Raw genomic sequence first — 243793 nt, 5'->3', positions numbered from 1 at the left:
AACTCTCCGCTTCGGTGGGAAACTGTCTGCTTCCTTCTCATCAAATACGTCCACAAAATCCCGATACTCTGGGGGTAATTTATCTGCCAGTTCTGCTATCCTGATAGAGTCTTCCTCCCCCCTTTTCCCCGGCTCCCTTTCCACTTCCTGGCTCCCTCCTTCCAACTTCATCCTGAAAATCATGCTCTTATCCTCCCAGTTGATTTGCGGGTTGGCCTGCCCCAGCCATGGCATGCCTAGTATAACATTATAGCTGGCTATTTGTGATATCACAAATGACACCTTTCCTTCCCAACTCCCTATCTTACACTTTACATCTTCGGCACTGTACTTAGCTAATGATCCCGATGCTGTGGATCCGTCCAACTGCGAGAAAGCTATTGGGGATTCTAGGTTCGTTCTTTCGCATCCCAATCCCTCGGCTAATTCAGGGGAGATGATGTTCCTGGAACATCCACAATCCACAAATGCTTTGCAGGTTGCTTGTTTGCTGCCACTTTCCAGCTGAATGGGGACCACTATCATGGCTTTGTCCTGACTTACCAACCCCCCCGAGTGGTGCCTCATCGGTGGTTCTTCCTCGGCGCGTTTCCCTGCCACGGCTCTTGGTTTGGGCGGGCCTCCGCCTTCCCCTTTTCTCTGCCAGCACTCGGCAGCCCTGTGGCCCAAACGGCCGCACACGAAGCAGCCCCTCCTGCTGGTGCTCACGTTCCCTGCCGGCTCCGTTCTCCTCCCGGCTGGGGTTGATCCCTCCTTCCGGCTCCCCTCTTTCATCTGCGGCCGCTGCTGTAGCCCTCCTCGGTGCCTCCTCGCCTGGGCCAGCGATGTCTCGATGCGCCCCGCCAGCTGAATCCATCCGCGCAGTGTGTCAGGCTCATCACGATGCACCGCCCAGGAGAGGATCTCCCGCCTGAGCCCCTCTTTGAAGAGTTCTATCTTTGTCACTGCAGACCATTCCGGCACCTTTTCAGCGAGGCATTGGAACTCTTCCGCATACTCAGATACCGACCTCTGCCCCTGGGAGACGGTCTTCAACTCCTCCCTCGCCCGGATCTGCTCCAGTGGATCTCGGAAACGGGTCTCCAGGGCCCCCATAAAGCGTCGGAGTGACCCCAGACATGGGTCGCGCCGCGCATGTAGTTGAACGTACCAGCTGGCCGCTCCCCTCTTCAACACTGCACCAATGGCCCGTACCCGGCTGGATTCCGTTCTAAAAGTGTGGGCATTGTCCTCCATATAGCCCCTCACCGTGGTCAGGAAAAAATCCAGTTCAGAGGACTCTCCCCCAAACTCGATCCTTAGTTCCTCTCGTCTCGGTAGGGGTCCCTGTGGTGGCAATCCCCAATCCTCCGCCCGTCGCAAGCCCCCTTGCGGGCCAGTGGGCCCCGCTGCTGCTTCCCTTTGTCCTGTGCCACGCCCGGCATTCGCCAGGGGCACCAGGGTCTCAGTAGGGAGCGTAGCCGGGATTCTCGGAGGCTTTTCCCCTTCGTCGTCACTCTCCTCCACCCGCGTCAGGCTCGTTTGGATCTTGGGCCGGGTACCGGGCTCCTTTCGCATTTCCCTTCCCTTCGGTGCTGGGAGGTCTGCAAAGCCCTGGCTGCTTCCCATGCTCACGTCCCACATTGAGCTAGCCCGGAGTTCCCTTCCTCGCTCCGGCTCCACCAAAACCGCCAGGCGCTCCATCGCCCTCGACATCACTGCCAGGGTGGTCTCCATCGCCGACATCCTCTCCTCCAGAAACACCATCTTTTGCGGGCCTGGGGAAGGTGAACCTTCCTCTCCTCCGGTGCTGTCTCCCTGCACCACTCCACGCCTCTGGGTTACCCCATTTGGCTGGGCATAAGCGGTGGATGACGCCAGGGCCGCCAGCTGGTGGAACTCAGCGTCCGTCTCGGGAGTGGCCCTTTCCGACCTTCCTCCTCCGGCGCCCAAGAGCTCTTCATCCTCCACTTGCATGTTACACCTCACCGCTACAGCGGGATGGTGTCCGATTCTTGGCTTAGTGTCAGCTCACCACAGCCGCTCCTGAATGAACACACGAGACTCTTTGTGGTATCACCAGGAACTTTTACTGTAGGAAACATGAACATCAGAAAAGCCAAGAATGGGAGGCTCCGGCCAACCCTCCTTTATATACCCTCCCCCTCATTTGAACAGTCTCTTCCCGCTCAGTAAAACCCCGCGCAAATTCCCCGCCAAGTCCATCAGCCGTTTCTCCTCCGAGTCCTGGGACGCAGGTGTCTTATCAATGTCAGTGACCCTGAAACTCAGAGCCACATCCAGGCTCTAGTAGCAGGGTTCTGACAATAACCTATTGGGTAGCAGAGTTTCTGGAGTGCTGGTGAGCCCATGCCCCTTCAAAGGGGACTCCTGAGCTTGTGCAGAGTTCGTCTGGAGTGCTGGTGAGCCCATGCCCCTTCAAGGTTAAACTTTAAAACATTTCAGTTTGTATCTTTAATTTATAGTCTTTAACAGTTTCTTCAAAACTATATTGCTCTGTACAGCTTTCCTTTATAACAGTCTACTTTCAAAGAACCCAAGCCTCAACTGATTTCTAACACTGGCTTCTGTACTCAAACAGACTCCAGCTTCAACTGTCATTCCTTAACTGTCATCATTTTAAACTGCATTCTAAACAGTCACCGAAATAGTCACATGGTCTGAAGCCCCTCTCACTGCCTCAAGTACATAGAGCTAAGATAACTGCAAACCAAAGAAGACATATATAACATACGAAGCCATTGCTGCCACCAATTATAACATACGATGTTATCACTGCTACTAATTCTATTATATGTGCCACCACTCACTACAACCAGCACATAGAGGCACCCAAAAATGGAGGGAAACTCCGACTCAAAGAGCAGTAGCTATTATGCAGACAGGCCACCTCCTTATATTAATATACAGAAAGACACACTGAAAACTTGAGGTGAAGTAAAAACAGAATTGTGAAGTTTATTAGAACTATAACATGAAGGTTGCGTATTGGTTACAAAAGAATAACGGTCTGGTTACTTAAAATAAAATGGTTCCTTAATTTGACTTCCTCGGAAATATGTTCTCACAAGAGAACAAAACAGGATTTTTGAAACCTCTCAAACCTCACTTACAGAGGTTCTTAACCTAAGCACGTTGTCCCTTAGAGGCTCTCTACAATATCTAGCACTTCTCCTTGAAGGCTAATTTAACCTTTTCCTCAGAAGGTTCTTTTTTACCAGCACCAAACATTTCCCTCCTTTTTCTTCACACTCCACTCCCTGACTGAATAACTCTGTTGCCGTCGACATCCTGTTGCTAGGCAACACTCTCTAACTCTATCAACCAATCAGACTCCACTACCATATATGGAACTGCCTGATATCTCCTCCCCTTGCCTGGCTCTGCCTTTTCACTCAAAGCCTTATTGTTTATTCGTTCAGTCGCTTTCTACTCTTCGTGACCTCATGGACCAGCCCACGCCAGAGCTTCCTGTCGGCCGTCGCCACCCCCAGTTCCCTCAAGGTCAAGCCAGTCACTTCAAGAACACCATCCATCCATCTTTTCCTTGGTCGGCCCCTCTTCCTTTCTTCTTCCATTTTCCCCAGCATCATTATCTTCTCCAAGCTCTCCTGTTTTCTCGTTAGGTGGCCAAAGTACTTCATCTTTGCCTCTAATATCCTTCCCTCCAGTGAGCAGTCTGGCTTTATTTCCCTGAGTTTGGGCTGGTTGGATCTTCTTGCGGTCTCAAAGCCTAAAACTGTTTTAACCTGCCTGGCAAGGCAGACCCATTCCGTTACAACACACACTTCAGGAAATAAACTGACACATTATAAACAGACAAAACATTAAATAGAGGAAGCTTGAGAAGGTTGCCATCTCCAACATTACAAGGCCATTTTGGCATATTGCCCCATTGCATTTCTGGAGAGGGAGGCCCAGTTTGGTGTAGCAAATTTGAGAATCACATTTGGGAGCATCGGATTCAAATCCTGGCTCTGCCAAGGAAACCTATTGGGAGGCAAGCCTCAGACGAAAGCAAGGTCAACTCCTCTCTGAACGAATGGACACCACTTTAACTGCCATCGATCGATGCTAAGGTATCGATTGGAAGGCACGCAACAATCACAACGCGAAAGGGAAGCCGAGCAGATTGCGCGCCCCCTCGAGGCCGTTTGAAGGGCTGCAGCGAGCGGGCGTTCCTCCCCTCCTCCCTCACGCGCCAAGCCCCGCCCCCTCTTCGCAGCCGTTATAACGCCTCCATTTCAACATCTGCCTTCCTTCATTATACCACGCGAAAGCAGCGATTGGTCAAAACCTTCAAAAGGAGGCGTGGCCAAAGCAGCATCATTTCTATTTTCTCCACGCCGCCCCCTCCCAACCTCGCCGGCTTTGAGTTTTCCAGCCAGGCCTCTATAACCGCACGCGCGCGTTTTGCGAGGCCCCTTCTTTAGCTGCCCTGGCCATTCGCCTGATCTGAGTCACGGGCGAGAAGCGAACCCTGCCGATTACGGGATTCAAACTCAGAGGCAACAACGTACCCATAAGCGTGTAAGGGTGGTCGAAAAAGCGGTAGCATCTCTACGGCTTGGATGGAAAGTTTTGTATGGACTAAATAAAAACCGGCGCCGATGTGGGCGGCCCTGAGTCATCGGGCGCGAGAAAGTCGGTCTGAGGGGAGGGGCCCTGGCGGGGAGAGAAACGCGCCAAGTTTCCCCGTTGCGGCGGCTGAAGCGGGTTCCTGAGGTGAAAAGCGGCGGGAGGCCTGCATTTTGCCGGAGCCTTGTTAGCTGGGACGCCGGAGGATGTAGCGGGTGAGGAGACGCCGTCGCCGCCACTGCTTCCCGCCTTTGTGGCTCGGAAGTGCTGAGGAAAGTTCCCCCGTGCGTGAGGGGGGAATCTCAATACTTAAAAACAAACCAAGGAAGAGGGTGGATTCACAGTCCTAGGAAGGAGGTTTTTAAAGAAACACCATAATAATAAGCAAATATAGCTGAAGGGAGTGGGTTCAATGTCATTGGATGAAGCGCTTAAGCCAGGCATTGGGGCAAACTTAAGCGGCTGAGGGGAAAAGGAAAGAGCCTGAGGCTGATAGGAATGGTGGGAGTTACAGTCCAAAACACCTGGAGGGCCCAAGTTTGCCCCATGCCTGGCTTCAATAGAGCAAGTATAAATAATAGGCCGAAGAAGGTGAATTCTTTATGTCTTTTCATTCAAAACCCATCCTCTTTGGCGCTATTCGAAATCCACCCTCTTTCTCACTTCTTAGGCCGTTTCCACACAGCTGAATATAAAATCCCACATTGTCTGGTTTGGACTGATATATAGTAGTGTGGACTCAAGATATCCCAACGCTGATATTGTGGGGTTTCTGCCTTGATATTCTCGGCTATATGGCTGTATGGAAGCGGCCTTAGGCCCCATCAATACTTGCCATTTAATGCAGTTTCGAACCGATATGGGAAGAAAGTGGTTTCGGTGTTCAGGTGATTGGATTATGTAGGAAATCTTGTGTTTGAGGCCCGGATGGTGGTGATGACACGAACCACAGCACTGATGCGCGTGAAGGTCTTTGGGTTGCTGTGAGTTTTTCCGGGCATTCTCTCCTGACGTTTCGCCCACATCTACGACAGGCATCCCCAGAGGTTGTGAAGTTTGCTGGAAACTAAGCAAGTGAGGTTTATATATCTGGGAGAAAACTCTTGTCGGTTGGAAGCAAGTGTGAATGTTTCAATTAATCACTTTGATTAGCATTGAAAAGCCTTGCAGCTTCAAAGCCTGGCTGATTCCTGCCTGGGAAATCCTTTGTTGGGCTTTCTTTTGTGGGAGTTTGCTGAGTGGCCTCCGCAGTTGGAAGCTAGTGTCGAACTGCATTAAATGGTCAGTGTAGATGGGGGCCTCAGTTGTGCTTCCGTTCTGCTTTATTTGCTTCCTTTTTCTTCAGTTGACATGAAATCCTTTCTTGTAGGGTGAAAAGCCGGTGGCGCTCTGTGTTTAAATGATGATCTTTGCCTTGGCAAAGACATATTTAAGGGGGGGGGGTGCCTTTGAGTCGAAAGGGAACGACGGGTCTCTGTATTGACGGGATTGTAATAATAATAATAATGTCTGGGGAGGCGGGAAAAGGTCGGCTATGCCGCTAAATACTGGTATGGGCAAACTTCAGCCCTCTAGGAGTTTTGGACTTCAATTCCCACAATTCCTAACAGCCTATCGGCTGTTAGGAATTGTGGGAGTTGAAGTCCAAAACTCCTGGAGGGCCGAAGTTTGTTCATACCTGCCGATCTCAGTCCTTCTAATTAAATATACTCAGGATGGCATCCCCAAGAGGTGCTGTCGACGTTTAAAATCCTCCGCGTTTTCACTGGTTTGTGCTTTCCCAAAATAAACGTCGCAGGACTTTAAACAAATCAAAACCGTGCCAAACTTTCTAGCCATCTCCCGTTTCAAAAATAGGACATTTTAAAGAGCCAAAATCAATCTCCGTGCAAAGTTCAGCGGCTTTGCCTGGTGTGGTTACTCCTGGAGTTGTGCCGTCACAATACATTGTTGCCACTTGTGGAGATGGGGAAGCAAACCTCAACGTGGTGTCTGTTTTATATGCTTTAACAGGCATAACTGCAGGCTCCCGCATCCTCCCTCTCCCGCCTGCTTTCCTCCACCTTCTGGCGAGGGGACCATGCCCGGCCTGTTGCCCAGTGACAGTAATGGACTTCCCAGAGGCAGCCCAACGAAAAAAGGCAGGCTGTCGTTGAAGTTTTTTCAGAAAAGGGAAACCAAAAGAGCGCTGGACTTTGCAGAGCCACCAGAAAATGAGCAAAAGACTTCAGAATATGAGTGTTCTGAAATGTAAGAGTTTGGGGGTTTTAGTTGTTTGTCGCAATATCAGCAGAACATTGAAAGTTTTTTTTGGAGGGGGGAGTCTTCCAATTTTGTATTCAGTATATGTGTGTATAGGACCCTTCAATCATGTTTAGACTTCCTAATAATGCATGAGGACCTTTAGATTCTTTATTTGCAATTTACAATTGTGAGATTGATTACTGCTGTTTTATCTACAGCAATTGCTGTATTTTTTTTTTTTACCAGGGGGTGATTATGTTTTATGATGTTTTGTTTGACTGTTTATCAATGTTTTGTTTTGCACTTGTTGCATTTTGTATGTCGCACCTTGAGTGTTCTGAGTCCCTCTGGGAGATGGTGGCGGAATATAAGTTTTTATTTTTCAATAATAATTATTATATGTATTCAGTATATGTGTATAGGAGCCCCTAGTGGTGTTGCAGGTTAAACTGCTGAGCTGCTGACCAAAAGGTTAGCAGTTCAAAGTGGGTGAGGTCTTGCTGTTAGCCCAAGCTTCTGCCAACTAGCAGTTCAGAAACATGCAATTGTTAGTAGATCAATAGGTACCGCTCTAGCAGGAAGGTAAAGACGCTCCGTGCAGTCATTAAAGCCACATGACCTTGGCAGTGTCTACGGACAACGGCAGCACTTTGGCTTAGAAATGAAGATGAGCACCAACCCCCAGAGTTGGACACAAGTAGACTTAATGTCAGGGAAAAACCTTTACCTTTACTATATGTGTGTATATACTGTACTGATAATTAGTATATGTGTAATGAATGGTAGATTAAAACACAACAATATACATAGCAATATAGTTTTCAGCATTGTTTTGAGCATTGTCTTACTTTCATTTTTAATAGAATGTATATCCCACCATCCTAATTTTTCTTCCCCTGGGATGTTAACCAATTTCTTCTAATTGTCTTATATGAATTATAACTCATGTCATGTCTGTGAAATGTATCATATTTTGGTGCCAATAATTTTATTTTTAATGTCATTGACATATTGTTCACTAACTATAGTCAGTTTGTTTAGACTTTTAGAACAGATTTTCAATGGAAAGGAATTGAGTAGCAATCCCATGTGCCTTTCCTGGGAAGATGCCCCTGTGAATACAGAAAGATTTGCTTCTGAGTAGATGCACATCAAGTAATTTTAAACCTACACTAATTAAATTCTCCTTGGAAATAAAGGGGGCTTAAGACTTTACTATGGTTAGATTTTTATTCTGTGTCCCACTTTCATAGGAAAAGGATAGACCAGTGTCCTAAGAAAAAGAGTTTTTATTATAAGTTTACATTTTGTGGAAAGGTTTCCAAGATTTTTCCCTTTTCACACTTTTGAGTTGCTGATACAGTCCCTGCACACTTAAAAGAAATACTGGTTATGTAGAGCAGGAATGAGAAATTGGGTGTGTGACATCAGAACTGTCTTGTGATGGTCCTTTAATACCATCACTCCAAGATCAGTGTTACTTCCTCTTTTTAATCTTCTTGCCAGTACTACAGGAAGACAGTTTCTATCTCTCTAAGGCACAGCTAAAAATCTCCCAGTTCTTTCCTGAGCAATGAGAGAGAGAGAGAGATGTTTCATACTGTAGCACTAGCTTGAGGAAAGAATGAGGCTCATCTCCTAATTGTAGTGTTGAAAGAGTGGGCAGGATTAGGAAGAGAATTGCTCTCAACTGGAATTAATATGAGATGGACAGAGGCTCCCTGTCTGGATTACAGGCCTTACTTGCTACACATCAAATTCCATTAGAGGTCATTACAGTGTTTAAGTAAGGGATATTTATATCTAAAATTTATATGTGATTTAATTTAGATTGCATCCTGTTAACATACTTAGCTGGACATAAATCTTACTGAAATCAATGTATGATCTTGTGAACAGGTATAGGATTGGTCTGTCAAAAATATGTAATGTCTGATACACCTAAAGAAATTATCATTCTTTGCATAATAGTGAGCAGATAGTTCCTGCAGCACAGCCACTTTCACCTGTTTGCTGTGAGAAGAAAGACATCATGTTACCTTTTGTGGGCTTGAACAATCTTGGCAACACTTGCTATCTTAACAGTATACTCCAGGTAAATTCATAACAAAATTAAAACATTAAGGTTAAATGTTTCTGTTCTAGGTACAGTAGAGTCTCACTTATCCAACATAAACGGGCCGGCAGAATGTTGGATAAGTGAATATGTTGGATAATAAGGAGGGATTAAGGAAAAGCCTATTAAACATCAAATTAGGTTATGATTTTACAAATTAAGCACCAAAACATGTTATACAACAAATTTGATAGAAAAAGTAGTTCAATACGCAGTAATGCTATGTAGTAATTACTGTATTTACGAACTTAGCACCAAAATATTATGATGTTTTGAAAACACTGACTACAAAAATGTGTTGGATAATCCAGAACGTTGGATAAGTGAGACTCTACTGTATCTAAATTTCTGGGATGGAACAGATTATTGATGAGATTGGAGGAAGCTATAGGTTTCACTTCTGAAATTTGGAAAGATCAGTGACTCTAGCTAGTTCTCTTTAGTTGGCCAGTTAGATTTTTTGGGAGTTCTCTTTTCCATCATTGTGCCCTGATATCAACCACTGTATCATAAATTGATGATGTGCTTAACCTAAAAGGGTGTCTTGTTTTAGTGAAAGTATTGTAAACAATTGCTTAACTCTTCACTGTAATCAGTGGAATTAATTCAAAACGGCTGATTTTGCCAGTTCTTTTGAATTAGCTTTTCCAGTTCTGTTTACAGTGGTGCACAATACAATCAGAAGTTCAGAGTAAAACAACAGTAACATAGTGTTACTGTTTTTTTTATTGCCTCCCATGGTCATAGTGACCATGGGAGGCAATAAAAAACAGTAAGACTATGAACATGAGAACTACAAGTAAATCACAATATAATGACACTTGCTACAAATTAATTTGCTAAGGCATATATTTTTCTAAGTACAGTACATCTGCTTTCCTTGGGGTTTTTAATAACATATTTAACCTTTTAAAACCATTTAAAAAAGAAAAAAATACAAGAACTAGTTCTTGTTATTTCAAAATGCAATTCTGAGCATGCTACTATGCAAAATTAATAAAGTAGTAATCTAAAATCAATTGCTATAAAATCAATTACTTGTTGATTACAACTGAAATACCACTTCTCCATCTTATCACTTAACTCATTTGTAGATATATATAATAGGCAGTACAGTCAATTCCAGTGAAAATATTTCCAGTATATTGATGTACTTCAGAGTTCTTTAGTAAGCATTCTCTGGTCAGTTACTTAAGTCAGCAACAGATGACATCTGAACTAAATTCAGTCCCTGGATGGATACTGTTTGGCCCTGAATTTACCAGTCCAGAGCAAGTTATTTGAAGGATTGAGCCAGATTCAGGTGCATGTTATGATAGTTATCTCATGGCCTCTTTCTCTTGATGCTTTTCTTCTCCCCCCCCCCCCCAAAGTAATTGTAAAGTCATAGCTGCGAGGTACCACATTCTTATTTTCATGGTCCCACTGTGAGATAGATTATGTAAGAGACAGTAGCTAGTTCAGAATGATTCAATTGACAATTGCTAAAAAGAAGTTTTAATGCAGGTCTGGTCAAAATTGATGCTGTGAAACCACTATATGCCATACATATATACTAAAAAGAAAAGTTATTTGCATTGTCATCCTTCATTTTAGAGTTCTTGTCCTTATTTTAGGTGCTGTATTTTTGCCCTGGCTTTAAAACTGGAGTGAAACAATTATTCAACATAATTTCCAAAAAGAAGGAAAGCTTAAAGGATGAACTAGATAAGGTAAGGATATATCCATATTAAGGATGTTATAATATAAAAAGGTCACTGTATTGTGGATTTCATCAAAAATGGGTTTTGTCTTTGCAAGGAGATAAATGGCAAAGAGTTATGAATGCTGGGTTGCTCTGGATTTTTCGGGAGGTATGGTCATGTTCCAGTAGCATTCTCTCCTAACGTTTTGCCTGCATTTTTGGCTGGCATCTCCAGACCTCTGAAGATGCTGGCCAAATATACAGGCGAAATGTCAGGAGAGAATGTTACTGGAACATGGCCATGCAGCCCGAAAGACTCACAGCAACCCAGTGATCCCAGCCATGAAAGCCTTCAACAACACAGTTGTGAATGCTGTAGCAAAGTGTATCCTATATTCATGTATAAGTCTAGAAACTAGTTAAAAATCAATTCAGAGAACGGGTTAACATCTACAGGTACTATACCTGAAGTCTTTATTTTAAAAATTATGAAAGAATCTTCCCCTTTTCTGAATAAACTTGAAAAATATGACAGCTTAGTTAATCCTGGGAAAACCTAAAAGAAGCACCAATTGCCTCTATTCTCTCCAGCATAGTCCTGCTTCTGACCTTTTAAAATGTCTGAGTGGATAAATTGTGGTAGTTAGTGGTGGGTGGCCCCATGAGACAGCCTTAGTGCTTTTCCTTCTTTGTAAAATAACCCTCAATTTATCCACAGGTCATATCAAATTCAATAATTCTGGCCTTAACACTTGCCCTCAATTTATACAAGAAGTTGACTTATACATGAGTATATATAATAGATTGTATAACTTTGCCTTTATCTTGTTAATCCTTGCTCATATTTAAAACATGTACTTGCTACACTTTTATACAGTGTCATTTTGCTACTTTGTGAGGTGATGTGCACAAGGAAAAGAAAAACGTAAATATGAGAAAAAGATGTATGTAGCTTGCTAAAATAGTAGGCAAATGTAAATTTGGAGAAGGAAAGAATTATTTTCTCTGCCTTTACAGGGGACAATTAAAGAAGATTCTCTTGCAGGCTATGAATTGGTCTGCAGTTTACACTCCCTGATCATTTCAGTTGAACAGCTTCAGGCCAGCTTCCTCTTAAGTCCAGATAAATATGCAGATGAACTTGCTACGCAACCAAGAAGACTCCTAAACACACTAAGGTTGGCATATTTTAAATAGTTGCATTTTTAACTATTACTCAATCGAATTATAAACATTCATGTTTTGAAATGAGAAGATAACTTGTCGAGTTATTAAGAAGTAGAATTCTCAGAGTCTTCATAATACATCTGTTTATTTCTAGTCACATAAAAATGAGGTACTGTGGCAATGATGCAGGCTAATTTGTTCATTTGTTCCACAATTGTTCATAGTGCCCATCTTATATTGTAGACAATTCTGATGAATTACATATTTGACAAAACTGGGCAGAATATAAAGATTTTTATACACACAATGTTTGAGCATTATTAGTGGATTACTATACATTATGTGGGGCTTTCCTGCCATGTTTTGTTAATTGCATGTATCTCTGTTTAAACCTTGCCAAAGTAAAATGCCTAATTTTTGATTGAGATATGTCAGCTGTTGGCTTATGTCATGTTTTGTGATTTTATAGGGAACTCAATCCCATGTATGAGGGATATTTGCAGCATGATGCCCAAGAAGTTTTGCAGTGTATATTGGGGCATATCCAAGGAACATGCCAGCTCTTAAAGGAGGAACTCAAACACAAATCATTGCAAGCACCCACACCTAAACTTAGAAAAAAATCCAGTCAGAATAGTGAAAGTAATGGTATTCTTGAACAAGATGATAATGTGCTTGATGATCATGTGAAAAAGGACTGTGAAGATAAAAATAAAGGTAGTGTGAAAAGAAAGAGTGATATTGAAGGAGGCAATGAAAAGAAAAAATCCAGAGTATCCAAGGAGAAAAATGGAGGCGAAGAATATCTAAGACAGACTCGGTCAAAGAGAAAAGCACTAGAAGAGAAACGGGAAAATCATCCTGAAGCTGCCACTGATGAAATGAAAATACACATTGAAATTGCTAAGCCAAGCAATAAAAAATCAAGGCTTAGGTTAAACTGGTTAAAATCTTCAAGCAACCAGCCTAGTATTTTGTCTAAATTCTGTAGTCTTGGAAAACTAACAACAAACTTAGGGTTGAAAGATCCTATCAAAGAAATTGAGAACTGTGAATTTCCAGGCATGTCTGTCAAGTGTGAAAAAAGTAACCAACCAATGGAAGATTCATCTCCCAAGGAAAGCACTGCTGAAAAAGGAACTGAAAAACCATTCAAGAAAGGTTAGACTATATGAATAACTTTTTTGAAGGGGTGGTGAAGGTGGTATCAGCTTGCTTATTTGTTTACCTGGGCAGTCTAATCTACTAGCGAGTGTTGTAGCAGTAAAAGTTTGTAATTGATGATTGATTGTTAGAGGAGAAGGAATAAGCCATGGTTTCCTTGACTCTCCTTTTATTAATTGCTGGATCTAAGTCATGGGAACTAACCCATATATTCTCATTTATTAAGTCTAGGAGGGAGAAAAATAAACAGACCATGCACTTATTCATAGATAGGCTTTGTGTCTCACATAATTTTACAATATACAGACTGTAAGTGTTGAGTGTTTGCCCTAAGCAAGCTGAGCTGTGACAAACTGCAAGTCTGCAGTGACAACATATAAGTTGATAAAAGCAGTTTGGAACAGATTAATATACATCTTTCCAAAACATCTATCTTTTAACTAGAAAATTAAGATCTGGTTTATGTTTTGAATTTTTACATAAATAGAAAACAAATTCATGAAAACAATTACAGGGGTTTTGGTGCATGGGTAGAATAGTAAAGGGATTCTTCTCTGTAAGAATTGAGTGAGTATTCCTACTCTAAAAACTATTTTTAGCTCACTTTGTTAGAGGAGATTTTCAACATAGTTAAGGAAAGTCGATACTCTGGTTTCTCTTCAAATCGTATAAACATAGTTAAGGCGCTTTTACTCACAGGACTTTCTGGTCAATTTATGAGAACAGAAATGCTGTTTGCAACTGAAAGGCAGGACTGTAATGGTAGTATGGTACCATAGTGAGTTCAACAACACCTTTATACAACAAGCAAATACTAAATTAATTAATGTGTGTTTACTTCGGAATTTCTGCCAGAGCAACAGAGCCTTTCAGCCACATTCGAACTTCTGAATCTTCTTAAGTTCCTGTGACACAACAGAAAGCTATTACAAGATTTTTAAGATTATACTCATGATGTTTCAGAGCCCACTATCTAGGAAGGAGAGTTCAATGTAACCTGTTACATATTCTTTTTTTGGTACAGAGTTAGCTGACTTTGATTTAGTAGAAAGACTCTTTCAGGGTCAGTTGGTGTTGAGAACAAGATGTTTAGAATGTGAATGCTTCACTGAGAGGAGAGAAGACTTTCAAGATATCAGTGTGCCAGTACAAAAAGATGAACTGTCCAAAGTGGAAGATAATTCTGAAAGTAAGTACTATGGCAGTAAAGGATGTAAGGATGCCTATGATTCATGCTTAGTACTGTCTATTAGAAAGTTTTAAAGAAGATTGCCACAATATATTCCTGTCTGTTGTATTCATTACTGAATATACTTCCTTTGCATAGTTTTACCACTATTTTCTTAATTGCATGACTGACATCCTCCAGAAATGAAGTAAGATAAGACAAAAATGCAGAGCATTGTTGCCTACTTGAAACCCAACTTTAGTCATAGAATCAGAGTTTGAAGGGGGTTTGTAAGCTATCTCGTTCAACTCCCTCATCAGTTTTGGAAATGCAAAAACAGAATACCCCAGCAGATGGCTGCTCAGCATTGGGCAGCTCGTAATTTTCTAGGTGTTTCTATCATTAAATCATTATTACTATTAAGAAACTTTAAACTGTTCAATTAAGATCTACTATCACATAATGTAAGCCCCGTTACATTTGCCTTGCTTTCTAGGGTAGCCGAGAACAGGCTTTTGATGGTTTTTCATCTATTTGAAGAATTCTGTGCTGTCCCCTGCCTGCTCCAGGCTAAAATAATGTTTCTTCAGGGTTTTCTGATATGACTAGTTTACCATAACTCTGACATTTTGGTTGCTCTTCTAAACCTGTTCCAATTTGTCTACATACTTCAGGTGTGGTCTCTGAAATTGGGCATAATACTCCACAGTCAGGTGTTTACAGAATGAATGGAACTATTACTATTTCATGATTTTGAAATTATCATTATATAAATCTAGCTTAAAATGCTTTCATATGGAAGTTACGTTTATTGACAGATTGATGCTTTTTGTAGCAGGAAAAGGATGTTATACAAATATTCTTGTACGGTGGCTTAGCTTTCAAACATTTTTATACTTCTAGTGCTATTTTGCTTAAAAGCTGGACAAAATCTCTTCAGTATCTTGAAGAGACAAAGCAGCCTCTGTAAGGAAGTTCAAACTTTCCACACTACATTTTCTGGCAAAGGCAAGACTGTATTACACTGAGAGCGGAGGACCTGGTGTATACATTGCAGGGATAGGCTTGAAGCATCATGGTCCTTTCCCACCTAAAGCAGGGCTGGTTTAACATTGGACCAGGCTTTTAGGTGTCCTCAGATTATAACAAAATATTCCTCGGTTCAGTCTTGATGTGACTAATGTGCAACTCTTCATATTAGAGCTTTCTAAAAATATTTACTAGTTTGTAATTGTAATTAACTTGTCTTTTACATTCAGAAGGCATGTATTAAAATATATGTATTTACTATATTGTGTTAATCGTATCTCTTAAAGTTTCACCAGAGCCCAAAATGGAAGTGAAAACGCTGAAGTGGGCAATTTCACAGTTCGCTTCTGTGGAGAGGATTGTGGGAGAAGATAAATATTTCTGTGAAAATTGTCATCATTATACAGAAGCCGAGCGGAGTCTTCTTTTTGATAAAATGCCTGAAGTTATAACAATCCATTTGAAGTGCTTTGCTGCTAGCGGATTAGAGTAAGTATGGTGAATAAGCTACATGAAAAGTTCTGGTTACTGCAAATGAAATGTTCTTTTTAGTGAACAGGTGACTATAGAAAATATTGCTGAACTCCACAGATTAGTGGTATTTTCTGAAGCGGGGAACTATGTTACAAATCTGGCTTTATGAGCAGTTCAGAACTTAGAAAACAAGGTTTGCATATTGCATAAAAACATTGCAAGAGCAGAAAAGATCCCCTGCTTCAGAGGTGCTCTCTTCAGTTGTGGAGGTTGAGAGAGCTAGTGTGAACTCTGCATCTCTGCATGTTTCACAAACAGAAATAAAGCACGTGAATAGAGCTATAATTGAACATCGTGCTTCCAGCAGAACACTTTTTACCTCTTTGCCTTGATGTGCTTAAAGCAAGGAAATCGGAACTATGCCTATCTGTCTCCAGCTTGAATTTGAAAAATGAGCTGGTGTTGAATTGAGCTGTGCATATATATCTCCTTCCACAATGGAAAATGTGGAAGGACTTACTTTACATACAGCTACATGCTCTTCCAAATATTGTGTAAATGTGGAGTGCAAGGAAGGCTGTAACTAAAATGTCTTGCTACCATTCATTAATGAATAAGGCATATTTTAAACTTCATGGAGAAATATGTAATGAAATATCACCTCTGTATTAGCCTCCATGGCAGTTTCCCATTACAGGTTATCTTCATGCCAGAAACTTTCTGAAATGGCAGATTATGCGCAGTCTTCACTATTATATGCATCTCTAAGCAAAATCCTGAATTTGAGAAAGTTATATACTTTGGATTTATTATAGTCAGATATTTTCTCATAAATGATAGTTTGTAGAAAAGTTGCTAATAAGAAATTCTACTCACCTACAGATGAAGATTTTGTTCAACAGGTGAACAGTGGACATCATAGAGTTGTTTGGACAGTTGTAATCGGTATTAAAGTCAGTACTGCTGAAAGGCAAATGTGATTTAGGCAATAAAAATATAGTCCTAGCTGTACTCTGCCACGTGTTGCTGTGGCCCAGTCTGGTTCAGTGGGAAAGAAAGGATAGAGAATCGTGTTATATTCCTGCTGGGAGAGGCCATTCCCTCCCAGGGAGCGAGCCAAGTGCCTCCTCCCTATTATTGAAAATCTGGCTACCAGTATTAAAAAACTCTAAAATCAGGACAGTAAATGAAGAACACCACTCAGAAAACAGGAATTCCAGACATGAAACAACAAGGGCCAGCTAACCTCCCAACAAAGGATTCCCTTAGGCAAGAAGAAGACAGCCTTGGTCGCCTTAGTCGATGATCTACACCGGGAACTGGACAGGGGGAGTGTGTCCCTGCTGGACCTCTCAGAGGCCTTCGATACCATCGATCATGGTATCCTTCTGGGGCACCTTGCCGGGATGGGGGACACCTGCTCTGCCCCACAACCATTGGCTTGTGGGGTCCCCGCAGGGTTCAATACTGTCCCCCACGTTGTTTAACATATACATGAAGCCGCTGGGAGAGATCACCCGGAGTTTCGGGATGCAGTGTCATTTGTACACAGATGATGTCCAGCTCTGTCACTCCTTCCCACCTGTCACTAAGGAGGCTGTTCAGATCCTGAACCGGTGTCTGGCCGCTGTGTCATACTGGATGAGGGCCAACAAATTGAAATTGAAGCCAGACAAGACAGAAGTTCTCCTGGTCAGTTGTAAGGCTGAACAGGGTATAGGGTTACAGCCTGTGTTGGACGGGGTTGCACTCCCTCTGGACACAGGTTCGCAGTCTGGGTGTTCTCCTGGACTCATCACTGAGCCTGGAACCCCAGGTCTCAGCGGTGGCCAGGGGAGCATTTGCACAACCAAGACTTGTGCGCCAGCTGTGCCCCCGTACCTTAGGAAGTCTGATTTGGCCATGGTAGTCCACGCTCTGATCATATCCCGGTTGGATTACTGCAACACACTCTACGTGGGGCTGCCTTTGAAGGCGGCCCAGAAGCTCCAATTAGTACAATGGGCAGCAGCCAGATTAATAACGGGGGTGGCATACAGGGAGCGTATTACTCCCTTGTTAAGCCAGCTCCACTGGTTGTCGATATGCTACTGAGCCCAATTCAAAGTGCTGGTCTTGGCCTACAAAGCCCTAAACGGTTCTGGTCCAGTTTACCTGTCCGAACGTATCTTCCCCTATGAGCCCACAAACCTTAAGATCATCTGGAGAGGCCCTGCTCTCAGCCCCACCTGCTTCACAGGCACGGCTGGTGGGGATGAGAGACAGGGCCTTCTCGGTGGTGGCTCCCCGGCTGTGGGACTCCCTCCCCAGTGACATTTGGCAGGCTCCATCCCTTCTGGGGTTCAGAAAAAAACCGAAGACCTGGCTATGTACGCAGGTGTTTGAAGAATAAGTATGTGTTGGCTTCGACACGATCTGAATTAAGGCTCTTGTATAAGGTCTGGTGGATGAATGGCATAAGCACTTTGCATTGTTTTAAACTTTGTATATTGTATTTTATGACTGTTTTAACATTTTAGTTTATTGTGTAACGGCATCAACTGCTACTTGTAAACCGCCCTGAGTCCCCTTGGGTGAGAAGGGCGGGGTATAAATAATTGAAATAAATAAATAAATAATTCTTAATTATAAATATATAACCAATCCACAGTGCATAGTGTTTTAGGCAAATACAGTAGAGTCTCACTTATTCAACCTTCGCTTATCCAACGTTCTGTATTATCCAACACAGTCTGCCTTTTAGTAAATGTTTTTGCAGTCAATGTTTTCAATACATTGCGATGTTTTGGTGCTAAATTTGTAAATACAGTAATTACTACATAACATTACCATGTACTGAACTGCTTTTTCTGTCGATTTGTTGTAACACATGATGTTTTGATACTTAATTTGTAAAATCATAATGGTATTTAAAGTTTATTTGGCTTTTCCTTAATCCCTCCTTATTATCCAACATTTTCGCTTATCCAACGTTCTGCCAGCCCGTTTATGTTGGATAAGCAAGACTCTACCGTAATCCCATAGTTCATATTTTAGCAATCTTTAAATGTATTTCAGTATTCCAAGCATATTATCATCACCCTCCAATTGTAATGTGTTATTTAAAATCAGATAGCCCTAGGTTTTATCAACCATTTCTTCATTACTTATACTCCTTTCTTCCCACCATTTAGAGGCAATGTTGCAACATTTATGTAGTATAGATTTCTGATTTTCTTTCTTTCTTTCTGCTTCACCATCTTTTTCAAATATTAAACATTCTGGGTTCAGTAAACCAGTTAACCTTTAGGGTCTCATTTATTTATATTGTCTCCAAAAACTACTTTTTAGCAGTGTCAAAATGTTTTCCCTGTCAACATTTATCATTACCACTGCCATATATCTTTTGTTTTCAAGATTTTACAGCCTGCAGTTTCATTTACCATAGCAAGTGTTGTTATTTAGTAGTCAGGTATTTCCCTAATTAGTCAGTAGCTTCTGCCAGTGGGAAGATGATAAGTGCTCCTTAATCAGAAGGGTAGGCAGCTGTTAAAAGCTAGAGAGTCACAGACCTTAGAGAGACATGTCTCACAACTGCATCTCCCCCTGCAACAAAAATAGCTTCCAAAGATCTAGGGGCATAGTGAGCATTTTTACCATCTCAGGTACAGAGGAGGTCTTTTTTTAATGACAGTTGGACATCATCTGTTTAGGAAAAGGCCTCTTGTAAACCTATTATAAACGTGGAGCTATTATAAACAGACTATAAAACACCTATGTAAAAGTTACATATTTATTATATTGTGGTTTGCAAATGTATTAACTCATCAACTTGTCATTCGTGGAGAAAATGCCCCTCTGTAACACAGCCCAACAAAATAAAATTCTTGGTATCTTGGTTTTTAATTCTTTTTCTATGGTTATTTGGGGCATTGATTCAGAAAATTGCATTGTATAGACTGCATCAATTCTAGTTTCTTAGCTATCATGATTCTTTATGGGTGAGCAGATGATAACTAGTATATAGCATATGTTTTGTCCTCTTTTTGGAATCAACAGGTCAAATATACCCAGAAATAAGTCTTAACATTTGTGTTGGATTTGTTAACACATATTAATATCTAGCCTTTGGAAAAGCCAGAATCTGACCAAGATTGGATAAATTCTTTGTGTCTAATCCTTGCCATTTTAATCTGCTTCTGATTTACTGCTGGGAGATAAATGATGTATTTTTGAAAAATAAATAGATGGTCTTTTAATAATGTGGAAAACTATATAGAAGGAGAGCTGAATTTTAAAATAAAAGAACTGTAGAAGCAGTGGTATTGACTTAACTGTGTGTCATTTCTCCCCCAAAAGGTTTGACTGTTACGGTGGACTCTCCAAGATAAATACACCTTTACAGACTCCTCTCAAGCTGTCCTTAGACGACTGGAGCATAAACCCAGCCAATGAAATCTATGGATTATTTGCCGTTGTGATGCACAGTGGCATTACCATCAGCAGTGGGCACTATACAGCCTCTGTTAAAATTACAGATCTTGACAGCTTAGAATTAGACAAGGATAATTTCATCCTTGATGCTCTTGGTAAAATTTGCCCAGAGCCACTGAATGAACAAGAAGCAAGAGCTGTCACAGAGGACTATGATGATGGTGAGGTCTCCTTTAGAGTTGGTGGAAATGCACAACCTAATAAAGGTTTGAACAAAAAGAATACAGAAGCTGTGGGGCTTCTCGGAGGACAAAAGAGTAAATCCAGTTGTGATTTGCCCATTAACAAAGCGAGCCATTCTGAGAAGATGGCTAACATGACCATTGAGGCTAAAAGTGCTGAATGTAGCCATGCTAAACAAATCGTGGAGTTTAAACATGATGAGCAAGCTGCTGCTGCCTCTAATGGAGTAGAAAGCAAAGCTATTCATATTATGCAGAGCCTCAAAGAGTATGAGGGAAAGTGGCTCCTTTTTGATGATTCTGAAGTGAAAGTTACAGAGGAAAAGGACTTTCTTAACCTTTTGTCCCCTATTTCATCATCTACATCCACTCCCTACCTGCTGTTTTATAAGAAAATTGTAGCGTGAAGTTGTATTATGTTGTAAATAATAGTTTACAAATTGGCACTGAAGAGCATATAATGACATATTTGAGGCTACAGAATTGAATTCATTGGTCTCTTTGACTCTATAAAAATGGGGTGATTTTAAGTGAATAATTCACTTGATAGAATCTATATAAAATCAACCTAGCAATGCAAACATGTATATATCCTGTTTAATAAACAATGTCTGAAGAGCAGAGTAACATATAACAGTGGGTCTGATTTCATCACTACTTGTATATTAGCTATTTTTAAATAAAAATATTTGTACCCACATTTTGTAAGTGGTAGTAAAAAAGTATTTTTTCCCTTTGTGTGAATTGAGTCTGCATGAAGAGCCTAAACTCTTGCTGAAATTGCTCTGACCCGCCCAGTTGATTCTCTGATGCTCAAAGAAGACAATGGATAGGCATTTTATATCCTCCACAGTTTTAAGATAGTGATGTGTATTGTGTATCACTTCAGCCTCTTGGCTTAAACTATATTTATATGAAATGTTAAAACTTAATATTTGTGCATTTTTAAAGGCTAGGCTGTGAAACTAGCATTAGTTCTTAAGTTACATGTACAGAGAATTTCTAGAGAACACTTCATAAAATGCATGTTTAGTTAAACACTTAAAAGATGAAGTTGGAAGGTGAAAATGTTTATTTTATTGCATATAATACAGGGAGTCACTGGTGGATTACACTTCTTTCTGTGTCTTACTCATACACTGTTGGCTGTAAAATCAAGGTTGCTTTCATACAACCTGTTAGATAGCTCTGGCAATGTTTGGTGAATTGATTACAGAATTTAAATCATTAAATCAAACTTACTTGGATTTTATCCCAACAATTGTGGATTCTAAGACTGCAATTTTTCCAAATATAATTTCCTAAGTCTTTAATATACAGGAGTTAGCACGTCAAGCCTATATAGTACTAGTGTTCTGATACCTATTCTGATGTCTACTCCCCCCCCCCCCCTATGACTAATTAAAAACGCTATTAATCTCAAAAGTAATAAATAGGCTGGCTTCCCTTAAGGAGTTTCCCATGTAGTTACAGTTGGAGGTATGGAGGCATTTTCTTGAGGTCAGTCTCCAGGTGTCCATGCCAAGTGAAAGGAGGGGCAAAACTAGGGTCTGCTTACACATCAGTATAATGCTTGGTGTCAGCAAAATCAAGCCTTGGTTTTGGAATTTTCTTCCCTGAACATTTCTAAGTCATGACTAGCTGAATTTGTGAATGAAGAACTTGTGGATATAGGGGGTCAACTAGTTTCAGCTAATAGTTGCCATGCTTCACGATTGACCATGACAAGTTCCTGCAAATAGGAAAATTTAATAACTTGAAGAAAACATGCTAGAAGCATCTTCAGGTTTAAGACCATTATCTTCAGCTGATCGTTTTATGTACCACTGAATAATTTTGTTTTCTTATAAAAGTAGCTGACTTAAATTTGTAAGATATTGAGACAGATTCCCCCCCCCCCCCCAAACACACCCAACAACTTTCTTCCTTATCCCTCTCTTACTGCCCTCAGCAGTACTTGACCACTGGCTTTGAGGGTTTGTCAGGCTCTTAGGTCACATTTGTGGATGCATGGTGGGCTTGCAGAGGAACATCACACCCTTTTCAGTTCTGGTGACAGGAGTCAGCAGGCATGCATTGCTGGATTTAGGCCACTTTTTAAGAATATTGTATGGCAGTTACAAATGTGTAACCTGGGATCAGAGACTTGTGACTTTTGTGTTAATGATGTATTGTCTACTCATCCCTTAGGGCTATATGGGGACTGAAAGTATGCCAATGTGAACTTACCAGGAAACAACCACTGAGATTGATAGCTGCACTGGAAATTTCTCACAGGAAGGGCTGGATATAGCATTCAGCTGTTTCCTAAGCTAAGGGATCCAATTCCTGTTGATCAGTCACATTGTTTCCCATAAAGGGTTGAACTGGAATCTAGTACGAACACATACAGGGTTCCTGCTGAAACAACTTAGTGTATGTTTCAGTTTGTGCTGCCTTCTGTCCTGGGTTCCAGTCATGTCCTCTAGAACAAACTCAATTTCTAATGTAGCTTCTTCACTAAAGGACGACACATATAAGGCCCGTATTTCTACCCCAGTGGCTGCAAACTAACCAGACATGAAAGTATTGATCAGTTTTGTTTCTCTGAATTTCTCCCTGATAAGTAGAACCATTTTCCTACAATACACACTAGTCTTGACTACCAACACATCCTACACAGCTCTCTAGATGTTGAATTATATTTACTGGCATTCCTCACCATTGGCTATGTTGCCTACAGCTACTGGGAACTGCAGTTCAATGAAATTTGGAGGCTCACATGCTTCTCACCTGTGCCCAAATAGGAAAATGAGGGGTGGGGGAAAACAACCACTGGCCCAAGTAGAATATGAGAATATTTTACCACCTGTTCCTACCTGTGGCTTCAATACATAAACTCAAGCCTTCCTATTCCATGAAACCATCAACGAAGCATGAAGAAAACAGGACAACAATCCACATACAGATAGAAAATGGAAATGACAAATGGAAGCTCTCTTGCTTAATAATTTTCAACCACGGTTTTCTGAAGGACCTCTGCTGATAAAGAAATATGAACTAAAAAGCCAATGCACCATGGAAAAGTGTAAACATTCAATATTTAATGGTACCATTAAAATAAACACTACACGAGAAATGGGTTGAATGCATCTGCTCCTAATATAAATTAAATATATGAACTAAAAAAATCCGCAAATTTAAAATTAAGGAATGCTATAAATAATGTTTGATGCATTTAGAGTACCTTCAAATATTTAAAAAACAGTTTATAAAACAGGTGTGTTGACAATCCCACCAGTACTTTGCATACTATTACCACAGGTTTTTTTAATCCGTAAAAAGTCTATATTTGACAATTGAGAAGGAAAATTTGGCCACTTAAAACTTCCATGTAAGCTAGAGTTCAAGGTGTCCAGAATGAAGTCCAAAGCTTTATTTTCAAATAAAACTTTAAAAAAAATTCCAGATGTTGATAACACTGCACTTTCTTGCTCAGTACCTTAAAAACCCTAAGTGCTTTTGAGGTGCTTAAAGGTCCATTTTGCGAAGGCTCAATCTGCTGAAGGAATCTCTGGGGAGGAAAAAACAATGAGGTAAGGTACTGTCTTCCATCCTGTGAATGATAACAGTCCCACTTTCTGAGTGCAGGATAATATTCCACAACATTAAAGTGTCCGCCTCTGCTCTTGCATTTGCTACCTTCAACATACTCATCATGATATGATCTGAAATCAAGAGGACTTCAAGCTCATTTTCAAGTGTCATGCTAAAGGCTGATGAACCATATGGTTCTGAGCAAGAAACCCACTTTACATAGGTTCAGAACCAAATTAAATACCTTATAGAAACAACACTTTAAATCTGCTTTGAAGATAAAATTTACATTTTCTGCTATGTTTATTAGACATGAAATGAAATTTAGCATGCAATCAGGTGAACAGCCTTTTCTAGATCCATGAATGCTCTGCTGTTCAATGGAGTATTAGCCTGTGAAATGTTGTTTTAAGCTTGTTGGATTCTTGTTGGAAATGCTTCAAGTCCATTTTTTATAGAATATCTGTTGTCTACTTTCTTGAACAATTGTGTACTTGAAACTCCTATAATTTGTACCAGCTAAAAACGACTAAATCCAGAAAAGTTACTATTCTGAACTATAACACCCTTAATTCTCCAGGGAGTATGGAAGTTGGCCAAACAATGCCTCTTCCAAGTAACAGCTTCCTTTATGAATTACTGGATCAAATAAAACTAGTACTCAACCAGTTTTTCTATTCTGAACTACAACACCCTTAAGTCTCCAGGGATTGTGGAAGTGACAGCTTCCTTTATGAATTGCTGGATCAAATAAAGCTAGTTCTAAGCCAATTCCTAATCCCAACCAAAGAAATTATCAACACCTTTATTACAGGACAGGTAGAAGACTTCAATGTATATTCCCTTGATCTTTTTCATTCAGCAGGACTTGGAGAAGGAAAAGGGTTAAAATAGCATTAGAATGACCTGTGGCAAGCAGCTGGAAGTACAGCCTTGTATAATTGGGGGATTTTTCTATTGATCAGGGGTTGTAGTGCTTCCTTTAAACGGTGGTAATTTCTTTCCAGCTCTCTCTGATACTCTTTTTGGTCTGGGCCAATCAGGCTTTTGTTCTTGCGCAGAGCATCTTCACACCTAGTGGAAAAAACAATAATCTGACTGGGCAAACATGAAAAGCTTACCTTGCCCACTGAAACCAGTTATGAGAGCTCTATCCCGTTCCCTTTACTCACACTTAACCTTCCTGAAATACAAATTGTGCTTGTTTGGAAGCCCATTCCGTCATAATCAAGGGAACTTGCTAATAGGACAGTGTGAGTACAAAGCTAAAGTTGGGTTTTCATGTATAATACATCAACCTTTCCATTCCAAGGGGAAATGTTTTCAAGTCATCATGGAAATCTTGCTTCTTTAAAGTTGTTCAATAGCATTTAAGATATCAATTCACTGATTCACAGGTCATATGGCTATCTACATATGAAGATCTCTGGCATTGTAGACAATGGCAGAGCTTCATAAGCACAAGTGTCTCTTGCTTATATAAGACAGCAGGGTGCCCTTGCATATGGAGAAATCCAGATATATGTAGGCACCCACAAGTCATTGGCAATGGGTATATGGTATTTATGATACTTAATAAATGCCAAGTGTTTAGGCTTCATCTATATTAGAAGACACTAGGATTCAAAGGAGGGTCCCTTTCAAAAGAAGGAGACATGGGACAATTAGCAAGGAATGGGAACACAGCAATGAGAGTTCTAAGAACATTTTTATTGTCTCAGTGTCTGCAGTGCCAGATACTTGTGGAGCAGGATTATTATTTGGGAGAGCAATGCCCTCAGTTCCCTCCCCAGCTACACTCTGTATCAACCATGAATATTTAGAACAACTGGAAAGAAAGAGAGTAACAATACATTACCTCTTTGTAAAGTCTTTAAAACAAAGCCGCAGTTTGTTATGGTGACGGAAGAGTTTAGGATCATTGGGTATTTCAGACAAGAAAACCTGTGCAACCTCTAGTGGTCCCTTAAGAGAAGATGAAGAAGGGAAGAATTGCTTATTTTCTCCTGCAGATTTGCCGTCAAAATCACCTTTCATAAAATTCAACATTTCTTGGGGCACCCAAACACTAGAGGCCTTAAGATATGCAATGATCACCAAATAGATGGGATAAATTGTCCCTAAAATAGGGACAAGTAACTGTGATATATCTGGGGGCCAATTTATGTCCCTGGATTTGAAAAGCAGATATTTTTAGATGATAAGCAGCACAGGGAGACCTTTCATCCTCTGTAAAAATTGAATTGATATTTCCAGCAAAATGTCTTTGCTTTTAAAGTACCAGTTGACTTATAGAAACCCCGTGTATTTCATAGTTTTCTAATGAAAGAATATTCAGAGGTGGTTTTCCCAGTTGCTTCCTCTAAAATATAGACATCGCTTAGTATGTGCTAGTGGTCTCCCATCAAAGTACTACTCAGGATGATAAGCCTATTGTTACTGTTTTTATTACAAAGTCATGTTTGACAATGAGTAAAAATGAGCAAGAACAACAGTGATAATGCATCTGAAATGAATGTAAGCTCTTGTTCTCTTGCCTGATTTACTGTTGTGCCAACTGAACCCTGTAGCACCATCTGGAGCATCTTTGGGTCTGCTGGATCTTGATGGGTTGCAAAGGCTAACTCTTGGGTCTTTTTCTGCATATCCTCAATGGCAACTTCAATTGGTGTCAGAATGATCTAAGAAGACAAACATCCAGGAAACAAAAAACAAAAGAAATCATTTGGGAGTCTTTACCAAGGTTACAAGCACATTACATTTGGGGTATGTTCTTGGAGCACCTTTCTTGTCACTCAACATTTGAGTATAGGACTCCACTATTGGTCTTTTATTTTTTTTAAAAAAGGAGAAGTCTGGGCTGTTTTCTTCCCATCACTAGATGTAGAGTGCTACTGAAAAATTGGAGCAGGCAATTTCCAGGCTGTTATATGGCCAGATGGTCGCTACTGCCTAAATTTCCCAGTGAGTTCATTCTTTGATTAATTTTCAAGAATTAAGAGATCTGAACTTCTACAATAGTAAACCTGGACCTGAACAAAAACAATTTGTGAAAAATGCAGGTGGTAGCAGCTCTTTGTATTGACTGACTGCTGATTGGATTCTTCTGAAGAATAAACTTCAAACAACACTATGCTTCAACAACTTGTCAGCTGGACAGCCAGGCAGAGATGTGAAGGATTGACACCAAAGAAGCACAGGCAGTAATCCACTGGGAAGCTCATCTTTACTTCCAATGTGCCAATAATATCAGTGTTTCTCAAACTGTGTTCCTCCAGGTGTTTTGTACTTCAGCTCCCAGAAATCCCAGCCAGTTTACCAGCTGTTAGGGATTGTGGCAGTTGAAGTCCAAAACATCTGGAGAAGCACAGTTTGAGAAACTGATATTGGATAGTATATACAGGCAGCTACAGTCACTCCCATCAGCAGTCTCTCCCCCACCCCCTTATAGGATTGTCTGACATGCCACTTTTGGAGGGAGAGAAAACATGAATGGAGCTTGTATATGGAGGAGTTCATTATTTTAAAGGCTGTCTGAATGGTGGTGAGCAAGGGCTAATGCTGTTCCTTCAACAAACCATTTCAACACTGCTGGCTGAGTGTATGAGGTGGGACTTTGGAGCAATAAAATATGACAAGTGAGCAGTGTATGCACTTTTCCTCCTAGCCTGCCTTCAAGGTAATTTCAGACTGAGTTTTTTTTAAAGCAACATTCCACCTTTGTGATTATGTTATTGTGTAAAGTTGTTTTACATCCATGAAGTAAATTCTTTCTTTCACTTGCTCACACACACTACAGTTATAGCTGTTTGATACCACCAGAAGCTCTCCAAAACTTTAGGTGGTCTTACTGCCTATTACAGGGGAAACCAGCAAATTCCTAATCCATCTAAAACACAACGTGTGCTTTTCATCTTAAGAACAAACATCTCAAACTCTGAGGATTACCTGGGAAGGAATCCCACTGGAGCATTGTAGCACACCAAAATAACAGGGAGTTACTCTGTACCGTGCTCTGACCTACAAGAAACTACCAATACTGGAACAAACACAATCAACATTTTTAAGACAGATACTTGGCATTGACACGAAGACCACCACTGCTGCAGTCTTAGTGTCAACACCAAGTATCTGAAGGTTGGCGGTTTGAATCTGTGAGATGGGGTGAGCTCCTGTCTGTCAGCTCCAGCTTCCTATGTGGGGACATGAGAGAAGCTTCCCACAGGATGGTAACACATCTGGGCGTCTCCTGGGCAACATCTCTGTAGACGGCTGATTCTCTCACACTAGAAGAGACTTGCTCAATTGGCTTCTAACACAATAAAAAGTTGGTACTAACCAACACGTTGCCAGTGAACAACTAGCTGAAACAATATAGTGAAGACATTTTTTTCATAACTATTTCTCTTCTCTATTTCAAGCATGTCCCCCAAATATATTTATTGTATAATGCATGTACAGGGCTCACCTCCTCCTTGTGAATGACATTTATCCTGGTTTTAATATAAGGGAAAGCATGTGAAGTCGTTAAGATGGTTTTCCTCTTGAACTGCTCATGCAGCTCCCCATGGGCTCTGCCATCCAGAGTGAAGGGGGTACAGTACATGAATCGCCGCAAATTGTAGTTTTTGTCAAAATAGGTGATTCTGTCCTTCATTTCATATGTGTCAAAGTAAGGCTCCACATAGGTTATTTGTATAAAGGCCTGAAACAGAAACATCAACTAGTAAGGAGTATTGAACATATTAAAGACCTAATACAAATATGTCACAAAATATCAGTTGCCGCAGCTCTCATAAAAGCCAGTCAGAATAGTTCAAAGTTCTCTAAAGCAGGCATCCTAAACTGTGGCCCTCCAGCTGTTTGGGCCTCCAACTCATAGAATTGTTGATCACTGAACAAGCTGGATAGGGCTTCTGGGAGTTGGACGTCCAAACAGCTAGAGGGCTGCAGTTTGAGGATACTTGTTCTAAAGCATTAACCAGCCATCGAGAACCTACTCATAGACCTCTTTCACTTATAACCCTAGTTCTAGTAGAGAACAAAAATCTTTGTGACCAGTGGTAAAGAGTATCAGTCAGTTATGATCACAATGTTCATGGTAAAGAAAAGCCAAATTAGGACTAATGACATAAAAATAGCCAGATTTCCTTCTTTTTGGTTTCTACCCTCTTGACATATCTCTCATATTTGCATCTTGTCCATATCAGCAAGTTAGGCAGGGGATGTTCTTCCAGCCCATTCCCTGTAGCTACATACTCAGTTTCATATAAATGTCTCAGTAAATATTGTTTCAGTTACCGGTCTTGCAGGTGAGGAGAAAAATACTGCCGTTCCTCCTCCTCATACAGAAAAACAAGACAATTGAGTGTTTACATTGCTACAACAGAATTTCCAGAAGCCTGTTATCTGTGTCTAGATTGAAAGAGGCATGTAGATAATATGTTTAGAGAGACCTTGAGTGGAAAAATTCCTGGCATAACCCATCTTATCCTCTTATTGATTCTATTGGAAAATGGAGTGTAATCATGCATGGACTAGAACTAGGGTACTGATATACTAAAATGTTTATCCAAACAAGGTCAAAGATGCAGCCTTAATGCGATGCTTGTTGACAATTTCTCACCTTGTTAGCATCTAATTTACATTTGTCAACAGGATTGGAATCCTTAATCACTTCCACAACATCTTCACCAAACCGTTCTCCATAAAATCCCTGAAAATGATAAAACATGACATAATAAAGGAGAATCAAAAGCCAAAATTGGTAAAAGTTCTTAATGAAACCACATGAAATTCAACTGTAACCTATGACAATCAAAAAGAAAGAGAAGAAAGAATTGATAAATAATGTCCTGGTGACTATGGATTTTTAAACTGTTTTAATTGTCTGGATTTTGAACTATTTTTAACAAGGAATTTCAGGGTGTTTTAAATTGCTTTTTAGTTATGCATTTCATATTTTACTTGCTTTTACCCATTGTTCACTTGAGGGGAGGGTAATTGAGTCAGCAGGCAATAAATAAATCCCATCAAATAATCAGTCAATCAATTTGGTGTTACAGCAAGGCTGAGACCACAGGCCATGGGGTGACTTGGGTTTGTAGTACTGCAATGTAAACTATAGTGAGGGTAACAGTTGGTCTACTTTCTGTGTATAACATAACCTACAGTTACTATTGCCATTCTATATTTGGGAGCTGGGAGTGGGACGTTTGGTACACTAGAAATTTCAATGCAATTCTTTTCCGTCTTGATTTAACACACACACACACACACACAAGCATTTAAGGTAAAGTTACTTTCTTCATGTTTTCTGAACAATTCGATAATACACCTGCAAATCCTGTCATGTCATCTATAAATGTTGCTTTCTTGCTACAAAGAAACAATTTGAGACCAACCTGGAGCTATGTAGGACTACAAAATGCATCCTGTCAAAACATGTGATATCTCATTTATTCTGTTCCATGGGAGAGAAAAAAATCAATAAAATGTGGTGAGGGTCAAAATAAAGAAGAGGCAAGAAACCAAGACGAAAGTTTAAGAGGCACAGTTGCACTTTGACAGTGGAAAGAACAACAAATCTGATAACTTAAAATGAAGGGCCACAGCATGAATTAGGCCACGCTGTGAGGTCTATATTTTTCCAGATTCCCACAGTGTATGATCAGATCCTGAAACAAGTGTGGAATTTTGTTGTATACAGCACTCTGCATTCTGGACATTTCAGGTTTTCATTTAAAAATAATTTCTAGTCTATATGAATGTGAAGAAGCCTTAAATGTATGTGAACAATATCCATGAGCTTAGATAAGTTTTAAAAAGAACAGTAAATTTTAGAATCCCATAGACAACATGGTTCATGGGTGGTTTTCAGAGAGTGGTACACCAGAGACTTCAGTGCCATTCTTTTCCGTCCTGATTCAACACACACACACACATGCACACACGCATACACAAACACAAGCATTTAATGATTCTGTCCCATATTGTGCTTATGAATCATGAACATGCCTGGTCTCATTTGATTTTGGAAGTTAAGGAAGGTTAGACCTATTTAGGACTTGGATGAGAGATCAACAGCAAATATCAAGGATCTCCAGGGAGGGTTGGGAAAGAACTTTCCCTGAAATCCTGGAGAAGGACGACCAGCTTCCTATGTTTCTATAAATACTAAAACGATGTAGACAAGCCTGTGCCTCAGGTGAGCTGTGTAACCCTTGAGCTGACTGCCTTATGGAAGTTTCCTGACTTGACTACACTACAGCTTAGACACATTGCATATTTCTACACTCCCATGCAACTGTAGCCAAACTTTTTGTTGTGCATTTGGGGCAATCTTACCTCCAGTCGATGGGAAATTTCAGCCAATTTTGTTATTGCTGGTTCTTTGTACACAAACTCTTGTTCGTCAAGGTCTCCAAATTTAGTCCCATAAAAGCCTACACGGAAGTATGTACCAAACATCCGCTTTCCATCCTAGGTGCATAAAGACAAATGGCACTTCAGTATCAATGGAAGGTCCATGTATTTTTTTTTTTCATTTTAAAATCCATATCCACATAATGCCATGCACAAATAAACCAACCAACCAACCAGGAAGATAAATCCAATAAGTTACAGCACTAAAAAGAAAACTCAAAATCAAACCATAGACTTTATAAGACTTATGACACTGTTGCTGTCAATCATGCAATGGGAGAATACACAATGGTTCAGCTCTGCATATAAAAAACAGACAACTGTTGCTAGTCTGAATTCAGAATATAGTATGAAATACTGATAATAATGCAAGCTAACAAAAAGCAGGTGTTTTATTTATCAACATCAGCAGAGCTATGTTGATTCAACACTAATTAGGTTGATATGGCCTTGGCTTTCAGTGAATCTAAATCTCCATCTCAGCAGTTTTGGGCCATGCTCAAGTAGTTAATACAGTAGAGTTTCGCTTATCCAACGTAAACGGGCCGGCAGAACGTTGGATAAGCAAATATGTTGGATAATAAGGAGAGATTAATGAAAAGCCTATTAAACATCAAATTAGGTTATGATTTTATAAATTAAGCACCAAAACATCATGTTATACAACAAATTTGACAGAAAAAGTAGTTCAATACACAGTAATGCTATGTAGTAATTACTGTATTTACGAATTTAGCACCAAAATATCACGACGTATTGAAAACATTGACTACAAAAATGCGTAGGATAATCCAGAATGTTGGATAAGCGAGTGTTGGATAAGTGAGACTCTACTGTACTCTTGTAAGGACTAGCTGTTCTCCCCTAGCTATGGGCCTGTAGGCTTAGGCCTGTAAACTGATACAGGATTGAGAAGAACTCAGAAATAATGAGAATTCAGAGATAATGAAAATGCAGAACAATTTGTGCCTTTAAGTTGTTTCTGACTTATGGAAACCCTAAGGTAAACCTATCAAAGGATTTTCTAAGTGAGATTTACTCAGAGCAGGTTTGCCTCCGTTTTCCTCTTGAAAGAGTGTTACTTGCCCAGTATTGCTCAGTGGGTTTCTATGGCTGAGCAATTATTCAAACCAGCATTTTTAGGCCAATGCTCAAATATTGGCATCATGCTCAGACTTTTGCAGAACAATTATTAATATGTAATTATTTATTACTCTGCATGTTATGGAAATAGCCTAAGTCTTTGCTCAAAGGTTGGAGAAGAACTCTAATTTCAAATAAAGGTGTTCTATACAACTACGTATTTTCTTATTTTGGCCAAACATACAGGCCAAGTGGTATTAAAATGACTATGCCAAGTCCACAGTTTTCTGCATGATCTCACGTTTTAGTAGAAAGCTTTCCTGTAGCCACACTGCTGATGCTGACACTTTTGATGTTGCCATATCACATCAGTGCCACTTGGAATCGCTTGCTTTTCCAACAGTGAAGTTAACAGAATCTACCCTGGAAAAGATACTGAGCATCATATCACTTTCCATGCAAATGCACTGATTGTTCTGATATTTCAGGGTATCTATCTATTGCAATAGTTCTCAACCTGTGGGTCCCCAAGTGTTTTGGCCTACTCCCAGCCAGTTTATCAGCTGTTAGGATTTCTGGGAATTGCAGGCCAAAACATCTGTGGATCTAAAGGTTGAGAACCACTAATCTATTGCATGTCTACTCATTTGTTCTGCCATAGAAACCATATAGTTTCTTTTCCACTTCCATTTTGAGGTGGATTTGGAAGTTGAGAGTGAAGAATGACATGTCAACTCTCCACCAACCTTCTGGTTTAATACATAATTTGACTTTATAGGCATGAAAAACAAAAGGAAGCTATTTAAAGTGTCTTCTGTTGGGTTCCACACAGCTATCATCTGCATCAATAGAAAACTGTGCCCACTGGACATGCCAAAAATTTATGCAAAAAGCAATCCTTAAAGAACACACTATTTTTGTGAAGGCCAAATGTAACTGAGAAAGAAAGCGCAAAAGCCACCAAACTGCAAATGTTCTTAACCAGCAGAAAATCAAAAGAATTCACATTGCATGCACAAATACGGTTGCGGAAAGGACTCAAAATGTTCACCTTTACTCTCATGGCACAATTAGAGTGCAGCATTCAGTTCATCACCGCTCTCGTTTTAACTTAATTTTAATTGTTGAACTTTGCATCCCTCCCTATCCCGATGCTTCTGGACCAGTACTATGTTTCAAAGTATGTTTAACCCAAAACAGAAAAAAACAGAAAAGGTGTAAAACAGTTAAACCATGCCTCCAGTCAGTTTTCAATTCTAACCTGAACAGGCTTGGGCTTTGGGAAAACCTCCATGTTGTTGATCACCCAGTGATGGCTCTAAATAAGACTATGTCATTCACACACAGTCGATCAGATCTAGAATTATATTCAGTGGAATTCTAATGCCACTGGGGTAAACTGGATGGTGGCAATTGTCTCCAATCCCCATTTCCCCAGAATATTGTTTGTGGCAGTCCCCTACTTTTTAGAACAATGCGGAAGCTGTGTTGAGCTTGTAGAGGGCATGGGGAAATTGCTGTTCTCCCAATTCCTTTTTGTGAGAAACCTCTGTTATAACCCACTCCCCTCTGAAAATGGGAAGATTGCATCTATTTAAGGAAGGCATACAAATCCAATACATCAATAATACTTGTAAAATGTTTATATTTATGGCCAGGATGAACTCAAGAAAAGACACAAGCAGGGCAAGCTAATGAGCACATCTCAAAATTGTGTTGTTGTGTGTTTTCCAGGCTGTATGGCCATGTTCCAGAAGCATTCTTTCCTCACATTTCGCCCACATGTATGGCAGGCCTTCTTTCTTAGTTTTCCCATATATCTCACAACCTCTAAGGATGCCTGCCATACATGTGGGCGAAACATCAAGAGAGAATACTTCTGGAACATGGCCATACAGCCTGGAAAACAGACAACAACACTGTGATTCCAGCCATGAAAGCCTTCACCATCACATCTTAAAATTGTTTCTAAATATTATAAAAATCAGTATGAATCCAGGAACCTTCAACAGGTCTTCCCATAATGAGAAATATTTTTTCACTTTCATCATAGAACAACAGCTGTGCAATGCAGAACAAGCCTTAAGATTGCAGCAGCAGGCATTATGTTTGCTGTTTTACCATCTAGGAGAAAGAGGTGAACTTTCTCACAAGAGTGAGCATCCAATACCTTTGCAATGTAAAGGAGTTAAGTTCGCAAGCGAGTCTGCAAATTTTAGAAAGTCAAAATTGTAATTTCCACTACTAATAGAGGTGCTTCAAGATCTTGGGGTTTATGCACCATTATAAGATTAGTATTTTCTGGATTTAAGTACAATCTACTTCTCAATATCCACTTCCTACAGGATTAAGATTGAAAGAGACAACAATGTTCCACTATATGCTAAACCTGACACCATCTTTATTTCACCATATTTGATTGTTAGTCTCAGGCCACTTTTAAACTGCCATATAAAATCACGATTATCTGCTTTGAACTGGACTATATGGCACTGTAGACTCATATAATCCAGTTCAAAGATAATAATGTGGATAATCTGATTTTATAATCTGGATTATATGGCAATGAAGAAGGGCCCTCAGAGGCAGGGTAATATTTTCCATAAGTGTACACTAGATAATGTTTTGCTGATATTATTAAGACAACTGAACACACTATCTGTGCCCAGCCACGCATTGCTGTGGCTTATGTGAATAATTTGTTGGCCAGGTGGAATAGCAGTGAATAGCCTTGCAGCCTCAAAGCCTGGCTGTTTTCTTCTTTTGGGAATCCTTGTTTGGTGAGGTGGAATACAATGGAATAGGTTTGCTGCTTGGAAGGCTGGGTACTTGCATTCCAGGGGAATGGTTTTTGGGGCTGCTAGAATCACAATGAATAGCCTCGCTGCTTCAAAGCCTGGATGCTTGCTACCTAGGGGAATCTTTGGTTGGTCAGCTCCAACAGTACAGAGTAGCCTCGTGGCTTCAAAGCCTGGCCGCCTTCTACCAAGGTTAATCTTTTGTTGGTCTGGTTGAATTGCAAGCCTGGTCGCTTTCTACCTTGCCCAGGTTGAATAGCAATTAATAGTCTTGGTGCAGCAAGTATGAATGCTGCAATTAGTCACCTTGATTAGCATTTAATGGCCTTGCAGCTTCAAAGCCTTGCTGCTTCCTGCCTGGGGGAATCCTTTGTTGGGAGGTGTTAGCTGGCCATGTTTTTTTTCCAGTATAGAATTTCCCTGTTTTCAGAGTGCTACTCTTTATTTACTGTCCTGATTTTCCAGATTATATTGTTATATTATTATACCACAGTAATTAGTATATTATATTTGTAATCTTATATTATTTGCTTAGAACTGGATTATATGAGGCCCCTTCTACACAGCTGTATAAAATCCACACTGAACTGGATTATATGGCAGTGTGGACTCAAAATAATCCAGGTCAAAGCAGATACTGTGGATTATGTGCCTTGGCATACTGGATTATATGGCTGTGTGGTAGGAACTTAAGTCTACACTGCCATATAATCCAGTTCAAATAAGATAATCTGTATTTTATAGGCAGTGTGAATGAGGCCTAACTGCCTGTGCCCAGGGCGCCATTTTGGCTGAGGGAGTTGCTAGGACACAAGGGGGCGGGGCCTAAAGGCAGCAGGTCCTACCTTTCTGACAGGCAGTTAGGAGGAGAAAGGCTCTTTCTCATCCTCTGTAATTTCGATTATTTTTCTAGGTTTTTTTAATTGACATGGATTGGATGACAGTGTCTTTTGTGGCCAAATTTGGTGTGATTGGGTTCAGTGGTTTTGTTGTTTACTCCATGGGAAAAAGGCACATTACATTTTTATATATACAGATATATCAAATATCACATGTTGACAAACATTCAGTTGTCTTAATAATATCAACAAAACATTATCTAGTGTATGCTTATAGAAAAATCAGATCTGAGCAACAGTAGATTAAATAAACATGAAATCATATGTCCGTTTGTAGGGACCACATATCTCCCAAACTACTTCACTGATTGTTACAACATTTGGACACAATGTAGCATTTGAGCTGACAAATGTTTTAAGGTATTCATGTACCTACTATCACAAACATGTCACACCTGAGACAGGCCAATCACTCTTCTCCTCCCTTAGCAACAGTCGTAGCAGATGGCGCTAGTAATAGCCAAGCAGTCTCCTCCCTTTAGCAACCGGCATGGGCAGGGCTGGAAGGGATGGCTAGGCCCGCCTCCTCGCCACTCAGTTCAGCTTGGCGAGTTACACAAAGCTGAAGCTCTGTGGCCTAGCCACGCAAAAGAAGGATAATGACAATGAAAATTCTTTTCATGGGCCCCAGCGAGGGAAGCAAGAGATACCACTACTGAATAGACTGGAGGGGGTTGGGGAGAATTCTTCATGATTTACTGGAGTTGTAAGGACCGGGATGTATAGTTCATCTGTAATCTAAGACCACTCTGAGCCGCACCAGTGAAAGACCTGGAACTAACTTGGCACAAAGACTCAAAATGGCTAAATTTGCATACTGATGAGGTTTGGGGGTGACTGTAATTGACATCCAGGAGTTATAGTTCACCTGTATTCAGAGAACACTGAAGCCATCTGATGATGGATCTGGACCAAATTTGGCACACAGACCCAACATGGCCAACTGTGAATATTGGGGGAGTTTTGGGAGGATTGACTCAAGATTTTTTGGAATTGTATTTTACCCACATCCTTATAGAATCATAGAATAGTAGAGTTGGAAGAGACCTCATGGGCCATCCAGTCCAACCCCCTGCCAAAAAGCAGGAAATCACATTCAAAGCACCCTCAACAAATGGTCAGCCAGCCTCTGCCTAAAAGCCTCCAAAGAAGGAGCCTCCACCACAGTCCGGGGGAGAGAGTTCCACTGCCGAACAGCTTTCACAGTTAGGAAGTTCTTCCTGACGTTCAGGTGAAATCTCCTTTCCTGTAGTTTGAAGCCATTGTTCCGCGTCCTAGTCTGCAGGGTAGCAGAAAACAAGCTTGCCCCCTCCTCCCTATGATTTCCCCTCACATATTTATACATGGCTATCATGTCTCCTCTCAGCCTTCTCTTCTGCAGGCTAAACATGCCCTGTTCTTTAAGCCGCTCCTCATAGGGCTTGTTCTCCAGATGCTTGATCATTTTAGTTGCCCTTCTCTGGACACATTCCAGCTTGTCCACATCTCCCTTCAATTGCGGTGCCCAGAATTGGACACAGTGTGATTCCAGGTGTGGTCTGACCAAGGCAGAATAGAGGGGTAGCATGACTTCCCTGGATCTAGACACTATACTCCTATTGATGCAGGCCAAAATCCCGTTGGCTGTTTTAGCAGCCGCATCACATTGTTGGCTCATGTTTAACTTGTTGTCCACAAGGACTCCAAGGTCTTTTTCACACGTATTGCTGTCGAGCCAGGCGTCCCCCATTCTGTATCTTTGCATTCCATTTTTTCTGCCGAAGTGAAGTATCTTGCATTTGTCCCTGTTGAACTTCATTTTGTTAGTTTTGGCCCATCTCTCTAATCTGTCAAGATCGTTTTGAATTCTGCTCCTGTCTTCTGGAGTGTTAGCTATCCCTCCCAGTTTGGTGTCGTCTGCAAACTTGATGATCGTGCCTTCTAACCCTTCGTTTAAGTTGTTAATAAAGATGTTGAACAGAACTGGGCCTAGTACGGAACCCTGCGGCACTCCACTTGTGACTTCTTTCCAAGACGAAGAAGACGCCTTGGTGAGCACCTTTTGGGTTCGTTCGCTTAGCCAATTACAGATCCACCTAACCATAGTTTTGTCTAGCCCACATTTTACTAATTTGTTTGCCAGAAGGTTGAGGGGGACTTTGTCAAAGGCCTTACTGAAATCCAGGTACGCTACATCCACGGCGTAAACTGTGTTGACCCAACTCGTAACTCTATTGGAAAAAGAGATCAGATTAGTCTGACATGACTTGTTTTTGGTAAATCCGTGTTGACTATTAGCAATGACCGCATTTGTTTCTAAGTGTTCGTAGACCACCTCCTTAATGATATTTTCCAGAATCTTGCCTGGTATTGACGTGAGGCTGACTGAACGGTAATGGTTTGGATCATTCTTTTTTCCCTTCTTGAAACACATTCACCCTTTTCCAATCTGCTGGGACTTCTCCCGTTCTCCAAGAACTCTCAAAGATGATTGCCAGTGGTTCTGAAATAACTTCAGCTAGTTCCTTCAATATTCTTGGATGTAGCTGATCCGACCCTGGGGACTTGAATTTGTTTAGAGGCCAGGTGTTTCTGGACAACTTGTTTCCCTATTTGGGGTTGGATTTCCCCTAATCCTTCGTCCATTCCATGTTGCTGAGTTTTAGCTTTGTTCCGAGAGCTTGAAAATTGTTTATGATCTTTTGAAAAGTATGCCTAGCAGTATCATTGGTTCCTACATGAATCAACATAAGGGGGGGGAGGGTGATGGGGCTTTAGGAGCCTGGTGAGCCTCTGAGTGATATGGTGTATTTTTGCCCCCGGGAGGCAGCATATTTCTCGAGCCATCCCATCCGGTCTGGAAATGATGGCTTCCGTTCCTCTAAGGAGGGAGTTGCCTTCTTCTAAGACCGGTTTCCTTTGAGGATTGACGGGGTCCCTTTTGTGCAAGACAGTGTATAGGTCCCCTGAAGAGTGCTCCTGTTGAAGTGAATCGTGTAGGTGTAAAGTGTTGTTCTCCTCAACATCCCCAGTGCATTGGTCAATGACAATCCATTGAGATGCATCCAAAAGCCCATCTTTCTCCCAAGGGTGTTCCTGTTGTGCCTGGTCTACGATTGGGGATGGAGCATCTGCATGATTGTGTAAGCGTGAATGTGGTGATGCATCGCCCTTCAGGGCTATCCGCCGTGCATTGATCAAGGGTGGCCCACTTAGTGGTATTTAAGTAACTGTGCTCCTCCACAAGATGTGTTTCTTGATCAGATGTTAGTGGTGTAAGAATTTCGAATCTGTTGTGTAAGTCAAGCTGAGCAGAAGTATTCTGCAGAGGCTGCCTGGTCCTGTGTCTCTTTCTACGGGTGACCTCCTTCCAAGCCTGAGGGTTGTCCACATTCGAATAGATCTCCCCATAAAGTTCCTCATCATGTGGGTTGTGTATCTAGAACAGCGTGTTGTGCAGTGTCCAAGAAGAGCTCGAATTCCTTATGCATTTTCTATTGGGTGCCTTCATAAAAAACAACAGGAAAGACTGAGTTTTTCCCCTAAGAAATAGAGTAACATATGACCAAACTGAGAATACCTAACATTCAAAAACAAACAAGGCCCTTTTCAAATAACCTGGACATTGCCGGGTACTCAAGCTAGTGTGTATATGTGTGTGTGTGTGTAAATGATTATGTTTATTTAATCTACTGTCACTCATATTTAATTTTTATGACTATAAAGTTATGATACGAATTTGTAAAGTGGGAAAATCCTTGCTTGTTTGTTTTTGATATTACATATCCTAATCTGACTGTTGATCCCTCTTATCAAAAATTATCTAGCTAGGACTATAGAAAAGGATCCTTAGGAGTATTTTCGAAGATTTTCTAGTAACATTTCATGCTTAGTGGTATTAAAACAATACTTTAATTCACTGGTTTCCAGTAACAGCGAATTAGCAATTAGGTTAGTAATTCAAGGTGATCCTTCAACTGTTCAAACTGAAAATGAAATTACTACTGTGGGACTTACACTAGTCAGGATTTCAGTGCAAGGAGTGATTTTGTAAGCACATTTAGGGCATTGTCCAACCAAGTAGCAGTTCTTTCCTTCTCATGAAATATTATTTGAAGCCTCCAAATTTTTAGCATTGCAGTAATTTAAAACTTCATTCCAGCATTTGGAAATACAATTTAGGCATCCAAAATAACAGAGGATGCAAAATTACCAAGAGAAAGTAAACATTATAAATCTAAGAATTGGAACTGTGCATGGTGTTTAATATCTTATTCTTGGAAAAACTAGAAATTTGATGACTTAAGGAATATATTATGGTGGGAAGTATTCTTATTGGGTGGATGGTTGGGGCCAATGCTATCACTCGCTAATCCTACCCACCACCCACAACGACATCTTTTACTTATAGTGCAATATGCACATTGTTAAAATGCTTTTTCCTTCACTAACATTAACAATGTATGTGGGGGTGGGGGATATAAAGCATGGAACATTATTTAAATGAAGAATTAAACCAAAGTGATCCACAGGCTGGCAGTATTGATCTACCATTTCATGCATAGGTCATGAGTGTTGGGATTCATCCTGGACTACTCAAGTCTAAATGTAGTCAGATAGATGATAGAGTTAGATTGAGGGAATCCTTTCCCCATTTCCAAAGCATGCCTAGATAGGATTCACCATTGTTTCCTGCTTCCCATCCTATTTAGGTCAGCCCACCCTTTGATGTTCCTAGAAGTGTAATCTCTCCTAGGGCTTTGATGTAACTTCCCCAATTTGGTCCTTTGGAATGTTTATGGCTCTAGAGAAGAGGCGATCCACGAGGCTGACTGCCATTATAGCTTCCTGCTTTGTTCCAGAGAGGACGCACCTCTGTCCTCTATTAGTCAAGATGTAGTTATCTATAGAGCTTTGTTATTTTAATCCGTCTATGTGTATTAGATCAAGATAGACTAGCTAGATATATCCTAACCTTTTCTATCCTTCAATGGATTTCTTTTTACCTCAATAAATGCTTTTAAACTTTAAAGCTAACTTTGCATCCCTTTTGCCTTCCTGATGATGCAGAGGCCTTCCAAACTCACACCCGCAAGTCTCACACTGCTGCAATTCTTTACTCTGCTATTTTAATGGGAATTTACCTCATAAAGAGGGTGATTAGAGCTTAACGGCTCTTCCATTCCCAACAATGAGCAGCACATGTCTTTTGACTTATCTGTCTGCATATGATATTGCTTACTGGATAGACAATAGGTTTAACTGATCTGGGTTTCCCTCTTGAAGACTCCCCCTGATAACCTAGACTTCATATGTCCTAGAACTACTCTTGTTCCAAAGTATTTGCTTGATCTTTTTTTGCAACTAGGCAAGGTACAATCTCACCCTACCAACAGTGTCTAAAATTTTGTAGTTTCATCCCTTTAAAAAAAACCCAAATAACAATAACTACATCTAATTGCTAGTCTTAATCAAGACAGGTCACCTAAATCAATTGAGAAGTAAAAAAATGCACAATTACATAAATCTTATTGAATCTATGAGTCCACTTTGATTGGAACTAGCAATTGTATTTAAACTATTATCTCCAAGTTGCCGTTGCTATGTTAATAATCCTACAAACATAATACGGTAGGGAAATGTTTGTTACTATGAATTCAGTGATGTAATGATTCAACTATGTTACCATAATTCTAAGCAGAAATAGTCACCTAAGACAAATTAGGGAAAGTGTTTTTTGAAAAAGGAAATATTTCTATTTTACATTCTTTTATTTTGGGTAGAGGGAATGTGGATGTTTTGATGGATCAGTGCTGAGGAAAATTTGGGGAAAGGCTGCCCCAGAACATGCTGGAATGTGTGCAACACATGAATCAAGGCATGATGTTTCTTTAACAACAAGCAAAAAGGGGAGGGGGCCAATAACATAATATGGCATCATGTTATTGTTGAAAGTGTGTTCTACACAGAAATTAAACCCTTGTTTCCAAGCAAAGAGGAAAAAAACAAACAAACTAATACTCCATGGTCTTTGTTTCTGAGAGGTGCTAAATGCAGTTATGAGAAAAGAAGTTATTGTAAAGCATTTAAATCTATTATTTTGAGAAAAAATAATAGGTCCTTGGGAGGCAAAGAGAATGAAGGTGAACGCTGTAGAGTCATCACAGAATTGGCAGAGCAGGTATAACAGCCATCATGACTTATGAAGGGTTCATAATATGTTGTTATGCATGGTAAATATCTGCTAGGTATAAGGTTTTAAGAGGCTCCTCCTGCTCATGAACCAAAACCTTAGCCAGCTGGATTTATTTAACCAAGACCAACAAAAATGGCCACCAAATCTGGTTCTCTTTGATCAACAGGGAGGTATAAATATCTTCACATGTCCACTGATGGCCTAAGAGGCATTTTTATAATGTTCGATAAAGAATCAATAATGCGGAGTTCCTCGTATGATTCCTTAATTAATATGAACTCAAAATATTAAGATTTGACTGGAATCAAAAGCCCAAGACCCAACCCATTTTCCACCCAACAGTATCAATCTATGGTAAGTTCTCCTCCACAAGTCCAATTTGAGGTGAATTTGTGTGGCATTTTATAAACCCCTTTGTTGGCATAAGTCTTTGGTAAAATGAAATTACTGGAGGATGCCATGGTGTTAAAAAAAATCACCAACAACTTAGTAGGAACTTACCACAACAGACAACAGTAAAAGTGGGGAGGAGGATCAGCAACCAGGGCAATAGAGGAGAAAACAGAAAGTACTTCAATTAGGGAAAATTTAAAAAACAAATAAGCAGCATTTGGCAGCAAAGAAACAAAAAGGAAAAAGTACTTTAAAAATTAGGATCTGGATAAAAGACATGCAATGGGTATTAAAGGACACATACAGGAAAATGTCCAGCAAGAGGAAACTTCAAGTGCAAAGCAATGGAGAAGAACATAAACCATGGGAATTTTTGTTTTTACCATGCAATAAAACATGACTGAATGATGTTAAAATTGTACTGGTGATGGGATGCACATCAGGGGTCGATTTAGCATCACACACATTGATTGGAAAAGATGCTCACGGGCGATCAGCTCATTAACTAGGAACTGATTAGACATTGTCCTTGTGCTGTGGTTGTACTCTGGTCTGTGCCAATTTTCATAACATCAAGTGTAACACTTAATTTTGGGGATAAGGTGCTTCATGTGGATCAAAACAATCTATCCATCCCAAGAAAGGAGTTCACCTGCTTGAGAAATACCTACATTGTTTATGTCAACCACAAAAACCATGATATGAACTTGGCCTTAAAAGTCAAAAGCAGAGGCTTCAAAGGGTGCATTTTCTTAGTAACATCATAGCTCAAATGAGCTATTCCCTTATATCTGGTTTTAAAAAATAACCTAATTACTATCACTTCTTGCCAAAGTAACATAACAATTCAAACCAACTCTGAGAATCATTCTAGCTGCAATTCAATTCATAATTGTTCTCCTGGCATGAAACTCTAAAGAGCCAGTTGTTATAATAAGTTATAATAAGATTGATAAATACAGAACATGCTGGGCCACATCAAAAAGGGAAATCAACACTGGAGAAGGAAAACCAGAAACTATAGAAGTAATGACATGGGAGGGGGATACAAAACACACATATTTTACCTATCTACCCATTCTTAAAGTATTTTCAAAAATGAATCTGTGTGGAGGGAAAACATATCAAATAAAAATCAAGCTTTTTTATTGATCCATATTAGACATGACCATAACAAAATCAGATGAACTCAAGATCCACTGAAATTAATGCAAACCATGTGTTTAATTGGTTCATCTCAGATTTACTAAAGAAACAATTAAAAACCTTGTTCATTTATTTTTTAAAATAAACATGGTGTTTCCAACACTTGAAATGTCTATGAGGTTTGAGTGTTTCTGATATATTTCTAAATGATCTGTCTTCTGACAAAAAATTGATGAATTGATGGAAAACAAGGGAAATAAAGAGTGACAATCTGTGTTTCATTCAAGTTCATACATTAACAATACTCCTAAAATCCTGATTTCTTAAAAATGTTTTTGCAGCTAGCCCATAGGATGCATAGGTCAGGATCAACCAAAAAAACTGAATTTGTCTGATAAAGCTGATAAAAAGTTTCCCATCTAAACCTAAGCAGACTATCTTATCCCTAGTGATGTGGGCTGCAGTGTCAATTCCAGAGTGAATAGAAGTCATGTGGTTTTTCATCTGGGTTTCACGCAAAAAATAGTCAGCAACCTAGTGCATGTTTTGCAATAGAGGGATTCTATCCAATCCTTAGCAATGTCAGAATGGGGCCAAACTCAGGAATTCAGGTATTGTTCCATATCTTCAAGTTTGGAAACCAGACTTTGAAGTTACATGCTTCCTTCTTTGTATGTAGAAAAAAAAGTCAGATAAAATGCTGAGGAAGCAAGTGACACTCAAAATGGAAGTGGCCCTTCAGCAATAACAGAAGTCAAAAGGCTACATGTAATCAAAGCTCTATATGAGATCAAAGTGACAATGATAGACTGCAGTTGGTATATATCCTGCACTTATTCTATAACATTCTTAACCCAAATCTGATATCTTGACATATGAAAAGAATTAAAAGGTCTTTATTTTTTCACCCTTTTCTCTGGCTAAAAGATGTAGAAAGGTAATTTGCACCTAGTGAATTCCAACCTCTTCTGAAGTTGTCAAAGGCATATGAGCCATACTCTAACAAACCAGCAGACCCAAAAACCCTGTTTTTTTCTATACATTTTGTTATCAAGGGAGAAGGGAGATCATGAAAGTTTTGTCAGAGCAACTCAGCAACATGATTTAGACTTAAGATATATGACACCAAATGAGCAGTTTTAAGTTTTAGCAGGAGTCTTACTGAAGGTAAAATGGGCCAATGAAACCAGAGATGAATTTCTACAGTGTAATCTGTTAACCAATGTTTCTTTTTTTCTTTTTTTAAACTCTAAAATTGTTCTGACTCATCAGTATTTATTTTCTGAATTAAGCAAGTCTGGTCTGTTTATATGAACAACTGAATAAATACTATTTTCTTGTTACATCCCAAACTAAAAACTGTGGTGAATGACTTCCAAACACATTAAGCTACAGAAGCCAACTTTAATCCAAAGCTTTGTATTTGGGCATGTTTGGAAACCATTAGCCATAGTTGGATATAAGAAGAAACAATTGTTGACCAAAGATCTCCCTTTTTGTTTTGTTCAAGGAAACAGAGGAATGAAGAAGCTATACAGTGATACCCGAGGTCATGCATGTCTCAATTTATTAAGCCAAGACCTGGATATTATAGCAAATTTAAAACCAAGTAGATGAGATTCATACACAAGTCAAGCTATTAGGGCCTTCTATTTTGCACAGGATCTTTCATAACTTGCTTCTAATAAGAACTACAGTTGGCCCTCCATGTTTGAAAGTTTTGTTTTTGTAATTTGATCATTCACAGATTGATTAATGTGTTCTGTCTAAGAATCTCTAGGTTGTCCAGCATTATAGTTAATTTCTTCCAAAGGGTGACAACAGATTTGTACTGGAGGTTTAGAAATTCCTAGAGAGAACACTTTTCTAGACACTTGTAGGTCCTCCAGCATAACTTCCAGCAGGATTGCACTGGAGGACCCAGGTTTGGGTTTTTGGTAGATTTTTTGAGGTTTTCTCACTTTCCCAGGTTCTCTGTCCCTGACCCCAGTGAATGTGGAAGGATGACTGTAGCATCATGACTTTGACCCAGATGCATATTAGATCCGAAAGTATTCTATCACTAGAAAACCACTAGAAAAGTTCAAATTATGCACATCACAGAATCTAAACAATGCAGTCTACTCAATGCCCATTGAAGTATATGACCTAATTCCTTGGAATTTTGGAACTAAGCCATTAATTTAATTATTGCTCAAAATGACATGTAGCAGAAGAGTGTTTATAATTTGTTACTGCTACAGTTATATGTTATCAAGTGAACATCTTTCAACAGGAATACATTTTTGCATTTAACATCTTTGAGCATTAGAACTTAAATCGACCCCTGTGTTGTGGGGGTGGGAATATGATAGGATGTCAATATTGATGAGAAATGGAATATAAAACAACAAACCAGTGATGGTAAAAAGTGGGTCATTCACCAAAGAACCTCATTAGTGTTATAATACAAAGGCAGTCATGCACTACCTAAGTTGTCTAAAATGACCAGTTTTACTTGTTTCTCTTTGGTTAATTAATTCATGTCAAACAGCAGACAGCAACAGAAATACCCACAGCTAGCACATGTGGGCAAAGCATTGGCAGGAGTCAGAAAACCAATCTATTAGTGTACTTTACTAACTAAAACGTTACCTACCTCCCAGCCAGTACTCTGTGTAATAAAAAGTAAACAAAAAAGTATGTCACAGAAACAAAATTAGAACTATCTTCTTAAAAGCTATAATATGCCCTGAAAAGCTAAAATATATGATTGTCAACAGTAGGATGCTGTTCATGTGAAAGAGCTTCCAGGATTTTCATCTGCCACACACATTTATTGCACCCTTTCCAATATTTCACTCTTTCCACAATCAAGCTTTAAATAGGAATGAGAATTTCTCAGCAGCTCCCATTACCAAGCACTTCTATTGTTGCAGCCTGGAATTCAACCAATGAAACCCATCTGGATGAATTCAAATTTTGTCCTGAAAGCTGAGCTACAAAACCAAATATCAGTTCTCAAAGGGGAAAAGCTGTCAATATATGTTTTGTGTCATTATTATTCACATCCAAGGAACAGAATGCAACTGATTTTCCAAATATGCGTAAGCTTTAGTGAACAGGTCTCAAAGTGAATTCAAATAATATTTATAAGTCACATGAACAGAACTAAATTTATTTGCTAATTTGGGATATATAAATCTAGCACAAACGAAAGACAACTATGTTAAACCAGAGCACCTTCTCAGGTCCTTAGACAAAGGTAATACTCCTAATTCTTAGTATACAGTAAAGAGATCCAGGCATGGCTGTAAGTTAGTGCTGATATAAGCATTACCAGTTCAGCACCAAATTCTGAATTTCAAATGCTTGTGGAGCCTTGAACCAGGATTAAAGTGAAATGTGATATAAGCCTGGACTAGTGGGGAATCCCTTTAGGAATGGCAGGAGAACAAAACCAGAGTTAGAAAGAGATATTAACACTTCTAGCAACCAAAAAAGGGTCACATGAACACACGCAGATTGCTCTCTAGTCTTTGGCGTAAGAAAACAACCTGCATATTTATCATGAAAGCAAGACAACTCCTCTTTATCCATTTGAGCCTAGGACAGATGAAGTGCTCAATGAGTTCCAGGAATCCTGTGATGTTCAAATGTAACTAAGAAGCAAGATTTAAATGTCTTTTTAAAAATTACACAAAAACAATTATCCCAATGCACTGCTGCTCTTCTTGCTTTGATTCACATGCCAGTGGCATCTTATCTGAGGCCCCTATCACTGCTTTCCAGGTCATTTTCATGCTCAAAGGCAGGATCACCGACTGTAATACAATCTCTACTATGTACATCACAATTTACACAAGTAGATAGCAGCTGTAGCAGGGAGAAAGGAGTCCTTTCAATCAGGTAGCTTGTAATGAATTAAGGGGATAGGGGAAAAAGGCTTCCTAAGGCATCCAGCCAATCAGACCACAAATGTGGAAGGACGGGACAAATTGGGATACTTCCATATTTTACAAAGGCAATCTTCAGTTTGAAACTCTGGTAAAGAATACATTAGCCTGCAGAGATAAACACAAGGCACAGCAGTCACCTATCCAAAGCAGAAGTCTCTGGAAAACTAATCCAATTGTTATCTTTCACTAGCATTGCTGATTTTACAGTTTGCCATATGGATTGTAGGGCTGTGTTTTGGTGATAGGAAACACAATTACAGGTTGAGTTTTGTGCATGTTGTATAGTGGCTGGAAGAAATTAGCCAAACACATTTTGCAATTACTTCATTGCATGCCCTACAGGCAGGAATCCAAGTCATTACCTGATGAACTATTTTGCTGAATGCCTCCTGGAGTTTACCATGAATTGTGGCCAGTTTCTTGGCATCCCTGTTCGCTTCATGAATTGGAATGAGGATTTTGTAAACTTCGTTGACTGCTTCATACATACCAGCCTACAAAACAGTTTTATATCAGGTGAATCTATTGATCCATCAAGAGAATAAACCACAACTAACAACAGTGGATTAAAATGTTTCAAGTGATGAAAATGAAAACATTACTCACAATACTGAGATACAAAATTCCTAGTGCAAATGATATGAATCAAAAATAAGAATAAATTCAGTGTGACACTTGTACACATTTATATATACATAAATTTGCAGGATACTGAACTTTGAGGGCTAATTTAGATGTGATGATGACCAGTCTAAAATCTGTAAGACTGGAATGGGAATCATCCAGACCTCCAGATGTTGCTGGATTGCAACTCCTAATAATTATAGTTAATGGAGCCTATGGCATGGAATACTATGAGCCAAAATCCAACAACATCAGGAGAGCCATATAGTTCCCACAGCCTTACTCTAAACTCACACACAATTCCCAAATCATATATTTCTAAGAGTTTGCACAATAGCAATATATGTCCCAAGCAGAAGAGAGGCAGAGCAATGTGTGTTTGGTTCCACAAATGGAATAAAAGCTTTTTTAGAGATTATCCTCAGGGAACTGCTTGTCAATAAAACCCCTATTCCAGAGCTGGCTTTCAGAAGCATGTGCAGGAAATACTCCAGACACACAATGAATGTTCTGCTTCTCATTAGGCATTCTGCTCCCTCATTCAGACTCCAAACATTAAAATAGGCACAATTCATATCAGGGTTTAAGAACACTGGCATATACATACACACTGGCTTTCCCCTTCAAAATGAAGGGAAAGAGATCAAGGGGCTCCATTTGAGCATACTGTTTTCCTTCTCTCTCTTTCTGGGTTCTTCGAAGAGATAGAAGCCCACTGGTTGCTCATTCATTAGGTCAATTGTTAACTTTCAGTAATACTGCTGATTTTGCAGTCTGCCATATGGGGTGTGGGGCTATGTTTTGGTGATAAGGCCTTGTATCTACATTCGTACCCAGTAGGGCCAAGGACAAAGAGTGGGCCGGGCTTTAGCAGAATAGGTTAATCACCAAGCTGCAATAAATCTTGCCAGCCAGAAATTTGAGAGTTTGAGGCCCAGGTCAGGGTGAGCTCCTGGCCTTCAGCCCAGCTTCTGCCTACCTAGCAATTAAAAACAAATGTGTGTAGATAAATAGGAACTACATTAAAGTGGGGAGATATTTAGGCTCAGCGTTTCAATCAGAAAAAGGAGGAAATTTACGAACAAAGAAAGCTTTTCCGCAGGGAGATGGAGCAACAGCACCTCTCGGTGACTGGAACTGAGTACAGCTTCCAAAGATGCCAAAAGATGGGAAAGCCTATATATACACCTCCATCTGTTGTATGTCTTGTCATTGTTATAATAGGCACTGAATGTTTGCTGTATATGTGTTCTGTGCTCCGCCCTGAGTCCCATTCGGGATGACAAGGGCGGAATATAAATACTGTAAATAAAGAAATAATAAATAAACTGGCTAGAACAATCCAAAGTTACTCAAAATTTGACAACATACTTCCTAGATTCACCCCTTTACCTTTGACTAAGTGCCATGGCCTTGTTGAGTGAGTCTATTAATCTGGAATGGGGTCTTTCTCTTTTGACTACCTTCTACTTTACCAAGCATTATTGTCTTTTCTAATAAGACATGCCTTTTTATGGTAGGTCCAAAGCATAACAGCCTTTGTTTAGTCATTTTGCTTCTGCTTAAAATAATCTATTTCACTGAATTCAACAGGACTAAGCAGCATATAAGCAGTAAATTTCTATTGTGCTTATGAGTTGTATGTCTGATTATTTCTAACATGTGGTTACCATTACTGCACTTTCAGAAGGGAATACTAAACTAAATACATGCATTAAACTCGTCTACCATAGAGAAAGAGGCCGCAGCTTGCTCCAGCAATCCAACCAGACCTGCTTCAGTAAAATACTTTCCAGAGCAAATCCCTTCTTCATCTGGTGACACAACATCATCAGACACTGCAGATTCTTCTAGAACATTTGAAGAGATGTTCTGAGGAGATAAAAATATTTTCAGCTACTTTCAGCAACAATACTATTGCTGTCCTAAAACTCCAATCAAACAACTAAATATTTCTAAATATGAACCACCTTTAATATTAAGATCAAGATTTTCCAATCATTGCTCAGCAGCAATGGCAGAAATTTGAAAATCTGACTCTTGCATAGTGGGGAATTCTTTGAGCTGTTGTCAAAATGTTCTGTGGAAGAACTGGTCCACAAAGTTTGTAAGGTGGGGTGTGCTATTTTCAAATTAACCAAGTCCAAGCACAAGCCCCAACCTATTGTTTTTTATAGAAATTCTACTAAAACTAAATTGAAAATAGTTTACATAACAAATGAGGAACAAACACTGCTTTCCCCATTTAAAAAATACACATCAAGTAGAGTCGAAAGCATATCTATATAAGAAAGTGTTTGCCTGGAGTGAGAGATGAACAGACAGACAGATAGCCTAGCCTACAATGGGAAGGAGCATCACAATCTGGGAGCAGTCCCTTTCTTGTGTCCTCACCAATAACAGACAACCTGTCTCTGAAGTTCTCAAAATTTTGGCAAATTTAAATGGGGAAAGCAACTCAGTGTTTGATCCAAGTCCTCCAGGACTTTACAGGTCAGCATGAAAACTTTGGAAATTGATTTGTAGCCTGTGAAACTATTGTATCAAGATGTACACGTTCCTTGTAGTGATTTTTGCTTCCTACACTAAAAAGATGTTAGTATCCTAGGACTTTACTCCATCCAATTGTGCAATTGTATAAAGAAGTAATTACCTGAAATGTAACACACCCAACAGGGAGATATTTTCGATCTTCAAGCATGCTTAAGTATTCAGCAACAAGTGCTGCCGAGTGGACCAAACACTGTGCAGATTCTGCATGATTGCTCCTCTCTGAATGTTTCCCAGCCATGTTCTGCAGCCAGGTTAGTCGCAAGTCTGGCGAATTCTGGTAACCTTTTGCAATTCTAGTTTTTAGAAACACAGAAGTATCAAGTAAGTGCATGCTTACTTCTATAAGCATTCTTAGACACAGAAAACCTAGTAAAACTACCTGTACATCAAGTCGATCAGCATCTCTGGATCTTCTTGGTGCTCCTTCATTTTAACAGTGTCAGAAAGGATCATATGGAGGTTGAAAACAAGATCCTGGACCTGAAATTTTAAAAATGAATAAAAAAATAAACATTCTAATTTTGTCTTTACTTTGGAATGTGATCCCTCATCATTCTGTACTTGACAAATGAAACATACTGCTAAAATTCCACTCAATCTTTTCTAGCTATTGGAGATGATAGGGCCTATGAAGTAGTCAAACAGAGAATTTTCTCTATAGGAAGGCAAGCAGAGCTCATGAAGTCACTTACATTTCTGGCACCAGAACATTTAAGATGGCAAATAATTACAGCACCTTATTTTTACTTCCTTGATAACAAAATCCTGAAAAGATTGTTCACTTCTGCTAGATGTAACTCTCTTCCCTCCAAGGTGTTAGAGAGCAAATATAAGGAAAAAAATTAGCAAAGTTTTACCAAAGTATGATGGTATTATTTTACTAAATTGGTTCTAAGAATGCTCAAAATAAAATGTTTCACAACTCAGCTCTAGTCTGATTTAGCATTTTTACTCAGTATTTATTTTGAGCATATCTACAACTTCTTTCATCATATTTTAATGTAAAAAGAGCATTGATGGCCATCTGTCAGGACTGTTTTGATTGTGTGGCAGGGGTTTGGACTGGATGACCTTGAAGTCTTTTCCAACTCTATGATTCTATGTGATGCAAAGAACAAGACAGTCTTATAAAAAACACAAAACAGGAACTGTATTAAGCTGAATTTAGCAAAAATGAAACAGTAATATGATAAATTATGCAATTTTTTAAATCAGAAAGCATTTTTAACTGAATCTTATTTCTATTTGTAAATCAGATACATTTCTCCATTTAAGTCAAGTCTCAACAGATTGGATTGAACTTTGTAACATAGTTGACATGTTTGTGTAGTGCTTCCTGTTTACTTAAGCTTTTGGATTATTAACGTATATCAACATCCTAGACTGGAGCACTGGTATTTTGAAGTGTTCAATTCTTCTCCAAGGAAAAACATTTCATATTCCTTTTTGGCTCTAAAATCAAATTATCTGAAAATTAAGTGAGATATTCCCTAACAAGTCACAAGGAAATCAGTCATATTTTTTGATGCCAAGAAATATCTCTGCTAACCTGATCAGGGAATGTTGTCTCCCTTAATTCGAGGTCCTCTTCCGCATAGGTCAAGATGGTCTTCAGAGAACGCCTCAGAAACTCCTCATTAAAATTCTGAGATGTCCCCACTAGGGAAGAGAGTGACATTGTCACCTGCATTTTAACTCTGGCAAAGTTCTGAAACAGAAGAATTGTTAATGAGTCAAAATCTCTTCATAACAAAATGGCTCAGAACAGCAATTAATAATCATCAATGGCCCAAGCCAAAAAATATGGCAAACTTGGTTGGGCTTTCTACACAGGTCTGGCCAGCAGAACTTAATTATTTTTAAAAAATGTATTGATCAATCTACTCTTGATTATTATACTTTTCAGAAAATTTGGAAGTATAGTATAGTATGACTCCCATATCTATGGGGTATATGTTCTCAGACTTTGCATGGACCTGTGAAACCACTGATAATAGCCTTTTTAATGGGACAAATGATGGAGGTACAGAGAAGAGGGTGTAGCTTGTACAGGAGGGTCTAAGTCAGGGGTCTCCAAACTAAAGTGCACGGTCCAGATGTGGCCCTCCAAGATCATTTACCGGGACCTTGTTCTAAACTTTGGACTTAGGGTTGACCTAAGTCTGAAATTACTTGAAGGCACACAACAACAATCCTAATTTTGGACTATTTCATCATAGTCCACCACCCACCCACCCCCCAACAGTCTGAGGGACCGTGAACTGGCCCTCCACTTAAAAAGTTTGAGGACCTCTGGTCTAAGTCAATAAGTGAAACTTTGGATAAGGGAAACTGGATATATCAGTGTGGAACTGCACAACACACATCTTTGAGTCCATTTGCCTCCACTCAGAATAGATCCATTGTTGCCTGGTCATAAACTGAATGCTTTCTTGCATCATAATCTGTTTTGCACAATGCTTTTGTAATTAAAAATTCCATACTTACATTCCCAATCTCAAAGTTTTGCCTCATAAGCAGGTACAGTGAAGCACTAGCATGTGACCGTATGGTGCCAATGCTGCTGCTACAATGGCGCAGGAGTCGAAGGCATAAATCAGCACACTGCTCAGTCTCTTCTTCAAACAGCAGCTCTGGGAACTATAATGGCAGGAGAAGAAATCAGGCAATCAGTGGGAGCAGCACAGAGGACTTCCCAAATGGCAAGGTGTTATTTGCACAATGACTATCTGCCTTCATCTCCCCTCAGTCCAGACAGATACCCTCTCCAGCCAAACAAGTCCCTTGGTGCACAAAACAAGCTGGCTAAATAAGGTTGCTAAATATGGAAGCAAGCTTCAAATGGAAAACAAATAAATTAGGGGGAAAATCCTTTTGTCCTGCATCTCATAAACACTTACCTTTGAGACCAAGGCTCTTTGAGTAGCAAAACAGTGTTGCAAGTAAAGAGCGCTTTGATTGCAGGCCATGCTATGCAAAAGGACCTTCAATACTCCACCGAGGATACTTTCTTTGGATTCAGTCACAGAGACGGTCTGTATTCAAAGACAACAGGAGGTAAGAGAAAAAGAAAGAAAGTTTTAGAGATGTCTAGAAGTCACAACAGAGAAAAAAAATCCACTGATGTCCATGATGGAGAGCCAAAACCCATTTTAAAGCAACTGTGCCCCAAGGACAAGAAAAGTGAGGAGAATATAGCTTGCAACAGACGTAAGACCATTAAGAGAGATGCCCAGCTGCTCAGAGCAGTAAAAGGAGTCCTGTTTCTAGAACATAGTCTGTGCTACAAGCTCACTCACAAACAACAAGGCTAACTATTGTTTCCAAGAGGCAAACAATTACAAAGTTGAATAAATAAGAGAGCCAAAAACTTTTTAAAAATATATATTTTATAGAGGAAAAAATGTGAAAATGATTAAGGATACAATCCTATGCACACTTACTTCAGAATATTCATAGAATCATAGAATCATAGATTAGTAGAGTTGGAAGAGACCTCATGGGCCATCCAGTCCAACCCCCTGCCAAGAAGCAGGAAATTGCATTCAAAGCACCCCCGACAGATGGCCATCCAGCCTCTGCTTAAAAGTCTCCAAGGAAGGAGCTTCCACCACAGCCCGGGGGAGAGAGTTCCACTGTCGAACAGCCCTCACAGTGAGGAAGTTCTTCCTGATGTTCAGGTGGATTCTCCTTTCCTGTAGTTTGAAGCCATTGTTCCGTGTCCTAGTCTGCAGGGCAGCAGAAAACAATCTTGCTCCCTCCTCCCTATGACTTCCCTTCACCTATTTGTACATGGCTATCATGTCTCCTCTCAGCCTTCTCTTCTGCAGGCTAAACATGCCCAGTTCTTTAAGCCTCTCCTCATAGGGCTTGTTCTCCAGACCCTTAATCATTTTAGTCGCCCTCCTCTGGACGCTTTCCAGCTTGTCAACATCTCCCTTCAACTGTGGTGCCCAGAATTGGACGCAGTATTCCAGGTGTGGTCTGACCAAGGCAGAATAGAGGGGGAGCATGACTTCCCTGGATCTAGACGCTATACCCCTATTTATGCAGGCCAGAATCCCGTTGGCTTTTTTAGCTGCTGCATCACATTGTTGGCTCATGTTTAACTTGTTGTCCACGAGGACTCCAAGGTCTTTTTCGCACACACTGCTGTCAAGCCAGGCGTCCCCCATTCTGTATCTTTGATTTCCATTTTTTCTGCCGAAATGAAGTATCTTGCATTTGTCCCTGTTGAACTTCATTTTGTTAGTTTTGGCCCATCTCTCTAATCTGTGCCTTCTAATCCTTCGTCTAAGTCGTTAATAAAGATGTTGAACAGAACTGGGCCCAGGACGGAGCCCTGCGTCACTCCACTTGTCACTTCCCCAAAGAACTGATTGGAACATTACTTTTCAGTAAATATGCAAAGGATGAAATTGCAGAATGCATTACTACTATTACAATAGATCACTTGTTATTAGTATTTCTTTCCCATTTTAGGACAGGGAAAAGGAACATCTGGTCATGCAAATGTTGTTGAACTTCAATGCCTTACTTTCAGTCAGTACACATAGCCTATGGTGAGAGCTAGTGGAAGCTGTGGTCCAACATCTAGAGGGTAGTATGTTTCTCAATCCATTTTAGAACAAGCTGTAATGAGGTTGTATTTTCATTTAGGGACAGAACAACAACAACATTATTTTATTTTTATTTGTTGTCCTACCATTTTCCAACTATTCCTTCCTTGTCTAGGTAATACTAAGTTGGATGGATATCTAGGGAAGGACCAGTTTGTAGGGCTATGATGATATACCTTATATTTAATAATACTCGTCAACACACATGTTGGTGCCTCAAATATTAGCTCTGTTTCTGTCTATATTTGGCCAGCTGATTCCAAAAACTGCACCAGTTTTCCCCTAACAGTGCTATTTTTGAGATAAAGAACACATGCCATCTACTAGTTGCTATGTGCTTGTCCATAGAAAACCATGATAATCATATTTTAAGAAATTAGAGATGGTGTAGTCTATCCAATGAATAAATAAATAATCCCAGGAATGGGTCTAAAACCAAGACACATTACTTCTTTAACAGGAAATGTGATACCAAAGTCAGCAATAACACAGAAAGAATAACAATAGGTTCCTACACCATAAAAAAGAAGAACAGTTCAATATTTTTCCGTCAAATCTAACAATAAACACATTTGAAATGAAATAACCTATGTCTAGCTATGTCTAGCATAAGTCAAGAAAAACATTTTGAACCTATAAGGGACCACTTGGAGGTTTTTGAATCTAGGAATGGCTTTTACTTTGACCAGCTTGTTTTTTTTAATACAGTGAAGTCTCACTTATCCAACATAAACGGGCCGGTAGAACATTGGATAAGCGAAAATGTTGGATAATAAGGAGGGATTACGGAAAAACCTACTCAACGTCAAATTGCGTTATGATTTTACAAATTAAGCACTAAAACATCATGTTTTACAAGTCTGCCACTTGTTTGGGAGTGTGGCTGCACGTGTGTTGTTGGCTGTGTTGGCCCACTTCATGTTGCTGCCTAGAGAAACAGTTGTGGATCCGGGTAAGAGGCTGACTGAGTTGGATAATACAGAATGTTGGATAAGCAAAGGTTGGATAAGCAAGACTCTACTGTAATTTCCATTCTGCTGATCCAAATTACAGATTTATAATTTTTTTAACATGTTGAGAGGTAGCTGGTGAATCAGGGTTATCCACTCTCTTCTTTCCTTTCTTTTTTGCTGTTAATGCACAGACCGTAAGGGTTTCTGAAGGCAGCTGCTGTTTGCCTTATCTATTGTAGATAGGCTCACACAGATATAACAGAATCAGCTAAAGCAGAATATTTTTTTTCTTTCCCAGATCAAGCTTTATTACATTGTTTAATGCAGTCTGACATTCTCCAGTCCTCCTTCACTATTCTCTCAGTTCTACAAAACTGTCCAGCTAGACAGAGAACAAGAAGGAAAAGTGGGGTTGGGCAAGCATAAAAAGACTTTTATGCCTATACATTTTTACAGTTGGCATTCCTTCTATTCAGAATTATGTAAAAGGTTTTTTGCACCCTTACCTGAACTACTATCTCTAAAGTGTCCAAAATAATCAGATTTGCTTCAGTTGCCAAGTTGCCATCAATAAGGGCTTCATGTTCAATCTCTGCCCGTGATCTGGTAATAGTAAAGAATGCATTAAAATAATTATATACGCAACTTTCATAATGTTTGAGAAAATGAGATGGTTCACCAGACAAAAATTAAGCTGTAATACACAGGTGGGAATCTTCTGGCTATCCAAGTGTTGCATGACTTCATGTGTCAGCATTTCATACATTTGTGACAATTTTCTTTAAGTTTTATGCTTAGTCATCATTTTTTCTTTAACACAGAATCACTGAACCTAGAAACTACGCAACAGAAAGAGTTTGGTAAATAAAATCTGGACTACTCTGAAAAAAACTTGTTTATGTGAGGATTTTTTTTTTTTTTTGCAGCTATGGGATTTCCTTGGCTGACAGTTGAGGGAAACCCCATAGCAGCAAAAAAATCCTCACATAATAGTTGCACCACCCTTTTTTCTGAAAAGGAGGGGGGATGTAACTACTATGCAATGAAATATGGTAAAAATTACTTATTACAGTTTGAGTATCTCTGATCTGAAATGCATAAGAACAGAAGGGTTTTGGATATTTTTATTTTTGAATTTTGGGATATTTGCATATACAGTAGAGTCTCACTTATCCAACACTCGCTTATCCAACGTTCTGGATTATCCAAAGCATTTTTGTAGTCAATGTTTTCAATACATCGTGATATTTTGGTGCTAAATTCGTAAATACAGTAGTTACTACATAGCATTACTGCGTATTGAACTGCTTTTTCTGTCAAATTTGTTGTATAACATGATGTTTTGGTGCTTAATTTGTAAAATCATAACCTAATTTGATGTTTAATAGGCTTTTTCTTAATCCCTCCTTATTATCCAACATATTCGCTTATCCAACATTCTGCCGGCTCGTTTATGTTGGATAAGTGAGACTCTACTGTACATAATAATATATCTTGGAAATGGAACCTAAGTCTCAACACAAAATTCATTTAGGTTTCACATTCACATTACACAGATAGACGTAAGGTGATTTTATACACAGAGTATATGGACTTTGAACCATTGGAAAGCAAATCACTATCTCAGCCACTCAATTTTGAGTTTTGGAGAATATCGGATTTCTGGATGAGGGATACTCAACGTATGAATTAATTACTTCAATAGAATCACTTCAACAAAACACAGTAATGCATACTTCATGATGTGAACACAGGGTGGTGCTATGGGAATATGTTTCTAAGACAAATAGAGCAACTAATAGGTCTAGGTAGACACCAAAGGAAAAATTCAGCTCACGTTCAAAAACATTCCATTTACATAGAATGCATTCCACTAATGCCATACATGCTTCTTTAAAGAGAGAAACCAAGAGAAATGATTTTTCTTAAAACAGTAGTAGCACATGCTACTGTTAATATCACAATAATTCAAACATAATCAATCTCTAACTACTTTGCTGAAGGAATATACTATACTGAAGGTCTCCAAACAAGATGACATCAAACTTGTTGCTCATCTTAGATAATATGCACTTGATATCCCCAGCTTCTATAATTTTGCCTCAAAATGTTTACTGCACTGTCATAGGGAAGAAAAGAAAACCTTTCCTTTTTGTTCATTTAATACATTTCTGTTAATTTTATTGCGCCTTCCCTCTCTAGCTTTCATGTAAGTCAAAGCAAATAAACTAATTTTCCAAGTCATTCATGACTTCCTTAAGTTATAGGATAACCTACCTTGGTTGGTTCTTCTCTAAGGGGGAAGGGGTATCTTTCTTTCTTTTTTTCTGTAAAATTACTGGCTTTCAAAAATTTCATTATCACTTCTGTATCCATCCCATGTCTATACAGACAGTCCCCAAGGTACAAACAATATAGGTTCTGTAGGTTTGTTCTTAAGTTTGTTTGTATGTCGGAACAGGTACATTTTTAAGTGTAACTATATTTCTTAGCTTTGGATAGTATAGGAAAGGGTTAACATCTTTGTGGTGTTTGTTTTGCTGTCTATGCCCCTGTTCAGAATATTTCACCTCACCTTCTGTCCCTTTGATAATTGGATTTTGGAAAAATTGGCTTGTTGTGGAAATAAGGATTGGTGATAAAGCTTCAGTAAAGACACCTTTCCTGCATGATAACTCTTTCAGGAGTGAATTTACTGAAGGTCCACTGTACAAGAAGCATCCTGAGACCTCTTCTTCAGAGAATCCAGTCATATGCATTAACTAGTAGTGGATCTCCAGAGTATATGAGTTTTCCCCAGGCCTGCAACTTACTGCATGCAAAGGACATCCACTCTATCAAGAGTTAAGACTCCTTTCTCTGTGACATATCTTTCTGGTCATAAAAAGTCCTCATTGGACAATGATAAGGCTGTTGAGAAGCAATTTATGGGCAAGCTGGCTTGGCACCGAGCATAGCCATTACCATTTCCAAGCCGAAACATGTTCACTCTGTCAATATTATTCAAACCAGCATGAAGGATTTCAACATTTTTCAAAGGAAGTATATGGATCTGTGGGTTACTCCTGTCTCCGGTTTCTTGCTTTTAGACTACTGGACTCTTTTATCAAACATGTCCAGGATTTCACTTGAACCAAATTAAAGATGAAAAAGTTGTGATAAGATGAAATCATTTCATTGCCATCAGGGAAAATTTGTGACCCTCATTAACAGTGCCAAGTTATCAGAAAGCAATATTCATATGATATTAAAGACTGAGCATCATGCTAGAGAACAGAGAATACCTTAGTGCAAGATACACTTTACATTATACAGCCAAATTTTATAGAAAATAATGTCTAGAAAGCAGCTCCATTAACCATGAATTGTACATTCAGACCTTTTTTTAGAAGACAGAAAGCATGCCAAGCAAAGCTGAATCTCCAGTCCCTATGTCTAAGGAACTCCCACTCCTGCAACAATGTCAAATTCTAGCAGGCTCCTGCACACCAAAAGGGACTACTGCAGTCACACATGGACATACAAAGCTTTCTGCAAGCACTAGAAGCCAGAACTCCAATGACAAGAATATGCAAAAGTACAAACTGGCAACCAAAACAATCCAAAACACACAGCAGGATATCAGTGCTACAGTACCTGGTTGGTTTGTGACTTCTAAACACACAGCGCATGTGGAAAAATCATGAAAGTGATGGATTAAGGTATGAAAGAAGTGAGCTTTAAGAACCCCAGAATACTCTAACAGAGTAGATGACTAGTGGCATTTATATGTTTCTTAGATGTATTTTAAAACACGCTATAGCATGAATGCATAGTTTGCACTTACTTTCAGCACCTTCCTATCTGATTTTAAGTAAAACCTAGCAGCTTCAAGGAGTCTAATTTTAGCTAGGTATGGCTACAGAACTGCAGCTTTCATGAGCTTCAAGCACAACTTTCACATGTGATAGCTATTTGACAGAGGTCAATGCTATTATTACGGGATTGGCCCTTGCCCAGCGCTAAACCTGACCCAAACTGTGGTCTACTAAGCTCCAAGAGTACAAGGTTAGTCTCTGTATTTGCACAAAGGTCATGCCAAAGTTAACATAGGCTACTGGGTTGCATTACTTGTCAAGTTTTTCTGTGTTTTGCCGCCAATGAGTCATATCCTTTCTCCACCGCAGGTTCTCTTGACTTCCAAATGCACTCCCCGAAGGACTTCTTTCTGCCAATATATATATAAAAAGAGCTTTTAATTTTTCACACAATTGAAGGCAAAAACAAGTGTTATGACATCTCACTGTATGTAAGGAAACAAAAACATTTCTGGGGCATTAGATGAGTGATATACTTCAAAATGAATCATCATCAATGCTAATTCAATATGACACAAACACTCTTGTTTTGAAACTGCAAAGGCATCTATACTATCTTTTAAAATCTCGTGCTTGAACTATCAGGATACCTTAAATATTCACAAACTGGAGACCAACTCTGAATTAAAGGGCTGTGCTTCAGGCATGAAAATCTTGACTGGGAACACTGTTTAACCTCTTTCAGACATTATTTACCACAAGTGGGCACTGCACAATGAGAAAGGGGATCTTATCATAGAATCATAGAGTTGGAAGAAACCTCATGGGACATCCAGTCCAACCCCCTGACAAGAAGAATGAAAAGCACATTCAAAGCACCATTCAACCTTTGCTTAAAAGCCTCCAAAGAAGGAGCTTCTACCACATTCCGGGGCTGAGAGTTCCACTACTGAACAGCTCCCACAGTTAGGAAATTCTTCCTAATGTTCAGGTGGAATCTCCTTTCCTGTAGTTTGAAGCCATTGTTCCAAGTCCTAGGCTCCAGGGCAGCAGAAAACAAGCTTGCTCTTCCTCCCTATGACTTCCTCTCATATATTTTATACATGGCCATCATGTCTCCTCTCAGCCTTCTCTTCTGCAGGCTAAATATGCCCAGCTTTTTAAGCCGCTCCACATAGGGATTGTTCTCCAGACCCTTGATCATTTTAGTCGCCCTTCTCTGGACACATTCCAGCTTGTCAACATCTCCCTTCAATTGCAGTGCCCAGAATTGGACACAGTATTCCAGGTGTGGCCTGACCAAGGCAGAATAGAGTCTTGCCCCAGCCCTGGCTGCCACTGTCCAAGGACATGTAAGTAAGGAAGGGATAAAGACAGGCCTTAAGAACTCACTTTTTAATTATAACTCCCAGAATACCTCAATCCGCACGGCTGTGATGTCTCAAGTTATAATCCAGAGGAAGTCTACACATGAATAGTTTCTCTCACACAAATATCCTCTCATAGGCAGATGTGCCAATACAGTTTCAACTGTCAAGGACAACAGTCAACTTACCCAGCTGCCCTCTGCTTCGTCGCACCATTTCTTGTCTTGCCCCGATGCTCCCCAATATGGCTTCCTCAAGTTTGGCCCTCATATCTTTTGATTTCTTAAATGTCAGACTGTTCATTCTTTCAAACACTTTTTTACCCTGAGTGTTTCAGAAAAGGACAAGAAAACAAATCAAGAACCATGTTATTATAAACAAAAATAATAACAACAGATAAAACCAAAGGGTCCACAAAGTAAGAGCTACTGATAGAGAAGAAACCATAATTAAGCCCTGTTTCATCTAAGGAGAAACTTTAAAAAGGGAGAATGAAAAACAGTGGAAACAGAGAAGCAAACAGTGGAATAAAGTTGCTTTTGCCTCTATTTTTCATTACTTGTCAAAGTGGTCAGATCAATCCCCTATCAAAAGGAAATATTTTAATGATCAGTGCTCCCATTCATAATATTAACTCTGTAATGAATATGGGAATCTCTGATACAGGATTCTTAGCACTCATAAACCTGCATTTCTCATCTTTCATTGGATTAACAATGGCAATTAAACCTATTCCAAAGTGATAGGTATTTGCAGTGCTAAAGCATTCAAGATACGTTTTATCTCCTTTCTTTGTGCTGTCAACTTCCTAGAGCAAGACTTACTTTATTATTTGCTCATAAATAAATAAATAAATAAATAAATATTTTATGGGGGAAATATACCCCATCCCTTATCATGGGATCTCAGGATGCATTCAAATAAATTAAATTAGATGTTTTAGAAATTAAAACAATAAAAAAGTTTAAACTGAATAAAACCACATTAAACATTACAAAGATATTAAAAATTTAAAAATTCAAAGCAGGTTAGGAAATTAGAATAGTTTAAAACAATGTACATGTTCATCACTCAGGATCAAATCAGTCAATACGGTATATATGTGAGTGATACTGGTTTGAAAAATGTAGCTAGAATTAATTATTTAGTCTTCAATTAAGCCTCCTGTAGACCCCCAACACTTGCTGGGGAAACTCAGAAACCCTTCAGGGCCAATTTCTAAATAGTGATGCAATGCCAGTGTGATAATTGAACTCAGGCCATTATGAGTCAATGTTCATGGAAACAGTAGAGAGTGGGTGTACACAGAACATTTTGAGGAGACAATCAATATAAATAGGAACAACTAGCTGATGCAATACCAACAGAAGGTGGCATAAGGGGGCTAAATGATACAGAGCTAAGCCTCTAAGAATTCAGAAACCTGACTCAGATTTAGCTTGAATGTACAAAGGGTATATGTAGAATTCACATTTTCAATGGGATTGTGGATTTTCAAATATCAGTTAAATACTCTAGAAGTCTGGACTGTCAAATTTCCTTCACTGTACCTTGTATTCAAAGCAAGAAACACAGAGATATAGCAAATCCAACAAGCGATTAAGCTGCAGTACAGAGAGGTCTGTGAACCATTTCTGAAGGACACCTTCATCAGCATTCTTCAGTACCCACAAGAGACAGATCAGGAGGTTCCGACTTGACTCCGCTGAAAAGGTGGAATGCTGCCTGGTGGTCTGAACACACAGAGAAAACAGATTGGATTGGAGTGGGCAACTGTCACAGTTGGAAGGCTACAAAATTCCTCAGCCTCATGCCCCTTACCTCACTGCTACATTCCCCCAACTCTAGATATATTTGTTAAAGAAATGGTTCAATGTCCTCTGAATACCAAGAGAACTAAGGGACAATGTTGCTGTTTTGGCTCCCCCTTTCAGGATGTCTTATGCACAGGAGAGATCTATGCTTAACAAGATAGCAAACTGGGAATCAACTCCCGTTTACTCCATTGTTAAACAACATCTGCCCTAGGCCTAAACAACAGAGGAGAGGTCCAATTATGACTTAACTGTAAGAATGCATTCAGCCTTAAGGGGGGGCATCTTTCCCCCCAAAATATTAGGGGATTAGACTGCAGCAAGAACAGCCATGAAAGGCTGCTATCTTTCCAGCCTCGGATTACAACTGGAACTTGGCTATGAAACCCAGCCAAAGCAATCTATTCAAACTAAGGATGCATTACACCCAGCCAAACCAGACTAAGGGAACATTTTGGAAATAATGCAGTTTGACACCACTTTAATTGCCACGGCTCAATGCTATGGAATTCTGGGAGTTCTAGTTTTACAAGGTCTTTAACTAAGAATGCTTTTGATTCACCAAATCACAAGCCCCAACATCTCATAACATTGAGCCATGGAAGTTAAAGTGGTAGTCAAACTGCCTTAATTCTACAGTGTGGGTCCACCCTTAATCAAGGTGCACTCCTTTTGAAGTTTTCAAGTGGAATTGTACCTGGTCAAATAGACTTAATATCACATCTTTCAAATTTTAACTTAACATGTGTGGGCAGTCTATTCATCATTTTTCCAAATGTGGTAAAAAATAATTATGACATAGGAACAGAAATGGTTTTCTCAGCATAATCTGTCACCTTCTCCCACTCGCTCCCTTGTTCTATGAAGCCCACAAGAAAAATTAATCACAACTGTTCACACCCATGATTTCTAACCACGCTGGGTGCCTTACACATGCAGGATATGTAAATGTATCTATTCACAGATGTTCTGGAGGAAAGACAGTATTTTTGTACCGATGACGTGAGAAGAAAACTGCTGGGCCGGGTGAGCTGTGGGACAGGGGTTCCTGCGATGGCCATGGCGACCGTCTGGCTTATCATGCTCCCACCTTCATTTTCATAGTCCTCTGCTGCGGTACAGCTGGGCCTTCCACGCTGGTTGTGACTTTCTGTAGAAACGCAAGCCAATCCCAATGAAAACGATTGCAAAAATTCATCTTCTTTGTATTCCTTAAGAAATTCATTTAACTTAAGGGGGAAGTAGTAAAATGCCTGTCATTAAACTGAAGCTATAGTTAAGAATGACTATGTATGTATTACATAGTAAACCCAATCCCTTCTCTTCCTATTTTGAACATATGAAGCTGCCTCAGATTTCCACTAGCCTATCCAACCCAGTAGCATCTTTTCCTCATGATAACTTTCCCTTTCGAGGGGTATATTAGTATCACTTTCTGTTGTTTCATCCTTGTTCTTAACTATGAGTAATTTTAGTCAGATGTTTGTAATTCAGGGACTGCCTGCATATATATATATATATATATATATGGTGTGGGGGGGGGGGGAGGACTGGAAACAGTCTCCATCTAGAATAAATATAAAGAAGTTGCACGCATCAAACAAATACCATGCATTTTATTTTCTTCACAGAAGTAGTGACAATGACAATAAGATACACCCACTCTGGGAAGGGATCCCAATGATAGCATCTTTCCCAAGGGCTCTTTTAAATCCTAATCTGAAAACAATGCTGCAATTATAGGCAATTTAGGGGTTTCAGATGCTTAACGGAATAAATAGAACTGTGACTTTGAGGTCTCACAAAAGTGTAGGCAAAGACTAAATGTCAAAAAGTTCAGTCCAATGCTCTAAATCGTCATCTGGTTTAAAGCAGAGTTTAGAAATGTTACTCTTTGGATTAAAACTCCCCAAATCCTCCAACCAGCGACTAGTTGTACTGGCTATGGGAGTCTGGGGTTACAGTTCAAGGAGTCATGTTTACAAGCAGTGATATAAGACTCAATAATATCATGCTAGCAATAGTTCAATGCAGGCAAAAAAGCATTTGCAAGTATTTTGCTTCATCATGTGTGACTATATTCAAAATATTAAGATGGACATTTCAAGCAATTATATATTTGCAGCAGTTTGGGGGCCTCATTTTTAAAAAAAATGCTTGTTCACTACTCAAGCAGCAGTACAAAGTCCTGGCAGGGTTCATTTGCTATTTTTCTAAATACACAAAAGCACACAATACCTGTAAAATCATACAGCTGGGGCACACTTTCCATGATTACTCCAATCAGAGGCAGGTACAGTGTAGCCACCCTGGCTTTCACCTGAGGGTCAGAGTACCGTGGGTCGGAGTCATGGCTAGATAGCAAGTTGTGTACCATACTGATGACTTTCTTGTGCAATCCAAACAAACTGTTAAAATTGAGTACAATCAGAAGGGTTACTTCATAGCTGTAGAATAAACAAGGCTTGGTAAACACACACCCATTTTGGTAAGGAGTTCTTTATCATGGGGCCTCATGGGTAGTGTACATTTCAGTTTCCTGGTCACATCAGAATATATAAACCTGTCCCCATTAGTTTAAAATCACAAAATTATGGCCTTAAAATTCACGTGATGGGACTCTGGCTTTATTCAAAATAGGATCTATAAATTTCATATTGCTTTGATATATACCACGGTTTCTCAAATACTTAGATACAGGCACTGAACATAAATGAGGATTGTGTACTGTATTTGTTCCATTAAATCAATGGAGTAAATACCCTCCAGTTGACACTTTCTGACAGAGAAAGTAGATTCTTTGTCAGATGGACCACTGTCAACACATTTACTTTTACTCCAGATCCTAATTGTATTTTAAGTTCATTATGCGGACACAAGGACCACTGCTTCTAGAGTTCCCCCATTCTGTTTCATCTGTTGATGCCCACTGCCCCTTAGCGCCACCTCTTTTCTTCTTGCCTGCCTCCACTTCTGCCTCTTTGCCTTGGTGGCTGCATCATGAGTTACAGTCTGAGAAACCGAGTCCTAACCTTATTGCAGAAGAATGACCTAAACGCAGACAGATAGAAGCTTTGCATGTAAAAGCACTGCATCTTGTTACGCAGGACCCACTGCAAGGAATATGCAGTAGTACAAGAGAGGAACAAATCCTAGCATCCAAAACAAGCCAGTTATACCACATGATGCATAGATATGAAATAACAACCAAAAGAATTAACAGAAACTAACCCATAATTTCTCACCATTGGCCCATGCTAGCTAGGGTTGACAACAGCTTCAGTCTGATTATGCAGCTACAGTTTGCCTACATGCATCCTTGTCCTTTTATTTACTGTGCACTAAACCAGGTTTCCCAGTCAGCTAGAAACCATGTCAAACACAAAAGGCATTCAGGTAAAAACTATATAAATTGTTACCAATACTGTAATTCACAAGTCATGATTACCATGCTGACAGGTTTCTGCAATATGTGTGTGTGTTCATGGCACAATACTTTGTTTTATGGGGGTTGTGCAGATTGTACTTTACATTATGAGATATAACTGATCCCAAAGCCATATGTACAACTACACTATTTCAGCGTGAAGGAGAAAGGAAAAAAAATCATGTTTTTCAAAACTTGGTGAAGTATTCATATTTACTAAGGTTTTTTATTTGCATGATCTTTGTTGTTGTCATGTGCTTCAAGTCATTTCTGACTTATAGAAATCCTACTGCGACTTACAGAGGGGTTCACTTGGCAAGATTTGTTCAGAGTTAATTTGACAGTGTGAGACTTACCCAAGTCACTCAGTAAGCTGACCTTCCTGAGATACATTTAATTCCAAATGATATTGTCATTTTTTTAACTGAAAAAGCAACATGCGTAAAACACCATGCTCTTCAGAGCTGAAATCAATGATTTGACCTACAGCAATCAAAGTTTAATAAAATTATAATTAATTATCTAGACCTCCCTGCATGAATGGATTCTCGCGAAACTACTTGTAGACAGAACAATATGAGGATGATTATGTTGCTGGTGTCAAAGAAGTTGCCATCCAGAGTCCAATACACATGACTGTCTGTGCCACTGTGATTAGAAAATTGTATTTAAAAGACTGTCTGTGATAAGCAAGAGCTGAGGACAACCATCTAAATAGATATAAAAAGCTGCTGACCTCAAGGAAGACTTGAGAAAGAACATATTTCTTTACTCTCCCCTTTAATATCACATTTGATTGCAGTCTTGCCTAAGGCAAAATCCTGCTTGTGAGACGTCAGGTCTGCTCTGAATTATTCTAGCTGGCTAGACACAATTCTAAAAACTCACCCATCTGCATCCGGATCTAAAATGACAGCCAACTCAGTAAGCACAAGGCCCGCCAAGTAGTGCTGCTGGCGGAAAGGCACAGACAGTTCAAACATATTTGCAATCTTTTGATCCTGAACATTTGTTGAGAATCCAGAACTCTGTTGAGAGAAACAAACAATGTCCTTCCTATGTTTTATGGTATGTATTATAGCTCAGACAACAAGCAACATTTTATAGTATTGTGTGGTTTTGACTGTGGTGGGACTATGAGCTATGAGGAGAGGCAGGTAAGAAAAAATATATATTAACATTTTAAAACAGATATAAATTAGGTGTACTATATTTTTGCTTGGGGAGCAACTGTGGCTGCAGAGGCCACACTTGAAATACAAACAACACAAGAGCAGAGAAGAAAATATGCAAGATGCTTTCACAGGAAAACAACTTTACATTTTTTGTGGAGTTTGTACATCATGACCAATATTTTTGTACTCTACCAATGAATTAATGAGTGAATGTACCATGTAATTCTTTAAATAAATTTGCTGTCACCTTCCTTAATTTGCATTTAACATGTCAATTTTGCAAAGGCCATGACTCTTTTAAATTTGAAATGATAGAACACCTGCACATTTTGCATGCCTATGCAAAGAATGCCTGAAAATCATACTATTTTTAAATAGTAAGTTTATGTGCCTAGTGCCAGGAGCCAGGAGCTGCATTTAGCCCCCACACTACACTACGCTTCTTCCTTCCCTAAGAGGTAGGTGGCAGACAATGTTACAGCCCTGCTAATTAAAATGTCTCAGGGCTCCGACCTTCATCGGGTATTATACCCACCAGGGTATTTTCTCCACAAGGCAAGTCAAGCGTATTCTAGGACATCCCTTGATATGTTGCTCACCTGAGATGTTGCTGAGGACACCGATGGGGAAGGGGATGCAGGGGGTGTCAGCAGACTGCATGGCAAATTCAGAGTGACATAGTGCTCATGGCTACAAACAATCCGAAGGAAATCCAACCTCAAGGACACAAGAGTGCTTGGATTTGGTAAGGAATAAAGCTTGGATGACACCTTGTAAACATGGGGAGAAAGGATGGCGTATTGTTAAAAGCAATAATGATACATGTCACCCCCAAATTGCAGAGTAAATGTACCCTGGTTTTCCTACAGGGCAGAAATAGCAAAACAGTTTTCATTTTTATTTGTTCCTATTTTATTTATTTTTGCTATATTCACAAGGGAAATTTGGCCCCAGGGTTCAAAGAGGTTTCTCACTCTTGGCCTATAGTGTACATCACCATTTTAGTTTTTTTTTAAAGAACAACTAAAAACATGTATTGTCGGAGGCTTTCATGGCTAGAATTACTGGCTTTCTGTGAGTCTTTCGGGCTATATGGTCATGTTCCAGAAGTTTTCTCTCCTTTGGAACTAAAAACAGCCTCCTCATATCCATAAGGGGTCATGGGGGCTAATTTCACCAAATCTGTGCCTGTTCATTGACCCAGGGGCTGAGGGTTTTAAAGATTTTAAACACACATACACACACACACACCTGAAATTATATTCTGGTCACGTTTGATTTTACAAAATGTCTTACTCCCTTCCCCAAGGATGTAAGTGTTACCACAAAACCCGAAAACCTGGTGAAATTAACTCTTATAGTCAACTGTTTGGTTAAAAGAAGATGTGGATGGGTATTGTAGCTCTCCTAGGTCCAATATGCAAATGGTCTAAGACAGTGGTTCTCAACCTGTGTCTCACAGGTCGAGAACCACTGGTCTAAGCCTTTTTCAGGTTCAAAAGCTACACACGGTTTTGTTCCCTGAGAATTCTTTTCTAGACTCTGGCTACTCCCTAAAATCAAAACACAAACTTTGCCATAAATGTATCTTAAATGCCAAAAGCTACTGTCTGGTAATTCCACAACTAGCAAAATGTCACAAACATTCATCCTCTCTCCGGCAAGAATTCTCTGCTTTCACTTAATGCAATCTTTTCCCACCCCATTTAAACCTCTTTTTACCTGAAGTCTTATAGCCTTACCTGTTTGTAATAAGCCTTAACAAGCATAAACACAAATCCTCTGTCCATGACAGACAACAGATCATTGAGAAAGAAGGCTAAACTTGTGTTAAGTCTTTCAATCATTTCTGTATCCTATGTTGGGGGAAAGGGAACAGAACAAAGTTACAGCATTGGTTAACATTAATTTTAATGCTACAATCCTGATCTGATAAGTTATCATACTTTTGGAAGTTATTTTGGGGAGGATCGGGGATTACATTTTGACAACAGTACAGCTGAATTACTTCTATTACCTTCTGAAACCGGGAGACTATATCACTGGCAATTGTGCTGACCAGAGCAGCTATGTCATCCATGAAGCGTTCTGGAAAACGATTCTTCCTTGGCGCATCGAGTTTGTCAGCAAAATACAAATGATGTACCATACTTTTCACCTGGAGGGAACATATATTACCAACCGCAGTCACTTGCAGAAAAAGGTCAGCCACAGATAGTATTGTGATTTCATACTTTTTCTTAAATCAGATTTAACAGTTACAATAGCTATAGATTCATCCTCTCAGGTGATGGGCTAAATTTTTATCTCCATGGGTTTCAAGCTGTGGAAAACATTCTGCAACCCCCTTCTTTATGTGTGTGTTTGTGTCTATCTGTTACTTCTTGAAGCTTAAGCTGCTGGCTTTTTTATATCAATAGACGTTTTCTCTCTCTTCCTCTTATACGCGTAACCATATAATCCCAGGATATGAAGAATCCCACATACCCAACCATAAAGCTTGGTCCTTATGTGATCAGATTACAAAAGCAATTAAATTATTTAACATAAAAACGAAATCATTTTAAAATACATAAACCAAAGAAATCAGCAGGAATTTACACAGGCAGATATGAATGCGAACTCTAGAGTTATGCATTAATGATAATTTGTTTAGGGAATATATAGGAACTATGAAAGTCACCCAGTCCTCATTTGAGTGACAGGGCTCTGTTCACCAGCCCTCCAGGAACAACTGGTTGACATTTCCACTCCGCTCCAGCAAGTGATTTCAGAGGGAATTGTGACAGGAGCCAGCTTCTGATTGTTGCACAACAGATCCCTCATAGGAAGTGATAGCAACATCCTTCAGCTGCTTCCCAATTAACAGGAAAACAGACTCCTGCTGCTTGCAGAGCATGCTGTTCAGTAAGTGCAGACTGGCAGACACTACTTAGCTTTCTAATTAATGTAGTTAGGTAGCTAAGTAAGTGATAGAGCTATGGGCATAATCAACATACAGCCAAGGGTGGGAATACACCAGCAGTTTGTGGGTTCTGAACACCAGTTCATCTCTACTAGACCTCTAATGGGCTGACCATCACTTCCAGTGGCCACTCAGAAGCTACTTCAGTCATTTTTCAGCTGTTTCAGGGGCTATGCTCCTATATCCCCTTAGGGTCAAAAGAGAATCTCTGAGACAGTGGTTAGTTTGGGGAACTGGAATGAGGATTCTGGAGAATTCAACTGTCACACAAAATGCCATCATGTGATTCCATGTGATTCACAAGCCACACTGATTCTCCCATATCATGATCGTTATGAGAGGGAACAAACCTAGCCTTCAGAGGAAGTTCTAGAGCAGTGGTTCCCAACCTTTGGGCCTCCAGGTGTATTGGACTCCAGCTCCCAGAAATCCCAGCCAGCTTACCAACTGTTAGGAACTGTGGGACCTGAAGTCCAAAACACCTGGAAGACCAAAGGCTGGGAACCACTGTTCTAGAGACTGGAAGAAGGAATAAGAAAAATACTCTTGCTTGTGTCGTAAACCTCTAAATGGTGACAGGACTAGAGAAATGTTTCCCATGAAAACCTTAAAGTTCAAGCTGGCTTACATGAGAGAATGCAGTCTGTTCAAGTAGCATAGGACGAAGTCCTATGTAGAGTGAAGAAGTTATAACCAGCACTTGAATTGCTCCCTGAAATGTCTTTAAAAATACTATCTATTGACCTTAGCCCACCTTCAATCTTCACAAATTGGAATTAATTTTGTGAACATTTCAAATGCTTTACTAACACAGATGCAAAGCTATCATTTGGGAAATCAATGAAAGTAATAGGAAATAAAGAAAAACGTATTTAGTTTTCCAGTTCTCTTACCATAAGTTCGAAGAAGAACCATGCCTGTTGAAGGGCTGTCTCCCGTACACTTCCACTGCACACAACCCACTGTAGGGCCAGTTCCTCATGAAAAAGCTAGGCAGATTCAAATTCAGATTTCACTGTCAGCTGCATAATTATTCCCAAAACACAATCCCTTCACCATAAAAATCCAAACACCCAATCAACAAATAGGGGAAGGGTGACACTAAGCAAAACAAAGTGTGTGAAGATAACAATGATGATAAATGTTCTTTGATGAAATACTCAACCATGTTACATAACCAAGGTGTAGTGTTTGTGAAAAATGTTTTACTTTTCATCATTTTGATTCAAAATAGTGTCAATATTAACTTTCATCTCCTTTCTCCTTTTAATGTTTGATCCCTGCATCTCCTCTAAAACATTTTGTCTAGCCTTTTCTTAGTAGAAACTACAAGAGGAATGCCTCGAAGGTTCACTGAATTATAATTGTATGAGTTAAATACAGATTGAAACAGACTATAGCAGGTCTACTGAATTCAATTCAACTTAAGGCTTACTTGAATGCAATTGATTCAACAGGATTCAATATTATGTTCTCTGTTACATAGTGAAATGCACTGTGTTGTTTTACTTCACAGTGCTCTGACAAAGATTACAATAAACACATTAAGCTAAATTAATTACAATTCATGTGCTTTAAAAAGTTGTCAATTCTTGTAACTGCAGTAGTGTCTTCCTTTTCTCTCTTTTCTTGGCACACAAAGGGAACAATATGAAGACTAATTGCACATGGACAGGCATTTAAAAAAAGGCTTTGAGGTAATGGGAATAAAATGTGGTAGGTTGCAGTGAACATCCAGCTACTTATTCAAGGGTTTGAAGAAAACCAACAACAAATGACTACATTCTTCACTGTCATCCTCATGGAACATGACAGGAAACAGAGGAGGAAGAGACTTCTCCTGCTAGATGCCTTATAGGAAGAAATGCTTATAATGCCTGTCATTTTCCTGCCTTTGTGAGAAATTGGGGAAAGCCAATCTTCTAAAAGCCTAGCAAGATAATAGTACAATATTCTACTCTTACCACTACTTAGAAGAAGGGAAAATGAGGAAATTGTTAAAGCAGAGCTCGGAAAAGCTACTTTTGCTGGATCCCAACTCTTGACATGGCATGGATATGGCATGGCTGGGCGATTTGGGGAACTGGAGTTCAACAAAGTAACTTTTCCAAGTGCAGAGAACCCCAGAAGAATGATCTATGTCTCTTCTTCACAAGAGGACTTCACAAAAAATAGACATCGTTCAGTAAATAGTAGCTACCGAAGAGTATACACTGCTTATACCTGTGTTTAACCTTTGTAATTCTTTCAAGAGATCTACCAAAATTACAACAGTGATTTTTCTGGATTAAATCCAGGTAATTTAATGTCAGTGGAATTTGCAAATGAAATAACTGAGCAGTAACAGTTCCAATTGACTCAATACTCTCAAAATTAAGATACAAATGCAGGACATGCTGAATGATGAGCCAATGGTTCATGACAGAGCTTTTTTGCCCTGCCACAAAATATCAAATTGTCTTCACTAGAGTCTACCTTTTTAGTTGGTAATCGTCCTGTTAATGTTTGTAAGAAACTTGACGTCTCTGTGTGCGAAGACATACGATTACAACTTCGATCTGTAGCCTACAGGGGTGGAAATGAATGAATGATGACAGCACATTAAAATTTGCTGGGGATGACATTTGCAGCTCAGGGACAAGGGACATCAACAAAGAGACAGAGATGTACGAGTTTCAAATGCTTCGCCACGTGCAGATTTCATTTAAACAAAGTGACAAAAGTCTAGAATATAAACTCTACATTTTAGAGAGTAGAATTCTTTTAAAGTATTATGCATAATATTTATCCTTCCCATAAAGAATTTATATATTGGAAAAGAATGAAGCTGTTTTGTAAGAACACTGCAGTATGTTGGCATAGAGCATATGAAGCATATGGTTTATTTAATGGTATCAGTACCATTCCTCCCAGCCTAACTAAACGTGGGGATACTAACACCAAATTATAGTCAAATAAGCTTGGTTATGGCATAAAAATATATAATGAAATGTTATTATTCTTAAATTTAGTTTTAAGTATGAATAATTCTGCATTTTCCTTTATCTTACATTTATACTGAAGATAAGAATTAGGCTTTTTTAAATGAGAAAGCTGAGAGATATGTTCAACTGATTTCACCCACTGGTGTGATCAAAGGTTTTTAAAATCCTCCAAAATAAATAAGCATGCAATGTTAAGAAGCAAGCACGGGAGGTTAAATTTTTAGACTTTGCAACCAAGCATGTTATCTTATGACACATTTTTCAGTATCCAACATTCATTATGTTAAGGCTAAGATATCTAATGTAGATAATGACTGAACCATTCACATGACAAAGTGATGACTGGAGAATGAAGAAGAAAAATGTTTTATGAAAATGGTAAAAATGACTAATGATGGTTCAAAATAACAATACAAAAATAAGATTCAGTTTGGCTTCATCATATTTAGAGCAGAACTCCTGGAATCAATAGGAGAATCATATTTACAATGATTGATTTCCACAGGTTTACTCTTTATAGGACCAAGCTTGTATCCAGCATACAGATTTTGCAGGGATCTGTAGCATATGATGCCATTAGGAATATGAGCCATATGATGTATAAAAACAATAGGTGAAATAAATAAAGGATAGGAGTGGACTACAATGTCTGAAGTACAAAGCAGGAAACAGAGTGTTGCCAACTGGTAGTTTTTCATGCAGTGTGGAGGAGCGGGAACAAAATAAAAAAACACAGACTCTTTAGAAATGTGTGAATGTAAGAGGACAAGATGGTTTCTGGGGTGATATCAGCCAAGGTGGGGTGGGACAGAAAAAGGAAGTTCTGATGTAGACACCACCTGTGTAGCCTCTGCACTTGGACTGGGGTTGGATCCCCATGGGGTGGCTTTTGGAGCACCAGTGTTTACCCAGGAGTTGGAGCGATCCAAACCCTGGGCATATAACAGAAAGCAGTAGGGAAAGGAAAGAAATGTTACATGTTGCATGCCACATAGTATAGGAAATGCAGGGATACTAATTATTTCAAAGAAATCCAGAGCGTACTTAGCACAAACACATCTTCAATTAGTACTGTTAAAAATCACAGGTTTTAGTTTATATCATTATTTCTATAACTTTCCCATCATATCCAAGTTAAACAAGTAATCTGTTCAAGTAACTCAGCAATACCTATAGATGCATTTGCAGTACATATTTTGTAATTTTATTTTGTTTAGTACATTTGTACACATTTTAGTAAGATCACATATGTTTATTCCACTATAAATAAAACCCTACAAAACCCAGAAATCAATGGTTAGTCAAACTGTCCTATTGCTTTCAAAGGGACTGGTACATTACTACTTTACTCTGGATTTGGAAAAGTGACTGAATTCAGAGAGAGAGAGATGCTATATAACCATGTGTAGCTTTCTCAAGCCCCTACTCACTAAGAGTAATGAAGGCATAAACTTCTTAGTGATCTGTCCCATCAATGCACATATAACTGTGTCAACAAAGTGATAATCCCAGTTGCTAATTTAAGGGTCTCTCAGAGATTCATATACTAGCAAATCATACAAAGTCAACTGTTGGCATTTTTTTTCAGTTAGATCAAAACACTAGCTGTCAAACAATGAATGAAGGACACAGGCATCAGAGGGGAAGTTTATAAACCATGAAGTAATATGATTGCATATATAAGATCTGAAAAATTCACAGTAAATAAATTTCAACAACAGGGAACAATCATCAGCCCTGCAAGCTGGATTTCAACAAGAGCCACTTTGCAGTTACTAAAAGGTTAGTTTTCTACATATCACATTTTTGTAATAATGCCTTAGAGACAATTTGGTCATTTATATTGTTAGGCTAAAGAAGTTTCTCTATTGAATGGTGGACACTGTAGCCCACTTGACTCTATTCAGAAGATTCTTCTAACCAAAAATTTTGCAGTTAAAGGGGATAAAGTGACAGGAAAGATCTATTCCATGACCACTTATATAACTTTTGACTCAGCCCACAATTTTGTACAGTAAATTTCTGTTTTGGATATACCGTGGAGCCCCAAACTTTAAAGTAAAATTGAGAATTGCCCTTGACATCGGCATGCTAAGAATTTTGCAATATCAGATCCATAATATAGTTTTACTCCTTTCAGCTGATTAAAAACCAGAAAAAGTTTCTGTAAGAAAGCTGCTATCCATTTTTATGGCCAAATTACTCCAGCCAGGCAGCTCACGTAAAACTTATCATATCCTAGGTAAATTCCATGTGCACATCGCTCCCTTAGGCATTTCACAAAAAGGTCAAGGTGGTTTAATTAAGCAAGACCATCAAATGAATACTTAAATATTCCATGCTCTTCCAGTCAAAAGCCTTAAATGTTTTAAAAGAACAACATGTGTCTCTTTTTGGGCATTAGACTTTAAAAATTCATTCAAAAATTATTAAATTCCATAGTTTTTCTATTTTTGTCCTGCCCTTTTATACAAACGGGGTGATGACTTAAAAAATAAAGTGTCTCGGCTGATTTTTCATACAACTGGGTGTAAAACCGTTTTTAAAGTGGCTCATAAAATATTTTAGGCTGGAAGGAAGAATTAAAGGTCAGAATTATACAATGAAGAGTCTTGTCTTTTGTTGACATTGTCCTTGCAGAGGCTGTTGTAGTTGGGTCAAGGGGCAGTAATGGTTCTATGGGTGAAACAGCTGGAAGGAGAAAAAGAGCTAATAGAGAGCAGGTGCTTGATGAAGAACAACAAGTAAAGCGGGTCCGGGAAATACTTATGGCTCCTTCAGAGGATGAGACGTTTTATGGGTTTTCTAGTGATGAGGAGTCCATGCTGGAGGATGATGGTTTCACAGAGAGTAGAGGAACTAAAAGGTCTACTCGAGAGCAGGAGTCGGATGAGGAAAGAGAAAGGAAAAAGATCTGGGATATACTCAGTGCTCCCACGGATGAGGAGACATTTGAGGGGTTCTCTGGGAATGATGGGTCTGGGAGTGAGATGGAGAATGTTGATTGGACTCAAGTAAATGTGGATGATGAGCCAGCTCATGGGGCTGCATCAGGGGATTGGTAAGCCTCTCATACTCCTGGGACATGGGGAGATCTAAGTCTTGAACGAAGATGTGGGGACTGGAGGGATGAGAGGTGAGGTCCACAAATGAGATCAAGATCAGCTGTAGATGATGAGGACAGGGTGGAGGCCTCATCAGCATCGGACTCCGATGAGTAAGTTAAAAGTGGAGTTTCAAGAGCTATTGCCTTGCAGAAGGCAAGGTGTCGTTTTGGGGACATTGCTTTGTCGCTGCCTGTTCTCCTTGGGTCCTAGCTGTACAGCTTCCTGATAATCCGGATTGAATCCTGCTTCGGTGTTCCTGGCTTCTGACTCCTGTTCGGCTCCTGACTACGACGTTTCCAGTTTGGCATTTCCAGTTTGGCGTTTGCTTTGGCGTTCCTGCTCTGGCGTTTCCAGTTTGGCGTTTGCATTGGTGTTCCTGCTCCGATGTTTCCAGTTTGGCGTTTGCTTTGGTGTTTCTGCTCTGGCGTTTCCAGCTTGGCGTTGGCTTCAGTGTTCCTGCTCCGGCATTTCCAGTTTGGCGTTTGCATTGGCTTTCCTGTTCTGGCGCTTCCAGTTTGGCGTTTGCTTTGGCGTTCCTGCTCCGGCGTTTCCAGTTTGGCGTTTGCATTGGTGTTCCTGCTCCGATGTTTCCAGTTTGGCGTTTGATTTGGCGTTTCTGCTCTGGCGTTTCCAGCTTGGCGTTGGCTTCAGTGTTCCTGCTCCGGCATTTCCAGTTTGGCGTTTGCATTGGCTTTCCTGTTCTGGCGCTTCCAGTTTGGCGTTCGCTTCGGTGAGCCTGCTCCAGCGTTTCCAGCTTGGTGCTTGCCTTGGCGTCCCTGCTTTGGCACCCTTGTTTTGGCATTTCTACTTCGGCGTTTCTGGCTACTGAACCCGGTCCATCTCCTGACTACATCTGTTTGCTCCTGGTTTGGCGTCTCTAGTTTCCTCCTTTTGTCTCTGAAACTCAGCCTGGCTTTCGACTATGCTCTTGTTTGTTGCCTTTTGGGAGTGTTTAGCTCCTCTTTAGCCCTTTGAGCCACAGCATTATGTGGCATCAGCTTTGGTGGCATTTGTGTTATGTTTGATGCGGGTTATCAAGCCAGATAATCCGGATTATCCTTTTGTTCCTGCTTTTGACTTCTTTTGAACTAAGACTTTTACCTTTTAAGAGAAACTCTGCAGTTAAGTGTTTTTGAGTTTAAAACATCATTTAATAAACATTTAAGAACTCTTATTCTTGTGTGTGGCTCTTTAAGAGGCGGCTGTATCACGACAGAGGCAGATATCTGGAGATGCAATCTGGTTATGATCAAGGGTTCCTTTGGATGCGCAGCCTGACACAGATAAGAATATCCTTGTATGTAGTAAATTGATGTATCCAATTTGTGTCAGATAGTATAGTCTAGAACCTAACAGGGTTTCTTGTTTAAGTTCTATTCATTAAAAACATTGGCTGATACTCTCAAATAAAGCACAATTCTTACCTTACTAGCAATGATTGACCGTACTTCATCATCAGGTGAAGTTGGAGTCCCAGATATATCGGGGTTGCTATTACTGAGGCTCCTGGAGCGATTTAAATTCAGGCTCGCTGGCCTGATGGCTGAACGAGCCATGGTAGCATAATGTACTGAACCTCCTAAACCACTAGGGCCTAAAACAATGGAATAAAGTAATACATAATACACAAGTCAAAATATCTGTACTCCGCTTTTGTAAAAAATATTACCATTGTTACTTGAGATAGTGAGCCACTGGATGCAATGCGCACCTCAGTTTTGAAAGTGCAAATTACTAAAAAAGAATTTGCTGTTGAGTGTAATGTGAGGTGGTGATGGCCACAAAAAAGCTAGTGGGAAGCCTGGCCCCTCCTCCTCACCTTCCCACCAGCCTTTTCGCATCCACCACTGCTTCTCCCTCCTTGGTCCTCAGCTAGGATCTCTTGCCCAACAGGGCAGATGGCTGCATAATTCTAACACGCCATCAAATCTAATGCACACCTCAATTTTAGCAATGTAGGTAAAGTTTTCCCCTGACATTAAGTCTATAGTCATGTCCAACTCTGGGGGTTGGTGCTCATCTCCATTTCAAGGCTGAAGAGCCGGTGTTGTCCGTAGACACCTCCAAGGTCATATGGCCAACACGACTTCCCGCCAGAGCAGTACTTAATTTTTTAAAAATAATTCTTTATTGTCAAAATTTTATAAAGCAAGAATTTGTAAAAAAAAAAAGGCTTAGGATAGTGTGAGGGTAGGTGGGATGGGGCTGGGGGAAATTGTCTGGAGGGAAAGGGGAGGGATTGAGGGGACTGAAATAGAGTTTGGGGTTAAGAGAGTTTTCCTTGTGACTTCCAATGTCTCCTTTTGAGTAAAGAGTATTTTGTAATTTATTCTTGTTGATCACTCCGCCTTTATGTTTGCAGAGCAGTACCTGTTGATCTACCCACAGTTGCATGTTTTCAAACTGCTAGATTGGCAGAAGCTGTGGCTAATAGCAGGAGTTCACTCTTATTTCCAGATTTTAACTGCCAACCTTTTGGTCAGCAGCTCAGCAGTTTAATCCGCTGCGCCACCGAGGGCTCCTACATTAGCAACGTAATTTAGCCAAAAAAGATGAGCACTAGACTTGAATAAATGCCTCCTAGTAATCTCAAGATATTCAACAACAATAACAGACAGATTTTTGTTTCAGTTTGGGAATATTACAATTAGATCTTCAAAAAACCAAATTTTTGTGCAATAGGTGTTCTTCAAGAAGAGGTATTAGCTTTGAATATGTTTTAATGGATTTTAACTGTGAATTTTAGTACTGTTATGTTTAATTCTGTTTTAATGTTTGCATATTGTATATCTTAAATTATGTTGTCATGCTTTTAATTGTAAGCTGCTTTGAGTCTCCTTAGGGAGAGATAAAGTGGGATATAAATAAACACAACAACTACTACTACTACTACTCACGCAGGGCTTTATCTTGGAATATCTTCACCCAGTACAAATCTCTGCACTGACTCATTAGTAAGGGAAATACGCTGTACAGTTGACCTTTCACATTTGCAAATTCCCCTATCTACATATCCCATTTACTTCTAGAAACTGAGGATCATTAAGTATGGTTATAAAGTTATAACATGAGCAGTTGTTGTGAGAAAGCTAAACTGGCAAAATGTAACAGCTGTCCAGTGTATCACGTCAGCCATGGTCAATCTATCCTAACATTTCCCATTCCTTAAGGTGAGTTAAATCCCGATGACTGATAATTCAATTAACCCCTGAAATCATGCCCTTCAGTTGTATTCTTTCAATGTAAAAGCCTTTTAAAACTGAATATACCTGGTGATGGGGAATTGGAAGAGGTGTTCGGTAAACGAAAAACATAATAAATATATGACGTGAGAAGACTGTTCCTGCCATGCTGGTCTTGGTTTCCTTCTAGGTTTTTGTGCAGCCTATTAACAATAGAGGCCATGGCTTCAAAAGATGCTTGTCCCAGATTAACTAGAAGAAAATAGAGGGGAAAGTGTGGGATCAGGCTATTAATTAGTGTTGGTAGTTTCACTATCAAAGTAGCTAAGTTTAAAGATGAAGAATAAGTGGTTATTTTAAAAAGGAAAGTAAAGTAAATTAACATAAATATAATCTATACAGTATCTTAAATGTAATTGGAAATATGAGTTTCAGTACAGGCAGGAAACATCTGAATGATTGTTAGAAGAAACCTGAGCAGTTTGAATTTGAAAGGGTTTTTTCTTCCAAACAAGAAATTTAGTATAATTCTTATGATGTATATATGATTTTCACTATATCACTAACATTATGAATTACTTAAAATAGATTGCATGTTTAAAAATCACATAATTAAATATTTTTATCATGTCAGAAGCAAGTTGAGAACATATTGCAAGTCACTTCTGGTGTGAGAGAATTGGCCATCTACAGAGACATTACCCAGGGGATGCCCGGATGTGTTACCATCCTGCTGGGAGGCGTCTCACATGTCCCCACAAGCTAGAGCTGACAGATGGGAGCTCACTCCATCTCATGGATTCAAACTCAACCTTCAAGTCAGCAACCCAACTTTCAAGTCAGCAGTTCAGCCAGCACAAAGGTTTAACCCATTGCACCACCGCAGCTCTTACATAATTAAATACTTAAAATTATAAATACCTAATACCATGAATCACAAATATTTGCAGAAATATAATCAGAATGGTACATGAAACCATGGCTTAAATGAAATGGGAACAATCAACATTTTATCTATGAAATACTGACAAGAGATATAAGTTGAGCATCCATTATTCAGAATTTTAAAATCTGAAATACTGTAAAACCCAAAATTTCAATTAAAACTGAATTATATTTTAATGAAAACTGAAAATTTAAATAAAATACCTATTTGGCCTGCAATGATAGGAGGTCGTATAACCAAAAGGATCAGTTTGTCAAGCAGGAGATGAAGAAATCGCACCACAGGCTCCAGTTGGGATGAACTCAAAGCTGAAATACTGCCCTTTAATTCATTTTCCAAGTTGTTTTCCATTATTCTCATGTCACCAATCCGTACAGGGAACATATGTTCATCCAGGGCATGCACAAGCGCAAAGAACTTATCGAGGTAAGGATCCTATATATTCAAAAAGTCAAGAATTATACACTAAGTTGTATTGTTTTAAAACATTTACCTATTTTTAAAGTACCTGATCCATTTAATTGATGCTAAACAAGAACACACATGCAAATGCACTTATTTCTGTGTGCTCATAAGCAGATAAATCGTCTATGGGCCCCAAATGAATCATAAGTGGGCCACAAGGCTGTTTTTCCAGCCCTTTCCAAATCAAACCATCAAGATTTGGTGACGAAAAGTATTGACAAAAAACTCTTTCAAAAAACAAAGATATTTTGATTATGTTTCAAATAGTGTTTTGAAGTTTGCAGCTAGAATTCGGTGGCAGGGTGCAGCCCACAACATGCACCTGAGAATGGAGGGATAATATTGTCTATCCAGACAGGTGCTATGAGAAAAGTCAACAAATATATCAGTTCAACTTTAAATATTGCTGTCTGTTAATATATACCTGTGTATGGATGGTTGATACAGAAATGATTTCTACATTGAAAACTCCTTTATGGTTATCCACCCACTTCATTCCAGGAAGTTGTACCTGATAAGAAAGCAATATATACATAATAAAACCACTTTTGAGTCTTTTTATATACAACAAAACAGAAGTACAGTTCAGGTATTTGTAGCCAGAACTTTCATCCCACCCAATATAGTTGAAGATGATATGAATATCTTTTTAAAGATTTGCATTCAGACATTTTATTGCATAAATTGCCTTGCTGAGCCACATTAGTGTAAGGAATAACTGACCTCTGGTGAGAGCACAGAATAAGCTTGTGGTGGCTTCTCCAGGGAAACAGGGAGGCAGAACTGACCAGTCTTTAACCGTCCATTCTGGAGCATGGGTATCCACTTAAATTGGAAAGAGAAGACATAATGTCATATAAGTGGTATGTAAGGCACCCTCAGCTCATTCAATCATTTGGGGTTCTTTACATTTTAGCTGGAGAAATACAGTTGGGTTAAAGGACTACAATGCATGCAAAGATTTGTGTTCAGGGGAACAAAACATTTAGTGATTCATGCACATATTTTGTTATTTATGTTTCTATCTTGCTTTCTTATCCAATTCACTCTATGCAATATGCAAAGCTCTCCTAGTCTCATAATATCCACCCTTTGAAACGGATCACACTAAGAGATTGTGATTTTCTCAAATGACTTTCACGGCATTGAGAAGGCTAGGATCTGGATCTCCCAAGTCTTTGTCTCAAACTCTAAACAGTATACTATAATTAAACGAAAACCAATATGTTTTCCATTTCAAACAAGAAACTTGAAACCAGATAAAGATTACTACATTTCAAGTTAATGGTAAATAGAGTTTCATTCTGATACTGAAAAGCTCAGGCCATTACAACCAAGTTGCCCAATACAAAGTCACAAGGCTGGGGAAATGTTAAGATATAAACAAAACGAGGAGGCAGATGATAAGTGGTGATGAGGAGGGTGGTAATAAACAGCAGCTGGATATCCATTGGTCAGGAGTGCTTAGATTGTACATTCCTGCACAGCAGTAGGGTTGGACTCAGTGGACCTTGTAACCTGTGATTCTACAATAGAGACAATGATGATGATGACAATAATAGTAATAGCAATATACAGTAATTGCTTGGCTCCATTCTGACCTGGATTTTAGAATTAATACAGGGTTAATGGATGTAATTTTGCTGCCTGCTTGTCTTGTGATAATATTTATTTTTCAAGACTGACATGTGAACAAAGTCCTTGAAACAGCTAAAACAATTCTATTTGTGTGTTGAGCCCTTCAGTGTCCTAAGTCACAAAAGTTATGGATGAAATTAACAGAGTGTGGAAGGCAAATTGTGGACCATTGCAGCAAGACATATTTTCAGTGTTCCTGATGGAGGAATACTGAAAAATGCCTTTCTGAATTCCATCCTACTGAATAATTTCTGTCCAGTTTCCAGTAACAGATTCTTTGATGTTTTAGCTCCAGGAGGTCTTGGATTAAACTGATTCTCCAGATCTATTTCAATCTGGCTTCATGCTTTGTAATGGGATAGTGATGGCTTTAGTTTCTTCAGTGGATCCAACACTGAAACTGGTGGTTTTAGGGATGTCCAGGAATTAGCACACTTGAGGCTAGTGTGCCAACTGTACTTTTTCAAAAGGGTGTTTGTTGTGAGTGATCATTTCTAATCAGTAATCTTTCAGTGATGTCAGAGTCAGATTTGACTTAACTGGCAGTGTTGTTCCAAAGCCTCTTATCAAAATGACTGGTACAAACTAAGCACACCCAAACTTGATCTTTTCTTTCACATGGCTAAAAACTGAAAAGGAAATAAAGAACAAAAGGAAAAAGGTTTAGCCATTGTACCGTGTATCCAACAGGAGTTTCAAGAGGGGTGTTTTGCTTTTGTTGGCAACTGACATGATAAAAAGTAAAAAGCAGGTGGTGATGGTCAGTTAATGTTGCAGGGAGCTTTATCTTAATCTCTTCATGAAAATCCGGAGATCTGTTTTGAGATATAAAATAGATGTATATCTGTAAATATCAAACTTAGCAGGTCTAGATAACTTAGTTTTCTGTTTTCCTTTCCCAGAGGTGAACTGCCTTTGTTAAACGATAAATGTGTGGCAACCAAAACTTCATGGAATCAATAATTTCCTTGTCTTGATGACACTCTGGTAGCTTGACCCAGTGCCAGAGAGGAAGCTCTGAATGCAGAAGATTCTCATTTCAATCCCTATTGGCAACAATTAAAAGGATCTCAAGTTTTGTTCCACTCAGAATAACAGATGTGGATAGATGGCCCGTTGGTGCCATATAGGTTATTGGGAGCTGTCCTGAGTTCAAATTGTTGTTTTATATACTCATGATTTTATTTTGTATTGTACTGTCTGTCTGTTTATTTTATGTGTTGTTTTAGGCACCTTGTGCTATATGTAAGCTGCCCCGAATCCCTTCACAGACATGGAGGCAGGGTACAAAATGTTGTTGTTGTTGTTGTTGTTGTTGTTGTTATTATTATTGGTAGTCCAAAAGGGACATGAAATATCAACAAATAAAAACATATGGAAAATCAAAAAAATGAGAGCATCTTGAATACACTGCAGAAGAGAGTTCCTCCAATGTTTTGGAAACCACGTTGGGCCCCACTTTAAAAACAAACACATTGCTTAATATTCTTTCTGTGCACAGAAAGGAACACTAGTTTGAAGGGTGAGGCAAGAGAGTTCTAAACCACTAATATACTATTCTTTTAAAAAGGAATAAATTACAAAAATATGTTTACCCACACTTCCAATATGCTTCTAGCCCCTTCAAGACATAGCATAATTGCATAATTGCCACCTCTACTGATTAGTGGTGGTTTATCTCATATTTCATTGCCATGGTGGTTTGGAGCAACTTCAAGGCACCTGACAGTGATGAAAGGAAATCGCCCTCTTCTTCCTTCTTCGGCTACAAGCTCAGAAGGAAATTTGAGGTAATATCTCATGAGGTCTTAGCATTTCAAATCTATAGTGCACTTGTTCCTATTTGCATCCAAGGAAGGAAGGGTATTACCCTTGGGAAGGAGAAAAGGGTTTTATCCCTGGTACTCCACTGGGGAGGCAAAGGGTCTTTTCAACCTCATGTCTTAGATAAATGCTATCCTCATTACCAAAAGTTTATTAAGCCCAAGTGTTATGTGTTTTGCTAGAATACTTGGACTACAAGAAGATTTATGCTCTGTGCGTTTTAAAAGTCAAGAGTACAACAAATCCCTGAAAAGGCCAAATGAAACTTAAAATGGGATTTGGACACTCTAAACTTTAATAGGATTATGGCACTTTGGCATCAGTCCTAAACCACTTTTTCCCTTTATGGGCTTATTCTCATAACAAAGAGCTTGAAGGTCACGACTTATGTCTGGGCATATTTCAGGTGAAAAATAGACCTCCCAAGACAATTGATACAAATTCAAAAGACCATAAGAAAGTCTTTAGATCAGGATTACATTAATACACATGGTTTTATAGAAACTTACAGGACTGGTTTTTTTAAGTTATCCAAATCTGGCGTTATTGACTAGTTTATTCCTAAATGAGAGAATTCCAGTATCAAATAGAACATACAACGTGCAAGACATTTAAGGAAAATACCAATCAAGCCATTATTTCAAATCTGATTAAAATAAAATATCAGTGAGCCTTTGCCAATGTTGAGTCCAACATGTCATGCTTTGCAAAACTGAAATTTCAGATTCTTCACATGAAACGTATTATGCTTATCGATGTGATGTTTTCTTTGTGTGAACGATTTTAATATAGCCATGGGTGGTCTAGAAGCATCCTTCTGAACCAAACCTGTTGATTCTGCACTTTCATGCTGTTAAATTTCAGCAGTAGCAAAAAAAAAAAACCCACTACATTTTCCTTAAAAGTCTCAAAAGGTTGGGAGCACATGCTTTTTCAAAAAGCAGAATTATCTTCCTTAAAGCCATCTGGGACTGTGGTCCTGTTTTAAAACAAGGTCCACATTCCTCATACATGTTATATTTAAGGAAAAATATATGGCTTCTTCATAATTTCCCCCCACTGTGCTAGTGAATTTTCCAGCAGTGGTAGGATGTAGGTTGCAGGTGGTTCAGAAGGCAATTCAGCTTCTCATGGAATATATATAGTTACAGGACAATATTTTGACAATACTTAAACTGGAAGCATACCACAGAATTGCACTGCAGTAACTAGAAAGCCAATTAATGTGATTTTCCTGCTTCTTGGCAGGGGGGTTGGACTGGATGGCCCATGAGGTCTCTTCCAACTCTATGATTCTATGAACACTTGAGGATACTTTTTGGAATGTTGTTACATTTAGATGAATGAAACTAGAGAAATTGTACTTAATCTATTGATAAGTGGGCCATACATGCCAAATAAAGTGTTCAAATGCTTTAAAGTATCCACCACATTTGCAACACCAATGGCACCAACCTGTGATTCTGACACTTTAGTCGTTACTGCTAAGTGAGCTATCCACAATCATCTTATACCTGATTTTCCAATATTATGTGCTTAATGCCACATGAAGTCCAGCTAGTTAGTTACTAATTAAACACATTCTGAATCTTACCTGTTATGATAAACAACCGCTGTGTATGCGTCTTTTGAAAATTCAGCACAGCTGGATTTCCCAAAGATTACCTGCCAAAGTGAACAAAATTAGGCCTTTGAATGTTCTCTCCATGTCCTTTGGACATCAAGCTAATAAACCCTTACCAAATGTTTTTCAGTGAGAACTTCTTTTTCTCTGGTATACTCTATTAGATGCAACAGTGTAAATAGTGATTTAAAAAAAAAAAACAACCAAAATAGATAGAAAAACATTTGGCTGGAGAGATAGTTGAGAAGGTCTTGGTAGAAATAGGATTCCCATATCTCAAACAGATCAGGTGATATTAGCCATGAATAAAGTGCTCTGAGAAAGAAACTTCAAGAACTACAAAAGAATGGACATTGTAATAGAACAGAATGCATTTTACTTTCACCCTCCATATATTTTGAACATCAACTCCTATCATCCCCACAAAGTATGGCTAAGTGAAAGGGAATAAAAGAGATTTGAAGGAGTAAAGATTTAAAACTAGATAGAACAAAATGCCATATTTCTATCTAAACCAGAAGTAAGCCTGTTCAGTGGATTTAGTGGATTTTTTTCTGACCCAACATCCTCCCAGATCTATATGATTTTCCAAAAAATTGAAGTGAAAATGGAAGTCTGCTTGTAGCTTTTGAAAGTAGTTATTTTTTATGTTTCATTACAGAGAAGCCTGTTAACTATTCAAAAGATGAACTGCTACTGTAAGACACAAAGACAGAGGACGGTGTGCGTGCGTGTGCGGGGGGGGGGGGATATACAAGCAGTATTGGGGGGGGGGGGCTGTGTGCAAAAAAAACGGCACCCTCCTCCAATTTAAAACAACAGTGCAAAACTGTGAGGATCGAGGAGTCTACCATGCTTCCCAGAAAATAAGTCAGTCTTATATTATGTTTTGCTCCCAAAGATGTGCTAGGCCTTATTTTCAGGGGATGTCTTATTTTTCCGTGAAGAAAAATTCATATTTATTGTTGAACAAAAAAATGAACATTTATTATAAACTGTACAGTAGTTATAATCACAAACCAGCATAACCAGACAAACTGTGAATCCTATCAAGAATTTCTTGTTACTACCAATATTTCCATGTACAACACTTTATGGTACGTACATTTACCGATCCTGCATGCTCTGTTGTTCTGTTTGGAGGGCATGCTTCCAAACAAAAACTTTGCTAGGTCTTACTTTCGGGGGAGGCCTTATATTTAGCAATTCAGCAAAATCTCTACTAGGTCTTATTTTCAGGGGATGTCTTATTTTCGGGGAAAGAGGGTAGCCTCAGCATTTGATCTCTTTCATATCCATTTTTGTCAATTCTTTCTCTGGGGGTGGGGGGCCATGTGCAGCCTGTAATTTAAAGATTCCAGAATTCTGCTCCGTACTCCATTTTCACTCTATTTTTGGTCTGGGAATGCAGAGAGAAGCAAAAGGAACACAGACCAAACAGGATTGCTGAACACAGAAAAATAGACATAAAGACTAACTAAAGCCTTAAGACTGAAAAAGGAATAAAACACAAGTACAAGCACCATACCGGCATTGCATTGCTTGGATCCTCTCCAAACATAAACTGGACTTTCACAGTGATATTCCGAGCAGATCCTTGACGGTTGGCAAAATTAAGGCTTTGAGGGTAGACGTAGAGAAGATTTCTGTAGAATAAGAAAAAAAAAGTCGGACCCATTATGTGATGGAAGGCACATGTGCACTGAGTTGTTTGGAAACCTCTTAGACAGCATTGTAATCACAAATGTATTAATTTTGACCAAGAAAAGTTTTTGCTGAAATCCTAAATGTAATTCATAGGGAGTAAACCAAACTGAATAAGCCAGACATGCTTTCAAGTAACTAGTTCTTTCAGTGCTGTTCTCATCAAATTATACATTATTCCTTTCTTCTCATACTCCTCTGGAACAAAACCATACAGCCTGAAAGACTTACAGCAGCTTAGTCTCCTGATTTTCGTGTTCTGCTTATGTATCTTATCAGTAGACTTCTGTTACTCAATGCAGGAAAATGCCTATTTATAGTACATAATCACTCATCAGATTGTTATTTTCTTGTGGTAGAGATAGCTAACACAATGCATACACTAGTAAATAAATAACAAGGTACATGTATGTCTTATATATCAGGGTTGGGCAAGGGGCCAGCTTTTGCCTGGACCTGACAAATTTTTGAATGTGATAGCTACGGCAAAGAATGGTCTGACAGAACATCTTCCAACAGATGTCTTTAACATGTTTCCATTCTCAGTAGGTGTTCATGACACTGTAAGGCAAAGACAGACCTGTTGATGAGATAGGTTTGGATAGACTTTCATGAGAGGGGTTTTCTTGTAGACATTTTCTTTTTCTACATATCTAGAATCCTTGAATTACCTCTGAATATCAATATCAGAACAAAGGCTAAGAACAATTTAATTGATCTTTTCTCTTTGGTTCAATTTTTTCCCCCAGTTATCAGGGAGAGAGGTGCAGGATGTTGTTTGGTAAAGGTCAAGAGGAAACTATCAGTGGCAGTCCAGGCTGGCAGTTCAGATTGATAAATTGAAGGAAATGGAATAGGAGCAATGTGCAAATATCAGGCAGATGTTGGCTACATGGTATGTGAATGTCAAAGAAGTTGGATGAAATGCATAATTTGTTTTTGTATTTGCCAATTATGGTATTATAAAAATGAGCACCCTTAACTCACCTTTTCAGCTGGCTTCCTCATGTTTTACTGAAGGATGGCATATAATAGAGACAGAATAAAAAACCAAACAGTGATGGAAGAGGAAACCCTGCATGTTCACATTCTCATTAAACCTGTGTCTGTTTCGATATGACGAGTGAAAGTTTTCATATTTAGCTTTTTACAAACTGAGCAAAAATATTGTCACATTATCCAAAACATTTACTCCAGCAAATACCTAAGAAGTACAGCCCCATTTCCTGTTCAACTATGACCCCCCATTCCCAGTGGGCTGAATCCAATCCATCCCTATTTGCAGAAAGATTTATTCTATTGCAAGAAGGTCACTTCATCCATATCCAATACAATTTCTGATCCTTGTATTGGGAGGACGATTGGCCACATTATCTCTTGCCTTCATGCACTGCATAAACGAAAGTTCCTGGACAGGCAATTCTTCCTGTTTCAAAATTAAGACCTTCATGGTGAATTAGGCGCCTGAATTTCATCCCCATTGGTCACCTTGTTTAATCAATGTTCTCTTTATTATTTCTGCAGGCAGCTGCTGAAGGATTTCCTCTTATTCTTTTGTGGCTCTCCTAAATTATTTCATTCTGGCATGAATACATTTGGCTCCTCGATGTGCTTTTTCAAATAAAAATGGATGTGAAAATTTATTTTAAAATGTACTTTGCTCATAAAACTTTCATTAAGTATTATTAGTGACTTAAGAGAGAAATTTAAATGTATTTTCAAAGCATGATCTCTGCATTAAGAACAGAGATCTTCTACAGGTTCACGAGGTTAGTGGACCATGTTTGTCTTTAAATGGACAAAACGTGTTCTCAAATATCTCCTTTGGTAACATTATTTCTTCTGGTGATTTGAAGGCAGGGTCATTTCAGTGAATTCTGGCTGCTAGAACTTCTGAGGAGGTCCTAATCTACAGCCTACTCTAGGACCCCCTCAGAAGGTGAAGACCCATGAATAAAAAAACTTCCTTTTTTTCCACACAGCTGAATAAAACCCCACATTATCTGCTTTGAACTGAAATATCTGGCAGTGTGAACTCAGATAACCCAGTTCAAAGCAGATATTGTGGGATTTCCTGCCTTGATATTCTGGGTTATATGACTGTGTAGAAAAGCATGACTGTATCGCCAATCTTTGGTGGAAGCTGACCACAGAGTTTTGATTTAGAGATTCCTGCAAGGAACAAATTAACCAAATCTGTAAAAGTTAAACCCACAAATCCAATCCTAACCTTCTACATAACTGAAGAGTAGTAGAATATATGCCTTCTACAGTACACACTGATGATGACGAGAACCACAGCTAAAAGTAGGAAAGGCAATTCTTCTTCTTTTTCACTATGTCTTCTCTTCTCCATTATTTCTACCTACTGCTTTCACTAGAGATCTCCATTGCTTCCTTGTAGAAAAGTCAAATGAGGCTGAAGGATTCAAGAAATTCAGGCAAGTATCATTTGTGATACAAAGGCTATATATTGTCCATTCCTGAATAAATCTGGCAGTAGCAAAACAATTGCTGTTTTTAATGATGTGATGTTTTCCTTTAAGAGCTTGAAAACGTTACCTTTGAGAAGTACAGCTGACCATGCTCATTCTTGGAATTGTAGTTTAAAAAGTAATTTTTAAGCTCTGCTGTTAACTTACTAAAAGTGCCATTTCGCTTATCCAAGGGTGGAGAAATATGGATGGAATGGGGACCATTTTTTATTCATGTGCCCACCTGACAAAATAGCAACTCTATCCTCTTCCCAAGCCCAATATTCATTTACTTGTTCACCAGGGATAGATGGAAGCTGAGCAAACAGAATCTTGACCTAGTGTTGACAGTACTGTTTGCGTGGGAGAAAAAATGGCCTTGAACATATCCAGGTCAGTGTAACTGAATGAAGTAACTGAACCCAAAAACAAATTTATTGTGAGAAAAATCCTTCTTTAGTTTTTAAAGGTTACCTTCTTTGTCTTTGTATGGTGTTGCCTGCCCTTTCCCCTACACTCATCTTTTAGCTACCACTATCAGCACCACCACCATGATCATAACCTGTTACTACAGTGGTTCTCAGCCTGGGCTCCCCAGATGTTTTTGGCTGGAAAACTGGCTGGGATTTCTGGGAGTTGTAGGTCAAAAACATCTGGGGACCCCAGGTTGAGAACCACTGTGCTCCTATTACTATTACAACCAGTTAAAATGACCCTTCCATGAGTCATCATACAAATGAAGGAGTCTTCCACTAGCAGAGTGTGTTTATGTGCCTTCAAGTCCAGTTTATCTCAACAATATGAATTCCAAATGGCTTTCTTAGGCAAGGCATACTCAAGAGGTGGTTTACATTTCATTCCTCTGAAATATAGCCTACAGCACCTGATATATGTTGGTGGTCTTCCATCCAAGTACTAATTGACCTTACTTAGTTTCCAAGATCAGACAGGATCTGATATATTTAGGCTCTACTCCACTAGCTAAAGCTTCCCATTTTGTGCAAACATTGAAACAACAGTTAACCATGGTTCAACCAAGTCCTACAGTCATTCAGCAAAGATTCCTGGACCTAGAATCTTGTACAAAAGGGAAATGTCTATAGGCAGAAAGAAAAAATCTTGCTATAATTTAACTAATTAAGCATCAGAATACTCATATGGTCTTCCAATGAGATGTCTCCGATTCCACAACAGCATCTCAATCCTATATAGCAGATCAAAACTATTGTAAGAGAAATGAAGGCTGAGAAAAAGTGACCAAATTTAGAAAAACATTATGTTCATCACCCCACTATTTTGCTAACATGCATTTTTTCCCTTTCAAAATGAGATCTTTTTAAAAACAGTCCAAAATAACAATAAAAGAGAATGTGTATCTGTCCGTGTTTATCTCTGCCATGACCACAAGACTGAAAGCCATATGTGCAGAAGTTGGCTTTCACACTAAGGGAACTCTAGGATGATGTTTTTTAGAAGTATTTTATAACTGATTGATTTATTTTATTATAATTTGTTTGTAACCTGCAATGTTATTTATAAGCAGCATGTGGCAGATGATCAACCTCCTCTTGCGATAAAGCCTAGGATAGTCATTTCTCCCCAGGGCCTCTAGGTAAATTGTATATTTTGTTATGCAGGATCCTAAACTCTTTGAATAAAAGTGCTGAGTGACATTATTGCATTCTCCTGATTAGAGGAGTGTTAGAGAGAAAATAAGACCAGTGAGAAAGAAAGGGGGGGAGGGAGAGAGAAGAAACAGAAGACAGGAGAAAAGCACAAGTACAAGCCTGGCAGATTAAGAGGGTTCAAACCATGTGAATTTGGGTACTTCTGCAACTTTAAAATAAAATGTATATAGCCAATTTGTCCTGCTGAAAAGGTCTAATATCAAAAATTCAAAGATAACACATTTGTCTAATGAGCATATTACTATTCCTTGTTCAGGTTCACACAAAGAAAATTAATGATCCAGTGGGATTCCCCATGTAACAGGTTAGAACAGTGGTTCCCAATCTTTTTTTGACCAGGGACCACTTTGACCAGGGAACATTCTCCAACACTAGTACCAAAAGGGTTACAAATCTGTTTTTAGTCAACTTTAGATCCGGTTTGGTTAATTGGGGTGCTGATTCAGAAAATTGCACTGGATAGACCACATCAGCTCTAGTTTCCGATACAGAACATATGCCACACAGTAGTCGCCATCTGCTTACCCACAGAAAATCACATTTTATCTAGACCTGAAGTGATCTATCCAATGCAATTTTCTGAATCAGCACCCCAAATAACCCCAGGAACAGGCCTAAAAACGAAAACACCAAGGTGCCCCTGCTTCCAGGCGCCACGAGAACCGGCTCCACTCAGGGGGAGGGAGGAAGAGGAGAAGCAGCAGTCAGGAGTCTTGTTGTCACGCCTTTTGTGGATAGTCAGCCTCTCCGCTCCTGACATCCCCGTTGCCTCGGCACTATAAGAGGGTTAATAACGGTGAGACCATGGACCATATTTTAGTTCTTGGGGACCACCGTTGGTCCACGTACCACAGGTTGGGAACCACTGGGTTAGAAGGACCCACCCTGCAAGACCAAATAACCTCTCTGCAAAATAAACAGCAACAAGGAACAAAAACAATGAACACAGCAAAAGTTATTTTCAACTTAAGTTTATAATAATAACATAAATCACTGTAGTGACTGGCATGTCCAGTTTAGAATCAGAGTTTTAAAAATGTATTTCTATCAATAAGTATGGCCTATTCAACAACTATTTATTCCTGGTCATGGGTTCATCTATTTTGATAGAAGAAAAAGCCCAGAGGACACAGGTTATATCCATTTAGGTTTAATGATCAACTATGCTAACTTCACTTTTAAGAACTGACCAGAAGACTATGTTGAAAGACAAACTAAGTTCTGCTAAAACTATCACAGAGAAAGGCTAATGACTGGAGGAATATTTTGAAGACTATTACTACGGGAAAAAATGAAATCAGTCCTGATATTTCTCCTTATAATTTCTTTAGTAATTTCAACTAGAATAGATGAAGACCATGGTACTTCCTTTGAACCAGTAATTCCTGAGCCAAAGTCCAGGTTTGCCATGTTACAGGATGTGCAATTACTAGCCAATGGGCTACTCCACCTCGGGCGTGGTCTTAAAGATTTTGCTATCAAGACCAAGGGCCAAATGGATGGCATCTTCCAGAAGCTTAATATTTTTGATCGGTCGTTCTCTGAGATCTCACAACAAACCAACGAAATTAAGGAGGAAGAGGAACAACTAAGAAAAACAACAGCCAGACTACAAACTAACAATGAAGAGATAAGGAATGCATCTCTGGAGCTTAACTCCAAAATGCAAATTCTTTCACAGGAAAAGATTCAACTTCAAGACAAAGTAGAGAGGCTTGAAGAAAAATTAACAGAGTTGTTTCAGACACTGCTTGAAATTCAGGAACCTGAAGAAATTTCATCACTCAAAGTAAGTAGATATGAAATCAGTTTTGAAGAGCCAGAGTAAACTGATGTGGGTTTCTGAGTATCAGTCTTGACATTTTTGAGAACTTTTTTAAAATCATGAAAATAATGACTAGTTGTCACTGTAAAAACAAAATGATAAAGAGACACCCCTCATTGATGTTTAGACTATAACTCCAATAATCTGATATTACAGGTCCTGCTGTCTGGGACATCTTAAGAGTTGATGTCAAAAACATCTTGAGATCTTGAATGCTAAACCACATTCATTATGGATTTTCTGCATCAAATTATATCAAATTATACAAACGTTACTTTACCTTATTTTGCTATTGAGTTTTGACCTAACTGTATATTAACTGTCAGCTATATTTAATTAAATGTTTGCTATTTTTATGTAGCATGGTAACCAAATAGATTTTGAGGACAGTTGCTAACCAAAGACTCTCACATTCCAGAACTGTTATTTTATTTATTTATTTATTTACAGTATTTATATTCCGCCCTTCTCACCCCGAAGGGGACTCAGGGCGGATCACATTATAACACACATAGGGCAAACATTCAATGCCCATAAACACATCAAACAGAGACTGAGAGACACACGCAGAGGCAAGTTAACCTTCTTCTGAGGGGATGTTCGATTCTGGCCACAGGGGGGAGCAGCTGCTTCATCATCCACACTGACGACACTTCCTCATTCCAGGTCGTAAATTAGTTAATCTTGCCTCCCCACTTTATAAGTGGTACCTTATCTCCTACTTGATAGATGCAACTATCTTTCGGGTTGCTAGGTCAGCAACGAGCAGGGGCTATTTTTTATTTTTAATTGACGGGTGCTCACCCCGCCACGGGCTGGCCTCGAACTCATGACCTCATGGTAAGAGTGATTTAAGGCAGCTGCTCAACAGCTGCGCCACAGCCCGGCCCCATATCAATTAGTTTTCCTTAATGGAAAACTAATTGATATGTTTCTTCCATTTGTAGAAGACTTTATTGATTTTCCCTTGAATTGGAAGGCCTTTGCAGTTTCTTCCAACTCTATGATTCTTTTAGTTCCGCTGTCATGTTCAGTACACTATGTTCTTAGTGAACAATAAACAAAATGATTTAGTCTAGCCAATCCTACTGTAACATGCCCCTGCATCCAATAGGCAATGTAACAGCACCTGACTCTAGAATCTCTTAACAAACATGTATGAGCAAGAAAACAGAGAGAAGCAGGAAAAGAACATAAGGAAGTCAGCATGTTTAAAAACCTGACCTGTTGCTTTGCCCACCAATGTGGAAATCAAAATAAAAGTGGAAGTTGGTGTAAGAAAAAGTCACCTTAAATGTACTGTATTTTGGAAGAAGTCTTCAATGGCCTCTATGAAATTCAAAATGTTTTAAACCACTTTACTGGATGTGTTGCAGCAGAAGATTCCCAGATTAGTTTAGTATTAATGCCTTACTTTATTTTTGGGTTATTTAATATTTAAAGTTTCTTTTCTTTACTATTCTAATGTAGCACACATTCTATGTAAAATTATACTACATAGTTTGACATTAACATTTAAATCTGAAATATATACAGAAAGTCTTAGCTGACTTGATTATTTCATGCCAAATGTGCATACAGTTAGTTTTGAAACATGTTGAATTCTTCTTTTTGCACTGTTAAGAAACTGTTTTTTCTGTCCCTTATGTCAAATTTTCTCTTAAGCAGAACATCTACTTCATTCACTGAGGTATACCTAAACCCTTTTCACAGGCTACAGCCAAGTTCTTTCATGTTCACCATGTTTCTTATACTGTAATGCAAACTCTACATTGACTGTGGTATTATGTGTCATGCTGTCATGTGCTGCTCAAAGAGTTAATGGGCTGCCCAATACATTCAATGCTCTTTAGGATCCAAATCATTATTTTGTTCTCCCTTCAGAATGTGGTGGAGCAGCAGGACAACCACCTCCAAAATCTCCTCAAAATAGTTCAAAACCAACATGCTCAGCTTGCCAAACAGCAAGAACAAATACAGGACTTGAAAGAGAAGGTAAGCATGTCATTCTCTACAATGGTCATTGTAGTAATCCTTTCCAGTGTGTTTTTAAAGCGCAAAGTACAGAGAGGAAAAGCAGATGACACTTTTCTCTAGATTTCATAACTGCACTGTTTCTAAAGAAGGAGGTGGGAAGCCATGGTAGGTGAGGGGCTGCTTCATTGCATCCTTCCTTGCAAACTCCCTTGGGTCAAACCAAAACATTGAAATGAGAAATGCCCCAATTATTTCCAGTTTCTAAGATTTAGTAAATGAACTTTTTTCAAGTGTTGGGAAAAACAAGGAAAGGTACAGTGATAAACAAAAAGAAGTGAATAGATAATCACACTTAATGAAAGTGTCATTTTAAGAAGCACTTGGTGGTGAAGTTCAAGGGATGGGGGAAAAAAACATAAGTTGCACACCACTCATAGGATGCACATTTACCCTTCTGGCTCTAAAGTAATATCTAAGAAATCTGTGAACAGTATCTTCCATTAGTTTTTCTGATATTTTATATTTTTTAAAAAGCATTCCTTGTATTATAATTCAGTTTGAATATTACTTGAAAGATTTTATAGACCACAAAGCCTCCACTCAAATTACAGTTTTAGGTGTATTTCTTAGGAATTTTAAGCTACACAATTAAACATATAATTTGTAAACAGAACACAGTCAGTTTTGTGCCACATGCAATCCACAAGAGCCAATTTTGATAAATTTGGGGAGAGAGTTAAGCTTGCAGGTTTTCCTTTGTTCAGTGTGGCTTCACTAAGTGGAATGTTTACAACTGCAGGATTTGGTTTTCTAGTTAAAGAGTGTTTTGTTCCCTACTTCAAGAGGTTCAGTTAGGAGACATATTTTGCTCACTCAGCTAATAGCTTGAGTAAGTCTTATTGAGTTCTACTGCAATTAACAAAATCAGCCTACTAATATAATTCTGTAATGGAAAATGAGGACTTTTATAATATGGTAAATCATGCTCATGTGACAGAATTTATCAAACAGGATAAATGGATAAAACAGGTGGTATGATGGGGAGAATTCATTTGGTCTCAAAATGTGTATTTCTATCTTGGATTACAGATGTTAAAACTTAGTGAAGTAAAGTTTTCTGGATACATTGAAACTATGAAGGGAAAATGTTTTCCCCAATTCCTTGCTTACTCCCACAACTAAAACAAATAGATTGGAGATTGAAATATACAATATATTACATATTTTATTATGAACTGACTTCCTTTCAATGCCTAGCTTCCAAATCTAATTGTAGGGAGGTGAGTTCTAGAGCAGTCATAACTAGTGAGGGTCAAGTCTTATATCAGTGTGCTATCACCTCCTTCCTTCCATGGTCACGCTGGAGAAGAAGGAAGGACATATTCTTCTTCCACCTTCTAATGGACACCTCTTGGGAGGAGAAATTTATTCCTGTTATCCAACACATCTTATCCTGTTCAGATTTATCCTAGCCAGAGTCTTTTCTGGAAATATTCTTACCACAGAGAAAGGTCAACACTTATAACCCTGACTATAGAGAAATATATGCACATTTATGTCCTAAGAGATTTCAATTATTGTTAGTTATTATTTTGACAAAAGCAAGTGTTTTCTCCCATCAATGAACATTTTCTGATCCAAAGAATTTGTCCCTTTCATTTCAGAGTATTAACCCTACTTTTCAAGATGGCGCACAGCTACTACTCTCTGCAAAGGAAGATGAAACAAGAAATATTAAACTTAATGCAACATCTGAAATTCAATATTATGAAGGTACCTCACCCATGAAGGAAAAAAATCTTTGTGTATACCAGTGGTTCTCCCCAGATGTTTTGGTCTTCAACTCCCAGAAATCCTAACAGCTGGCAAACTGGCTAGGATTTCTGGAAGTTGTGGGCCAAAACATCTGAGGACCCACAGGTTGAGAACCACTGGTGTAGACCATCATCTGTAAATCATCATCTATAAATCATGAAATAGCATATAATTTGCTGCATATTTACATAATCAAAAGCCATCTTAGTGAATTTTCTGTAGTTCTGCCAATGCTGAATAAGCAATTAACTATAAATGCATCTCAAACAAAATGCTGCAATGTGTTCTTTCTCCCAACAGGTCTGCACAATCTGTAGCCCTCCAGATGTTTGGGAATTCTGAGAGCTGAAGTCCAAAACACCTGGAGGGCCACATGTTATGCAAGCCTGCTGTACAGGTTTCCAACCAATAATTTTCTCTAGGGGCCCTTTCACATTAAACAGCACTACAATTCCACCTATGGAACCTATGGAACCTTGGAGACTATAGTTTAGGGAGGCACCAATTTTCTGGATGAGAATTCATAGAATCATAGAATCATAGAATCATAGAATAGTAGAGTTGGAAGAGACCTCATGGGCCATCCAGTCCAACCCCCTGCCAAGAAGCAGGAAATCGCATTCAAAGCACCCCCGACAGATGGCCATCCAGCCTCTGCTTAAAAGCCTCCAAGGAAGGAGCCTCCACCACGGCCCCGGGGAGAGAGTTCCACTGTCGAACAGCCCTCACAGTGAGGAAGTTCTTCCTGATGTTCAGGTGGAATCTCCTTTCCTGTAGTTTGAAGCCATTGTTCCGTGTCCTAGTCTGCAGGGCAGCAGAAAACAAGCTTGCTCCCTCCTCCCTATGACTTCCCTTCACGTATTTGTACATAGCTATCATGTCTCCTCTCAGCCTTCTCTTCTGCAGGCTAAACATGCCCAGCTCTTTAAGCCGCTCCTCATAGGGCTTGTTCTCCAGACCCTTAATCATTTTAGTCGCCCTCCTCTGGACGCTTTCCAGCTTGTCAACATCTCCCTTCAACTGTGGTGCCCAGAATTGGACACAGTATTCCAGGTGTGGTCTGACCAAGGCAGAATAGAGGGGGAGCAGGACTTCCCTGGATCTAGACGCTATACCCCTATTGATGCAGGCCAGAATCCCGTTGGCTTTTTTAGCTGCTGCATCACATTGTTGGCTCATGTTTAACTTGTTGTCCACGAGGACTCCAAGGTCTTTTTCGCACACACTGCTGTCAAGCCAGGCGTCCCCCATTCTGTATCTTTGATTTCCATTTTTTCTGCCGAAATGAAGTATCTTGCATTTGTCCCTGTTGAACTTCATTTTGTTAGTTTCGGCCCATCTCTCTAGTCTGTCAAGATCGTTTTGAATTCTGCTCCTGTCTTCTGGAGTGTTAGCTATCCCTCCCAGTTTTGTGTCATCTGCAAACTTGATGATCGTGCCTTCTAACCCTTCGTCTAAGTCGTTAATAAAGATGTTGAACAGAACCGGGCCCAGGACGGAGCCCTGCGGCACTCCACTTGTCACTTCTTTCCATGATGAAGATGACGCATTAGTGAGCACCCTTTGGGTTCGTTCGCTTAGCCAATTGCAGATCCACCTAACCGTAGTTTTGTCTAGCCCACATTTTACTAGTTTATTTGCCAGAAGGTCGTGGGGGACTTTGTCGAAGGCCTTACTGAAATCCAGGTACGCTACATCCACAGCATTCCCTGTATCGACCCAACTCGTAACTCTATCGAAAAAAGAGATCAGATTAGTCTGGCATGACTTGTTTTTGGTAAATCCGTGTTGACTATTAGCAATGACCGCATTTGTTTCTAAGTGTTCGCAGACCACTTCCTTGATGATCTTTTCCAGAATCTTGCCTGGTATCGATGTGAGGCTGACCGGACGGTAATTGTTTGGGTCGTTCTTTTTTCCCTTCTTGAAGATAGGGACCACATTCGCCCTCCTCCAATCTGTTGGGACTTCTCCCGTTCTCCAAGAACTCTCGAAGATAATTGCCAGTGGTTCTGAAATAACGTCCGCTAATTCCTTCAATACTCTTGGATGTAGCTGATCCGGCCCTGGGGACTTGAATTCGTTTAGAGAGGCCAGGTGTTCCTGGACAACTTGTTTCCCTATTTGGGGTTGGATTTCCCCCAATCCTTCGTCCATTCCATGTTGCTGAGGTAGAAGATGGCTTTCTTTTTGTGAGAAGACCGAGGCAAAGAAGGCATTGAGCAGTTCTGCCTTTTCCCTGTCCCCTGTCGCCATCACCCCATCTTCTCCTTGCAGAGGCCCTATCGCCTCCTTTTTCTTCCTTTTTCTACCAACGTAAGCAAAAAAGCCTTTTTTGTTGTTTTTTATGTCCCTGGCAAGCCTGAGCTCATTTTGTGCTTTAGCCTTGCGAACCTTTTCCCTACAGGTGTTGGCTATACGTTTGAATTCTTCTTTGGTGATTTCTCCCCTTTTCCACTTCTTGTGCATGTCACTTTTGAGCTTTAGCTCAGTTAGAAGTTCTTTGGACATCCATTCTGGCTTCTTTGCACTTGTCTTATTTTTCTTCTTTGTTGGCACTGTTTGCATTTGCGCCTTGAGTATTTCACTTTTGAAAAACTCCCATCCATCCTTAACTCCCTTGTTTTTTAATATTGGTGTCCATGGAATGCCGCTCAGTAATTCCTTCATTTTTTGGAAGTCAGCTCTCTTAAAGTCGAGAATGCGTGTTTGACTGGTCTTAGTTTCAGCATTCCTTTGTATTGCAAACTCCAGGAGCACATGGTCACTTGCCCCTAAGGATCCAACCACTTCAACTGTGTTGATCAGGTCTTCCACATTTGTTAAGATTAGATCAAGAGTTGCTGATCCTCTTGTTGCCTCTTCTACCTTCTGGACCATAAAATTGTCTGCAAGGCAAGTGAGGAATTTGTTGGACTTTGTACTCTTGGCTGAGTTTGTTTTCCAGCAGATATCGGAATAATTGAAATCGCCCATACTACATAACCATCCCTTAATTGCAAAATCCCAAGATATTTCTATGGCCATCAAACTGTAATCACAGTGCTATAATTCTGTCATATTAAAGGGCCCAAAAATTAGCATTCTGTTCTCCACCTACTTATTCTATTTGTTGCATCATTGAATTGTACCATCACTCTACATTTTGAACATTTGAGCATGCTCAGCCTTCAGACCTGTAAGTACTTGTTATCAGCACCTGCTGTTAGAACAAGTGCCATAAAATTCCTATCAAAGGATTTACTGATGGCATTCTCTCCAGAATCTCACTTCTCAAGTCCTTACCACAACACTTACAGTTAAGTGTGATTGTTAACTATCGCAAACCCAGAAAACTAAATCAGTTTTATCAGACACCTAGAAGGCAATGTTTAAACTCACATGAAAAAGAGCACAGTCTGTTTTAATAACTGTTTGACAGATATTAGATATATCTGAAAAGTGATGTATTTCTAGAAGAATATGCTGGTATTTTCCCTTCAAATTTCTTCCTTGAATCATATGGTTGCAACTTTGAAACTGTGATTTCTTTCAGGCAATGCTACTGATTGCTCTGGGATTTACAACAGAGGAGAAAGATCTAATGGCATTTATTCTATTAATCCCAGAGGATCCAAAGCATTTAACGTCTACTGTGAGATGAAAACAGGTATGTCCACCTGTGCCACAAACTATTGCCTTGTTCCATTAAATCTCATCCTAATCTTTTGGAAAGTACTGCCCATCCTAAAATGATGTTAAAACATTCTGTTGCTATGGAGTATATGCATTGCTAGCATAAATTTTCCTAACAACCATAACATACTAATGTTTATGACATTTATGGTTTTGGAAAAGATTTATAGCAATGGCAGAGGTCTGGAAGAATAATTCTTAACTGCAAAAACAAAGAGTCCTATTAGTTAAATATTAATGTGCAGCATATTTTACTATTTTGTCTCTAAGTCTATGGCACAACAACATTTTTTGCCATTGATAACATCAAAAGGCATTTACTTCAACTATTATATTCCCTTTCGTGGATTCACAACCAAAGGTTTATGTCAGATCAAATTACGAGCAAATGTTCTAACTTTTGATGTTATTTCATGAGCATTACACAAAATGAATATTTTTTAATATTCATCTAATATCTTTTTCATGAAATGGTGCATCTGCCCCATTTCTGAACATCAGAGGTAGTTTCACACAACAAATGATTCCAACAAAATAATTTCTCAACGCTCCTTCCATCTTGGAAAGCTACTCTAAGAGTTGTTTGCTTTATCAAACTGGCAATAACCAATTTCCCAGTAGAACTGACTGGTGAGCATTTCTCTGTCTTATAGTGAAGATCATAATGTTTGTTATTTTTCTATTTTCTCAACTATGCAATATGTCATCTGTTTTCTCTACACACTTCTTTTCCAAGCTTTCTACATATATATCAAGCTTTATACATATATACAGACAACACAAAATAGCAAATGGGGTTTGTTTGCTAATGGAATTGCTTTCCTCAGTGAAACTGGAAATGACAATTCACATTTCCATCCAGATATCCTCAAAAACGCACAATATTGGATTTAGACTTTTGTTACAGATGTGCCTCTTTCAGTGATGAGGAGTTTGGATGAAGAGTTGGCATGAAAGGTCACACACAGATTTCAATTCAATCAACACTTCACACAGAGAGTGTGTGTGTGTGTGTGTGGGGGGGGGGGGATAGGGAAGCCCAATTGTCCTTCTGCATCTCACAGTAAGTAGAGTTGGTATGAATAATTGCCTGTATCATGGGACCCTGGATGGCAATCAAAGATATGTCTTTTTAAAAATAAAAATAAGTGACAATTTTAAGTGGCAAAATATCAGTCCTTCACATTAAAATGTGAAGGCACTGAAAAAAAAAAGACCAACAGTACCAGCCAGTTGGTAAAATAGTCTAAGGCTCTATTTATATTTTATTTATCCACAGAAAGTTCATGGACAGTCATTCAAAACAGATCAAATGGATCACAAGATTTCAATCAAACTTGGGATGACTATATAAATGGATTTGGCAACCTTGATGGTAAATATCTTATCTCTCTTGATATTTGGTTTTCCCAGAGGCTGAAAGTAGTTATGTGGTAATACTAGCTAAATGAAGCTTGTAGAAAAAAAAATCCAAAACAAAAGCAAAACAATAAAAACAAATAAATACAAGCTAAATATAGCTTGGCATTCCAAATTCTTCTTAAGGGTTTTGTTTTAACTTTTTAACCTCCACAATACCAGTCTAAACTGGAGCAGTGAGCAAGTTCTTTTAAAACTGAAATAGACATTAATGCATTTTTTTCCACTTTGAACAACATGGGCATAAAAACAAATTAACAAACCATATGTGTTACACGTGTTTCAATTAGAATAAATAAAATGTAAAGTGATGTGATGCTGATTCCCTCAACCATGGGATGCATTCTCTATATGCCGACTATATATTCTACAGAAATAATATTACATTAATTTTAGGCAATTTACTCAGCTTTTTATTCATGTGTGCTGAATAGTTTTCCAGCTTAGTGTTTAAAAAACTAATGATAGAATTGATTAGTAATCTTCTGAGGAGGTTATTAAATTACTAATTTCAAATCTGATTATTATTTTGACTTAAGCATTATACAGCTTGTTAGTAAATTGTCTGGTTAGTCTTTCAACCTCAACATTAATTAGAAGAAGCAAAAGAATATATTTAAAACAGATCAAGACAGCAGGATTTGTTTGGCTGTATTCAGGCATTCACTGGCCTGTGAAGTGGAATCCCATCCATACATGTCTCCATGTTTTTGTCAGAACGCAAGAATTTTGCATACAAACATCTGAAACGGTCACTGTAACCAAGTTAATTTGACCATGGTTACAGAGCTCTCATGAGAAGAAACACTTATACAATGGGGTTTCTGATCATAAGGGCTTAGTAACAGTGTTTAGCCAAGCATGATTACAGAAAGTTTTTCGGGCTTAGTGGCCAAAGGTTTAGGAGAGTGTACCATGGGTGAGGATATTTGAGAGAGCCATCTTGGTTGTTACTCCCTAGTAATAGCATTTCCCCTCGCAAAAGACTAGATTGGCCCTGTCTCTGCTATCTTTCCTTCAAAGACCTTTCCGTTCATCCAGGCCTTTGACAATTTAGTGGCCACTGGGGTCTGCTGTATTTTTATCATTATGTTAATATAGTGAGCTCCTGGTATCTGATGGGGTTTGGTTCTATGATCCCACATCCATACCAAAATCAATGAGCGCTTAAGTCCTATTATATAAATGACATAGTAAAACAAGAGTACATTATATAAGGTAGCAAAATCAAGTTTGCTTTTTTGGATTTGTTTTTGAAAACTTTTAAGCAATTGATGGGTGAATCTGTGGATGCAGAAACGGTGGATACAGGAAGCCTAGTGCATTTCTAACCCCACCATGAGTGCATGGTACTTACCTCTGAATAGTACTTAGACATGAAGGCACCCTCCAGGTGTTTGGGACTTCAACTCCCAGAAACCCAAACCTGCTTGTCCAACAGTCATAAATACTGGTAGATAAAGTCCAAAACACCTGGAGGTCCACAGGTGTTGCAGTCCTGTTCTTTAGGTACAACCCAGTGCACATTTACATGGGAACAAGGTTTGCTGAAGTGATTATGGCATATATCTACATAAACATGCTTAATGTTGCACTGCACGTAGTCTACTTAATTAATACGTGCTTCAGTAAATGACACTACCATTAAGGGTGTATTTCTTTTCTCATAGATGACAGTCCATTTCCATTGCAATTAACTTTTTATATATGTCACTTGCTTCACTTATCACAAAGATTCATTCACACACTTCTATTAAGTATGCCTTGAACTCTCCCTTGCAGACTCTGATAAGCACCACAGTTCCATTCTATTTATATTTAGCTGACTTTTAAATTGTTCATTAGTGCACAATATAAAAGATATAAACCAAGAGACTGAGAGTCAGATTTGCAGGAGAAATTATCTGAAAAGTTCAACAGTTCCCAAGACTCAGGTCATCTCCTGAATTAATATAATTAGCAAATGTGATTAGTAAATCAGATGCTTTATCTTGCTTTCAATCTGTCCTAATAGCTCTACTTGCATTATTTGATTTCCAGGAGAATTTTGGCTTGGCCTACATAAGATGTATTCCATTGTAGGCCATGCAGACTACATCCTACGTATGGAGCTAGAAGACTGGAGAGCTAACAAACGATATATTGAGTACACATTAACGATGGGAGGACCAGAGACAGATTACGCTGTTCTTCTATTCAGAATTGCTGGGAATATCCCCTATGCTCTGCCTGAACAAAAAGAGCTGAAGTTCTTGACAGAAGACCATGGCAATAACACAGAGAGAAACATCAGCTGTCCAGAAAGCGAATCAGGTAGTCATTTTCTCTGTCATCCCTTTAGTAATCAGATGATGATGAAGAAGAAATAACTTATTAAAGTAAACAGTAATGTTATAAATGGCTTACGTAGAATGATCATAGCACTAAATCCAATGTAACATTGGGGACATGAGAGAAGCCTCCCAGCAGGATGGTAACACATCCAGGCATCCCCTAGGCAATATCCTTTGAAACAGCCAATTCTCTCACACCAGAAGCAACTTGCAATATGTTTGTGTCTGACACCATAAAAATGTAACATTACTGTATTTAAATACTGCAAATTGCTTGGAGCTTGTCCTCCAGACTAAAACCTTTTAGTCTGGAGGACAAGCTCCATGCAATTTGCAGTATTTAAAACTCCCAAGCAACTCATCACCTCACTCAATAAGGTACCCATGATACATCTGAGGAGATCAGAAAGCAGCACAAGAAAAAACGTGGGAAATGGTGTCTATACAGGAAAGGCACTCAAATGAGTCTATTCACTATCACCTTTGTTCATGTGATTGTATTTGATCTTAGCTGTGCTGAATAGTGTTTGTAATATTATCTTTAGGTGGTTGGTGGTACAGTGGATGTGAAGAAACTAACCTGAATGGAAAATATATCTGGCCAAACTCAAAAGGCAGACTAGAAAAGAGGAAGAGGGGATTGTACTGGAAGCCTCAAAAAGGAAGGCCATACCTTCTCAAGTCAACCAAACTGATGATCCATCCTACAGATTTTGAAAATTTTGACTAAATATCTTCATTCAGAATTGATCTGAAAACCATAAACTACTTCAACTGGAGCTGAACATAGGCTCTTTTTGGTGCTCTAAAAACTAGACTGGAAATTTCATTGTACTTTTATATATTTCTTTACGTTGTTGTCCTGTATTCCTTTATATGGTTCTCTCCCTTTCCCTGAACTGAAATATGTCTTGATACAGAGATGAAAAGAGAAATGCCATGACTTAAAAGAAGTAGAACAAGAAAAAATCTTCTCACACACACCAGGGGTAGCAAGAAGATATGAGCTACAGGACACAGTAATAGTTCATCATTCCGCCACCGTCTGAATTATGTCATGCTATCCCTTGCTACTAGTGTGCTTTTTCTCCCAAAACACAACCTACACAACCATAGTTACACCAACACAGCACATATACAAGATTTTGGCCTATGAATGAAGGTTGTACTTAGGCTCACCAGCAGCTATGAGCCACCATAACAAATTCCAGTGGGGTAGGCATGCTAATGTATTGAAGAAAAGAGAATAGAATCTTGTACCATCTTAAAGAATATTATGGCAAATTTATTATCTTTTTGTTAATCTTTAGGGTACCATGGGACTCTTCATTGTTTTTTTTATAACTAGGATAGCTCAATCCTACAAGCACCTTATAATTTAACATTAATTCAATTTATAACATCCTGTGGCAAATTAAAATAGGAACTATGTACTATGCAATGTGTACTTGTTTTTGCCTTTTTAAAAAAAACCTGCTGTGTCACCTTGTAAAGTTCACTTATTCTCATTAAAGAGAGATTTAAGTCATTCCTATATTATAATGTTAATCTGTCATTGAGATCAATGGCAATTAATAAGTAAACAAACCTGTCATTGCAAATGACATTAGCAAACTGATGACCAAATTCTAATGGCAAGATAAGGACATTTGGCTCTTTAGTAATACAAACTAATGACACACATCAATAGCTTCTATAATGATGTTTCCTCTCCAGTGCTTCCCCGCTGCTGCAAGGAGAAGCCAATTTCTGGTGTTCAAGTTCTAGAACAAGACCTTCTGTAAAGATTTTTGACTATACTGTACATATATTATCTGGTACCATTGTGCCCTTGCTAAGGATTTTAGCAGCGCTGATTTATGGCAGACTCCCCAATGGTTGGCTGACCATAATTATCCCTCTCCCCTAATCCCTAAAAAATATACATAGTTAAAAAGAATCTCTTCTTGATTTGGCATTGAGGAATATTAACATTCTCCTTGAGAGACAAGGTATTTGCCTTATACCAGAAGAGCACATTTTTAGACAAGTCTATTCACAATACTCTTAAGTATCTGACTACCAAATATGTTTTAAATCGTTTTTTCCAGAATTTGTCTATCTTGCCACTGTATACCAGAATTGGTCAATTCCATTTATAAAACCAATTCTGGAGGTAAATGCCATTCAGATGAGTTAAATATTTGTGGCGTGGTACATGACTTATGGCAATGGAGGCCACCTCATTCACAACAAAGTGGCAAGGCAAGCTTTCCTATCTATAGCTAGCATAGGCAGCCAGTATAGAAGGACCGACAAAAAAGGTCCACAAGATAGTGGCACAAATAATAACAACATTAAAAGCTCAAAAGCAAGCATCTGGGAAAAGTTAATGTTGGGAGAAAAGCCCATGGGAACTGAGCTCCATGTTTTTCTTAGAGCACCAATTCACTTCCGAGTGTATGTTTTCACTATAATCTTCCTTAGTGATATAATTGAAATAAATACAGCTAGCCCTCCACATCGTGGACTTAACTTTTAAATATGTGGTTATTCATAAGTTTGCCATTAATAATTAAATGGGAATTTGGGGGAAATTGCAGTCATTTTTCCCTTCTCTGGCCATATCAACAGCTCCCTAGAAAGTGACCCAGTCTTCTAACAAACCCCTCTGCAAGGGCCTATAAGGTCCAGGGGCCGCAGTGGTGCAGTGAGTTAAACCCTTGTGCTGGCTGAACTGCTGACCTGAAGACCTAAAGGTTGGCGGTTCGAATCCGCAAGACTGGGTGAGCTCCCATCTGTCAACCCCAGCTTCCTATGCGGGGACCTCCCACAGGATGGCAACATATCTGAGTGTCCCCTGGTCAATGTCTTTGTAGATGACCAATTCTCTCACATCAAGAGCGACTTGCAGTATATTCTCAATTCGCTTCTGACACCATTAAAAATGCCCTTTGCCAAGGTGCCTTAGCCCACATATACATATTTGCAGTTTTTGGGGAGAAGTTGCACTCCTAACCCAGCAAATATTAAGAGTCAACTTTATGCAAAAAACAGACATTAAATAGCATAGTCCCTACAGAAAACAAAAGGTGAAAGGTGCTTAAAGAATTGCTGAATGGTTTAACCACCCATCCAATCTCTTTACTAACTCTTTCACTACAGCTGTATGCACATTAACGCAGATGTTTGATTAGATATGATCAAAGGGTGTTAATGTAAATGTGAATATGACTGTAGCCATAATTATGGTTACAACCATAGAAAAGAAATTGTGGCATATTAAAAAGTATGTTCAGTATTTCAAAGAACCGTTAAAAGATAAAACAGTGATCTTAATTTTAAACAGTGGGGGTTTTTAACATGGTTGTAAAAAATCTGGAAGGAAAACTAACACAGCAAAGATTGATATAGAGTAACATTTTCATAAATAAAAATAGAAATTATATGGAGGTAAACCAGTGAACCATAGTTTAACCAGTCTTACCTTATTAGTTCATAGGATATAAAAGGTCAACATTACATTGGTAATTGCAATGGAATAGTCTTCCACTTCTTTCCTTGCTGGTCATAATAACAGCTCTGAATATTTTCCCAGGCTTCTAGAGCCAATTTTAGAAATGCAAGGAGGCTGAAATAGTGAGGAAAAATTACCCCTCCCAATTCTGTTGGACCTCACCATTTTGCCAGTTGGATCCTTCACAATCCTGGAAATATGCACTAAATTGAGAATTGGTGACTAATCACACATGTAATAAAATCTGGAAGCATAAAGCAAAGGATACCTTTACCTCTTATGGGTTCACTAAATAAGCAGTCTAAAAATCCTCTTAGAATCTCTAATATCTGAGCAATAGGCTGATGGTGGAATGGTTGGATTACCTTCAAACACGCTTTTCTGTGGCTTTGGCAATTATCATGCCTATCCACACTAAAGTTAAAATCTACTTTTTGCTCTTACCTGTATGTTGTATTTGGCACATAAACATCCTTTGCAGGAAACTCAAGGATCTCTCTGGTTGGTCGAACTCTGCTATCAGGGTAAAGTTTTACTTGTAACAGGTCTGGAGTTAAACAGTAATGTGGGTTCTCTGGAGCTGGAGAAATATCTATCTTCAACTGAGCTGTGTGGAAAAAAATTAGTAGTATGACCAAACTTGTAAACTGCCACTTATACAGTATCTTGGGTTAAAAACTATGAATAGGGGAAACTTTACCAAAAATATGTTATATTTTTCTATTAGCCACCAACAGTTAACAGCTATTACTACCTAACAATGCAATTCCTGTTGTCCTTTGGCTTTTGGCACAGAATTCTAGCATTGTTTCTGCAAACAGATATTAAGATGGTTGTCTTTTCTATTTATTAATAAATTCTACATAAATAAATTCAAATTTGTCCCATTTCAAAAAGTCAAACACTCACCGTATGTTTCAACACTGTTATTTCAGTGAAATAACTACATTATATTGTAGAACTGGGGCAGGGGGCACTTGGAGGGTTTGAATCACTTAAACTTGGATATAAAAGTGGACCACATCTTGACCACATCTTTCGAATACATTTTACTATTTATTTATTATTTATTTACTTAATTTGTATACCACTTTTCTCCTCCCCCCCCCCCCAAATGGGGACTCAAAGAGGTTTCCAACATAATTATGGCAAAATTAAATGCCTTACATACAAAGACCTAACCTAATAATAGTAACATATAATAATCGCTCAAATCATAAACAACAACAGTGACCCCATACAACACAGGCTGTAACCCTATATCCTGTTTGGACTTACGACTGATCAAGAGTGCCTCTGTCTTGTCTCAGTATCAGTCAAAGTTGTTTGTTACACCTCTGAACTAAATGCAAGTACTAGACACCATAATAGTTCCCAAACAATCAAAAAAATACCTGTAATAGGTCTCAGCCTCCGTAGAACAGAAGATGGCCTTCTCATATCTGCAAGAAACTTGTACAAGTCCTCATCACTCAGACGGTCACCCTCCTATTGTCAATTAAAAATAAAGATATACAAACATTGTCAACTGTGTTCTTAGGAGAAACCAACTCCTTTTCACATGTCTTGTCTTTCTTTATATTGTAGGTCTTCAAAGAATTTCTTGTATAATAAATAATAATTAGCAATATATTTATGATATCCTCAGTATGTAAATAATGGCCTCCTTTTTTGTCATATTCATAACAAGAGTCAGCCTTTACTTTTTAAACAGGCCACAAGTAGAATAAAGTTCCAACTTTAAAAAATCAGACTGACTTCACTCTGGAATGGAATGGTTAAAGAGCCTGTATTCGATTTTAAGTGAATAGTGTTGTATAGCTGTATTTCCTCTCTTAAACTGATCAGTTCATCTCCACTTGGTTCAGCACTTATTCCTTACTCACCAAGAGGAGCATCAAGATCATTGACTCTGCAATAGCACTGCAGAACCAAGCAGCAAAATTAAAAATACGAAGAATTTTTCTTTTTTAACATTGTAATAATGAATCCCACACTGCAGAAGACTTTACTGAGAATTCAGTGAGACTTCACTGGAGCAGTAACCTGCAGCTAGAAATCCATAGATTTGCCTATTAAAATATATCAATGTGAGAAATTTAACAACATACTGTATGCTATGCACCCTCTTACGCCGGCTTCACATACAAGAACAGGCATCATAAAATATTCCATCAGTTGATGTGGTTTTTAAAGTCCCTTCTATGTAAAATGTGTTTGGAGAAGAAAGCATATAGACAATAGATTTCTATTGAACTATTGGTTTCAACCATTGTTATATTATTTAGGCCAAACAGCTGAATATTTCAAAGGTAAGAATTACCATATATTGTTTCACTCAGCTAATAATGGAAAAACTGTTCATAGTGCTCCCTTAATTTCATTCTCTTTTAATTTTATTCACTTTAGATCGTATACATTATTCAACTGGATTTTGAATATTATTCACTTATATTTAAAATAGCTCACCAAATAATATAATAAGATTCAGTATTAAACACAGAAATAGTTTGGAAAACATTGAATAACAAGTTGAAAAAGATAATACATGTATTTCAATTTTCTGTTTAAAATATGAATGTCTTAATCTTGTCATGCCATTTATAGGTATTTTATTCACAACCACAGCGATATCCGGCAAACCCATCCCTCCTGGGATTTAGAAGAAAACTAAAAACTTGGCTCTGCACCCAGGCATTCAGCGAATAAGCTCATTGGCTGATGTAATCGGGTCGCAAATCTGTAATTGTAGCAGTATTGAATTGACTGAGGATGGTGCAACATCGCTGCCTTGCAGTGTTTTAATTTTTGTATACTTTTTATCATGTTTTAATTGTCTTGTTTTATAGTATATTTGTTGCTGGCCCTCGTGGCAGAATGTAAACCGCTCTGAGTCCCCTCGGGGAGAAGGGCGGGGTATAAATGCATGTAATAAATAAATAAATAAATAAATAAATAAATAAACTATTATCTCAAAACTCTTTTTTTAAAAAATCACATGTGGTTTCCTTTTTTAAAAAGAAGCAAGAAGCAAGGAACTGTAAAAACAAAGTTTTTAGGTTAGTAGGTCAGAGTACTGACCACCTCATTAATGTTGCCACAAAGAAACATTAATCTTGCATAATCTCTGCAAAGCCTTCATCCTTGAAAGAGCAGACTGATTAGATAGTATTTAATGGCATCCTGGAATTCCACAGCTAGGTGAGACGTCTTCTTCCTTTTATTAGCTGCTGTACACAATACAACATGGCCTCCATATCTGTGGGATCAGTTATCCACAGTTTCACTTATCCACATGCAACAAAAGGTGTTATATGAAAACAGTCTCTCTGTGCAAGTTAGAATCCCAAACCATTAAAAATCTCTACTTCATGAAGATGCGACTGCATACATCATTTTCACCATTTCCGAACCTCCTACGAAACACATGAGAAGGAGGTGGGGTCGGGAATATAGGATCTAACAGAGCCTGCAGAATTAGGATGTGTGGCCCTACTATTATCCACACAAACTTTGAATCACATAAGGTAAATATATATGCTCCTTGTTCCTTACCAAGAAAGGTGAAATTCTGGAACTTGTATAAAAATTCAAATTAAAAACATTTCCACTAATGAATGTGATTTTCCTGCTTCTTGGCAGGGGGTTGGATGGCCCATGAGGTCTCTTCCAACTCTATGATTCTATGATTCTATTCCACTATTTTTCACAATTTGTTTGAAATCTGTATTCCCCTCGGTTTCAGAAATTTCCACAAGCCTTGTTAATGCACTTCCAAGTTGATTTTTGTATTTGTAAGAACTTAAAATTTGTTTTGACATTCACCAGGAAGCACAATACTGTACACCGTTCATCACATTCACTTTGAGTTCTAGCAGAAAGATATTGAGGATGTGGTACAATACTACAGTCTAATTCTTTTCATTTAGAAGAGGACATGCCTCGACATAAATTGTTTTAAGATCTACACCTATTTCCCAATCAAGTCCAACACTTTTGGTTCTTGGAAGGCTATGGATTTATTCTTCAACATTATGCCCTAGAGATGTTTTGGAGTATTGCCAGTCCCAGCTAATAGGGACAATGGTGAAGGAGCGTGTGAGTTGACATCCAAAACATGGGAGAAGATTATTTACTAAATCAACCTTATTCAAATCAGAATCTTACTTTTCTTCTTCCAATATTATTTGTATTCTATGTTGTTTCTAAGGAGACCAAGGCAATGTACAGTTTTCTCTCCTTTCACACAAAAGTGTAATGGGTGCAAAGCTCATGTTGAAACTGACATTATCTACAACTTTACTCTCACTACTTGGATGCTCTTGTTCCCTCTAAATTTAGCTTCAATTCTCACAGTGGCTGGAGGAGAATTAGTATAGCTCAACATAGCCACTCCATTTTTAGGGTCATCTTGAAGTGTGACTGCCACAATAAGGCATTGTACTTCAATTTACCACTACATTTCATCCCATTTTACACAAATTAAACTACCGTGGGTCTTTAGTATCTGATGTGGTTTGGTTCTAGGACCCCTCTGTCAATACCAAAATCCATGGATGCTGAAGGCCTATTATATGCAATGGTACAGTAAAATGGTGTCCCTTATATAATATGGAAAAAATATTTAAATATGGATGGTTAAATCCACGGATGCTCAGGGCCAGCTCTATGTGAAGTTAAGCTAAGATAGAATTATTGGTTTATGGTTCATGGTTATGGGATGAACTCAGTTCTAACTCAACACTCTTAACCACTCAGCATACTGGCTCTCCTATGTAAGACTGTAATTTCAGAATCAATTCATCAATTGAAATTCAGTGTGAACTCATACTGGTACTCACCTTGCATGGATTATAACTGTTGGTTTTGACATTGCTTTAAACATTTATGTTTCCCCCCCAACCATAACGCAACACTATCAACCGCTCACAACCTACATTCTATGTCCTGGATATGACTGTAGAGAGAAATGCCACTTGCTGCCAAAGTATTATTAGAGTGAATAGGCAAGGCTAATCCAAGTTCATGAACAAGCCTTAAATCTTACCTAGATCTAATAGAACTTTGCGCAGTTGAGACTGATTATTTTTAATAGTAATACTTCTAGGATAAAGATGTGCATGCCACTCTAAGTAAGATGGTGTCAATGGCATAAGGATAAGGGTTGAAATACCTGTTTAAAGAAGTTTGTCACTGTGAGAGTTGCTGGTCTGAAGTTAGTCAAGTTGCAGGCTTCATCCCCACTAGTGGTCCTTTCCAAGGAACGTCTGCCAACGATGCTAGAATTCCTTCTCTCTGACCAAGATCCTTTGCGCTCTTTAACAATGAAAACAGGAAAATAAAAGGAAAATAAACTAGATCTATTTTAGAAAGACTAGTCTGAAATTATGGGAAAGGCAAGTCAGAATAGGTAGTTATGCTAAGATAATTGCTCTCCTGAGGCATTAGAAAACCATGAAGCACAGCTCAATACTTTTGCTCCTCTCACAGCAACCGTACCCCAGTGCCTTGTGCCTATTATAAAAGTCTTTATCATGAGGAGATTTATGCTTTTTTCCTGCCACAAAAAATGATGAAGTTGGCAGTTTTCAAAGGGTTTGGGGGGAAAGATGCTGAACAGCAGTTTCAGATGAGCTGTGAAGTCCACAACGATTAATTCACTCCTCTGGAAAATGCTCATCAGCCTGTAACACTCTCACAGACAGAGCAGCCTGGTTTCCAAAAGCAGAACAGATGGGTTATGAGTAAAATCCTTGAAAAATAAACCTATTTGTTATTACAGGCTTGTCCTTTTCATTTCACCCTTAATACAAAGGCTGCATGAGGGGATGAATAGGCAAAAAAGTGCTAATAAACATGCATGTTGTGCACCAAACCTGATAGAGAAACAAAATCCTGTCAAAATTCATACAGGGATAGGAAACATGTGACCCTCCAAATGTTGCAATCCATATGCTGGCCAGAGCAAATGAGAGTTGAAATTCAACAATAACAGGAGAGCTACTAATAGCCTACGACTAATAGCCCTCCAGGGGCAATAATCACTATAAATTTGGCATTCTTTCTATACATGCCGATAGTTTAGCGGTTACATACATTGGGTTAGATCCAACCCACACTTTTTGTGGTTAGAAGGACTCCTTCTGTTTATGATAACAGGGAGGTTGGGGAATAATAATAATAATATCGAGGGGCAAGGTTGACATGATCCATTTTTAGGGATAGGTAACTTATACAACATATCTCAGACCCAAGAGGTAGGCAGTGTACCAGAGTAGAGTCTGATTTGACTCCCTTCAAAAGAAGGGAGACATATTCCTTGCTGATTCCTCTTTATTTATGCAGCCTTGTACTTTTCCTCTCATGATGTTCTGGTGGGTCTCTCAGTCCTCTAAATAATAATCAGGAAACTGAGGAGTTGAAGAGGGAACAACAGATGGATAAATATTGCTTCTGGAATTCAATTATCATATATCTGTATCCAACCCACAGCATTAAAGACAAACATAGAATAGACTCAAAAATCTCAGTCATGTCTTAACTACAAGCTGCTTATATTCCATTGATATCCCATTGATTTCAAAGCATTTACTCTTATTTATAAGTTAATCTAGAGACAACATTTATAGGCAACAAGTAACAGCTGCACACATTTCATATTTATTTAGCATGAACATGTGTGCAAATATAATATGGGATACAGACATGCCATGACCTCTCCTGAGAGACTAGCAATCCAAATGAATACCACAGCTTTGGTGGATTACTTTTTGGGGTCACAACACATACATTCCCTCAACTAGCATGATCACTGCTATGTTGACTTAAACATTTGGGGAGAAGTTGTCCAAAAACACAAGTTGCCCTTGTACTGATTAAGATAGACTAAAGAAAAAGTTACAGCTAAATGATGAAGCATCAACCTAGCAATCAGTAATGAAAAGAGGATGCATACTGTGGTTTGAGTACAGTTTTTAAGCAAGCAACAGCTTTTTACAAGAAAATGTCAAGATGGTTTGAGTGAGAAGTAAAAAAAAATTATATACAAAGGTGCATGGCTGAAGAATTAAACAAGGAATGATACAATGATCAGATTGTATAGTTTTCTACAAAGAAGTCTGACAATATGTGAGTACATCACATAATACAGTTTCAAGACAGTGCAGTCCCTGAATGAACATGTGGGGGATGTTAAACTGAATGTGCTGGGCACAAGGAAAGTCAAGGCACAGAAGCTGGGAACACAATGTGGATCAAGAGTCCACATTTTCTTTTCCTTAAAAAGTGTTCTTTCAAATGCATGAAGATCACCACTTTTAATTTGGATCTAAGATTAACTGGCATCATCGAACACATTTAGATACCTACCTCCTGTGGGAATTTCCACTTCTGTAGAGTCTCTCTCCAAACTTCCAGCGCTGCTGACTATATTCATTAAATGAATGGCTGTCCATGCAAAAGGCATGCGATATCTGCCAAGCCTTTGGCAAAACTGCTCTGACTGGCTTCTCAGTTTTTCTAGCTTTTCTTTGTTCTGCAAAAGCCAATTAATAAATAAGTGAATGAATGAATAAAATGTGTAACCAATGCATCATACACACACACACACATTTGTATTTTGAAACATTTTGAACTAATATTCATTAAAATACAGATGCAATTTTTGAAATTAAAACTTTGGCACCTGTCTATGAACACTACTATGGGAGCATTCCTTATCCAAAATGCTTGAATTGCTAAAGCATTTTACACTTCAAGTGAATCAAAGGTTGTATATTTTAAATCATCAGAAATAAAGGTGTCAAATTACAGGAAACCACTAGAAAGCAAATAGATTCATATTTCAGAAGAATAATTTCACCTAAAAATTAGGGGGAAACCATCCTGATTGTAAGAGCTAGTAAAATGTTATGTCATGTTAGGTCGTTTTTGTTTAGTGTTGATATGTTTTAAATTACTGTTAAATTTTCCGTATGTAATGTTTTGCTATGTTATTGGTCGGGGTTGTCCCTGTGTAAGCTGCCCCAAGTCCCTTCGGGGAGATGGTTGGTGGGATATAAGAATAAAGTTGTTGTTGTTATTATTATTATTATTATTATTATTATTATTATTATTATTATTAAACATGCTGCCTACAGAATACTCTTCTAGCTTTTCAGTTTGATGTATTTCGGCCACCCATTTATCCATATATTTTTGGTGAGATTTTAGGATTCCAGTAGTCAGCCATAAGATTAAAAATCCGTACACAAAGCCACAATATGCTGAAATATTCAATCGCAGTCACAAAGGATCTATTCATGCTCTAATTAAAGATTTTTCCAGCTATTCTGCTGAGGAATGTAATGAACCTTTAAAACCTCCCTTTTTAAAGTGGTTTAAATATGCATCGTTGTATGAAGAGAACTGCCTGTGGGCAAAAGTGACAATCAAAGTATTTGCAATTAAGGCAATAATAGAACTCAAGAGAATTCCCAAAGTGTTTTTCTGAATGATTATAAGCTACAGAAGATATCATCTTCTGCCACCAAACAAATGAGAGCTGCTGCAGGCTGGAAGGCACAGAAAGATCAAATTATTACTCTCACTTACGGAGAATCCCCTCTAGGCACATGTTAAGAGCTCAAGAAAGTTAACTAAATGTATCTAATTTTATCCACACAATACAGCTGAGAGACAGTGTGTCTCTTATATAAATGGAACCAACTATTTCTCTCACGCAGCACCATTAAACCTAGTTTTATTTGTGCAAGTAATGAATGAATACAACTCTTCTGATGTCAACAGAACAGGAAAGAAGAAAAATGGAATGATCTCACCTCTTACCTTTAGTTCCTCCCACTAAATCTACTTGAGCAGGTTAGGAAACTCTTCTTGTCTATCCATTCTGGTACTGAATGACTTTCACTACTAAGTTAATCAAGCTGGGCAGTGGTGGCCTGTAGATCTCATATCAATGCAGCGATGCGTATGTTCCACATTTTAATCTGAGCTCTAAAGGCTGAAAACTTTATCTCCAAATTGAATCGGCACTTTGAATACCTCTCCTAAAGTTTGAATTAACATTAAGCATGGATTGACTATTCCATTGATACAAAAGCACTTAACTGCCATTGCTACTGCATATAACCAGTTTATGGAAAAGTTACCTTTATGTACTATAGTTCCCCAGTCCAACACAGCCATCTGACAATTGTAGTCTCAAAGTGGTAATATTTCCAGATTCTGGATATACTTCATACACTAGACTTCCATATGAACCACATCTTGTTAATTGCCTTACACTGGTTAATTAATGCAATAATATATTTAAAAATTCACTGTCAGTAACTGCATAGCCATCAAAACAGCATACCTTTGCAGTGTCTGCTTCTTTTAAAATCATATATGGCTCTGCACACTCCCCAATATCTCCCTGCTGTAATACTTTTTCCAGCTAAAAAAAGATAAGACATGTACATAGTTAAAAAGAAGGTACAGTGTATTAATAATTTTTGAAAGTATATTATCTTTAAGCAATAATGCCTTGCCGTGCCTTGCCTTGCCTTGTCAAGTTTTCAAGAACTATCTCGTCGTGTTTTCAGCCTTGGATTTTGTCTCAAGTATCTAGCCTTGTCTTCAGTCTCGCTTTGGACTTACTTTGAACTTTAGAAACACTTTGGACCTTTCCCCACTCTACGGCTTGGAAATAGAGTGTGTTTCGGTTTTGGGATTACAACTTTGAACTCTAATATTATATATTGGACAATATATTTCTGGACTATATTTGACCTTCTTTGAAAGGTCTTTTCTACATTTTCTACTTGTTTTTATTCTACTTTAATATTTCTGTAATAAAGATATTAGATTGTATTTGGCCTCCGTGCTTGGTTCTTAGTGCTCCGTTGCCTGAGCGTGACAGAGAGAGAGAACCACATTTTCCCAGTTTATTAAACAATGTCCATCTTTACTTCTTCCATTTGCTTATCTATGAGCATTATCCTTCAGAGAATGCAATTCAGCTGACATTTGATGTCAGCCAAATATGACCATACTGTGGAATTGCTAGAACCCCAGAAAAACAACTCTGCCATACAAAAAACAAGAACAAATCATGTCCTTTCAGATATTGCTTGTTGAAATACACAGGAGTGGGTAATAAAATCAGCACGTGTGAAAGACATGTATTCATAGAGCCTAAGCATGTCCATGTTTCCAGACAGCCTTATCCGTCTAAGTCAACTAGCTATATAAACTTATGATTCTGTGCAGGTATCTTGTTCGCTGTAAAAAAGGATGCTGCATGTTCAACATATGGTGCTGGATATTATACGTCCAGTGTTCCCAAGTAATTCCAACATCAAACTGAGATTGTCAGGACTTTCTGACTTGTAGGTGTTGCTCAGTTCTGGGGACCAGAGTTGGCCCTTCCATTTTACATGCAATGTCATCTCTCTGGAACTGCTTCCTTCAGATGTGGTGGGTAAACGATCAATAAAAAATCTTCGTTTGTCCTTTTGGACAACTTTTGTACATTTTTTTATGTCAGGAGTGACTTGAGAAACTGCAAGACGCTTCTGGTATGAGAGAATTGGCCGTCTGCAAGGATGTTACCCAAGGGACATCCAGATGTTTGATGTTTTATCATCCTTGTGGGAGGCTTCTCTCATGTCCCTGCTGGAGCTGACAGGGGGAGCTCACCCAATCTCCCCAGATTCAAACCACCGACCTGTTGGTCAGAAGTCCTGCTGGCACAAGGGTTTAACCCACTTCGCCACTTTTGTATATGGAAAGCAATAAGCCACCATCTTGTTTTGGACCACAAACAGCAAAATGCTGCCAGGTAACCTAATAGTGGAAGTGAAAGGATTCAATAAAATTCAACTTCTCCAAATCAGAGCAGAGCTGCCTTTTATTCAAGAAAAGATATTGTAACTTCAAGGACAGTGATACTAACTATCTACCAGCTGGGTATGCATGTAGCTCCAGAGCAGGCCGTGTATGGTTAGGCTTTGGTAGCAAAGGCATTTCTACAAAAGTTTGTTCTAACACCGCCAAATGTGGCGTGGGATCCAGATTACAATGCAAAAAGACAGATGGCTAACCAAGACTAGTAGCAATTTCAAAATTAACATTATAAGAAATATATATATAGTAAACCCTGCCACCTGTGATATACCACAATCTGCTTTTCCGTCATATTTGCCTTGCTTGCGTCCTTTTCCTTTGAACAGAGCAAAATCTGAGCACCATTTTCTACAAATGACTGATAACTAGGATCATCTCATTGAGTTTACAAGCATTAACGTGCAAGGAAAGCTCTTTCAGTTAAACATTGGTCTCAGCTGCATGGTGTTAATCTTTTTCTCTCATCTTGTAAAAATCAACTGCTGTGAATATATGCAGATTCGGGCTTCAGAAACTACGCAATGAGATGTGTGTAAAATTTGAGGAGAGAATTTCCTCTTAAGCTGCCATCAATAAGCCTTCCCTCTTGCTTGGCCAGTTGGGGACAATGCAATGTGAATCTCAATTATTGCACATTTTCAAAGCCATTGGGAAACTTTTTTTTTCTTGCAAGAACTCAATCACACTATGACTCTCCTATCTGACTTTTCCCATGCTGAGGTATTGCTCTCTTTCCACAATTTTTTTCAGGGCTTCAGTAATATCACTAGTCAGTGGCATTTGTAGTTTTACAAGGTCTTTAGCCTTCTCTGTGAAAGAGTGCTAGTGTCTCATAGCATCATAGAGTTGGAAGAGATCTTGTGGGCCATCCAGTCCAACTCCTTGCCAAGAAGCAGAGAAATTGCATTCAAAATACCCACAACAGATGGCCATCCAGCCTCTGCTTAAAAGCCTCTAAAGAAGGAGCTTCTACCTCACATCGGGGCAGAGTTCCACTGCTGAACAGCTCTCACAGTGAGGAAATTCTTCCTAATGTTCAGGTGGAATCTCCTTTCCTGTAGTTTGAAGCCACTGTTCCACGTCCTAGGCTCCAGGGCAGCAGAAAACAATCTGGCTCCCTCCTCCCTATGACTTCCCCTCACATATTTATACATGGCCCTCATCATGTCTCCTCTCAGCCTTCTCTTCTGCAGGCTAAACATGCCCAGCTCTTTCAGCCGCTCCTCATGCGGCTTCTTCTCCAGACCCTTGATTGTTTTAGTCACTCTCCTCTGAACACAATCTAGCTTGTCAACATCTCCCTTCAATTGCGGTGTCCAAAATTAGACACAGTGTGATTCCAGGTGAGCTCTGACCAAGGCAGAATAGAAGGACAGTATGACTTCCTTGGATTTAGACACTATACTCCTTTATTTTATTTCGTGTCAAAAGCATTGTACATTTCAAATAATGGAAATAAAAATAAAATTAAAAAAAAAAGAAATCACAAGCAACTAAATAGTTTTGGACCAAAAGCGGGCAACAGCAACCGCATTGTCTGTAGCTTTAAACAACTCCTCCTCCGTACATGAGGCAGGGCATTGTGGGCAAGCATACATATGCTGAGTTGTTTGTTCATCTCCACAGTCACACAAGGTGGAGGATTCCTCCAGGTAGTGCCACCTTGCCAAGTTGTCTTTTGATCTGCCCACTCCGCTTCTGAGTCTGTTCAGGGACTTCCAAGTTGCCCATTCTTGGTTTGCCCCTGGAGGAAGACCCTCTTGGGGGGGCATCCAGTTAGAATTGCCAGGTTTAGCTATACTCCTATTTATGCCAAAGTCCCATTAAACTACAGTTCCCATGATTCCATAGCATTGAGCCATGGCAGTTAATGTGATGTCAAACTGCATTAATTCCATAGTGTAGATGCATTCTTAGACATTCAGTGGCTACACTGAATTCAGTGGGATTTAAATCATGTACTACTAATCATACATTGTAGTTTATTATCTGCAAAAGCATACAAAGGTATCATATATACTTAATCTCTTACCTTGATTACTAAGAAGACATCTTGAGAGGGATATGTAATAGAAAAAATAGCTGACCGAGCCAATGTGGTTATGGCAGCAGGTGGAACATGGGGACGCAACATGCCTTTCATTTGTTCTGAATTTAAATCAAAATAGAAGTTCTCTGAAATCTGAACAAAGATATCAGGTGATTACAGACCATTACATACTTTAAGTCTCTGAATTTAAATTTTAAAATCTTACACTAATTCATGGCACATCGGCCCACTATGGACAACAGTTTTTCTTTCCATATTACCTGTATCACAGCAGACCATACATATCCTTCCCTATAGTATTGTGTTTTATAATAATAATAATAATAATAATAACTTAATTTTTATACCCCGCCCCATCTCCCCGAAGGGACTCGGGGCGGCTTACATGGGGCCAGACCCGATAAAACAAACAAATAACAGTAACAAAGCAATAAAACAATTATCCCAGTAAAAAAAAAAAAAAAAACATCAAAATCAATAAAAACAATCATTAAAATCAACAAGCAGGATACAGTGTTAAAAACAGGAGACTAATTCGTAGATCCCAGGCAAAATACAGAGTGTTACGAAATGGGAAAAGGAAAACTCAAGTTGAATGGACAATAAAGCGCGGTATAAAATGGCAAGACAACAACAATGGGACTATTATGGAATGGACAGATAGATCAATTCAGCAACAACTAAACATCGAAGGCCTTTTGGAAGAGCCAGGCTTTTAAGCTCTTCCGGAAGGAGAGGAGGGTAGGGGCCTGCCTGATCTCTCTAGGTAGAGAGTTCCAAAGCCGGGGGGGCACGACGGAGAAGGCCCTCTCTCTTGTCCCCACCAACCGTGACTGTGAGGGTGGTGGGAGCGAGAGAAGGGCCTCCCCCGACGAGCGAAGAGAACGTGTGGGTTCATAGAGGGAGATGCGGTCTCTAAGGTAGGTGGGTCCCAAACCGTTTAGGGCTTTGTAGGTGATAACCTGCACCTTGAATTGGGCCTGGAAAGTAAATGGCAGCCAGTGAAGCTCCTTAAACAGAGGCGTTGAACGCGCCCTGTAATTCGCTCCGGTTAGAAGCCTGGCTGCCGAACGCTGTACTAGTTGTAATTTCCGGGCCATCTTCAAAGGCAGCCCCACGTAGAGCACATTGCAATAGTCCAGTCTAGAGGTAACTAAGTTTTCTGTGGTTTGTTTTTTATTATGCACAAAATATACTGTATACTTGTTCATGCCTATTTAAAATGTAACCATAAAACACCACAAAACTATAGGAAAGTATAATGTACCAAAGAAAGAAACTAAACTAGTACAAGCATGACAATTACTAGGTCATTTAAACTGAAATGATTCACTGAAAGTTGGCCTCCTTTGCATCCAACTGCTTAAAGTATGGACTAATGAAAATATTGGCCAAACACCATGAAACCAGGAAATTTTGGGGCACTCAGATAAAGCACGTTTAACCCAAAGTGTTTAAATGTTTTACTGAGCTGGCCATTTCTCAGAGCTGCTGCCACAGCTTCAATGGACTTGCAGAAACCACTGTGAATTTATAGCTTCAATGGGTTTGCAGAAATTGCAGCAAATTTGGAAGAGAATCATCTAGACCAAGTTGACAGCTTGATAAATAAAGTATTTTGCAGGATGCTTAGATTCCATCTGACTGTCTGGAAAGCTTTTTTACAGACGCACACCAATATGGTGCCAAAACCAGCTAAATTAACTTGAATTTTTGTGAACATTTGCTCTTGCAGAAACACAAATGCTTCTGCTGAAAAACTAAATAAACGCTCTTGGGACATATGCAGAAATATGAAAGCGTAACACTGCACTGTATAGTTTGAGTATAGCGTTTTTGTTTGTTTCTACAAAACTGAAGCATCTGGACATAGCAGTATGTCCAGTATCGAGTGACAAATGTTAAATAACAGGATAGATTTTTAAAAATGGAAAAGGGATCAAATCTAAGAGCTGCAAACTCGGTTTTGCCTAATAATGTCTCTGGTCTACTGGTAGCAGATCTGAGTATGAATAGCTCAGGAAATCACTTTTAAACACCACTCTGGGTTTAAAATGTTTTAAAAATAGTTTAGTGGGATAGTCATTGTGGGAGATGCTGCAAAGAAATAAACATTAACCTTTGTCTTAGTCCTAGGGTCAGACTATATAGCATGCATAGCATAAAAAACACATGTGAATGTCTGTTCTTCACTTTTCTTTGTCCCTCCAGAGGTTTTAGACTTCAGAACTGTCAGTCATGTTGGCTGGGGCCTCTGGGAGTTGAAGTAAAAAACACCAGGAGGAACAACAGTTGAGAGCAATGGTTGTAGATATTTTATTATCCACTGACAATGGAGTCAAATATATGTTTTTTTCTATCTCATGTGTCATGTGTTCTTGAAACATGCCAATTGAACAGACTGCTATCATTTTTGCTTTTTACTGATTTCCTTTTTCCCATATGATAACAAAATATAATTTCCAGTTGATCAGACAGCTGATATTCTCATTTCAATGGCTGAAGCTAAAGGTCAATGAAATACTTTCCGTCATTCTACAGCAATCACGTATCATGTGATTTGTCATGATGTGCACTCACTGGAATCTTCCATATCTGATATGATTTTAAATGCTCTCAATGCCATCCATCATCCACAATTCAGATGCTGGAGAACAATGATGATAGGGTTTGTTTTCATTTTCCTTAAATTTTGGCTTATCACGTTTTCTAATCAAAAGCTATTTACAACAAACTATGCTTAGCTGAACAACCCAACTGCACAAGTCAATATTTGGTTTATCTTGAGTACAATTTGTTAAACTCTGAAGAATTTCTCATCTGGAAAATACTAAAAGCCAAGATTTAGGGAAATCAAAATAAAAGCCTACCAAAATTTGTCCTCTGGTTATGCAGGAGGAGTTAAGGAAAAACACAAGAATGATTGTAAGTCCAGGGTTATTTAGTTCACGCATAAAACATTGAATAATGATTTAGTACAAAAGTGGGCTTGGTAATCACAAATATTCAAAACTGAAGCAAATTCAGTAGATCATCAAGTCAAATTTCCTGTCCAGGAATCATCTAATTGAAACATCCAGCATGACATTCATTAGCTTCAGCAGAATACCAAACAGAGTTGCACCTAAGGAACACAAGCAGCCTGTCATAACCAGCTTCTTCCATGATTTCTTACATTTTATCTTTCATCATTTCTCCGGGTTCTTATTCCATAATGTTTTCTTGAACTGCACTGACAAAAAACTAGCCACAGCTTTTCAGTGCATTTCACATTTGATAATCAGGGAGATGCTGTTATTCTATATATTCATGTATAGGTTTAGAAATTTTAGTCAAAAAATGACCCCAAAACCACATTGATCTATTCTCAAGTCAGTGAAAGCAGTGTATCTCAAAAAAGGAACCACTTCTGAGCAGAGTAGTATAAGGTGAGAGCTTAGTCCATTATGAGAGAGCCTAAAAGTAAGCACTTCTGACCTTTTTGAACGTCTAGGTGGCAAAATAATGTCAGTGGACAGGGGCAGCTTTGGCACTTTCCCCTTGGTTTATCAATGTCATATCAAAATCCATAATGTTGCCCCCAAAACCTACCCTCAACCAAAATATGTTATTGACTTGTACATGACTGTATATGTAACTCCTTCGTCTAACGTTCTGTGGAAAGGAAGTAAACGTCAGGCAAATTACTCACCTTTTTCTTTTCTTTTACATCATATAAAGCTAAACTTGCAAAAATAGGTTCGATTTCAATTTCAAACCTTTAAATAAAAAAGAAAATATTAATTGAATCTACACATGCAACATAAGCCATTAACTGCAATAAAACTCTTGCACATGGTAGATCACTAGAGCAAAGTGGTGGTCTATGTAATGGCTCTGGACCACAAGTGTCAGTTGCCAGTCTGCAGCAAGTGCCCATTTGGGAGTTGTAGTTGCTGGGATTTATAGTAAACCTACAATCAAATAGCACTCTGAACCCAGCCCACAATGCATCTGCACCAAACTTGGCACACTACCTACATGGCCAACATTGAATACTGGTAGGGTTGGGGTGCTGTTTTTGAATTCTGGGAGTTGTAGTTCACCAACATTCAGAGAGCACCCTGTACCAAACTGGTGATTGAACTAGTAAACTTGCCACACATACCCAACATGCCAAACTTTAAATACTGGTGGGGTTTCGAAGGGACTGACCTCAGAGGTTGAGAGTATAGTTCACCCACATCTACACAGCAATAAGCACCCAACTGATGGATCTGGACCAAACTTGGCACAAATACTCAATATGACCAATTTTGAATACTGGTGGGGTTTGGGGGGGGGGGCTGACCCAACATGATGGTAACTGTAGTTCTCACTGCATCCAGTCACAGCAGGAAGATGATTTTTGGTGGGTAGATTCACCATCTGTTTCCAAAAAGGGAGAGAAGGACAGGCAGAGAGATCTTCAGCCTTCTCTGTCAAAGGGGTTCCTAAGACCATCAGAAATATGTGCTTCCTGATGGTCTTTGGCGACCCCTTTGACACCCCACTCGTGACCCCCCAAGGGGTCCTGACCACCAGGTTGAGAAATGCTGCACTAGTGTTAACACTGTAATACATTTTCATAAGTTGTAGCCGTCATCAGGTTGAGAAACGCTGCACTAGTGTTAACACTGTAATACATTTTCATAAGTTGTAGCCGTCATCACAGAATATTTAAGAAATATGGAAGGACGACTGTGTGTCAGTGTAGTTCCACTAGCATGCCTCGCTATCATGATTTTGGCCACTATGATATTGAGAATGGTGTGAATGTTAGCAGCAGGACTCTAGCCAGGGGACCAAACTTGATGTCAGATACAGCAATATCTCAAAACCAGAAGCAGAACATTTTAAATCTTCCTGATATCAGTGATCTTAAAGTAACAATTCTAGAGCAAAGGCATTTCAAAGAGAGAATGGAAAAACAGGTAAATTGGGATATACAGTCCACAGTCCACATTAGCTAAGGTGAGGAGTGCAGGAAAAGCTATGAATTAAAAAAATTCTTTCAAATCTGATGGAACACCTCTCTAGAAATCTCCATGTCCTCAGTGTGGCTCTATGGTCAATTTCTGTCAGAGGATGTCAAAGTTGCACTAGAGGACCTAGAGCTTCCTAAAGCGATCACATCCAGAAATAATAAAATTCATAAAAGTTAAACATAAAAATATGAAGAGCTGACTGTGTTTACACATTCAAATCCATTCATAGAGATACCGTATGAATAGGGATAATGGTTTATTGGCATGCCACATGCTCTCAAATTACACTACAGAACTTCCCCAAAGAATGTCTTCACAGAAACTGGCTCTCTGTAAGCAGATTTATTGCTTTTACACTTCAAGATTATTACCGGCTTGACATACTTGCATCACCTCAAAGAACCCTTTGAAGGCTTAGGTAGATGGCCATGATTTCTGTAATTCTGTATCTTGTTGCACACTGACTTCGCCCTCACAACCATGTAGTCTGTGAGTGCAACCTTACGATTTCTAAAATAATTAACTTTAACCATGTACCCTTGTTATTTCCCCTTCTACACATGTCTAACAATTCTGAATCCTGCTTAAAACAGATCTACAAGATACACATCAACTCTGTAGATTAAATACAATCTTTGTTTTTTTAAAAAAATCTAATTTAAAGAGAGTTCTGTAAGAGGAAATTCTTAAAACACCCCTCTGTGATTCCTTTTCTATCTAAGTGAGATTGTCTAGTACTGGTTCTTGGTATTATGGCACCCTGTAAAAGAAAACGCCAAAGAACCAACACTGGATTAGTGTCGGGACATAAAGTGGTTTCCCTCTAAGAGACAAGTCCACATATATCTCAGTTACGAGAATTGCTCCACTATAACCCAGAGCTCCCTAACAAGCAGGGTTGACCTAACTGAGGACATACAAGATGAATACAGCCAAGTGGAAAATCAGTTTTGTGCTTTATTTCTCTAAGGGAAAACCAGTAAAATTTTACCTCGTATTATTAGAGAAAAGTTATAGGCAATGAACCAACTGCAGGTAACCCTATATTCAGGAGCTCCACTTCATTAAACTTGTTTAACAAGTTTCTCTGCTCCCCAGTGAAAGCTTCCCAAACTGTCTCAAGTCTTAAGATTCAGCGAGGCCAGCCACGGCTCTCAAGCTCACCTTGTCAATCATCTGACTCATGTTCTATTGCAATAATTGCCTGCATTCGTACAGGAGTTGGTTTATTAAATCAATTTGCTTTTGATCATGGGACAGAAGCCAGATGTGAAAAGAGAGGGAAAATCGTGCATTCACTAAGAAACCGTGAAAACACATATACTTCTTAACTTTGAATTATATAAAAGAAGTTATAGGGAAGACAATTTTCTATATCGTGCTTTGAAAGTTTTAAAAGATTCAAGTGGAACAGATCTCTTTCTTCAAATAACTTCATACAAAATTTAAGACTGTATGTGCGGCTGTCTTCATGCTGATAAATCAGCCAGCGCTGCTGTCTTCTAACTTCAAAAAAGCCCCATAACTCTCCAAAAGTGCCTCTATAGCTCCTGGTGAGGTTTCCAGATAGAGAAACTTTGCCAACTGACAACTACAAGAGGAATGCCAGCAACTAAAGATAAAAGCACTGTTTGCCCTAACCTTCCAGAGACTTCTAGGCAATCTCAACAGTTAGTTAGAGCCCTGCCTATGTCAGGACCCAGGCTGCAGAGCACCAATAACCATACGCAGAGGCCAGAATCTATCTAATATCTTTATTAAAGAAATATATAAAGTCAATAAAAACAAGTGTAGAATATAGTTCAGAAGTAGACCTTTCAGGAAAGGTCAAATATAGTCCAGGAAAACAATGTCCAATATATGATATTAAAGTCCAAAGTTATAATCCACTTCACCGAAACACACACTATTTGGCAAGCAATAGTGTGGGGAACTGTCCATAGTCTTTGAGGCTTAAGGTAAATCCGAAGGAAAGGAAAACAAGGCTGGAATCCGAGAAGCAGGGTCCGTGGTTTAAAACGCAAGGCAAGGCAAGACTTGAGACTTGGCAAGGTCCAACTTGAAACAAGGCAATCGTGGAACAAGAACTGAGTCCATAGAAATCCGTGGAACAAGGCAGGGCTGGGAACTTGATTCAGGAGCTGGGAACTGGAGTACGAAGTCTACACACGATCTCACTCCACGAGCAGACGAATTGACTCCGCAAGGTTTTCTCCGAGAGCAAACACCTAAATAGGATCTTGTTTTCCCGCCAAAGAACACTTTCTCTGGGGAACAAGAAACGAAAGCCATTCTGTGTCCAGATGCTTGACTCCTTAAAGTTTCCCAAGGGAAACAGACTTAATCAGCTAATTGTCTGGCAGCTATCCTGGCGCTCCGGCGAGTCGCCTCGCGAGCGCCTCTTTGTTGATTATAATAATCCCGGCGAGAAAATGGGGGAGATTTCTGCTCAAGGCTTGTTTGGCTGACTTCTGGAGGGCAAATATCCTGCAGGTGCAAGGGCTCCAATTCTGGCTGAAACGGTGGGAAATCCAAGTTTTCCTCTTCATCTGTCACAATAATACTAGGAACAGGACTACATGGCCCATGAGACATCACAGCCTAATCTTTACTATGAAGAGCACTGCTAGATAAGATAAAAGACCAGTCTAATCCTGTATCCAGTTTTCCAAGTGCCAGGAATATGTCTCCAGCAGCCTTTGGCAATGTTATTAACCAGGAGTAACTGTTTTAGTGGTATAAAGCCTCTGGGTGTGGCAATTACATGTAATCTTCATGCTGAGTAAACATTAAAAGATTTCTACACTGCAAATATGAGTATTTTAATCTAATAGCTATTAGCAGGTCAAATGGAGTGAATGTGTGTGTGTGCCTTCAGGTCACCTGTCAACATGTCGATGCCATGACTTTCATAGGCTTTTCTTAAGAAAGGAATATTTAGAGATAGTTTTCCATTTCCTTCCTCCGAAAGTATTTGATATTCTTTGGCACTCTCATACTCAAGTACTAATCAAGAGTGACCCTGCTTAGCTTCCAAGATCAGACTGGATCTGGTGCTCTGAAGGTATTTAGGCTCTGTGGAGTCAATGTGCTGTTGATGTTGTATTGTTCTGATCTATGGTGGCCCAACCACAGGGTTTCTTGGCAAGATTTGGTCAGAAAAGGTTTCCCACTGCCTTCTTCTGAGGCTAAGAGAATGTGACTTGCCCAAGGTCACCCAGCAGGTTTCACTGCCAAGAGTGAATGAAAACCTAGTCTCCAAAGTTGTAGTCCAACACTCAGACCACTACACTATGCTGACTACTGGTGAAATGAATACACAGAACATTAATTATATGTTCTGTGGAAAAAATTGTTCCCTTGTTTGCCCTGATTTTCTGGCCAAACAGGTTCACCAAATCTGAGTTAAGTATTCCAATAGAGGAAAAATAAGATTTTCTTTTTCCAGTTTTTTTGCCGACTGTTCATTGGTAGTGGTGGAAAAAAAATAACTTTCCTCATAAGCCACAAACACTGACATCTTAAGAGAGCCAGCAGACGGAAGCACTTATTTGTTCTACTATGGGATCCAGAATCTCTCCAAGCAATACAGTTCAGAGAACTGAAGAAGCTGGCACCAAGAAGACTTAATGGCCTGATGCGCTCTTCATTTGATACATATGTTTCAGTGCAAGAAACAGATGAATAAATATATAGGCTTGGAACAAAAGGATAGGACTGTGCAAGCTGTTGAGTCAAATACTTACTTTAAAGACAAACATTTCACAAGAAGCCTCTGACCAAAGTGTTCCTTGGGGACTTCAGGGATGCCCAGCCTTTCTATTGGCTCATCCTATAATTGGGCATAAACGCAATAAGCAATGCATGCAACATTTCCACAAACAAAGCACACTGTTAAATGGATAAAAGAAGATACAATGGGTTCCCTTCCAAATCTTGTAAGGCATAAATACAATTTAATCTTCAAGGCTTAACAGCATGTGGCAGTTACTGAAACTATAAATAACAGTGAAGGGATTTACGTGGGGTAGCTACATAATAGATTGTAGATCTGTAAAAAAAAATCCTTTGGAAAGCAATGCCCAAAGACATACATTTAAAATTTAATTATATGTTACTTCAGGCAACTTTGAGAGCAGAAACAAAACAACCATCCTCTGGCCTTTCTAAAAGAGTTTGCAACAACCACTGACTAAAGCATGGTTTGGCAACACACACATATTTTACACTCTTTGTTTTTGAAGACCCCATATGCTGCTAATAGTGATGTGCCAATGAAATATAGCCCACTACAAAAAAGGGGGGTATCTTAGTCATTATGTCTATATCTGCAGGGCTTTATAGAGTACAGAGGAACCATACTTTGCCCCTGCTACATTTTGGTGGCAATTATGTGGTAGGATAATTGGCATCAGTTATCTACTTCATTTTTTTTCGTGTCAGGAGTGACTTGAGAAACTGCAAGTCGCTTCTGGTGTGAGAGAATTGGCCGTCTGCAAGGACATTGCCCAAGGGACGCCCGAATGTTTTGATGTTTTTACCATCCTTGTCTCATGTCCCCGCATGGAGCTGGAGCTGATAGAGGGAGCTCATCCACACTCTCCCCGGGTTGGATTCGAACCTGGCAGCTTTCAGGTCGGCAACCCAACCTTCAAGTCACAATCCACTGCGCCACCGGGGGCTCCTCATCTTCATGAGGCAGCAGTGTTGCAAACCCTTAGGACTGTTGAGAATAGCACGATACTATGCAATCCTTTGCATGTCTAATACTCAGAAGTCCCATTGAGCTAAACAGGGCTCATTCTCAGGGCCACAGAGTGTAGGTTTGTTATTTTGCTTTTGTAGCTTCTGGAGATGCTAAGGCAAATCAATTGTGTGGTTTTCTTAGAAGGATTTGTTAAGAAGGGGGTTGTCACTGCCTTCCTCTGAGGCTAAGAGAGTATGACTTGCAGAAGGTCACCCAATGGGTTTCCATGGCTGCTTGGGGATTAGAAGTCTGGTCTCTTAGTCATTGTTCAATATTCAAATCACTATATCATAGTGGTTTTCCACAATACACTGGCTCTCCAGAATGTAGGTGTTAAAACTTCTTCTGTAGTTTATAACCCAAAACGCTATAAAAGAAGCTTAAGAAGGTTGTTGTTTTCTTGCTGCCCTTCATCTTTTTTTCTTTCTTTTTGCTTCTTTTCTGAGATAGAAGGTTTCACCTATTCCTATTATACAGTACAGCCCCCATATCCACAAGAGATACATTTCAAGACCCCTTGTAGATATGTGAAACCATGAACAATAGTGAACCTTATATTTTGACTATACTTGGGCCTGAAACGTACCATAGGATAACATTGGAGGACCTAAAGCACTTCCATTTGTGGACCTTGCTAAGTTCCTCAGTACAACTCTATGGAATGCTTGGGCTGCAAAAATATTTTTGGACTGGGAGTCCTTCAAAAGCTTTTTAGAAGGAAATACTATTTCAACGTGGAGGTTTCAAGTTTGACTATTATAAAATCTAAATTTTCGTCGCACTTTAACTTCCTTTGGAAGAAAGTCACGATGAAGCATCTTTTGGAACTATTTGGTGTGACTTTCTTTTGTATATGTATTATAGCAGAACTTTTGAGATGTGAATGTTAAGTTTGTGTTCAGAAAAGGTATTATGTGTGGTTGTCAAGGAACAGAAGGAAAGGGAAGGGGGAAAAAGAAAAAAAAGAAGAGGGAAAGGAAAAAATATTTAAAGAAAAATACATAATGCTATTTGGACAAGCTGGAATGTTACAAAATTAGAAATAAGTGATTTTTGAAAAGGTTAAATATGTTGGAATAATGTTAATGAAAGATTTGATTATGATTTTAAACATTTTTCAATTTATCCAAATTTGGTTTTTTTATAGTTATCCATACTGGTGTACGTAATGCAATCAAAAAGCTCAAACCAAAAGAAAATATTTTATTGCCTGTTCCCATTCCTATGGGGTTATTTTTTTATTAATGTGATACTATGATGTGTTTAGATATATTCTGAAATTATCTTGATCATAAAGATATATTCCCTTTCTTGCAAGGAGTTTCTTAAAAAATACATTAGGATCTCTGCATATGATAAGAGGGGGGAGAAGTAGCTGGTGAATTTTGCTTTGAAAATGTTTTGAATTTGAGTGAATGGTAGAGTATGTTACACTTATTTTGCACAAATTGCCATTTGAATACAGATCTAGACACATTCCCTTATTTTTGAATGTATATTTTCTGATTGTATATTAGATTGTTTGTGTCAAATAATTAATAAAATAACTTCAAAAAAAGAAAAAATAAGAAAAAAGGACTTTTTTTGGAGGATGAGTTGGAGGTCAACTGTAATAGGCAAGTAAGTGCTCACAAACTTTCCACATAGGTATTTGAACTCAGATTGAGGCTAGTATGAATAAATCACAAGTATCCTGCCAATACCTCATCTGGAGCTGGGTGCAATGCAAAAAGCTCCTTGTGTCTGTTGGACTTCCTCTGATCATCATTCTGATGGTCAATTTCTTCATTTGGCGTTCTGTCCAGAAGATTTGGCAGCAAAGAGTCTGGGAGGGAATTCTTGAGGTCAAATATACTGCAAGCCCAGCTGCCCCGGGGTGTGTCATCTATTGACATGGATCGTCTTTTAAGGTCATCCTGATGTTGAAGAAATTAATAGCAGTTTACAATATAAAACAAAGAAGAAATTGCCACATATTTGACAACAGATTCAATAAGGTACACTACTTGTTCGTCCTGGTAACTGTTGCCATCTGGAGCTTCATCAGACTCAAAGATCTGTTTGGGAAGTCCTTTCTGCCTCTCCTTCTGCTTGTCTAATGTATTTGGGTTAAATCCTGTTCCCAGTTTGTGATATCTATTTTGTTTAAAGAAGAAGAATAGATTAAGCAATCTCCTGACCCACAAAAAATAAGCATAAAATATTAACCACTTCTAAAATGTTTAAGCACCTCACTAGAATTTTTGTTAATATTTTGTATTGCTGTTGTTTTTAAGAGGAAATGAAGTCTTTGTGTTCACAAAGTAGAAAGAAATCCATTATTTTTGATGGAGTCTAACAAAGATTACAGTTCTCCCATTCATCTCAGAATATACCATTCACAATGAAGATTACAAAGCATTGTCATGCAAATAGCCAAACACACAAAATCTTACAAGCATATTCATCTGTTAGTCAACAATCGATGATTCATAGAATGCACAACAATTTACCTGGATTAAGGATGTAAATCCTCAATGATTTCATCCTCATATACAAGGGCAAATTATTACCATTGTTTTAGTTACACATTACAAGTGTTTGTCTGCAGTATTCTACATGTATGTGTACCCTGAAATGTAACAGAGGAGTTATTTTGTTGAAAAATATATGTTACTTTTTTGCATATGCAAAAACACTGCATAGTAAGCAGTGCTTCTATGCAAAAAGTTTGACCTTGTTTCTTTTACAAGAAATCCACATGTGTTTTTTCGAAGAATAATTCCTCTGCAACACTCAAGGACATATCTTGGGATAGAAACCTGCACAAAGGTTTCATTGCTGTAATATTTTTTCAACACGATTTCCTAGTGGTGGTGGGGAAACTGATTTCTTTTTTCTGGGAATGAATAATTGCTTATATTGTTTCCCTCCCTAACCTGGATAATCCATTCAAATAAGATAAATAGTGATATCAATGAACTACTGGAGTTTGTCTTCATGGTTGTGGAGGGTGTTTCATTTTTGTTTTGTGGAAACTACTGCTTTCAGGGGTCATTTCTACACTGACCACCTAGTGCGAAGGATTGGCAAATCAGCTCTGTAGTGGTTAAACAATGCACAAAGCGGCACTGGGTTAGCACAAGCCAGCACTATTTAGCTGTCTTGAACTGCACTAGCCAAACTTACAGGTTTCTCTGAATTCTCCCCCAGAATCCAGAGAAAACCATGCCTTTGGACCCATGTAAAACAGTTGGGTTAATTGTGAGACAGAACCAGTACAACTGTTTACATGGCCGTCCCATGTTTCCTATGTTCAGGTAGCCTGGGGAAATGGGATGGCACCCACTATCCCCTCCTGCTCTTCTTTTCACAGTGTTCAGCAGACATAACGTGAGTTATGTTGGTCACTTGTTGTTTGCAGTGACACTGGCCATGTCATGCCTACTGGCCACCGCAATGAGCAGAACTGGAGAGAAAGGTAAGGGTGTTGCTGGATGGTCAGTAACTTGGGGGGGGGGGGGGATATTGATGTTCCAAATAATCCCGGACCCTATCTGGCATTCACTACTCCAGATCATTCCCAGGGCAAGTGGTCAGTGTAGATTTGTCTCTTGTCTTTTTAAGTATCAAAACTGTCCTACAATATTTGTGTCTTCTTTCATCTAAGACCATATCAGGCTAAGTTGCAGCACAAGGCTTTCCAACACAGAATCATCTCAAAAAGATGCATGTGCTCCTGTCTTCCATGTCCCCCACAATGGTCATATTGTCATTCATGAGTCCAAATTGGTCTACTTACTTTCTGTTCACAATGGCCCAATCTTCTGTATAGCTTCTTACACAATCCCTCACATGGGGGTCCATTTCACTATAGATAAGAAAAGAAAACGGAAAATCTCTTTGATCCCTGCAAGCTTTAAAAATCCAATGTCTTTTCCAGTTGACAATACAAACTATCATTTGATGGTATATTACAAGTTGAGTATGCCTTATCTAGAAATCAGAAACCAAAAATAGATCAAAATAGACCATTTTGTATGTAACATAAGTGAATTTCATGTTTAGATTTGGGTCCCATCTCTAAGATATCTTATTGTGTATATGTAAATATTCCAAATTCTGAAACAAATCTGAAATCCAAAAGATTTCTGGTCCCAAGCATTTCAGAATAGGATACTCAGCCTGCATTACATATTGCTGAGATCTCTAGTTGTCTCAAGGCACAAAAGGTATCCACTTTCTCTTAATTGCTTTTCCATTTAATTATTGTAATGTTTGAGAAAAGGGAATCATATAGTTAGGCCCCTGAGGGCTAGCAATCCTACAAAACAAGGCAACCCATCTTAATCAACCCACATATACAAACATACTGTTTTTTAAAATGATTTTCTTCTGTTTCCATCTTCAAAAGTTCCTTTACATAATACTTTCCCACCTTCATGCCAAATGTTCCTACTGCTATGGGTATTTCAATTTTTACATGAATAATCCACTGGTTTTAATTTTGCTATATATCTCAGCCCAGAGTTTCAATGATGCAGCTCCCTTTTTCACCACATACTTCCTCCCTCTCTCCCTTTATATCTTGCCTCTCCCTTTCTTTCAAAACTGCCTTAATCGCAATGTATTTCTGTGACTGTGAAAAAAAATTGAAAAAGATGAAAACCCATTTCTGTTAGGTATATGAGATGGCTATCTCCCAAACATATTCACATTCATTTCTGAAAATATCTGGCTCTCATCCAACATATTCCTTACCTCTCTTCCGGTACAGCTGATACTAGAGTCCTGCATTCCCTAGGGCTGTAAATGACTTCAATATCATCAGCTGGGAATTCAAGCAAGTCTCTCAAAGGACCAGATTCCATTGCAAGTGGATGTGTAAAAAGGTAATCTTCCATATCCACTGGATCTACTGGCTCAGTAAGGGGCACCTGTTCAAAAATGAAACACAAGAGATGACAAATTTTAACGTGTATTAGAGAAAATGAGGATATGTAAGATCTTCTCTATCACATATTTGTCATTCTGGTCACATTTACAAGAAATGATTAGAATTTCCAATTTAATTATTAATATAGGTATACAGTACCAAAATCAGAAATGCTTCACACAAAAGCATTTTTGATTTCCAACATGTATCTCCAGATGTTTTTTTGACTTCATCCCAGAAGCCCCAATCACCTTGACTAACAGTCCAAGACTCATGAAGGAACAAAGTTTTGGAACTAGTGATCTCTAGAGGATAGTTGCCTTGCTATCGTTGCATACAGGAGATAAAACCAAGCTATGTATTAACCAAGACAGCCAGTCAACCATGAAGTTGGTCCATATCTTGGAAATCATATGCAACAAGTTGTTTTGGGGGATTCTGAGGGGCCAATGCAACAATAACATTATTATCAACTACAAATATCAATAATAATAGAAACAGTATAGGGAGAGGGATTCCTTTTGGAAACATTTTGGTTATTTTTGTATTTCTGAGCACCAGAAACAATTAGATGGTAACATGTTATTATAAACATAACACAAGACTCATGAGTAACTATAAGTAATGCTAAAATCAACACATTAGCTGCTGCCAGCACATCCATGACTTCCGAAATGTAGGCTTTTAAGATGACCTTTGTTTTCAAAAGGACTGTGAAGTTAGCTTTTTGCAGAAGGAATGTACCCAAGTTAAAAAGTTCAGATAGCCAGATTGGATATAGATACTGGATACTTCTAAAGTGACCAAAAATATATATTCAGGCTTAAATCTACCAAATGCATATGGCAAAATGCCAAATATTTCTTGTTTGCTTCCTTTTGACTATTTAAAAAAAAATCAAGTCTTTTCTTTTGTTGTATTTCCCCATGTGGTTAAATCAGTCTGAAGTATAGTCTTAAACTTTAAAGCAGCTATCCAAGGTACCAGTCCTTATTTTGGGGAAATCACCAGTATCCACAAATCATTTCTAGGTGGTGAAAATGTGACAAAGAGTTCTTCAGTGACTGTAAACCTTATGAGAAACATTATCATGTTGGACTTAGATAATCAAATGCACAAAGAGGAAAAAAAATATCAAAGGCTTTAAAATGGGCTGAGCAATAAACTGTTTGTAAATTTCACCAGACTTCTTTTCTTCCAAAAATGTGTTGTGTTGGCATGCAAAGACTTCTTCCATTTCACAAACATATACAGTCTAGTAAGACTGACTCATTGTCCAATTGTTCTTGATGATGTTCCACATGTTCTCGTGAGATATGACAGAGCTGGGTAACCTTTGACTTTCCAGAGGCTTTGGACTCTATCTCCCTCACATGTTGGGGCTGAGGTTTTTAGGAATTGACATGAAGAATATGAAGAACTGGGAAATTGGTGGCTAAATATGACACAACCATACTCCAGACCAAACACACACATTCCATCATTCTTCAGCCTCTAAATCTGAATTGTTTACATATTTGGGAATGGATCAGAGGCTAGATGGAATAATTGGAAAGATTGTCACTAACGTTTGCCAAATCGTTTCTATCTGGAAAGTATGATATATCATAGGCAGGAGAATCAGATTTTTATTTCAGCTAAATAGTATGTATAGTTTCTTCAGATAATGTATTTCTCCTGCTGAGCAAACTGCCAACACACCAGGGACTTAATTCTGACAAGCACAGTCAAAGAAGGCCACAACAGCTCAGCAACTTCCAGTTAAGGCATCCCATTACTGTGCCTACACCTTCTCAGTTGACTATCATAGCATGAAGATGTAAACAAACATAAACGTCAAGCCCGGAAGCCAACATTAGCCTTGCCATCTGTGCAGCCCGAAATATTGCCTACCACCTGAGTAAACAGGCAAAACATAAATCCATGATTATGAAGAGAAACTAGTTTGTGTCGGCTTATTGGCAGATGAAAGACAAACGCATTATTTTAAACTCTGGCTTTTTATGGAAGATAGGCGGGGAAAGAGAGCTTTGGAAGGTCAACCTATCTTCTTTCTGGCTAGAACCATCATTATAAGGGATTTCTTGGCACCACCCTCCTGGTGAACAGGTTGCCAAATCCTATTAAGAAAACAATATTTAGACCTCTCCTCAATAAACTATAACAGACTATAGGATATTGTGCCAGTTAAGCTTTCAAGTTATCTTTCAAATGATAAAAACAAAGGAAATTGCAGCTAATGGAGGAAATATTTTATTTTACTTTTAAAGTGTCAAGTTTATTGAAAAGGCTGAATACAATGCCTAATTTACAACAAGTAACAATGCTCCCAAGTAAACTGCAGAATAGAAAGCTGAATTGATTCCATTTCTACATCTCTTCCTGTTCTGACTTCAAGGTCTATTCATACCAATACACAGCTGCAGGAAAATCTGATCATGGTGACCAAGGTTTAACCTCTAATAAACCAGTGTTTTGTCTGCCACACATACAAATTTTAGTTTTTAGCATGCCACCATAAATATCCGTTTGTGAAGGAATGTTGAAACTTGACCTCTTTGTTGTAGTATATGCACACAACCATTCCAGTCCCACACCAAGGCCAAAATAGCCTATATGTTCAAGACTCCCCCCCCCCCACCCTCCACTGAACATGAGCTCAGACATAAAGGGAACTGACTGCCAACTCTTTTATTCTATTTTCACCCCTTAAAATACCTCCCTTAGAATTCTTTCTTTGTATGAGTCCCCTTATTTTCATGCAATCTTCCCACCCTTTCTTCTTTTTCACATTCTGGTTTCATGATCTTGCTGACAGATCACCAAGGCTGTGTCTACATCAGTGGTTCTCAACCTGTAGGTTCCCAGAAACTTTGGCCTACAACTTCCAGAAATCCCAGTCAGTTTATCAAATATTATAATTTCTGTGAGATGAAGGCCAAAACATCTGGGGGCCCACAAGTTGAGAACCACTGGTCTACATGGACCAAATAAAGTAGACTCGCCTTGCAATTGTTGTGTGGGGTCCACATGACCACATGGCTGGATCGCAACAGAAATGCTGTTTCCAGCTGTTAATTTGGAACAAAGGGAAATTGAATTCTAGTGTTTTTGAGAAGCGGATCAGTGGATCAGACTGGATTCATCATGATCCAGTGTACACACATGCAAAGAGGGCTGCTTCTGACAACTATTTCTCACGGAGTGCCCCTATGCGCTTTTGGCCCAGCTAGCTATCTATCTGAACATCAAAGAGCTCCAAAGATGCTCACATGCTGTATCCAGGGAAGCTCTGGAGCACATTATTAGTGTAGATGTGACTAGTGCTATTTATTTTTTATAGCTATTTTTGTTCATTTTATGTACTGTATTAATAACCTGCATCTAAGTGAAAATATTTATTCTGAATATAGTGAAATATATCAGACTGGTTTGAAATAGTTTCAGGAATATAGGACAGAGGTGGTACCTTCCTAGTACAGTACAACTGCCTATTTACAGGGGATACATTTTAAAACTTGGGATGAATACCCAAACCATGGGTAATTCTGAAGTCTATTGAATGAACTTCCAGTGGAATTATACCATAAAGACACGCTGAAGAACCTAGGAAATGCCTAAAGAGGGAAGACAAATGAAACCTAGAAACAGGTAAATGCAACCACAGGTACTGGTTATGAGGATACAGGGGTCAGTAAGCAACTAGGAAAACTGGTGAAATCAGTAAACCCAAATTTTATTTACTCTAATAGAAAGCAGAGCGTTCCAAAGCCCATACTAGCTCCTTACTGCTAAATTAAGGTAAATGCTTGATATTCAATGAGCAAGACAAAAACTGTTTCAAAAATATATTTAATAAAGAAAATATAGGCAAAATGTTAGGATGAGCTGCCTTTTTTTCTTGGAAAGGCTAATTTCACTATCAAAAATTCTTCAGATATACCATCTTTGGGAAGAAACCTGCGCATGGAAATGTTTTTTTTTTTTTTGGACTGCTCTTTCCAGAATCTTCCAGCCAGTATGGACAGTGCCAGTTCCACAAGAAAAAAAGGCTGAGCTTAATGTCTTCTATGTTTTTATACAGCTGTATTAAGGTAACTGAGAAAAAGTACATGATTCTATATCATCATCACAGCCACATGAAAGTCAGTATTCAAGATGCAATATTCTGGTCATCGCAATAAATAAATATTCAGTCCTCTTTAATAATTCACCTCTTGTAAGAGGATCTTCAACCTAAAGATATACATACTTTATGTTCATATAAATGTGCAGAGAGACCTTAACTAAAGTAAGATACCAGTTTGATAGATTGGGTTTAGATAAGCTGTTATCCTTCGGCCTGGCTTGCTGGTGAGTGTGCACAGGAGGAGTTAAGGTTGTCAGTGCTTGCATGGTAAAAACCTTGTCTCAAATGTTTATAACCGGACTATTACAAGGACGCTCAAGCGTTTTGTCTTTAAGGCTCTGTTATTCTTCACCGTTATGTCCCCTTAGTAGAAGGAAAATAAAACTCTGCTTCCTATCGACTTTGTCCTTCCCTGGATGTCAAACACAGTATTTTGTTGTAGTTTAGTGCTTCTTTCAGCTCGCCAATTCTTGTTTCTATTTGCTTTCTTACCTGCATCCCTGCAATACAACATGAGCAATGTGTTAGCTAAGCATGTCTATCTGTTATTCCATCCATACAGCACTGTTGTATTTCCTAGTGCCATTTCATTTTTAAAGTGTCATGGGATTTGATACACAAGCTATTTTGTCAAGACAGGACCAAGTATGCTGCAGCTGAATAAAAAAACTGCAGCCTTAGTTCACATCCTTTGTTCTCATGTGCTCTTATCTGGGCATGAAATAAATGTTCTCCATCATAATCCAACCTACTTTCTCACTGTTTATCTACACCTAATTAATAGTCTAATAGTACCACTGTTAAAAGAAAGTAATATCTTTTGTACAAAATATAGGTCTAATACAGTGCAATTCCATATGTCTACTCAAGAAAGATAATGCAGAAGATTCCATGGGACTTACTCCCAGATACCTGCACAGAGGACAGCATTGTTGTTATTGTCATTCTTATACGCTGAATTACCACTTGATGCACATATGTTATGGTGGCAAGTAGCTGCAAATGCCCAGTTGTGCAATACATCCTTTACTGTACCGTAACCAAAAGGGGCATTCACAAAATATTAGGAACTGTGTCTGCATTTTTAAAGCAACTTATTATTTCATTTTAAATAAAGATAGGGGAATAGCACTGAGGAGAGGTTACTTATTTTGAGTTTTGTTTTCCCCTTTAGGATTGTTATGCATGTTGAATACATCTATAGAGAACAATGACAAACAGATGATTATTTTTATACTCATGTATATGTCAACCTCACATATTAGTCAATGGAATGTTTTGGATCCAGTGTTGTCTCAGGGGGCCAGCCACCGCCACCAATTTCCTGATCAGTCATTCAAAAAGTCCAGAAGCCTTTCATTGAAAAATGTGTCTTATTTATTAATTCATAGAATACTTAGCAAAAACATTTTATGGCTAGCTTATTTAGTTTAATTTAAGGAGGTGTTTGTTAAAATATATGTGTGTTTAGCTACCTATCTCATTTTACACTTGAAAATACTTTTAATACTTCAAAGGGACCCACCTACCTTAGAGACCGCATCTCCCCCTATGAACCCACACGTTCTCTTCGCTCGTCGGGGGAGGCCCTTCTCTCGCTCCCACCACCCTCACAGTCACGGTTGGTGGGGACAAGAGAGAGGGCCTTCTCCGTCGTGCCCCCCCGGCTTTGGAACTCGCTCCCCAGAGAGATCAGGCAGGCCCCTACACTCCTCTCCTTCCGTAGGAGCTTAAAAACCTGGCTCTTTCAAAAGGCCTTTGATACTTAATTTGGTGTCGGACTGATCTATCTGCCCATTTTATAATAGCCCCATTCTCGAGGTGTTGCCAATGCTATATTACACTTTGTCCATTCCAACTGTGAAATTACCTTCCCCATTTCGGCCCATTTCGGCACATGTTGCACTTTGCCTGGGTTCTATGAATTAGTCTCCAGTGTTAATATTGTATGTTTTATGTTGATTTTAACAATTGTTTTTACTGTAATTGATGTTTTTATTGGATAACTGTTTTATTGCTGTGTTTTAATATTTGATTGTTTTATTGGGCAAGGCCCCATGTAAGCCACCCCGAGTCCCTTTGGGGAGATGGGGCGGGGTATAAAAATAAAGTTATTATTATTATTATTATTATTATTATTATTATTATTATTATTATTAAGTGTTCTGTACTTCTAAATATTAACATAATTATAAAATGCTATGATGGATGCTTAGTTTTCATTGCTGAATTCATACAAATTAGGTTGATTTTGTTGCAAATGCAAAAAAAACACAATTTGACAGCATTAAAATGATCTATCTGCACTGATACTTTTAGCAAAATTGAGATTTAAATTACAATACGGGTTTGAAAATCTGTATTTTCTGCCCTGTACTTTTTCAGGTTACTAGGTGGGATTGTTAGTATATGCATCATTTGTCAGAATTTATTTTGCACAGATCAAGGGACTGACAATATAAACTCATACAAACTCAAATAAAAGTCTGTAGTGCCTTCAAAATAACAAATATATTCAAACATTCCATGTAGACATAAGGGACTGCATGTCAGGCCACTGGTCCATGTAGTAAAGAATAGAAAATTGCTGACATTGCAAACATTCTAGAAACCCACCCAGCTGGAATAATGAGAAGAGATTATGAAAGTTGCAATCTAAAACACCGGGGGCAAAGGGGAGACTCTGCACTGATTATGATATTGTTGTATATGCTAATCTTCACCAACCTGGTACAATTTCCCATCATCCCTGAACTAGAGCCCCCAGTGACGCAATGGGTTAAATCCTTCTGCCAGCAGGACTGCTGACCAAAAGGCTGGAGATTAAAATCCAGGAAGCGGGGTGAGCTACCATCTGTCAGCTCTAGCTCTCCATGTGGCAGCATGAGAGAAGCTTCCTACAGGATGGTACAACATCAAACAGCCGGACATCCCCTGGGCAACGTCCTTGCATACAGCCAATTCTCTCACGCCAGAAGCAACTTGCAGTTTCTCAAGTTGCTCCTGACATGAAAAAAAAAACTTTAACTCTAGTTTGAGAAAACCAGTATCTGTTTATTGTATTCAAGGACTCTCTGGTGAAAATCCTTGAACGAGAAATACCAGGAACTGTAGAGGTAACAGTGAAATGTGTGTTGGTGTATGCAGAAGCAGAAGAGACCGTTGCTGAACTCAAAATAAAAGAGATTCAGAGAGGAAAGGTCCTTCTATTTACTCATGCCTTTCAAAGCCCTGAAGTCATGTTTAGTTCTCTATAAAAGAACAACAGCAAACATGCCAGTCAAGGTGAAAAAGAATGGCAATGGGTGCTTGACCTACTTGCCTCTATCAATAAGACTGCATTTCTGCTACTGAGGAAGGCAGCAGACGAAGGAAGAATCCAAGTCATTAAATGAATCAGCTCGGTCTGATCTGCTAAATTCAATGGATAAGATCCCTGAGCAGTCTAGACAGACAGCAAAGACACCAGCCTGAAACATCTGCATAGCACAGGTAGATGGAAAAATACACCCTTCCATTAGCACTGGCTTGCCTGTGATGGGAAAATATATACCCTTCGAATCTCCCCTTGGTGAGCAATAGCTAAAACACAGGGGTGATTTCCCAGAAAGGAAATTAGCAATCTGTCAGATCATTCCCTCTTTCCTTCACCACTTGCCTTTCATGCAATAGTGGGACAGAGGATTAATTCTCACTGTCTGCCTTCAAGTTGTTTCTGATTTATGGTGACCTTATCACAGGGATTTCTGGGGTAAAGCATGTATTATTTGCCCAGGGTCACACAGTGGGTTTCCATGGCCATGCAGGGATTCAAACCCTAGTCTCCAGTCACAGTCCAATATCTGAACTGTTCTCATAGAGGATAATATTCAGGACAAAATCCTAAAAACACTTCTGATATGCACAGTGCTAAGAACACATTATAACTTTCAAAAACAAAACAAAAACTAGGGTGCACAGCAATTTTCACAATGGAATTGCATTAATCACGAGCATAGCCATAACCACAAAGTCTTTAATGTTCTCCTTTTTCTTTCTTGAAATACAGTAGAGTCTCACTTATCCAACATAAACGGGCAGATCGTTGGATAAGTGAATATGTTGGATAATAAGGAGGGATTAAGGAAACGCCTATTGCACATCAAATTAGGTTATGATTTTACAAATTAAGCACCAAAATATCATGTTATATAACAAATTTGACAGAAAAAGTAGTTCAATACGCAGTAATGCTATGTAGTAATTACTGTATTTACAAATTTAGCACCAAAATATCACGATGTATTAAAACATTGACTACAAAAATGCATTGGATAATCCAGAATGTTGGATAAGCGAGACTCTACTGTACCAGTGTTCACCTTTCAAAATAAAAAGCACAATAGCAGCCAATAGGATAGATGCAAAATTTCCTGACAACTTCCAAATAATTTTAGACATCTTGCTCTCCCTAGGATTGCCACATATTTATATTCATCCTACACTTATGGCCTTAATTCTAGGTCTCCAAATTTGTATACAAAAGTGTCTTTGCTTCATCACAAATATATAAAAATGAAAGCAAATATGAGGAATAAGGAAACAGGGGACTTTTATGCTGATTTAGTCTGGTTCCTTCTAAATAGTTCTGTTTCCAGCAAAAAGAAAAACAATACTGAAAGCACTCGGGCCAAAAATGGTCCCAAGTGGAAAAGTCTAAGAAGTCTTGATCTATGAGATATGTTATTGTCATTTTAACTGCAACCTTCGATAGTCTGATATAGTCAACTCTTCTTTATTTGCCAGCACAGCTGAGAGAATTGTACTGGGGATGTGGGAGGAGATGTCTCCTAGACAGGATGGATTCTTACTAGTTCTCTTGCTAAATCTTACTTTAATTCTAGTACCCCATTGGGCAATGGCAAACGTTCCAAGAAATGTCTCAGAAATGAAAGGAAAGTGTAAGAGTCATTGACCTTTTCATATTTAAATGAAGCAAGGTTTAACAAATGCACTCACTTTTTATTTAATTTCAACCTGACTTTTACATTACCTGTCAGGTGATTTGCAGTCAACCATATCACCGCGTATGGTCAGGTAATTCATTCAAGTTATTGCCCTGTCCCAAGATAGTGAGAACTAAGCATGAAAACACAACACTTCCACAACAGTTGATGATATTCAGCGTGGACAGGAAGTTGGCAGCAGCTCATAACAATTACATTGCAGCTGTCCCACTAACTTCAGTGGAAATACTTTTTAAGTAAAAGCATTCAAATGTGAAGCCTAACATGGAATATCTTGGGGTTAGTTTAACATCACTGTTCTCAGCTCTCCTAAATTTTCCTTGGCTTTTTTTCAGCAAGAAATGTCAGGGGTACAGAAGCCATCTACCTTTAATTTTTTTAGACAGGTGTAGAAATATTGCAAACGCCTGAGCACACCAAAGAGGTAGCCGACTGAAAGTGCTGCCATTCTAGAGAGCAACACCGTTATTTGGAATATGTAACTATTTCTAATGATTGTCATGGGTGTATCTCCAACAGGGGCTGAGACTGACAACCAATCTTGTTTCTGAAGAAGGGACTGCCTGTCTTAACTTTTTAGATTCATAAGACCCACCAGACATAAGAAGTCCAATGCACTGACAGTAACATTGTTTGCTACTCATAAGTAATCAGTAACTGAAGACTTGCAGTTTCTCAAGTTGCTCCTGACATCGAAAAAAATATTTAAATACAGAGCCACATCCCTGCCACCAACTCTACATACTTCCCACTGCTGAAAAAGTTTTGTTTGGCTTTCTTTTAAAAAACAAAAAAGCAGACTGAAATTACAAACAGATAGCTTCTGTAAAAGATACCTATAACAGTTGGTTCTCATTTCAAATTTTGAAAACGGCTGCTATTTTATTTCCAGGCACACTTTAAAGCATGAGTTATGATCTACAATGCCCTATACAGCTTTGCCCAGTTTATTTGAAGAACTGTATTCTCCTTCTTATACAAGTCTGTTTGAGTTTTGTGACTTACTTAGAAGGTCCTTCTCTTATTTCAACTTTTTTTTTTGAAGCGGGGTTTATAGGTTGTAATTTGCTCATCTCAATTTTAAATATATATTTACAATACTTACAGTTGTATGATGAGAAATGCTGCCACCAATATTAAGATTCTTAAGAAGCTGCGGTGATCCCCCATACTGTCCTGAAATCTGCTTCCGAACTTCAGCTGCCACCGTTCTAGAAAAAGAAAGTTCCATTACTTAGCTATATAATATGCCTGCAGATTTTGTCGGAGGAATAAGGAAAAAAATATACAAAAATATGGAATGCAATTAAACTCTATCCAGAATACATACTTTCATTGATATCAGTTGGCCTGCAGTATTTGTGTCTATAGATTATCTCAAAATGAAAAGTTCTATCATATTTAAAATGTATTCATCTCACAAATTTTTAACTTTTATAAAGTAGGTTATATTTTGAAGGGGTAACAATAAGCTTCCCTCCAGATGTTGGTGAACATCAGCTCTAATAAGGACATTCGTATTAGTAATGTTAGGAGATATATCCCAACAAACATCTAGAAGACCCCAAAATGCCCATCCCTGATCTGTAGGGGTTTATCTTTGGGCACTTTTACATTGGCATATAATCCAGAATATCAAATCAGACAATCCACATTATCTGCTTTGAACTGAGTTACTTGAGTCTACACTGCCATATAATCCAGTTCAAAGCAGATAATCTGGATTTTATTCAGATGTGTAGAAGAGGTCTTTGTCCACAACAAATTTAGCAGAGAGGGAGAAAGACAACAAAAGAAATTCAGGGTTAGGAATTCAGTGGAGCTATAAAAAGTCTCTGACACTAGCAAGAAAGTTCAGCAGTTATTAGATTATTAAAACATTTCTCAACGTTTCTCTTTCATCTCATGATTCATACATTCAGCTGATCTAGTGACCTTAGTATTGCCTTGAATCAGTAACATAAGGCCAGTGTTTCCCCTTTGCTCAAGGAAAGCTTAGAACTGCAGCAAATATAAATCTTTGAAAATAACTTAGACCCCCCCCCCTACACTGCCATATAATCCAGACTGTCAAAACTGATAATTCATATTTGAACTGGATTATGTGAGCGTACACTGCCATATAATCCAGTTCAAAGAAGATAATCTGGATTTTATATGACAGTGTAGAAGAGCCTCTAGAAACATTTAAAGGCATAGCTGTGTTAGACTGGAACATCAGTATACAAAGAGATCTTGTAGCACCCTAAGACTGACAGAGGCACCTTCCAGATTATCAACCCAAATAATCCACATGATTTGCTTTGAACAGGAATATATCAGTCTATACGGCCAGATAATCCAGTTCAAAGCATGGATTTTCTGAAACTATGGGGCCATCTACACTGACCATTTAATGCAGTTTCAAACTAATACAGAAAAAAGTGGTTTTGCTGTGTAGATAATTGCACAGAAAATCATCAAATCAATCTGAGGTTCAGATGGTGATTTCACAAACCACAGAGCACTGATACACATTAAATTTTCTTTAATGTGCTTTTGGGAGCAAATGTTGTCAATTTGAAGCTAGCTTTTAACTGCAATAAATGGTCAGTGTAGGTGGGACCAAAGAAGTTGGTAGCATAACCTTTTGTAGACTAGGAGTGCATCTTCACTGTAGAATTAATGCAGTTAGGCACCACTTTTAACAGCCATGGATCAATGCTATGGAACCATAGAAATTGAAGTTTTTGCTAGGGCTTTAGCCTTGTCTGCCAAAGAGTGCTGTTGCCTTAACAAACTATAAATCCCATCATTCTACTGTATTAAGTTATAGCAGTTCAAGTGGTTCAACATGCATTATTTCTGCAATGAAGATGCACTATAAGTCTACACATTTGAGAAAGCAGGTTTAGTTTATGCTACCAACCCTTTTCTCTCAGCCTCTAAAGTGTTACAGGATCCCTTTGCATGCTAGAAACATTTATTAATTGATTAAAATATTTCTATTCCATCATATATCAAAATATAAAGAACAGTTACAGCTTAATATAATCAAAATAAATGATACCAACCAACAAGGTATAATCACCGCCTCAAGCCAAAACCAATGATCAAGAAGGCTCTCTCTGATATCTTCACATTTGGTGTTTCTCCCAAAAGTGGGTTATGCTGGGGTGTTAAGGAGGATAACCATGGACAGATCTAGTGTTCAGGCAGGGAGTATGTATCAATCAAGCACAGGTTGTTGAAGGCCTTCTTCTAAATAAGTATCCTTACCAAATATTCTGGTCCTAACCTTTAAACTTACAAAACACGAGAAAACAAAAGCGGGAGCTCAGAAGGATTATATATGTGTCCATAAATTCTTCCAGTCCATTTCCACAGCAGCTGTGTTTTAAATCTTAATAATCAGAATACAGACTACCAGCGTTTGATAGCCTCTTCAGAGTCCATCAGACATTGAAGAAGAGGTATTAAAGCCTTTAAAGCATGAAATTGACAACACCTTTCATCACCCAGATCATCAAAGAAGCTAGAAGCTAGAAGGGATATGCCAGGCCAAGAGTGGACACAAGTTGTTGCCAAGTAGCACACAGAGCAAGAGTGTGCGAGATAAACTAATAGAACAAAAGTGATAATGACACTAGAACACAAGATCACCCCATTATACTGAACACATTATATACAAAGTACATCTAAATTTGTGAAATTCACCAATCCAGAATGTAGAATTCTAGAATAGAAGTCTTTTCCTAGCGCCAATTTTGCCACCTGCTATATTTGGGGCAAAGTGAGTAACTTGAGCTTGTGAGGTTTCAAGAACATATAAATGTTACTTTTACACTACAGAGCATACTGCTGTCTATAGCAAGCAGCATTCTAAGCTTCCCATAGAACTACAAATCCTTGAATCCTTGTTATCAAACTGTAATATTTGTGTGATGCTGTTAGCCCCAGCTCCTGCCAACCTAGCAGTTTGAAAACATGCAAATGTGAGTAGATCAATAGGTACCGCTCCGGTGGGAAGGTAACAGCACTCCATGCGGTCATGCCGGCCACATGACCTTGAAGGTGTCTATGGACAACGCCGGATCTTCGGCTTAGAAATGAGCACCAACTCGGTCACGACTGGACTTAACGTCAGGGGAAACCTTTACCTATATTGTGGAATCCAGAAGTTGTCTGCTTTTTTCTTTGTACTGTTCTTTGCCCTGAACATATCCTTGAATGCATAAACTGGAATGCAAGAACTTTTGTATGTGATACTGCGAGCCGTTATGCCAAATAGCAAACATCTATAGCTTTATCTAATCCTCATGTGACACCTTGAAATTCAAGCAACTAGATCTATTTTTTCAAGCTAGAATTCCATCTACCAAAGAAACTACTCAAAGAGGGAAAACTGAAATGAATCTTTAACACAATGTCCAGTGTTTATAATAATCTGGAAGATCAAAAACAAAACCTTTGTAAATCCCAGTCTGAGAAAGAAAAAATTAGCAGGAATCAGAGAATTTTCTATCTCTTCATAAAAGGTTATAGTTGATCAATCTTTGTAAAATGCCAACATGATACGGTGTACTGTTCAGGAACTTGGAGAGACTCAGGTTAAAGTTGTCAAACAAGCATATATCTCACCGATTGTCCATAGGCTGATCACTTTCTTTCGGCCTGACCTATTCAAAGGGCTGTTGTGATGACAGACTATGAGGGAGCGGCAGAAGTCATATACGCTGCCTTGAGAGCACTGGAGTAAAGTTGGTATACAAATATTACTAAGAAATGTATTATGAAAGTTCATCACTGAAATTCTCACAAATCAAAGCATCACCAAAAAGGCTAGGATGGTCAGCAAATTTGGGGCCCATCTACAGAGGCCAAATGAGTAGGTTTGAGAGTTAATGGATTCCATAGCATCCACACAATACATGGGGTCCATGTGCCTTAATACGGAATGCTCCAGAGATTCAGAGATCACCATAAAACCCAGAACAATGAGGGGAAAGTAAGTGCAGTGGTCCAGTGTCATCAAACTGGTTCTGGTACCACTGGGCCATGCAGAAGCTATCCAGCTTCTGGGTCAGTGTCATGCAGTGCAGACACTTCCCAGTCCCTGGATCAGCATTGCCATTTCTGGCATGTATAGGTTGCCCCTAAGTATTACTGTGCCTAAGGACTGAACTGTAATCTTCGTTTAAACTTCCAGGATTTCACTTTTTTTTAAGTGCTTCTTTTTCTTTACATCTAAATGCCAATATTTCAACAGAAATTTCCATTTTCTTTGAACAATCTGTCGTATTGATTACTGTTCTTGGTTAGGTGATTGATATTGCCAGACCACTGAATTCGGCCTCTACAGTGTATGACCTCCTAACCCAAATGCAGTCCACTTGCCATGTAAGGCTTTCTGGCAGAGGTTCTCCTCTTCCTGCAGTCCAGTGATGCTCAATGATATCAATAAAAACAAGGCTGGGGGCCGCCTCCTAGCAAATCACAATGCATAGCTAATGAGGCTTGTCAAGACTGTATTTTGTTTGGTAGGTCACAATCTTGGCAATCCTCATTAGCTATACATTGGGATCCTTTCTGTCCCTGAAGTTTGATTTCAGAGTCCCCATAGATAACAAAATCCATAGATATTTAAGTCCCACAATACAATATGACATAATAAAATGGTTTTCCTAATGGCAAAATAAAGTTTGTCCTTTGGAATTAAAAAATATTTTTAAGACATCGATACAAAATTAGTATATACAAAGAGCCAACTTTATTCTGTGATCTATTGATAGTATCTTTCTAGTCTTAATGTCTTGCTAGATGCAAAAGAAAATCCATACACAAACAAAAGCAATGGTGTTTTCGATACTGTGAGAGATATTTTCCACATCTACCTTTCTCCATATAATTAACATACCAGACAATTCTGTTATTCAAAACATACTGAACAACCTGGGGGTTATCCATAGGGAAGTAGCATCCAACCATAACGGTGGCACATTTATTCAAACACAAACTCTAAAATAAACAGAAGGCACCATCTTCAGTTCCTGCCACATATCATGTCATTAATATTGTCTTACATCTATCTGAGAAAAATGGAACCTTTTTCTGGAGAGCTTCTGAATGAGTTGTGTTACCCTTTAAAAAAAAAACACTTTCCAGAGTATTTATGATGGGGGAAATTATGCATTATTTGTTTTTATGTTTTTGTTAAGTATATCCCTAAAAACCTGGATGAATTTATTTTGTGATTAAACAATGAATATAAACATCATGAAAATAAGATCAAAACTTGGGGGCTCCACCTAATCTCCCTGGTACCATTTTCTAGAAACAGACATGCAATTATGAGTAGAACCCACCCCTTCCCCCAAAGCAATCCCATCCATCATGCCCAATTCAGATTCATGACCTCAGATTATACAATTATAGCACAAAAATTCCACTTTATCTACCATAGTTCCAACCTATGGAATCTTGCAATTTGCAGTCTGGGGGGCATATCTGGGAGATCACCAAACTAGAAACCCTAGCTGGATGTTTCCATGGCAATTAAGGGTGGAATCATAGTGCTAGAAATACATGGCATGAAAGATCCCCTGGTAGATACCACCATCAGAGCTTTCTTCATCCACTCTACTGATAGTCTGCAGTGATTTCCGCCCAGTTCTGTTCTTCTGTCTAGGCTCTAAGACCAATGGAAAGGTGGAAGAGCTTGGAAATGTTTTGAACTACTCACATCCCTCAGCAAGTATGGTCATTGGGGTTTATAGACACCCCCCCCCCCCCCCCCCGCCAAAAGGAGTTTCCCCAGGCTTTGAATGGCAGGAGGAGGATCAAGAATACAGACCCAGTTTCTCCTACTCTTCCTACTCTCAAGCTACCAATTTTTCTATCATGAATACAGGTGACAAATATTATAGATATTCTAATATATTTTTTAAAAACAACATTCCCATCTGAATTATGTCTAAGTACCAAAAGTAGATAATATGAAAGTAATCTGATGCATTATTTGATACTGATTTTAAGAATTTCCCATTACTTTTCTTTGAGGGTCCCCAGATTAATTTTTAAGCTTGCGACCATAATTGGTAAAAGCTAAGGTCAAAGTCAATAAGGTCAAAGTCAGTATGCAATAAGAAGCACTTGGGACTATTAATGAATAAATTGTTAGTCTTCCGTGTATGATGCATATATTGATTTCTGACACTTCACTGCCAACAGAAAAGTGAAGCCATTGGAATGTTTCCAACAACTGTTACCAGGATGCAACCACAATCCTTAGACAGACAATTCTTCACCAGTGAAAGCTACAACTTCTACTACTGCCAATGGATCAGAAATCAGGTTTCAAAGATTGTACAAGGTAGAAAAAAAATAACAAAATGTTTTACTACGTTTGTTGCTCACATTTGTGTTATAAAGATTACATGCAGGTTTTTAAAAAAGAGAAATAAAAATGAAGCAGGAGCACAAAAAAACCCCATAAAAGTTATTGGAGCATTTCCCAAAGTCGTATATGGATTGTGATAAATGATTTCAAAAAGTATCTTTGGTATTCTTCAGACTGTCAGAAGGAGAAAACAAGCGGTGGGACATGAATTTTATTTAACATCCTTGTCCTTTCTATCCAGCTCTACTGGATGTTTTTAGAAACAGAATCTTTTAAGCAACCAGGTAGCTCTGACAGCTTCTGGTGAAAGATTCTGATAAATGCTCAACATTCCCATCTGATGGTGTTCAAATTCCCATGATGTGACTTTTATCCTTTAGTTTTGACAAAAGGTGCCCATAGGCCTTGAAATGTAGAATTTCCTGTTGTCACAAAACAATCAGTAATAGGATCTAAACCTTTCTATAAGACACAACTTTCCAAACATTTCTTGTTGGTGATACACTTTTCAGACATGTATCATTTCACGACAGCATAATTCAGTTCTATAGCAAATCAGACATTAAACCAAGCACTTGTAAAACACATACAAAAATGGTAATAATGAAATGTATGGGGACACAACACATCTCATGAAAATCTTTCATTTATATTTTCAAAATATATTATTTATAAGCTAATAATATAAATTTCAATTTTTTTTTATAATTTCCTGTTACATTCCCACGACACACCTAGTGTTATGGTTGAGCCTTCTGGCTCCGATACTAGGAGACGAGGTCGTAAGACTCCTCGAGAGTCAGACTCTTTTGAGGAGCGTGAAAGGAAGCGGCTCCGGGACTTATTTGCAGAACCAACTGACGAAGACTCCTTTGAGGGTTTTACCGAGGGAATGGAGGAAGAGATGGTTAGCTCAGAGGAGGATGACATGGAATGGACTCGGGTGAGGGAGGATTTGGGTGTCACTGGCAATGATAGCATGGGAGGCGACTGGCGGGTTGCAGGATCGGACCCGTGGACGGGCTGGAGGGATGGAACGGGATCCACAGCTGGGGATGCTGTGGGGCATAGTCAAAGGTGTGTTAGTTCTGATGAGGATGATGATGAGGAGGCACCTGGAATTAGGATAGCAGCTGACAGCGATGAGGAGTTATGAACTGGCATAAAATGGGGTTTAGAATCAATGGCTAATTGCGTTGGGCAAGGTAATCTGGACGAACGCTTGGGCTCTTGTTGGGGAACTTCCTGAAGACGGGTGTGATTCGTTTGCTGTATACGTAAGTTACCAAGGACACTGGGCATAGACGGCGGGAGGAACTGTGTGGGCTTTTCCTGTGCAACTTGTGTTTAATCTTGATAGCTTGGACCTCCGTCGTCTTTTTGACGGACATTATTGCCAACTCTGGATTGACGCTGGACTGACTGACTGACTACGACTCTGGACTAACCCTTCTGTGGCTATCGGTGGAACTTGTGGAACCTTAGACGTCTGCGTTTGGCTTTCGACCTCGGACCGGATTGGGACCCCGCTGACCGTCGTTACCCTGATTGATGTGCCTGGACCTGGTTTTCGCCCGTTGCACGGAGGAGCAACAGCCCGAGTTACTTCTGTAGCTCTTGAGTAGCAGAGGGGAATCTGCTGCTGGGTTTTGTGTTCATTTTGACCTTTTGTTAACCAGTTTTTGTTTGTTTAAATTGCCAGGCTGAAGTAAGCACTTTTGATTTAATCCGGATTAAACTTCTGTTTAATCCGGTTTATTCTTTTGAACTGTTTAAACTCAAACGAAGTTATTTTTGTTACTTTTCACACTGAAAACAAGTGTTTGCCTAGTCCTTTGTTTCCTACGGGCAATTTTTAGTTCTGTAACCTCAATAAACTGTGTTGTATTCTACTTGGAGCGTTCTGTCTTTGACACCTACACACTGCAGCTGATATACTAACATGTCATAACACACAGTTTGGAAAGCTCTGCTATAAGGGATTCACGCATTACGCATATTCACTGTGTTCAGGCATCTGTTTGAATCTTTATATCTGATTATAGTCTTGATTTGCACCCACATACAGGAATCCTATTAAATATAGGATATACACAAAGCATAAATCTGAGCAGAAAGAATACATATCTGTAAGTGTGAGCTGATGAACCCATATCAAAGTTTTTTAAGAGTGGAAAATGCAACTATCAGCAATCTGCATGGATCACCTCTGTCATCTCCAAGGAGGTGATGCATGCAATAATCCTGAGAGTAAACAGAAATCTGAGATAGAATGAACTGAGGTGGATACAGTGCGAGTATGTGAATCATTTAAAAAAACCTGTAGAAAACAGTTTTCACATTTGAGTGAAAGGTCATGTAGCTATTACTAGCTACATTTCAATCTAGTGTTGTCCAGCCCTGAGCTCCAAAGCCACGTGTGAGCAAATAATGACTGATTTTTATAGCCTAAGAATCTATCACCAGTCATCCAAAGGCCCTCACCCCCAAATTTGTTGAAAAGCATATGTTTGGTGTACTTTTCATGCATTTACTGCCCTCAAAACACAAAAATTCCACCAGATACATGAAAACATTTTTAATATACACCATAGTACCTGTGGTACCTATCGTACCTGTATACACTTTCTATCTTCCACATCTCTGTTTTTTCTACAGCCCCTCTCAAAATGATGACAGGAAATGATGGTTGCAGAGGAAAATAAGAGATATTTGGGACTGTTGTGGGATGAACAATCTGCAGGGGTTCTATGGCCCATTCCTGCCCTGAATAGAGCTAGATGAATGGACAACTCAATGGAGGCCAGAGGTCATATTCTCCCTAGACCTCCAGCAAATCAATTTTCTGTTTTGTTCCAAAATATAATTTGTGATTGTCTGACATGCTCCTTTTTACTTTCAGTCTCCCTTCCTTCCTATTTTTTCTCTTTATTTAGTGTTTCTTGTTGGGGTTTCAATTTCATAAGTCTTTTGTTAGCCAGATTAAAAATCTCAAACACAACTAAACTGCTTAGATTTACAATGGCTTTTTCAGAGAGCATTATTCTATGTAGTAGTTACAAATCAACTAGACACTGGAACTTATATTTGTAGAAAGCACTTTTATAGATAACTTTGAAAAAATGAATGTATACAAGTCTCCCATTATTTTATATCTACTGTGAGTTAATCAAGAGCCATGTAAATTTAGAACTCCCTGTATAAACAGATGTAAATCCCATTACTTATAGACAAATATGCACATTTACATGTCTGTGGTCTGGATACATCATATAAATGCTGAGTGCCGCATGCAGAAAAAAATCTGTCATATCATACAGTATTATATCAAAGCAACTAGGAAAATGACATGCATCAAATGCCTGAATATTTAACTTGTTTTCTTCTGAAGTTATATTTCCGTAAACCCTCAGTCGCAGATGTGTTTACAAACTGTGCGCATGGTTTGTTTTTTTAAAATCTAGATGAATGCGTAAAAACATTCTAATTGCTATGAAGGAAAATATCAGCTGACCAGGCTATGAAAAGGAAATGAGAATTCAGGCAATGCAACCAGCAAAGAATAAATAGTGACTTGTAGATCACAGTGCAATACAATCACATGCAGTTTTGACACTTTTAGTGAGAACAAAGAAGGACCAAAGAAATGACCAAAAGAAGTGTATGGGTTGCATTTCTGATGATTTTGCAATCCCATTAGAACTGGATTCCAACAGGAAGCCAATTTTACTACAGGGATTACCAAAAAACATTCCACAAAATAGTTTAGTTATTTGGCAACAGCACATGCTCGCAGTGTGAAGAAAATTCAGTAATATAAAAGGCTAGCTCTGGAGCAAAGGCTGAGATCTAGTAAAGCAAAAAGGTCCAGCCGGTGCACTTATGTATGTTATCAGATTCAGGAATTCCAGCTTGACTTCCATCAGCAGCACACATGCTCTTCACTAACTCACTCGCTCTCTCTCTTCCCCACTTCTGGCCTGATAGTGCAAAAAGATTTTTTGTTCCATGGCAGTCTGTTCTGGTGAACTGGCTGCCTCTGGATAGTGATGATGAAACAGACTGTTCCAGCATCCACCAAATGGGCTGATATTCAGGGCCCTCTTGGCTTATGTAGGGGCAGCCATGCCAAGGCAGCTGAGAGCCAATCCTCTACTCTCCCTCTTGGTAAACAGGACAGAGAAACGCAAACTGGGAGAACTGCCTGCCCAAGGAGGTATCAGATGCGTCATTGTATAAGCTTTGAAAATGTATACCATTTATGCAATTATAAGTTGTGCAAGCATACTGCCACCTTTGGATCCAAACCCAACCCAGCCTTGGCAATCTCAATATTACAGGAACAGGAAAAACATTTCACTTGTCTTCCAAATAAGTGTAATGTTGCAGAGGGGGATGCTTTGACAAACCAACAACATATTAAATGGGGTGTCATATTGAAGGTAAGGATCCCAGAGATGGAGAAACTGTTGTAAAACATTCTGCCTTTTTATGAGCCACCTGGAGAAGAAATTCAGCTGAAACTCTTGACAGAGAAAAGTTTGTAAAATGAGCCACTTTCCCATCTGACCTAGTCAATATTCCCAGGGGAAAATGAATATCTCTGATTTCATCTTTTGAACTGTGAATGATCCCCCTTTTCATTTCAAAACTCAGGCAATTGTGGTTTATTTGAATTTCGATTAGTGAGTGCAAACCATGTTTGTAAAAAGCTATGATTTAAGATCTTGGATTTAACCCAGCAGTAGTCACAGCAGACAGGGGCTGATGGGTTCACTGATGATTTAGTCAGATGATATTGTGGGCTTTCCTGGGATTCATTTTGATGTAGGCCCTGGGATTCATTCTCACGCAGAGCCAGAAAGTGAAACTGCTTTAGACAGAGACAGGCACAGATGGGCCTGAGAATGTAATTACCTCTGAACCTCAAGGTCTTAAAGGCCAGTCAAGGGAGTTGGAATCATCCTCTCCAGATAAGGAGTCTAGGGAAGATGAATTGATGAGAGATTCTCATGGGAACACACCTGATGACAATGACCTAAGCTAGGATGCTCGCCTGCAAATTTGAGTAGATAGCCAGCTTCGTAGATCAATACATCTTCATGGGAAGCAAACGTTCCAGGGCAGACCTAATGATTTCATGTCTGTTTATTAAAACCTAACAGGGACTGTGCTCTTCAGTTCAGGCAATGTGGCTTTCAAGTTGCAGCCAGGCCTGGGTTCTCTAGTTCTTGTCTTGGTTCTGAGATTCAAGTATTCTGGGAGTTTTTCCATGTTCATGTTCTGTATCCTTTTTCAAGTTTTGCTTTCAAATTTAAGATGCTTTGGATTCTGGGACTATTCTTGAATTGCCTTGCTTTTGGATTTACAAGACATTTGGTTGCTGACTTTTTGGATTCTACACCTTCTTACTTTATCCCTGCTTTTTACTATATATCTTTTGTGTGTTTTTACAATAAATTGTTTGCCTTTACTCTGGACTCTTGTGTGATGGTCTGGTCATAGGTGGCTTCAGGTCTGGGGTGCGACATCTCCAAAAACATTCTCAAACAAAATACTGTCCCCTAAAATTCAGGAGAGGAAACCAGACAAAAAGCCTCTGCTCACTCCATCTGTGAACTCTTCCATGATAATGTGGTTGTTTTAGTAATGTTTAAAATGTATATTGAAAGAGTCTTTTAGGATTACCCTATTATAATATAAAATGTAGTTCACTAAAATAAAAGCCTGTGCAGTAATAAATGTGTAGATTTGGAAGCTGCTATTAGATTCTGTTGTCTATATTGAATTGCTACTTCCCAAATGGGGCACATCCAGTGAATGAGCTGTTGACAAAGTAAACAGTTACTTAAATGAAATTGTTTTAACGTGTCTACTTGAGTTGGGACTAGCAGCTGAATTTAAATCTTTGTTTGTGTTTCTGCAGTACACTTGCACAGTTAATCCTTGAAAACTTCAAAGCTATTTTTGAATTTGAATTTCACTTTTAGGCTCCAGGGCTACCCAACACAGTTTGCCATTAAAAAAAATCTATTTTGCAATACAAAAGTGGCTTTTTATCTTCTTCCAAATTTATTTGCAAGCACTTTTGGCAGTCACTGCAGATCTCAGAGTGTCCCAGCATAAAAACGGCTCTCGAGTCAGCAGAACTGCTCACTTCTCAGTTTTGCACTGATTGTATCTTTCCCTGAAGCAACTTTCTTACATTCTTGAACATTTCAAATGCACAAGGCTTACCAAAGAGAATAGTTCTTTGTAGCACAAGAGACTGCTGTGATATAACCCATTTAAGAACCATTACCCAAATGAAGATCTACCAGCCTAGCAGTATATCTGATACAAAAACCTTAAAATATCTATATCCATCTCATTTTGTCTTACTGCAAAACAGTATAAACGTGAGCTAACATGTGGTGATCAGATATGGACTTTCTTCTTCAGTCTTTTCCAGCTCTACTGTGTTTCCCTTTTCTCACAACAAAATCAGTGACCAGAGAGACTAACACTCTTCTTCCTCTCCCCTACTTTTCCTTTGGAGTGGTCTTTTGCCATGAATAGCCTCAGTCACTCCTGCTGCATCTGGCCATTCAGAAGACATGAAAGTACCGTAACATTCTTTTCCTTGTTTCCTTTTGAATAGCGACAACTAAACAGGCCACGGTTGTGTCAATATGATAGAGCCGCTACTTGAAAGAAGCAAGGACATTAGAAACAAACACCTGATCAGTACATTCAATGCTTTCAGAAAAGAAGAGATCCTTTTGAAATTTAAAATTCAGATTAATTGGTAAGTAGAGGAAAAGAACCTGTACAATCTATACCCTAGGGTACCAAAGATCCCCAGGGCCATGCTGGAGACCTCTTGAGTCCCCCAGTAACTCTGCGATGAAAATACATATTTAGGACAAAAACAAAAATGCACCCACAAACTCTTGGGGACATGAGTGCAGATAAGGGAATAAAAAAATCATTTAAAAAAATTAATTAAGACACAGCAGAAGAGCAGTTCTCTGGCCGGTATAAACCCAAACCCACCTCCTAGTGGTGCGGGCTCAATAACCAACCAACAGGGCAACGGTCTGCAGGGATAGGCAGTGCAACGCACCCTCAGGAGACATGCACTATCGACAAGATAGGCTAAAGAAGCTAGTCCCATTACGTTTACATGCGTGCTGCCAATCTGAGACCTGATGATGCACAAAAAAAAGCCCTGTGGAAATGAAAGTCACAATGCTAACCCCTCCATTGGGAAAATAGGTTAGAAAGAAGAAGAGCAGTCTTCTAATCTCCACTAGTAGCCACCCACCTTAAGCATATTATTTTTTACTTGGAAGTAAGTTCCCCATTGGAAAGTCCAGGTGGCGAAGTGCTTTTGAGTGTTAGACACTTTGAATTCATTAAGCTTTTACTCTCAAACCTTATCTAAACTTGGAGTAATAATACTCCAAACTGGACCCGGAAGTGGTTGCACAGTCTGTGCCAATCCTGCAGCAATGATGGGGCCAAATCTACATAGTCCAGAGAGGTTAAAAGTAGTTCAATCTTGCTGGATTGTCACCTGTCCTTTCCTGTTGCCATCACTCCACAGAACGCAAGAAGAGGTCCTGGCCATTGCCTAACATCAGCAAAGGTGCCTAAATGACCAGGGAGAAGCAGAGCCTTGCAACTGTCTGCCACAGTGACAGGGGTGAAACATGCCTGACCCATCTGCTTTTTCCTGTGTTGTTGACCACAAGGAAAAGGGGATGGCAGCCCTGGCCTGTGTAGACAGTGGATGGTTTGCATTGGAGCTGGTCATGCTGTCCAGACTCTGTCCAAATTGCAGGGGACTCTACGACTTTCCTTAACACATAGGTTAAACCCGTTCATCCCATTAAGTATATGAAGCCCCAGGACGACATGTAGTGATTTCTGTTCCACTTCAGGTTTTGGGTTTGTATAGACAAGTCCTGGGAGGCAAGAATTCCCATCTCCACTTTGCATGGAAACCCAATGGGTAATATTGGGAAAGTCACGCACTCTCGGCCTCAGGGGAAGGCAATGACAAACCCTCTGAAAGGAGCCATAAATTACTTGAAGGCAGATAGGGGCAATTCCTACAGATTTTAATGAGCCTTACTTTTCAATATGTATGCTTAGGTTGAAATCTGAGATTCTCAAGATTGTCATCTTAGAGGCCTTTTTTATCACATATTCCTCCCCACCACACACACACACACACACACACACACACAATAAATTGCTTGGAAGTCTAAGTCTGGGTGCCATCAGATGAAAATCCCTTTTGGTTTCAATGGAATTTGTATTGAACAATGGAGGCCTCCTTAATTACACAGATACTCCTATAAGTAGAGTCCACAGTGGAAGGATTACCCTGTGTAGGAAAAATCAACCCAAAATATTCAAAATATCTTCCCAGTGCAAAATGGAACAAACACATTCTTGATATCAGTCTGTCCAACATGTGTTGATATGACTGTAATCAAAATAGAGCTACTTATCAGCATTCTCTGTGGGATCACAAAAATAGTTGAGTGAAGGTAAAAATACACTCACAAATGAAGTGAGCATCCACACTAACTGCAGAATGTTGTGTTAGAATGAAAAACAAATCAGAGCAAATTAAAAAATGGAAAGCATCTGGAGATTAATTCTGGAAATGTAATACTCATGGCTGACTGCTGAATACCAAACATGAACAATCAATGCTGAACATATTTGTTGCAGGTCATCTCATTTCATTCTGTTACTGTCTTATACAAGATGAGAGAGCACTGCACAACACCACAATCCTTTAATTTATTTATTTATTTATTTACAGTATTTATATTCCGCCCTTCTCACCCCGAAGGGGACTCAGGGCGGATCACATTATGTACATACAGGGCAAACATTCAATGCCCATAAACACATCGAACCGAGACAGAGACAACAGACAGACAGACGCAGAGGCAATTTAACCTTCTCCTGAGGGGATGTTCAATTCTGGCCACAGGGGGGAGCAGCTGCTTCATCATCCACTCTGACGGCACTTCCTCATTCCAACGTTGTAAATTAGTTAAACTTGCCTCCCCACTTTTATAAGTGGTACCTTATTTCCTACTTGATAGATGCAACTATCTTTCGGGTTGCCAGGTCAGCAACGAGCAGGGGCTATTTTTTATTTTTAATTGACGGGTGCTCACCCCGCCACAGGCTGGCCTCGAACTCATGACCTCATGGTCAGAGTGATTTATTGCAGCAGCTGTTTACCAGCCTGCGCCACAGCCCGGCCCCCCTGCGCCACAGCCCGGCCCCTATGTCTGGTAATGAACTGGAAAGCAGTACCACAAATAACATCACCCCTACAAAAACACACACAAACTTTATATTAGTTATACTTGTATGCCATCTTCCTCCCAATTAGTTCAAAGTGGCATAGAGAGGAAGATGGCCGTCCTCTACATGTTATTCTCACAACGACCCTCAGAGGTAAGCCATACTGAGGTCAAATGAATGGTCCAAGTCAGTGACTAATCTATGTGTCTCTCAGGTACATAGAGTGTAGAATTAATGCAGATTTATACAACTTTAACTGCTATGGCTCAACACTGAAGAATCATGAAGTTGTACTTTTACAAGATCTTTAGCCTTCTCTGCCAAAAATGCTGCTGCCTCACTAAACTACAACTCCTAGGATTCCCTGTAAATGAGCCATGGCAGCTAAGGTAGCATCAAACTGCATTACCCCAATTCCAAAGCAATAAATGCTTCAAATCGGGTCCATCTTTTTGAAACACCCTATATATCTATGTATTATATAGAATGAGTTTCTGACAGACTAAGCATTACAACCTGAATCTCCCAAGTCACAGGCCATTACTCTAACCATTGTTTAAGGAACTTTATTGCTCTTAATATCCCGCACGTTGATGTTTTTATGGCTGCTATCCTAAAACAAACTTTGCTAGGAAGGGAACATGATAGGATATACTTCTAAGTAAACATGTAAAGGTCTACGTTATAAACGCTTAAATCAAATGCAAGTGCTTCAAGAAATCAAAACTATAACATCTCTAAAGTTTTTGAGGTTCACCTTACACACAGAAGAGCTGAATATCATGACATAAAATATAGCAATGGCTTTTCTGAGATAATTGTTGGGGATAGGACAACAAGAACTAACAATTTGTTGCTGCTGCTGTTGTTGTTGTTGTTGTATGCCTTCAAGCCATTTATGACTTATTTTCTAGGGCTGAGATTGTGTGACTTCTCCAGGACTACCCAGTGGGTTTTCATGTCCAAGTGGGAACTCAGCCTTGGGGCCCTTCCAAACAGCCATATAACCCAGAATATTAAGGCAGAATAACCCACAATATCTGCTTTGAACTGGTATATCTGAGTCCACACTGCCATATATTCCAGTTCAAAGCAGATAATGTGGGATTTTATTCAGCTGTGTGGAAGGGGCCTAGGTCTCCAAAATCGTAGTCCAACGCAAAGACATAAATCAACAGCAAGAAAGCATTTGGGCCTATTGTCTTAGATCCAACTAGAAGAGCCATTGCTTTATTTTACAGAATGACATTCAGGCCTCCTTTTGAGATAAAAGTTAACACAAAAACTTTAAAAGTATTATACCTGTGCTTTCCCAAAGAACTTTGCATTTGGTTAAAGAATCTACAGTGCAGTCCTTTTCATATTTACCCAGAAGTAAGCGCTATCAGAAGGAATATTTTTAATTCGTCAGAATCAAAAGAGCTCAAATCTCAGATTTTTGTTGTTGTTGAAAAGTTATCCCTAAAGAGACAAATAATAGTATAAATCACATAGAAACTAGAACTTATCCTAGTAACCTGTTTTTCCCCTCCACAAGACGTATGCTAAGAAAAGGCATCCCTTCATGTTCCTGTGAAGAAAGAGCTGGAGTGACACCGTAACTAGGGAACAGCATGACAGTTGGGAGAAAATAAGTTTTTTAAAAAATAATAGGGGGATGGCATTGGCTGAATCCTTTTGCTGTCTCTATTCCAGCGCCTGAGAAGGGAGAGACTGAGTTGGAGATAATAGCATTTTCTGCACATAAACAAGAATCCGCCCCCAGATTTTCCTGTGCAGCCAGTCCTTCATTTCCAAGTACAGTGTCAAAAATTCACAGTGGCAGGAGGACAAAGGCAAACAAGAGAACTCACCTCCAGAGAAAGACAGGAACAAAGTGTGCATCTACACTGTCGAATGAATGACACCAATTTAACTGCAATGGCAAAAAGCTTTGGAGTTCTGGGAGTTGGAGTTTTACAAGGCCTGAAGCTTTACACAGAGAGGCCACTGAAATCCACAAGCATGTGGACGATTTCAACGGAAAGGAGGAAACCATGAAAATGAGCACAATCTGGCTACCAGTATTAAAAAACTTTAAACAAAGGATTCCCCCAGGAAGGAATCAGTCAGGCTTTGAAGCTGTAAGGCTTTTCAATACTAATCAAGGTGATCACTGATTAATTGCAACTTTCGCATTGCCTCCCACAGACAAGGGTTCTTTTTCCCAACCTGGACTTTCCACAGATCTCTTGCTTAGTTTTCAATACACCTCACAATCTCTGAGGATGCCTGCCATAGATGTGGGTGAAACGTCAGGAGAGAATGCTTCTGGAACCCAGTGATTCCGGCCATGAAAGCCTTCGATAACATACAGGGTGCATCTACACTGTCAAACAAATGGCACTACTTTAACTGCCATGGCAAAACATTTTTGGAGTCCTGGGAGTTGGAGTTTTACAAGGCCTGAAGCCTTCTCTGCCAAAGAGAAATGCAACTTCTAGGCACCCTCAGCAGGGCAGTTTAAAGTGTTATCAAACTGCATTCTTCCTACAGTGTTGATGTGCTCACAGAATCTCAGTTTATAGTCAGACAAGCATGAAGCTGGTGGGAGGAAAAGTGGGAGGGAAACTCAGCACTGTTCACGCTCTCACCTACAGAGACCAAGAGAACAAAGCAGTGGGAGGTTACAATGAGGCCATACAGAGCCACAAATGAATGTATTTGGAAGACTTATTATGTATTTGGAAGCCAGTCTCCTTGAATCACAGAGATGGAAAACATGGGCCCTCCAGACCAGGAAGGTACACAAACACAGAAACCCCCTTTGACGTGCCAAAGGAGACCAGGCACCAATGCATTATGATGTGGGCAGGCAAGACACCCAACCTCTCTACTGCCAAGTTCAATGCAATAATAGACAGAGTAGGAGCATCCTGCTAACACCTACATTGTATCCAGCAAGGAGGGGGAATTAAAAGACCCACGTCATACGGGAGCAAAAGGGGGCTTGATCCAAACAGGGGAAATGAAAGAAATCCACAAACACAAGAGAATCTGCAAGAGGGGGAAAATGCAGGAAAAGGGGAGGGTGTGCCTGGTGACCAATTAGGATCAGGAGAGCAAAACCAGCACACAAAGATGATGATGATGGTGATGATGATGATGACTGGATTGCTGTGAGCCTTCTCTGCCAAACAGAACTACAACTGGGTTGTTGTGAGTTTTCCAGGCTGTATGGCCATGTTTCTGAAGCATTCTCTCCTGACGTTTCGCCCACATCTATGGCAGGCATCCTCAGAGGTTGTGAGGTCTGTTGGAAACTAAGCAAGGGAGGTTTATAAATCTGTGAAAGGTGGAGGGTGGGAGAAAGAACTCTTGTGTGTTGGAGGTAAGTGTGAATGTTGCAATTGATTGTCTTGGATTAGCACTAAAAGCCTTGCAGCTTCAAGGCCTGGCTGCTTCCTGCCTGGGGGAATCCTTTGTTAGGAGGTGTCAGTTGGCCCTGGTTATTCCATGTCTGGAATTCCCCTGTTTTCAGAGTGTTGTGGTTTATTTACTGTCCTGATTTTAGAGCTTTTTAATACTGGTAGTCAGATGATTGAAAATGGTTGAATTTCTGTTGGAGTGGTCCACATGCTTGTGGATTTCAATGGCCTCTCTGTGGAGTCTGGCTGGTAGTTGTTAGAGTGGTCCAGCATTTCTGTGTTCAAATAATAATAACAACAACTTTATTCTTATATCCTGTTCCATCTCCCCGAAGGGGCTTGGGGCGGCTCACATGGGGACCGAGCCCAACAATGTACAATAAAATACAATCACATAAATACATTTAAAACATATAAACATACAATCATAAAACATATAATACAGTAGAGTCTCACTTATCCAACGTTCTGGATTATCCAACGCTTTTTTGTAGTCAATGTTTTCAATACATCGTGATATTTTGGTGCCAAGTTCGTAAATACAGTAGAGTCTCACATATCCAAGCCTCGCTTATCCAAGCCTCTGGATTATCCAAGCCATTTTTATAGTCAATATTTTCAATATATCGTGATATTTTGGTGCTAAATTCGTAAATACAGTAATTATAACATAACATTACCATGTATTGAACTACTTTTTCTGTCAATTTGTTGTATAACATGATGTTTTGGTGCTTAATTTGTAAAATCATAACCTAATTTGATGTTTAATAGGCTTTTCCTTAATCCCTCCTTATTATCCAAGATATTCACTCATCCAAGCTTCTGCCGGCCCATTTAGCTTGGATAAGTGAGACTCTACTGTACAGTAATTTCTACATAGCATTACTGTGTATTGAACTACTTTTTCTGTTAAATTTGTGGTATAGCATGATGTTTTGGTGCTTAATTTGTAAAAGCATAACCTAATTTGATGTTTAATAGGCTTTTCCTTAATCCCTCCTTATTATCCAACATATTCGCTTATCCAACATTCTGCCGGCCCGTTTATGTTGGATAAGTGAGACTCTACTGTACATTGAAACATACTCAAGCAATAGCTACTAATATATATCTCACAACCACTGAGGATGCCTGCCACAGATGTGGGCGAAACGTCAGGAGAGAATGCTTCTGGAACATGGCCATACGGCCCGGAAAACTCACAGCAAACCAGTGATTCCGGCCATGAAAGCCTTCGACAACACAGTGTGATTATTATTCTTTCCTCCCCCAAAGGAGAGTCCAAGCCCCTCATTCCCACCCCAGTCTCCTTCCTGCAGCTTGGGTAGGCCTCTCGCCCCGATCCCTCCCTCCCTCCCTCCCTCGTGGGAAGCCCACGCACCCCCCACTCTGGCCCTTCCTTCCTTCCTTCCTTCCCTCCCGTATTTTCCTTTCTTTACCTGCTGATCTTCTGGGCGAAGGCGCGGCGCTCGGCCATGGCTCTGCGAAGGCGCTTCTCTCCTCCTCCTCCTCCGCCGGAGAAAGAGAGGGGGGCCCGTAATGCTCAGGAAGGGCACGCAAGGCAAAAAGGCGTCTCCTGCCTGCCCCCACCCCGCACAAAGGGGGAGAGAAGGGCAAGCCAATTGCGCGCCGCTCTTGGCAGATATACGGCCCGGCTAAGGATTGGGGGGTGGGAAGGGTTAAGGGGAAAGTGTGGCCCCGATTCTGCCCCCGAAACCCCTCTAATTTGGGAGGATCGAGGAGAGAGCCTAGTCCCGACTTGGAGAGGCCGCCGTGGGAGTTGGAAAAAAAAAACACGGATAAGAGAAGAAAGACGAAGACAAGACACGCCTCCTGCTTGAAAGCCCGGCTCCATTGAAAGCCAGAGGGAGTGTCCTTGTTTTTATTTTATTTTTTCTTAAAGCTTTGGTTTGCAAAGAGAGGCGGGAATCCACACCAAAAAAGAAAAATAATAATCCCAAAATGCGACTTGAAAAAGATGATTCAACAGGATCTCATTCTATTCTTCCCTCTCTCTTTCCTCCCACCTCTGGTTACAAAACTCTTTAGGAAATTTGACCCAGGCTTACTCATTTCCCTCTCCTTTTTTGAGGCTTGCGGGCTTTTTTCTAGTTTGGTGGTTTGAAGAATCTAAACTTTTAAGTGGGGGAAAGGAGGCCCTGACTGCATCTGGAAGTTTGCCTTTGCAGTGATTTGGGACACTCGCCTCTCTTGCCACAACTGGCCCAAAAGAACAGGCACTTCATTTGGTGTTCTTTACTCCCCACAAAGATTACATTGATGTTCTTCTCAACGACTCTGTTTCCCTGAAAATAAAACAAACCTTGAAAATAAAACCTACCTAGCAGAGGTTTTGCTGAATTGCTAAATATTAGGCCTCCCCTGAAAGTACCCTGTTTTCCCTAAAATAAGACATCCCCAGAAAATAAGACCTAGTAGAAGTTTTGCTGAGTTACTAAATTTAAGGCCTCCCCCGAAAGTAAGACCTAGCAAAGGTTTTGTTTGGAAGCATGCCCACCAAACAGAACACCAGCACATGCAGGATTGATAAATGTACGTACCATAGATTGTTGTGCATGGAAATAGTGGTAGTAACAAGAAATTCTTGATAGGATTCACAGTTTGGATATGCTGGTTTGTGATGACAACTACGGAACAGTATATAATAAATGTTCATTTTTTTGGTTCAACAAAAAATGTGAATTCTTCATGGAAAAATAAGCCATCCCTGAAAGTAAGACATAGCACATCTTTGGGAGCAAAAATTAATATAAGACACTGTCTTATTTTCGGGGAAACACAGTATCAAGATTCCAGCCATATTCGGGGAAATTGTGCTTCTACACCAGTGGTTCACAACCTTCCTAATGCTGTGACCCCTTGATACAGTTCCTCATGTTGTAGTGACCCCCTCCCCATCATAAAATTATTTTTGTTGCTATTTCATCACTGTAACCAGTGGATGTGAGAGCTGGTCCATAAGGAAGGCTGGGCGAAGGAAGACAGACACTTTTGAACTGTGGTGTTGGATGAAAATTCTGAGAGTGCCTTGGACCACAAGAAGATCCAACCAGTCCATACTCCAGGAAATAATGCCCAGCTGCTCACTAGAGGGAAGGATGTTAGAAGCAAAGATGAAGTACTTTGGCCACATTATTTATTTATTTTATTTATCGTGTCTTAAGCAAACCGAGGATATTTGAAAACAAACTTAAACAACAACAACAACAACTTGGCAAGCAAACAAACAAAACAAACAAAGTATGAAAATGCTCAAGTTTTATTTTTTCTTCCTTCATGTCAGGAGCGACTTGAGAAACTACAAGTTGCTTCTGGTGTGAGAATCAGCCATCTGCAAGGACGTTGCCCAGGGGATGCCCAGATGTTTTGATGTTTTGATCATCCTTGTGGGAGGCTTCTCTCATGTCTCCGCATGGAGCTGAAAGGATAGAGGGAGTGCATCAGCTCTCTTCCTGGGCTGGATTCGAGGTCAGCAACCCAACCTTCAAGTCAGCAGTCGTGCTGGCACAAGGGTTTAACTCACTGCACCACCTCAAGTTTGATGAAACCCTTTGATACCAAGGCTCAATGCCATGAAATCTTGAGAATTGTAGTTTGCTGAATCGCTAGAGAAAGCTTTTTGTTGTTGTTGTTTTTTAAGTTGCTTCCGACTCTTTGTGACCTCATAGACCAGCCCACACCAGAGCTCCCTGTCGGCTGTGACCACCTCCAGCTCCTTCAAGGTCAAGCCAGTTACTTCAAGGATAACATCCATCCATCTTGCCCTTGGTCAGCCCCTTGTCTTTTTTCCTTCAGTTTTCCCCAGCATCATTCTCTTCTCCAAGCTTTCCTGACTTCTCATGATGTGGCCAAAGTACTTCATCTTTGCGTTTAATATCCTTCCCTCCAGTGAGCAATTGGGCTTTATTTCCTGGCTTATGGACTGGTTGGATCTTCTTGCAGTCCAAGGCAGTCTCAGAATTTTCCCCCAACACCACAGTTCAAAAGCATCTATCTTCCTTTGCTCACTTTCCTTATGGTCCAGTTCTCGCATCCATAGGTTACTATGGGAAATACCATTGCTTTAACTATGCGGACCTTAGTTGTGTGTGATGTCTCTACTCTTCATTTTATCGAGATTGGTCATTGCTGTCCTCCTAAGGAGTAAACATTTTTGTAAAACTACAACTCCTAGGATCCTGTAGCATTGAGCCATGGCAATTGAAGTGTTGTCAAACTGTATTATTTCTACAGTGGAGATGCACCCAAAGTCAAGTGTGAGCTAAAGACACAGATTTTATTGTTTTATTTTTGTTTGTTTATTGTGTCAAAAGCAAATGGAGAATACAGTTATAATGTATTTTTTAAAAACCCAAAGTTAAAAACTTGGCATTATATTAAATTTCCTTTGAACAGAAGCTGGCCACTTGCTGTGCCTCTGGTGTCGCTGTGAGAAGGTCTTCCTTTGTGTGTGTGGCAGGGCTCAGGCTGCATTATAGTAGGTGGTCTGTGGTTTCCTCTTCTTCACACTCGCATGTTGTGGATTTCACTTTGAAGCCCCATTTTTTAAGATTGGCTCTTTATCTCATGGTGCCAGAGTGCAATCTATTCAGCGCCTTCAAAGTCGCCCAGTCTTCTGTGTGCCCAGGAGGCAGTTTCTCATTCGGTATCAGCCACTCATTGAGATTCTGGGTTTTAGTCTGTCACTTTTGGATTCTTGCTTGCTGAAGTGTTACTGCAAGTATCTTTATAGATCTTAGGACACTGTTTCTTGATTTAAGGATTTGGTTTTCTGGCTGATATCCAAACAGAGGCTGGACTGGAGATGTCAATTCCTTCGTCCTTTCATTTTTGGATACTACTTCCCAAGGGATGTCAGGCAGTGCAATGTCGGCTAAACAGTATAATTTCTCCAGCAGTGTTGAGCATAGACATCCTGTGATAATGCGGCATGTCTCATTAAGGTTCTTGGAGCAGTGAGAGCGACCACCTGCGCTCTAGACCCTTGCCCTTCCTGGCTTATTAAACTCGCCAGTGGGGGGGTTGGCTGATTGGTTTACGGGAATTATAAACACCTCTCTCCAACAGGGGCATATACCATCTTGCCTCAAAAAAGCAATTGTTAGACCCATTCTGAAGAGGGCAACTTTGGATTCAGCACAATTGAACAACTACCGACCAATCTCCAACCTCCCATTTTTGGGCAGGGTTCTGGAGAGGATGGTGGCCTCCCAGCTCCAGAAATTCTTGGATGAGACCTATTATCTGGTTTCAGGCCTGGTCATGGGATGAGACGGCTTTGGTCGCCTTGGTTGATGACCTCCGTAGAGAGCTAGATAGGGGGAGTGTATCCCTACTGGTTCTCTTGGACATCTCAGCAGCTTTCAATACCATCAACCATGGCTTCCTTCTGGGATGGCTCTCGGGAATAGGTCTTGGGGGCATTGCTTTGCAGTGGCTCCTCTCCTTCCTGAGGGATCGCACCCAGATGGTGAAACTGGGGGACACCTGCTTGGACCCCCGCACGTGTCCTGTGGGGTCCCGCAAGGTTCCATTCTATCCCCAATGCTTTTCAATATCTACATGAAACTGCAGGGTGAGGTCATCCAGTGTTTTGGAGTTCGGTGCCATCTCTATGCAGATGACACCCAACTCTACTACTCCAAGGAAGCCGCTCAGACCCTAAACCAGTGCCTGGCAGCTGTGTCGTTGACACAGCTTAATCCAGACAAGACAGAGGTCCTCCTGGTAAGTCACGGGACCAATTGGGGTATTGGGTGGCAACCTGTGCTTGACAGGGTTGCACTCCCCCTGAGGGCGCAGTTTGGGGGTCTTCCTGGACTCAACGCTGACGCTTGAGGCCCAGGTGTTGGCAGTAGCTGGGAGGGCCTTCGCACAATTAAAACTTGAGCGCCAGCTGCAACCATACCTCGAGAAGTCTGACTTGGCCACGGTGGTCCATGCCTTGGTTACATCCAGATTGGACTACTGCAATGCTCTCTACGTGGAGCTGCCCACGAAGATGGTCCGGAAATTCCAGCTGGTTCAAAGGTCGGCAGCCAGGCTTCTGACGGGAGCTGGTTATAGGGAGCACACAACGCCCCTTTTGAAGCATCTCCACTGGCTGCCAATAAACTGCCGGGCCCAATTCAAGGTGCAGGTAATTACCTATAAAGTCCTACATGGCTCGGGCCCTGCCTTCCTCCATGATCGCGTCTCCCCCTATGAACCGGTGCGGGCCTTGAGATCGGCTGGGGAGGCTCTTCCTGTCAACAAAATTATTCCAAGTCTTGTTAAGAGATGAAAGTTTGTGGCACCTCAAAGGCCAACAAATGTGGTTGTATGTCTTTCGGCCTGTGTGGCCATGTTCCAGAAGTATTCTCTCCTGACGTTTCGCCCACATCTATGGCAGGCATCCTCAGAAGTTGTGAGGTATGGATAAACTTGCCTAGTTTATCCATACCTCACAACCTCTGAGGATGCCTGCCATAGATGTGTGCGAAACGTCAGGAAAGAATACTTCTGGAACATGGCCACACAGCCTGAAAGACATACAACAACCCTGTGATCCCGGCCATGAAAGCCTTTGACAACACAGCCAACAAATGTGTTACAGTATAATGTGTTCGTCTTTAAAATGCCATGTGTCTCCTTAGAGTTTTTTAGGGTAGAGAGGAAAAGCCCAGGCCATTTTACACCCAAAGACAAATGGAGCCTCCCTCCTGGAAATTATAGTGTATCATGTCCCAGGCCAGCTAAGGTAACTGTCAATTAAGGTTCATTATGTTTGTTTGTACCTGACTTGTATATATCTTCCTCCCGTCAAGTAATTTTTCACTCTGAATTGTTAGAGTTACCTAATTTGAAATGGGATAGAGGACGTCATAATAAATATGACAAAAATATTGAGTGCAGGCGGAATACACTGTGTGTGTGTGTTTGTGTGTGTGCGTGTGTGTGGGAACAGTACCATAGTGAGGTTGCTATGCTTAGTTTATTAAAACAATATAAACATATGTATGGGCTTAATCCAGAATCAGCATACAGCATCATTTGATAATTTAGGGAAGTAATAAAGGAACAGAAAACTGTATTCCATGTTTATTTTGTTAGCCAGGGTTGAACTTAAGTTCAACAGAACACTTACTTACTTAGGCGATTGCTCGTAGTTTGAGGATGATTGTCTTCCATCTTTGGTGTCTTGGGGTGGGTTCTTAGGTGGCTGGAGAGACCTATTCTTGATCTGCATGTTCTCCCGCAGTGAGGACATTGGTTTCCAGGTGGAAGGCAGTCCCAGTCAGGGTTGGCTTGACAGGTCTTCCTCTTGGCACGTTTCTCCCTTAAGCCCTCCATTCGTGCCTCTTCGAACTCCACAGCACTGCTGGTCACAGCTGACCTCCAATTAGAGCGCTCAAGGGCCAGGGCTTCCCAGTTGTCAGTGTCTACAGAACAACTTGATCAACCACTCCACAAACTCTACAGGCCAGAGAATTATTCCTTTTCTTTCCTTTTTTCTTTCCTTTGTTGCTAGACATAGGAAATAGTGCTAGAGCATAAATATTCTAAAGGCAACAAATCCTGTCAGATCTTAGAAACTAAACGGTTAATACTTGGATAGGAGACCACTAACGAATACCATGTTCTGTGACTATATTTCAGAGGAAGGAACTAAAAAGCCACATCAGAGTAGTCCTTCACTCAGAAAATCCCATGAAATCATGACACTGGCATAACTTGACAAGCAATTGAAGACACACAGGAAATGGTGCTGGAAAGGTGTTAATTAATAAGGAAATGTTAAGAGCTGGTAGATTTGATATTTCAAAGGAGCTCTCCCAGTGTGTGTTGGACATTATCATTTATCTTAGTTTAGTTGGCTACAAATCCTCGTACGGTAAGTTTAAAGGGACTGGACTGGTAGGCTGCAATCCGTCTTCTGATGTCCTCAGAAGCTGAGGTTGACATTTTCATAATTATAAACAACAAATTGCATATGCACATTTGAGCAACATGTTTTACATTAGTACCAGAATTTGTTTCAATCGTCTTTGGAAATTTTGCCAACATCATTCTTCTCCTGCTTTGTCATATCCTGCATAGATGGCCAGGGTTCAGTCCCCTTCTGGTTTGCCCCTATGTTAACAGGACAAATGTGTATAACTCTGTTATAGCATGCATTCATCACTCCAAAATAGAAGTTATACAATATGTTTGGCCCTCCAGATGTTGCTGAATTATAGCTCCCATCATTATGAGAAAACCACAACTCCCATACCCAAAAGCTACATTGTTTATCTATGAGCGAACAATAACCCGTGAACTACGACTCCCATAACTTTTACTTTCTTTCTTTCATAAAGCCCAAAGCAGATATGTCATAGTGATACTTCAGCAGTGACGCAACATGACTGTTACCCTTAGCACTATCGCATGATATCCTTTGCTAAACATTTCTAGGTGTGGCATTGCTAGTCTGCCACAACAACAGTCTGAATGTGATCCTGTATTCCAGCAGTTCTCAAAGTGTGGGCTCTGTAAAGCATACTGAGGAAAGCATGAATATTTATTTTATTTATTGTATCAGAAGAGAACCAAGGGTACAGTTGTAATGTATTTAGAAACACAAAGTTAAAAACTTGGCATTATATTTAATGTCCTTTGACCTGTAGCTGATCATCTGAAGTGCATCTGGTGTTGTTGTAAGAAGGTCCTCCCTTGTGCATGTGGCAGGGCTGCATTGTAATAGGTGGTCTGTGGTTTCCTCTTCTCCACACTCGCATGTTGTCAATTTCACTTTGTAGTCCCATTTCTTAAGGTTGGCTCTGCATCTCGTGGTGCCAGAGCACAGTCTATTCAGTACCTTCCAAGTCACCCAGTTTTCTGTGTGCCCAGGAGGGAAAGCATGAAAAAAGCCTGCAAAACCTGGAAGGACTGAAGAAGGCATGCAAAACTTGCCATTTCCAAGCAACCAACTTCTTAACTCCTTCATGACACCTGTAGCTATTTTTATCTTGTCATCACTGCTTATACAAGCATAGTTACACTGCTGTAGTTTACCAACATAATTCCAGATGGTGCATATGATATTCATTGATATAGTGAAATGAAGGGAATTAAATTAACTGTGGTTTTGATTACTATATTGGCTATAGTGCAGTGCATATCAAATTACCTGATGACCCAAAAATATGTGGCTGCCATTGTCCTTTTTTCTTTTTTCTGAAATCTCACAGCCAAGGGCTCAAAGGCAGACACTGACCCATGGACTACCAGTTTCAGTAGCACTGCTCTGATTATTTATTTTCCCATTTTGTCTCCTGGTGCCACTGTATAACACAGTTTTTATATTTCACAATCAGAGCATTTTCATACTATGTTAAAGGCTATGTTTTATCATATGGGTTCTTTATATACTTTACAGAATAACCAGTCTCAGGATTCCATAGCATTAAATCATGGCACATAAAAGTCCTGTCAAAGTACTACAAATGTGTAATGTGAAAGGAGCCGTAGTTACACTGGTGGAGTATGTCAACACAATTTGAGGCCAAGACTGCAACATACTACTGAACCCACATGGAGAAGATTGTGCCAAAAGCAGTGCCACTAGGTTCAGTTGAAATTCCTCAGTCTACATCTGTGCCTAAATCTACATTTTAAATTAAAATTATTATAGTCATAAGCTGTTGCAAACTACTGCTATCATGAAGGAAGAAAAAGTGGGCGATTAATTATTTTCCTGTGCATTCAGATTTTTTTTTTACAAATTTAGCAGTTATTATACACTTTTAAAGCTGGGCATACTAAGCACAGAGTGACAATCACATTTGTAAAAGGCAACTATTAATAGTAATGTGGGAAGTGCCCAAAATAGGCACTATTAATTAATCTAGTTCTCCCTTCTTTCTTTCTTTTTTAAACTATGTACTTCTATTTTTATATCACTGAAGCAGTAATCTAAATGTATCTATTCTTTCCTAACTGGAAAGACAAATTAATGGCATTGCAAATTTTCCTTTAAAAGCAGAGTACCCTCACTTCCTGTTCCAGTTGTTCAACCACTGGATTTACTAAATCCTTAAAATGTAAACCAAGTATTGCTGAGCATGTACAGAATAATCTTCATCACTGAGTAACTATGAAGAAATAATTAAGTAGCAAAATGTATCTGACTTGAAAAACATTTGGGGATGGGAAGAGTTTGGCATAAGCTATGAAGAAATAGCATTAGATACTCAGGGTCATGGAGACAGCTGCCCATAAATTTTCCAGCAACTTCAATGTTGCCTCAACACTTATAGTAGAGCAAGCATTTGCATGGAGCCCCCAATGGTGGAGCCTGCTGAACTTGTTGAAAGGTTGGCAGTTTGAATCCGGGGAGCAGGGTGAGCTCCCGCGGTCAGCCCTAGCTTCTGCCAACCTAGCAGTTCGAAAACATGCAAATGTGAGTAGATCAATAGGTACTGCTCTGGCGAGAAGGTAACAGCACTCCATGCAGTCATGCCGGCCACATGACCTTGGAGGTGTCTACGGACAACACCAGCTCTTCAGCTTAGAAATTGAGAAGAGCACCAACCCCCAGAGTTGGACACAACTAGGTTTAATGTCAGGGGAAAACTTTTACCTTTACCTTTTAAGTGTACTCGGCCAATCCCCCTCTGGCTTCTCTCACCAGCCAGAATGGGCAGGGGTCTAGGATGCATGTGGTAGCCCTCACCTCTCCAAGCACCTTGTCCACGTCCTCAGGCTGAACCAATTGAAACAAATCCATCAAAACAGGACAAGCGGGTGCTCATGCTACATCCTCGGAGACTGCGGTTAGTATGGTGTCAAAGCCAGAACAGATCAAAGCGACTTTGTCCGCAAAGAACCGAGCAAATGTTTCACAGCAGGCTGCCGAGTTGTCAGGGATCCCATCTTGAGGGACAGGATATAATAATAATAATAATAATAATAATAATAATAATAATAATTATTATTATTATTATTATTATTATTATTATTATTATTATTATTATTTTATTTATATCCCGCCTCCATCTCCCCCGAAGGGGACTCAGGGCGGCTTACAGCAAAATCACAATACAAGCAATGATAAAATATGAAACATCAAAGGAAAACAACAAAACAAATAATAAAATATACACAATAGGTGAAAAAACAACAGAGAATTAAAACATCAAATTAAAAACAATGAGGTTGCAATAGTGGATAAGCAAGGTGCACATTATGAGTAACAAATTCGTAAATAGATAAAGTGCATTAGAATCATTTAAGGTCACATTAGGTAGGGAGGAGTCCTGAATAATATCAAGCATTCAGGAATCAGGAGAAGAGCGACCAGTACAAAAGGTCGAGGAGCATAATAACTGTGATGTAGAAAGGCGATCTTAACCAAAGGCCTGAGTGAAAAGCCAAGTATTCAGACTCTTCCAAAATGCCATCAAGGTGGGGGCTTGCCTGATCTCCCCAGGCAGCGAATTCCATAACCGGGGGGCCACTACAGAGAAGGCCTTCTCTCTTGTCCCCACCAACCGCACTTGTGATGCTGGCGGAAGCGAGAGGAGGGCCTCCCCCAATGACCGAAGAGACCGTACAGGTTCATAGGGGGAGAGACAATTCTGAAGGTAGATGGGCCCCAAACCGTTCCGAGCTTTATAGGTGATCACCAGCACTTTGAATTGTGTCCAGAAAATGAACGGTAGCCAGTGGAGCTCCTTAAACAGGAGGGTTGACCGCTCCCTGTATAACAAACCTCTGACAACTCGGAACAGCTCTGCCGGACGGTTCTTTGCGGACGCAATATTAGCTGCAAAGAAAACGTTCTTTGCAGCATCTATTGCCACGGCATATACCCTAAGGTGGGAACATAGCCATGTTCGGTTTGGCTCGTTCGGCTTCAAACACCACACGCCCTCTGGTCCCCTCTACTTTCGCTTCATCGCTGCCAGCTCCTCAGTGAACCAAGGAGATGGTTTAGCTCTGGTACTCGAGAGGGGACGTTCTAGAGGGCGACCAGAGCATCGACAGGGTCACCAGCTGAGGTGGCAGGAAACTCCCCAAAAACCATCAGGAATCCCTCCGGATCCATAAACCTCTTGGGACGGACCATCTTAATCGGTTCTCCACCCCTGCGGAGGTTTGGGGGTGCAGTAAGTCTAAACCTGATCATGGCAATGGAGCGATGATAAGCTTCTCCACACCACCACCTTCCTCCCATCCCTGGCAGAAAACCAAGTCAAGTGTGTGCCCCACTCTGTGGGTAGGGCCCGATACTAATTGGGACAGCCCCATGGTTGCCATGGCGGCCATGAAGTCCTGAGCCGCACCAGAGCGAATGGCCTCGGCATGGAAATTGAAGTCCCCCAGCACAGTAAGCCGTTGGGACTCCAAAGCCAGGCCCGAGACCACCCCAGCTAGCTCAGGTAGGGAGACTGTAGTGCAGCAGGGTGGTCGGTACACTAGCAGAATCCTAAACTGTCCTGGCCCCCTACCCTCAGATGAGCACACTCAAACAAGGTTGACTGCGGGATGGGGCACCTGGTCAGGGGGATGGACTCCTTATAGACCACTGCAACCCCTCCTCCCTTCCCTTCTGACAGACAGAAGGGGATGTATACTAGCGTAAGAGGATGTGCTTTGTTCTGATATTATATTCTTCTGCACGCTAACATGAGATAAATAATTTCTAAAAGATATATATTTAGATCTCTGAAAATCATTGAGTGGTTCACTTTGGAATTCCAGAAGGAGACCACATTTCTGTTACAGAAATAAACCTTTTTCTACTTGCTCGTGTTGCTTGGTTAATTGGAGAGCTTGCTAGGCAACAAACTTCACTCTTGCGACGTCTAAGTATAAAATGGGCTGACATTACAGAAATTCTCCCCATTCTCTCTAGAGGTTATTTTGGAGCAGAAATTAACCTGAGCGGCACAAAAACAGTCCTTTGGATACCCACATCCTGTGGGCAGCACCATGCCCATCCCTTCCTTCCACAAATGCTTGAATATGGTTATAGTCTTTCTCTAGTCCTGTTTACGTGTTTGAATTAACTTTCAAAGTATTTCCCATCATTATTGCTTTCCTGGCGTGGAAAATTGTAAGGCAGTAGACCAGCAGTTTCTGTTAGCATGGAAACCAGCCAGGTGTCTGCTCAAAGCTTATGTCATGAGTAACATCAAACATTGCTGTGCCTCCTGGTTTAGAATTTCTGAAGGAAATTAAGTACAGTAGAGTCTCACTTATCCAACATTTACTTAGCCAAGATTCTGGATTATCCAACACAGTCTGCCTCCTGCTCAGATCCACAGCTGTTTATTTATTTATTTATATTTACAGTATTTATATTCCGCCCTTCTCACCCCGAAGGGGACTCAGGGCGGATCACATTACACATATAAGGCAAACATTCAATGCCTTAACATAGAACTAATGAGCAGTCAGCTGCAACAGATCACTCTGACCAAGAGGTCATGAGTTCAAGGCCAGCTCAGAGCTGCATTTGTCTCTGTCTTTGTTCTATGTTAAGGCATTGAATGTTTGCCTTATATGTGTAATGTGATCCGCCCTGAGTCCCCTTCGGGGTGAGAAGGGAGGAATATAAATACTGTAAATAAATAAATACATTGCAATGTTTTGGTGCTAAATTCGTAAACACAGTAATTAAATAACGTTACCGTGTATTGAACTGCTTTTTCTGTCAATTTGTTGTAAAACATGAAGTTTTGGTGCTTAATTTGTAAAATCATAACGTAATTTGATATTTAATAGGCTTTTCCTTAATCCCTCTTTATTATCCAACATTTTCACTTATCCAACATTCTGTTGGTTCTCGCAGAGGCAGAGGCAGCAGGAGGACATTTTTGCTCCCTGGCTTCAGGAAACAAAGCAACATAAACAAATACACAAAGAGGTGGTTTGTTGCAGTCTGCACATAAAGTGCGTGCATATTACTTAACTGTACAAAGATCCCACTTGGCCACCACGCTCACCAAGAGATGCAACAAAAGCAAAACATTCCCATCACATGCACCAGCTGTGGCATGTTCCGCTTTTTCACACAAAAACTAGACAACTACAACTGCTCCAAATGCAAACAGATGACTCTGATGGAGCAGAGGATCCAACAGCTCGAGCACCGTATTAAGACCCTTAAGGACATTCAGGCACTCGAGCTCTTCTTGGACACTGCACAACACGCTGCTGTAGATCTGCAGCCTGCATCACACCAACACCACCAAGACCATGATCAGGAACCTTATGGGGAGATCAACTCAAAGGTAGACAACCCTCAGGCTTGGAAGGAGGTCACCCATAGAAGGAGACGCAGGACCAGGCAGCCTCCGCAGAACTCCTCTCCTCAGCTGCATTTACACAACAGATTTGAAATTCTTACATCATTAACATACAATCAGGAAACACATCTTGTGGAGGACCACAGTTTCTTAGATACCACTCAGTGGACCACCCTGGATCAATGCTCAGGGGATAGCCCTGACGGTGACAGTGCATCACCACAGTCACACTTATGTAATCATGCAAATGCTCCATCCCCAATCATAGACCAGGAGCAACAGGAACATCCTTGGGAGAGTAATGGGCTCTCGGATGTATCTCAATGGATTGTCATTGATGAATGCACTGGGGATGTTGAGGAGGAGGACAACACTTTACACCTACATGATTCACTTCAACAGGAACACTCTTCAGGGGACATACACAGTCTTGCACAAAAGGGACCCTGTCAATCCTCAAAGGAAACAGGTCTTGGTAGTAGGTGACTCCCTCCTTAGAGGAACGGAAGCCATCATTTCCAGACCGGATGGGATGGCTCGAGAAACATGCTGCCTCCCGGGGGCAAAAATACACCATATCACTCAGAGGCTCAGCAGGCTCCTAAAGCCCCATCACCCTCCCCACCTTATGTTGATTCATGTAGGTACCAATGACACCGCTAGGCATACTTTTCAAAAGATCACAAATGATTTTCGAGCTCTGGGAACAAAGCTAAAACTGTATAATGTACATGTGATCTTTTCATCCCTCCTCCCCGTTGTAGGACACGGCTCTACAAGGGCCGGAAAAATAGTACAGGTCAATAACTGGCTCAGAAAATGGTGTCAAGAGGAGCATTTTGGCTTCCTTGACCATGGTCTACTCTTCCAAGAGGATGGACTACTGGCAAGCGATGGGGTGCATCTCACACAAGTAGGAAAACATCTTTTTGCACACAGACTCACAAACCTCATCAGGCGCACTTTAAACTAGATCCACTGGGGGAGGGGAACAACAGCCTGGCGAACACTATATTACCCACGACCACAGGGAACCGCCAAAAGGCTAAACGGAGGGCTGCACAAACACAGCAAGGACCAAGTACAGAGAGCACAATAATCCCAAATAAACAGTTCGAGGGGAGGTCACAGGGGCTTACATGTCTTTACACTAATGCTCAGAGCATGGGAAATAAGCAAGACGAACTCCAACTCCTAGCACAGCACCACACATACGATGTCATAGGCATCACTGAAACCTGGTGGGATGACTCCCATCACTGGAATTTAACCATTGAGGGCTATAACCTCTTTCACAGAAATAGAACAAAGGGGAGAGGAGGGGGAGTAGCTTTATATGTCAAAAACAGTTACGTTGCAGAAGAAATGCAAGACTGTAATCCGGGAAACCAGCTTGAAAGCATCTGGATAAGAATCAAGGGAAGCGGGACTCAAAAAGATCTTGTCGTGGGTGTCTACTACAGACCTCCAAGTCAGGATGAAGGACTTGATGAAGCCTTCTGTCAACAGCTGACCAAACAGGCACAAAGAAGAGATATAGTAGTCATGGGCGATTTCAATTATCCCGATATCTGCTGGAAAACAAACTCAGCCAAGAGTACAAAGTCCAACAAATTCCTCACTTGCCTTGCAGATAATTTTATGGTCCAGAAGGTAGAAGAGGCAACAAGGGGATCAGCAACTCTTGATCTAATCTTAACAAATGTGGAAGACCTGATCAATACAGTTGAAGTGGTTGGATCCTTAGGGGCAAGTGACCATGTGCTCCTGCAGTTTGCAATACAAAGGAATGCTGAAACTAAGACAAGTCAAACACGCATTCTGGACTTTAAGAGAGCTGACTTCCAAAAAATGAAGGAATTACTGAGCGGCATTCCATGGATGCCGATATTAAAAAACAAGGGAGTTAAGGATGGATGGGAGTTTTTCAAAAGTGAAATACTCAAGGCGCAAATGCAAACAGTGCCAACAAAGAAGAAAAATAAGACAAGTGCAAAGAAGCCAGAATGGATGTCCAAAGAACTTCTAACTGAGCTAAAGCTCAAAAGTGACATGCACAAGAAGTGGAAAAGGGGAGAAATCACCAAAGAAGAATTCAAACGTATAGCCAACACCTGTAGGGAAAAGGTTCGCAAGGCTAAAGCGCAAAATGAGCTCAGGCTTGCCAGGGACATAAAAAACAACAAAAAAGGCTTTTTTGCTTACGTTGGTAGAAAAAGGAAGAAAAAGGAGGCAATAGGGCCATTGCAAGGAGAAGATGGGGTGATGGCGACAGGGGGCAGGGAAAAGGCAGAACTACTTAATGCCTTCTTTGCCTCGGTCTTCTCACAAAAAGAAAGCCATCTTCAACCTCAGCAACATGGAATGGACGAAGGATTGGGGGAAATCCAACCCCAAATAGGGAAACAAGTTGTCCAGGAACACCTGGCCACTCTAAACGAATTCAAGTCCCCTGGGCCAGACCAGCTACATCCAAGAGTACTGAAGGAACTAGCGGAAGTTATTTCAGAACCACTGGCAATTATCTTCGAGAGTTCTTGGAGAACGGGAGAAGTCCCAGCAGATTGGAGGAGGGCGAATATGGTCCCTATCTTCAAGAAGGGAAAAAAGAACGACCCAAACAATTACCGTCCGGTCAGCCTCACATCAATACCAGGCAAAATTCTGGAAAAGATCATTAAGGAAGTGGTCTGCGAACACTTAGAAACAAATGCGGTCATTGCTAATAGTCAACACGGATTTACCAAAAACAAGTCATGCCAGACTAATCTGATCTCTTTTTTCGATAGAGTTACGAGTTGGGTTGATACAGGGAATGCCGTGGATGTAGCGTACCTGGATTTCAGTAAGGCCTTCGACAAAGTCCCCCACGACCTTCTGGCAAACAAACTAGTAAAATGTGGGCTAGACAAAACTACGGTTAGGTGGATCTGTAATTGGCTAAGCGAACGAACCCAAAGGGTGCTCACCAATGCGTCGTCTTCATCATGGAAAGAAGTGACAAGTGGAGTGCCGCAGGGCTCCGTCCTGGGCCCGGTTCTGTTCAACATCTTTATTAACGACTTAGACGAAGGGTTAGAAGGCACGATCATCAAGTTTGCAGACGACACAAAACTGGGAGGGATAGCTAACACTCCCGAAGACAGGAGCAGAATTCAAAACGATCTTGACAGACTAGAGAGATGGGCCGAAACTAACAAAATGAAGTTCAACAGGGACAAATGCAAGATACTTCACTTCGGCAGAAAAAATGGAAATCAAAGATACAGAATGGGGGACGCCTGGCTTGACAGCAGTGTGTGCGAAAAAGACCTTGGAGTCCTCGTGGACAACAAGTTAAACATGAGCCAACAATGTGATGCAGCAGCTAAAAAAGCCAATGGGATTCTGGCCTGCATCAATAGGGGAATAGCGTCTAGATCCAGGGAAGTTATGCTACCCCTCTATTCTGCCTTGGTCAGACCACACCTGGAATACTGTGTCCAATTTTGGGCACCACAGTTGAAGGGAGATGTTGACAAGCTGGAAAGCGTCCAGAGGAGGGCGACTAAAATGATTAAGGGTCTGGAGAACAAGCCCTATGAGGAGCGGCTTAAAGAGCTGGGCATGTTTAGCCTGCAGAAGAGAAGGCTGAGAGGAGACATGATAGCCATGTACAAATACGTGAAGGGAAGTCATAGGGAGGAGGGAGCAAACTTGTTTTCTGCTGCCCTGCAGACTAGGACACGGAACAATGGCTTCAAACTACAGGAAAGGAGATTCCACTTGAACATCAGGAAGAACTTCCTCACTGTGAGAGCTGTTCGACAGTGGAACTCTCTCCCCGGGGCCGTGGTGGAGGCTCCTTCTTTGGAGGCTTTTAAGCAGAGGCTGGATGGCCATCTGTCGGGGGTGCTTTGAATGCGATTTCCTGCTTTTTAGCAGGGGGTTGGACTGGATGGCCCATGTGGTCTCTTCCAACTCTACTATACTATGATTCTATGATTCTATGTTGGCCCGTTTATGTTGGATAAGTGAGACTCTTCTGTATATGAGTTTAAATGTTGATTTATTGTTGTAAATTTGTGTTTTTGTTTTGATTTTATATTGTGATGTTGGGCAAGGCCCCATGTGAGCCGCCCCGAGTCCCTTCGGGGAGATGGGGCAGCGTACAAGAATAAATAATAATAATAATAATAATAATAATAATAATAATAATAATTATTATTATTATTATTATTATAATGCAAAATGTCTTACTAAATCCTGCGGCTTAACCGTGACTCTAGCACGTTAACTGGAAAATGTAAAATGGTCTGAATAATAGCACAGAGAAGCCCCAATTTGAGTTCAAAGTTTTAAAATAAATGTTAATTGTAGATGCTTTAAAATTATGTGAGCAAATAAGAAGCAGAAAAATCTTATGGATGATTGCCAAGAACAAATGGTCTTATTTTTTGCATCCAGTGTAAACTGTATGTTGGAGTACATTTAAGCCTTTATTATCATACAGATTAACTGCTTATTACTTTATTTGACTTTTGTAGATTAGATTATTCATGGATTTGATTAAAATATTATCTTTGGGAGTCTCTTGGTTCCTCCAGTGCAAATCAATGGTCAACTTCAATCAGAAAATTTCATACAGAAGTGATTGAGATAGAAAAATGGACAGAAAAATGCTCATAGTTATTCACAGTTTTTCAAATTTTGCAAAGGTACTAAGTCATAAATGTTGTGACTGCGCCTTCGGGGATTATGGTTGATGGTGATGGAATTCGAAGAGGAAGAAAAAACCCTCGTGATGAGGGTTCACTGGAGGAGTTGCGCAGGAAGCGACTTAGAGAGCTATATGGGGGATCTTCTAAGGAAGATTCAGATGGGGAGATGGATGCTGAAGAACAGGTGGTGGCTGGGGAAGCAGGCACTGAATGGGCACAGCCACCGGAGATGTCTGGGGATTTGGGGTCTATGGATACTTCTGAACCTGGGGTTTCTGCAGGAGCTGATCCCAATTGGGATGCTTGGAGAAGGGAGGATGGTTCTTTAAGTGTTCATGGGGCTAAGTGTGGGCAGGATGATTGGGACTCCGACGAATTGCTAGGTACTCCAGATCCACGAGCTCTAGCTGTTTGGAGTTCAGAGTAGATTTGGGACACCTGGTGTTTGGGTGTGAGTGTTTGGTCACCCAGGAGGAAGGGGAATAAAATGGGAATGTTTGGCCACTGCACTTTGCGTGTGGCAAGGTGTTACTGAGGCGCCATTGGGATCTCTGTGCTTTCGTGAAGACTGGACTTGGACTGTGATTCGGATCTGCTGATACCATCTTTGTGCCTTTTCGTGGACCTGGTTTGGATGACTGCACCCTCTTCGGACTCTGGATTGGTATTTGACCTGGCTTCTGTCTTCGCCCTCTGACTGACTACTTTTCCCGGCTTCTGACTACTGGTTTGTCTTTCGGAATTTCTGCTGCCTCCTGACCTGACCTTGGATTCTTCTGACGACGGCTATTCATCATCCCTTTGAGGCTCTCGGCTTAGCTGCACCGTGGAAGCAGTTTTACTGCTTTTCTAGTTTGTTTATTTTCCAGCAATTAACTCTATTTGTTTTCCAAAGCTGAATTGAAGCGTTATTTAGTTTTTTATTGAATGCCAGCATGAGAAATTAGCGTGGCTCGTTTTTGAGTTACTATTGTCCAATCTACTCTCGAAACACTGATAAGTGAAGTGTTTCAAGGATATTTCCTGTGTTAATGTTATTTTTTGGCTTATCTTCGGAATAAACTCTGTTTTGTAACTGGCGTCTGACTCTTGACAATAAAATTCAGTAAATGTGGAAGCAGGCTGTTAAATAAAAGTATTTATTTAAAATGTTATATTTACAAGAACAATATGTAATTTCTATTTAACTAATCTTTTCTTTAAATTGCATTATATCAGTATTTATTTGCCAAGGTCACCTTGTACATCAAAAGGCCTTCCCTGTATATAATTCTCTGAGCAAATTGTTTTACCACAATGAACTTCAACAAGCCAAATAAACTAGAAGGAGTCTTCCAGGTTATGTTTTCCAATATAGACATAGCTGAATAAAAGTACTACATCTATGCCAACAAACTTAAATCATAACAGATTGGTGAGGCTAGAAGAAATGTATACATGACCTTGTAAGGAAGACCAACAGATATCACAGGCTGACTCCAAATTTTTCAGTGCATGGAACATTAACCAAAGGAAGTGAAGGCAAAACAGAGTAAGTATATGAAAAGGTGCAGGGCTGCTTCCCCTCCTAACGCTTCAAATAACATTATCTACTAAAATTCATATGAACAACAAATCTTGTTCTCCAGTGCTGACAGGCACCATATCTTCAAGCCATAAAATCCTACATTCTCATCAAACTCTTCTCTGTGGTTCCCATCTTGCTCTCAATATTGCTTTGTAATGGGACTGTGATCTCTCATAGTTCTGGAATAATGCTGCTTATCTGCATGTTACTATTATAGGCCTTCAAGTTCTTTTAGCCTTATGGTCACCCTAAGGAAAACCCTATAATGTTTTTGGGGGGCACAATTTGTTCAGAGGAAGTATGCCTTTGCCTTCTTCTGAGGCTGAGAGAGTGTGACTTGCCCAACATCACCCAGTAGTTACAATGACCAGGGAAAGAGGGGATTTAAACCCTGGTCTTCCAGTGTCCTACTCCAATGATCAAACCATCACATCATTCTGGCTCTAAATCTTCATATGTGCATTTATTTAATTAGTTTCAAAATTCTTATATATTTCACCTCAAGAAGATTCTAGGCACCTAATCTAAATTAAGTTTGGATGGTTTCTACATTGTCCCTCCAGCATAAAAGGGTATAAGTAACCATAAATTGATAGGCAATTGGAAGGCATACAAACACTTAAAGGTTGATACAATTCCATCATAACTCAGATATACTCTTTATTTAGAAAATAAACAAAAAAGGTGATCTTAACACTGTGGGGAGTATTCCAGTCACTCACTATTGCATTATGTTAGTGACAACTATGTTTTTGACACTCATTGGATGACCTGGTATGATGGATACAGACAGTTCACAAACATCTCAGCTGCTTGGGGACCAAAATTGTTGATATCATAATATTCACCATCCAGATTTTATCAAAGAAGAAAAAGAAGTATAATTGATAATCTCAGGGCTTCTGGGGATATTGTTATTTTCAGAATGCATTCTTAGGGATTCTTCAGATTGGCCCAAAGGTTTTGAATTTAGTGGGAGTTATAGCTGAGACTGCTAAGCTCTGGCCATATCATGAGAAGGCATGGCTTATTAGAAAAGATTATCATGCTTGGTAAGATAGAAGGCAGTAGGAAAAGAGGAAGATCACCTTCCAGATGAATAAACTCGATCAAGGAAGCCACAGTCCTGAGTCAGTAGGGCTGTCAACAATTTCTAAGCTTCTCAATTTATAGTAACCTTCTATACTACTGTTATGTATTACTGTACATATAAAACAGCATACCAGTTCTTAAATCCCAACACATGCTTTTTCACTTGCAAATCTGTTCCATCTGAGAATTTTTACATTACTCCAGGTATATAGGTATATAAAATTAAGTATAAAAATCTACTGTTTACTGATAATAAATCAACATTTTCAAGGCTTGCTAAACAGACTGGTTTTCCTTTTTTGTGGAGTACAGCTAAAGTATTTACTGGAGAGTCCACTGTAAAAATGGTAAGCTGTTGCTAACAGATTTGTATAAATGGGTGCCAGTTTTGTATAAATGGGTGGAAATATAGCTTATAGAGTTAAGGAAATATTGAGTTCCTAGTTCTTCTAGCCCTAAATACAATTGTTAATTTCAATTAAAATAGCTAAATTTAATCACTCCCAATAATTCCATTTTTTCTACTTTCACCATCATAACTAGCAATTGGATTTAACCCAGATGTGGAAATCTAACCAGACTCCTGGGATTCCTAACCATTGCCCATTCTGGCAAAAGAAGCTGAAAATTTCCATCCAACAATACTTGGAAGGGTGTGTGGCTTCCATTATCCATAAACCCTAGAGCTGGGGAGGGCAGCATGTGACTGTTCAGATGTTGCTGAACTCCCAACTCTTATCTTCCCTGGACAACATAACCAATTGTGAGGAATGATGGGAGTGACGGTCCAAATGCATTCAGAGGCTGCATGATTCCGAACTCACTTCCTGCCCTAGAGTCGAGGACATTATCACACTAGAGCTTAAAGAGCAGGTAAAGATTATGCAATTAACTTTAAATTCTCCTGCAGAAGTCTCGGTTTTGTAGTTTAGGAAGAGGCCTCTAAAATGCTTATTCAGAGAAGTCCTGGACCTTACTAAAATACAAACCCCAGAATTCTGCAGGAGAATTTAAAGTGGGATGCACACTCTTTACCTATTCTTTAAGCCAGTGATTCTCAACCTGTGGGTCCCCAGGTGTTTTGGCCTCCAACTCCTAGAAATCCCAGCCAGCTTACCAGGATTGTTAGGTTTTATGAGAGTTGAAGACCAAAACAAATCACAGATTGAGAACCACTGCTGCAAGCTCTATTGTCTTGGCTGTTGTGCCTTTAAATGCTGTCCAGAATTCTAATTTTGCTGAAGATATCACTACAGACCTATATTCCTACAATCCTGAAAGGTAGGAAAGGAAACAGAATGAGTGGAGATGAACATTATGGATTGTTTGAACCAGCCATCCAAGTCTTTGCTGCTGCAGTTTTCTAGTTTTAGTGTAATTTTGGAAGCAAATGCATCATTAATCACAGATGCTTCAGAACATATCTATGCCATTCATAAGGGTTTGTTCCTTAAGTAGGGTAGGACTATGATTTAATTGATTCAGACCTTTTTAGCAAAGGACATCTGTTTGGGACTGATCCAAGAGTTGTTCATGTATGAATATATGAGTTCACATTTACTCATGTTGGTATTAACCCATTAGTTCCTTTACAGACACAGTGACCTTTAACACTTTCCTTTGATGTAGATTTAATTCCATTGGTACGGCAGCTGGAAGATAACTTCCTTCAATAGGTGGAGTTCTGGTTAACCTGTTGATATATTCTCCAGGGGAGAGATCAGGGAACTTACATCCGATTAAAATGCTTATCAGAACATCTAGATTTAAATGAGATTCCTATCCAAACACAGGAATGGTGACATAACTCATATTCCTTGCCTGGTATCTCAAACTTGAATATTTGTAAATTAATCAACTATTTGGGGTGGGTGGTGGGTGGGGTGGATACAGCACGTGTCTCCAGTAATCTCTCAACTACTGTTAATGCTGTCCTTGGAACAGGAGCTTGATTAATAAATGTTGTAACATTGTCTTTTCATAGCAATGTATACTTCTTAGTAATGTCTGGTAAGTAATCACCATCATTCAAATATTTACTGGTAGGAAACTGAAGATACTAAGTCGGTAGGAGGTACAAGATTTTAGTGGCAAGAAATAAGAGATAAATCAACATCAAAGTAATATCTGTGTTCTGAATGTATAGATTTTATCCCCTTGTACCTTAGTGGTGATACTGCATGTATATAGTACCTTCCTTACTTGATTTTTCCCCCTTGATTTTTTTTCTGTGCTTCCTTCCATGCCTCTTCCTATTGGGCTAACTCTGATTTACTTCAAGCAGACAGGTCTAATGGTTTCTTCTTCTGGAAAAAAGATCATTTGTATTTCATACACAGGAAGCTTCAAAACAATTGACTTCTGACTGTTCACTTCCTATGAGGTTAAATTGTTAATGTTAAGTTTCTTACTATCTGTCCATATCTGAAAATTGAGGAAATTGTTTGCAGTTAATGATCTGTCCACTTCACTTGAAACAAATAGTGACAAAAACGAAATATTGAATGCATGTACTCATATATTAGGGCATGCAGATTTTATTAGATAAACACAGGGAGTGTTATCATTAATCCATAAAACAAATACATGTTATAGATATTTTATACTTAATTATTATCTGATTGCATTTTTGTGTCTTTATTGTGTATGTTTTACAATCGCCTTTGGTCATAAATGAACGTTGATATCCATCTATCATATAACTGTGCAGAGACTGGAAATTTTACCTTGAGAGACCATAAATAAAACTGGATTACCTTTTGTGGTTAAGAGTGTGTTGTTTTCCTATTTTGGAAAAAGGTGGTCTGATTAAAAGATTGATGTAGTTCTTTGTGTTAACGTTAAAAGAAATCTTAAGATGGTGAAAATGGCTGTGTGAAAATAAATAATTGACCAGGAAATGTTTGCAGCTCCAAAATTAGGATTTGCAAGGAGGGGGCTCTATAACTCCAATACAAACTACAAAGAACGTTCCTATGTAGATTCTACATCTTGAAACAATAAGCAATTATGAGGGTGTTTTAAAATTAAAAAATCTTCACAACTTTGAAGTAACTCTGCTTTTATAAGATTGTATCTAGATTTAGTCATATACATCAAAACTAATAGGACTAGCATGGCTAACCAATCCCATTTACTTTGGTATGCTCCAAGCATAACTACTGTATAACCCAGTGGTTCTCAACCTGTGGGTCCCCTGGTAAACTAGCTGGGATTTCTAGGAGTTGTAAGTCAAAACACCTGGGGACCCACGGGTTGAGAACCACTGATACAACCTAGCATTCAGTATACATTTGTATTAATGCTTTCATATTATTGGGGAAGAGTAATGCTGTTGGAAGCCAAAATTAAATAAGAACAGCATACATGCCTTGTTTAACTGTAATTTTAAACAATGCAAAATGTGCAAAATACATGTCTTATTGCTAATGTCATACATAAGAAAAATAAGTAGTATATTTTGTGTCAGTTTCTGTCTCTCTAATTTCTTTTTTAAAAGATGGATGGAAATATAACAGTCCCTTGGCGGTAATAGAGATACAAAATGCAAATGTATCCACACAGGAATTTACATTAAGAGAGCCATCTACTGGCAATTAGTAATATTTATTGAAGGTATTATCTTGGAAGGTAAACAGGCTGGTTATAACTTGGACGGGAGAGCAATCTTTTGGGGGGCTACACAAGTAAATACTCTAAACCAGAGCTTTCTAATCTGTGTTTCATGACACATTAGTGTATTGGCTGCAGTGTATAGGTGTGTCGCACAAACAACAAATGACAAAAATCTTGGAAATGTATGTGACTAACTTACAAATCATAGATCTTTAAAAATATAAATGAAAGGTTTCATGAGATACATTGTGTCTCCATACATTTCATTATTACAATTTATGTGCCCATATCTCTTATTGTGTTGCAAAATGATGCATATCTTAAAAAGTATGTCACCAACATGAAATGTTTAGAAAGCTCTGTTCTAAATGTAGTAATTTAACTAGGACTGTGGTTAGAGAGGTCTATGTCCAGGGAGCATATGCTAAACTAGATAGGCGAAGACAAGCCACAGAGGTTTAATATGATTTGGCCAAAAAAGATGCAGGTACACTTCGCCCCGGTAGCGAAGTGTGTTAAAGCACTGAGCTGCTGAACTTGCAGACCAAAAGGTCGCAGAGTGAGTGCCCGCTGTTAGCTTCAGCTTCTGTCAACCTAGCAGTTCGAAAACATGCAAATGTGAGTAGATCAATAGGTACCGCTCCGGTGGGAAGGTAATGGCGCTCTATGCAGTCATGCTGGCCACATGACCTTGGAGGTGTCTATGGACAACGCCGGCTCTTCAGCTTAGAAATGGAGATGAGCACCAACCCCCAGAGTCAGACATGACTGGACTTAACCTTTACCTTTACAAGCAATTTACTTCAAAAGGTACAAACATGAATTTACAGAAAAGCACAAGACATCTTATACGGTTCTGAAATCCTAATTGGCTGAAAAAGAGGCAGGCTTGAATCTGTGCCCAGATTGGCCAGGGTTTGGGGAGAGGGGTGGGGTATAAATAAAGCAGATTATTATTATTATTATTATTATTATTATTATTATTATTATTATTATTATTATTATTATTCTCTTGACGTCAAAGTCTACAGGAATTTTCCAGGGTGGGAAGAATGGCAGCCAGTGGTTGGTCAGTTCAAGAACCCATCCATTGCAGAGATGGGAAGACGCAGTCCATGAAAAAACAATGGTGTGGATATGCAGATGAGGGGCATTTCCACCCCATTTTGCCTCTTTTATGAACAGCAAAGATGGGGCCTGCCATGCGCCATTACACAATGTATGGCAGACCCTACTCACATTCCTCCCAAAGTGGAGGGGAAGCACCGAAAGGCGATTTCTCCTCCACTATGGGGAGGAAATTGTAGTTTGGGTATCTCCAATGGAGCTACTCGCACTTTCCTCCCTTTTTTGCCGTGTGATGGTAGAAAAGGCAGCAGGGTAACACATGTTGTTGTTGTTAGTTGCTGCCCTTTCTGCCATCTGATGTAGGCGGGAAAGAGGTCCTCTGATTAACTAAAATGTCTGCTTCTGTGTGAGACAAAGGTGCAGATCCCAAAAGACAAAGATGTTAGATTTAACCAATCAAAGACTTGACTGCTGGCATAAAAGATTAATGAATGCACATCTACTAAGCCCCCCCTTCCGTGGGAGTGGCAGAATCTCAACCTCAGGTTAAATCAGGGGTCCCCAAACTTTTGAAGCAGAGGGCGGGTCCACAATCCTTCAGACTGTTGAGGGGCCGAATTATCATTTGAAAAAAACAAAACAAATTCCTATGCATACTGCACGTCTTATTTGTAGTGCAACAACAGCAACAACGAAAAAACAATACAATATTTAAAAATGAAAACAATTTTAACCAACATCAACCTATCAGGATTTCAATGGAAAGTGTGGGCCTGCTACTGGCCAATGAGATAGTCAAGTTAATTAGGATTCTTGTTGTGTGCCTTCAAGTAATTTCAGACTTTGGCCGAGCCTAAGTCTAAAATTAATTATTTATTTACTGCATTTATTTACTACATTTATATCCCGCCCTTCTCACCCCGAAGGGGACTCAGAGCATATGTGCATACAATATACTATATTATTAGCATAGCACAATATTAGCATTATATATTACTATACTGAACTATACCACTATACTATTATATAATATGTAATATATAACATATAATTAATATTATTATATGGTATTACTATTAGTATTATATTGTATAACATAATATTATTATCAATATTATATGTATATACAATATATTATATTATTAAAACTGATATAAAATATTATATTATAAAACTGAGGGCGGGGGCCAGGTAAATGACCTTGGAGGGCTGCATCCGGCCCCCGGACCTAAGTTTGGGGACCCCTGGGTTAAATGGACAAACAGCCTGAGCTTATTTTGTTGATATAGAGTATAATCTGTCTATAAATACACACAATGATTCTGATAGTTATCTAGCTTGGGAAATAGCTGAAATGATCTTGACCAAGGTCCTCTTTCCTAGGATATTATGCAAACGGGGGCATGAAGAGGTAGCTGCCTTCAAGTTACATTTTGATACATATATTAGGGCCCTTCCAGACAGACCCTATATCCAAGGTTCTGATCCCAGGTTTTCTGTGTATCCCAGATTATCTAGCAGTGGGGACTAATACAATCTAGTTTAAAGCAGAAAACCTAAGAGCAGATTCTGGAATATAGGGCCTGTCTGGAAGGGCCCTTAGAAACAGTTTATACACTTCATATAAGGAATTTGCACAGTACAGTATAGAAAAGATAAAAATGTTACAGAAAATCACTGATTGATATATTTTATTAAAGGGTTTAGAGTTTGTAGGGTACAGCAACTGCTATGTCCCAGACCTGTAAAGCTTCAGAATTTCTCAACTCTGGACCAGCCCGGGGGGGGGGGGGGTACCTATCATGGCTTGGTTACATAAATGTATCAGATCCTGTTTGATCCTGGAGGGAGGAACTGGAAAAGCCACCTCTGAGTAATCCTTGCCTTAGAAAGCCCTATGAAATTCATGGAATTGTCATACCTTGATACAATAGCATAGAGCCATAGCAGATGAAGTCTTATTTATTTATTTGCGGCATTTATATCCCGCCCTTCTCACCCTGAAGGGGACTCAGGGCGGTTTACAAGTATATATACATACAATTATAATGGTGAATTATAATTATTAAATTGTATTGCATCATAATATCATTATTAATATTACATGTATATACAATATATTATAATATTAGTATAGTGTAATATTATTATATATTATTATATCATTAAATTGATAAGGAGACATGGTGGAAAGATGTCTTCCTGGCCCCGCCTTCTTCATTCTGGTCCAGAATGGCAGTTATCAAAGTACTGCAAGTGTGCAGTGTGATTGACGCTGTAAAAGGAGAACTGCCGGGGAGGCCCTCCTCTCGCTTTCACCACAGTCACAGGCATGGTTGGTGGGGACGAGGGAGAGGGCCTTCTCGGTCATGGCTCCTCAACTTTGGAACACTTTCCCCTGGGAGATTAGACAAGCCCTCACACAGTCTTCCTTTCGCAGGAATCTGAAAACTTGATTGTTCCAGCAAGCATTTGAGAAAGATTAGTCCCTAGTTAAAAATGCTCAGTCCCTAAGTTGTCAGATAGTACTCTGTTCTTTGCACCTCATCCATTCCCCAAGCCCTATCTTATGCTCTTTTGCACTATCCCATGCCCAACCCTTTAAATTTTTATAAGTATGGTCATTGGCTTTTGTTGAACACGGTCTGATGGAGCCTTAACACTACTGTTTTTTCTCTTTGTTTTAATTGTGTTTTTACGGATTGTTGTATCTTACAATGTTCTTATTTTATTTTAGTGGTGGTGTTGTTTTAAAGGATTGTTTGCTTTTATGTCTGTTGGACTTTCTGTCTCATGTGTAAGATTTGGAGAGATGGTGGTGGGGTACAAAATAAAGTTGTTGTTATTGTTGTTGTTGTTATTATTATTATTATTATTACATTCATGGGATTGTCATAATAATATTTTTTATCGTGTCAGAAGCGACTTGAGAACATACTGCAAGTCGCTTCTGGTGTGAGAAAATTGTCCGACTACAGAGACGTAGCACAGGGGATGCTCGGATGTGATGAGCTTCTCTCATGTCCCCGCAAGCTAGAGCTGACAGATGGGAGCTCACCATGCCTCGCGGATTCAAAACGGCAACTTTCAGGATAGCAGTTCAGCCGGCATAAGGGTTTAACCTATTGCTCCACCATGGCTCCCAATAATAATAATAATAATAATAATAATAATAATAATAATAATAATAACAACAACAACAACAACAACACAGTCCTAGACACTTGGGAAGTGTTCAACTTGTGATTTTGTGATACGAAATCCAGCATATCTATCTTGTTTGCTGTGTCATAATATAATAATAATAATAATAATAATAACAATAATACTTTATTTTTGTCATAACTTGATAGGCAACTTAAAGTCTTATGTTGACAGTCAGGCAAACATAAACCACTCACCATTGCATTTTTGACATTCGTTACAAATAATTGTCAGAGGTAAAGGATGCTTTGCAGAATAGAGTTCTCTAACAGTGGTTGCAATACCCAACTAATTTAGTTTTAGCAAAGATTATAGCTTAGAACTATCTTCTATGGGATATAGTAACTAAGACTCCATTTAGAACCAGAGTGCTCCATCTTATCCTACAATTCTCATTTTGATCCCCTTCCTTTTAGATCAGTGGTTCCCAACCTTTGGGCCTCCAGCTGTTTTGGACTTCAACTCCCAGAAATCCCAGCCAGCTAACTAGCTGTTAGAAACACCTGGAGGCCCAAAGGTTGGGAATCACTGTTAGATAAAGCACAAGAGAAAAGGAATGCGCTGATGTCTGTGTTAATGTGTCAGTAGCCGAAATCAGTTCTCATCTGCCTTTAAACATACATAAAGTAACTTCTCAAGGACATAATAGACTCGCCCTGAATTGCAACTGAAGATAGTATATATAATTGAATCATTGGCCTTTGTTTTTTCTCCTTGATAACACCTTGCAACTTTATCTGTGAGAACTAATCTTCCATGCGTCGAATGTTGTGTGAGATCACTATACCCTATTCTTTTAAAGCCATCCCATTTACGTAAATAGACTTCCCAACTCCACCAGGGCCCCTCTGTCAGCTCCAGATCCCCATGTGGGACATGAGAAAAGCCTCCCACAAGAATGGTAAAACATCAAAACATCTGGGAGTCCCTTGAGCAACGTCCTTGTAGATGGCCAGTTCTCTCACACCAGAAGCAACTTGCAGTTTCTCAAGTCACTCCTGACATGAAAAAAAAAAAAGTGGCCCCATCTACACTGACTGTTTAATGCAATTTGAAACTAGCTTCAAACTGTGGTGGCCAGACAACAAACTCCCACAAAAGCAGGCGAAAGAAAGCCCTTAATGTGCCTCAGTGCTCTGTGGTTTGCAACAATCACCATCCGGGCCTCAAACTGGTTGCTAGATTTCCTATGTAATCATTAACATTGAAACCATTTTCTTCAATACCAGTTTGAAACAGCATTAAGGACCTCATCACACTAGAACAGGCATGGGCAAACCTGGGCCCTCCAGCGGCTGAGGGGGAAAAGGAAGGGGACTGAGACTGTTAGGAATTGTGGGAGTTACAGTCCAAAACAGCTGGAAGGCCCAAGTTTGCCCATGCCTGATCCACACTGTCGAATGAATGCAGTTTGATACCACTTTAACTGACTCAATTCAATGCTGTGGAACAATGGGATTTGGTGAGGCAACAACACTATTTGGCTGAGAAGGCTAAAGAACAAGAGGGATTCTTTCACTTCTGCAGGAGTCTACAGTATACCATGAAGCTGTGGACAAGTCTACATAGCGACCACCAAACGCAGCGTTGGTCAAACACGAATCAAGGAACACGAAAGGCACTGCAGACTGAGTCAACCTGAGAAGTCAGCCATAGCAGAGCACTTGAACCAACCTGGGCATAGTATATTATTTGAGAACACAGAAATGCTGGACCACTCTCACAACCATCATGTCAGACCACACAACGACACCATTGAAATCCACAAGCATGTGGACAATTTCAACAGAAAGGAGGAAACCATGAAAATGAACAAAATCTGGTGACCATTGTTTTAAAAAATCTAAAATTAGGATAGTAAATAAAGACAACACTCAGAAAACAGGGGAATTCCGGGCATGAAACAATCAGGGCCAGCTAACACTTCCCAACAAAGGAAACAGCCAGGCTTTGAAGCTGCAAGCCCATTCAGTGCTAATCAAGGTGGCCAACTGCGCCATTCACGCTTTCCTTAAAAAGACAAGAGTTCTTTCTCACACCCTGGACCTTCCACAGATATATAAACTCCACTTGCCTAGTTTCCAACAGACCTCACTACCTCTGAGGATGCCTGCCACAGATGTGGGCGAAACGTCTGGAGAGAATGCTTCTGAAACATGGCCATACAGCCCGGAAAACTCACAGCAACTAAAGCCTAAAGTGGTTGTGAAACGACAATCGACATGATTCCATAGCAGTAAAAGTGGCGACAAAGTGCATTCATTCTCCAGCGTAGATGCACCCTCTGATGGTGATAAGCCATTGCTTATGACGCCTACCAACATTCACTCTTTCCACAGAAATTCCCCCACTTTTGCAGCCTACATCTCCCAGAATGCATTTCTTCCCTATCACTGAGGCGGCCGCTTACGCCCACTCGCAATGAATTTTGGGACAGGTAGTTCCCGCACATATATATATGCGGCGCTGGATGTTTCGGAAACGGAGACGCTGAAGTGGAAGCTTGCTAACATTGCTAGCGGGCGCTTATGGCAGCCGCCGTGGGCCATAATACCCGCGGTGGCGATTGGGAAATCCTGAGGTGGAGTGTGAGAAGCCTGTTCAGTGGCCTCGACGCCCTCGGTGAGCATGGAATATCAAATACTTTAGGACATTTTAAAAAAATCTCTGAAGAAAGAGTGGAAGTACCTTTCTCTATGGGAATTCCAGGGTGGGAGGGCCTCAGAGGCTGAATGAAGACAAACCACTGAATGACTCTAAGTCAGGCATGGGCAAACTTGGGCCCTCCAGGTGTTTTGGACTTCAACTCCTCCATTTCCTAACAGCCTCAGGCCCCTTTCTTTTCGCCCTCAGTCGCTTAAGCGGCTGAGGGGGAAAAGAAAAGGGCCCGAGACTGTTCGGAATGATAGGAGTTGAAGTCCAAAACACCTGGAGGGCCCAAGTTTGCCCATGCCTGACCTAGGAGAAATCCGTAGAGGTGGGGAAGGTTGGAAAGGGTATTTTCTTGCAGTTTGGTCTAGCTAAAGACAAGGTCTGGTCAAATCATGATTTCTTTGAAAAGGAAAACTGGAACAACAGCTATTCTTCTGGGGTAAACTTGGAGAACTAATAGTTTTTACATTCAATATTCTGGTTGCATATGTTTGGGCTGCACTGCCATATAATGCAGTTTGGTACTGCATTGTATGGTCATTGTACTGTAGACTCATATAATAATGTCCAGACTGTATTATATGGGTCGACATTGACCATATAATGCAGTTTGGAATTGGATTATATGACAATGTAGATCCAGCCTGAATTAAGGATAAGGATAGCTTTTTCTCAGGCTGAATCTACATCAGTGGTTCTCAACTTAGGGTCCCCAGATGTTTTTGGCCTACAACTTCCAGAAATCCCAGCCAGTTTACCAGCTGTTAGGATTTTTGGGAGTTGAAGGCCAACAACATTTTGGGACCCCAGGTTGAGAACCATTCATCTACACTGTCCTGTCATCCAGTTTCTGAATTATTATTATTTGTTTACTTTTCTCCCACTTTTCTCCCATGAATTGGACTCAAACCATAACAGATGCATAATACATAATACAAAGCTCCTCATCCCACAACCCAACATATAAACGATAAAACACACTTTGTATAAAACCAAATTACAAAGGTATAAATAAGCATTTAAAAGACACATATATCATTGTTATTTAAAAAAATCTACACTTAGGTTATCTTAACATTGAAATGTAAGCTGCACAATTCAGAGCACAATGACTCTGGCTATATGACTCTTGAAGCCCTATCTGATCAAAGTGACCAATCTTGTGCGTTATTGAGGAATACCTGCTTCCATAAAAATATCTCCACTTGAGAGCAAAAGGTCAATAATGAGCGTGCCACTTTGGAGAGGGCATTCCAGAGCTGCGGGGCCACCACCAAAAAGGCCCTCTCCCTCGTTCCCACCAAGTGTACTTGTGACGGTGGAGGGACCAAGAGGAGGGCCTCTCCTGGTGATCTCAGGGCTTGTGTGGGCTGATAGGAGGAGATGTGGTTTCTCAAATGCTGGGCCCAAAGATTTATCTGTTTTGAACTGGATTATATGAGTCTGCCCTGCCATATAATCTAGTTCAAAACAGGTAATATGGATTCAGAAACTGGATTATATGACAGTATAGATCGGGCCTCAGCTTCAGAGGAAAGGCAAGCTTCCTCTGTATAAATCTTACCCAGAAAACCCTGTGGTAGGGCTACCATAAGTCAGGAACAATAACAAAAATAGAAGTGGTGACCCCATATGTGCTTTATACAGGTTTTCTCTATTGCCAGTTTGGGAGGTTAATAAGCAATGTTCGACCCATTGAAAAAAGTACATCTTAACTCTAAACACATCTTTATTGGGAAGAAATAACCCCTTGGACGGCAGTGGGTTTTCCCCCTAAGTTGAGATTCCAGGAATGGAAGCAGCTAGAAAACATGAAATCCCCTCTGAAAAAATCTTGCCAAAAACACTCTGTGATAGAGTTGCCATTAAGTCTCGGAGGCACACAACAACAACAGTTGTTTGTAATGTGAATACAACAGGGGTGTCATTTTTGAGGGGGAAGTAAGGCATCCGATCCTAGCGGGCCCTTGCTTTCGACTGGGGTTTGGTTTCTCTGGATACCAAAATGTGTGGAATTTCAAGTCCTATTATTTATGGTGGGGTAGTAAAATTGTGTCCTTATATAAAATGACAACATCAAAGTTTGCTTTTTGGTTGAATCTGTGGGTGTAGAATTTGTGGATACAGAGGCCTAACAGTACTTGGATAGGAGACCACCAATAAATACTTACGTTATATATTAGAGGAGGAACTTGCAAAACTATATCTTGAATCTCTCCCCCCAAAACCTATGAACTTCATGTGGTCTCTATGTTGATAGACAATTTGATGTATAAGGGAAAAAAACCTATAAAGTAGTTTGTGGTTTGTGTACAATAATTTATGTACATATTGTACACCATAGTATGTTGATTGTTATCATAATCTATAATATTTAGACAGCTGTGATCAAAGAAAGAAATATACAGTATGAAGAACATAGAGTCAAATATTTACCTGTTTCAAAAAGTCCTCTGAATTCTTTTGTTCAGCTGTTGTCCTATCCCCAGTAATGACTTTGATCATAGCATATTTGACTGCATATTTAAAGTCTGCACGAAGCATTTGAAAACTTGTTAGTGGTAATACAGGGCACTTTTATATTCACAAGAGGCAACATAAACCCTAACAAAATGTTGTTTGGACTGGAATTCAAAGTAAGGGACATTTAAAGAAATGAAGACATACAAATAGCAAGAGCAGGAAAGACATGCACAAAATGTAATCTGGTTGTCTTAAGAAAGAACTAAATATTTTATGGCTTTGCCATCATTGTGCAATTGACACCACCTCATTGCTTACTTTTTTGGGCACAGGAGTTCCTTAATGTGCAGATGTGAAGCTTAGTGGACTCTTAGTAGAAAGCAGTAAAATCTTCAGGGAGAAGCTTTTAGAATAGCAGGGAAAGGGGTACAAGAGTTTGGGGTTTTAAAGCAATCTGGAACACTCACATGTGATGTGATTATTCTTCTATTCTTTATCTACATTTTGTTTTGGTTTTCAACTGCTTTTGTTGTTTTATTACTGTACACTTTGTATCTGGCTGCACATTTTCAGAAAAGCTCTGATCATACTATTTCTGGTAAATATGGTGTCTGATCATAATGGATAGACCTGGCTTCTAGAAAAAATGCACTAGGTTTTATCCCTTATTATCTCTTATCATGATCTGGTGTCCAGACTTTGTCCTGTTCCCCTTTGTGGAGACTCTGTATTCTACATAATGCCCCCTTGAGCATGATTAGCAAATTGATGCTTTCTCAGTGGGCAGTCTTCTCACAGGCTTCTCTCCCTCCCTCCCTCTCTCTCTCTCTCTTCTATATGTCTATCTATATCTATATATATAGAGAGAGAAGATTTGGGTGCATTCTCAACAGCAAGAAAAAGTACTAATTTTGGCTATAAGGAAAAATTCAAACTCTACCTCAAAAGCAGTATCTTTATTAGGACAATACAAAGATTACTAACAAAAGATACATGCGATTTCAGGGTCATTTGATCTTTTCATTAGGTACACTGTTACAAAAACAGGAAAAACTGATTTGATGATGGAATCATGACATCTGTATTAAGATAAAATATGTGTGTGTGTGTGTGTGTGTGCGCGCACACAGATATTCAAATGAGAGTTTCTACTAGTGGTGACCTGGGAGTGCTGGGTTAAAAAAACTAAGTAGGCTCCCCCCCCCCCCATTTTTAAAACCTTTTTCTCAATTAGAATAGACTCACATTATTCATATACTTGTTGATTTACCAAGCTTCCCTTTTGTTCAGTTGGCCAGTTCTAGTTGATAGTAACAACTGAATCTTGTCCATAAACTTTGGTTTTAATTTGGACCTAACTCCATCCTTAGTGGAAGCCTGCAGGTTTGATGGTAAATAGAAAAGACATCTAGAGAATGATTACATTTTAAAAATAAATTTGGAGATCATTTCAGGTTATGGTATAACACAAAGCAAAGTGTGTGCCCTGTTTCCCACAAAATAAGACCTACCCCGCAAATAAGACCTATTATGATTTTTCAGCATTTCAGAGGATGATTGAAATATAAGCCCTATTTCAAAAATAAGCCCAACTTCATTTCAAAAGTCAATTTGGAAAAATAAGACTGCCCCTGGAAACAAGCTCTAAAGCATCTTTTGGAGCAAAAATTAATATAAGACCCTGTCTTATTTTTGTGGAAACAGGGGTAGCAGGATCTTTATTACTACAATATGTGATAGCGCATTAATTTTTGAAGAACCGTGTGGCATTCTGCCATAATGCCAGTAGTTATGCAAGAAGAGGTAAAGAATGGGAGGAAGGCATTAATATTTGAAGCTTATCTTCAGCTGTATGTAAACACATGCATACAATGCCACAGGTTTCTCTGTACCTTAATTGTACTGCTTAGTTGCATTGCTCTCCCCACCCAGCTAGTACATCGCTTTAGCACCAGCAAAGTTTTTATAAATATTTTTTGACTCCTCAGACTTTTCTGACTTCCACAGGACTGGCTGGTGTCATCCATGGCCTCTCTGCTAGACTTGTCCACAGATGCGTTTTAGCAGTTTTCTTTTGGCTTATTTGGCTTGTTCAGCTTCTCTGGATGGCTGTAATGGCAAGGGCTTAGCTGCCATGTTTTTTCTCCCCCATAGCATCCCACGTGGCTATTTCCTTAACCCTGTTCCTCAATCCCAGACTTCCTTGAAAGGAAGAAACAAAAGGGTCCCAGGAAGGATGCTTCCTTAACCCCGTTCCTCAAGCCCAGGCTCCCTTGAAAAGAAGAAAGGAAATGAGCCCAGGAAGGGTGCTTCCTTAACCTCATTGCTCAAACCCACTCTCCCTTGAAAGGAAGAAAGGAGCCCAGGAAAGATACTTCCTTAACCCCATTCCTCAAATCCAGGCTCCCTTGAAAAGAAAAAAGGAAAGGGTCCCAGGAAGAGTGCCTCCTTAACCCTGTTCTTCAAACTTAAGCTCCCTTGAAAAGAAGAAAGTAATGGAACCCAGGAAGTGTGCTTCCTTAACCCCATTTCTTTATTGTAAGCCGTCTTGAGTCCCCTCGGGTGAGAAAGGCAGGGTGAAAATGCTGTAAATAAATAAATAAATTTCTCAAACCCAGGCCCCCTTGAGGAAAGGAAAGGATCCTATTTATTTATTTATTTATTTAATTTATATACCGCTCTTCTCCCCCTAGGAACAGAAAGGGGAGCCTCGTAAGTTCTCCATTGCTGCCAATTGGCCGGATCTTCCCAGATCTTTTGGCTGCCAAACCAAAAACAGATTTTTCTATCAGCTGGTTTTTGGGAGGCTCCCAAAAACGGATCTTGGTACTCAACAAAATTTGGATATCAAAAATGGATCGCCCTCCAGCCAAATTGCACAAGCCTACTCTGCCATCCTGTCACATGGGTATAACATCGATGGACTTTATCTGCATACAATTGTGATTTTTAAAATGTTTACAAAGAGAGAGTGAGAAGGAATGAAATGTTTTAGGCAAGTCACAGCTTAGAAAAGTTGTGAATCCTATTTACTACTACGTCTTACTACTGCTCCACTGTAATTGAAAAAAATATTTGTTATGAGTACTTTTCTGCTTCTTTCATCATAAATTATAATGAGTTGGTATGATAAAGCTGGTATGGTTGAAAACCATAATAAAACAATTCATAGTGATTTGCCTTTAAGCAAGGGAAAAAAATCCTTAAAATAAACCAGGAAATTCCTTCTTAAAATATTCATTCGTGTGCAAAAAAAATTAAAGGGTGAAGCGGGCTAGGCGGTTATGAAACAAATTGATAGAATGATTGCCTTCCCCACCCCATCCCTACATTGGTTCCTAAATAGCTGGAGACTAAGTAAATTAAATGTATAGTATTATGGATCACCTGGACTGTCAAAATCTCCCAATTTTTCCTCTGGATGCCTTTGGAATACAGATAAGCTTAGATTGGTAGCGATGAATACATGTCTGAATGAATATACTACTTGTTTTTTTTTTTATCTGTATGCCAAAATTAATATTGGGACAAGATGTTTAAATCTGCAGTTATGGAAAATGAATTGGGTTTGGTGGATTAATGATACTTCCTTAATATTGAGTGTTCTTGAAATATCAGTAGATTGCTAAAGGAAGCCACAAGGATTTGTGCCAGCCCTGTTTTAAGATGCCTCAACGCTGGCAGTCTGTTCTTTTTTTCCCTTACAATTAGTGTGATTTGCCTTAGTTTCATGGCCTGGCCTTTCCTAATGGCTTGGAGCAAAATAAATGACATCAGAAATGATTTTCTTTCTGCAAACAAATCAAATTTGGCCACCGTTACCGTAAAAATGCATTTCTCCTCTTAATATAGTTATTCCTATCAATGCAGCGTTTTGTATTCCTTTAAGAGCCTTCCTTTGAAATTCTTATCATATACGTATGACTTCCAAGTGTTTGTAGAACTGCTACCATAGGTAACCTAGACTAATAAACGAAAGATATGCAAGTCTCCACTGTAACTCCAAGACCATTAAACCCTACCTTAGCCTGCACACTGAAAGTATGCCCCAGGATTATTTTGTTTTAAAATTTATTTCTTAATAAATGATTAATTTTCTGTGTAATAATAATAAGAACTACCATATCCCGCCACCATCTCCCCTTGGGGACTCGGGGCGGCTTACATAGGGCCAAACCTAACAACACAGTTAAAATAGCATAAATAAAAACATGATATAATACACAGTATAAAAATAGATAAAAACAGCAAACAGTATAAAACAGATATAACAAGCAATGCTCATTAATATCAATCGACAACCAGATTAGTCCTTACAGTATAATTTTAGTTAATGGGTGACATCCTTAACTATCTCTAGAAATAAAGGCGGAGGCAGCCTGGAATATTCATTCCTCTGCATGGCTTTAGACAATTTTGCATGTTATTTCCAGATTCTTTGAATAATTCAGATAGAGTCAATGTGTGTATCCTGTTTTCTGGAAAAAGTTTGGAAAGGGGAATGAACAGGGTGCGATACCAGTGAGGAAGAGTGAAAGAACAGTGAGATGGAAGACAAGGAAGTAAGAGGTATTATTATTATTATTATTATTATTATTATTAATTTCTATCCCGCTTTTCTCCCATGGGTGGGATTCAAAGCGGCATACAACATATAAAATTCATACAAATACATCCGACCACAATACATAATCAGTTAAAACATCATATCCCGATATAAAAACCTAATTAACATACCAAATAAAACAATTTTAAAACTTACAGCAAGCATAAGAATGACTTATACATGATTCTATATGGTAATATCATCCAACACTGTGATTTATTTTTGGGAAAATAGATACAGAACTGTGCTGCCAATATTTCATATGCACATGTACTGTCTGAATCTACAGACATTATTGCTTATTTAGCCAAAACACTAGCTTTTGAATTCAGAGACTCAAAGCCAAAGCTTCACTAATGAGAATATATTAACAACATCTCACAGTATTTATTTTTCAGTCTTCTATGCTCTATTATGCATTATAGCAGCTGAACCATGAAAGCTGATTAACCTCCACAACTACAAGTAGTTTCCTCCTACAAGTATTATGATAATACAGACTTGTGTATAAGATAATACAGGTATGTGTACAAGAGAGAAAGACAGAGAGAGCACACAAACAACTGATATAAGGGAATGAAAGGTTTCTATTTTTTGTGAACCTAGGTATTTCTGGTAAGTTATTATTCAAGTTGTGACTTCTCTCGGGAAATGTTTTCCTACTTTGGAAGACAATTCTTCCATGAAATAAAAATCAAGCCACGAAATAAAGAAGATGTGAAATTCAGGAGTGGACAATATGTGGCTGATAGAAAGAAAAAGATGGGCTTGCCTATGCTCTGACACACCTTATGTTCCAGGCCTGCCAGTGGATGGAATGAGGCCCCTGACAAATTACCGTTGAATGCAACCTTTATCCAATTCCACCTTTACTTTTAGGTCGGCATTCCTTTCTCAGGGATGTTGGCAACATTTTTGTGGGGGGCAGTAAATTCCTGCCTCCCCCAATGGATCTGCCTGTAGATTGCATTATTGTCACCTAATTCACAGTATCTAAGTAGAATAAGATGGCACAGTTATTGCCATATGAAAAAGTTGGAATGTCTTGCTTCCTGCTCAGTTGTAAAGCAATTACGTTAGACATCCCTTGTGACATTGACTAGGAAATGCATCAACACTTTAACTGCCATTGCTTAATACTATGGAGTCCTGGGAATTGTAGTTTAGCAAGGTACCAGTACTCTTTGGCAGAGAAGGCTAAAGACTTTATAAAACTACAGCTCCCAGGATTTCTCCAGTTGTGCAAATGCAGGCTACAAGCATAAACTGTTTTGTGCTACCACTTGCATTATAGTTAAAGTCAGCAAAATATTCTGTTTTGCTTGCTAGCCTAGACTTAATTCTATGGTTGGATTTCCAAAAATCTCTGAATTAATAGCCTAATATGTCAGAGTAATTTACTCAGCGCAGCAGTAGTTGGATGGAGTCAGAGAAACGCCGAACGAAGAGACATCAGAGACGATGGTAAAACTATATACAAGTTTTACTGAAAGCAGTAATAAAGACAAACAGACTTGCAGACAAACACAGGACTTGACTTCTCAACAGACAGCAGAACAGAACTGAACTGATGTAATCAGTAATGCACAAACACTTGTGTCTGGACACTCCCCAGTTCCAGTCACACATCAAGGTCATCACAACTTCTCAGTAATTAACTCTTTACAGACTATAGTACACTCTGGATGATGCAATCAGTATGCAATACAAACCAAGACACAAATTGCATTTAAACACTATCAATACACAAATCCCACATTAACATAATAATCTGTGGATACAATGACGTTATATTTATTTGGCTCCTAATATATAAAACTATTACACATTAGGATTTGGTTGGCTTTGACTAAAACTAGAAACTGTATTTCCTGCTAACTTCAGCCTTTACTTGATTGTATTCATCTTCAAATTTGGAAATTCAAAGACTGGTGAAAAATTATTGGCTTGACTCTTGTGGCAATCAAGGCACTCAAGTACTTTAGCAACTACAGTAGCAGACAAAAAAACCCTTTCCTGCACTTAAGGGATTTATGGAATCAAATGTTTGTTTTGGTCACTGTAGATTTAGATTTGTCTAAAGCATGGTTTGGTTTAGTTTGGTTTGGTTAATTAGAAGCTTTAACTTGAAGTGACCTAATCAATATATGGGGCACCTTGCTGATTAATGATAATGGAGGAACATTACATGTGTAGTTTTTCCTATATTTCATTGATTGTATGCATTTTGAGTATGAAAGTTCCTTGCAATAAATTTCATAGAATGAAGAAGTGGTTTTGATTGGTGCCATTCTACAGGGAACAGAAACTAGATAACAGATTCATTTCGCCTGTTTGATTTCTTTAAATCATAAAACAGCTAGTTAAAATGTCTGGGGTTGTTGACTTTCTCAGCCTCAGAGGAAGGCATAGGAATCTCCGCCAAACAAATCTTGCCATGGAAATGCCATTATAGGGCATTTGTCTTAGCTCAGAAAGAATTAAAAGGCACAGAATAACAACAACAAAATAATTATAGATCAGTTGCTTTAAATGGTCTTCAACCCACAAGACCTACCCAACAGTTGAGGAATGATGAAAATTGTTGTCAGGAGCATCTGAAAAGCTACACATCTCCATCCTTGCTTTAAATGAGTGTTCTTGTCAAATCTTAATAGAACAATAAAAGAAATCCAATCTACAAAAGCTGATTAACTGCCAGTTGCCTGAACAAAGCTCCTATAGGTAAGAAAATAGGTTATTTTCCACTTCCCCTATCAGATTCCATTCAGCATAGTTTGGTAACAGATGTCTGTTCATCTGCTTCAGCAAAATAAAACACTGACCCTCTGATGAAATTCCCGTATTACCAGTGTTGCAGTGTTTGTTGGTTATCTTTCAGTGCAAAATTTACAAAAGTTAAATGAAAAGTGGATAATATTATTTATACCATCGTTCTGTCCTAGGCCCAGTGCTATTCAACATCTTTATTAATGACTTGGTTGAAGGTTTAGAGGCATACTTATCAGGTTTGCAGATGACGCCAGATTGGGAGGGTTAGATATTTGTTTATCGTGTCAGAACCGAATTTAGGGTACAGTTATCATGTATTTAAAAACACAAAGTTAAAAACTTGGCATTATACTAAATGTGCTTTGACCAGAAGCTGACCACTTGGAGTGCCTCTGGTGTTGTTGTAAAGAGGGTCCTCCATTGTGCATGTGGTAGGGCTCAGGTTGTATTGTAGTAAGTGGTCTGTGGTTTGCTCTTCTCCACACTTGCATGTCGTGGACTCCACTTTGTAGCTCCATTTCTAAAAATTGGCTCTGCACTTCGTGGTGCCAGAAGTGCAATCTGTTCAGCGCCTTCCAAGTTGCCCAGTCTTCTGTGTGCCCAGGGGGGAGTCTCTCATCCAGGGTCAGCCATGGATTGAGGTTCCAGGTTTTAGGCTGCCAATTTTGGACTCTTGCTTGCTGAGATGTTCCTGCGAGTATCTCTGATTAGATCTTAGAAAGCTATTACTTGATTTAAGGTGTTGGTGCGCTGGCTGATAGCTAAGCAGAGGATGGGTCTGAGAGATCACTGCCTTGGTCCTTTCATTATTGTCTGCTACTTCCCGAGATGTAATAGTGCCCCTCAATTCTGCTTTGGTCAAACCTCACTTGGAATACTGTGTCCAATTCTGGGCACCACAATTTCAGATCGATTTTGACAAGCTGGAATGTGTCCAGAGGATGGTGACTAAAATAATTAAAGGTTTGGAAGGCATGCCCTATGAAGAGTGCCTTAAAGAGCTGTATGTTTACCTGCAGAAGAGAAGGCTGGAAGGAGACATGATTTCCATGTTTAAATATTTGAAAGAATGGCATAAGGAAGAGGGAGCAGGCTTGTTTTCTGATGCCCTGGAGACTGGGACCCCAGAGCAATAGGTTCAAATTACAGGAAAGGAGATTCCACCCGAACATTAGGAAAACATGTATAACCGTAAGAGCTGTTGCCCATTGGAACTCTGCCACGGGTGTGGTGGAAGCTTCTTTTCTGACAGTTTTTAAACAGGCTGGATAGGCATCTGTCAGGGGTATTTTGATTGCTTTTCCTGCATGACAGGGGGTTGGACTAGATGGTCCATGTGGTCTCTTCCAACTCTATGGTTCTATGAGATGGTGTAATATTCTTTAAACTACATCTTTACAAATGTATCAATTAGACAACATTAAAATTGCTGGTAAGCTAGAATAAAGCGTAACAGGACAAGACATGCTTTTCCACATGCTTTGTATTTTTCTCAAACACACTCCCTTTTTTTGTTTGCATCCCAGATTCTGCTGCTTAATGTGTTTTGGATTCAGATAGGAGTTGACTGTCTTAAATAGGATATTAATATTTATGAGCTTAGCATCCTGTTTCTAAACGGAATAGACATAATATAAAACTGTGTCCCTTTTACAGCAATTCAAATATTTTCCTCTGCCTTCCAATTAGTGTTTAGGTGGTCTCAAATGTACACCAATGTAGTTTATGCACGCAAGATAGTTTAGTGTGGAATAGAGAGCAGTTGGAGGACATTATGTTTTATTTAGCTTTGCAGGGTAATTTTACTGTTGTATATTTGGAATCAAATGTTTTTATTACTTATTCATAGAAGTTACAATTGCCATTCTCTCTGCAAGAGGTGGGTTCTGTAATTTTATTGCCCTTCCTGGTCACAATAGCTTTAACTACCCAATAACACAAGCGTGCTTAGTGATGCCCAGAGTGTTCATGGATGTGCTTATTCTTTTCTTTTTTGCAGTAGCAGAAATTAGCATCTTTTGGGACAGTGATGGCTTTTCCCCTCGAATTTGAATATGGAGGCCACAGGGACAGATGAAGTAGAAAAAATAAAATCAAAGTTTATGTCAGCATGGCACAATGTGAAATACAGTAAGTAGAATGCATTCAGTGGCAATGAATGTAACCTAGGATTTTAAAAAGAAGAATCTGAATGTTGTCATAAAACAAATGAAAGTGACTTGGTAGCCATAATTAATAGTAACTATTGTTAATGCTGAGTAGAGAATAATGCCAACTGTGTCAAAGGAAGGAGGTGGAAATTTGCATAGAGAAGCGAATAAGAATGTTCCAGCCTGTTCCAGATCCATTGGTTTAATTTGCCTTCATACAGACATGCCTTAGGTTTGTTCGTCATTTTTCTCTTCCACTGTGGTGGAATCTTTCACATTAGGTGGTCAAAAGAAACAGCAACTAACAGCAACCTGGACAAACTAGTTATTCCTAACAAAGATATAAGGAAACCAAAGTTTATGTTGGGGTGGGAAACATATGGCACTTCAGATGTAGGACTTAAATCTCATAAATCATTGCAGGCCTAATTAATGGTAAGGGATAATGAGAGTTGCAGTCTGACAACACACAGTCAACAGTTTCACTCTATCCTAAACAGTTACTCATCAGTTTAGGGTTCTTAAAGATTAAAAATAATGTTTTATACATTTTTCTGTATTCTGAATATGTATTCTTGTTTCTCTATACTATTTATTTAAGCTGTTCCTTTGTATAATGACATTCATATATCCTCTATATCAAAAAAGAGTTCAAAGTTGTATACAAGAACTATCACCATGTATACTTGTGTATAAGTTAGGGAAAGATGACAAAACATCACCTTCCAAAACATGGGTTGATATAAAGGAGTCAATGCTGGAAAAGGAAACTTATGTGAAGGCAGTGACAAGAAACAAAGGCGAGAAGTAATCCCACTGCATTATTTTTCCCTTGTTCAAACTGGAGAGAGAAGGGCAATCCTCCATTCGCCTCCACCTTCTTTTTCAGCCTGAGGAGTTTAGCAGTAATGTGGAAGAGCCATTTTGGGCACTTGAAATGGCTATTTTTAATAAGTGCTTTTTACCTTAACCTCTCTACAGAGAGATTGTAATGGTCATTTTTAATACTGGCAGAAACTATTGCAATCCCTCAAATAACCACATCCTTTCCTTCTAAGTATGTTTTCTGTATGCATTTTTAGAAGAAGAGGAGAAGGATTTTTGTTATATGTTCCAAACTTTTAACTGTAACTTTTCCCATAGGTCATAGCAAAATCCATAATTTTGGCCCCAAAACTTATCCTTTAATTTTTGCATGACGTGTACTTATACATGAGTATAAATGATAATCTATTGGAACTGATTTCATTTTAAACACATTTTTAGGTATCGTAACAACACTAATTTTCTGTTATGTCTTTTTGGAGAGGATATGGATAAAGTTTATTTAAGTGCTTTATTATGATGCTTTAAAAGTTTAAAGGCATCTCAATTCTGCAAATATCAGTAGAAAAACATTCTTCAGTAATATGATACATAAAAATAATAAATCATTTTAGTCAAAGAAACTTGTTTAGAATAAAAATGAAAATTTCCTATGACGCACGTAGTGTCTTCTAACTCTATTAGTCTGTGAGTCTATGATTTCCTTTTTCACTATGTTTAAGTTAACCTGTTCAAATTTGATTTTCCTTTTCTGCTTCTTTGTAGGCTGGGTATTGAAAACAAAAACGTACTTTAGCAGAAACTCTCCTGTCTTTTTGCTTGGAAAATGCTATCATTTTAAGACTGATGGTATGTGCTATGAGTTCGAAATACAAATATGCAGTCCTTTTCTAAGCATATATGGAATGGGGTGTGTGTGATTAGTTGATTGTGAATTATCTATTTCTATGAAGTGAGTACATGAAAAGACACAGCTCATTCATAAATAAAACAATTATAGAGGCAGGTAAGAAATAAAATGTTTTAGTTTTGTAATAATAATAACAACAACAATATCCTGATAGGGTAAAATAAAAACCCTTTCTGCCTTAGAGCAAGCCAGAAATAAGGGTGTTTTGTAGAGTATCTCCTCTCCAGTTTGCTAAGAACTTTGATGGGTGGAGATGAAGAACAGGACTGGGAACTAGGGACATTAAGTGGCTTCTGAACAGAAATGCAAGGGCATGTTACTTCCAGTGCCAGTTCCTCTGTGGAAGGTTGTCAGAATGAAAACAGGAAGTCATTCAGTAGGTATCACTTGTCATGTAACCAAATGCCAAGTAACACCTGCTGAAATTCCCTCTTTTATATGACCATTAAAAGTACAAAAACGTATCTCCTGTTTTTTACTGTGTATGTCTATAGATTTTCTCCTGGTTGATATTTGATGCCCAGAGGGAAAAATGTCTCAATTGTTTTGTCTAGCTTCTGGAGGAAGGATTATTAAAGATATTTTGTCTGATAATGCCCTCAAATTTAACTTACCAAGCAAACTAAGGGTGGGCTTTAACATTTCAAATAAAAGGACCCTTGTTTTAGCTCTGCTCCTTATATATTTTGTTTCCATTGGTTATATAATTCCTCACAATAATGCCTATATTGTTAAGGGTTCTAGTACAAGGCATTGATTTTTTTTCACTTATTTTATAGCACATGATCATTTATTTTACAGCACTTTTTTGTATTTAAAATACATGATATATAATAATGTATATGTGGTATCTTTGTGATCTATCTGTCATAGAGCCAACAGAGCAGTCACCAAATGGATCAAATTATGATGTAACAGAGGAAGAGGTTTCAAGAAACGTTGAAGAGTTCCGTAAAGACTTTATTTCTAGAATATGGCTGACATACAGAGAAGAATTTCCCCAAATCAAGGGCTCAGTATTAACAACAGATTGTGGCTGGGGATGCACCCTAAGGACTGGCCAGATGCTTCTAGCACAAGGGCTTATTCTTCACTTTCTTGGCAGAGGCAAGTTCTAAACATTTGTTGGGAAATTACAGTATATTTAAATTCAGAGATTGGTTAACTACTGAAACTGTGCAGATGGTGTTTATGAGACTGTATTGTTAGTGTATGCTTTTTATTTGATTTTCATTTGTCTTTCAAGAGAGCTCAAATTAATAATAATAATGATAATTTTTTAAAATTCTTACCTGCTTCTTCTCATGGCTTGATGCGGCTTACACCATTGCTAAAACACATAATCATTTTAAAACACTCATAGAATATACATATTAAAACATATTTTCATAAAATACATATTAAAATACACAAAACAAAAGTTAGACACAGAGTGGAAGTTTAAAATTCAACATTAAAAGTATCCGAGTAGTTATGTCCTTCCCTCCTCATTTCTGATTTTATCTTCATGAAAGCCTCGAGAGGTGACTGAACTATGGTCACCCAGTGAACTTTATGGCTGAATAAGGATTTGAATCTGGATCTTTTAAGGCCCAGGTTAAAATTCTAACTACTATAGCATATTTTAGCTATGCAATTCTGTAAAAACAGAATTGTGGAATATTATTTTCTTTTAGCTTCTGCAATCTTATTTATTTTTTCCCATGACAAATCTTTTAGGTTTTGTTCTTTTAATCTTTTTACTAGATATGTTCATAAATTCTGCCAAAGCAATATCTTGTTAAAATGGGTTTCACAGTCTGATGGTAAAATCTATGAAAATTAATTTTATTAAATAATTTAAAAGGCACATTTAACTGATGTACAATAAGTTCTTGAAAATAGTGCGGCAATCATTAATATGTGAAACATTCTTAAGGTTCAGAATACAGAGCAATTAATTTTCATTATTCATTTACCCTATTTAATTCTGTTTTCTGGGAATCGAGAGCCTGTGTTGTAAAATCAACATTGCTGAACATCTTCCAAACAAATTAGTAAGTTAAGTTGTCCACCTAAGAAGTTCTTAAATGTCTTAAACCTATCTTAGTGGTTAATATTAAACAATTTAACTTAACCAATTTGAGTGACAATATTTTACAACAAGGTAAAAACCTTTGATTTGAAAAAAAAAAAAAGAATTACATTGTGTTTGTAATACTGTCACAGATTGGACCTGGCCAGATGCCTTAGTCAATGAAAACCCGGAATCTGAATCATGGACGAGTCACACAGTAAAAAAGCTCACAGCATCATTTGAAGCATCACTTATAGGAGAGAAGGAATTCAAGAACCAATCAATCCCTCCTAGGCAAATCCGAAAAAGAGACTGGGGGAAAAGAGAAAGCAGAGATGAACACTATCATCGAAAAATAGTTTCGTGGTTTGGCGATTCTCCACTTGCAAATTTTGGCTTGCATAGACTTATAGAATATGGAAACAAGTCTGGAAAAATGGCTGGAGACTGGTATGGTCCAGCTGTTGTAGCACATCTTTTGAGGTAAACAATTGATCATGTTTTCTTCCACTTTTCTATCAAATAGATGGGAAATGTTAATTTTATCACTGAGTTCAGGTTTTAAAATAGTTAGAAAATTAATGCTTAGTAATGTTTTGTTGTCACTGGTGATTCAGGTGTTGCAGAAACAGCAAAGGTGTTGAACCTTTTAGGTTCTGCTCATTTCTGAAATATTTTCCCCAACTCTTCTGGTGAGCAAAGATCTGTTCCAAACCTAAATTTAATATACAGTATCTTTAATGAAATGTTCTAAAAACTAACAACTCTTTTAACCTTGGAACATGCATAACATTATAGACTTATCTTTTTTTTAATACTGTAACCTGAGGGCTGTAATGTACTGATAGTGTAATGAACTGTCAGAGTTTAAAATTGATGTTTTCAGCATTTCTTTGCACAGATCAAGTTTTTGTGAAATTGTAAGTGTATGGGACTATTAATATTATAATTACATCATATTAAAAGTAAAGGATCTGTGACATTCAGGCGAGACTTTTTTAAAGCTGAAAGTCAGATTTCTCAGAGCAAGATACATTTATGTGCCATTTTTTTGGACACCGTTGATTTTGTATTTTTATAGACTTATGTTCTAGATGAGCCCCACGATGGTCATAAATTGAATCATTAAGCCTTCTAAGCACAAGAGGCCAAAGTGCAGATGTAGATTTTTTGCTTCTCTATAGATGCAGGAGTCATGTGGTGCTTGTATAACAAGAATATTCACCTTGAATGGGACTACAGGGATACAGTGCATAGTTTGAGAGGTAAAGGTTATTTGTGTATCCCGCTGCATCTGTAGAAGTAAATGATTGAACTTTTCTACAATTTTGCTAGATAATTTCCAAGAAACCCTTCATTTTAAGATTTGCATGCTCAGGTTGAATTTGAATACATTCATGATCAGATTCCATTTGTAAGAAGTTACAGTACTGGAAATACTGTAGAGTTCTCCTAGACTAGTTTAGAGGTTACAGTCATCCCTCCACATTTGTGGTTTTGATTTTTGATTATTCAGTGATATGAATAAAAATGTTCTCTCTAGGCATCTCTAGGTCCTCCAATTTTCTCCAGTCATGCTGGACAGAACATCTTTCTAGGAATCTGTAGGTCATCCAGTGTGATTCAATGGTCAACCTCCAGCACGGTCATGCTAGAACAGCTACAAATTCCCCCCTCCCCCAAATAATGTCTTTATTCTTGGTTTTTCACTTTCACAGGGGTCCTGTGCCCCTAACCCCAGTGAACGTGTTGACTGTTTTATTATTATGCAAACATCATGTCAACTGCAATTCTGTTCAGTTGAATAGGAATAAGTCATAATGAAAATAGTAACCCCTTACTTCTGAGTAAGTAATTTACATTCAGACTTCGAGCTTAGAGCAGCGTCACACAAAGATTGCCTATACAAGTTACTGTTTTGTATTTACCTTTTCCACTTGTATGAATTGGCTATGCTTGATGGTATAGTTTCCCACTATGTTGCTGCTTCAGAACTTGGCAAGTTTCTTTGAAGAAGAATGAATGGAATGACCTTTTGAAATCATCCATCAGAGTAGGATGTTGCTCTGGTTTTCAGAGCATCATCTTATCACTGCTCATGTATGGATAACTTCATGGTATTTATTCTTAAAAGTAGCAATCCAATGTCAGCTATCAAAATAAGCTCTACTTTCCCCCTCTAATTTCTGTGGCTTTGCTTCAAGAGGTGTGGCATTTTGTGCAGTTATTTTTTTCAGCCTATCTTAATTTCTAATGTAGTAAGTTGAATTAAAAACTGTTTTTGCAGATTTCTGTGAAGCTGTCTTTGTTTGCTAATTTTAAGTAAGGGTGGTGGACCATAGATTGCCGTGTTCTTTTGTTCCTCCTAATTCACATCATCTAGTTAAGATATATATATATATATATGTGTGTGTGTGTGTGTGTGTGTGTGTGTGTTTGCAAGATGTATGAAACGAAGCATGCAGTCTTATTTTCCTTTCAAAAACCAATATGCTTGCAGTTTGAATTGCAGCTGTTTGAGTCATGTTATGACTGTGCTTAACAGGAATCATCATAAAACTATGGCCAGACCCTTTCTTTGGAACAGATCAGTTTGAGGATTATGCCCTATATAGCTTTAGTTCGTTGTTAACCAGAAAAGGTCTCTTATTTTTATATAGAAAAGCTGTTGAAGAGGCAAAAGACCCTGAGCTGCAAGGAATAACTGTCTATGTAGCTCAGGATTGTACAGGTAAGTGTGTAGTGACCAGTCTGAACCAGTGTTTAGAGCATTACATTCTAAAGTACCAAAAATGTCATTTCCTTCTATGAACACAATGACATTTTTGTATGTACAGGGCCTGCTCCATTCTAGGGGAAATCCACTTTGTACAAGCCTCAGCTATGGCTTTCTTCATCCAGAAAGATATATGCTATAAACCTTTATTTATACAAAATAATATATCGTAATTTATTTATTACTTTCTAAGAAAATGTCATCTAGATTTGATTTGGCATAAGGTCGTTAATGTGGAGATCTTTGCTGTCCCTCTTTAATGTATTAATATATGTTGTATGCTTTATTCGTGAATATCAAAGCCTAACTGCATCTCAACTACAATAGAAACATGTAATCCATCAGTCAGATTTACATAGCTTGTTCATGGTCTGTTCTAGTTTGGACCCACATTTGGACTTAAGGCGAAAATTCTTCCATAGACTTTTAAATATTTGAGGAACATTTATAAAAGAAAACACAACTGAAAACTTATGGGAACATTTTCTCTTCTTTTAATTGACAGAACATTACCTTCATCTCTATAACATCTGCCATCAGCTAGTCTCCTGAAGTTACTGACTCAAATATCTTGGAATTAATTCTTTTCCTTATCATGTACAAATCATTTAAAATGATGTATTAATTCCTTTTTCTCTACCAGAAAAAAATTCAGTGTAATTAAAAGAGTAGTTTAAAAAAGACATTTCCGCTTTTCTGTGCTATTGAAGCAATTGGAAAATTTAATTTCATTCTGCCCTGGATAACAAATGTGGTCGCTTTGCATTGAATGCTCAAATATATTGGAAAGACAAGAAAGCAAGCATCGTTGTGTTTTTATGTTTCTCTACATACAAATTTAAATAGTATTTTCCTCCCCCCCCCCCAATCTTCTGACTGTTCCTATGCAGCTCTCAAGGCCACCCCAAAATCTGCTCAGTGCCCTCTGGAGCAGTTTTTGAAGGTGTGGGTGGAGGGATTGAAGTACTGTGCCTCCTTGCTATCTACTGGGATTCAGTCCATTATCCCCTATGGATAGATAAATCCATGGATTCTCAAGCCCCATTACATATAATAGCATAGTGAAATGCCATTATATATAAAATGGCAAAAGCAATGTTTGCTTTTTATAGCGGGAGGTGGCAGGGCAATATTTTCAAGCCATGGATGGTTGAATCTTTGGATATAGAATCTATAGATTCGGAGAGCCAACTGTAATGGATAAAAGCAGATTACCGGTACTTGGATCTGGGAATCATCTGTTTTCAAGCAAGATTATATATGTCTGCTTCTGTTAGAAAACAAGGAGGAGTGTGAGCGAATACATAACTAGTCTTTTGATAGAGATGATGATATAATTTTTTAGGTTAAGTTCAGACTTAGATAAGTCCTTTTTTACTGTGATGTTTGTGGGATGTGTATCTCCTACTACATAATATGTCTATAGTCTGCCAGGGCTCAACACTTGTCTTTGATATATCATTATGGAAATAACTTCTTGAAGCAGGGGAGGTTAAATCATCAAAATAGTTGGCCAGTTAAACCTGAAGATCACAATCCCCCTTCATATAGAGTACCACTGATTCCTACAATGAAATGTTTCCCAGAGTCATGGCTTTCAGCTGTCTTGTTCAAAAATCCCACCATTTACTTTACCTGGTTGCACTGCCACACCTGGTCTCCATTGTAGCTCAGCCCCAGCTATTCAAAAAGAAAGATAGGTGCATCTACATTGTAGAATTAATGCAATTTGACACCACTTTAACTGCCATGACTCAATGCTATGGAGTCATAGGAGTTGTAGTTTTAGCCTCTTCCTAAAGTGGTGCTGTCTCACCATATCATAACTCTCAGGATTCCATAGCATTGAGCCATGGCAGTCAAAGTGGTGTCAAACTGCATTAATTCTACAATGTAGTTGCACCCCATGTATGGTATAATTAATGCTGTCACTTGTTTGTGGCAGCACAGGACAGCAATGAGCATATCCATCAAGAAAGTAAAATAATTGTGTTCTTTTCCATCTCTTTTAACATTAGCGCATGTCTTTTTGTTTTTGATAAAATGTGTTTAGTTTGTGTTTCAAAATGGAATGGAATAAACACGGTTTATTTTTCTTGTGTCTCTTTAAGTTTACAAGTCTGATGTTGTTGAAATGCAGTGTTCTCTCAAGGATTCAGAAAAACCAGGTGCCAAATCTGTGATTATATTAATTCCTGTGAGGCTTGGTGGCGAAAGAACCAACATGGAATACCTAGAGTTTGTGAAGGTATAAAATAAGTTCAGTCACTTTTCCGAAAGTGTCACTGGATGGTGTGAAAGTTAAAGATGATAATCTTCAATCTATTAAATGTATTTATGATTTTTACAGCAGCAGATTGTAAAGTTTGACTTTAGAAATTTGAAATTTCAGTGTGCAGATATAATTACAGGGCACAGATATTCAATGTTGAGCCACTTCATAACTATTCCAATACCTAAATGGCTGCCTTTCTGACATCGTAATTCAGGATAAGGACTGATCTGGTTTTACCTGTACTTGTGTTTCTTCTGTGAGCATTCCCATGTGACCTTGATTTTAAAATGTTACTTAGGATCTTAAGGTTGTATTCTCCAAACTTAAGATGATGAATAAAGAATTTATATTAACAACACATTTTCTTTCTCAGTGATGTTAATACAAATTTCAAAGCAGTTAAGGAGGATTATCTCAAATAGCAGAAATTGGTATTCCTGCAATCGTCATAGCCTGAAATTCAGTGTAGTGTAATGGTTGAAGTGCAGGATTAAGATTCTGGGAAGCTCGGGTTTGAATCCCTGCTTAGCCATGGAAGCTCAACAGTGCTCTTGACAAGTCACATTCTTTAGGCTAAGAAGAAGGCAGTAGCAAACCCCCTCTGAATAAATTCTGCAAAGAAAACCCTATGGCAAGGTTGCTATGATTCGATTTGAAGGCACATAATAGCAACACAGAGCTCTTGGCTTGGCTGCTTCCGTTCCTGTATAATGTCTTGACAGGAACATGGGTCAACACAATCAATGAAAATCCTGATTGTTTTGACCATATTTGATAGCATTTTAGGCTGCCGTGGTTGTTGGTAGCTAATCATTGTTTGGAAACTGTTTCATTTGTCCCAAAGCCCCCCGTGCCCCCCCCCCCACTTTTTTTTTTTTTTAGCAAAAAGTTAGTGTGAGAGATTGACCCCCTTCCTCCTGTCCTTCTTGTGGCAGGCCAAAATGTTCTTATTCAGACAGACATTTAAAGAAGGTTTTTAAGATCAAGCAAGGGAGTGCTGTGGTTTCTATCTTTGAAAATTTTAATAAATTTTAACTGAATATTTAATACTTTTATGATTAATTCTATTTTAATGTTTGTATATTTGTTTTTTTTTAATTGTGTGGTAAGCCGCTTTGAGTCTCCTTTGGGAGAGATAAAGTGTGGTTTAAATAAACAACAATAATAACAATAATAATAGGCTTAACCTGGGCCTAAAAGCATGCATTTCAGATCTGGAAACCTCTATTTTGTTATTATAGAGTCAAGGGTATGTGTTGTTACAACTAAAATGTTAACATTGGAAAAGTTATTGGCAAAGAGGGGATTTAAAGTTATAATTTTCTCACATTTGCTAAGTTGATATAGGAAAGGATAAGCATTATGCAAATTAATATCAATATAGTAGAATGGTAGCATCTGTTGTAGGTAAGAAGTAATATATTTTGGTTTTTTGAATAATTGTGAATATTCAGGAACTTTGATGTTCTCTTCCAATGAAACATTTCGTAAGAAAATTAATAGTTGGAAGTAATCAAAGCTAACTAAAATATAAGTAATTGTCTATTTAAATTTTAAAACTTAGTTTTTGAAATGATCTTTGTGTGTATTCTTCTATGTATAAACCAAAAACATAAATGATTTGAATAAGAAGCCAATTGTGCCTCATCCCTGGATTCATAAGGGTAGGAAAGGGCAGTCCCACATACACATAATTTGCAGGCTTTCATTTTCCTATCAGCGTGGATTACCAAATGAGGAAATGAAAAGGGAAAAATTAAGAAACAAAAAAGAGAAAATCAGGAAATAACTAGCCAGAGGGTTCTTCTTGTTGCTTCCTTTCTTCCATGTCCAATTCAAGGTGCTGACTATAACCTTTAAAACTCTAAATGGCTTGTGTCTGAACAATGTGGAAAAGTGCCTCTTCCACTATAGACCAGGTTGGGTGTTAATATTAGAAGGGACTTGTTGATGGTGTTAGCCATGAGGATTTATGCTTTGATGGCTTTCCAAAAGTACTTTCCTGAAGGGAAATGCCAGCCCTGCAGTTGTGCCTTAGAGAGAGTCAAGGAGAAAATAGATTTCCTTGTCAATACAAGAAAGATCAAGCAATTTGAATGAATGAGATGGGATCATACTGGCTTTCTACCATCATAGTAGTAGTGAAGCTGTGTCCTGAATTAGTATGTTGGTCTACATGAGAACTGATTATTGAATGCTGGCTTTCTGCCACCATTTCTGTATCCACATTCTTACTTGTGCTTCCTTATAAACAAAGTTACAATCACAGTAGGACCCCAATACCCACAAGGATTATGCATTTTACAGTGGAAACAGGAAACTAACTACATATGCACTTTAAAACTTTGTAATTCGTTTTTTAATAGAGTTTTTAATTGATTTTGTTATTGTCTTATGATTTTATTGTTTTTGTTATTGTTTTATTGAATGTGTTTTGGGCAATGGAATTTTGCCGACTCTTGTAAGCCACCCTGTGTCCCTACGGGTGAGAAGGGAAGGGTGAAAGTGATGTAAATAAAATAAATAAATAAAGAAACTGTGGATAATAACAAGCCCTATTAAAATGAATGACTTCTGCCAAATATAGTCTGCTTGGAGAACCTAGCAAATTCCTCTAGAGCAGAGCAGACTGTTTGAAATTGTGGGAGTTGAAATCCAAAACACATGGAGGGGCAAAGTTTGCCCATGCCTGCTCAAGAGTGACTGTCGTGATACAGCCACCTCTTAAAGAGCCACACACACAATAAAAGTTCTTAAATGTTTATTAAATGATGTTTTAAACTCAAAAACACTTAACTGCGGTGTTTCTCTTAAAAGATAAAAGTCTTAGTTCAAAAGAAGTAAAAAAACAGGAACAAAAGGATAATCCGGATTATCTGATAATCCGCATCAAACATAACACAAACGTCATCCAAGCTGATGCCACTTTAATGTTGTGGCTCAAAGGGCTAAAGAGGAGCTAAATTCTCTCAAAAGACAGCAAACAAAACCGTAGTCGAAAGCCAGGCCGAGTTTCAAAGACCAAAGGAGGAAACTAGAGACCCTAAGCCAGGAGCAAGCACAGACGTAGTCAGGAGTCGGACCGGGTTCAGTAGCCAGAAACGCCAAGGTAGAAACGCCAAAGCAAGGGCGCCAAAGCAGGGACGACGAGGCAAGCACCAAGCTGGAAACGCTGAAGCAGGATCGCCAAAGCAAACGCCAAACTGGAAACGCCGGAGCAGGAACGCCAAAGCAAACAGCAAACTGGAAACGCTGGAGCAGGAACGCCAATGCAAACGCTAAACTGGAAACGTCGTAGTCAGGAGCCGAACAGGAGTCAGAAGCCAGGAACACCGAAGCAGGATTCAATCCGGATTATCAGGAAGCTGTATAGCCAGGACCCAAGGAGAACAGACAGCGACAAAGCAATGTCCCCAAAACGACACCTTGCTTTCTGCAAGGCAATAGCTCTTGAAACTCCATTTTTAACTTACTCATTGAAGTCTGATGCAGATGAGGCCTCCATCCTGTCCTCATCATCCACAGCTGATCTTGATCTCATTTGTGGACCTTGCCTCTCATCCCTCCAGTCCCTCCATCTTCGTTCAAGACTTAGATCTCCCCATGTCTCAGGAGTATGAGAGGCTTGCCAATCCCCTGATGCAGCCCCATGAGCTGGCTCATCATCCACATTTACTTGAGTCCTATCAACATTCTCCATTTCACTCCCAGACCCATTATTCCCAGAGAACCCCTCAAATGTCTCCTCATCCGTGGGAGCACTGAGTATATCCCGGATTTTTTTCCTTTCTCTTTCCTCATCCAACTCCTACTCTCGAGTAGACCTTTTAGTTCCTCTACTCTCTGTGAAACCATCATCCTCCAGCATAGACTCCTCATCACTAGAAAACCCATAAAACGTCTCATCCTCTGAAGGAGCCATAAGTATTTCCCGGACCCGCTTTACTTGTTGTTCTTCATCAAGCACCTGCTCTCTATTAGCCCTTTTTCTCCTTCCAGCTGTTTCACCCATAGAACCATTACTGCCCCTTGACCCAACTACAACAGTGACAATGTAATTTTCAGCACTAGCAAACCCATCAAATTGACTGGAGGATTTTGGAAACTTCTCGAGAGGGCATATTTTGTCAGATGTGGTTAGGTGAAACTATGGATACCAATCTCATGGCTACAGGGGTTGCGCTTAATTGCAGTTTTCTTTGTTTGGACTTTACATTGGAAATGCCTAAAACCCTGAACTTAGAAAACTATAGTGGTGTTCTTGGAATGTGGCACTCTTTAAAGTGTTTAAATGTACTCTGAATGAAATTCTAGACAGAATAGAGTTTGTACTTTATTCTATAATGGCTACCACTTCATAACCTATGTCTATGATCCAGAGCCCCACAGCTGCATGATTTGCACTTATCTTCTGTGAAAAAATTGGATGCATACAAGCATCTGCATGATGAATGGGCTTTTTGCCCTTGTTAAGAGAAGAAAATGGGGAAAGATTGGCATACTGAGGATTAATTTCCAAGCAAAAACCAATTCCTATAGGATTAAGTCTTTTTTCCCAATCTAATCATAAACCTGATTTTATTTTCTGTTATGTTGACAGGGAATTTTGAGTCTTGAATACTGTATTGGCATTGTTGGTGGCAGACCAAAGCAGTCGTACTACTTTGCTGGATTTCAAGGTTAGTGTTTCTAATCAAATATGTCATTTCCAGTATGGTATTCCACTTCTCCTCCCAGCCCCCACTTTCGTACCCTGAAGTTAATATAAGACCCATGGGAAGTGGAATGATTAAAATAGCAAAATGAGTACTTTATTAATTTATCAGACCCACCAAAGTCCAGTCATTTGTCACTCGCCCCATATGGTAATTGAATTCTGTAAAATGTACATTTAATTTTCTTTGTTGCACAAACAAGGCATAATTTGTCTCTTTCATCAAACTGTGCCTTTTGCTCAGTGAGTCTTTTGCTGCTTACGACCTGGCAGTTCTTAGTTATATATTTACTCTTTTAGTAGTTTAAATGGTGCGAGTTGATGACCAAATGACAAGCAAATATGTTCTTCCTGTCATGATGAGGAAGTGCAATGCATTTTTCATATGCAAACTCCTGGAATATAATTGTGTGTTTGTAAAAGTAATTTTACCTCCAAAAATTAAATGACAGTCTCATCACTTTATCAAAATTCTGCTTCTACAAGCATATTTGATTATGCAAAAGTTAATCTGTCCTGCAAAAACCCATGCTCCCATCAATGAATATCAGTCTGGCAGGCAGTTACTTGCTGGGGTTTTCCCCCCTCCACTGTTCTGCATAGAAATTGGATTGTAAGCAGTGTAATAATAAGGTGTTTTTTGAATTACTTGTCTTTTGTTTTGTCCTTGTAGATGACAGCTTGATTTACATGGATCCTCATTACTGCCAGTCCTTTGTAGATGTCAGCATAAAGAATTTCCCCCTTGAGGTAGGATGGATGAAGAACTGACATTGTTTACTTCATATATGAACCAAACACTAATTACTCTGATGATTTCTTCTCACTTTAAAACTTTGTATAAGGAAAATGTTTGAAGTCAAAATATGTTGCATTGCATTTTGATATTTTATATATAACGGAATATTAAACTATAAGATTTATACAGAGGGTTAGATTTTTCCCTTGACCATGGGTTGTCTACTACAGATAGTTTCTGTCCTGAAACAATATGGTATCAGACCACGTCATTCTCCTCCAATTCTGTACATTATGTTGCATATAGATGCATTTTTTAAAATCTAAATACTGTACTTGAAGTGTATGAAGTTAGGCATATAGCCACAAGGTTTGCAGCAATGGTTTTCTATTATTCATCCTTGTATGTTTTGCACTTCGACTTTCAGAATTCCTGACAATTAGCCAGTCTGTTTTGTCCGTCTGGGACTTGAAACCAAAAACTATTTTAGGGACTAAAGATTGAGAGCAGTTGGTCTAGAGCAGGGGTATCAAACTAATTTTCATGTCAGGCGACATTAGCCTTATGGTTGTTTTTAGTGGTCTGTTAAATTCACGGATAGAGAATCTGTGGATACAAAGGGCCAATATATTATTTTTACATAGTGGTTGTTGCTCTTTAGTTTTATCTTGGTTTGGGTCCCCAGATGTTATTGAACAACAACTCCCATCACTTTTAATTATCTGCCCTTTGGACTGGGGATAATGGGAATTGCAAATTATGGTTCTTTTTTTTAAAAGAAAAAAGATGGAAAATTATAAGAAATGTTGTATTAATTTTCAGAGTACAGGGCTATGTTTCATTACAATTAGAGTATCTATATTGGTTAGTACAGATGACTTGACCAAGGCATTTTGTCAGTCAAATTATTTTATCACATGGATCAAAATATATAAAAAATATCACAATTTCAATCAGTAAAAATGACATGAAATTAAAGAATTTACAGTATGATAATCTTAAAAGAACGATATCAAACAATAATTCAACCACTTTCTTTAGTATCATGGTAGAACCATCCCTGGGTGCTCCCTCATGTGTGGTCACATACTCAGATATGAGGGAATAAAATTAAATGAATGAACAAGAAGTGGGATGTTGACCTGGAAAGACATACAGTTCTTTTTTTTAATAGAACATCTGTTTTTATTGCTTATGACAGACGAATTCAGGGTGCTTTGCGGCTGAGAATCATAGAGAGGGACTCTACACACTCAGAGGTCACAATGTTGAGAGATAATCTCACTATTTGCCTAAGATGAGTTAGCTGTGCAATTACTTCGAAATAATGTCCAATTTCTCCTGCATAATTTCAAAAACAGGATACTCATTTAAGTATTTGCTTATCTAATACTTATATATCACTTCTTCCTAAGTATCAAGAAGTGTTCCACATTTAAATGAAAGGAAAGGGTCTACACAAAGAAATAACCCAATCTGTCTATGTTCTTTCCCTCTTACCTGATACTTTTGGAACAGTAAAAATCAATATACAGTAGAGTCTAGCTCATCCAACATAAACAGGCCGGCAGAATGTTAAATAAGTGAAAATGTTGGATAATAAGGAGGGATTAAGGAAAAGCCTATTAAATGTCAAATTACATTTTGATTTTACAAATTACGTTATGATTAAGCATCAAAACACAATGTTTTACAACAAATCAACAGAAAAAGCGGTTCAATACATGGTTCAATACACAGTAATGTTATGTAGTAATTTACGAATTTAGCACCAAAACATCATAATGTATTAAAAACATTGACTACTAAAACATTGACCACTAAAAAATTGACTACAAATAAAGATAGAATTGCATAAAACAAACTTATAGTAAAAACATTGTCGGAAGTTAAATTCATAAAAAGTTCAGTCCTGTGAAGGCGGACTGCATTAGATAATACAGAACGTTGGATGAGTGAAGGTTGGATAAGTGAGACTCTACTGTATTCATATAGAGAAAGGCTATGAAGGTATGAGGAGGAATTGCTGTCTCTTTCATTATGATGATAGTATAATAGCAAACCTACAGCTCTTGTGACTCTGAGGCTGGGGAAAGATTAAAGGGCATTTTAAAGTCAGACATAATAACTACAAGCCTTGTATTAAATTTAAATCCTACTCTCCTGAGTAAACAGAACAAACTGTAGCCTTCCAATCACAACTCCCATCAGCTGTAGTCTAATGATGTGGAATACAAGAGCTGTAGTGCAGCATCTCGAGGGCCACATAAAATGACATGGCGGGTTGGGTCTGGTCCATGGGCCTTGAGTTTGATGCATGTGGTCTAGAGGAATGGTTCCCAGCCTATGAATTTTCTGTGTAGTTGCGTGTGTGAGAGAGTGTAGAGTGGAGAGGTGTCTGTTATATTTGGCGTCAGCTCTCTTCTTTTATAATGGAGGCAGCGGTGGGATTAAAAGATTCCCCCCTGCCTGAAGAAGTAGCCTCTCCATTCTCCCGCTCACTTTCCTTTATATTGGTGGCAGCGGTGGGATTAAAAATATTCCCCCCTGCCTGAAGGAGCCTCTCCGCTCTTCCACTCACTTTTCGTTATATCATCCAAATGTCACTATGTTCGTTTTTTGAGTGTTACTCCCCTTTGTTTCTACATATCTCTGTGAGAGTGGGTTTTCAATGTTTCTTCAATTGAAAACCAAAACAAGAAACATTAAATGTTGAAAATGACTGTTGTAGTTGCGCCAAGGGGCAGTAAAATTGCTAGTAGGAGGAAAAGGTATAATGTTGAGCAGGTGCTTGGTGAGGAACAGCAAGTAAAGCTGATTCGGGAAATACTTATGGCTCCTACTGATGAGGAGACATTTGAAAGCTTCTCTAGTGAAGAGGACTCAATGGAAGAAGATGAAGGGTTAACAGAAAGTAGAGGAACTAAGAGGTCAACTCGGGAGCAAGAGTCAGATGAGGAAAGGGAAAGAAAGAAGATTCGTGATATACCTACTGCTCCCATGGAGGATGAAACGTTTGAGGGTTTTTCTGGGGATTATGGGTCTGAGAGTGGGATGGAAGAAGCTGCAAGTTGGACTCAAGTAAATGTGTGTGCAGCACCAGTTTCTGAGGGTGCATCGGGAGACTGGCAAACTACTGGTACACCAGGGACATGGGGAGATCTAAGTCTTGAACAAAGATGGAGTGATTGGAGGGCGGATGGGAGAGGTTCATATATGAGATCAAGATCAGCTGTGGATAATGATGACAGGGCGGAGGCCTCATCATCGTCAGACTCCGGTGTAAGTTAAGTTAAAAGTGGAATGGAAAGTGAAGATCCCTTGCAGAAGGCAAGGTGTTGTTTTTGGGACATTGCTTTGTCGCTGCCTGTTCTCCTTGGGTCCTGGCTGTACAGCTTCGTGTTCTGAATCTGGATTGATTCCTGCTTTGGTGTTCCTGACTTGGCGTTCCTGGCTTGGTGTTCCTGGCTCCTGAATCCAGTTTGGCTCCTGACGACAGCGTTATGCTCCTGGCTTGGCGATTCCAACTTGGCGTTTTTGGTTTGGCGTTTCTGGCTTCCACGGGCTCCTGAATCCAGTCTGCTTCCTGACGACGACAGTGTTTGCTCCTGGCTTGGCGTTTTTGGCACCTTTTGGCTTTTGAACTTGGCTTGGCTTTTGACAACGGTATCGTTTGCACTCATTATTTAAGAGCGTTTGGCGCTTCCCTGACTTTCTGTGCCACAGCATAGCGTGGCGCTTGTTTCAATGAACGTTTTGGTTACATTTGAACCGGATTATCAAGCTAGATAATCCGGGTTATCTTTCTGTTCCTGTTTTGTTCTTTTTCTTGAAGCAAAGACGTTTACTTTTGGTGGAAACACTGAAGTTAAGTGTTTCTGAGTTCAATTTATCATTTAATAAACATTTGCTAACTTTACTTATTGTGTGTGGCTCTTTAAGAGAAGTCTGTATCGTGACAATGACATTAATGAAAACTCAACCGTGAATTTTTAAGCTTGCTCATTAGTCACAATTTCAACCATTGTATTCAGTATATTGTAAACTAACATTATTTTGAATTATATTACACTGAAAAATCAGTTTTCAATGTGTTTTCATTTACCCTATTTAAAAGCCTATTTTTAACGTATCTGGGTCATGGGTCACTTTGCCTCTATAAAATGGGGTCATGACTCAAAAAAGGTTGGGAACCTCTGGTCTAGAACCTTTTGTATGGTCTTGTCCATATTGTGGAATGGTTTCCCAAACTAAATTCATCAGACCTGAATCAGTTATCGCCACCTAAAGCTTTAATAAATGCACTGTTGTTAACTTGCTTTGAGGGAGTCCTTAAGAGTGTCTTAAATATTACAGACTTCACCACCTAGAGTTTCCTTTAAGTCAAGCTATAAGTTTTTAAAATAAACGAACAAATGACATCACATAACATGGCACTAAATAAATGAATAAATGCCACGAAAGAGACTACTCTCCAGTATACGTATTCGTCTTACATATTTCTCTGTCTGCCAACCACAGAAATTATAGGTGTCATGCTTCCTTTAATGAAGTAATCACTTATTTCCTATGCGTTTCCCTTTTTTGGTATGGGGATATAAATTCATTTTTCCAATCTGATGGCCAATCTTGTGTTTTCCATATTTGCTGGCATATGGCATGCATCACTTTGACAGCATCACCTTCCAAGATTTTAAACAGCTCAGCTGGTATCCCGTCGTCTCCTGCTGCCATGTTGTTAGCAATGCTTCTTAAGGCCCATTCAGCCTCATTCCTCAGGATGTCTGGTTCTAATTAGAATCATAGAATCATAGAATAGTAGAGTTGGAAGAGACCTCATGGGCCATCCAGTCCAACCCCCCGCTAAGAAGCAGGAAATCGCATTCAAAGCACCCCCGACAGATGGCCATCCAGCCTCTGCTTAAAAGCCTCCAAAGAAGGAGCCTCCACCACAGCCCGGGGGAGAGAGTTCCACTGTTGAACATCTCTCACAGTGAGGAAGTTCTTCCTGATGTTCAGGTGGAATCTCCTTTCCTGTAGTTTGAAGCCATTGTTCCATGTCCTAGTCTGCAGGGCAGCAGAAAACAAGCTTGCTCCCTCCTCCCTATGACTTCCCTTCACGTATTTGTACATGACTATCATGTCTCCTCTCAGCCTTCTCTTCTGCAGGCTAAACATCCCCAGCTCTTTAAGCCGCTCCTCATAGGGCTAATTCACTCACCACACCGTCAAAGCTATCCTCTATATTATTATCCTTCCTATACAGATCTTCTGTATATTCTCGCCACCTATTCTTGATCTCTTCAGCTTCTGTTAGGTTCCTGCCATCTTTGTTTTTGATCATACCCATTTTTGCCTGAAATTTGCCTCCGTTGTTTCTGATTTTCTGGAAGAGATCTCTTGTCCTTCCTATCCTATTGTCTTCTTCCACTTCCATGCATTGCTTATTCAAAAATAGTTCCTTGTCTCTCCTGGCTAACCTCTGGAATTCTGCATTTTATTGGGCATATCTCCCCCTATCGCTGTTTCCTTTTGCCTTCCTTCTTTCTTGGGCTACTTCCAGTGTCTCAACAGACAACCATCTTGCCTTCTTGGTTTTCTTTTTGGGATGTACTTTGTTGCTGCCTCCTGAACAATGTTGTGGACTTCTGTCCATAGTTCTTCTGGGACTCTATTTATTAAATCTAGTCCCTGAAATCTATTCTTCACCTCCACTGCATATTCACTGGGAATATTTGTGAGATCATATCTAATTGGTCTGTGTATTTTCCCCATTCTCTTTAGTCTGATTCTAAATTTTGTAATAAGAAGTTTGTGATCTGAACTACAGTCAGCTCCAGGTCTTGTTTTCACTGACTGGTTGGATGTCCGCCACCTTTGGCTGCAAAGGATGTAGTCAATCTGATTTCGGTGTTGACCATCTGGTAAAGTCCATGTGTAAAGCCGTCTTTTAGGTTGTTTTAGAGTGTTTGTTATGCACAGTGAGTTTTCCTGGCAAAATTCTATCAGCCTACGTTCTGCTTCATTTTGTTGTCCCAGACCATGCTTGCCTGTGATCCCAGTTATCATTTGACTACCCACCTTAGCATTCCAATCTCCTGTAATGAGAATAATGTCTCTTTTTGGTGTGTTATCCACTAAGTGCTTCAGGTCCTCATGGAACTTATCTAATTCTGCTTCTTCAGCAACTGTGGTTGGGGCATATATTTGGATCACTGTGATGTTAAATGGCTTGCCTTGAACTCAAATTGAGATCATTCTATCATTTTTTGGGTTGTATCCAATCACTGCTTTCGCAACTTTAATATTAACTATGAAGGTTACTCCATTTCTTCGGTGTTCCTCTTGTCCGCAGTAGTAGATCTGGTGGTCATCTTTGGTGAAGTGACCCATTCCAGTCCATTTCAGTTCACTGACTCCCAGAATGTCTATCTTTAATCTTCACACCTCACCAATAACCACATCCAGTTTGCCCTGGCTCATAGATCTTACATTCCAGGTTCCTGTAGTGTGTTGATCTCTAGAACATCGGATTCGTCCTTCACCTCCAGCACCGTCGGCCGTTAGGCTTCCTTCCGGCTTTGAGCTAACTGCGTCATGACATCTGGGGCTACTTGGACTAGTCCTCTGCTCCTCCCCAGTAGCATTTTGACCATCTTCCGACCTGGGGCTCCTATATTCCGACGGTATACCGACATTTCTCTGGTTGTACTGATCCAAGTAGTTTTCATGGCAAGAATACTGGGGTGGGTTGCCATTACCTTCCCCAGGGATCGTGCTTGGTCTGACCTCTCTGCCATGACCTTCCCGTCTTGGGTGGCCCTGCACGGTATAGCTCATGGCTTCATCGAGGCACTCAAGCCCCACTACCACGTCAAGGTAACGATCCAAGCTGTCATGAATCCCATAATTTTTATGACTGAATACATTCTGAATACAGATGGGATATATACTGACCCCATCACACCCATATGCTACAATTCTTGCCTTCAGAAAATGCTGTGCTTCCTCCCATCACACCACGGAAGGCTGGCTCTTCCCAATCCATTCTAAAGACTCACTAGGTCACTCTGTGACCTTTTCATAAAAATTCTAAATCTGCTAAGTAACATAGCCTCCAAGTCCTGGCCTACCACTTTCATGAGATTTGAAAACGTATTTCATACCTTTAGGCACAAAATACTATGGTGACCTGAGGAATTTAATGCAGAGTTCTGAGAAATCTAATCTTACCGGATTTCTACTTTACTTCATCTATTGATTATGCTGCTGTGGCTAGTCATTCAGTTTTATGAGGCGAAACTCCAGGTGATGCAGAGGCAACAGGAGCATCTGACAATGCTGCTTCTCCTTCTGAGGAGGTGTAATACTTAAATAAAAGTTTGTCGCTTCAATACAGATACAACAGAGGAAGAAATTTCATAATTACAGTTAAAAATTGAGAAAATATACAGTATAATGAGGCAAAGCAGCAATTCCTGATTTCTTTAATCCTGGAGATCTTCCTCCTTCAACATCCCAAACAGAAATAGTGGCCCCTTTTGTCATGAACAGTCCAGGGTCAAAATACTTCCCCCACAAGATACGCCCCCTGATGACAAATCATATCATTTTGCATGTTGTTTCACACACAAAAACAGCACTTCAGCAACAGAAAGCTTCATAGTATTTTAAATACTACAACTAGAATATTGTCTGGAAATCCTCCGTTTCTGTGACATTTTGCAGACTGGTTTCGATGGATTACTGATGGGATGGGGTAAACATCATGTGATGGCACCCATTGGAAAATCCTCAATCAGTGTCAGAAACAGATTATTTTCTAATGTTATAAGGTCCTCACTCATCAGCCAAAAGCGGGCCCACACTTTCAGTTGAAGTTTATGTGAGTTAAAATTGTTTTTCATTTTAAATAGTTTATTTTTCTTTCATGCTTTTCTCACAACAAATAAGATATATGCAGTACGCATAGGAATTTGTTCATGTTTTTTAAAAAGCCATAGTCTCCCCCCCCCCCATCCCAAATAGTCTGAGGGACTCTAAACTAGCTCTCTGTTTAAAGGATTTTAGGACCTCTAATATATAAGGACCCCAAGATGATATCTTGTACAGACCAATATTGTGATTCCTTGACTTTTAGAAATATTATTAAGGATCTAATTGTAATCTACAGGAGTATATAAAGGTAGTTATAAGTGAGAGTGAAAATGTGAACCTATTTAAGCTTCAGAAACCTAAATGAGATTTCTTTCTAAGTTGGCCAGTATAGGAGTGAAACTTTGGTTGGTATTTAAAATAGGTGAAGCAGGGCCGTGCAGATGCGCATTAAAAAGTCTTGTTTTACAGTTTATGGAAACAAGTAGTTACTAAGATAAGTAACCAGTTCTTTAATTCCTCAATATTACATTTTATAAATGTGGCTGCTTCTCCTATGAATCCATGAGCCTACTTCATAATACAAGGCATGATAACTGTGTGCCAATCTTGGGTGGTATCTCATCATATGAAGCACTTTTCTATATTGCCAGTCTTGAATTAGACTTTAATGTTGAGTACATGAAATACTTTATCCTTGTCTCAAAATGTCAAACACAAAACAGAAATTGGTTTCTCATTCCAGGGTGACAGTTCTAGGGGCCTTCTGTAGCATATGTTCTCAAAATTGATAAACTGTCCAAACTAAATTTAAAATCAATCCAGTCTGCTGTAAGCTTCCAGAATCTATTTGTCTGGAAGCTCTTAGTCTCTATTCTGTGAGTTTGTTTTTGAAGCACTGCAAAATTCTGGATGTTCTGATGACCATCCACTTTTATGTCTCTTTGGGAATACTGTACATTATTTCATACAAAAATTAGATGTTGGTTCCTCATTCAAGAGGATTTCTTTGTTCTCTATAGAAGACAGGCCTGTAGCCGGGGGGGAGGGGGGGGAGGGGTTCAACCCCGCCCCCAACTTTTTCAGATTAAAAAAAAAACCTGGTTTACTCATGAATTTTAACTGGTTAACCAAATCCTCATGCTAAGTCTATGAGACGCAAAAAATTAAGAGTCCCTCCAGGCACTATCTCAAGCAGATATTGACAGGTTTGTAGCCGGGGGGAGGGGTGGTGTTGTTAGGGGTTCAAAACCCCTCCAGAATTTTTTTTTCTGGCTACGGCCCTGATAGAAGACAATTGGATTTTTTATTGGCTCCATTTCAGTAAGTTGCATAGGATATACTTCTGAACAGCAGACCTATGGGCACAATGGAAAGTATCCCTGATTGGTTTCCTTTTCAAAGCATCAGGGTACAATACAAATTTCTTGTTCTCAACCGAATATTCACTTGATTGCTCTCTAAATGATATCAGAAAGGTTGGAGAAACCACTCTTCCAAAAAAAAATAATAATAATCGTGATACTTACCAAATTTTGCAATATTTTTGTATCCCACTTAACATGAATATTGCTGTCCCTACCATTCAGTGTTACTTATACAAAGTGCAATGATGTGTAATAATAGTTAATATAATGCAAAGTTGGTATGATGAGAAATCATTTAGGCAGTGCTTCAAAGTCTTTGCAAAGCCCTGCTAAGATGATATTGGGAAGAGAAGTTGTCATTATTATGGAATATACAATACTTATTCATGGTGCTCTGTTCCAATTTTGGAGGAAGCTGCTTCTATCAGTATTTTTAACATTGACTGATCAGAGAGTGATCTTTTTCAGCTCTTATTGAGACCTGCAACCTTTTTCATGTAAACTATATTATCTTGAGGAAGTTCTTTTGTTTATACAGGTTTTATTTTCAGTGTTAATCAGGAATTAGACATACTAGATTTTCTAAGTTTGTTTTATAAGTATTGCTTTGTTCAGAAAATATATGCTGTAGAACACATGGTTCAAACTCAAAGCCTATGGGCCGTATCCAAGTTGTTTTATGGTCCTGCAGATGCTGGACTACAACTCCTGTTGTAGACATCATGACTATTAGACATCATGACTATAGCTGATGGGAATGGTAATACCACAACATCTGCAAGGCTGCAGTTTGTTCTGTTTAGTCAAGAGAGTGGGGATTGAATTGAGATACAAGTCTTGTGGATATAATGCTTGATGTTAAAATGTCCTTTAACCTTTCCCAACCACAGAGCCACAAGTGCTGTTGGGTTAAAATTTCCATTATCCCCCGTGCGCATGGCAGATAATCAAAAGTGATGGAATTTGTTATTCAATAACATATGGGGACCCAAATTACTTAAAAACTAAAGAGCTCTGGACCACTATATAATGGTTGACCCTCTTTATCCATGGAATCTCCATCCATGGATTTAATGACCCTTTGAAGGCAACCATAGGACTAATCTGGCCCTTGATGAAAATGGGTTTGATGTAGAGTTAAGATGGAGGTTAAAAAAATATCAGTCTATCATAGCTTCAGTGTTACACCAAATAATAATAATAACAACAACAACAACAACAACAACTTAATTTTTCTATCCCGCCTCCATCTCCCCATGGGGACTCAGGGTGGCTTGTACAGGGTCAAGCCCAGAAACAAATAAAAGCAAAGTAAAATACAATTATAACAGCAAAACAATGGATAAAACACAATTAAGAGCAGTTAATACAATATAATAACAGTAAATAACATATTGGATGCAGTTGACATTGTTTACTTAAGAGTAACAGACAGTTCAGGATTGGCTAGACCTTTGGAAGGTCACAGAATCATTATACCAGTTGTTAATTCTGCTTGGAGGAAGAATGTTTAATTTAGTATTTTTAAAGCTGTTAACTGTCTTTAGTAGCAGCGGTTTTGCTACACAAAGATGCTTTCTTGTTAATTGAGTTGCTAAACTCAGCCAATTCTGTGTACAAGTTCACTTCTTTCTTGCTGAACAAATGAATGGAGCTGTATAATTTGTCTTCTGTTACTGCTGTTAAACTGTTTAAAATATGTTTCCTGCCAATTGCAGTCATTCCACTGCCCTTCTCCGAAGAAAATGTCTTTTAAAAAAATGGATCCTAGCTGCACAATAGGCTTATATTGTCCAAATGTGCAAGGCTTTGAAAGAGCTTCTGAAGAAATAACTAAGGTAAGCATCCGCTTGGCAAAAGTGATACTTTATCTTGCTTTCTTTGCTTTTCTGGGTAAATACTGTTTTAAAAAGAAAAAATGTCCCCTGGCCTTGAGTCCCTATTATGAATTAGCAAAAAGAAATATGTGAATTACTCTGCAATTTTGTGATCTAGTTTCATCATTGCAAATGACTGGTAAAATATGCAGAATGGAATATAAATATCTTAAGTAAATTATTCAGTAATAACATCCAGTGAAGGGGTTTGCAGCAAGTGTGTGTGTGTGTAAAGAATTGCTCCTTTTTCCTCTTGAAACCAAGTTGTACTTTGTCATACACTTTGGGGCATGGGTGGGAAAATCACAGAAGGAGTTTAATTGTATTACTGTAGAGTAAATTATCTTACAAGATATACATGTAAGACTATTGCCAAATTAACTGATATTTTTAAAGACCATATATATGCAATAATGACATACAACCTGCCACTAGCCCTGTATGTCATAACCAAGTACAGCATTATCCCACTAGGTGGCAGCATTTAAACGAATATATTTCTGCAGAAACTCATCTTCTTGTGGATGGATTATCTTATACCCAAAACAGAATTTTAGGGCAATCAATTCCTTGGGGATGCTCTTAAGTGGAAATAATGAGATTAGGTGAATACTGTAGTGCATTATAACTTGTTCGTGTAAATATGTTTGTTACACCTGACCACTATGTCTTAGTTAGATTTATATATACAGCCCCAACCCCAAATAAACCTAAATTAGTTTATTGCAGTTGATCTAATAGTAAGAAGAAGAAAAAACTTGATATGTTTAATACATGGGAAGGAAACAGCTACTGTTCCCATCTATACAGATTCAAAAGTCATTCAACCAAGATGATGTAATGACCTTTTGTCTGGGTGTGGCATTTTTGGTTTTCATGATAACTACTACTTTTAACATTCTGAGCTGCTGGACTTTAAGAAATACAGTTTTGGGCATTGAAATAACAGTAACATTCTAGGAATAACTGGTGCAAAATAATAGCCACTTATTTCAGTTTTATGTCTTTAAACTTTTAGTAATTAAAGCTGCCTTTTATGCGTTCAAGAATGTAGGAAACCTAAACCTATAAACATTCATTTTTAGGAGTACAGTACTGCCAAAAAAAAAAAAAACACCTCTAAACCCTGGAGGGATTGGAATTTGTTCATGCCTTCAATTTAAATAAAGTGAAATTTATGCTGTAGATGTCATCTTTGGGAGTGCTTTTGGAAATAGGGAAGCTGAAATAGTGGCTTGCCTAAGGCCAGAAAGTTTATCACTGACATTTAACATGGGGGCTTCCTGGCTCAGAGACCACACTAGTAGACACCAACTATGGCAGATCTCAGAGCTGTAGACAGAATAAGTCATTCAACAGAAGAAAGAAGAAATCAACATTACTTTACTGAACAGGGAAAATCGTCACGATGATTCTAGTTTTATTACAGTATTTGTTATGTGTATGGTTCCAGAAGAATAATTCTATCCCTGTGTGGACAAATGCTGCAATGGAAGCCAGCTCTTACATTAATAAGGAGGAATCTTTTATTTAATTGTCTTCCACAGTGGAAAATATGTCCTAGTTATGGCACAGGACCATATTTTAAGACTGTTTTTTAAATGTCTCAGAGTGTATAATCTTTGTCTATGTATGCATTTGATTTTATTGCATGCAAATCTTGTATTTGGCATGCTCTTAGACAGATTTTTAAAAGGTTCTAGTAAATATATGAAGATTGTCCAGAAATTGTTAAAAGATAAGACCAAGGTTCAATAGGACATCAACCTGCCATGGATTGTGTAGCTCCTACAGGTTGACTATCCTTATCCAAAAATCTGAAAAACTCAAAAATCTGTCCAACTCAAAAAACTGTCCCATGGGTAGTTAAGATAATGAAATCCTTGCTTTCTTATGGTTCATTGTATACCAACTTTGTTTCATGGGCAAAACTATATCCAAAATTATCTTCAAGCTATGCACATAAGATATATATGAAACACACATGAATGTTGCATTTGGCTTAGGTCCCGTCACCACGATATCTCATTATGTATGCCTTTGCAAATGCAAGTATTTCAAAAATCTGGAAAAAAATCCAAATACTACTTTTCTCAAATATTTTGGATAAGAGGTGCTCAACCTGTACCATCTTTATGTTTTGTCATTATATCTCACATGTAGGAGTAATGAAAAATTGGTATTATTGGTGCCCTAAAGAACCATTTTGTGACAAGAGATTTGACTTCTAACATTGTCTTAAATTCCCTTGATATCTCACATTTAGAATAGGGTTAGGCAATCAAAAGTGAAAGATGCTGAGAGACACAGTCCAACAACATCTGGAGAACTAAGCTTTGTCTTTGAATTGGAGGATGGAGTTGTTAATTCTAAAGTGGAAGCCTCGTGTCCTTGATTCAGATGCAGTATTTTTGAAAGCACAGGAATAAGATACATTGCCTTTGAGAGTCACATGTGCATATTTGTGTGTGCGTGTGTGCGCGTGCGCGTGTGTGTATGATCTGGGAAAAATTGCATTAAATGCTGAGGAAGCGAGTGAGCCACTTTGTCTTGGTGATCATGGCTGTGATGTTATAAGACACCTGTCAATTAGGAGGCCCAGCTAATTTCACAGGCTACCAAACAGCCATCAAAGTGCCATGAACTTCTGTCACTGATCTGGGGTACATTGATCCTGTAGTCAAATGATAAAAAGCTGCATCTAATTATCCCTTCCCTTGAGACCTATTGCCCTATGTCATCTTCCTAAAATTTTCCCTTACCAAATACTCCCTTTTTTCTGCCTCTTCTCTGCATACCATTGTTTGTGCCTCAGTTTTCCTTCTTTTTCCCTTTCACACTACTACCAAAAGGCTGGTGTTTGATTAAAATTGGTTAACATTTGATAGAATACATTATGGAAATACCAAACTCATTGGAAATTGTGGTTCTGGTTTTGCTGCAAAAATGATTTTCTAATACCTAATCTTTGTTTTTATTTTACCAGTCTTCATATAGCTTATCTGAAGGCTAATGTAGCTTTATAATATGATGCTGTAATTGTATATGTAATTTAGTTGATTAAAACTGAAACAAGCCAAAGAGCTGATGTGGTATAAGTATGCTCTAAACCAGAAAATCCCTGATTCAGATTTCACCTTGGCCAAGAACTTGCTTCAGTCAAGATGTTCTAAGAAAAAGCTGACGGGACACATGAGTGATTTGTTGATCTTTCTGTTGGGCTTATGGTGTAACATCTCAAATGGTGACTTATGCATTTTTGCTGTACAAACATGTGGATGTTCTAAACGCAGGTCTGCCATTCACACTTACCTGCTGAGAAGATGTATAAGATGTGGTACTGACAGGTATGCCAGAAACACAAAAAGAGGATGGAATTTTTGTCTAATATGCAATGTTTTCTCAAAGTTAAATGCTGACAAATATGAACAATTCAAATTTAGTCTTCTAATCAATGTTTTCATTTTAATATTGTGTTTCACTATAGATTCTGAAAGCTTCATCTAAGGAGAAATACCCCTTATTTACTTTTGTAAACGGACATTCTAAAGACTATGATTTTATGATGAGCCCGGTCCAGGAAGAAAAAGCCCTGTTCTCTGAGGATGAAAACAAAAAGTTGAAACGTTTTAGTACTGAGGACTTTGTTGTGTTGTGAAGACACTTTTATTTATTCCTTTAATATGTTTTTATTCCCCATCTTTCTACCTGTTGGATTTTTAACATAGCTTAACAACAAGATTAACGTTAATAGAAAAATAAATGAACAAAAATAGAGAGAACTAGAACAAAAACAGAAATCCCTAGAACTGGTAGCAGCCAAGCAACAGAATAACCACAATTTCTCTTGTTTTCTCAACTATATTTTTATTTGTTTTCTAAATCCCAGCTTGAGGAGCAAATAAGCCCACTCTTTGGGATTTAGTTCCATAATGCAGGTGCTACTATCCAAAATACTTTGCTTTGCATAAGCACTCCAAACATTTTGCAGGCCGAATCTTCCAAGGAGATGTCCACCATAACATCTATTGGTAGGTAGTGTAAAATCAGTGATTTACCAGCCTGGATTTCCCTAATGAAGAGGAACAAAGATGGAGTGATCAAAAAGAAGTCCACCTTCTACCCTATTCCAACATATGTATCAAACTGCACAATGTATGACATCAATGTTTATAGATTCACTTATCCAGCCAAGAGGTTTCTGAAACAGTTTACAGTGTAGATTAGAAACATCATAATCGGAATTAAAACAAAGTTTACCTTAAGAAACAAAGTGGCATAATGATTAAAAGTAGAATTTCAATCAACAAGGCCTGAGAAAACAGAGTTTTTCACCTGGTGTTGAAAAAACTCTGAGGCAGACAGTCCCAAAGAGGGAATGCACATTAAGTAGTAGAGAAAAATGAAGAACTTTTAGAAGATTTGAAAGGATAATTAAGTCCAATGAATGCACTAGATTAACAATGGAGACCCATTGATGATGGTGATTAGGTTTACCTCTGAATATTCACTTTCTGAAAAGTTCTGAGAGATCTGACAGCAACTTCATCTGCTTCAGCAGTAATACCACTATATTGATATAATTCTAAGAGAACAAAAGGTGGGCAAGTGGCATGTGTTCTTACATTTTTAATTTTTGCAATGAAAGTTTTATCTTAAAAATCATCTTTTGTAAATGTCTAAATTGTTTTTAACACTAGATTTACATAATAAAATATTGTCTTTGTGAAATAAGAGATCGCCATCCAGGAATAGAAGGTTGGTGTGCCAAGCTTGATCTCTCAGATGCTGTATGGAATATTCTGCAGTCGTTAACCATTCTGCATTCAGATCGATTGCTGACAATGGGCAGATTCATTCATCTGTTAATTAACATTTTGTTTAGGTTCAGTTTTTATTGCATAATGTTCAGAGTAATTGTAGCACAGCTCTTCTTTGTACACTGTAATATGGTTCCATTTGGCTGGTTGTCTTTCAACCCACTTAAGGGAACTAGACGAGTTACTAGCCTGTGTGGTGAGTTTGCAATGTGGTTTAAAACATTTTGAGAGCAAGTATTTAGGTTGCCACTTTATTTTTAACCTAGACTTAATGTGGATCAAGAGCCAGACAATAAAAATATTAGTGTTACTCTGCCTGAACCCCCATAATGTTGGATAATATGATTATGAAGTGCCAATCTTGCAGTACGTCTTGCTTGGATGTATCTCAGCTTTTTAATGGTAATACTGATGCAATTATGTAAGCAGAGCAGTGAGTTAAGGTGCTGCTTAGTAATATGATCTTATAATGACTACTCATTAAGATTGTAGTTCAACCTTAATAGGAAGAGGTAATACAGTATTGGTTTTCCATGCTGATTTAAAGGATATGTTACTAATATTAGATCACAACCAATCATAGGAGAAGAAAAAACAATTATTAGGTGGGAGCTGTGTTTTGTTTCCTTTCTGCAAATATGATTTCAGTGCCTATAATCTTAACAGTGTGGCATTTCAATCAAACCTATAACTGGAATAAGGAGACAGCAGCAACTAAGCATAGGAATCTGGTGTTGTGGTATTTCTAGCCACTGTGCATGTAGAGATGCAAATTTTCTTAATAAACTGATGTCAACATCAGACATAATTTTAGCATAGCATATTGTCAAATGTCCATAGATAGCGAGTCCCCAAATTTTTACTTTTTAAAGTCTATTTTTTGTATCTAAAATAATCTGGTTATTGTGTTGATCCAACTGTAATATTCTACTACAATTATGTAACTGAATAAATAACTACCTTCTAGAATGAAACAACAGAAACCCTGATCAGGAATTTGTATGAACACACATTTAGTTAAACTGGGATCAGGAGCTAAAAGTATGACCCAGTTCCGAATGGTGCTCTGCACTGAAATTTCAGTTAGACTTTCATGTGTTGGATATGAATTGTCTGCAAAGGACTGGATGCTTATAGAATGGTATTATTAGGGACATTTTGGAAATTATGCAGGCAATCCTGTGTTTACTCATGGAAAATTAAGGCCCGTTGTGGCCTTTGGGATTTCATTATGGATACCTTCAAGTCATTTCTTTCTTATGGTGGCCATAAGGCAAACATACCACAGAGTTTTTTTGGCAGGATTTATTCAAAGGAGGCTTCCCTTGCCTTCCTCTGAGGCCCCTTCCACACAGCTGAATAAAATCCCACGTTATCTGCTTTGAACTGGAATATATGGCAGTGTGAATTCCGATTACTCAGTTCAAAGCAACTATTACGGGATTTTTTGCCTTGATATTCTGGGCTGTGTGGAAGGGCACAGAGGCTCCCAGAATGGGTTTCCCTGGCTGAGCAGAATTTCAAACCCTGGAATCCGACATCACATTCAAACCATTACACCATGTTGGTTCTCTTCTGAGAAACTGACTTCCTTGTGAATTATGTTTAGGATTTCCAACTACATCTGTTTGGCCATTCATGGTTTTTTTTTAATATGACTGGAACATTTTAGTTCCTAAAAGCTTCTGGGAATAGTAAAGTTTTCATTTTTTTTGGCGAAAGGACAGGAAGGAGGGGGCATGCTTTAAAATAACTGGTGTTTCTGCTTGACCAAGGCTCTACAGTGCATTACTATGCAGACTTAAAATTCATATTTTAGCTTCACACTATGCTGAATAGCTTTGTGCACACAAGTGATTCTAATGAATATCTTTTTAATTGCCATATGACAAATGTCTACCTGAATATGTAACTACTAAAGGGTGAAATGTCTCCCCTGTATCTCTAATGGAAGGGCATTCTATATTATTGTGACCACTGCAAAAACCGGTTCACCCTTGAGTTATTATCCTAAAATATAATCCCTGACAGATGTGGAATGACTTAAAAGGCCTCTGATAACCTTTGTGAATTGGTTGGTCCATACAGAAAGTTGTTCTCTTGCCACAATCCCAGGTTACTCCAGGTTTATAAGTCAGCAGCAGAATCTTAAACTCTGGTTTGGAATTGTAGGTAGCCATTACTTCTGACATATTTCAAAATATGTACAGTGGTGACATATTAAGTTACTAAGTTCTTAGAAATTAATGTTTTTTGGTAACTACAGGGGACTTTAATTTCAAACCATGGTAATTGCAAGATGATTCTTGTTACCTCTCCTGCATTATTTCCCTTAAATCTCTGCAATTAATTCATGTCATTACTGTTGTTGCTGCTGCTGCTTTTGAGCACAAACGATCTAGCACTGGTTATCATGCACTCAGCAGTAGCCCTGTTTCCTTAAAGGCATCTTTACAAATCAACACCTGGTTTTAGTTTTAGTAACATGATATGTCGAACAAATATGCCGTAAGACAGATGAGATGGAAATGGCCAGAATGTTATTGAGATGCATGGCAGTTGTAGCTAAAAATGTCTGGGTGGAGCTTTATCAATTATCTTAGCACTGGAGTTGTTTGAGTTTTTCATGACCGTTCACATAAATGATTTTCTTGTGGTGATAGACCTTCACCCTAGCCTTAATTTTACCATGATTTCCTTCTCTCAAAAAGGGAGAGAAGCAGGTTTTTAGATATGGGTTACAGCCAATCTTTATCAGAAAACAAGAATGGGAAATTTGTTGCCCTCCAGATAATGCTATTCCTGTCATTTCTTATATGAAAGGACTGGTTCACTAATGATGTTTTCTAGGATTCTGTCCACCCACCCATCACCCAGTCTGTATTTTACCTGTATTTTCTGTATAGAACAAGCTCCCAAAGGGTAGAGTTTCAAAATCTCTGATACAACTTACAAAATCTTGTCAGCTATGTCTAACCTGGCAATGAAGGTCCGCATAGTTAAAAAAAAATGGTATTCCCCATAGTAACCTATGGATGCGAGAGCTGGACCATAAGGAAGGTTGAGGGAAGGAAGATAGACGCTTTTGAACTGTGGTGTTGGAGGAAAATTCTGAGAATGCCTTGGACCGCAAGAAGATCCAACCAGTCCATCCTCCAGGAAATAATGCCTGGCTGCTCACTGGAGGGAAGGAATTTAGAGGCAAAGATGAAGTACTTTGGCCACATCATGAGAAGTCAGGAAAGCTTGGAGAAGATACTGATGCTGGGGAAAATGGAAGGAAAAAGGAAGAAGGGCCGACCAAGGTCAAGATGGATGGATGGTATCCTTGAAGTGACTGGCTTG

General features: G+C 39.1%; 4 protein-coding genes across 21 annotated transcripts in view; 3 read left to right on the top strand and 1 right to left on the bottom strand.

The window, feature by feature from the left end:
- Nucleotides 1–4397: 4397 nt before the first annotated feature.
- On the top strand, nucleotides 4398–20979 carry usp1 (ubiquitin specific peptidase 1). 3 transcript variants are annotated; one of them, XM_003220138.4, is made up of 9 exons: nucleotides 4398–4862; nucleotides 6592–6828; nucleotides 8794–8917; nucleotides 10555–10650; nucleotides 11640–11800; nucleotides 12259–12950; nucleotides 13978–14142; nucleotides 15438–15639; nucleotides 19963–20979. In XM_003220138.4, the coding sequence occupies exons 2-9, from the start codon at nucleotides 6659–6661 to the stop codon at nucleotides 20684–20686; spliced, it is 2334 nt and encodes a 777-aa protein (XP_003220186.2). In that variant the 5' UTR covers nucleotides 4398–4862; nucleotides 6592–6658; the 3' UTR covers nucleotides 20687–20979. The 3 variants fall into 3 exon arrangements, with proteins under 3 accessions (XP_003220186.2, XP_008107548.2, XP_008107549.2); XM_008109341.3 differs by having other exon boundaries at nucleotides 4399–4793; XM_008109342.3 differs by lacking the exon at nucleotides 6592–6828 and having other exon boundaries at nucleotides 4400–4793.
- Nucleotides 20980–23342: 2363 nt separating this feature from the next.
- Nucleotides 23343–167879, bottom strand: dock7 (dedicator of cytokinesis 7). Of its 15 annotated transcripts, none has more exons than XM_062978244.1 (51): nucleotides 167468–167839; nucleotides 147028–147133; nucleotides 136613–136788; nucleotides 135654–135722; nucleotides 133879–134008; nucleotides 133576–133788; nucleotides 130872–130957; nucleotides 125811–125877; nucleotides 122102–122251; nucleotides 118538–118618; nucleotides 116551–116716; nucleotides 114356–114498; nucleotides 110577–110670; nucleotides 109627–109789; nucleotides 88305–88422; nucleotides 86747–86817; nucleotides 84005–84143; nucleotides 82414–82515; nucleotides 82115–82201; nucleotides 81429–81660; nucleotides 80367–80531; nucleotides 78522–78691; nucleotides 74830–74922; nucleotides 73482–73571; nucleotides 71900–71995; nucleotides 70059–70199; nucleotides 69784–69897; nucleotides 68641–68811; nucleotides 67755–67894; nucleotides 65678–65847; nucleotides 64435–64589; nucleotides 63176–63358; nucleotides 61814–61949; nucleotides 60572–60668; nucleotides 60098–60115; nucleotides 56968–57064; nucleotides 53790–53924; nucleotides 53377–53529; nucleotides 52439–52597; nucleotides 51269–51369; nucleotides 50990–51182; nucleotides 50065–50208; nucleotides 48075–48206; nucleotides 46413–46427; nucleotides 31203–31337; nucleotides 29482–29571; nucleotides 28324–28560; nucleotides 26393–26536; nucleotides 25714–25820; nucleotides 24762–24929; nucleotides 23343–23832 (listed from the first exon to the last, which is right to left on the bottom strand). In XM_062978244.1, exons 1-51 carry the CDS (start codon nucleotides 167503–167505, stop codon nucleotides 23790–23792), a joined length of 6423 nt encoding a protein of 2140 aa, XP_062834314.1. In that variant the 5' UTR covers nucleotides 167506–167839; the 3' UTR covers nucleotides 23343–23789. The 15 variants fall into 15 exon arrangements, 11 of the variants coding, with proteins under 11 accessions (XP_062834314.1, XP_062834315.1, XP_062834318.1 ...); XM_062978245.1 differs by having other exon boundaries at nucleotides 31203–31328; nucleotides 167468–167838; XM_062978248.1 differs by lacking the exon at nucleotides 46413–46427 and having other exon boundaries at nucleotides 31203–31328.
- Nucleotides 93802–107214, top strand: angptl3 (angiopoietin like 3). Its single transcript, XM_008109332.3, has 7 exons — nucleotides 93802–94431; nucleotides 96352–96462; nucleotides 98109–98217; nucleotides 101795–101908; nucleotides 103214–103309; nucleotides 105394–105666; nucleotides 106232–107214. The coding sequence occupies exons 1-7, from the start codon at nucleotides 93934–93936 to the stop codon at nucleotides 106414–106416; spliced, it is 1386 nt and encodes a 461-aa protein (XP_008107539.1). The 5' UTR covers nucleotides 93802–93933; the 3' UTR covers nucleotides 106417–107214.
- A 30144-nt stretch (nucleotides 167880–198023) lies between the features above and the next one.
- atg4c (autophagy related 4C cysteine peptidase) overlaps nucleotides 198024–243793 on the top strand; it is a 162301-nt gene continuing 116531 nt past the window's right edge. The window contains exons 1-11 of one of the 2 annotated variants that reach the window (XM_062978253.1): nucleotides 198026–198193; nucleotides 210064–210194; nucleotides 211805–211888; nucleotides 212823–213056; nucleotides 214158–214488; nucleotides 216666–216736; nucleotides 218893–219029; nucleotides 223657–223735; nucleotides 224444–224520; nucleotides 235470–235589; nucleotides 239116–243793. The exon at nucleotides 239116–243793 is cut by the window's right edge and continues 656 nt beyond it. In XM_062978253.1, coding sequence (XP_062834323.1) covers nucleotides 210119–210194; nucleotides 211805–211888; nucleotides 212823–213056; nucleotides 214158–214488; nucleotides 216666–216736; nucleotides 218893–219029; nucleotides 223657–223735; nucleotides 224444–224520; nucleotides 235470–235589; nucleotides 239116–239286 — 1380 coding nt within the window. In that variant the 5' untranslated portion in view covers nucleotides 198026–198193; nucleotides 210064–210118 and the 3' untranslated portion in view covers nucleotides 239287–243793. Of the gene's footprint in view, nucleotides 198194–210063; nucleotides 210195–211804; nucleotides 211889–212822; nucleotides 213057–214157; nucleotides 214489–216665; nucleotides 216737–218892; nucleotides 219030–223656; nucleotides 223736–224443; nucleotides 224521–235469; nucleotides 235590–239115 lie in introns of both variants that reach the window. The other variant, XR_010005397.1, reaches the window with a different exon arrangement.

The sequence above is a fragment of the Anolis carolinensis genome, chromosome 4 (genome assembly GCF_035594765.1).
Source record: "Anolis carolinensis isolate JA03-04 chromosome 4, rAnoCar3.1.pri, whole genome shotgun sequence".
Lineage (NCBI taxonomy): Eukaryota > Metazoa > Chordata > Lepidosauria > Squamata > Dactyloidae > Anolis > Anolis carolinensis.
Note: the sequence above shows the minus strand (reverse complement) of the source record. Positions and strands in the feature narration are given on the sequence as shown.

What these genes read in the sequence shown, in the direction of transcription:
- angptl3 (XM_008109332.3), top strand. Translation starts at nt 93,934, where the DNA reads ATGAAATCAGTCCTGATATTTCTCCTTATAATTTCTTTAGTAATTTCA. An exon ending in AAGAAATTTCATCACTCAAA is followed by an intron (nt 94,432 to 96,351) that starts GTAAGTAGATAT and finishes TTCTCCCTTCAG; the next exon opens with AATGTGGTGGAGCAGCAGGA. An exon ending in CTACTGTGAGATGAAAACAG is followed by an intron (nt 101,909 to 103,213) that starts GTATGTCCACCT and finishes ATTTATCCACAG; the next exon opens with AAAGTTCATGGACAGTCATT.
- usp1 (XM_003220138.4), top strand. Translation starts at nt 6,659, where the DNA reads ATGCCCGGCCTGTTGCCCAGTGACAGTAATGGACTTCCCAGAGGCAGC. An exon ending in AGACTCCTAAACACACTAAG is followed by an intron (nt 11,801 to 12,258) that starts GTTGGCATATTT and finishes GTGATTTTATAG; the next exon opens with GGAACTCAATCCCATGTATG. An exon ending in AGTGGAAGATAATTCTGAAA is followed by an intron (nt 14,143 to 15,437) that starts GTAAGTACTATG and finishes TATCTCTTAAAG; the next exon opens with TTTCACCAGAGCCCAAAATG.
- dock7 (XM_062978244.1), bottom strand. Translation starts at nt 167,505, where the DNA reads ATGGCCGAGCGCCGCGCCTTCGCCCAGAAGATCAGCAG. An exon ending in TTCGCCCAGAAGATCAGCAG is followed by an intron (nt 147,134 to 167,467) that starts GTAAAGAAAGGA and finishes TTCTTTTTCTAG; the next exon opens with AACGGTGGCAGCTGAAGTTC. An exon ending in TATCATTGCAGGCCAAATAG is followed by an intron (nt 80,532 to 81,428) that starts GTATTTTATTTA and finishes ATTTTCTTCTAG; the next exon opens with TTAATCTGGGACAAGCATCT.